Source organism: Sus scrofa, chromosome 1, assembly GCF_054392235.1.
Source record: "Sus scrofa isolate SSC_HxYL_T2T_F1_AM1 chromosome 1, Sscrofa_HxYL_maternal_Yorkshire_Landrace_v2.0, whole genome shotgun sequence".
Lineage (NCBI taxonomy): Eukaryota > Metazoa > Chordata > Mammalia > Artiodactyla > Suidae > Sus > Sus scrofa.
In genome coordinates, this window is record NC_139383.1 from 238,921,939 (window position 1) to 239,210,296 (window position 288,358).

Below are 288,358 nucleotides of genomic sequence, written 5' to 3' on the forward strand. Positions count from 1 at the left end.
ACAGTGGGAAAATAAAATAAAAAATAAATAAATAAATAAAATAAATGTTTTAAATGACTTATTTAAGTGATTTAGTTTACAATTGTGATTTCTTTTTCCTATAGATTCTTGCTTCTCTTCTATTTAGAGAAGACCTTTTAGTATTCCTTTTAGGATAGGTTTAGCATGGCTGTGTTCTTTTAGTTTTAGCCTTAGAAATTCTTTCTCTTGGAGTTTCCCATCATGGCTCAGCAGAAGTGAATCTGATTAGCATCCATGAGGATGCAGATTCTATCCCTGGCCTCACTCAGTGGGTTAAGGATCCAGCGTTGCCATGAGCTGTGGTGTGGGTCACAGACATGGCTTGGATCAGATGTTGCTGTGGCTGTGGCTAGGCCAGCAGCTATACCTCTAGCCTGGGAACCTCCATATGTTGAGGGTGCAGCCCCAAAACAACGGGGGAAAAAAAAGAAATTCTTTCTCCTTCTATTGTAAATGATAATCTTGCTGGGACAGTTATGCTATTTTAATGTCCTCTGCTAATTCTAACATCCGCATTGGGTTCTGGCTTGGTGTCGACTGGTTTTTCTCCTCTGTATGGGTGTTATTTTCTTCTTTCTCTGTACATGTGGTAATTTTTTATTGGATACTAGATATTATGAGTTTTACTTTGTGGGGTTCTTTTTTCTCTGGCCTAAAAGTTAGTTATTTCACATATGCACTCATCAGTACTGTGCAGATTACTCTAGGGGCACCATCCTCAGATCTCCAGTGTTCTCTGTGTACAGCTCTCTCCTCTCAGGTACTCTGTCCTGCACAAGGTAACAACAACACACTGTTGGTGGAATCTGAAGCCTGTGATGCTATGTAAATAACAATAAAAAAATGTAAACCCAACTCAAGTTCTCACAAGATGGACTCAACCTCCCATCCTGGCCTAAGAGGTATTTATACACAAGCATAAATACTGTTCACCTCAGGTTCTGTTGTTTTTTCTTTTCCCCCCACATAGTAAATAGAATTCAATACCATGAGACTCAGAAAAATAAGGTTCTTGTCAAGAGATAAACTAAGTAATTGAACTAGACTGAGAGTTAACCCAGATATTGGGATTAACAGATAGGGACTAAAATATCTATACTATATTAAAGGATATAGTGGAAAATGTGGACAACATACATTGACACACAGAAAACTGCTGCAGAGAGAGAAATGAAAACTGTAAAGAGATAAATGGAAATGATAGAAATACAAAAGCACAATACCAGAGATAATAATTCTTTCAATAGGGAGTTCCCATGATGGCTCAGCAGAAAAAAATCCAACTAGTATCCGTGAGGATGTGGGTTCAAACCCTGGCCTCACTCAGTGGATTAAAGGATCCAGCTGTGGTGTAGGTCACAGACATGGCTTGGATCTGGCATTACTGTGGCTGTGGAGGCTGGCAGCTGTAGCTCTGATTCGATCCCTGGCATGAGAACTTCCATATGCCAGGGGTGCAGCCCTAAAAGAAAAAAAAAATTCTTTCTATAGTTTCTTTAGTAGAATGGACACAGATGGGGAATGATTTGAGGAACCTGAAGACAGGTAAAAAGAAACTATTATCTGAAATGCAAATAATTTAAAAAGTAAAAAAAACCCAAAAAACCACCAAAAACAGAGCTTGTAGGCATTGTGGGATAATGACAATCATACATGTAAAAAAATCTCCAAAAGGAGAAATAAAGGATAGCAGAGGCAGAAGAAATATTTGAAGCAATAATGGCAAAGAACATTTCAGAAATAACAAAATATCAAACTGTAGATCCAACCAACAGGATAAATTCCAAAAACAAACCACACAAAACTAGACACATCATAAACTATTGAAAATTAAAAGAGGGAATAATGAAGGCGGCTAGATTCAGAGGGACACAAGATAAGAATTACAGCAGAGTACTCATCAAAACAGTGAAGTGCCCTATAAAGAAAAACAAAACAAAACCTTATTGCTAAAAAATGCTAACCATCATCTGAGTCTTGAGCCTGGCATAATCTCTACAACGGAAACATCAAAGATCACTGTTCACAGATCACAACAAATACAATTATACTGAAAAAGTTTGAAATACTGAAAGAATTAGCAAAATTTGACATAAAAGACACAAAGTGAGCAAATGCTATTGGAAAATGGGGCTCACAGACTTGCTTGATACAGGGTTGTCACAAACCTGCAATTTGTAAAAAAAAAAATCTCCGAACCACAATAAAATGAGGTATGCCTGATAATATTTCACATAAGCAACTAGGACCTATAAAAACACACTGAAATAGTATCAATCTTCTCTTACAGATGACGTAACAAACTCAGAGTATCTTGCCCAAAATCACAGATGATAATTTAGGAAAAACAAACCAGAGTATCTTAACTGCTAGTCTAGTGCTCACCCTACTAATGATTGGTGCTGGAACTTCCTTCCACTAGTTCCTTCAGTATAATTTTTTTTTTTTTTTTTTTTTTTTTCCTTTTTCAGGCCACATCCACAGCATATGGAGGTTCCCAGGGTAGGGGTCAAATTGGAGCTCTAGCCACTGGCCTATGCCATAGCCATAGCATTGTGGGATCCAAGCCGCACCTGCAATCTACACCACAGCTCACAGCAATGCCAGATCTTTAACCCACTGAGCAAAGCCAGGGGTCGAACCTGCATCCTAAAGGATCCTAGTCAGGTTCGTTAACCACTGAGCCACAATGGGAACTCCCCTTTATAATTATTTTTTGACTTTTTAACAAAAATAAAGACTGAGCATTACTCAGAGACCAAGTATTCATATTGACTTTCTAGAAGTATATAAAAATGGGCTAAGCCAAAGGTTCAAAAATATATGTGCTCAATTAATTAAAATTCCCATGTCTATGGTTATCACTAATTTAGATGGAAACAACCAAGCAAATACTGTTTCATAGCAACTGGCAGACTTTAATATTCAAGAAAAATTAAGTCCATCATACACATTAAAAATATAGGAAATTTCATGCAGACATGAAGCTTCCAATTCAGCCTTTGTGGCAACTTTTAGGATGAGAGTTACATATAAGTACAGTACATTTTACAGTTCCCAAACTTCATAATTTTATACTGTGATTTATACAGCTTCTCTTTATATTTTACATAACCCATTTTGCTTACTTGATTAATATACCCTAGCCTGCACTGCTTTAGATTATGGAAATTAAAAAAAAAAAAGCACAACAATCTACCTCCTTCCACTTTATGAAAATGAATGAAAACATCTGTGTGTACAGTTACTTAGGAAAAAAATTTTTAAACTTACACACTTTAGTAGCTAGGACTACACATAAGAAATACAAAATTAAATCCTCCAGTGATACCTCTATTATTGATTGATACCACAATTTTCAAGTTTAGAATGTATTAACTACAAAAGCTATAAGAGAAAAAAAGTGATGCAAATTTGTGTAGTACATTTAGAAAATAGTATTCATGGTATGAGGGAGAAATCAGAAACATGAAATAACTGATTCTGGAATTAACTAAAATATAAGCTATAATTTAGAAATATAAGTAACATTATTAAAGAATAAAACCTGATAGCAAAAATTTTAAGTAATAAAGCCAACTCATTGGTGTCAACCTGGTTTTTTTCTTTATAAGAAAATCAAGATCATTTGTTTTGATATAAGTTGTAAAAAAGTGAATACTAACCAGTGAATAAAAAGCATTTCTAAATTACAAACATCATGCATTTCTTTCTTTTCAATGGATTTTTTAAAAAATACTTATGCTACTTTTAAATTTCCTTCTTTAAAAGAAAATAATAATTTTCCCCCTTGTATTTAATTTCAAGCTCATCTATGTGGTGGGTAGGGAGAATTCCCAAATAAATATCTGCCATGTACTAAGGAACAAAAAAGAGAAACATTTTTTCAAAAACACCCAATAGGTTACATCAGGTATCTATAACCTGACAAATCAACTTAACTTCATGGAATCTTTTATTGCATCATGGGCATAAAGGCCACAGGAACTCCTGTAGTGTGTGCAGAAAAGGTCCTATGAGTAAGAAGCCAGATTGTGTAGTGATTCCCCCAATCTAACTAACAGTGAAGGTCTAAGGATTTGTAAGTAAGTTTTCCTATGAGAACATGACATTTATACCACCAGCACATTATCTGAGATTAAGTCTATCTAATCCAAATTGCCACAGAGGTCACTTAATGCCATCACAATCATCTGTGAAAATATTCAATATCATGTCCTTTTCTTCAAGAAAAGCTTAAAACATTAAGTCATCTCTACTTTTCAAGCTATTGGAAAACAAGATAGTAAACATAAAAAAATACAAAGGAAAACTCCCTCCAATAAAGATCTGCTAGAGGTAGAAATTTAAAGCAGCAATATACTGTTTTAGCTACAGCTATTAGGGAACAAAATTGGTGTTAATCTGAAATTGTATTAGTGACTGCTGCTTAAAATACTGAAGATACAGACCACGGGTGGTAATTTATCCCTAAATTTCATAATCAATGTTTCCCCATATTAATACCATCATGACAATTCATACCAGTATATAATTGTTTTAACAGGAAAAAAAAAAGTGCTTACTTTTGTAATTCAGGTAATCTAAAGAAAAGACATTATTGTAAACATCTCATTGACAAAATGTATTCATTTATAGTTTGAAATCACACATTTCAATTGTATTCTTATTTTCCCAGTTTCCTAGCAGTACCTTTAATAAAGGCTTTTGTGCCTCAATTAGAAGATTGAGATTGCATACATTTCAGAGTGATCCATGATGAGTATGCTTTCAAAAATGTTCCCTTTAGTGTGGCCAAAAGACTAATTTCTCAGTTATTTAAAATGCATTTTACTGGCCCATGATCCTATAAATTTAGCATTTCATAAAAATGAAATGTTTCATGCTAACTATAAGTTCAGCTGAGCTAGAAAATAAAATCGAATAATTTGAATGATAATAGATACATGATTTTATGTATAAATTGCTTAGGTCCAAAGTAAACAAAAGTCCCAATTCCAGATGTTGAAAGTGAGAGAGGATCCTTTAGACTCTTCTAAAAATAACATGTGCAATGCACACAAAACAACTAAAAGGAGATAATTATGGACTTCAATACTATTAGTCATTCATATGGCAGACTTGAAATGGACAGTTTGATAAGACCCTGGAGATAGCATTTCTACTGAAAGATAATTCTGGGCTCAAGGAAAAAGTATACTTGAAGACATTTCCTCCGTTTTCACTTGTGTAGTACAAATATGCACAGCATAGTATATTTCTGAAAAAGCGATAGACATATTAAGAAAATAGACACTATTTCTAAATTTTGTTAGGAATAAGAAGGCACCACTGATATGAGGTTGTGTCCTGTCATTGTGATAGGTGATTTTGAGTTGTTTATTTCAGCATTTGCTCTTAATAAACTTTTCTCCTGGTGATATCACTTGAGACTGTTAATGTGGTTTACGGACCACAAACAAGACACACTCATAGTAATATTTCATCATGGAAAGATCATTCACAGTATATGTTGACAAGACAGATTCTTTTTCCACCTGAAATGCAAACAATAATCATATGATTATGATGATAACCATGGTACTATTTTAAATATATTCTGCATATTAATTCATTTATTATTTACAAGTACTCACTAAGGTTCACACTATTACTAATTCCACTTTACAAACAACTGGTTTGCTCAAGGTCACACCACCAGGAAGTTGGCAGAACTTAAGATCCATACTTAAGAAATCTAACTAGAGAGTTTGAATACTATACTACCATAATATATTGCTTCTCTTTAAGAACAAACCTAATGTTTAGATGTTTATTTTTTTTTAAATGAAGAGAATGCTTCTCAATAAACATGACAAAAACACAGGAGTCAAAGCATCATGAAACCTTATAATTACATGTTAAGGAAAGACTGGACAGTACAAAAGTACATACAGTAAACAGTATTTCTCTTACGCCTGCCCTCCCACCCTCTATACTGGTATTTATCTGTTTACGAAGGCCAATAAAACGGTCAACTACAACTTTCTGAAAGTTGATTACATCAGAGATTAGCTTTCCATTTACGTACACATTACCTCAAATCTTCGTAATTTTAAAAGCCATGTATTATTATTTTCACTTTATGGATGAGAAAACCAGAGGTTAAGAGGTAAAGCTAGTGACTGCCGTATCACCATTCCTGTTTTAGTGTTCTGAAAGTTAAACTTTGACAGTACTTCATTTCATCCTTACCTCTACCTGGAATCCATACTGCAGAACAACGTTTCTTATATCCTCATAACTCAATTCTATGGAAAGTTCATTTGCCAAATTTTCAAAATGGTATAGCAGAGGACCTATGGTTTAAAGATACAATGAATGAATTACTTAAACATAAACATGCACAAGTAGCTGTTTAAACTGAACTCCGAGTAATAAGCTGGGTAGCAAATGAAACATAAAAAGGAGACTAAAGAACTTCTATATTTGGAGTTCCCATTGTGGCTCAGTGGTAACGAACCCAACTAGCATCCATGAGGATGCAGGTTTGATCCCTGGCCTTGCTCAGTGGGTTAAGGACACGGCATTGCTCTGAGCTGTGGTGTAGGTCGCAGACGGAGCTTGGATCCTGTGTGGCTATGGCTGTGGCTGGCAGCTGCAGCTCCAATTCAACCCCTAACCCAGGAACTTCACTGTGCCGTAGGTATGGCTCTAAAAAGACAAAAAACAAGTAAATAAGCAAATAAAAATTCCAGTTAAAAGAAAAAGATTATTAGGCTGGATAATGAAAGAAAATTTAACTCTACGTTGTATATAGGGGATACAACTAAAACATAAAGAAATAAAATTTAAAAGAAAAAGGCCCACCATGCAATGACTGATACAAAGCCCAGGTAGCTATATACTGACCTGCCCACTTTGCTTGCACATGTGCAAAACAGACAGCTGGCACTGAAGTCCCAGCAAAAAGTTTTAAAGGCAGGGTAAGGTGGCATTGGGGGTAGGGATAGGGTAAGCTGGTGGTCACTGCCTGATCATTTTTCCATGCAGACTTTTAATTAATGCTCTTCTTTTCTGTACCACACTTCACCCTCACTCTCTACTGGCCATGCTTTAAATAGATTCTGCTCTTTTCCTACTCACTTTTTCTAGAGCATTAAATTTCTGGTCTCCTTCCTGAGCATGAACTGGAAATGGGCATTAGGTAGACATCCTGGTTACATAAGAGGCTGTTTTCTAAATACATATTTTCAACTCATGTTTTTTTCGGGGGGGGGGGGCTGTCTTTTTTTTTTTTTTTTTTTTTTGTCTTTTGAAGGCCATACCCACAGCATATGGAGGTTCCCAGGCTAGGGGTCTAATCGCAGCTACAGCTGCAGGCCTACACCATAGCCACAGAAACGGCAGATCCAAGTCGTGTCTACGATCTACACCCAGCTCAGGGCAACACCAGATCCTTAACCCACTGAGTGAGGCCAGGGATCGAACCTGCAACCTCATGGTTCCTAGTCAGATTCGTTTCCGCTGCACCATGACAGGAACTCCTGCTTATGTTTTTTTTTGTTTGTTTGTTTTTAATTTGGCATCTCACTTTCCAGGGTTATTCCAGGTCAACTGGCTCTATTCACACTGTTTTCTTCGCAAAACTTATCCACCTACCCATCTTCTGAAATACTGTTAGCTTCTTTTGTCCCCAATGGCATCCCTGCCATTCTTTGCCCATGTGTTTTATACCTTTTTTAGTACTACTATAATAAGATTTCAATGAAGAAACAGTGTATGTGTTCAATTATCCATCTTTTATGAGAAAATTCCTGTTTTACAATTTTGTAGCTTTAGAGTGCTTTAAAATCTGATAGACTCCATTTCTCTTTACATTCTACAGAGATCTCCTTTGGTACTTTAACCTGTTTATTCCTCCAGATGAAGTCAGATTCGCTTTGCTAACTGACTGCCTTCCACTACCCAATTATAAATATATTAGTGCATGCATACAATGCATTTCCCACATCCCCACTTTTAAAAATATATCATATAAATGCCTTTAAGGGTTACTGGTTACCATGAAAAAATGAAAAACAGGATGTATAGGAATTCTTCTGCAGTTTTGCTAGAGCCTTTCCCAAAGGACATGTGTTCCCAAACCTGGGAAACGTTAAAGTGAGTACTTAAATACCCCTTAAAATAATTTTATACATTAATGATATTCCCAATTCAAATTTCATACAGCGTGGGCAATATTTTCATTATAATTTAACTTCTAATGAAACTTTTCAGTACTCCAGAATGACTAGCAGTTACACTTCTCATTATGTATGAATATACTGACTGACATTCTAGTCAATGGTTAGGGTGAAATGGTCCCTAAGGAGCTGGGGAAACACTATCAGTTTACAGATAAAATTAATTTTCCAAGACCACATGACTGGAGCCAATACCATAGGAATGTTATGAATTTACCAATACATATGCCAATTTATCATGTCTATTAGCAGCGGATCTTTTGTGGCATCTTAATGTTACTTTGATCCTAATATCAAATTCTGAAACAATACATTCATTCATACACATAACAGTTGCTAAATATTCACTCCAAGTGAGGAAAAAGCATTAAGATTCATGAACTCACCAAGTTTAGAGACCAGGAGGGGAAACAAAAAGACGAGTGACTACAAGGCAAAGTGTTAAATGCTAGCGACAGATTCCTTGAGAATATAAAAAAGAAATACAGAATATTTAACCCAATCTGAAAGGATTACCTGAGATGAGTGTTAAAGAGGACACAGGGAAGAACCAAATGAAAATAGAGAGGAAGGAGAAAGCGCCTTCTAGGTCAGAGGACTAGCACTTGAGTGCAGGGCAGGGGCAGTTAAAAAGAAAAATGAAGCTGAGAAACAAGAGAGAAGAAAGATCATCAAGGGCAGGGTACACATACGGAAGAGTTTAGGTTAACAACAAAGCTGCACGGTGGGAAGATCAGGCTGGTGGTAAATGGAGAACTGAAAAGGGTGTGGAGGTTGAAGGTAACTTGAAAAAGCAGGGACCCTCTTAAGGAAACCACTGCAGTAATCCAAGCAAGCAGTGACGAGGGCCTGGGCTAAGGCACTAGCACAAGGCCAGAGCAATGGTTCTTGACCGGGAGTGGTTTTGCATTTTTGGTTCTCACAACTGGGGAAGCACCAATGGAAAATAGTAGGTACAGGCCGGGGATACTGCCAACCGTTACAACCTCCCCACCCTCAAATGAAGAATGATCCAGCCCCAAAGGTAAATAGGATGGCAGTCGAGAAACACTGGGTTAAAGAGAGATTCAAGAGTTATTAAGGAGCTTTGGGAGAAACAGCTAACAGACTGAATGGGTGCAGATGGTGAGGAAGAAGAGGGGGTAAAGGACTCCCAGTTTCCTGGTTAGGGCAGTCTGAGTAGAGGATAAAACATAAAAGGCATAGGAGAAACATGGGCATCATCTTCTCAAGACACATACATTAGGAAGTATCTGTGGTGCATCCAAGTTGGACAAACTGGCTTGGAGCATAAGAGATATTTAGGCCAGAGACATAGACTGGGTATTGAAAGAATAGGAGAGAACATGGGATTGGGTAGGAGTAACATGGAGTAAAGGATGAGTGATGACATAAAATGTGAAAAACACTGAACAGATCCCTGGAGCACACTGATATTCAAGGGAAAGGTGAATATGAGATAATTATTATTTTTTAACCTCTTTAACTTATACATCCAAAGGATTTTATTTGCAAAGTATTAACCTTCCAAATAAATATTTTGGAGAATTGTGTTTCTCCATTATTCCAATTCTCAAAATCACTTGGAAACTCCATGGTAAGAAGAGTAGAAGATCTCTTAATCGACCTCCCATCAGCAAATGTGCTCCATTAATTGTGATGCCAATGACAGGTCACAGGCCATGCCTCAGAACATCTACTCAAACAATATACTTAACCAAGGGCCAAATGTATTTGTGCCAGGCAGTTTACTTAATAAAATATTGGTAAGCCAACAAATGTTCAAAAAGAAAAGTTGCTTCTGTGAAAGTTAAGTCAAAAGCTTCAGAAATATAAAAAACCTTAACTCAGTAACTGGGATCAAAAAATTTAATCACATAAATCCACAGTCAAAATAATGCTAAGTAATAAATGACCCAGTGCAAGCCTGCAGAGGTAGCTAACTAGGCACTTAAGGGGTTGGATCTGAGCTGTGAGGCTGTCTCTGCCATATATAAGCTCCAGGGCCATTACGCTACTTGCTTAACCCAAGACTCAGTTTCTTCAACTATAAAATAATTCTATTTCAACATAGGGTTGCTTTTAAGACTAAACAAGCTATTTTTAAGTGGCTAACATAATGCCTAACCCATACACAGAATATACCCAGTAGGTAATGTTATTTTTCAATCATTCCTTGGGAAAAGGAATACTTTTATTTATTTACTTATTTGTCTTTTTGCCTTTTTTAGGGCCGCTTCCCCCAGCATATGGAGGTTCCCAGGCTAGGGGTCTAATCAGAGCTGTGGCTGTCGGCCTACACCAGAGCCACAGCAACGTGGGATCCGAGGCGGGTCTGCAACCTACACCACAGCTCACGGCAACGCCAGATCCTCAACCCACTGAGCAAGGCCAGGGATCGAACCCGCAACCTCACAGTTCCTGGTTGGGTTCGTTAACCACTGCGCCACTACGGGAACTCCGGGAAAAAGAATACTTTTAAAGAAGACCCAAGGTTTGATCCATTTGCTTCACATTATGGTTATATTTTACACCTGCTCTCATCTGTGCTATGGACTTCTGAAAGTTTAGAGAAGACCTACTACTACCTGTAAGCTTAAAAAAATCTCTGGAAAAGTCAAATCACTAAAGACAGCAAATAACAGAATCCACCAACAAAACTATACCAATACTTGAAGACCAAGGACTCAACCAGTGTCTGACTTTTATGTAATATAGCCCTTCTTAACATGGACTATATATTTTACCAAAAAAAAAGTATATTTACCTTATCACTACTCTCCATTTATTTTAAAGGAAGAGGATAAAACTGGTAATTTCTCTTAGACTCTGGACTACATCATACTCATCTTTTGATTTCTAGCACCCAGAAGTAGAATACAGTAAAAGGGCTTCTGAAAACATGAAATTATATCTCTATTCTTTCTTTAACTGAAGGTAGCCACATAAATGATCATATCCACTCTTTTCCTAGTATGTGTATATATTGGGGAGGAGGTTTCCATTGGAGAGGTTAAGCGCTTTCCCTCAAATGTTTCATTATAAAAGAAGAGAATATTCTCTTCTTAACAGAAAGGCTATCTCCTTGGAGTGGGGAATGGAAAAGATGGAGGAATGATCATCATCAAATTAATAATCAGTACCTCTTTGAAACTGTGACTGCTGTGAGACTGACCCAGTATGAATATACAACTTTGAGGAGTTCTACTGCTTTTGGAGGAATTAGCTATGACTGCAGGAACTGTACCACAAGCTAGGACACAATCTAAAGGAAACTACAGAGGTTTCAAAATGTGTACAACATAATTATGACTTTTGTTAACATTTTGTACTGTGAAATTACCAAATGTAAAACAGCTATAAGTATTTAGATTAATGTGTAAGTTCTAATAAATACTGAGAAACTTACCTAGATTTATCCAAATTCCACCTGGCTTGAGTATTTTCCATATTGTGTCAATATAATCAATTACATTATGAGCTGTGTCTATGAAGAAACAGGTAGCAATACAGTCCCAGGTATCTATTCAAGGAAAATCAAATTACTACATTTGTTATGTTATTTTACCTGTCTTTTAATTAATTCTGTAAGTGTACCAGTTACTTCTTGACAGACTATGGACTATTTCATTTAACTGCAGGGGTTTAGAAGCTCAACTCTTTCAATCAACTACTATAATCAAGGCAGCCACATAATTATTTATTTATTTATTTATTTATTTAGCTTTTTGGGCTGACCAGCAGCATATGTAAGTTCCCAGGCTACAGTTGCCAGCCTACACCACAGCCACAGCAATGCAGGATCCAAGATGCGTCTTCAACTTACACCACAGCTAAGAGCAACACCAGATCCTTAACCCAGTGGGTGAGGCCAGAGATTGAACCCACATCCTCATGGATACTAGTCTGATTTATTTTCCGCTGAGCCAGAATGGGAACTCCTAAAATAATCATTTATGATAAACTTTGTAATCCATAAAAGCTCTTACTACTAATTTGATAATCAATTTGTAAATCAATTTTGATAACCTGTATCACTATTATCTTCACTGAATAATATTTATAAGAGTTTTGTTTATAAAGTTTTCAACTTCTAGCCTTCATTTAAAATCAGTTAAGATGAAATAATAGTCATCTGAATTTTAAGATGTGATTTAAATCAGTGTTAGCAACCAATTCTGGAAGGTTTCAAAAAGACTGCAGGCACTTGCTGCCAACTGAGAAATGAATGGCATCAAAATACTTTGGCATCCACCAGTACTTGGAAGAACTGCCAGTTAAAAAGAGGAATAGGGGCAAGGAGCAGCAATGAGTGGGAACTCAGCAGAGAACACTGTTTGTCTTTTGGAGGCTGTGCCTGACACAGAGACAGAAGAGACAGGATTGAAGGTGAGTGTCTATACAAAAGCTGGTGCAACAAGGCACCCTTATCTTCCCATCTCCTCTTCAAACCATGCTCCAGTCATTTTTACTTGCCAAAGCAATGTTTTCCATTATTTCACTCCTATTTTGAAACCCTGCTCCCTAACTTATCACCAGCACCTAACACCTTCCATCTCTCTCCTTCTACCTTCAGAGTGTAGGTTTTCCCTGTGCCAGCGTTCATGGGAAAATAAACAAAAACTTGAGTATCTTATTCTATTGCTCCAATCCCTTCAATGGCCTCCCATTTCCCTCAGGGTACAACTCAAAGTCTTTGCTATGGCCTCCAAGTCAGCCTCACCAAACCTCCTCCAGTCTGATCTCCCATCACTGACGCCTGCTCACCACATCCCAGGCAACTGACCCCCTTGCTCTCCTTAAGCAGAACCAAGCACCCTTCCCACCCCAATCCTCCTTCGTCATTCCCTCTGTCTGCAACATTTCCCCCTGCCCCCCATGTATCCAAATGCCTTGCCTCTTCATTCTTTTGAAGTTCTCTGCTCAATTTTTCTTGTTAAGTTTCCCCTTTAGAAAGGCCTTCCCTGGTAACTCCGTATCAAACAGCAGCCCCTCCCCAGTTACTCATTATCTCTTCTACCTTCCCTTATTTTTTTTCCTTGCAACATTAATTTGTCTTTGCTCCTCTCTCCCAAATAGTATGGGTATATAAGTTCCCTGTGTGCAGGGGCTTTGTTTGGCTCACTGCCCTCTCTGCAATGCCTAAAACATAACTGCTAACTTAGCAGGTGCTCAACAGTCTGTTAAACTAACGACCTTGCTGACCTCTGGACCTTTTATTTTCTTCTTTGTTTTATTGTCAATCTCTCTCTCTCCTCTTTCCCCATTACCATGTCCCTTTCTCTAATACCTAACTCAAATTTCTCTAACATTTTGCCGGGCCGAAGTTCAAACTTTATAGCCTTATTATAAAGGTCCTCCACAATCCAGAACCAATCTACTCCTCTAGTCATTTCTCCCATTAAATCCCCATATGTTCTTTTTCCTTCCAGTCAGGCTATTCTACCATCTCTGATTAGTTTACACATTCATACCTTTGTACTTCTGCCTGCCATTCTTCCCTAATCTTCAAGTCACACAGCGTTTACACAAAGAAGTTACTTCTCCTACCTCCATCTTTATTGTATTCATTTCTCACTCAAATTTGCTTTACATGTTGTCTTAAATTAAGAACAGATTCTACATTTCTTAATTGTGGGATCTCATATTTCTTTATATGTGCCACCATTGCCTTATACAAAACTTTGAAAATACTTTAAATTGTCACTGAAGTATTCCTTTTTTTCTACCATCAAAATGAATGACCATAACTTTGGCTTAGTATAAAATCAGCTTGTTAAATTTAGAATAAAGGGCATGACCTTTAAAACACTTGCTTTCAACTTACTGCATTCTGAGTATATCTCCTGAAAGTCTCCTGCTGTCATAGAAAAATTAGAACCAGGAGGAAGACTGTGGGGGTCAACATCAGGAAAAAAGATGGGTCGAATTTGATCAGCTGACCTCCTGTTATTGCTAAACTGATGAATCCAGGGATAAAGCTTATATTTGTTAATTTCAGAACATCTGCAAAACATGAGTAAAAATCCAACGTTAACTAAATATTTTACCAAGAAAATCTACTTTAAACACTAAAATATAATCTGATTGACTGAAGATTTACTTATATAATTTAGACTTTAAAGTGTTACTACCAAACTCCACCCAATTATCTAAAACTCCACATATGAATGTAGACGAGTAACTAATCATTGATTAAAAAACAGAAACAAAATTAAGGTAAATTCAGAGATATAAATGTGCTGCTCATTTAAATTAAAAAAAAAAAAAAAACATATTGCCAAAATTCAAGCACAAGTAAAAAACATTCCAACCACTTTTTTTTTTTTCCAAAAATGGCATGGGTTTTGTTTGCTACATACTTTAATTATTTTGTATAACACTCTCCTTTTAAACTTCTCACTATTCCTTAACTCATATTGCAACCAAGACAACATATTATTTAAATAAGGCAGCTATTTATTTTTTCTCTAATACACCTCTTCTGGCTTTAAAAACTCTGTTCCACTACTTTCTAAAACAGGCCACAGAAGTTCAGAGATCTTTCTAACTATCTTTCTATGAGCATGCTTGCCCATTTTATAAGAATCTGATTAAGGAAAAATTATGATTGCTACTCTAAAATCTTATCCCATAAAGAAACAAAGGGCTGAAGAAGTTCAAGGCACAATGAGAAAATACTCCTTCCTGGATAATACTTAGCCCTGAATTCTGCACAGAAATCAATCTGTTTCATGGAATACCCAATCACTTTTTAAAAGCCACTTACCCATCCTGTTCAACCCTCTGTTATCTTGGCAACTAATTAAAGTAATAACTGTATAAGCAATTTAATTTTAATATAAAACATTTATGATATATATATATATACATAAATATATACCATAATTAAACATCATGTACTTATCTCCAAATTCAGAATTGTTAAAAAATATGTAAGTCAATCTGATTCTGAGAAATTACTATTTCTAGCAAAAAGTAAATTAAATACCTGTTGAGTACAAAGTTGGAAGAAAAGAGCATAAAAAAACTCCATTCATTTCCTTGACAAGCATAACCTAGCATAGCTATTTCCCAGGCCAGTCTTCCTAGTCCAGCACCAGGTACCAGAATATTTACTTTAGAAGGATCCCTGAAATGAAATAAGGCAATTATGTCCAACCCCTCAAAGAAAAGGGGGAAAAAAAAAGGTCAAAATCCATATTAACAACTAAAAACATAAGATATTTAACAAGAATAAGCTCACTCAAGATTCTGAATTCTTAAATTTGAGAAATACATCTAAATATCAATGAGAAATAAGGATATAAGGAATTACCAAATGTTCAGTTATCAGATTAGGGCTTAATTCCCAAAGTATGACTTTTCGAAAGAAAAAGGAGTCACCTTATATCCAAGACTTATATTTCTAGTAGCTATCACCTGTCTCAGGAGACAAATCATCCAAAAGGGATCTCAAAACATACAAAGAGATGGAACAAAATTATTTTATCACATGAGACAATACAACAAAACAACTTTATTTCCAAACTCAGAATCTAATACATGGTTTATGTAACCAAATTAAGTACATGCAGATTTTAATGTGTCAGGCCTATCTTTAAAATCCTGTGCATTTCAGCTGGCAAAAGAATTTGCAGCTGGGATATTCTCATAGGGAAAACGGGGAACTGCTTCTAATTGAGCATATGTGATGGCAAACATATTACCCCAACCTGGAAGTTCACAAGCAAACTGTTTTCCATTTACTAGCATCACCCTACTACCACCAACTTTCTTGGCTATAACATCTGTCAATACACTTTCAAACCACTAAAAAGTCATAGCAAAGCAAGGATCTGTCTCAAGATTTCAGGCAAATCAATATAACCTAAGGAAATTAAAGTGGTATTCTTATGGAAAACCAAAGAAATCTGTGTATAATCAGCTATTATTTAAAAAGCAAATTATTGTCCAAATTTAGCTCATAAATCAAACTAATATCCAAATTTACTCCCATGGACAGTTGTTTTTTTTTTTTTTAATTTTTAAAATATACAGTCCTGAAGTTTGTTGTACTCCAAACAACAACAGGACTTTTTACTTGTAGCCATATGCCAACCTTTAGCATTTCCAACTTTGAAATGAAAATAAACAAAAAGACCTATGGGGATTTGAAAATTCAGTCCACAAATATAATACCAAGGGAATCTACCCAGGGTCCTTCAACCTTAAATATCTATATATAGAACATGTATTGGTATAAAAACCTCAATGAAATCTCTTTAGTTTGTTTCATCGCTGAATTTTGTACATACATTAAGGCATACACTAAAATTTGTTAAAATTGATTTCTGATAAATAGGCTTATTATGATTAGTAAGATATTCTTGAATACTTGATATAGGCAAGGTACCTTCTAACAGTTTTCACTAAAACAAAATAGAATATTTTCTTCTCATTCCAGACTACATACAATGTTTGTGTGTGGAACACTTTAACTGTTCATAAAGAGAATGATGGGTACATCCTCTCACTCTGTTCAAGCCTACCTCTATTTGTCATCTGGCATGAATACACATATTTTTAATGCTAGAATTTGAAAAATTCCTAGCTGTAGGACTCTATGCTAGCTCTTGTACAAAGGACTCAACACCATAGCACCCCACCCAGGCTTCTCTCTCTCTCTCATTTTTCACTCCCTACCAGACATACCAAAACACTTACTCTCCAGAATTACCTCTTTTCTTTCCTCAGTTCCCATTTGCCCAATCAAAAACATGCATATTTTCCCAAGTGGCTGTTCTCAGCTCAGTTTTTTGTTTGCTTTGTTTTTAATCAAGGTAATGCAACAGAAAGTAAAAGGATCTGGAAGTAAAGTCATAGGGTAGTTAAAATTTTAAAACCAATTTCTGAATAACTAATAATCTGAGTAAAAGATTACCGTGCAAAAATAAGAAATTGTGCCAACCATAAGAGAAAGCTGTATTAATTACAGTACTGACATTTACTTTGCTCACTTAAAGAAAGTTAATTTTCGGGAGTTCCCGTCGTCGTGGCTCAGCAGAAACGAATCTGACTAGGAACCATGAGGTTGCAGGTTCAATCCCTGGCCTCGCTCAGTGGGTTAAGGATCTGGTGTTACCGTGAGCAGTGGTGTAGGTCACAGACGCAGCTTGGATCTGGTGTTGCTGTGGCTCTTGCGTAGGCCAGCAGCAACAGCTCCAAATAGACCCCTAGCCTGGGAACCTCCATATGCCGTGGATGTGGCCTTCAAAAGACAAAAAGACAAAGAAAGAAAGAAAGAAAGAAAGTTAATTTTTGAAGCTATTACCAAACATTTCCTAACTAATCAGGCCTACAGAACTCTTTACTCTACTTGTGGCAAGAAGTTTCCATATAAGGCCACTATTAAAAGCCAGTCATAAAGGCATGGAATACAGAATACATGAAGCCTTACCTTAAGAGTTGGTAAAAATGTTTTCAGTGGATATATAAAAGGAGACGCATAAATTTGGAGAATTTCTCCCCTAACCTTTGTCTTCAGCTGATTTTTTCCCCCCACTGAGTCTTTATATAAGGGACATCAATAGCATATAAGAACGTCCCTCTAATTACTATGTGTATGAAACAAAGACACTCTAAAAGGTATTTTCTATTATGAGTTCTTATAAAGTCTAAAGCATTTCTATTCTGTGGAAAATAAGAGAAATATAAATCTAAGTTCAGACCTTTATGGTGAGCTAACTTTAAATTTAGAAAACCAGGAATAGAGCCATATAATTAATACATACTTCAGTAATCAAAGTTGCCTTCTGACTCTACTACAAAGCTATAGTCATCAAAACAGTATGGTACTGGTACAAATATGGAAATAAAGATCAGTGGAACAGCACAGAAGGCCCAGAAATAAACCCACACATCTATGGTCAATTAATCTATGGCAAAGGAGGCAAGCATATACAATGAAAAAAAGACAGCCTCTTCAATAAGTAGTACTGGGAAAACTGGACACTACATGTAAAAAAATGAAATTAGACTGAAAAAAAAAAAAAGTTTCCATTGCGGCTCAGCAGTTGCAGGTTCAATCTCTGGCCCTGTTCAGTGGGTTAAGGATCTGATGTTACCATGAGCTGCGGTATAGGTCACAGACATGGCTTGGATCTGGTGTTGCTGTGGCTGTGGTATAGGCTGGCAGGTGCAGCTCTGATTCAACCCCTAGCCTGGGAACTTCCAGATGCCGTGGGAGCAGCCCTAAAAAAAAAAGAAAAAAAGAAAAGAAATTAGAACATTTTCTAACACTGCACACAAAAATAAACTGAAATGGATTACAGACCTAAACAAAAGAACAGATACTATAAAACTCCTAGGTAGAAAATACAGACAGAACATTCTTTGACATAAATTGCAGTAATATCTTTTTGACCAACCTCCTAGAGTAATGACAATAAATACAAAAATAAATGAATGGGATCTAAGCTTTAAACCTTCTGCACAGCAAAGGATACCATAAATAAAACAAAAAGGCAAACCACAAATGGGAGAAAATCTTTGCAAACAAAGTAACTGACAAGGGCTTAATCTCCAAAATATGCAAACAGCTCCTACAACTCAAAAATAAAAAAAAAAAAACCCAATTGAAAAATGGGCAGAAGACCTAAATAGACATTTCTCCAAAGAAGACATACAGATGGCCAATAGGTACATGAAAAAATGTTCAACATTACTAATTATTAGAGAAATGCAAATCAAAACTACAATCAGGTACCACTTCACACCAGTCAGGATGGCCATCATTAATAACTCTACAAACAAATGCTGGAGGGTATGAAGAAAAGGTAACCCTCCTACACTGTTGATAATTGGCATAATCACAATGAAAACTAGTATGGAGGTTCCTCAGAAAACTAAAGATAGAACTACCACATGATCCAGCAATCCCAATCCTGGGCATTTATCCAGACAAAACTATTAATTCAAAAAGATACATGCATCCCTACAATCTTAGCAGCACTATTCACAATAGCCAAGACATAAAAGTAACCTAAATGTCCATCAACAGAGGACTGGATAAAGATGTGGTACATATATTCGATGGAATATTACTCAGCCATAAAAAAGAATGAAATAATGCCATTTGCAGTCATATGGATGGACCTGGAAATTATCATAGTAAACGAAGTATGTCAGATAGAAAAAGACAAATATTATGACATCACTAATATGTGGAATCTACTAAAATCTGATACAAAGATTTTTAAACCAAATTTATGGTCACCAAAAGGGAAATGTGGGATATGGAGGGTTAAATTAGGGGTTGGGACTGACATGTACATAGTACTACATATAAAATAGATAGGTAACAAGGATCTACTGTATAGAACAGGTTAATCTACTCAATACTATGTAATAACCCATATGGGAGAAGAATCTGAAAGGGAATGGATATGTGTATATGTATAACTGATTTACTTTGTTGTACACCTGAAATGAATACAACTTTGTAAATCAACTATACTCCAACAACAAAAAAAAATGTTTTAAGTTGCCTGTCTGAGATTCTTAGCAAAAGTAACCAAGCAAACAAGTTTATATAGTTATTATGGCCCATCTATGGAGAAGCAGTGTATTTACTACAAATTTCCAGACCAGCAAGAACAAAGAGTACATCCATGAGAACAGAACAGAGAGGCCCTGTGTGTCAGAAAAAGCTATGGATCATGTTTGCACCAACCTTTGCACTTCAAATATTTTACCAGCAGTAAATGTTGTTCTTGAGACGTTTTCTTTATTGTACATAGGATGATTTTTGCATAGCAGCTGCAAATTAGCAAATTCCAGCACACAAAATACTTTCTCTTGGTGCCAACATGATGACCCCTAGCGGTAGTACTGTGCACAACTTTCAAACACCAAAAGTGCTCAGTTCTACTTTGATCACAGTAACCGTTGTCCAAAGTGGTAAAAGCCACTACCCACTTGAGGCTACTAAACACTTAAAATGCGGTTAGTTTTTGGTTTTGTTTTTTGTCTTTTTAGGACAGCACTCGGGGATATGGAGGTTCTCAGGTTAGGGGTCCAATAAGAGCTGTAGCCAACGGCCTATGCCAGAGTCACAGCAATGCAGGATCCAAGCTGCTTCTGTGACCTACACCACAGCTCACGGCAACGCCAGATCCTTAACCCACTGGGCGAGGATAGGGATCGAACCCGCATCCTCATGGATGCTAGTCGGGTTCATTAACCACTGAACAATGATGAGAACTCCCAAAATGTGGTTAGTTCTAATTGAGATGTGTTGCAAGTATAAAATAAATCCCAGATTTCAAAGATTTAGTATTTAAAAAGTAATCAACTGCATTAATAACCTTATATGCTGATTACATATTAAAATAATTTAGACACACTGGGTTATTAAAGTATATTATTAATTTCACCTGTTTCCATTTACACTTTTTACGTTACTACTAGGAAAGTTAAAATAACATAGGTGGCTTGCATTGTATTCCTATTGAACTATGCTGGTTCACATAGAGAGATCATAAAAACACAATATTGAGCAAAAAACAACTGTGAAATGACATCATAAACCATTACATGATCTTTCAAAACAGATACCACCACAATCTATTGTTTATATACATGTATTTAAAATATGTAAGTAATATAGGAAGGTAAGATTAGAATAAAAATTTATGTTAGTTGCCATAACCAAAAAGAGAGATGAATGGCTCTGTATGGTTTGCAGGGCAATCTCAGCTATATCTGTAATGTTTCTTTTAAAGACAAAACAAAACAAAGATCTGAAGTAAATACAGCAAAATGCCAAGGTTTAATAAAGTTAGCTGTCAAAATACTTCTTATTCAAACTAGAAAATGGGTTAGAAAACAGGATTAGTATCTAGGCCCTTCAAAAATATAGTCCTAACTTACCTATCTATTCCCAACAAAGAACTCCATGCATGAATCAGCCAGACAGCTTCTTACCAATTCCAGAAAATATTTTCTCACCTATTATCTATGTCTAATTCCCATGACAAGAGAGCTGAAGAGTCAGCCCACATTGCCTACAAAGTCTTAAATATTTACTAGCTGGTCCTTTAAGAAAAAACTTACCAATTCCTGACAATGCATCTTGAACCTCTTTTCCAAAAGGTATACAGAGCTTTCTTAATCTGTTTCATGACTGAATAAGTAGTCCATTGTAATATTGTATACTAATGTATCAAGATCTGCTAATTAAGAACATTTAGATTGTTTCCAATCTTTAGTTATAACATTCAAACTAGTATCCTTGAGAGTTCCCCTGTGGTGCTCCAGGAAGGATCTGGACAGGTTAAGGATCTGTCCTTGTCACTGCAGCAGCTCAGGTTGCTGCTGTGACACCAGGTTCAACCCCTGTCCTGGGAACTTCCGCCTGCCATGGATGTGGCAAAAAAGAAAAAAAAAAAAAAAAAAACAGCTAATATCCTTGACATAGATAATTCTCCAAATTCAGGAGTATACCTGTAGACAGCTTCCCCCAAACTGAACTATAAGTAAAGATGTACATTTGATTTTGTTAAATGTTACCAAGTTTTACTAATTTATACTTCCAACAGCAACATATATGAACCCTCACACCTCCAGTAATAGTTAAGTAACTTTTAAATCTTTGCAATGCAGTAAGTAAAAATGGCATCTTAGTGTGTTTTTTACATTTGCATTTTCGTATGTGACTAACTACCTTATAATTCTTTTTCTATGAACTATTTACACTATTTTTCTACTAGGTTATAGTCTTGAGTTGTTTTTCCACTGATTACTCTAGATGTGAAAGTACTGGAAATCCTGTAATGTAGGAGCTTTAGATCTTGATTTGAAATGTGCAATATATATTTGTCCTTATTTGTCGGTCTACAGTTCCACCACTTGCTCTTTCAAAATAGTTTTTTTTCACCCAAAAGAATCCTTTTATAAGTTATAATCTACATTCTTTATTTTAACCAAAGAAAAATAAAACTATATAAAAAATATAATCAATATATACCATTGTGCTCTTGGAGGGTTAAGACATATACTGAAAGGCAAAGACCTAAGAGATTGCCCACCCACAAAGTATCACTTCAAATTTTTCTAAAATAGAATGGGTTATTGAAATTAAGATCTAAGTTATACATTTGAGCAGTTTCCAGGATTCCTAAGAGAGTATGATTCTACATGGTTGTGATTTCTCATTTCAAATAAGATTCAAACCTAAGAATCTCCCTTTTGTTTGCAACTACAAACTTTATAGCACTAATTCTTAAGCTGGTAACCATTAAAGTGTCTGGCACTCAGCACAATTAAAACAGCATTTCCTTAATTTAAAAATTAGACCACAACAGAGATGTCAATCTGTGGCTTCAGAGTTGTTTGTAGTTATAAACTTGGGCATTTAAAAATTCTATGGGAACTATGTATAGTAACTCATGATGGAGCATGATAATGTGAGAAAAAATACGTATACATGTATCTGTAACTGGGTCACCATGCTGTACAGTAGAAAATTGACAGAACACTGTAAACCAGCTATAATGGAAAAAAATAAAAATCATTATATAAAAAATTCTAAATAGGAGCAAATTGGATGAATTGATAAGACAAATATGCTTTCACAGGAAAAACTATTTTAATGATCATAAGTATAGTTAATTCTATGAATATTTAAGTACACTATCTTTCTCAGACGACTCAGTTAGAAAAGGACTTTGCTGAAATTTCAAAAAGAAAAGAACACAATCAAAAGGCTAGCTGACATAAATACGAGTCATAATTGGCCTGAGTCTAAAAATATCAAATTCTCATGTGCTTGCAGTGGCGCAAAGAGAATCCTAAAAATTTATCTGACATCCAAACTTGACCAGGATTTACCTAGAATCAACTTGGATTCTAAAGGGACATAATTTTCCAGGACTTGGGTTTACTTTTTGTGGCAAAGTTATGACTTAATACAGATAAAGACTTCGCTGTGTTTTATTAGGTTTATTTTTTAAGGTTTTGGGTTTTTTGGGGTTTTTTTTGATAGCTCGTCCTATCTACTTTAAGGAAACTAATCTAAATTAAACAAGCAAAGCAAATGACATAGGAAGAAATAAGTAAATTTTCCACTGGGTACCAGAATGATAAAAAAAAAAAAAATTTGATATTTGGTGCACTATGTTGAAAGTTCACATATCCCTCCCTATCCTACTTTTATAACATTGACTACCTTTAGGAAGGAGAAATGGGTGGCTGAGTAGGAGACTTTATATCCTCTGACACCTTTAAAATTTTGAACCCTGTAAATGTTTTACCTATTCAAATTTTTAAAATTGTTCTTTTATTTTAAAATAACCTGTTAGAACCATCCTTTTCTCACCAATCTACATTCTATCTGCCAACATTTATAACAACAGATAAATAATGTAAAATAATACTTTGTGCTAGTTCATGAAGTACTTTTAACAGTAACATGCCCTTTTAGTATGGCTAACACTGTTATGCTAACTGTATACCATAGTAATATGCAATACATGATTCGGTGACCACTGTATATGAATGAAATCTCATGTTTAAAGTTCTAGAAATTACGCTGACATAAGCATTTGACATTCAGTCTTCCAAAAATACCCAAGTTTGGTACACCGATTTTTGAGAAATACCTGGACTTTGTGTTTATAAGAGCTACTAAACTATTATTTATTATTTTATAGATAGTATGTATATATATTGAGAGAGGGCAGCAACTAGAAACTTTAAGAATGTATTTTTGGAAACATCAATGTTTATACAAGTTTGTAAAACTCAAAACATTTATTTATAAAAGGTATAAAAAATAGGGAAATGTGAGATTAGACTATAATTCTAATAGTTGTAGAATAATGACGGACCCCTGATAAAAATTAACTTGTAGCATTTATTCAAGTAAATAGGAGTTTCTGCTGTGGCACAAGGCGATTGGCAGCATCTCTGGAGTGCTGAGACACCCGTCCGATCCCTGGCCCAGCACAGTGGGTTAAGGATTCGGCACTGCCACAGCTGTGGCATAGGCTGCAACTGCGTTCAGATCTGATCCCTGGCCAGGGAGCTCCATATGCCACAGAGCAGCCAAAAAAAAAAAAAAAAAAGTAAACAAAGGTAGCCTTTAAGAACAAAGGAAGATTAATAGGACAAAGGGAAAAAGAAATGACTATCTGACACAGAAAAGGCATTTGATAAAATGCAACATCCTTTCATGATAAAAAAAAAACTCTCGGGACAGTAGGATGGAGAGAAAATTCCTCAATATCACAAAGGTTATTTATGAAAAACCCAGAGCTAACATCATACTCAATGGTGAAAGACTGAAATGCTTCCCCTATAGGGCTAGCAACTAGATAAGGATGCCCACCATCTCTGTGAATTGTTATGTACTTCCAGAGTTATTTAAATGGGAAAGGAATATTACCTTTCCCGTTTAAAAGTAAAAGTAAACTATCTTTACTCATGGATGAGATGATACTATATGTAAAAAATCCCAAAGAATCCACAAGAAAGCTACCAGAGCCAATAAAACAAATTAAGCAAAGTTGTAGGTACAAGATCAACACATAAAAAATTTGTTATGTTTCTTTTCTTTTTTTCTTTTTTTTCTTTTTTTTTGGTCTTTTTTTAATCTTTTCTAGGGCCACACCCATGGCACTTGGAGGTTCCCAGGCTAGGGGTCTAATTGGAGCTGTAGCCACCAGCCTATGCCACAGCCACAGCAATGTGGGATCCAAGCTGCATCTGCAACCTACACCATAGCTCATGGCAACATCAATGTTTATACAAGTTTGTAAAACTCAAAACATTTATTTATAAAAGGTATAAAAAATAGGGAAATGTGAGATTAGACTATAATTCTAATAGTTGTAGAATAATGACGGACTGAGCGAGGCCAGGGATTGAACCTGCAACTCCATGGTTCCCAGTCGGATTTGTTAACCACCGAGCCAGGATGGGAAATCCTGTTATGTTTCTACACATCAGCAATAAACAATCAGAAAATTAAGAAAATAATTGCATTTATAATAGAATCTAAAGGAATTAAAAATTTAGGAATAAATCTAACCAAGGAAGTGTTATACTGAAAACTTGTACATTGAAAACTATAGAACAAGTCTGAAATATATTAAAGAGTACTTAAATAACTGAAAAGACATCCTATATTCAAGGACAGAAAATTTAACATCACTAAGATTGTCAATACAACTAAAAATAATCTACATATTCAACACAATCCCTAACAAAATTTCAGCAGCCTTTTTCACAGAAATGGAAAAAGCGACTCAGAAATTCATATAGAATTTCAAGGAGCCCCAAACAGCCAAAACAATCTTTAAAAAAAGAATAGAATTTATGACACACATTTCCCGACTTCAAAACTTGCAAAGCTACAGAAACTTAAATAGTACTGGCATAAGGACAGACATACAGACCAAGGGAGTAGAGTTTAGAAATAAATCCTCACATAGATGATCAACTGATTTTCAAGGACAGTGTCAAGACAATTTAATGGGAAAAAGACAGTCCTTTTAACAAATGTTGCTGAGAAAACTGGATATTCACATGTAAAAAAAGTCAGACTCTTACCTTATATCACATACAAAATAAAATGGATCAAAGACCTAAACTTAAGAATTAAAATTATAGGAGCTCCCGTTGTGGCGCAGTGGTTAACGAATCCGACTAGGAACCATGAGGTTGTGGGTTTGATCCCTGACCTCCATCAGTGAGTTAAGGATCCGGTGTTGCCATGAGCTGTGGTGTAGGTCGAAGATGAAGCTGGGATCTGGTGTAGCTGTGGCTTTGGTGTAGGCTGGCAGCAACAGCTCCGATTAGACCCCTAGCCTGGGAACCTCCATATGCCACGGGCAGCAGCCCTAAAAAAGGTAAAAAACAAAAAACAAAAAACAAACAAAAAAAAAGAATTAAAACTATAAACTTGGAGTCCCCACTGTGGCTCAGTAGGTTAAGAACTCACAACTAGTGTTCATGAACATGTGGACCCAATCCCTGGCCTCACTCAGTGGGCTAAGGATCTGGCATTGCCGTGAGCTATGGTGTAGGCTGCAGACGTGGCTCGGATACCGCATTGCTGTGGCTGTGGCATAGGCCGGTGGCCACAGCTCTGATTAGACTCCTAGCCTGGGAACCTCCATATGCTGCAGGTACGACCCTAGAAAAGACAGAAAGACAAAAAAAAAAAAAAAAAAAAATGTATATATATATATATATGTATATATATATATATACACACACACACACACACACACATGCATAAGGTTATTAACTGTAGCATTATTTATAACCGCAAGGTACTGCCAACTACTTTACTTATGTAACCAAATATGAGACTGAAGTATTATAAAAACATTTAAAAAAATTGAGTAAGATCTCCATGAACTGATATATAGCTAATCTAGTACATATCATTAAGTGAAAAAAAGCAAAGTGCTAAATATACAGTATGCTACCTTTTGTATGAAAAAAGGAGGTACTTAAAAAGAAAAAAAAAATCTGCTTACATTCATAAAAAATAGAAAACAAAAATAAGAAGGATAAATGAGAAATCAATAATACTGATTACCTACATGGGAGTGGGGGGTAGTTAGGGTACAGAAAGAACAGGGGAAGGAATAACATTTTTTCTGACTATCATGTTTTTTGTATACTTTTGTCAAATTGATAGTCCACAAATCAAAAAAAATAAATAAATCAAGAATGGGACAGGGGTCAGGGACACATAATCCTAAAACTAAAAGCAAAAAGACACAAATAAATATAAATAGAGTGAATTTCACATAAAAAAAAATAACCACACTGAGGGTGAGGGGGCTAAAGGGAAGCCAATTTGAGTAAACTATAAACAATATTTTTATTAAAAACCCTTAGTTTAGGGAGGAAACTCTAATTGCTAGCAAATCCTGAACTCTTTTTGGTAGTTTTATTTTTCCTAGTGGTATAGATATAGTAAACCTGAAACAATTTTGTGTATATTGTAGGACTGGGTTAAAGAGTAAAATATAATGATGTCAGAAGCCAGGGTTCTCTCTGGGAAAAAAACAGATACAGAGAAGGGTGGAAGCCAAAGGAGGAACTCAACAGGATTGAAATAGAACTGAACATGATTTCTTGTATTTGGGTGTGAATGCATGGGTTCTGTCCACTGAAAGGCCCATAAGCAATGATATCTTAGGAAAAAGGAACATGCCTGCAAGATCTTGGTTTCTACAAACCATTCCACAGTAAAAGGAAAATATCCAGTTCTAGGAACAAAGAAGGGACTGAAATATCTTATTATGTCAGAAAGTAAGGAAGTGCTTAAAAAATGATTGGGGCATGCCATGCCAAATAGACACAAGCACCAAGTGAAGGCATCCCTGCTGGCCAAATCTGAGTATATCTGAGCAAGAAATTTTTAAAAACCAACAATAATGGGTTATAACCTATTGAATCAGAAAGGAACCATGAGTCCTTCCTGTAGCAGGTAACAGCAGAATGCTGACTGATAACTGTACAGTTAGAAAATAACCATTCTGTAACCATCGGAGCACAGATTATCTCATGCAAGATGCAGTGGATGACAATTCGAGGAGGAAGCTTTAAGAAGGAGCAGGATATTAATTGCATGGTCTCAAACTATCTCCTCAGAAATTGCTTACTAGTTTCAAGAAAACAGTAAATAAACAGCAGGAAAACCAAATAAAATCTTGATTAAAATCAAGATGGGCTGACAAACATTGCACTTCTCTGAATGTGATATCATAAAAAGGATACAATAACAATTACGTATTATTTTGAGAGAGTACATATATGTAATCTATACCTAATCATGAAGAAACATTAGATGATGTCAAACTGAGGAATATTCTACAAAATAACTTTGTCATATCCTTCAAAAAAGTAAATACCATGAAAGAAAAAAAAAAAAAAGGCCAAGGAACTGTTCCAGGTTAGAGACCAAGGAGTTCCCATTGTGGCTTAGGGGTAACCAATCAGACCAGTATCCAAATTAAAGACTAAGACATTAGAATTAAACATTATAGGAGTTCCCGTCGTGGCGCAATGGTTAACGAATCCGACTAGGAACCATGAGGTTGCGGGTTCGGTCCCTGGCCTTGCTCAGTGGGTTAACGATCCGGCGTTGCCGTGAGCTGTGGTGTAGGTTGCAGACGCGGCTCGGATCCCGCGTTGCTGTGGCTCTGGTGTAGGCCGGTGGCTACAGCTCCGATTGGACCCCTAGCCTGGGAACCTCCATATGCCGCGGGAGCGGCCCAAGAAATAGTAACAACAACAACAACAAAAAAGAGAGACAAAAGACAAAAAAAAAAAAAAAAAAAAAAAAAAGAGTCTGCTTCTCAGAGACATCCCTGATCCAGGCCCCTCCACCATCACATCTATCCCTTCCCTGTATTAAAAAAAAAAAAAAAAAAAAAAAAAAAAAAAAGAATTAAACATTATACAATATTTTGGGTTGGATTCTAGATTGTACAGAAAAACAAATGTTATAAAGGACATTATCAAGATAATTTATGAAACTTATATATAGACCATAGGTTAGGAAACTGTATTCGAGGTTAAATTTTCTCAATCGGTATTAAGGAATAAAAAACATGATATACACAAACTCATTTCTAAAGTGGTTTAAATAATAACCATGTATATGTATGGCTATAAACGAACACATAAAGGCGGGGAAGGAGGAAGAGAGGGAAGTAAGAAAAGGAAATTTAAAAAAATCTAAAATGCTATGGTGAATTTAGGTTAAAAAATATATGGGCACTTTATGTACAACTCATACAATTTATCTGTAATTTTGAAGTTATTTCAAAACAAAAAGTTTTCAAAAAAAGAGGGAGAGAAAGGACACACACACTTGTACTGATATTTCTAGACTGATGCATTCATACTTAAAGATATCAATCAATGAGGAAGGGAAGAAAATAAGGAAAAGAAGCCACTACACAGATCCATTAAATCATAAACTGAATTCCATCCAGTAGTTCTCTTTGAATATATACCCTCTAAGTCAGGTTCCAAATATGGGTCCCAAGGACCAAAGAGGTCTATGGACAGAATTCATTGTACCTAGAAAGGGGGTGGGGAAAAAATTACATTTTTAATTTCATTAGCCATTAATTGATATTTTTGTCAATTATGAATATAGGCAACAAATAGGAGTTTTAGGAGTACCTATGACTTTATCACCAATAAAAATCATATGTATTTTCACTTTATATTAGCTACTGGGATTCTCAAACAACATATACTGTTCAGTTATTTTCAAAATAACTGAACAGTAGTCTTTAATGTGATACATGATAAAAAGCACATTATATAACAAATTTGCTTTTTAAGTATTTTGATACCTATCTTTCAAAATAACTGGTTTCTCTAAAATCCTATGTATGTTATGTTATTCACTTACAAATGTTATTCTAAAAAGACAAACTATGGGCTTCAGACTGTTCAAGGTTCTCGTGGCATAAAAAAGTTAAGAATCGGAGTTCCCACTGTGGCTCAGTGGAAATGAATCTGACTGGTATCCATGAGACGGAGGTTCAATCCCTAGCCTTGCTCAGCAGGTTAAGGATCCAGTGTTGCCGTGAGCTGTGGTGTAGGTTGCATACACAGCTTGGATCTGGCGTTGCTGTGGCTCTGGCGTAGGCCAGCAGCTATAGCTCTAATTCGACTCCTAGCCTGGGAACCTCCATGTGCCACAGGTGCAGCCCTATTAAAAAAAAAAAAGTTAAGAATCTCTGCTCTGAGCTATAAATCCCTCAGTTGCTTACAAGTGTGTCATAATGAGGAAATATAGAACAGTCTGCAGCTTTCTGCCCTGCCATAAAGCACAGTATAAAAAGAGACATCTAAAATAATGAACATTCAATCTAATCTTCTCATTATTTAATTTCTAGAGTAATTTCCCATAGTGCTAGAGCAATAATTATTCAAAACATCTATCGCAATCTCACACAAAGCATCAAAGAACAAATTTAACACAACATACCAACATATGAAAAAAGACAGGCACACAGAAACTATAAAAATGAATCAAGACTGAAACGTCTCTCAGAGAAATTCAGTGCTTACATATCTTAAGGAAATTGGTTAAAAACAAAATACTATTTACCATCTCTCTTTTGGAAAATTTTTTAAAATTTCTTTAATGATTGGCTGGTAGCAGGCATCCCTTTCTGCTTTTCCAGTTTCACTCCAGTCTCTCACAAACTGTTTCAATGTGGACTTTAATTTATCCATGTCAAATGTAGATGCTGGCATAATCTTTCCATTCCCCTGTTTAAGAAACAGAAATCAATTAGCTTCTGAGAAAGTAATTAATCTCGAATATGGTTAAGTAAACACACCACAAAGGGGCTTTATAGATGGTTTAATGGGTAAATTACTAGTCTCTCACTTCAACCAGGGTTCAAGTGCAGCTTAAGATCCTAGATGAAAAAAGTTTGGTGGTCTCACTTCTATCCTCAATTAAGTTACGGTCATTAATTATGAAACCACCATGTAATTAAGCAGTCTTTACTCATGAGAGGACCAGGAATGAGCTGCTATGGAGAACGAACATTCTGTCTCTAAAAGAAGGAAAAAAAGTCCCTCTAGGTCACTGATGGCTCACAATGAAGTGGTCCAACTATACCTTTCCTGTGGATACAAAAAAGGGACTTCACTTTCTATTACTGCCAGTCTTTGAGATTTATAAGGGAAAATAATTTTTTAAAGTAAAGAATATCAATAGATACGAGATTCTGAAAATAATGTTTAGCCAGGGAAATTAACATACCTAGTTAGGTTGTTTATAAAAATGTAAGCCTTTAACTCCATATGCCATAATAGTCAGAACACTATGTGGAAAGTACTTAAAACACTAACAATTATCTTGGTATTTTAAGAGGAAAAAAAAAAAAATCAGTGAATATATCCAGCTTCTGGAATACTGTTCTATCAAGCCTAATAAAATGATTGAACATATAAGTGAAAACATTCTGAAAGCAGAGCAAATGATCCGTGCAAAATTATAAAAATCAAATCCAGAAGGATAAAGACCACAAATATACAATTTAAATCCTAAAATAAAAACAAATAGAATGAACTTTCACATACATCTTCTCCATATTCTTTATTTTCAAACATATGTATGCAATCATTCACAATGGTCAGTAGTATTTCTTGATTATGATCAATGCATTTCCGGATCTTGTCCAAGTGAAGAAGAAACTGAGGAAGTAGTTTCTGTTGATTAGCTGGAAGTGATCGAAATTGTCTTTCTGTTCGGTGCACTCGCTCATGCATGCTGGTACTAAAATATAAAAGGTGTTTTTTAAATTGGCAAAAGAATTCTCACCAGAGGCCAACCTTATTTTAAGGTTGTCTTGCTGTACAATTTTTCCCTTACAATGCTGGTATTGGCCCTGCCACTTACAAACTTTTGGTTTTTTAAAGGATATCAACTTAGGAAGTTTTATGTGGTTTTCATCTTATTATAAACTCTCTAAGCAACCAAACAAAAGACAAATAGTTTAAAAACCTGCACCAATTACAAGGGAGAAAAAAAGTAAACATAAAGAGGATTAATGCACAATAAGTTTACTTTTATGAATTCAATTTCCAAAATTAAAATTTTCAGCAAAACCAGATGACTAACTTATATTTCTCCAACAAGTACCTGAATGCAGCTCTGAAATTATTTTAGAATATTCACAAGATATTCTAAAGAATATACACAAGATATTCCATAAGATGTATTTTAAAATTATTAAGAGCCAACCAAGTTGAATTTTTGAAATATCATAAAGGATCTTGTGTACTATAAAGGCAATAAACAAATGAAAAACTGAAATTCCATAGATTTTTAAACAATAGTCATACTTTGTACTCCAAGTTTTCAGATAACTCTAAAGCTCACTTTGAAGATTACCTATTTATAAAATCTAAAAAGAACATTTTTTTTTTTTTTTTTTAAGAGCTGCACCCATGGCTTATGGAGGTTCCCAGGCTAGGGGTCTAATCACAGCTCTTGCTGTCGGCCTACAACAGAGCCACAGCAACACCAGATTCGAGCCGAGCTGCGTCTGTGACCTACACCACAACCTATACCACAGCTCACAGCAATGCTAGATCCTAAACCCACTGAGCAAGGCCAGGGATCAAACCCACAACCTCATGGTTCCCAGTCAGATTTGTTTCTGCTGCACCATGACAGGAACTCAGAAAATGAACATCATTTTTAAAAAGTTAAATTATTATACTCACAATGAAATGTCACTTTATATCAATCAATAGATTGGCAAAATTTAAAAGCCTGACTATTGGAAATATTGGTAAATATGTGAAAGGATGAGAATATTTATATGCTGATTGATGGTGGGTCCATGAATTAGTACAACTACTTCAGAAAATTTAGAATTACCTAGTAAAGTTTAATATGCACCCTTTCTGTGGCCTAGCAATTATACTACTAGACACATACTCAATAAATTCTTATAAATGGGTACGACACATGAATAATCCTTATCATAGCATTATAAAAAAAATAACAAACAGGAGTTCCCGTCATGGCTCAGTGGTTAACAAATCCGACTAGGAACCATGAGGTTGCGGGTTCGATCCCTGGCCTTGCTCAGTGGGTTAAGGATCTGGCGTTGCCGTGAGCTGTGGTGTAGGTTGCAGATGTGGCTCGGATCCCGTGTTGCTGCGTCTCTGGCATAGGCCGGCAGCTACAGCTCTGATTGGACCCCTAGCCTGGGAATCTCCATATGCCACGGGAGTGGCCCACGAAACGGCAAAAAGACAAAAAAAAAAAAAAAAAAAGAAACCTGGAAACAAGCCAAAAGTCCATCACCAGTAGACTGAATGAAGAAAATACAGTATAGTTATACAATAAAATACAGTTAAATATTAATAAAAACAGCTACACACAATGACATGGATAAAGGAACAAAATATTTGTTTAAAAACAAGTTGCATAAAAACACATAATGTACAATTCTATCTTCTATAAAAATGATATATTGCACAGACTGAACATATGTAGAAAAACTACAAGGAAAGCATGGAAATGAAAACTCTGCAAAGTGATGTCCTTTGAGGAGAAAAGGGTAAAATAATGTTCTCTTTAAAAACTGAGTGATAAGTGTTCACTACATCATTCTTTATATTTTAAATATACAAACAAATGCATAAATGCATATGTTTCTTTTAAATGATCTTCAGCATTCACTCAATTTTTTTTCTTTTTTTGCATTTACTCAGTATTAAATGGGAATAACTATTCTTTCTCTTTTGGTTGCCTTAATCTCTCTATTCATCCAAATAATTCTCTCATTTTTATCTGTCAAATTACTGTCTAGTTTACGAACAGTCATACTTAAAGAAGCCGCACTTTTAGAAGCTTGTGTGTGGTGGTATTCTGGGTGTGGCTGGTGATAATATGAAAGCCAGTTGGCAGTGGCTGCATTAATGTTTTCTTTTTCATCCCCTGGAGACAGTTTAACAGCAAGCTCTGGAGTCTAAAAGATCTGAAATTTAAATCCAGGTGATGCTACCTGTTTGCTATGTGACTCTTGGGCAAGTTATTTCCTCTTTCTGTGCCTCAACTGTCGCATACACAAAAACAAGGTAATACATAACAACAGTGATGATATATGATTATAGAAGCTATGATTTATTGAGATTTAATAAATGCCAGGCTTACTAAACCAAGTCACTTAACATGAATTATTCTGAAAAATCCCCATAAAACCCCATGAGGGGAGTTCCCTTGTGGCTTAGTGGGTTAAGGATCTGGCTTTGTCACTGCAGCACCTTGGGTCACAGCTGTGGCATGGGTTCACAGGTGGGGCAACAAACAAACAAACAAACAAAAAAACACAAACAAAACAAAACAAAGTATCACCATGAGAGAGGTACCATTATACTCCTCTGCCTACGTAATGGATTTCATTGAAAATGTAACTAATTTACAAGCACTTTTAAAGCCCATTGCCTAAAACACAGTCAGTACTCAAACATAGGAGGTATATCTAATTTACATAACTAATGTGTACACAGCGAAAATAAGAAAAATTTTAAAAAGTACTCCGGGGCAAAAAGAGCTCCTAATTATTCCTCTTTTAGAGGCAACCATTTCTAATTTTTTGGCATAGTTCTGTTTTATTGTTGTTATCTAACACAAAGTCATCTAACACCTTTCTAGTCAAAATGTGGTACAGACCACAGCAGAACACTTGGAAGTGGTTAGGAAGGGAGAATCTAAGGTCCCATGCAACATCTGCCGAACTGTAATCTGCCTCTTAACGAGACTCCAAAAGATTCACAGGCATGTTAAAGTTTTAGAAGCACTTGCAATTCTTCATCCTTATCAAAAGAATTTTCCCAGGTCAGGAGAAAGTTCTCAAAAAAAAAAAAAAAAAAAAAAGAAAAAAATCACCATTTGACAAATGACTATAATGACTGTTTATCATCCCATCTACGCAACAAAAATTTACTTAGCTATTTCCCAAACACTCATCTATATAATGAACTTTCTGTGTTAAAAAATCTCTCTCTATTTTAGGGGAAAAAAATCACCATGCTAATTCCAAAGAATTACCAAGTCAGAAAAGACAAGTATTTTGAAGGATCTTGATACAAAGTGATTTTCAGAAAGACTTTATCTATTCACATTCCTGGAGTATTAGGCTAAAGAAGTCCACAAGAGCAGAGGTGCGCAGCTTACATTTTACTATCAACAGGTTCAACAGTCTCAAGGTAATTCTTTCCTAGTGTTCCTGGGCACTGGAGCCCCCACAACTTCCCTCTAACCACACCTCAAAACTCAGTATTTCCACGTTGAACTTAGCATCTATCCCACAAAAACAAAAACAAACAAAAAAACCCACCCTGCACTTCTTCCCACGTGGCCGATGTTAATGAATGGTACAACATACATCCACTCAAGTTAGAAATTAATGAGTCATCCTAAAATGCCTCTTCTTATAGCCTGCACAATCAAGCCTAAAATTCTTTTTTTTTTTTTTTTTTTTTTTTTTTTTTTTCTTTTGTCTTTTTGTTGTTGTTGTTGCTATTTCTTGGGCCGCTACCGCGGCATATGGAGGTTCCCAGGCTAGGGGTTGAATCAGAGCTGTAGACTCCAGCCTACGCCAGAGCCACAGCAACGCGGGATCCGAGCCGCGTCTGCGACCTACACCACAGCTCACGGCAACGCCGGATCGTTAACCCACTGAGCAAGGGCAGGGACCAAACCCGCAACCTCATGGTTCCTAGTTGGATTCGTTAACCACTGCGCCACGACGGGAACTCCAAGCCTAAAATTCTTTAGAGTCTACCTCACAAAACTATCTGCAAATTATCCTTCCTCCAATGCTCTACCTCAGGCCTTCCCTGTGTCTCCCAAAGATAAACTGTGGGAGGGAGTGGGATGGACTGGGAGTTTGGGGTTAGTAGATGCGAACTATTGCATTTGGAGTGGATAAGCAATGAGATGTGATGTATAGCACAGGGACTGTATCTAGTCACTTGTAATGGAAAATGATGGAAGATAAAGTGAGGGGGAAAAAAACGTGTGTGTGTGTGTGAGAGAGAGAGAGACTGGGTCACTCTGCTGTACAGCAGTAATTGACAGAACATTGTAATTCAACTATAATAGAAAAAAAAAATCTTACCAAAAAAGGGGGTAAAAAAAGATAAACTGAGAGGCATGCTACCTAAATATGCTATCTCTAGCCTAACTCTCTTTCACCTCCAATCAGATAAATTTTTCTAAAATACAAATCTTTTTTTTTTTTTTTCATCTTTTTGCCTTTTCTGGGGCCGCACCTGCAGCATATGGAGGTTGCCAGGCTAGGGGTCAAATCTGAGCTGTAGCCACTGGCCTACGCCAGGGCCATAGCAACTCGGGATCCAAGCCGCATCTGAGACCTACACCACAGCTCATGGTAACACCAGATCTTCAACCCGATGAGCAAGGCCAGGGATCGAATCTCATGGTTCCTAGTCGGATTCATTAACCACTTAGCCACGACGGGAACTCCTAAAATACAAATCTTATCTTTGTCACTATTTAAACTCCGTATTTCAGCATATGCAAAAGCAATCAATAAAGGTTCAGTTATGCTCCCTAGGCACCACTTTTGGTTCTCCTTGGAGGCTACTTATTTCCATTAATGCAGGGAAGCTGAGTAAGTTATGGATTGGTCAGCAGAGCCTACACATACCTGCTGTCAATTCCATATAAGTGATAGAACTACACAGAGCAAGATGAGCTACAACATATCTCTTAACCGTTGGTTACTTAATGCAGGCAAAGTTGTAAGTAACATAATCTACATACCCCTTGAAATAAGTGATGTCTTATCAACGTTGAGAGGAGCCTAATTCTTACTATAATTGGGGCTAATTTCACTATTCAGTAAATGCTTACATCATCCATGTACTTTAAGAAGGCAGTGGGAAAATTATGACCTCCTGAATACTTGGGCTGTTTTCATAGAGAGTTCTACTGGAACACAGCTATACTCATTCCTTTACAGACTACCTGTGGTTGTTTTCAAACAAGGGCAGAGCCTGAACAGTTTTAACTGAGACCACTTAGCTCTCAGAGCTTAAAATATTCATTGCTAGCTCTTTAAAGAAAGTTTGCCAACCCTGCTTTAAAGGAATGTTTTACAACCTTCAGACTCTCCTTGGTTGTGAACCCAGTCAACATTAAGAGCCACATCCTCTGGCGGCCAACAGGAAAAACTAGAGTCAGCAGCCATGTTTTCTCAAGGGTATCTCTACCTTCAGCTCTCTCTAGAAGGGATGGTCTCAGCAGTGACCCAAACTACGACTCAGTTACCTTTCCTAAGAGCGGGTCCAGTGCTAGATCTGAGCTAAGAGCTAAGGTCAGAGACCCACTCCTTTGAACCAGCTGAAGTATTCCAGAATTCCAAGGAGAGAAGAGTATCTTTTCAAAAGGAAAGTTGGTCTCAATCCATTTTAAATATTTATTAAATACCCAGGATTGAAAGTGTCTTACTACGATCACTGCTTAATAATGCAGGGTAAAATCTGAGTAAATAATTTTGGATCTAAAAATAATAATGATAATAATAATAATTTTGGATTTTAGGCCAGACTCTAACACATTTCGGTTGTATAGCCCCAAGCAAGTTGCTCACCTGTTTATATGCTATCCCCTCACCTGTAAAGATGAGCACAACAGCTCAATTTTTAAAATCTCACCTACATGCTATTTTTAAAAGTAGAACATTTCTGACAAGACCTTTGATTTTTCAAATATAGTATTTTCTGAGTCAGTTCATTCATAACAGAAGTGACATTTTTAGACTTTTTTTTACTATTCAGTACAATGCTATGATCCATTTTTACCTTAGTCCAAATATGTCATCTAAGCAAAACCTACGGGCAGCACAAAATTGGAAGCCATTGGAAAGAGAAAATATTAATCAAAATACATTTCTTGCCTTATGACTTTCATCTGAATCTCCAATGTGTTGACTAAAAGACAGTGAGCAGTAAAACCAAACTCTCCAAAGTTTGGAAGTTTCTGTTAAACGTATAGAATACAACTATCCACAAGAATTTACTAGAATGATGGGAAATCTTACATCTGCAAAGCCACATGTGGCTACTGAGCACTTGAAATGTGGTTAGTGAGACTGAGGATGGGAATTTTAAAATTTATTAAATTTTAATTAATTTAAATTCAACCATATGTCATTAGTGGCTATGGTACTGGATAACGCAGGTCTAGATCATAAAATGTTGGAATGTAATAATACAGTGTTTTCTGTATCCAAGAATTTTGTGCACAATCCTTTCCGTACTCCTATTCCTTTAAGGATGTTTCTAAAAAGCTTTTTTTTTTTTTTGCCTTTTTGCTTTTTATGGCCACACCAGCAGCCGGCACATGGAGGTTCCCAAGCTAGGGGTCAAATCGGCGCTACAGCTGCCGGCCTAGGCCACAGCCACAGCACGCCAGATCCAGCTGTGTCTGTGACCTACACTACAGCTCATAGATCCTTAACCCACTGAGCAAGGCCAGCAATAGAACCCGCAACCACACTGTTCCTACTTGGATTCGTTTCCTCTGCACCATGATAAACTTCAAGAACTGGGTACAGACTACATTTCAACTAATTGACTCCATTATAGTTCTAAGATATCTCCCAATATTCTTTCTAGATTTTTCAACAGTAAATGTACCAGACTTTTCTGAACCTACCACTCTTAGCTATCTAATGTCAATTTCTGCCATTCCCTCTATCTGATTCTTCCAGGCACAGTACCTGTAACAAATTCTCTGGTTATCTGTCTTCCTCCATCTGTTAATACTAAATAAAATCCCCATACTACAAATAGGCTTTTGAGCTGCATAAGTAATGCAGTCCATGGTTATTATGCCTGGGTTTAATTAGTAAATTACTTCATCAGCTTTCCATTTCAAAAATTCATGTCACATATGTAATCCGAATTTAAATAATTTTAATTTTTTTTTCTTCTTGGCTTTCATAGGGCCGCTCCTGCGGCACATGGAGTTCCCAGACTAGGGGTCTAATCGGAACTGTAGCCACCAGCCTACGCCAGAGCCACAGCAATGCCAGATCCGAGCTGTGTCTACAACCTACACCACAGCTCACAGCAAGCCATATTGTTAACCCGCTGAGCAAGGCCAGGGATCGAACCCACAACCTCATGGTTCCTAGTCGGATTCGTTAACTGCTGAGCCACAACGGGAACTCCTAAATCTAAATAATTTTAAGCTTTTATTAAGCAATTTTTTAAATTCAAAATAGTAACAAAATAGCTTAGCCATTAGTCACAAATTGACAAACAGAATGACAAGTGTACTTCTTTGCTACTGTCTTATTTGTTAAAAATAGAGCTCCAACAACATGCCAAGCTGTAGTGACATAAAAACAAATAAGGCTCAATCCTGCCCTTGGGGAGGTCAGTCAAGCAATATAAAAAATTTGCATAAAGCACAGCAGGAGCCCATCTAAGGGAACAGTTTTACTTGAGTAGGAGATCACATCTATCTGATTCCAACTGCAGATTCAGAACAGTCATCAGTGGGCTCATCTCCTACACGAATTAAAAAAAAAAAGTGTTTTATTTACCTGAAAATCTAGTTGTTTAAAGCTCCTTTTAGATCTTGGAATTATAGTTTTGTGACTAAGCTATTTTAAGATGTATCTAGAAGAAAAGTGGAAATAAGTAAGTTTAAAAGTCCTACCACTGTTGCCCAACCCACAATGAGAATTCGATACATATTTGCAGAATAAAAGTGGCTCCTACAGTGCTTTCTCTCATTTCCCTCCTTAAAAATGAGCAAATTTTAGAACATCTGGCCTATCTCCGACCTTAATTTCACCCACAAGTTAAAGACATTGAGTGGCCTCCTTCACTCGCTCACCACAAAAATGCCTTGCGTTCATGCCGCCAAAGGGGGATGGGGTCGAAGTATTAATGCTGCTCTCATAAGAACTGGCAACAGTTTGGAAAAAAACGTCCTACGGCATCCCACGTGTAGGTGAACTTGGGCTCTCCGTTTGGTCAGTTTGGAGGACATGGACAACACATACAAATCATGCCCAGCACTGGAAGACTTTACCTCCTTCTATCTGAAATTCCTTACAACACTTTTCTGGTCACCCCCACCGGCCTCAATGCCAAACCTTTAACAAGAGATGGATGGCATGAGGGCTAATCTGATCCTGAGGTCAGAAGACAAGGGGCTGAGCGGCAGACGACGCGACAGACACGCGGGTGTGCAGGTCCCGGAGGGGCTAAGGTGATGAGAGGAGACTCCGGGGCCCAGAGGTCAGCTCAGGCAGCGCGGTTCCGACGCCCCGGAGGCGTGGTGGCAACCGGGTGAGCGCAGCGGGCGCCACGCTGCCGGCTGGTCCGCAGCAAGCAGCTGGCGCCCCGACGGGCTGAGCCGGGGTCCGCCACAGGCTCCTTACCCGTAGTAGCGGAAGGCATTAATGATCTTCCAGAAGTGCTCACGCTCTAGCCTCTCCTCCTCTTCCTCGGTACTGTGCACGACCGCCGCCGCCGCCGAAACCGCCACGGCGGAGCCCAAACGCCCGGCGGAGAACTGCACCTCCACCTCCTCGCTCCCGTTGCCTCCCCCGCGGCCGCAGCCGCCTCCCCCACAGCCCTCCGGCAGCTGAGAGGCAGGCGGCGGAGGGCGCCGCCGTCGCTGCATCGCCGCCTCGGCCCTCGGCCTGGCTCGCTTGCGTCTCGCCGCGACTGAAAGCGTGGTGGCGGCTGCTCGGCCTTCCTCTAGACGGCGCCCGCCGCGGACATGCCCCCAGCTCGCGATGCGCTCCACCCCCGCCGCCCTCAGGCCTCCGTCCGCGCCGGGCTCCGCCAGGTCTTCAGAACGCCCGGAACAAGCGCGCATGCGCATCCGTGAGTACGCCGAAGGGCCGCAGCCACCTGCGCTCATTTGCTGTCCGGCTTCGGCGAAGGCGCGCTGACGACACGACGATGCGTGAGGTGGGCGGGGCTCTGGGCCGAGGCGGGGGGGGGGAACTCAGGGCCAGGTGGGTGGAGCGAAGGAGGAGGTTATTGGTGGGTTGGGATTGGCACCTGCGAGCCCCCGCCTGGTTCGGGTTTAAGAGCCTCCAAGAGCTGAATGAAGAAATGGGCCGCTGAACTAAGGCTAGCATATTAGCAGAAGAGCGAAAGCAGAAAAAAAAAATTAGCTTTGATGAATTTATTCGGAACTTTTATTTCAGAAAGTCTGAAGGAAGTTCTTGCATTCACCCTAATTTGTTTTAATTAATTTCCTAAGTGAATTTCTATTCCTAATTGTGTAAAGAGAGAAGGACCCCATCATCTTTTTGGTGTTTAGGGACCTTCGAAAGTCCTAATCCAACCCTGGACTGGTGGTGGCAGCAGATCGGGGAAATGCAGGAACCTAACTCTATCTGCTAGTTGCGCACAGGAGCAGTAATGCGGTGCAGCACTAATATCTAATGGTGGCCCATAGCAATGCTGGACTTAACCACTTCCTTTTCGTCACCTACATTCACTTTTTACCCCATTTCTCTCTGGGCTCACGGATAAAACAGCTGTCCTACCTTCATTCAATGTTATTCTTAGGAAATAACTCATTCCACTCAATTTAATAAACCCCCAGCAAATTAGTCTTTCAAATAAGAGCAAAAGAAGAAAGGTTTTATTCAGGAGAGTTAAACTTGTCCAGGAGCCACAAATGCTGTTAAAAACATATAATGATATTGAAAAAGAAGTAGCTTCATTTTCATAAGTTAAATAAATTGAAATAAAGGCAAGGCTAAAGAAAAATAACTGTGGTTATTCTATGTTAATGTTACATTTTTATACTTTACGAAGCTTAAGGTCTGTTTTTTTGAAGAGTAATGCAGTAATATATGGTTCAAAATTCAAAAGGAAATTACAAAGGATTACAAATATAAAGTTTCTTTAACCTGCTCTTAGGACCCATATCCCCCTTCTAGACACAATATATCAATTCCTTGCCTGTAATTCCAAATTTTCTGTCCAGTACCTCCTTTCTTAGAGTCTGGTGTTTGAAAGTTATGTATAAATTCTTATAATATTAACTGTTACCAATACTGTTTTCATATGCACACACAAATTATACATGTCCTAACTGGTGACATATATCATGCTATGTAACATTTTATTTAATATTTTATATTTTTAATTGTTTTTCTCTATTACCCTTTTTTTGTTTCTTACCTCAACTCTGTGAAGGAAACATTGTTATCTTTCTTTAATGAATAAAGAAACAGATTCAGAGAAATTAATTGTCTTGCCCAGACACATATAAATAGCAGAGCTGAAGTACATTTATTCATTCACTCTTTCCAAGAAATACGTTGATTGCCTCCAATTTCTCTTGCACTGAGCTAAGGGCAGCTAGAAGCTAGTGGAAACATGGACTTCTCATTTTCACTTTGCCAGTTACTAAGTGTGACCTGTTTAAAAAGTCGCTTGAGGTCTCCATTGTATCATTTCTAAAATGGATATAATACCTCCCTTCCCACAGGGAGGCTGGGAAAAATAAATGAAATAAAGAGTGAGAAATGCCTAGTATATCAACTTGATGTTTGCTCTCCTCCTTTTGGATCTCTTTAGGATACATTTGACCTTCTCTTCAAAAACTTCTGTTTAGGACTTCCTCTTCTAACTTCTTGCAATGAGTTTCTCCTATAGAAATCTTCCCAAACAACAGAGGCCCTTGGGCTGAAAGCTTTGGAATATTTTCATCAAGAGGTCAGTTAATCTCCAAGAATCATAACCAAAACACACCATCAAGCTTTCTTAAGTTATTCTGAATAACTGTTAGTTAAGAAGCTAAAGCTGGAGTTCCCGTCGTGGCGCAGTGGTTAGCGAATCCGACTAGGAACCATGAGGTGGCGGGTTCGATCCCTGCCCTTGCTCAGTGGGTTAACGATCCGGCGTTGCGGTGAGCTGTGATGTAGGTTGCAGACGCGGCTCAGATCCCGCGTTGCTGTGGCTCTGGCGTAGGCTGGCAGCTACAGCTCCGATTCAACCCCTAGCCTGGGAACCTCCATATGCCGCAGGAGCAGCCCAAGAAATAGCAACAACAACAAAAAGACAAAAGACAAAAAAAAAAAAAAAAAAAAAAAAAAAAAAAAAAGAAGCTAAAGCTCACACATTCATACCTTCATACATTGCTCATAGGAATGTAAAATGCTACAGTCACGGTAGAAATAGTCACTGTTCTTACAAAACTGAATATATGTATACCATACAACCTGTCCAACACACTTGGACGTTTATCCCAGAGAAATGAAAACATGTATTCACACAAAATCCTATACATGAAACTTTATAGCAAGTTTATTTGTAAAAGCCAAAAATTGGAACCAGCCCAAATGTCCTTCAGTAGATGAATGATTAGACAAACATGGGATACTACCAAGCAGTAGAAAAAAAGAATGAACTATGTATATACCTGATAATGGAGAGGAATCTCAATTATGCTAAATGTGGAGGAGGGAATCTCAAAGGATTACATGCTATATAATTCCATTTATATACATTTTTTTTAAATAATTCAATGAGGAGTTCCCCTTGCAGCTCAGCGGTCAACAAAACCGATTAGTATCCATGAGGATACGGGTTCAATCCCTGGCCTCGTTCAATGGGTTAAGGATCCAGTGTTGCCATGAGCTGTGATGTAGGTCACAGATGCAGCTCAGATCTGGCCTTCCTGTGGCTGTGGCATAGGCCGGTGGCTGCAGCTCTGATTGGATCCCTGGCCTGGGAGCCTCCATATGCTGAGGGTGTGGCCCTAAGAAGACAAACAACAACAAAAAAAGAAAAGAAAAAGAAAAGTAATTCAATGAATTTTATTATATTTATAGTTGTACAACCATCATCCCAACCTAATTTTAGAATACTTCCATCCCAAACCTCCTGTCCACCCCGCTCTCCCCACAACCTGCCCCTTTGGTAACTATAAGGTTTTCAGTCTGTGAATCTGTTTCTGTTCTGCAAATAAGTACATTTGTATCCATTTTTTAGATTTCACATGTAAGTAATATAATATGGTGTTTGTCTCGCACTGTCTGATTAACTTCACTTAGTGTGATAATTTCTAGGTCCATCCATGTTGCTACAAAATGCCATTATATCATTCTTTTTTATGGCTAAGTAATATTCTGTGGTATATATATATACCACATCTTCTTTATCCATTCCTCTTTGGATTATATATTGTCTTGAAATAACAAAATTATAGAGGTAGAGAACAGATTTAGTGGCTGCCAGAGGTTGGGGGTAATGGTTGAAAGAGGGGTATCTGTGACTATAAAAGGGTAGCACAAGGGAAACTTGTGTAAGAAGATTGTTTTGTATGTTGATTTTGGTGCATAAAATTGCATAGAAATTAACATACATGCCACACACACATGAATGAATACATATCAAATCTGAATAAGATTGACTGATTGTATCAATGTCACCTTCCTGATTGTGACATTATACTACAGTTATGCAAGACATTGTCACTAGGGTGAAGAGTATATGTGATTTGTCTGAATTATTTCTTAAAACTGCATATGAATCTACAGTTATGCCAAAAGAAAAAGCCCTCAAAATAATATGTAAGCTTGTAATTGCTGTTTATTCTTACAGACACATTTTTTACATTAAAGCCCAGAAAAAGTTCCTAAATACTTAAATACTTTTCTCATTAAAAACATTTGAATTAGGAAATTTTCAAACTTAAATAAAAGTAGAAACAATATCATGAGGAGTCCTTTGTATTATAACCATTCATCCAGTTTCAGAAATTATCAACAGTTTACTAATCTTGTTTTATTTAACCTCGCCTTGTTGATTATTTGTTCCCAAGTTTTTGCAGGGGTCTTTCAAAGCAATTCCCAGAGATTTTTATTTTTCTCATACATACTTTAGTGTGCATATCTAAGAGGAATTTTTTAAGGACAAGTATCATGCCATTATTATATCTATCAATAATAATGATAATAAATTTGTTATCATGGACATCTTTTTAATAAGGTTTTAATTTAATTTAATTTTTTTCTTTTGGGGGGGTGCTGCACCCTTGGCATATGAAAGTTCCCAGGCTAGGGGTCCAATGAGAGCTACAGCTGCCAGCCTACACCACAGCCACAGCAGTGCCAGATCCGAGCCGTGTCTGCGACCTACACCAGAGCTCACAGCAACACCAGATCGTTAACCCACTGAGCGGGGCCAGGGATTGAACCCCCATCCTCATGGGTACTGGTTGGATCTGTTTCCACTGAGCCACAAAGGGAACTCCCTAGTTAAGAACATTATGCCTACTATATCTCTTGTATTCCTCAAAGGTCCCTACTTCCCCTCTTTCCTTTCTTTTTATCAAGCCATTGTTTTGGGGTTTTTTGTTTTGTTTTGTTTATTTTTTTGAGAAAGCTAGATCATTTGACCTATAGACTATCCCATACTTTGGATTTGATCCATTGTTTTATCATAACATTATGACTTGCTTCTTTTATTCAATATTATGTTTTAAGGTTTTATCCATGTTGTGTAAAGCTATAGTCTCTTTATTTCCATACTATGAGGTATTCCTTGAATGGACATATCACAATTTATTTTTTATTAGAAGGCATCTTTTTTTTTTTCCATGTACTCTCCAACTCCTTAACGATTTTTCGTTTTCTTCAGAGTACTTAGCATTGCCTGACATTGCATTCCTGTGATGGTTGTTTTTATGTGTCAACTTGATGGGGCAAGGAAATGCCTAGATAGCATGTAAAAATATTATTTGTGAATGTGTCTGTGAGATTGTCTCTGGATGACATTAGCATTTGAATAAGCAGACTGAATAAAGGAGACTGACCTCACCAGTGCAGGTGAGCATCATCCAACTTCCTGGGGGCCTAAATAGAACACAAAAGCAGACCAAGGGAGAATTGGCTAGAGCAGAGACAGTCAGCTAGATCTTTAAAGGATACATTTCCAACTTGAAGAGGCAAAGAGTGGGAATACTCTTTGCAACCTAACTCAAACTGGCTTAAGTCAAAATGGAAAAAAAAGGGGGGGAGGGTTTAATTGTTTCTTATTGCCAAAGAGATCAGGCATAGATAGATCTAGAAGCTCAAATATACCATCGGGAACCTATCATTTGCTGTTTCTTGGCCTTGTCAAACACTGCGTTTTGCTAAAAGTTCTGACTGGAGGTCCAGGCAAGACCTGCACTGGACCAGTTGGTTCATGTGCTCCTTATTGAAGTGACTGCTGTGACCAAAGTGTCATGGTATAAAACAAATTTTAATAATTCATGTGGTATAAAGTTATTAGAACTTTTCCAAATCAAACAGAAGAGATTCAATGAGTCACTAGGCAGTGGAGGTTCCTTTTGGATTCTGAAGCAGTAGAGCGATATCATAAAAGTGCAGAACAATTAATCAGACAAGAGCCAATGGCTAAACTGTTGTTAGGAAGACCAGATAAAGAGATTGTTCAAATAATCCTGAAATGGCATGATAAAGATATATGCTAGACAGTTATAATGAAGGGAAGAAATTAAGGTAAATCTAGATATTATTTTCCAAGGAAGAAAAGACTAAATTAAATGCAGGGGATGAATAAAGAAAAGAATCAAAAGAGATGACAAATGTTGCAGCTAGAATTACAAAGATATTACTAATAGAAATTTATAAAGGAGTTCCTGTCGTGGCGCAGTGGTTAACAAATCCGACTAGGAACCATGAGGTTGCGGGTTCGGTCCCTGGCCTTGCTCAGTGGGTTAACGATCCGGCGTTGCCATGAGCTGTGGTGTAGGTTGCAGACGCGGCTCGGATCCCGCGTTGCTGTGGCTCTGGTGTAGGCCGGTGGCTACAGCTCCGATTCAACTCCTAGCCTGGGAACCTCCATATGCCGCGGGAGCGGCCCAAGAAATAGCAACAACAACAAAAGACAAAAGACAAAAAGACAAAAAAAAAAAAAAAAGAAATTTATAAGGACAGTGGGTTTCTCCTTCTCCAAATGCCCTTGGCCCGATCCTTCTCTCTTATCCTATGGTTTCGTTCAGTAGCCTGGATAAAGACTGCTAGAAAGCCTAAGTACAGAAAGATTAAAGTACCCATCTCCACCATCATATGTGATTCCATGTGAAAGTATTAAATGGTAAAATAAGCATAAGAAGTCCAATGGTCATAATTTGTCACATGATGTTTTTGTATAATCACAAAATTTTCTCATCAGATATTTTCTTGCTGATACCCTAGTTCACATTTAGTTTATATAATTCAGCACTGCTTGTTAGCAATTGAGTGCTTATTTTTCGCCCTCAGATTGAAAACACACATTTTTAGAATGTAGATATTCTTTTTTTTTTTTTAAGGCAACTTTTAACAGTATCCTAATACAGCTGAAATATTGCACTCCCCGCCCCCTGCCACTGCCCCAAAGGAAATGAAAACAATATCTGAGAGAGATCTGCACTCCCATGTTCACTGCAGCATTAGTCACAATAGCCAAGACATGGAAACAACCTAATTGACCTTCAAAGGATGAATGGATAAAGAAGATGTATATGTGTACATATAAATAAGAATTCTGAAATTCTCATAAATTTCATCTGCTTAAACATTAAAGCATATTTATATATCTTAGTAATTAGGACTATTTGATCGAGGGTAAAAATTATTTATAGGCAGATGGAAGAGAAAGGGAAAGGAAAGAAGAAAAGTACATGAGGTGAATCTATCTCTTGATGGAGGATGGGACTCACATTAGCAAAGAGAGGCAAAGAGGGTCATCTTCCCTTCTAGCTTACCTTCTCTGATCACTAGATCAGTGGATGGATTCTTCATTTTAGGAAGCTGAAGAGATTCAATGATTTGATGGAGAGAATTAGAGATTGTGAGAATTCCCACAGAAGTAATGTCTAGAATGGAAAAAGAAAGCTAAGCACCAGCTTATAACTTAAAAACTATTGACTGAGTTCCCTCATGGGAAGCAGGTTACAGCTCTGGTGTTGTCACTGCAATGGATTAGGTTACTGCTGTGGCACAGGTTTGATCCCTGGCCTGGGAACTTCCACATGCTGCAGGCACAGCCAAAAAAATAAATAAAATAAAAACTATTGACTTCTGGATTAATGGAGCATGCAACTGGAGTTCTACCTGAATGTCTTGCCACTAACCTTCCACTGCTACAAATTTTAGACATTTTCTCCAAATAACAAATAAAAACAAATTTAAATAATAACTAATATTTAATGAACACATATCATGTGTCAGATTACTATGCTAAATGTAAAGCATTTGTATGGATTAAAAATTTAATCTTTACAGCAAATTTATTTATTTTTATGGCTGCACTTGCATGTGGAAGTTCCCATGCCAAGGGTCAAATTGGAGCTGCAGCTGCTGACCTACACCACAGACACAGCAACACTAGATCTGAGCTACATCTTTGACCTAAGCTGCAGCTTGCAGCAATGCTGTATCCTTAACCCACTGATCAAGGCCAGGGATTGAAGCCACATCTTCATGGACACTCCGTCGGGTTCTTAATCTGCTGAGCCACAACAGGAACTCCAGTCTTCACAACAAATATATAAAATAAGTTTATCATTATCTCCATTTTATAGACAACATGACTAAGCTCCAACATGGATAACGACTCGCTTGAGGTCACACAGCTATATCTGATTTTGTTCTATGTGAATGACACCAAGCCCACATTATACTCTTTCCCAAATAAGTAATCTCTTAAATTTCTTTTAGCTGGGTGACAATGCTCCAGTATGGAAAGTAGGATTTTTATTGCTAAATAAATAGGGCCAGATGGAAATTGGGAGACATTCTCTGCCACATTCAATAAATCAGCACATTCAGTTTTTCCTCTGTACTGGAACAAATCACTGTTTCTTCAGCTGAGCACCAGATGCAGTTACTGGCTTACATTTAGGGCTTGTATTTTCTAAAGGGTGAACCACATTTAATACTGTGGGATGTTCATTCTATATGAATATGTGAAGCACTAGTGAGAGATCCTGTAAGTTCACATTTCATCCCATGGTACCTGCCAACACATTCATTTTCTGTCTATGTCTTTCTTTTCTTCTTCCATCTATCCCTCTCACTCTCTCTGCTACACTTATGTAATTGATTGGAATTTGTTGTGATAGCTCATGATTTTTTTTTTCTGGTCTCTTTTCCATCTACCATTTGAAATACTTTTTTACTTTGTACAGAGAGTTACAAGAGTGGTAAAGAGATTTTTCACATTCTCTTCGCCCAGCTGCTTCTGACATTAACATCTTGCTTAACTCAAGTACAATGATCAAAACTATGAAGTTGGTACAGTAGCCTTAACTACAAAATTTATTTGTATTTCATCGGTTTTTCCACTAATGTCCTTCCACTGATCCAGAATCCATTCCAGGATGTGGCAGTGCATTTACTCATCATGTCTCCTTGGTCTTCTCCAGTCTGTCACAGCTCCTCTGTCTTTCTTTTACTGTCATGATCTTGACACTCGAGAAAAATACTGCTAATTTTACAAAACGGCCCTCAATTGGGCTTATCTCATGTTTAGGTCAAGGCTCTGCAATTTTAGCAATTGTACCACAGAAGTGATAGGCCCTGACTGGTGTAGCATACTGAAAGGTAGATGATGTCAATAGCATGTTTTACATCAAGGGAGTGGCATGATACAATTTATAATTTGGAAAAATAATTCTGGCAGCTTAGTGCAAAGTGAACAAGCATGAAGGAAGGTTGCTGTCAAGGCACTAGTCAAGGGGCTGTTGTAATAGCCTGGGCAGGATGTGAAGGTAGTTTGAACAAAGGCTGTGACTGTAGGGATGGGGATGAATATCAGAAGGTGACATTTCTGAAGTAAAATAATAAGATGTAGTGTGTTGTTTCCATGAATGTACTGAGGAGAGAGAGGAGCTGAGCATGATTAGCAGGATATTAAGATATCAGGTAGGTGGTTTACTCCATTATCAGTTGATGGCCAAGGTCTTTGTCATTCAGATTCCCTAATAAGATTTAAAAAAAAAATAATTTGCAGGTATGTGGCTGTTATAAGAGGTTGTCTTCATGTTTGTGACAAAAAGATACAGAAAGAAAGGGAAAAAGAGATCTCAGCCATTTATTTATTCTTGTTTTCAAGTCCCAGTTTGGGAAATTCAGCATCTTTAGTCTGTATCTATGAGTGAGAGAGAAGTGTCAGTGTCTCATCATGGCCCTCATTTTCTCTGGGTATGAGGGAACTTTCATATGTACTTAACAAATATTTGTGGAATATTGCATTTTAAGAGTTGGTATGCCTGAGTCAGGCGCACGGTAGGCAACAGAATGTGATGGGAGCCATTGAAAATTGTTCCATGGCCAGGAGTATTTCATATAAATTGGCTCTGGAACCATGAAGCCAAGATGGAAAAGAGGAAAGTGGTGAAGATTATCTTTCTCATTTCTACATTAGTGATAGAAAAGAGAGAAAATAAAAAAACCCTCAGATTCTCCTAATGTTGGAGAAATCTACCTGAGTTTCCATGGATCCAAAAGTAGGTCCTAACCCTCACAATACCTCATAGAAGGAGGAAGGCAGTTTAGCTGACATGAAGCCAGTGGGTTATAATTGCATGTTAAATATTTATTCTTCCCAATAAAACAGAGGTTTTTAACTGGGTTGCCCATAATGTTTATCTGTAGAACTTCAAAAAACTTCATATGCCCAAAACCTATTCCAAGTGATTCTGGTACAGAAGGTGTTTTGTTCAGAATTTCTTTGATTGAAAGTGATAGAAATGCAACTCAAATCAGCCTCAGCCAACAATGTAGAATGAGTTGTGAATTATTATCTAATGCTCCATAACAAATTAACCAACTCAAAACTGAGCATCTTAAAACACAGTTACCTTGTACAGTTTCTGTGGATCACGAGTGGAAAGGTTGCTTAGCTGGTGGTTCTGCCTCAGGGTCTCTGATGAAGTTGAAATCAAGGTGTCAACTCAGCTTTAGTCATCTAAAGCCTTGACAGATTAGAGGACCCAGTTCCAAGGTAGCCCTCCTATCTGTCACACAGGTTTATTCACAGGGCTACTTGAGTCTGTTCACAGTATGCTGGCTTGTTTTTCCCAGATCAAGCAATTCTAGGCTGAAGAAGCCCAATATCACTTTATGGCTGGGATTAAGGTGTCTTTGAGTAGGAGGAGGGGTGTGGTATTCAGAGGTGGGATGATCTGTTGTTGCAAAGGCTGAGGACCATCCTGATACAGAATTTTAGGTCCTAGAGCAAATATACCATATGTTTCAACATATCATTCAATTTATAGAGGGAAAATGATTAAAATGAGTGTCAAGAGAAGGCTTGAAGGGAGAAGAACAATAAGAATAATAATTTTTAAAACCTCAAGGCTTATGTGTGATTCACCTCTGTGGTGATAGACTTATATCTGTCTTAATAAGCCTTTAACATTTGCAGATCCCTTTAGAGTTTCTCAGATGATTTCATAACATCTTATTTGATCTTAAGAACAATCTTAAAGCTGTAGGATGGAGTCAGGAGGGTTTGGATTAAAAGATAGAGCTAATAATAATGAACACCCACCAGGTGCCAAGCATTTGACTAGATGTTTTATATTCATAACCTTTTTAACCAGATGCCATAAAGTTTATATTAGTAATTTCAATTTCGAGGGAGGCTTAGCCTTCTTAGACTCAGAGAAGTTAAATGATATGCTCATGGCCAAGCATCTAAGCCAGAAGGAGAACCTAGGTTTTCCTACTCACAGCTTTCCATTTGGCTTCTTCCCTTTTCAGCATGACCAACCACTGCTGCCATTTTCTCTACATGCTATGTCCTTGACTTAACCTTCATCTTATGGTAGTATGAGACTCTCCAGAAGAGAAAAGGACCCAATAATTGCAGGCCCACACTTATAAGTACCTTAAGAATGTTGGAACAAAAAAAAAAAAAGAAGGCAGAGGACAATATACTGGGTTAGAAAAGATATTTTGTTCACAATTTATGCATAAATAAATACAGTTCTCTAGGAATATCTAACTTTGTTTGATTATTTTATTTAAAAAAAAATCTATCTCGAAGCAGACAATTTGAGTGGCCTCAGATAACATCTTGGCATTTCATTTTCCTTTGTCATCAAGTGGGGGAATATTTCTTAAGGTTGACCTCACTTTCATGGATGTAGAAGGATTGGTGGCATGAGAGATAAGATGTACTTTGTGTTCCTACAGGTATTTGAGTGAAATAAATGATTTCAAGAGGTAAACATCATCTCTATTACTAATGGCCTCAAACTTCTAAGTGCTTTTATAACTTACAAATATGCTTAAATGTGAATTGAATCAAGGTTTCCAATGGCAAGAAGTAAATACTACATCTCCATGTTGTTTGTGGTTTATTAAAAGAAATACATAATAAAATACCTGAGATTATCCATTGTAGATATCGGGTCTTCCACCAAATAAATCTGCTATTTTTAGCAGCTATAGGCTAGCTAGGCAGTAAGTCCTCAATCTAGTGTCAGGGTAGTCATAAGAGGGAGCTCCTTTTCTGAGCTCTGTACAACTTGTGCTTCAGTGAAGACCACATCAAAATAGAGGGCTGGAGTTTCTCTCATCTTACATATCCTGCATATCCTGGATTATAGGACTCAGCCAGTCATATAGTCAGTGAAGTCTTAGCCCTTAACTGCTCCTCCTATTCCAGTCCCACCAATTGGATAGTCAAGCATTCATGTTATTGTGGTAGAGTATAGTGGTTAAGAGCATGAAATTGGAATTAAAATCTGGTTTTGACTTTGCCACTACTTGTATGGGTTTGGGCAAGTTATTTTGCCTCTTTGTGCCTCAGTTTCTTCATCTGAAAAATACAGTATCTTCTAGTAGGATGTAATGAGTATTAAAATAATATATGCAGGGTGTTTAGAATGATGCTTGGTATCTGGTAAGCACTCTGCAAGTGACAGCTATTTTTATTATTGCATGTATTTTTCAGAAAGCTGTTACCTCCTGAAACCTTAAGACTCAGGTAACTGATGGTTTAATCAGGGAGTCCAATAAGCATTTATATGTTGCCCACTGTAATTAGTATCATAGGACAAGACAGAGAAGACGTGAAGATCAGCATAGACCTAAAAAAATAGCTTGGGAGTTCCTGCTGTGGCACAGTGGAAATGAATCTGACTAGACTCCATGAGGATGCGGGTTCAGTCCCTGGCCTCTCTCTGTGGGTTAAGGACCTGGCATTGCCAGGAGTTGTGGTGTAAGATGAAGACACAGCTCGGATCTAGCATTGCTGTGGCTGTGGTGTAGGCCAGCAGCTGCAGCTCCAATTCGACCTCTAGCCTGGAAACTTCCATATGCCACAGGTGCAGCCCTGAAAAGCAAGCAAGCAAGCAAGCAAACAAACAAACAAAAAAACCCTTGAGGTGTGATGTCATCAATCCCTGAGCCTTTCTATCTATTCTACCACATTCCTCATTTTTTAAAATAGGAAGAGACAAAAAATGAACACTAGGCTAACCAAGTTCCAAGAGTTCCTGCTGGGTCTACCTTTTACAAACAGGGAGAGGGAGAGGAGGCAGAGAGAGAGAGATAGGGTGGGAGAGGAGGAAAGGGAGAGAGAGGGAAAGAAAGGAATAGAACAGGAACTCTCTCTATCCTGTTGAATATGGAGTCTTGAGTTGAGCATCCTACAGATTCCAGGTACTCCTCTGTCAGCCTCCTAGTATGTTGATTTCTGTGATATTATGATAATGAATCACAGAGTGGTCCAAAGTTAGAAGGCTACTCTGACTGGTTTTGGATTTTGAGCTATGAAGCCCTTACATAGTATATAAATTGGGTGGCCAAAAGCTGTAGAGTTGTATTTGCAAGCTAAGTACAGCGACAACAGCAGGTCAGGTCACAGAGTTTCAGGACTAGCTTCATAACACAGAGTAGCATGGTGGCTAAGAGCTCACTGTTTGGAGTCATGATGACTTGGGTTCCAACAAATGTTAGCAATGTGACTCTGGGTAGTTACCTTAGCTTTCAAAGCCTCAGATTTATATAGTTGTTAGAAGGATTAAATAAAGTAATGAATGTAAAGTACTGTCAAAACATACTTTCCAAAAAGTTAAAAACCACGACTCCCACACAAATATAAAGTGAACATGTGTCAAAGAATCATTTCACATGTTAATAAGAATTGGCAAGATGGTAAGGCTGGTTTTAAAGAAAACTGGGGAGAGCCAAGTATTTATGGTGGTTGATGGAGAAAGGCTTGAATAAGATGGCTGATTTAGATGCAAATTAGATTAATGTATAGGGCAATTAAACTGTAACTTTTCAGGTTGTCCTCTTTAGAAATAATTTGCATTCCCAGTGAACAGATTTAATTTTCATCGCTATCATCAGTTGTTCTCAAGTGGGGGTGACTTCTCCATCCAGAGGACATTTGGTAATGTCTGAAGCTATTTTTGGTTGTTATAATGGGGTGGGGGAGGGCAGTGCTACTAGCAGCTAGTGGGTAGAGAACAGGGAGGGTCCTAAACACCCTTCAATGCACAGGACAGCCCCTCATAGCAAAGAATTACCCAGCCATAAATGCCAATAGGGCTGAGGTTGAGAAACCTTGACTATCAATTTTCACACATTAACACCCACTCTTATGAATTTTAAAACATCCTAATCAGGAGAAAATAGCAAGTCAAGCAAAGATACACACTCCTAGAGAATTGGCTAACCCTTAGATGGTTCGGTGGGTTGGCTAGAAAGTGCTTAGATAAGTCTGAAAGGACATACAGTAACCTTTTTGCCTAGTTCTGTTTTGGAAAGTTTTCTTAACAATATTTGACACCATACCTCAAATATGGTAGTAGTGCTCAATAAAGGACAGTTATTACTGTAAATTTACAGGCCATTAGATATAAGTCCAAATACCCACACAGTAAAATAAATACCATACTTTTACAGAAGCATCGTTGCTGTTGGAAATTATTTTCCTGTTAGATTGTTTCATTTGTTCACTTGGAAGTTTTAAGAAAGTCCCTCAATGTAACCTTCAGACTTACAGAAGATCTGTTAAAAAAAAAAAAAAAGAGAGAGAAGTCATGTTTAAAAATTTTCATTCAAAGGCCTGAGCCTCTCCTCCTGCATGAAAAACTTTATTGTGAAATTGAGCCTTTGGAAATCCATTTAAAATATGCTGTAGATGGTCAACAAGCACATGAAAAAATGCTCAACATCACTGATTATTAGAGAAATGTAAATCAAAACTACTATGAGGTAACACCTCACACCAGTCAGCATTGCCATCATTAATAAGTCCACAAATAACAAATGCTGGAGGGGGGTGGAGAAAAGGGAACCCTCCCACATTGTTTGTGGGAATGTAAATTGGTACAGCCACTATGGAAAACAGTATGGAGGTACCTTAGAAAACTATATATAGAACTACCATATGACCCAGCAATCCCATTCTGGGGCGTGTATCTGGACAAAAAACTTTCATTGAAAAAGACACATGCACCCCTATGTTCATTGCAGCACTATTCACAATAGCCAAGACATGGAAACAACCTAAATGTCCATCGACAGATAAATGGATTAAGGAGATATGGTATATATACACAATGGAATACCGCTCAGCCATGAAAAAGAGCAAAATGATGCCATTTGCAGCAACATGGATGGAACTAGAGACTCTCATATTAGGTGAAGTAAGTCAGAAAGAGAAAGACAAATACCATATGATATTACATATGTGGAATCTAATATACAGCACAAATGAACCTTTCCATAGAAAAGAAAATTATAGAGTTGGAGAATAGACTTGTGGTTGCCAAGGCAGAGGGGGAGGGAGTGGAGTGGACTGGGAATTTGGGGTTAATAGATGCAAACTATTGCCTTTGGAGTGGATAAGCAATGAGATCCTGCTGTATAGCACTGGGAACTATATCTAGTCACTTATGATGGAGCATGATAATATGAGAAAAAAGAATGTATATGTGTGACTGGGTCATCTTGCTGTACAGTAGAAATTGACAGAACACTGTAAACCAGCTATAATGGAAAAAAATAATAATCATAAAAAGACAAAAAAATCTGCTATAGAAGAGGATGGTAAGGTAAAGATCATAGAATTGCAGGCTGTGGCCCTTTTATTGGCCAAAATTTTTTTTGGACATTTTAAAATTAAAGTATATTTACATACAATATTATATTAGATTCAGGTGTAAAATATAGTGATTTGATACTTAGATACAATACAAAATAAACCTAATTACCTTCTGTCACCATACAAAGTAATTAAAATATTTGACTATATTTTGTATGCTGTACATTATATCCCCACAGTATGTTTTTATTCTATGGGCATGATATCTCAGACATGAGATGGCAAAGGTTTAAAAAAAAAAAAAAAAAAGAATAGCCACACAACTGCCCAAATTCATCTTCTATAAATCAGGCGAATAGTATATTCTATGGTTGTATCCATATGGTTCCAATAGGGAGAGAAAAACCAGACTGTTATGAACAAGACAAGTTTGCTATAAAGAATTTTACAAATTCTTTACATAAAATAAATATAATTATTTTTTACAATTTCATAATCATACTTAAAGAAACTTGACAAATAAAAATATACTAAATAACTATAAATATAAATATAGACTTATTTGTATAAATATATGTAAAATAAAAATATATAATATAAATATATAACAAATAAGCAAATAATAAATAACTATAATTATTTTTTAAAATAAAAACAATCAAGGGATTGGTTGCTAAGAAAAGAACTCTAAAGAATACAGATGTGAGGAACATCCCCTACGGTGGAGAAGGAAGGCTAAAGGATGAAGTTTTATTTCCCCCCATTCCTTCCTTAGTAATGAGAGCCAGACCTTGCTGGAGAAGGCATTGCCATGGTTCACTGAGTGTCAGGAAGTAGCTATGGAACAATATTGGCAAAACTTGCTAGAAATCTAACCCCCAGAATTTTGGGGAAATCCACACCCTAGGGTGCCATGCAAAAGCTGTTCCCAGGTGATAGGTCATTAAAGGTGCTCTGATGCAGTTGCCAACACAAAGGAAACTGAAAGCTGGAGTTCACATCATGGCTCAGTGGAAACGAATCTGACTGGGATCCATGAGGATACAAGTTCAATCCCTGGCTTTGCTCAGTGGGTTAAGGATCTGGCATTGCCATGAGTTGTGGTGTAGGTCATAGACGTGGCCCAGATCTGGTGTTGCTGTGGTTGTGGCATAGGCCAGATGCTACAGCTCCAATTGGACCCTTAGCCTGGGAACCTCCATAAAAAAAAAATAATAATAATAAAAATAAATAAATAAATAAATAAAATAAGATAAAAAGGAGCCTGAAAGCAAAATTCTTTCTGCTGCAATGAGTCTCCAGCATTCTCTATCAACAAAGCTTAACATTGTTTCACCTGGCAAGGGAAGATATTTGGAGGGCCCAGATTCATTTTCACAGAAAAAGCAGAAAAGGGAGAATTTGGAGCTAAGAGTGAATAAAATCAATATCCTGGCACAAGAGTTATTCTGTAACATTTTTACGTGCTGGTAATACTAATAATTTTAGGCTGGTAGTGTCTGAAAAAGAGCTGTTGTGGGCCCTGGGCCTGTGAGCTGCTATTTGTCCTCTCTAGAACAGCAATTCTGAATGGTCCCTGGATCAGCAATATCAAGATCCCCTGGGAACTGGTTAGAAATGCAGATTCTAGCACCCTAGTCCAAGCCTGTTGAATGAGAATCTTGGGTTGAGGACCAGCAATCTCTGTTTTAATAAACCCTCCAAGGATTCTAGTGCATGCTAAGGTTTGAAAATAATAAGTTCCAGGAACTTGCTGTGTAGGCTTGAAGGGAAGAGTCCATAAGGATTTATTTGTATGACCTTTAGTTTCAATTTTTAATCTCTAAGAGGGCAACCTAACTTTTCTGAGATCTGGAAGCTAGCAGGAACATGCTCTTTTATCTCTACTTTTACATGGATCATGTGTTTCTTGACTTGTGGGCATGATGCATCAAAGATGCTCACTTTGGTAAGAAATTCTATTTTCAATTGTTCTCTTATCTGCAGGTCATGCTACCTTGATGAGGGCCCCAGAGCTGCTATTGCAATTTCTATCTCTGTGTGTGCACAGAAGGGGATGGTAATGTCCATTCTACCCTGTTCTTGCTTTTCCCCACGTTTCCACCACAGATGCAGTTATTGAAAGAACAGCTAGAGCCACAAACCTAAGGTCAGCCCAGCAGACAGTGGTACATAGCTCACATTAGTTCACCACTGCTCCTTGCCCCCCAGATAACCTTATGAGTTGGCTTGCCTCCTGGATAAGGCTCCACTAGCTCCAAACAGAAAGCTTCATTTCCCCCTGACACAGCCCTTGCCTTTCCAGGCTCCTTGGTTTGATCCCTTCAAAGGAAAGGTGGCGAGATGATGTACTCCAGCAAGTGATTTTTCTGCCACTTTTTGCTTTCAAATGAAAAATGTATGTGTGCATGTTTGTGTGGTATAGGGATCGTGGCCTGGCTCTGGTCCTGCCAGTAACTAGCTGCATGGGTTGGGCAGTCATCAGCTCTGGTTTTAATATCTACCCTGCAATGCAGAGCATTAGACCAGCTGATACTGCTCCAACATACCTAAAGCATATCCTTAAAAGGTAACTTGTACTTGAATCTCACAACAGTCTGTGTGTGAAGCCCTCTTCTAAAGTCCCTCCTCTGAGTTGAACATTAAGCACAATGAAACCTGCCTAGGGCAAATTCATCCTAAAGGGATTGAGGTTATTTATGAATAAAAAGTGAAGACTTCAGCAGATTTGCTCCTTTCCCAGAAAGAGCACATGCCTTTCTAAATAGATAAAGTATCTCATTAACTGCTTTGATAAGAAATGGAGCACTGGTATCCTTTATTTTAAACTGCTGATTTATTTCTCACTGATGGTTGTAGGCAAAAATCTTTACTTTTTCCCAAAATGTTTTCAATATTTCCATTTCTAAAGTCTATTAAAGTTTTTGTTTTTTTCCCAAGATAGTCATTCCCTGACCTATTTTCACAGGCTGAAAAAGGGGAGAAAAGTCAAGTGTGATGCTTCTCAATCAACATCGATTATTCTCTTAAGGGGGAAAAGAGGGTATTTCAGAAATTCTTGGAAATGAAGTCTGAAAAGTCATATCTTGACCTTTATTCTTAAAAATGCTACTCTTTTGGGATTCCCGTCCTGGCTCAGTGGTTAACGAATCCGACTAGGAACCATGAGGTTGCAGGTTCAATCCCTGGCCTTGCTCAGTGGGTTAAGGATCCAGTGATGCTGTAAGCTGTGGTGTAGGTGGCAGATGAGGCTCAGATCCCACGTTGCTGTGGCTCTGGTGTAAGCCGACGGCCACAGCTCAGATTAGACCCCTAGCCTGGGAACCTCCATATGCCGCAGGAGCGGCTGGCCCTAGAAAAGGCAAAAACAAACAAACAAACAAAAAAACCAAAACCAAAACAACAACAACAACAACAAAAAACTACTGTTTCGATAACACAAATTACATCCACCTAGGCTTGATAAAATCATAGCCAGGGAGAATAAGCAGAAAAAAGTTTGTGGTAGATACTTACAGTTCCTTACCTCTTTCCTTCTCCTTCCTTAATAGAAGAAGCTCCCCCTGCATGGATACATCCCCAGGCAATGAATCACAATCAACTCAAATCTATCTTAACATCCTCTTCCTGGCCACTCTTGCAGTGAAAAGTGGCTATGGGAGCTGGTTCTGGCTGCTGGGGTCACTGTTGGGTGATGGTGGAGGCCTGTGGCTGTCTGTGCCTCCTATACCCATCTTCCTGCCTTGATAGTTGATACTCTGCTCCCAGCTTCTGCTGCCTTCCCATGATCTCAAAATGATAGCTCCATAAGCCAAGGATGAAAGATTGGCTTTTTTGTGACACTTTTGAGTTGCTGAATTTCAGAAAAACAGCAGTCTTCAATATATAATATCTGGAACTTGGACTAAAACAAAGTTTACAGTTTATCTGAAATTCAAGATTTTTTTTTTTTTTTTCCTTTTTAGGGCTGCACCTGTGGCAAATGGAAGTTCTCAGGCTAGGCGTCAAATTGGAACTACAGCTGCTGGCCTATACCATAGCCACAGCAACTAGGGATCCAAGCTGCATCTGCGACCTACACCACAGCTCATGCAGCTCTGGATACTTGAACCCTCATTCTCAAGGATCCTAGTTGGGTTTGTTAACTGCTGAGCCGTGAAGGGAGGTCCTGAAATTAAAGTTTAACCATGTGCTTTTTATTTTTGTTTTCCCCTAAATCTGACAACTCTAGGCAAAAACCATGGACCATGTGCCTTTGGACATTGTTATGTAGAAAGAGTAAACCCTGATAAGCTGCTGTTAGTCCAAGTAATACATTGCTTGCTTGTGAACTCATTCCTGATACAGTAATTTATAGAAAGTATCCAACATTTATTGTGTTCATTATGTATCAGACACTATGCTAGATACTTAGCAGGGGTGTGTTTGTAATTAAGTCACAGGGGTTAGATCTTGCCTTCAAGGAGTCTGCAGTCTAGCTGGAGAGACAGCCATTAAATGAGTGATTCTATAAGTGGCAGTACAATTACAATTGTGATTAGTGCTTTGAAGGAAAGGTTGGGGCACTTGGAGAGCACCTATGGGGGTGGGGCAAGGAGGAGAGAAATCCTTTGAGAAGTAGCATTTTAGGGGTGATCTGAAGGAAGAGGAGTTAGCAGACTTCTTGGAGGGAAGGGTTGCAGAATTTTGTTCTAAACATCTGGAGCGGCATGTGTGCCCACTGTGAAGCAGGAAGGGTCCCGGTAAACTTGAGGAGAGGAGGCCCCAGTGGCTGAACAGCCATGAGTTGAGTGAAGGGAAATGAGGGTGGAGAGGTGCTCACAGCTAAATCAGGGAATGTGTCAGGGGACATAGTAAGGATTTTGAACTTTATCCTTACTCTCTACTACACCCACACTAAGTATATTAACAGTCCCATCTTACAAAGATGACATAAAGCCTTTAAATGGTTTGTTTGATCAAAGACATATGGCTGGAGTTCCTGTCGTGGTGCAGTGGAAATGAATCTGACTAGGAACCATGAGGTTGTGGGTTTGATCCTGACCTTGCTCAGGTGTTAAGGATCTGGCCTTGCCGTGAGCTGTGGTGTAGGTCGCAGATGTAGCTCAGATCTGGCATTGCTGTGGCTCTCGCGTAGGCCGACAGCTGTAGCTCTGATTAGAACCCAGCCTAGGAACCTCCATATGCCACAGGGGCAGGCCTAAAAGGACAAAAGACCGAAAAAAAAAAAAAAGAAAAAGAAAAAGAAAAAAAAAGAAAAGACATAGCTATTAAATGGATGAACTGTAATTTGAACTCAGACAATGTTTTTTGGTAGCATGTGACCAAAAAAACAAACAAAAGCAAACCAAAAAATCCCCCTAATCATCACTCAGTACAAGCTAGTTAGAAATTTTTATGTAATGAGAGTTGATCGGTTGAGTCTATAAAGAATGTTTAAAGTTAGTAATATTTTATATTTGTAAGGACTGAGAATATGATCAATCTGTTTATTACTTTTAAATAACAAGTTGGGGGAGTTCCGGTCGTGGCGCAGTGGTTGACGAATCCGACTAGGAACCATGAGGTTGCGGGTTTGGTCCCTGCCCTTGCTCAGTGGGTTAACGATCCGGCGCTGCCGTGAGCTGTGGTGTAGGTTGCAGACGCGGCTCGGATCCTGCGTTGCTGTGGCTCTGGCGTAGGCCGGTGGCTACAGCTCTGATTCAACCCCTAGCCTGGAAATCTCCATATGCCACGGGAGCGGCCCAAGAAATAGCAACAACAACAACAACAGACAAAAGACAAAAAGTCAAAAAAAAATAAAAATAAATAAATAAATAACAAGTTGATCAATAATTTAAACTCCAGCATTGAATGAGGCCTCAAAAAATTATACAATAATACAGATGTTCTCTTTGTGCTTTTCAGTGCAAGTCCCCTGTACTGCATATCACTGAAGTAACTGTAACTTATTTCTGTGATTTAAGATTGTTGGTTTGACAAAAAACAAAAGGCAAACACAAAAAACCTTATATGTAACAAAGTATCAATATTAGTGATACAAATGATTCAGCAGTTTAGTACACATACCAAAAACAGTAACAGAAGCAGTAAGGACAAAACACACACAAAAGAGATACTGTTGCAAATTATAGATTTATTCAGTATGACTGCTACTCTGTGTAATCCCATTATTTGTGGGAGGTGAGCATTGTTATGGGATGGTAAACAATATTTAAAAAAAATTAAAAGTAGAAAAATATCAAGAGCGCATTGAATGTAAGGTAAGTTTTATGATACTTGATATATCTGACACATATAGACACATACACACAAATGCACACATCAATAGATTACATATATACTGGATTATGTTCTATATCTTATTTCCTACTCTGGGTGCCATTCTGAAAAGTTTGACAATCACTGGTCTAAAGACATTGACTCACTAATTGTGACTATTATGCACTATCTATGCACTTCTCTGAGTGAGAACAACTCATTAAGGTAAATTCCTGTCTGCTGTCATGGAGAACTACTTACTATTTCATGTGTTAAGGAAATCACGTGTGATAGACCAAACAGAAAAACAAAACAACAGCTGTCACTGTACCAAAGTACACATTGTATCTTGGTTCAGGTTCCTTGAATATATTCCTTTGAAATTCCTAATTCACTCCAGGAAGGGTTTAGTGCATTCCAACTGTTGTCACTTGCAGACCTTGAGAATAATTACAAATAAAAAGAAATTAGTGGAGAATTTCAATTCTCATTTTATTAAATCTTGACACATTTTAAGGATGTTTATGATTACAGTGATTATGGGGCCAGAAATGCTGGTTTTCTGTAAAGAATTAAGTAGAACCCAAGTCTCATTCTTTTAATCCTGGTGTTAAATTTAAGTCTAATTTCAGATATCAGATATCCAATATCATTTGCAATTGATATAATAATCATGAATTCTAGGAATGAAATAATTTGAGAACTAGAAGAGTATCACAAAAGATGGCTGGTATAATAAAATTCCTATTTTGGTGTGTTATTCTTGATTGAGGAAAGAAGTATTCTTACCTTTAATCTTTTTTATTAAAGTAAGGAAGCCTAGCTAATTACTCGGTGACTTTAGAATAGAAATTCAATGATAAGCCTACCACATACCTTTTTTTTTTTTGTCTTTTTGCCTTTTCTAGGGCCGCTGCCCTGGAATATGGAGGTTCCCAGGCTAGGGGTCTAATCGGAGCTGTAGCCACCGGCCTTCGCCAGAGCCACGGCAACGCAGGATCCGAGCCGAGTCTTAGACCTACACCACAGCTCATGGCAAGGCTGGATCCTTAACCCACTGAGCAAGGCCAGGGATCAAACCCACAACCTTATGGTTCCTAGTCGGATTCGTTAACCACTGCGCCGAGACAGGAACTCCCTATCATATACTTATTACACAGTTCATGCTGGAAAAGCACAACTTTTTTAGCATTTAATTTTTTTTTTTTTTAGATGGCCGAACCCATGGCATACAGAAGTTCCTAGGCCAGGGATTGAATCTGAGCTGCAGCTGCAACCCACACAACATCTGGGGCAGTGCCAGATCCATTAACCCACTGAGCCAGTCCTGGGATCAAACCTGTACCTCTGCAGCGGCAACCTGAGCCCCTGCAGTCCAGTTCTTAACCCACTGTGCCACAGCAGGAACTCCAGTATTTAATCTTTGAAGCACATAAAATATAAATATATTCTTTGACCAAGTAATTACTACTTTTGGAAATTTTTAATATAATTCAAGAAGAAGAAAACCAGCAATAAGTGCAATTTTTTGTTTTTTGTTTTTGTCTTTTGTCCTTTTAGGGCTGCACACATGGCACATGGAGGTTCCCAGGCCAGGGGCAGAGCTGTTGCTAATGGCCTAGAAGCCAGAGCCACAGCAATGCTAGATCTAAGCTGCATCTGCTACCTACACCACAGCTCATGGCAATGCTGGATCCGCAACCCACTGAGCGATGCCAGCAATAGAACCTGCAACCTCATGGTTCCTAGTTGGATTTGTTTCTGCTGTGCCACAACGGAACTCCAAGCACAGACATTTTTATAGCATGTTATTTGCCAATGTGAAAAACTTTCTAACAACACTATCCAGGGAGTTCTGTTGTGGCTCAGAGGTTGTGGGTTTGATCCATGGTCTCACTCAGTGGGTTAAGTATCTAACGTTGCCATGAGCTGTGATGTAGATGGCAGACATGGCTCAGATCCTGTGTAGCTGTGGCTGTGACATAGACCGGCAGCTGTAGCTCTGATTTGACCCCTAGCCTGGGAACCTCCATATGCCGCAGGTGAGGCCCTAAAAAAAGAAAAAAACAAAACAAAACCAAACCACTATCCAACAACTGGGAAATGGCTCAATAATTTTATGTAAATTTTATTATACTACATAATTCTACTACTATTACTTTATAATTGAAAACTATATTTTAAATTCAACATAGGAAAATATCCCCCCAAATTCATTTGATTATTAAATTTTTTTGCAATTTTTGTTCCTTTGATTTGACATTTTCTTCTGCAGTAAGATGTCAATGTCAAGTCTTTTAATTTACTTTTAATAAGAAAAACAGAACTCAGCTTTGAATTAACTGGGAGAGGTTTTTTTTTTTAAATTCAGTTTCATTATATAATGGGCACATAAAACTTATTAAATATTAAAAACAGAAATAAACATGGCAATTAACCATGTAAACCATGTAACCATATAAATGAGGGAATAGCAAAAACACTGGATATGTACTTATTAAAATGTTAACAGTGATGATTGGTGAGAACATAGGTGATTATTTTCTCCCTTTTGCTTTCATATTAAAATTTAAAAATAATTATCATGTTTTTATAATGAGATAAAAATAAACATTTTTTAAGGGAGTTCGAATGTTCCTGGTGGCCTGACTATCTTGTCATAGGGAGAATAGGTAATGGTAAAATTTTGCCTCAAAATCTGTATTTAAATAAAGATTAAGCATATAAGTTTATAAACTTACTCTCCTGGGTCATTTGTCTTATTAATACTTAAATTCAATCTTTGTTGTTTCCCTTTCATTATTAATACTTGGAAAATGATTATGAGTTTACATGCTTAGAATGGAAAATTATATAAGAGTTTATGAGATGCTATAAGAAACCTGAGGTGTAGTCAATTGAAATGTTTGACAGGCCTCACAGCTAACTCATTCCCATACTGAGGGTTAAAATCAGGCTATGCTGAGGATCCCTCCAGGCTGGCTTTGCTAGGGCACTGTGGCTGGACGAATTGGGAAAGGTGATGGGTTACTATAAATAATGCAGTAACTTATTTATACAACTGGGAAAAAATGAACATAGATCCTGGGGCAGGAAAAGCTGATCTTCTTTGGATTTTATGTCTCTTCAACCATTTCTGTTATGATTTTTTTCTTTTTTATCTTTATCCAATATCGAGATTACAAGTAAAATAGCCACACAAAGGAATATTTCCTCATAAATCTCTAGGATGTAGGCAAGGAAAGAGGAGGGTGTCACATACATGGAAATGTAATTTCCTGTGGGTTTTCAGCACCCGTCTAAACATGCCAGCTATTCTTGGGCCTTGGACCTGATGGCAAAAGCTGGCATTTGGTATGGAATTAGCTGCAGTTTGAACTGCATGATCAAGGCTCCTTCATTTTTATCAGCAGGTAGATCACGAGGCCAGACATTGGCATATGACTTCAGTCATTAAAGGAGCATTGGACTTCAGCAATAGCCATTATTGAGAGGATAGAAAAGTATAGGTGGCCAATTGCTGAAACACTGCTCTAAGTATCTTACCAGGGAAATCAAGGGAGCCAGTATAACTGAACAGGGCCCTGTGGGGCTCCTGGGCACAAAGGCCTTTCTGTGTCCCCCATTTCTTACTCTTAGAAAATGGGCCTTATTCAGCTTCCATAGCTTTCCCTGAGCTCCATGGGACAGGCTCAGACAGTTGTTGATCAGTGAAGGAAGGGGATGCAAAGACAAGGGAGGAACAGTCAAGAAACAATAATACAGGCATTCCTGTCATGGCTCAGTGGTTAGCGAAACTGACTAGGAACCATGAGGTTGCGGGTTCGACCCCTGGCCTTGCTCAGTGGGTTAAAAGATCCAGTGTTGCCATGAGCTGTGGTGTAGGTTGCAGACGCGGCTCGGATCCTGCGTTGCTGTGGCTCCGGTGTAGGCCAGTGGCTACGGCTCCAATTTGACCCCTAGCCTGGGAACCTCCATATGCCTTGGGAGCGGCCCAAGAAATGGCAAAAAGACAAAACAAAACAAAACAAAAGTAACAACAATACAGCCTTGGGGCAGGATCCTGGTTCTCTCTGACGGGATATACCAACTGATGTATGCAGCTTATACACTTAAGAGAAGAGTTATATTCCTTATGCTTCTTTTAGGCATGAATACTTTAAAACTGAACAGATTTGAGTACTCCCTGGTCCTTTCTCTGGCTTAATTGCATCCTAAACACAATCACCCATAAGATAAAAGATTAGGCACCCTAAACACAAGTGCCTGTGGGTTAAAGATTATTAGCACACAATATTTTTTTCAGGAACTCTCCTAGTTTGTTCTAATCTCTGATCAATATGCCTTTTCCCAAGTACTATTATTCTAGGTAATAACCCAGAAGACCACCATCACGATCATGCTGAGAGTGACTTCTGAGATTGACATTTAGATGACTAAAATTCCCCCAAAGAAAGAAGATGCGTGTCTGCCCCAATCCTGATTCCTATCTGAAAACTTGTTTTTCTCCTTTTTACTATAAAACTCCCTGCAATTCCTCCCAATGGGCAGCACAACTTCAAGGCATTAGCCTGCTGTGGCCTCCTTTGCTTGGCAAAGCAATAAAAGTTTATCTATTTCTCCTTCACCCCAAACTCTGTCTCTGCATTTCTATTCAGCACTGGTAAACAAAGACCAAGTTTCAGCAACACCAAGAACTCTCAGAAAATCGGCTCTGGCTCAGATGCTATTATTTACAAAGGCTGAACCCCTCTCTTCACTGCACACCTCTGTATCCACTTATGCTGGTACCTGAGCTTCATGAGAGCTCTGCCTTTCATCAGAGTAACACATGGCAAGGGTGAGCAGGCATACCTAGCAAGGATTTTAAGTTCCACTTACAGGAAGAAATTTTAATATGGTGTTGAAATATCTTTAAATAGGTCCATGCCTACGTGAAGGGCTGATCCTGAAATTGGGAGCAGGATCAATGAGCTGCCTGGTGGGGCTCAGATCTCTAGAGCCCTCAGACAGGAATTTACTGAGGGCATAGGAAATTTAATTGTTATCGAGAGATGATGACATTTGGATGAGGGTAGCTGCTTCTCACCCAGAAAGCATATAATAGTCTTCACTGCCAAAGTGACACACAGTGTCTTCTTTTGAGCCAGCTGATGATTGCATTTTGCATGTTAGCCATGAAAATCCTTTTAGTTCACATAGTTCTAATGAAATAGCTGGATTGATAGTTTTGTTTTCCCAGAATGCATTGTTATCCTTTTTGTTTTTTTAACTGAGGCTAGCAGACCTAGGAGGATAGTACTCTCAAAAGACATCATGTAGAGTTCCTATCATGGCTCAGTGGTTAACAAATCCGACTAGGAACCATGAGGTTTTGGGTTCGATCCCTGGCCTCACTCAGTGGGTTAAGGATCCAGCGTTGCTGTGAGCTGTGGTGTAGGTCACAGACATGGCTTGGATCCCAAGTTGCTGTGGCTCTGGCGAAGGCCAGTGGCTACAGCTCTGATTAGACCCCTAGCCTGGGAACCTCCATATGCTGTGGATGTGGCCCTAGAAAAGACAAAGAAAGAAAGTGAGAGAGAGGGAGGGAGAGAGAGACAGACAGAGACAGACAGAGAGAGAGAGAGAGAGAGAGAGAGAGAGAGAGAAAGAAAGAAAGAAAGAAAGAAAGAAAGAAAGAAAGAAAGAAAGAAAGAAAGAAAGAAAGAAAGGAAGGAAGAAAGGAAGAAAGAAAAGACATCATGTCTGTCACTGGAGAGAGACTAACTTCAAAAAAACCCAAACAGAAAATAAAACTGAGGCAGAAACATGAGAACCCTATTTAACCTCCTTAATCCAGTTGAGCCTGAAGCCACTGCCACCCCTATACTTTCTTTCTGCTTAATCCAGACTTAGAAGGATTTCCGTCTCTTGTAAAATATATTATCTGATATGAAAACCTTAAACACTCAATAAGTAGTTTTTAAAATCTTGTACTTATTTTTGAGATATTTGGGAAATAGAAGTCAATTTAAAAAAATCTTTAAGAGGAATAAAGGAGAAAGGGAACTTTACACATACTGAAACAAGATCATTAGCATTTTACCTTCACTTGACTCAAAGGATAATTTCAGTCCCATTGAAAGCATAGCCATTTACTAAAAAATTTAAAGTAAATAACAAATATCATTAAGAGATGTAACAAAGGGTGAATGTTTTCAAATATTCAAGTAATCATGTCTCCAATAGTCAAGTCCCTAGACCCATTCAGTTTCTGATTCTGAACTATCTTCAAAGCAATGGATGAATGGATATAATCACTCCTACATTAGCATTCTGGTGTGCCATTCTAGAGTATGTAATGAACGATTCTTCTGACTGTTCCTTCACAGTCCACTTTGACCGGACAATACTTACACTTTTGCTTTGTTAGTTCTTGTACTAGATCTTCATACACTTGGGCAAAGAGGTCCTCTTCAGATTTTGTTCCATCTAGGTAAACTGGGAAGGGGAAAAGAGAGCAGTTCAAATGCTAACAGGCTTATTAAAATGGGATGATTATTCTGGCATGTGGCATCTCTTGAGAAAACCAATAGATTTAATAAAAGACTCAGGAATATACCTTAAAAAGAAATGAAGCACCATTAAAGAGAGAAGTATATCATAGCCAGGTATAATAGGTAAGAAATTTTTGGTTTATTACAGAGAAATTAAAACTAGTTGATAGGAATTTTTTTTTTAAAAAAATAAAGAAACAGAGTAAAGTGGCATTGTGTATATGGCACCTTGGGAGCAATGAAGAGATGTCTTCTCAAAATAATTATTTAAAATAGTTCTCAAACTAATTTATGCATCAGGATCACCTGTGAAGCTTCTTAAACCATGTTGGGGGTGGAGGGTGAGGGTATGTGAGTTCTGTCACATGCGTACTGAATCTGAACTCTCCAAGCCCAAGAGATAATATATTTCTAACAAAACTGGCATAGTCAGTCTGGGATAAAAAACAGAGATTATGTAGGTCAAGGGAAGGAGAGGGCCTTCTAGTCAAAAAACTGTACAAGTAAGAAGGTAGGAAAGAACTTTGCCTTTTAAGAAAAAGATGCTCAGGAGTTTCTGTTGTGGCTCAGGGGGTTAAGAACCTGACTAGTAGACATGAGGACATGGGTTTGATGCCTGGCCTTGCTCAGTGAGTAAGGATCCAGTGTTGCTGTGCGCTGTGGTACAGGTCACAGATGCAGCTTGGATCCTGAGTTGCTATGGCTATGGTGCAGCCTTAAAAAGACCAAAAAAAAAAAAAAAAAGGAACCATATAGAGATGGGATTTTAGAGCAAGGCTATGCCTTCGTCTTTAGAGGCCTTGAGGTCTGGCTGTTTGGATATCATCTGAAGGGCTGGAGACTCTGAAGGTGTTTAAGCAACCTAGGAGAATGTTAGACTTGCGTTTTATTTTATTTTATTTCTGTTTTGGGGGTGAGGTTATGGCTGTACCCACAGCATATGGAAGTTCCCAGGCTAGGTGTCGAATCAGAGCTGCAGCTGCCAGCCTGGCAGCTCAGTGTCACAGTATTCAGCACAGCTAGAAAGGACAAGCTTTTGCAGCTAGTGTGTTTAACATCTGCTTCTCTGACAGACTGTTGGTTCATAAGAGTAGAGACAGAGTCTGCCTTATTGTCTTGAGATCACCAGGGCAGTGCCTCTTACAAGGAAGGTGCTCAATCAATACCTATTGAATGAATGAATGACCATCTAAAAGTTGACAAACTTTGACAAAAGTCATGGAGAGAGAAATAGAAGCCAGGAGAACCAGTGTGGAAAAGAGGGAGCCATGAATGTTCTGGCTTAAAATGTCCCTTTATAGGAGTTCCTGTCATGGCTCAGTGGTTAACGAACCCAACTAGCATCCATGAGGATGAGGGTTCGATCCCTGGCCTCACTCAGTGTGTTAAGGATCTGGCATTGCCATGAGCTGTGGTGTAGGTCACAGACATGGCTCAGATCCTGCATTGCTGTGGCTGTAGCATAGGCTGGTGGCTACAGCTCCGATGAGACTCCTAGACTGGGGACCTCTATATGCTGCTGCTGTGGCCCTAAAAGACAAAAACAAAAAACAAAACTGTCCTTTTATAATATAATACATGAGAAAAATGCCTTGTAATGTCCTTTCTTTTGCGTACTTTGGGGCAATGACAAGTAAAAAGCCTTCCCTGGAGGGAAAAAGGGCACTTACCAATTTCCCATGAGATGTTCTCCATTTCTTGTCTGTGCTTTAGATACATGGGCCACACATGGCCATCAAAGTACCCAGGGGCGTCAGGAGGGTCATAGACCCTTGTACTATCAAAACACGTAGGAAACTTATGTTGACAGAAACACACAATCAATAAAATAAAATAATGGTCAGGATAATGGGGAAATCACTCAGAGATTAAGTCTCAACAGGATTAAGACTACATGCATTTTATTCATTTATTTATTTATTTATTTATTTATTTTTCTTCTTTTTGGCTGTGCCTGCAGCATATGGAGTTCCCGGGCTGGGAATCAGATTCAAGCCATAGTTTTGAACTATGCCGCAGCTGTAGCAACACTGGATCCTCAACCCACCACACAGGGCTGGTGATGGAACCTGGAACCTGGGTCTTGGCATTGCAATTCCCATTGTGCCACAGAGGGAACTCTTATTTATTTATTTATTTTTGTCTGTATACACAGCATGTGAAAGTTTCCAGGCCAGGATTAAACCTGCACAACAGCAGTGACCCAAGCTGCAGCAATGTTAGTGCCAGATCCTTAACCTGCTGAGCCACCAGGGAACTCCAAGACTACGTATTTTAGATTCGATGCCAGTTACAAAGATAACACAATGGACTTAGTCCTTTGAGCTAAAAATGAACTCTCGGGAGTTCCCGTCGTGGCGCAGTGGTTAATGAATCCAACAAGGAACCATGAGATTGCAGGTTCAATCCCTGGCCTTGCTCAGTGGGTTAAGGATCTGGTGTTGCCTGAGCTGTGGTGTACATCACAGATGCAGCTCGGATCCCGCATTGCTGTGGCTCTGGCATAGGCCAGTGGCTACAACTCCGATTCGACCCCTAGCCCGGGAACCTCCACATGCTGTGGGAAGCGGCCCTAGAAAAGGCAAAAAGACAAAAAAAAAAAAAAAAAAAAAAGAACTCTGTAAGTCATTGACCACCATTCAGAATTATTGTTTTTCCTCTCTAGTGAGGAAAATTTAATACTTATAAAAGAATTGAAAGGAGTTCCCACTGTGGCTCAGCAGGTTAAAGACCAGATGTTATTTCTGTGAGGATGTGGGTTTGATCCCTAGCTTCACTCAGTTGGTTATGGATCTGGCATTGCTATAAGCTACAGTGTAGGTCACAGATGAGGCTCAGATTCAGTGCTGCCCTGGCTGGCTGTGGCGGAGGCTAGCAGCTGAAGCTCCGATATGATGCCTGGCCCAGGAACTTCCATATTCCAGAGGTGCAGCCATAGAAAGAAAATAATTGAGAGACAAATATGAATGTAGTGACAGAGATATTGATACACTGCATTAAGCTTTAAACTAATCGGTCTTCTCTGTGGCTAGAGCACAATACAGGCCCCCTAATTTAAAATCATAATCAACATGGTGTGCCTTCACATGAAGATTTAGGAGAGATGAGCCAAAGAGCCTGTACAAGGGCGTTTTCCTAGCAAGGAAATTTACATAACTCCATATGGATAACCATTTATGGAAAAAGGTCTTGCTCTTTGTGTAAAAGAGCTGAGGTTTCCCTTGCTTGAAAAATGACATATTCACATTGCTCAGTAATGTTTCCTTGTTTTTCCTGAAGTTTGTCTTTTGAATTACAATCCACAGAGGCAATTTCAAAACTCACCTCCTCCTCCTCTTACATTCTTCATACGGAATGGTCAAAAAATACATTCTATTCCATATATGGTCAAGGGGCCTAAAAGAACAGCATATTTAGTGCACAAAGTTTTTTCCCCATTCATTGAGTCAATATGAGCGTGAGGAATGCTTACTTATAATTAAAGAGAAGGAAACCTTCGATAATTAAAATGGGAATTTCCTCAATGCTTCTCCAGTCTGTTGATACCAGAGAGTGTGAAGGGCTTTCCATCCAGCAGGAAATAGCAGACATCATTTCTTCCATGTTCAGCGCTTCAAGCACTTTAAACAAACATACAAAAATATGAATTCAATAGACGTTCGCATTGTGGCACAGCAGAAACGAATCTAAGTGGTAACCATGAGGTAGTGGGTTTGATCCCTAGCCTTGCTCAGTGGGTTAAGGATCTGGCATTGCTGTGAGCTGTGGTGTAGATGGCGGATGCGGCTCATCTGTGTTGCTGTAGCTGTGGTGTAGGCCAGCAGTTGTCGCTCCGATTCGACCCCTAGCCTGGGAACCTGCATATACCATGGGTGCGGCCCTAAAAAGCAACAAAATAAAACAAAACAAAAATATGAAATGGACAGAACAAAAGTTTTGTGCTGTGGCTTTTTACAATGAGTACATCCAATGGTACATAATACTTACCCTTCAAAACACCTAATTAATACATATTTTATTTTTTCTTTTTTAGCTGCTCCAAGGCATATGGAGTTCCTGGGTCAAGGATAAGACTGAGCCACAGTTGTGATCTACACCACAGCCGTGGCAACGCTGGATCCCTAACCCACTGTGCTGGGAAGGGATCAAATACACATCCTGGTGCTGCAGAGATGCTGCCGATCCCGTCATGCCACAGCAGGAACTCCAACAAATACTTTAGACAGCAAATATAAACTCTAATATTGATAAGTTGGTATGTTTGATATACTATGGAAAATTTTAAACATATACAAGAGTGGAGTGTAGAGGACAGTGAACTCCCAAATCCCCATAACCAGCTTTAGTTTTGACAATCATAAACTCCTTGCTTTATTTATAAGTTTTACTCCCCCTTGACTATATAAAAGTTTAACATTTTTGGATGACTATTATTATTATCTATAAATTAGTTTGAAAGATAATGACACATTGGGGAAAATACCTACAATGTATTTGGCAAAGAACAGATATGTTTAATATTTAAAGATTAAACAGGTATGTTTAATATATAAAGAGCTCTTACAGACAAATAAGAGGAGGAAAATCACTAAAAGAATTTACAAAGGATACAAACATGCAATTTTCAAACTCAAAAATGTGCAAACTTTTAGATCCTACTTGTTAATTCTAGAAAAGTACCTTATGACAGGGATTCCTAAAGTGTGGTACCTAGACCAGCAGCCACAGCATCACCTGAGAACTTATTCTCTGCTCCACTCCAGAACTAGTGAATTGAGTCATCTGGGCTTAGAGGGTTTTATGGAAGGTTTTAAAATTATGAATTAACTCATTTAATAGATATAGTGCTATGTAAGATTTTATTCTTGTGTTTGTTTTGGTAAGTTGCATTTTTCTAGGAGATTGTCAATTTTGTTTTCAAATTTATTTGCATGAAATTGTTCACAATATCATCATCTTTTAAATATTTGTAGGATTTGTAGTTATATTAATTCTTGTTTTTGATATTTATAATTCATGCCTTCCGTATTTTTTTTTTTTTTTCCTTTTTAGGGCCGCACCTGTGGCATATGAAGGTTCCCAGGCTAGGGGTCGAATTGGAGCAACACCTACCAGCCTACACTATAGCCACAGCAATGCCAGATTGGAGCTGCATCGGCGACCTACACCACAGCTCATGGCAACACTGGATCCTTAACCCATTGAGTGAGGCCAGATATCAAACGCACAACCTCATGGTTCCTAGTCTGCTGTGCCATGATGGGAACTCCCGCCCTCTCTATTTTTCTTTTTTCTTTTTTTTGCCATTTCTTGGGCCGCTCCCACGGCATATGGAGGTTCCCAGGCTAGGGGTCAAATCGGAGCTGCAGCCGCTGGCCTACACCACAGACACAGCAACACAGGATCCGAGCCATGTCTGCGACCTATACCACAACTCACAGCAACACCGGATCCTTAACCCACTGAGCAAGGGCAGGGATCGAACCCACAACCTCATGGTTCCTAGTCGGATTTGTTAACTACTGAGCCATGATGGGAACTTCTCTATTTTTCTTGATCAGTCTTACTAAACCTGTTTGAGGAACACTCAGATTCTTCAATGTAGGTTTAGGTCTTATGCCAAATTTGAAGTATTTTTTTTTTTTTTTAAAGAGAGAAAATGTCAATCCACATTTATTGGAGGAAACTCTGCACTGCAACTGCTTTAAATAACGTGAGCCCTGCCCCACCCCAGACAATCATCTCCAGCTGCCAGGCGTACTTGATGACCTGTTTGGCCAGCTCTGAAGAGGAGATGGTGGTATCTTCTGGGTTCTCCTGCTGGCTGACAAAGCTGTAGTAGTTGTTGAGGCCCAGGATCCACCCTCGCTTCCTGGCATAGTCCGTCATCTTTTTGGGTGTGTTGAAGAAGAGGGTCTGAGTGGCCTCAGTGAGGAGGATTTTTTCATAGGCCTTCTCGATGCAGCCAGCAATCTCGTCCCTGATAGTGTCAAACAGGATGTCAATGAAGAATGTACAGCTCTCTACAGGGATGTTTCCTTTGGCCAGGAACACCTTATTGTAGCTGCCCTCCATCAGGTATTGCTCCAGGGACACCGGCTGCTTGATGTTATACATTGGTCTGGATGTCCTTGGCAGGTGGCCACTCCAGCTCTGTGTGGAACTCAGCTACCTGGTGCTGAGACAGCAGGAAGACGAGGTTGAGCCCCAAGAGCTGGTGCATATAGGCTGACTCTGGGAGCTATTCGTAATCAAAGTAGCAACACTTGAGCTGGACCATGTACCGCTAAAAGGAGGGGATGTCCTTGTGTAAGCTACTCCACTGGGCCCCAATCTCTAGTATGTCATGGGGCAGAATGAGCTGCTGTTTGGTCAGTTTGGTCCCTGTGGTTGGCAGGAAGTTGAGCTCCAACAGAACCAGCTTGAGACGGCCCAGTTCTTCACTGCATTTGCTAAGATTGGGGCTTTCATGGTTCCACTTGCCCTTGAGTTGTTCGTACATGCTGGCTGCGGCCTGCAGGACTGGGCCCAAGGCCACTGCAGGCCCCCAGCTCGAGCCACCCGCCACCTCGTTCACTGTTGTGACTGCCATCTTCCGTGATGTGGCAAACGGCCCCCAAATTTGAAATATTTTAAACCATTAGTTATTTGAATAGTTTTCAGCACCACGCTCTTTCTCCTCTCCTTCTAAGCCTCCAATTATATGAATGTCAGACATTTTGTTGTTATGGCACATTTCTATTCATATCTTTTCAGTCTATTTTCTCTCTTTTGTTCAGATTAATTTCTCTTGTTTTCAAGTTCTGTCATATTTGTACTGCTGTTAAGTCCATCCAGTGAGATTTAAAATTTCAGTTATTGTATCAGTTTTCAGTTCTAAAATTTCTAGTAGGTTCTTTTTCACATCTTCTCTTTCTTTATTGAGGCTTACTAACTTTTCACTGATTCAGGAATGGTCATGGGAGTTCTCACTGTGGCACTATGGGTTAAGAATTTGACTGCACTGACTTGGGTTGCTGCTGAGGCAAGGGCTTGATCCCTGGCACAGTGAGTTAAAGGGTCTGGTGTTGCTGCAGGTGCTGTGTAGGTCATAGCTGTGACTTAAATTCAGTCCCTGGCCTGGTAGCTTCCATAAGCCACAGGTACAGCCATAAAAAAAGTCAAAATTGCTCACTGAAGCTTTTTAATGGATGCTGCTTTAAAATTTTTGTCAGAATTCCAATATCTGTGTCATCTTGGTGTTGGTATCTAATTATCTTTTCTCATCTAAATTGAAAATTGCTTGGTTCTTAATATGACAGGTGATTTTCAGTCTTATCCTGGAAATTTTGAGTATTGTGCTATGAGGCTCTGGATCCTATTTAATCTTTTTTTTTTTTTTTTTTTTTTTTCAGGCAGTCACCTTGCTTAGATGTAGTATGAAGGCCTGGGTGGTGTGGATATTAAGCTGTCTGCCAGCCCTCACCTATACTGAGATAGAGTGGCTGTTGGAGGAGAAAAAGGAAACCAGGGTGCAAGTATGGTCTCATTGCAGCTCAGTGAGGACAGAAGTTCAGCTCTCCACTGGGTCCTGCTGACAGTAGTTGACACTACCTGGTTAAAGAAAGGGGAGTGCCAACTAGCACCACCTCACACTGCCTTATTCTGTCTCTTTGCTGCCAAGTAAGTGTGGAAGTTCACTTGCCTGTTTGGCACCACTGATATGATCCTTACAATAATGTACAAAGCCAACCCACTGTGCCTTGGTGGTGCTGATGGGTCCACAAGTCTAGCCCTCCACTTGTCCCTGCTAACACCATGAGGGGAAGTTCATTTTTTCTTATGTTTGGCTAGAGTAAAGTAGATATTATCAAAATAACTTTCTGTTCTGCAGGGCACCCTTTTTCTAGTCCTATGACTTTAGGGAACAGGTTTCTTGGGGGTTTTGTGTATAGCTAATGATGATTCTATGTTTTATACTTCTCTATCTCACCTTTCCAGGTATGTCAGTGATTAAAAAAAAAAAATGGAAAAAAAGGTCCAGGTAATTCACAGCTCTGTCATTCCTCAAGTTCCAAAGTCCCTAGTCAGTCTGCTCTCCTCATCTTTCAGAGCCTTTCCTTATTTGTTGTATCCCATCCAGGGTTTTCAGTTATAAGAGGCAGGAATAGCAAGGAATGGGGCCAAGCCATCTTGGCTGACACCAGAAGTACGACTAGTTTTAGTATATTTTCATTATCATTCAAGTACAAATATTTTCTGATTTTCATTGTGATTTATTCTTTCACCCATGGGATATACAGAAGTGTTTTGCTTCAGATAAAATGTGACAATGTCTGGGGTTTGCCTCAAAATTACATAGAAGGATAAGGTGGGTGAGAGTATAGAAAAAATATAGTTGGCCAAGAGTTCATCAATTTTAAAGCATGGATGGTGAATTCATAAGAGTTCACTATACTTTCTTGCCTCCTTTTGTATATGTTTAAATTTTTCCATAAGAAAAAGTTTATAAAAATTATAAGAAAGATACTGATTAATTTTCAAACACTTGGGAATTTTCTACTTACTCTTTTGCTATTGACTTCTAATTCAGTTCTCTGTGATTTGAAGATATTTATTACTTCAGTCAAATTAAATGTATTAAGACTTGCTCCGTGTCCTTGTGTATGTCTTCCATTTTGGTTGATGTTCCATGTGTTCTTTTTCTTTTTCTTTCTTTTTTTGTTTTTTAAGGGCTGCACCTGAGGCATGTGGAAATTCCCAGGCTAGGGGTCGAATTGGAGCTACAGCTGCCAGCCTACACTACAGCCACAGCAATGCCAGATCCAAGCCGCATCTGTGACCTACAACACAGCTCATGGCAATACCAGATCCTTAACCCACTGAGCAAGGACAGGGATAGACCCATGTCCTCATGGTTCCTAGTTGGATTTGTTACCTCTGAGCCACAACAGGAACTCCTCTTTTTCCTTTTTTTTGAAATTTTTATTGAAGTACAGTTGATTTACAATGGTTATATTAGTTTCAGACTACAGCAGAGTGATTCATACATATATATTCTTTTTCAGATTCTTTTCCATTGTAGGTTATTACAAGATATTGAATATAGTTCCCTGTCCTTGTTGATTATTTTATATATAGTAGTGTGTGTATTTTAATCCCAAACTCCTAATTTATCCCTCTCCCTCACGTTTCCCCTTTGATAACCCTAAGTTTGTTTTCCATGCCTGTGAGCCTATTTCTGTTTTATAAATATGTTCATTTGTATCATTTTCTTAAATTCTGCATATAAAAGATATATGATATTTGTCTTTCTTTGACTTACTTCACTTAGTATGATAATCTCTAGGTCCATCCATGTTGCTGCAAATGGCATTATTTCATTCTTTTTCATAGCCAAGTAGTATTCCATTGTATACACACACATATACGTACACACATGCACATACACATACATTATATCTTCTTTTTTTTTCTTTTTTGGCTGCACCCACAGCATGCCAAAGTTCCCAGGCTGGGGACTGAACCTGTGCCACAGCAGTGACCCAAGCCACAGCAGTCACAAGGTAGGAACTTTAACCCACTGAACTACCAGGGAACTCTTCTTTGACCACTTTTGAGGTTGACTTTTTATTGTACATTAATCAAATAACATTTTTTTTTTCCTTTTCTAGGGCCGCTCCCATGGCATATGGAGGTTTCCAGGCTAGGGGTCTCATCGGAGCTATAGCCACCAGCCTATGCCAGAGTCACAGCAACACAGGATCCAAGCCGCATCTGCAACCTACACCACAGCTCACAGCAACGCTGGATCCTTAACCCACTGAGCAGGGCCAGGGATTGAACCTGCAACCTCATGGTTCCTAGTCAGATTCGCCAACCACTGTACCATGACGGGAACTCCTCAAATAACCTTTTGCTTTTGTGAATAACTTAATTCACATCATTGAACATTTTGCAATTGGGATATTAGTGTTTTATCAGTATGTAAAAACTCATTTAAATTAGGAATAGTTCTTAGTCAATTGTTGAAAACAGTTTCTCCTTGTTTAACTCTTACTAACATTTAGAAGAGGGGAAGAGAAGAAAAAAATATCCTGGTTGCAGCTCAAGACACAAGAATAGACAGCCAGTTAAGGATTTTGCCTCTCTTAAAACTGTGTGTCTGTAAGAACTGATTAACAACATTTTTCCTCCACGGTTATCAAAGTTAAAAATAAAGAACATATTTTATGGCCCTTTGAGAGCTCTTTCTATTGCTATATTGCATAAGCACTCAGTGATGATCTTGTTAATTATAAAAGTTGATAAGACCATTACATAGTTTACTGGTATGATATTCTTTTACAGGTATAAATAAAAGTTTTTCTGATGGACTTTACTCCTTTGGCTTCAAAGTGGTGTTTGATTGGGTAAAGGAGTGAAGTGAATCCATCTAAATAATATTCACTAATCTTTCTGAGTAGCAAAAAGAAAAAGCAGCTGCCCGGTATCTTGATTAGCTCCGAGGACAGATAGGCTTAGAGTTTGTTCCTAGCAAGATGGGAAGGGGGAGGAATGTGTAATTACTTATGTATGCCCCAGGCAAGGATGAGTAAAATAACAGAGACCCACCTTGCTCTACCTTCAAAAGAAAAATCTAGTGTTCCAATATTTTCAGTTTTAACTATAAAACCAGAGAAAAGCTTTCATTTATTTAAATAGCTGAATATAAATTAGAAACCCTTACAAAAGAAGGTTTAAAGTATAGGAATGTACTTAAACATGTTTTGAAACTGCCTTCATAGATAGCAAAGTTATTTAGCTTTGAAACAGGAAATGAACATTAGTGTATAATATTTTGTAAGTTCATCTACTTACCATCATACTGAAGAAATCCATTTTCATCCGTCTCTATCTCAGACTCTGGCTGGAAATATAATAAAGTACCCATCAAAATATGCAGTGAAGAAATAATACAATTATAAAATAAAGACATGATAAATCTTTATTTTAACAAATGCTTTGGATGAGGCTAAATAAAATCTGACTAGCTCCTGTAAGTCTGCCATCTAGTGGATAAGTACCATTACTGCATTGAGACTACTTTCACAACCATAGCTCAATCACATAGCAAAGGCTTTTGGATATGATTGAATTAATTTTGATAGTATAACTTTTTTGTGTTAAATAAATTATCTGAGAAGTTTCATAAATACCTTAAAGAAATCATCCTGAGATATGACACTGCAATTTGGGAGGCGTTTCTGCAAATTCCTAGCCAGTGTTGTCTTCCCACCATTTGTCACACTAAACCAAAAGAATAAAGAAAAAAAAAAAAAGAAATACCAAGAAAGTACATACATTAAAAGAACATAAAACATTTTTAGCTGATCTTAGAAAAATGGATATTTAAAACAATATATAATATCTAAGAAAAAGTTATTTCTTTATAGGTATACTTTTTCTGTTGGCAAAACCACAGGCCCACCTAGAGCTGATGCAACAAATGATAAGAAATAAGCTGGAAAGGATGGAGCAGAAAGGTAACTAACTACTGGGCAAGTGAACTGGGTAATGCTAAGATTTAAATTACAGCTACTGTGTTGGAAACAAAAGAATTTTCTGTCTGTGCTGAAACATTCACAGGCTTCACACACATTCACAGGCTTCACACACATTCGCAGGCTTCACACACCACACAGAACATGAATAGCACATTTTAGTGCAAGCGTATAAAACTGCACATGGTCATTGTAATTTTGTTTCAATGCACAGTGAGGAAAAATGGAGGAGTGGCTTATTATAACCTTATCACAATGGTCAGTCAGTTACTTGTGCCTTCTGGCTGGACTGTGACATTTTGGAGAATGGGGACCCTGAGCAACTATTCCATGAACATATTTAGTTTCCCAGCACCCAGCACTGTGCATACTGTGTGGGAAGCACTTCTCCACTCAAGTCACCCAGAGAGTTTTTGTTTTTGTTTTAACATCGGACTGGCATACTTCCAAAGAATCTATGGACAGATTCAGGGTCTTATTTTGTGTGTGTCTTTTTAGGGCTGAACCCGTGGCATATGTAAGTTCCCAGGCCAGGGGGTGAATTGGAGCTACAGCTGCTGGCCTACATCACAGCTACAGCAACAGGAGGTCCAAGCCTTGTCTGTGACCTACACCAGAGTTCATGACTGCTACACCAGATCATTTAACTCATTGAGCAAGGGTGGGGATCAAATCCACATCCTCATGGATACTACACAAGTTTGTTACCACTGAGCCACAACAGGAACTCCCAGCTTCAGGGTCTTTGTGAATTTGAAAGAAATTACATCTTTATTTTCATTAAATTCTACCAGAATTTTGGCACTTCCTTTAACTGGAAATTCAAGTCATCAACAACAGTATTATTAACAGTACCTGTGACTTTGTCACCATAGATATCACAGATATTTTCATATCATGTTGCATTTGAGGCAGCCATCTTGAAGCATCATTGACACTATTACTCAAATTTATAGCAGTATTTATTTATTTATTTATTTCTTTTAAGGCTACACCTGCAGCACATGGAAGTTCCCAGGCTAGGGGTCAAATTGGAGCTGCAGCTGCCACCCTATGCCACAGCCACAGCACCACCAGAACTGAGTGGTAACTGAGACCTACACCACAGCTCACAGCAATACCAAATCCTTAACCCACTGAGCAAGGCCAGGGGTCAAATATGCATCCTCATGAATACTAGTTGGGTTTGATACCACTGAGACACAATAGCAACTCCTACAGCAGTTTTTAGAGTCACTACTGGACACTGATATTTAGTGACTTAAAAAGAAGCACGTATTTCACAATACTAAAATTTTTCTTTACAAATTTCTTTGTATTCTGTATTTTATTTTGTGCGTTTTAGACTACTACTCTGAGAAATCAAGACTTCACTATATCACCAAATGGCTACAGCACAAAAAACTCCTGACTACACACGTACTTACAAGAACCTGTGCTTATTCCTAGGTAAGATGAACTGCAATATGTTTATAATCTAGAAAGGGGAAAGGAACTAATATTTATTTATTACAATTGTTCATTGAATATAACTCAATTATTAATCACATAAAAGCTACAAAGTAGAAGGAATTTGATTCATGAGCTTTTTTTTTAAACTAAGATTTAAAAATTGGGTAGGATATAGATGATCTCCTTGAAAATATAAAAGTGGGTGAACGTTACCCTATGTTGTATTAAGAAAATACCATTATGAGAATTTTTTCCTCTTTAACAAAAATGTCTGTAATCCACACTGAATGCTCATAGTTCAGAATTTTGGTTTAAAATACATAGTAAAGGGAGTCCCCTTTGTGGCTCAGCAGTTAACAAACCTGACTAGGATCCATGAGGATGTGGGTTCAATCCCTGGCCTTGCTCAGTGGGTTAAGGATCCGGCATTGCTGTGGCTGTGGTGTAGGCCGGTAACTGTAGCTCCGATTCGGCCCCTAGCCGGGGAACTTCCATACGCTGAGGGTGTGGCCCTAATGGGTACCTTTATTACAGTGAGCCATCTGGCTAGAAAATGTGTAATTTTCTAGACTTACCTCTTGAGTTAAGATCATTCCTTTGAATCAATAGACTCTGATCCCTTCTTACTTACTTAGCTGGGGCCAATGAGAAATAAGCAACCCATTTTTGTAGACTTGGAGAAGATGGACCAGTTAGAAGACAGTCTAGGTTACAGAGATGAGGGAGGGGAAAATATTTAAAAAGACTGAGCCAAAGACCTATAATTAGACTGCAACCATCCCAAGTCATGTGACACCTTTTAAGACTCAACTCTTCTCCTTCAGCACACTCATAATCTCCATGCACCAGCAGGCTCACTGCCTCCTCCGTGTGCTCTCCAACCCCAGGGCCAGAGTATCTAGAGAGGAACATGTTCCATCCCGGGTTCTGGGGAAGGAAACGGATGCCTATCTGGGCCCACCTCCTCCTTGGTTCACAACACCCAAATAAATGCACAACCTATAGCCCATTTGTTTTTTATGCGATGGGTGACAAGAGAAGTCACTGTATTTGGAACATGATATTTGGCAAGGGAAAAGTTATAAAGGCTGTCTGTAACTCCTCCAACAAGTGGAGAATCCATGCTGCAACAGGTAGTTAATATTCCCATTGTCCAGTTAAGGAAACAAAGAGTTAAAAGCTGTATGCACAAAAAACTTGTGCAAGTTAACAATCAGCAAGTACCAGAGATGAGATACAAAGTCTAACTCTAACTCCCTTGGAGTTTATGTTTTTTAACATCATGGAACGTTGCGAGAATCTCATGAACGTTATAAACCCTTTCCTCAGAAAAATGAGCATCTTCACACATGCATTAAGTTTTCAGGAGGTTCATGGATGTCCCTTGAATCCTTGAGAACCTCTGCTATTCTCTGCAGTCCCAAGTGCTAGTTAGTTCACCTGGCAGCCAGTGCTAAGTACGCAAGAGCTACAACACAGTGAATTTGGAGGAAGGAGAGCAGGAACTGCAGCTGAGTCTGGCAGGGGCTTCACAGAAGCAGCAGCAGCACTAAATTGAAATTGTGGCACTTGCTGAGGAAGTCGCAGTGAAGAGGAGGCTTTCTTAGGGAGTGATGGATAGAACCAAAGGCACATGGCAAGAAAGCATAATGCAGGTTTCTAGAAAGAGGGCATTTTACTGGAATATTGAGATGAGGGGAATTTGTTCAAACATAGTCAAAGTGTGACTGGTTCCTGTAGTGGACGTGGTAATGGTCTCCCCAGGTTCCACCCATTTTCAAGATCTGGTTGGGACTGACCTCACTCTCAACTCCTCAACCAATCAAGGCAATCCCTTTGCTTGTGCCACAGTGACTGTGGGCATGTCACACAGTGGGTCCAGCCAAAGAGACTCACAACCAAGGGGAAGCAAAGTATGTTTCCCCTAGTGGCAGGCTAAGAAGAAGCATGAGGTTCCAGGAGCTGCTGGTAGTTCCTTGTGATGGAAAAATGGAGCCAACTTTAGGATGAATCCAAATGGAGAAAGACACAGAGAAGAAGCAGAGAGAAATGGAGCCTTTGGTGACACCACTAAGCTCCTGTAGAAAATCCTTCCTGTATCCTACCTGCCTTCCCGCCCTGAAGCTATTACATTTCTTTTGTGATTTTTAGGTGGTCCTCACACATCAGGAAATTCAGATTTCATTTCTAATAACTGGGAACCACTGAATACTGTTCATCAGGTGAAAGAAAAATGAACATTTTGTATGAAAATTAAACTGGTAAAGGTAAGTAGGAAAGATTAAGGGGGGGGAGGCTGGAATTAGAGACTGATGGCTTGACTAGGATGGTGACAGTGAGAATGGAAAGGAAGGGATGGACAAGAGAAGCAATATAGAGAAAAACTGACCTTTGTTATGGTTAGATAGGAGCAAGTCAAGGCAGAAGTCTGACATTTAATTTATCCAATTCTTTTTTTTTTTTTTTTTTTGCTTTTTAGGGCCACACTGTAGCCTATGGAAATTCCTAGGCTAGGAGTCAAATCAGAGCTGCAGCTGCTGGCCTATACCACAGCCATGCCAGATCTGAGCCGCATCTGCTACCTACACCACAGCTTGTGGCAACACGGGATCCTTCACCCACTGAGCAAGGCCAGGGATCGAACCCAAAATCTCACGGTTCCTAGTCGGATTTGTTTCCACTGCACCATGATGGGAACTCCGAGTTGTCTTATTTGAATGCCCACTTCTGGCACCACAGGTAGGGCGACCATATCATTTAGGACACTCTTGAGAGGGAGAAGGGCAAATGATTAATAATTATGCCAGGGAAATAAGGACCACCTTAAGATAAAAAGTTGGGAGAGAAAAGAATAGAGGCCAGGTGGTTCCTTATTCCCCATGCCCAAAGTTGGGCGTAACAGCAAAGAAAGGAGATTTTCTCTTATGTCACACTGGAGAAGCAACCATATGGAGAAGGATAAACTGCCCCGAACCAAAGGAGCATCTGATCAGGCCTTGCCTCTGGTGTCAGCTTCAGAAAACAAATGGTAAAGCTGGTAAACTCTCTTTACTGACTCTCCTGTTTTGGTTTACAGGAAACTCTCCTATCTTCTGCTCACATGTAGCCGAGGCTCCAGGTTTTAAATTCAACAGTGGCCTCCTCTCTTTTCTGGGACTCAGGAATCCTTCTCACCACTTCTCCTTCCCCCACCACATCCACATGGAAACACCCTTTGGACAGCCCGAGCATCTCAACCAGCTGCTTGTAGCAAAATTACTCACCCACCGATTCCAATGACAAATGTTTTCATAATTAGTTTTGAAAATCACGTCTTCCTAAAATTAAAACAAAATCAAATGTGTATCATTAATACATCTAAAGAGATAAAAGAGAGTCCTAAATGAGGAGGGATGGTCAGATGAGGGGGAACGATGCCAGTGATCTCTGGGTTTATCCCTCCCCCACCCCAGATTATCTACTTCTAGGAGAGCTTCACCCTGTACTGGCTTCTCTCTGCTACACTCTCTGGTTTAGTGCAAACAGGTGGCTGTGCTCAGGGCCTGCAGCCCAAGTCAAGTGAACTGAAAGCCCATGGCCAAGCAACCACTCTTTGAGGGTTCATTTTCAAGGGCATGGAAGAGCTTCTGAATCACAGGGCACATGACAGAGTTTTGTGCTCCCCTCCGCCAGGTGGCTTGTTACCTGCATGATTCAGTCAGCCAGAAATGACTGATTACCTCCAAGGCAGGGAACCAGGAGAGCTGGCCTCTCCTGAAATGGGGAGAAAGTCACTGCTGGCCAGAGGCAAGAGGAAGTTATTTCCCTGCAAGGGCCCTATTTCATCACCCCAGGGCCAGGGTAGACCAACTTTCAGAAATGGGCCAGCTAATTTGAGGCTTTGTGGGCCAAGAGGCAAAATCAAGGTTATTATGCAGGTATTTCTATAACAAGAGAGAAAACATTTCCACAGACTTTTTGATGAAAGTCAAAATACAGTTTTGAGTATAACTATAAAAGTTATAAGTATAAAATCGAGTATAACTTTCCCCCTGTTGTGTATGCATGTCTACGAATGAGAAGAAATGCCTTTGAACTAGATTTCAGAGTGAGTGTTTCCTGTTACAAAATGGACTGCAAGTGTTCAGGCAGAGGGCCACGTTTTAGCTGCAGGCCTTGCTTGTTGACCCCTATCTCGGGGGTGGAGGGAGTTTCACATCTGGCCTCCTAAGGTTCACAGAAGCAGTCTTGTGGATATTCCAAGGACCACTGTCATCTCTCTAATTGAAAAGGTGAAGCTCAGCTGCAGAGAACTTGAGTATTGGTGCTAGAAGATTGCCTCTGGCTGACACTGCTCTTTATTCCTAACAGCTCTGGTGGGGTGACCAGGGGCCTCAGCTGTGCCACCTGGGATAAGTGTGGCTGAGCTAGAGACTCTCAGCCTCCCTTCCCAATTCCTAAACCTGACCTGACCTGTGTTCAGGCTCCCCCTGTGGGGAGGTAGTAGGGAGAAGAGCCTGGGTCGCTCCTTGGCTTCTTTTCAGTTTTTCCAGAACACGGTTGGCCTTTCATGTCTGAGGGTTCCACATCTGTGGATTTGGCCTACAGTGGTTTGAAAATATGTGGGGAAAAAAGTTCCAGAAAGTTGCAAAAAGCAAAGCTTGAATTTGCTGCACTGGCAACCATTTCCATAGTATTTGAATTGTATTTACAACTATTCCCATAACATTTACATTGTGTTGGGGGTTACAAGTAATCTAGGGTTGATTCAATATATGTGGCAGGATGAGTTATATGCAAATACTTTGCCATTTTATAAAAGGGATTTGGGGTTCCAAATATTTTGGTATTCCTGGGTAGGGAGGTGTTGTCCTGGAACCAATCACCCCCCCATAAAAGGAACCACTGTATTCCAACTTGAGTGCAATTTCATAAGGTTTGGTCCTACTTTCATTTACTAGCCTCTGTGAGACAAAAATTCAACAATGTGAAATAAGTTGGACACCAAGTTTCACTGGGAGTTGCACTGTTGAATATATATCTCCATCCACACTACCAAAGTGTATCAAGGGAGCAATCACGCACAATGCTAGAATATTGTAGCATTATTGTAGAATAAATTTGTAGAATATTGTAGAATAAATTTGTAGAATATTGTAGAATAAATTTTTACATTGTGATTTTTACTGCTTTTGTATTATATTTTACCCTGTTTTTATTTTTAATATGTCAGCCCAAGGCTGCAAATGATCTTTTATTGGGGAAGGGAAAAAATCCTTTTTTTTTTACCCTGAGATGGGAGCTTTCTTCTTCTTCCTTTTTTGTCTTTTTGTCTTTTTATTTGCTTTTCAGGGCTGCACCTGTGGCATGTGGCGGTTCCCAGGCTAGGGGTCGAATTGGAGCTGTAGCTGCTGTCCTACACCACAGCTCACAGCAATGCCAGATCCTTAACCCACTGAGCAAGGCCAGGGATTGAACCCGTATCCTCATGGATACTAGTTGGGTTTGTTAACCACTGAGCCACAACTGGAACTCCGATGGTAGCTTTCTTACATTTTTGGTGATAAATGTCTTTTCTCCTATGAAATTATGTTGGGAGTAGGCAGTAGTAGATTGATGTCCTCAATTGACAAAATAAGAAAAAAAAATCCATAAACCTTTGTTATTCCTTGCTCCCATCTTTCCTATTTTTGGATAACATGTCAGAGCATAAATTCTCACTCCTGGAGAAACATAGGCTTAGAGATCACTGAGTCCACCCCTTCATTTTGCAGAAGTTGAAGCTGGCCCAGACAATAGAGTGACTTGCTCAAGATCACAAAGAGTAATGGAAAACTAGAAACAAAACTAAACCAAGCAAGATAGCTTCCTAACTGCTTTCTAATCTGCTAAAATGCACTTTATTACCAAAAGCAAAGAAAGGACATTGTACATGTGCTGTCTTGTGAGGGTTTTGTATATAATTGATGTCATTTTTATTGATGTATTATTGACGGGGTGTGTATTTGCTGTGCCTGCTGAATGGCAAAGACTGCTACTGATCCTGTGCTTCCTGCCACATCTGTGCATAGACATGAGGATGCTGGATCGATTATACAGCATGTAAAAACAAGGCAGTGTGGCTATAGCACTGGAAATAGGCTTGAGGGGGTTATTTGGGTGGAAAATCTAACAACTGAGAAACCAATAGTGAGGGAGAGTCAATAATCTACTTCTAAAATCCCCTGGGCTTGGGAGGGAACTTCCATGGTCAAACACGCGTTTTAACCAAAATAGGAACCCTCATTTCTATATTAGTTAGCAGTCTTAGCCTGTCCAAGACAGTGTTTGGGTAAATGTTGAGCACAGTCCATTAGCAATGAACAGGTGACACTATGGTGGGAGGGGCAGGGAATGGAGAGAAGCAGAAGCAAAATCTATGGCTGGGGAGTTTCCGTCATGGCTCAGCAGTTAACAAACCCGACTAGCATCCATGAGGACTCGGGTTCGATCCCTGGCCTTGCTCAGTGGGTTAAGGATCCTGCACTGTCATGAGCTGTGGTATAGGCCGGCAGCTTCAGCTCCACCTGGACCCCTAGCCTGGGAACCTCCATATGCTGCAGGTGAGGCCCTAAAAACACAAAACAACAACAAAAAAACCCCTATGGCTGGGGGCTGAATGGGTATGGGGTAGGCACAACAATTCCAGAAGCCATTTATTTCCAAAGCAGTGTTGGGTCCACAGGGCATCTTCAGGTGAACTCCAAGTTCAGGCCTAGCATTGTCCATCTCCACACCATGTTCTATTATTTCACTGCCTGTTGTCCTCTTTAAGAACTACTCAAAAATCAGACTTCAATCAGTCCAACACAAGTTCAATCACCTACAAACTGTAAATCACTGGATGTCCAACCATTTGCACTTTTCCAGCCTCATCAAACCAGGGCATCCAATTACCAGGAATACCTAACACTTCTAGTCTTGTGTGATATTTATGTACAGTTGACCCTTGAACAATGTGGAGGTTGGGGATGTCAACCCCCTTGCATTCAAAAAGTCCACTTCTAACTTTATAGCCAGCCCTCTGTATCTAAGGTTCTGCATCCTTGGATTCAATCAAGCTGGGATTATGTGGTACTGCTGGACCAGTTCAAACCTGTGTTAAGAGTCAACTGTACTTTATTTGCCCATTAAGTGCAAGGCTTTCTTTAACAGCTGAGAGAATTTGCTAAGGCTGAGGAGAACAGATTAAGATAGCCAAGAGCTAAGCCAAACTGAGTAATTTTTTTAATGCTTTTTTTAAACTCTAAGTAAAATATGTTGTTCAGTCCTTTTTTCCATAGCTGGTATGTGTTTATGATATTTAAATTATTTCACTACTAAATGTGGTACATTTTGGATTCTAACTGCCAAATTGTCAGAGGTGGCACGGGTGGAATCAACAGATTATAAGAAAGACAGCAACTCCCTAGTATAAATGGATGACAGCTAGCTAAGGAAACAGGGGGCTTTTCAGGATGTATAAAGAGCAGCCTGGTTTTTCTAAAAGTGTAATGTTTCAAGACTTCCCATCCATTTATTTTATTACATATTTTGATAACCTTCTATGTGACAAGGAAGTCTTCTACTGTTTTTAATTTTAAAAAAATTTAAATTTAATTAAAAAAATTTTTTTGGTCGCCCCAGGCCAGGGATGAATCCAAGCTGGAGTTGCTACCTATGCCACAGCTACAGCAAGGCTGGATCCTTACCCAATGTGCTGGGCAGAAGATCAAACATTCCTGCTGCTGCAGAGACACTGTCCACCCCACTGGGCCACAGTGGGAACTCCTATTTTTTAAACTTTGCTCCCTTTCAGTAAACAGCAATCTCCCAAGGCTGGTGTTTCTGAATACACGACCCATGCCCTTTTCTCTTGGAATCATTCTTTCATTAACCCCCAGGGGAAACTTTGAAGGTTCATTTTACATAGAGTCTCATGTAAAATATTTCCCATTTTTCTTCCTCCAAACAAACAACTAGTTTATGATATAGCCTGTGCTGTTTTGAGTTTAACACACAAAGTGTTTCTCCTATGCCCCAGCCTCCCAGTGGAGATTCAATCTGGTAATCTGAGGTGGGCAAACTTGCTCTGCCAAGTACTGTTATGGTGAATGTTCTCGGCTTTGCAGGCAGCTGCTCAGTTCTGCTGTTAGGCAGCAAAAGTGGCGGGAGACAATACATAAGCAAATGAGCGTGGCTGTGTTCTAATAAAATTTATGGACACTGAAATCTGAATTTCATATAATTCTCACGTGCCAAAAAATCTGCTGCTTCTGATTTCTTTTAAGCCATTAAAAAAATGTGAAAACCATTCTCAGGTGGTACAATAACAGGCGGCAAGGGGGCCGCAATTAGCCGAATCCAATGCTACAGAAATAAAAATTTTCTCCTGCCCTAGGGATCATGACCTGACTCTGCCCCAGTGACTTCTCCCAACAACCTGAACGGTCTCTAGAAGGCAGACTCCCATTTTAAGGATTATTAGGGGGCGTGAGAGCACCACACCATCACGAGTACACGTCCTCCTGGGCAGGCCACGGATCAGTCCCTTTATGGTGGTAGGAGCCTCAACAAGGCTTTCAAGACACAACCAGGCTCGGGCTCCAGCGCTGGAACACTGTGGAAATACCTCCTGGCCCCAGAGAGTCGGCGCTGCGCGGCGGGGTCTATCAGGTACTCACCCAGCGCCAGTTCGAGTGCTCCCAAGCAGAGCGGCACAAGCAATTGCCAACCGCACGCCTCTCACTAACCCTCCGCAACCCCCGAAGCTCGTTAACCGAGACGCCCACAAGTCCTTCCCCCGCGCCCCTCCCGGGTCAGAGGTGGCCCAGGGTAGAGGTGACAAACCCCAGGTTTCCGTCCCACCCGGAGCGGACGCGGCGCCCGGCTCCAGCCGGCGTTGGGCGGGGCGGGACTCCGGAGAGCGTGGCCGCGTGCGCGCGCTCGCGCTCCTACACAGTCCAGCCCTTTCCCCTCCTTGCCGCGCGCCCCTGGCTGGCCCTGGCGCGAGCCTACGACGCCCCCGTTCGGCTCCGGCTGATTCTGCCGCCGCGCGCGCTGTCGTGCGCGCCTCCCGCGCTCCTGCCTCGGGGAAGCTGGCAGCAGGGGAGCCAATTAGCGCTCGGCGAAGCGGCGGCCACTTCCTCATCTGTCCGGCCGCGCGCTCCGGACGGGTCTGTCGGCCGCGGGGCGGGGCGGGGTACTGCGCGGAGCGGCTCTGCCAGCTTCTGCTTGTCTGGCTGCCAAGGGTGGACGCAGGTCCTTGAAGGCGCACCGCTGCAAGCCAGACAAAAAGAAACTTTGGGGCGCCCGGAGTGCCGAGTGGAGGGGCGTTCGTTTGGCTTTTCGTGCGTGGTCTACAGGATCAGCCGCTCCAGGAAGAGATGTCGAAGCCGCCACCCAAACCGGTCAAACCAGGTAAGGGAGGTGCTCGCGGGTCCCCTGGCCGCCGCGGTGCTCTGCGCTCCCTTTGCCACTTGGCAGGGCAAACCAGACACGTACCCGGCCCCAGCCTCGCTTTCGAAAAGGGACCCACCGGGATAGGAGTTGTTAGCGTTGCTGCTGCGTTCGCTGTAGCGGGGCGATCAGTTTGGATAGCAAGAAGATTTTCGAGGAATTTAAAAAATTTTATTTTTGAAGAGGAGTCACGCTTGGCTTTGCAACATTGTCATTAGCGGCAACTTTCCAGGCGATGCGAAGGCTACGTCCCATTGAAGCTTTCCTGGAAGACAGGGCCATTGATCTCCCTTAGGAAAAAAAATAAATGTCTTGAAATGGGTTTTTAGCCACTTCCTCTTTTTTTTTTTTTTTTTTCAGTGTGTGTCACTGTCAAGTTTGAGTTCTTGACCGGCCAAAGGGAACGGGAAGTGCGCTGCTTGTAGGGTGGGGTGCGTGAGCGGGTCTTCTTTGGGACTTTTGAGAGGAGCTGCGTTCGAAAATTGACCTCGAGATCTTGAGGAAAGCTTTTACAAAAGTGTACTTGAACTCCGGACTAGAAGAATCTAGGCTGTGGCAGGATAATCTCAGCAATTGCTATTCGGAAGTGTCATTTTATCAGGCAATACAAGTCCTTTGCCTCCACTCCCCTAATGAATTTGGCTAAATTGGAGAGGATGAGATTACTAAGTTCCTCAAAGCAGCGCTAAAGAGCGCTTGTAGTCCTTGTTCATTTTTATTTTATCCTTAGAATATTTCCTGGGATATGGAGAAAGGAGAATTTAAGAGGGAATTAATTATTTCAGTTCAGTACTGTAACAGACTCATTCATGCATTCATCCGGTAGGTAGGTACAGAAAACATAGGAAATGGAAGATAAATTCTCAGTTTTTTTCTTCCATTCTCATGTAACATCAGTATAACGCAGGCTGAAATTTAGCCATCTAGGTCAATTTCAAAGTAACCTTGTTTAGGAAGATAATATTTTCTTGATCTTCCTAAATTTTAGTCAAGCACTCCATCTTCCCTTGTTTGCCCTCACATGTGGTAGTTTCCAGTCATTTTATTTGAAAATTAGGTACATGTATGGCATGGTCGTTCATTGAGGACTTAAATGTTGGTGGGCTGGGTGTGAAGGAAATTTTGGGGACTTTGGTTCTGCTGTGAGCAAAGGTAGGGACATGGCTGGAATTGGGCTCTGTGCTTCTTTAGCTGTGGAATTTCATGGAGTTTGCGTATGAGAGGAGGTGCCTATATAGGAGCTGGCAGTGCCCTAAACTCATATGTAAATCAGGACATGCAGTATTCAACAAAGTAGAGTTATTCTTTAATAGCTAAACAAAATACTTTATTTTAAAGAAGGTCCTGAGGAGCCGTTCAGGAGGTTTTTCATCTCTAGACCTTAAGCTATGTCCCTGCTGCTCCTGAAGGGACATTGACGTGGTGTGTTTGTGTGTTTGCACTGGTGTGCTTTAGGGATCACATTGTGACCAGTTGTAAATACACTTTCAGGAACCATTTTTGTTATCTGACCCTACTGCTTTCTTCTCTTCAGCAAATCAGAAAGCAAATGATTGAAAATGACTGCTATTCAGGGTCCTCACTGGTTTATAAATGAGATCCAAACTCAAATAAGGTCACCCTAGAAACTGATCTGTTAGTTTACTAATTTACAGTGAGAAATCCTACTTTCAGTCTGACTTGACACTTTGTGTGGCCTGGCTCAATTGAAAACAGAACTGTCCTATTTTGGTACTGGCCCACATTTACTGTATGCCAGGCACTGACCTAATCACTTTGCATGTGTTCACTCATTTACCTTTCACAATAATCCTGTGAGGTGAGTACCTTTATTGTTCCCATTGCATGGATGGGGAAATGAAAGCAAGGCATAGAAAGCTTAGGTTACTTGCCCAAGGTCAGCCACTGAGTCCTGCCCTGGGAAGTGGACAGGATTAGAACCCAGGTAGTTTGACTCCAGAGTCAGGGCCCTTAACCATATTATTATCACATCACAACATACCATTCATAGCAGTCATCATGTGTGTATTTTAGAACTGGTGCATAGGAGTAGAAAGGACAGCCCTTCTGATCCTCTGTCAGACTTTCTTGTCAGAAATGGACATAAAGGTCACCCCCTGGTTGGTAGCAGCAGGGAGAGTGCTGCTGAGCTTTACTTTCTTGTCATGCAGGCAAACTACATGGATGAAAATGTCTAAAGCAAGCTTGGAATTAAGGGACAGATGTATATAATTTTTGGTTTCTTGGTTTGTTTATACCCTGCTTCATCCCAAATGAGAGTTAAAGAAGAGGTGAAGGAGGTAGGGTCATACAGAGGGAGTGAAGACTAATAAGAGGAAATCAGAAGGAAAGATAGCTTATAGATATGCATGTTGTTAGGTCCTGCAGAATTTCTAAAGGAGGCTTGTAGATTTATTTCTCTGCTTCAAGCAGAGAGAAGAGATCAGTTACAAGATTCCCAGTGTTCATAAAATTAAAATGTATTCCCTGCTCTGAGAAGAGTTGTTTTAATGGTACTGAGATCTGAGATGAGCTTTCCCCATGAGTTCTCTTAAAGTGTTTCAGTGGACCAGACAGCTCTACAAAGAAACACAAGTGGGACATCATAATGGTCATCCCTAGAGCTCCCTACAGAGCATGATCTGGGCAAAACATCATGACTCAGTTCCAAAGGCTGTGTGGAAAGGAGGGAGCTAGATGAGGAAGGACAGGGGACTTATGGAAGGATTTTAGTAGCAATGGACATAAAGCTACTCAATCAGGGGACTGTTTTTGGAAAGAAGGTTCTTTCAACTCCTGGTCAGATGCTGGGCAGGAGAACTGTGCTGCTTCATTTACTTTTTCACCTTCCTGAGGTTATACCAGGGATTGGGTTAGTGGCCACATCCAAAATTCATTTGCTAAACACTTCATAATATGTGCAACTTATGTTTTAGGCCCTGTGGTAGACACTCAGGTTCCGAGGAACAATAAAATCATCCGTGAAGGGAGTTCCCGTCGTGGTGCAGTGGTTAACGAATCTGACTAGGAACCATGAGGTTGCGGGTTCGATCCCTGCCCTTGCTCAGTGGGTTAACGATCCAGCGTTGCCGTGAGCTGTGGTGTAGGTTGCAGACGCAGCTCGGATCCTGCGTTGCTGTGGCTCTGGTGTAGGCCAGCGGCTACAGCTCTGATTCGACCCCTAGCCTGGGAACCTCCATATGCCGCAGGAGCGGCCCAAGAAATAGCAAAAAAAAAAAAAAAAAAAAAAGACCAAAAAAAAAAAAAAAATCATCCGTGAAGATCTTGAGTCTAATGGAGATGTATGTATATCTAGATAATATCTTAGATTATCCCATAGCTACAATTAGATGGCTGACCTTAGCCATTTTGCTTAAAAAGATGTTGTAAATAAAAATGCAATAAATTGGAGTTCCCACCGTGGCGCAGTGGCAACGACTCTGACTAGGAACCATGAGGTTGAGGGTTCGATCCCTGGCCTCGCTCAGTGGGTTAAGGATCCAGCATTTCCGTGAACTGTGGTGTAGGTCGCAGATGAGGCTCAGATCTGGCATTGCTGTGACTATGGTGTAGGCAAGCAGCTGTAGCTCCGATTAGACCTCTAGTCTGGGAACCTCCATATGCCGTGGGTGTGGCCCTAAAAAGCAGAAAACCAAAACTAAAACCAAAAAAAAAAAAAAGATGCAATACATTTGTATCATTGGACTCTTAGAAACTATAGTACAGAAAAACAATAAATATGTAAATAAAAATGTGAAAGTCATCCTCGCCTGTCATCTAGTGATAATCATTATTTTCACTCATTTTTTTCTCCCCTAAGTCCCTTTCATTCAAAAAAGAAAATACAATTATTCTCAGAACTGTGTCTGTTTCAGTTTTAAGTGTCTTACTGCTGGTTGACATGTGTTTGCTGCAATCTCTGTAGTGACGCCTTACACTCTGCTTGAAAAATCAATTCTGTCACTTTTTTTTCTTTTTGCTTTTTAGGGCTGTGCTCACGACATATGGAGGTTCCCAGGTTGGGGTCAAATCAGAGCTACAGTTGCCCGCCTACGCCACAGCCACAGCAACTCGGGATCTGAGCCACATTTGTGACCTACATCACAGCGCACAGCAACGACAGATCCTTAACCCACTGAGCAGGTCAGGTATCAAACTCACATCCTCGTGGATCCTAGTTGAGTTTGTTAACCACTGAGCTACGAAGGGAACTTCAATTCTGTCACATTTTGACCTTTCCTTGCTTACTGGTCTTTTTCTATAGGGTTACTTTTGGCTACTCAAGGTCTGTCATTGAAACTTCCCCCTCTCATTGTTAGATGTGCCATGGTGGTACTCTGTGTGCCAGAATGTGTCACAATTTTGTGGTCTTCAGCTCATTCTTTAGGGGACCCTCCTTACCTTTTAGTAAAGCAGCCCAACCTCTCTGTTTTACATATGCACTTTTGTTCTTTTCAGCCACCCTCCAAAGAGAGCCTCACAGCTCAGATAGGGTGAGCCCCTCTGGCTTGTCAGAGTATGGAAGACAACTTTTGTTCTCACAAGGACCTTTTAAAAGGAGACTTTATTCTGAGACTTGATGTAAAGATGGGTGAAAGGAGGATTTCCCATCGTAGCTCAGTGGAAACAAATCTGACTTATAACCAAGAGGTTGAGGGTTCGATCCCTGGCCTCCCTCAGTGGGTTAAGGATCCAGCATTGCCATGAGCTGTGGTGTAGGTCGCAGACATGGTTCAGATCCTGCATTGTGGTGGCTAGGCTGTAGGTCAGCAGCTGTAGCTCTGATTTGACCCCTAATCTGGGAACCTCCATATGCCTTGGGTGTGCCTCCCCCCCAAAAGAAAAGGATTGTTGAAGGGGATGTTGATTGAGATTTGGACTAGAATCCTCTCATTCTAAGCAGGTTCGATAACCTTCCCCTGTAGCTGAAAGCCTGATGTCTGACCTTGACGAATTCTTTTAAATGGCTTATTGATTTTGGTGGTGGAAGTAAAATGGCATAAATATTTCACTTGTCTTGGGAAAATTAATTAATGGGACTTTGAAGAAGCAAATATCAGTGTTTTGGGGTTTGGTTTATTTTGTATTTATAATAAAAACATCATAAAACTTCAAAGATGTCACACAGATGCTTATATGAAACTCTGGAGAGGGAAAAGGTTTTCATCAAACATGATCTGAAGTTGTGTGTAATTTTTTCCTGAAGTTGTGTGAATTAATTAAAGGCGAGATATCGGGTTGGTTTGAGATGTGCACATGAATGGTTTTTCTTCCTAACCTTGATGCTCTGTTTATCCCTGATGGCAAAATAAAGTCTGAGAAACATCTTGAGAATTTCAGAGTGATGATGATGTTTGTAATAGTTAACGTTTATTTGTCCCTAAGTGACAGGCCCTGTGCCCAACACTGTGTATGCTCTCACTTCCCTGTGAGGTGGATCCTAATATCCTCGTTTTATGGATGAAGGAGAACTTAGTGAGGTCTAAAAGCTAGTAAGTGATTGGTTTGATCTGGGAATGGAAGGCAAGCCTTAACTGGAGTCTCTGCACTTTGGGCAGAGAAATCCATGAGGATTCTGTTAGGTTGGACCGGTTTTACTTGGGCAGCCACCTTTACTAAAACTGGTGCAGTTGTTTTATTTACATTTGCTTTGTAGAGCTCCCCTCTTTAACTGGATCTGTATTAAGTGTAATAATATTCAACACTTTTTGAGAGTAGAATAATCTTTTATTTCTTTGTAACTGTACAACAGCTAAACTCTTTAGCTGTTGATGGATACATAGAAAGTCTTGATATGTAATGAAGTCTTTGTCTGGAAAAAGGTGGGGGAGACTTTGGTTGGGTCTATCTTGTAGCTTCACATTAAATAGCAAAGGCTGGAGGCAGTGTTGTCAGCACTACTTTGGAACGAGGAGGGTCCCCTCCGCCTTGTGTTTTCAGCATTCCCACAGCTTGACTTCAGTATGACTAAGTGGTGAGCTTTTCTGACACGCCTCTGTTAGGGAGGAAAAAGTGTTTCCTCTACCCTCTTAGGTGTTATATATAGGTACTGTGAATGCATTGAATTAAACGGACAATAAAATCAGATTAACAGGAAAAAAAGACTTACAAATTTAATTTTATATGTGTAAGGGCTATATAGAAAGGAAACAAAAACCCAAAGAAGTGATTAGACTTGAAAGTGTATATACCATTTTAACAAAGGGCAGCACGTTGTGGAGAAGTGACTAAAAAAAGGAGTTGGGGGATGGGCTTCTGAGGGAGTAAATTGTGGGAAGGTAGATATATGGGGAAACTAATGGAAAATAAGAGTTATTTTAGTGAGGTTTGCTTATGCAGATCCATCTAAGTGACACCTCTATCCTCAGTGATAAAGGTCCTTCTCTTTCTTGTATGGGGCACCTGGCGGGGAGGGCAGATACCTTCACAGGGGGAATTTACACCTTGCTTTGAGGCGGATGGGGAAGGCAAAGAATTCTTCCTGTGTCTACATCTTCTCAGTTGCCTTCAACTCAAAATAATGCTTATGAACGAAGTGGCGTATTTTGGGCTGACTTTTCTAGTCCTCTTCACCTCATACCTTATGTCCATTGAAAACCATTGCCAAATTTGTCCTCACTTGCTTAATGGCCACAGGAAACAAAATACATGGGGGCTGAGCGGGATGGAGGGGGGAGACACACCCTTTTAGTGATATGAGCTACTAAGTCAAAATAACTCTATAAAGCTGGCGGGAAAAGATTCTCTGTCAAATAAATTATAGGAGTTTGGGGGGAAATGTTTCAGATACCAGTATAGAGAGAGCTTCCTGATTCTTTTGAACAATTGCATGGTACTCGATTGTATTTGTTTAACCAGACCCATATTCAGTGCATTTAGATCATTCCTATTCTTCTGTTATAACAAACAGTGTTACAACAGCCTGGTTGTTTACCCATGTGAATAAATCCATAGGAGAAAGTCCTGGCAGTGGGTATGGGCATTGCCATTTTCACAGACATTTCCAAAATGCTCTCCAGTTTACCTTCCTGCCAAAAATGTGTGAGTAGGCCTTACGCAGAAAAATTACAACTCATACGATAGAGATGTTATCAAAATGTGATCAGAGGCCTAGGAAGTGCAAGGTAAGGAGCTTGAGGAAGCTGAGAAAGATATCACAGAAGAGGGGAAATTTAAGCAATTCTCAAATGCTGAATGAGAGTTTTGTAAGCAGAAAAGGGGAAAGTCATTAAACATGGGCAGAAAGGAAATGACTTGACATGACGTCCTGTCCACGTTTGCTTGATTGCATAGGGGCTGAGCTTCTCTCACAGAAGCCAGAGAGATTTCATGTGCACACATAGAACTGTGAACCAGAGAAATTTGTTCTGAATTAAAGAGAAAGTCATGTAGCATAGTTTGCCTAGTGTAGTAGTTGAAAAACAGTATTGCTTCCCATAGAAAATGAGCATTTGAATGTCCACACGTTAGCCCTTGACTCAGGTGCTTATCTCTTTGTCAGAGTGTTAACAAGAGCTCTGGGTGGTGAGTTTGCAGCCATGGGTTAAAGAGGGTCATGGCTTCAGCTTACTTAAAAAAGTCACTGGTGGGGCTGCTGAAGTCACCTCTTTTTTATTAACTCTGGTGAGTCATATCCCACTCAAGGTTTGGGCATGCGTAGAATTTTTATAAAGTTATAAGACAAATCCCTTAATTTAGTCTTGATGTAGGAGTTAGGGGAGAGTTTTGTATTTGTGCATTTGGATTAGCATGTTAAACTTGTTAGTATTCATTTGAATTTGATAAATCACTTTGGTTTTATATTCTGGGGAATGTGCTTGTTGTGGTTCTTTCCTAGTTTGGTGCTCCAGTTTCCCAGGGAGCCTGAAGGCAATTTAAACTCAAATTAAGGAAGACACTAGAGACCAAATCTAGTCTCAAGACCTTGTTTATTCTCCTACTAGAGGGTATGCCTTGACCCTCTTCAGTGATCTGAAGGTGGCCCTAGAGAGTCTCTGGCATCCCCACACTCCAGGAATTTTTGCTAAGTTCTGAGAAAATCATGGGTTCTATTTCAGGATTCTCTCATCTATAAGCAAAGACTTGAATCAACTCAGTTGTCTAATCTGTGCTTGAGAGGAGGACCCCTCCAAGGTCAGCTCTCTGAGCACAGTGGAGGGCAGCTAGGCTGAGAAGCCTCTCCAGGCTTTGGGCACTGTTGGTGGGTATCTCAGTCTCCAGATTTGGAAGATTCCACTGAGTCTCATCTTTCCTTTCTTAGAAACCAGTCTCTTAGCACTATCTCTAAAATGTTGCCTATCCAGGTTTACAGGCTTTTCTGGCTGCTTTTTGGGGCCCATTGTTTTGATGCAAATTTATTGACAGTAGCCCCCAGGAGGGCCTAAACTGAAGGTATTCTCACTGGTTTTCAGGCAAGAAAACTGGCTGTGAAACATGGCAGATGGACACCATTCCCTCCAAAGTTTGTTTCTGAATGGTGTGCCAAACCTGAGATTGTTTTCAACTTTGTTTTTCTGTTGGGGAGTAAATCTTTCTCTTTTATTCCTCTGCACTCAGGTTCTACATCTAAGTCACCCAAGCAGCTGCCAGCCACAGCCTGTACCTCCATTAAGGTGAACTGTGAAGTAGGAGTTGCTGCCTATGGTGACTATCTACTTCCTCTTTCATGGAGTGGGTCCCATCAATAGGGCTGCTTCTAGCTCTTGCTTAATGCCTTCCCTCTCTCAAGGAACAATTCTCTACCTAAATATTTGATCTCTAAATAGTTCCTGGGACCTGACACTGGCTTTGTAAGAGCTCTGTTGACCACAAGAGGCCCCTGCCCATGTCCTGATTCCTGGTTGGTACTGGGTCTCTCTGATATTTTGACATCCAGTGAGGCACTCTCTGGTTGACCAGCACTGGGCTATCTGCTGCTGCATCTGCCCTGAACCTTGGTCATTAGCTTGCTTTTTCTCTGCTTGGACACATGCTCCCTTTGGCTAACACATCTGTGCCTTTCCAATGTTCTGTGGCCCCAAAGTTGGCATAGATCTGTCTGCTCTGGGATGGATTTTTCCCTTGGTACCCTTTCTTCTTTGGACCTCTATTTCTTTTCTTTTGGAAGATATAAAATCATAAACCATTGATTTAAAAATATAATATATAGCCGTTGTTGATTGCCACATTAAATATCTCTTTATTTAAACATTTACCCAGGTGCCATAGGTAGTTGTTGAAGCTCTGATTTTGGTACCTCTGGTACGACGACCACATGCTCAGAGAGCAGTACCCCGCTCAGGACTTTCCAAGGTGTTCCTCTCTAACATCACCTGGAGCTTGATTTCTTCTTCTCTCAGTTCCACAGGCCTCAGAGAATAAACTCACTGCTTTACATCTGATGAGCAAATTCCCCTGCAGGGTTAAACCAATCATTGATTTAGCAAATTCCCTTCTGAAAGGTACTTACATTAAAAAATAAAATATGAGGAGTTCCCGCTGTGGCTCACTGGAAATGAATCTGACTAGCATCCATGAGGACACAGGTTCGATCCCTGCTCAGTAGGTTAAGGATCTGGTGTTGCTGTGACTGTGACAGCTATAGCTCTGATTCGACCCCCTAGACTGGGAACCTCCATATGCCGCAGGCGCAGCTCTAAAATGACAAAAATAAGTAAATAAATAAAATATGCTGAAAATAAGATTCTTGGGAGTGGAAGCCCTTTTCAAATGAAACTATTCTTTACTGATAGGAATTTAGGCAAAAAGATGGGCTAATTAGGGTAGAGATTCTAGGACCAAGCTATGATTTGGAGGGGAGGGACGCAGAATATAGTAGTGGGAAATGAGCATTAGTTTTGGGGTGAAGTTCTGTCCTCAATTTTTAAAATTAGCTTGCTAGGTCACTTTGTTTTTTGTTTTCATTTTTTTGAGAAGTTATCAAGAACTGTATTTTTATGAAATTAAAGATATAGCTCTTAATGATTTTGTCTGTTATTTTAAAACAAGATTGGTTGGTATGCTAGGTCACTTTGGTCAGTTGGTCTCTAGAATACTCTGGGGGTCAGTTTGTCATTTGATCCTAAACCTGCTTCTAAATCTATAGTGCCTTGGATTGATTTCTCAAATAATTTCCCAGATTTTGATGTGATTTCATCCTGTGCTTTTTATAGACATTTTCAATAATCTCTACCCATCTTCCTGCCACTCTTAATGTTCAGTGCCATATGAATGCAAACATGGAGGAATTAAATAATTTTAAGGGTAGTTCATAAATCCAGATTTCAGTGACAGAGAAGGAGAGGGAGAGAGAGAGGGAGAGAGGATAGGACAGGAAATGGGTTAGGGTGGGGACTAATGTGTTCTCAATGAGGTCTGATCTGATTTCACTTAGGGCTCTGGCTACACAGAGCACTGGAATTTGGGGTCTTATCTTTTGCAGCTGCTTAGAGGAAGACAGCATTGGGTTGTCCCTGCCAAAATGTGTCTAAAGTCTGCATGCACAAATTACAGCTACACCCTCACAAAATATGGCCATTTGTGAATGGCCACTGGGATGTTGAAGGTGTTTATGTTTGGAAAATGTATAAAGTTAATTATAAATCAACAATATCAGCTCCAGGAGTTCCTGCTCTGGTGCAGTAGGTTAAGGATCTGGCATTGCTGCAGCTGTAGTGTAGGTTGCCACAGTGTCTCAGATTCCACACCTGGTCCCGGAACTTCCATATGCTGTAGGTACAGCTGAAAAAGAAAAAAAAAAAAAAAAATCAGCTCCATAGATTTGCTTTTTGTTGGTGGGGTGAGGAGCCGTTCCCGTGGCATGTGTAATTTCCCAGGCCAGGGGTTGAACCTGGATCACAGCAGCAACAATGCCCAATCCTTAACTGCTAGGCTACCAGGGAGCTCCTCAGCTCCAAAGATTTGAGGTCTAAGAATGTATATTCGGCTGGATTTTAGAAATTAACTAACTCTCTGTGTAAAATGTTGTTCAGAATCCCCCTTTCTCCTTGTTTTTTCCTGTCTTTTTTGGAGGTGACACGTTTAAGCCATGAATTCAAGTTCAGATCTTGCTGTCTAGAAGATCTCATATTTCATTCCAGGAGGGAAGGATTCCATTGCTGCTCTGTTCAAGAGGATCGATGAATCTTCCTCTGAGAGAGTGGGTCTCAGCCCATCCACCACACTATCAGTTATGTAGATCTCACACAAGAAACCAATTTTTTTGGACACATTGTCTTATTTCATTCAAATACCAATCTGATCACACATGGTCCAAGACCATCCAAATAGTAATCCAAATATCATGTTAAAGATTCGCCTTCAAACGTTATAGCCATTGATGCCACACTTGCCTGTAATCTTGCCAACGCAAAGCTACATACATCTACACCTCAGTGGCCTCTAGACAATTCAGCAGAGCTTTCTTAACTGTGAGCTGTTTCAAGCTACCAGTCTGAGCACTATTGACAGGTTTTTCAAGCTCTGAATAGCTGCAGGGATCTCAGCAGGGACTGGAGGAACCAGCTCAACCTTGGCATAGTGCCAGACTGTGGCCAGGAGAGGTTTCCAGTAAGTCACAGCAGCATTGACCAGCACCTGGGCCTTCTCTACAAGGTTACAGACTAGGCCATGATTCTAGGATGAAAAGTCTGTCATCCCAAATCAAGAAACCAATTTTTAAAGGAAAGTAACATTTACATACAGGGATTGAAATATATGTGATATGTTCATATATATTTCATTATACTGATGGGAATAAGTTGTATTGCTATAACAATAGAACTCACACAGAAAAAAATAGGTTCATAGTTAAAAATTATTATAGTATTCTTGAGTGTTAATTTTCCACTAAACATCTCTAAGGCCATAGATAAAGAACTGCATTTTGTTAGGACATATGACAAGAGACGGTGGGGTACTTCTGCATCTGGGCGCTGGGTACTGAAGGAGGGTGAATTCCTAGTAACTATTATGAAAGCCTGCAATTTCGATGACCATTGCACATTGGTGGAAAGCCACTGCCCTAGAGAGCATGAAGTTTTCTCTCTTCTGTCCTTGTGGGCAGAGTGGTTATTTTCACTGTCAACCGATCCACAGTGTAAATTACAAATAGTTCTGCGGGCTCAAGAGAGGGGACCAAGGGTATTCCTAGAAGTTTAAGAACTAATTCCAATGTCTCAATACTTGGCCTCTACCTCCAAGCCTTCTACCACCACCGACCCTGTGACCCTATGTTCATAAAAAAAAGATAAATGATTTTCTGAGCACCTGTTAATGAAAAAGAGTTTAAAAATCCATGAGCGACTTGTAATCTCAAGAGGAGTGAGGGAGCTCCCATTGTGGCTGAGCAGAAACCTGACTAGGATCCATGAGGATGCAGATTCGATCTCTGGCCTTGCTTAGTGGGTTAAGGATCTGGCATTGCCATAAGCTGTGGTATAGGTCGCAGGCACAGCTCAGATCTGGCATTGCAATGGCTGTGGTGTAGGCTGGCAGCTGCAGCTCTGATTGGATATCTAGTCTGGGAATTTCCATATGCCACAGGTGCGGCCCTAAAAAGAAAAAGACAAAAAAAAAAAAAAAAAAAGAACATTAGGGGTGAAAGGTGCCTTGGGCCTTAGAGTGGCTGAGGTTAGTTACTGACCCTCAGTAATGTTATCACGGCTCCCACTTAAGGCCCTGAGTAGAAGAGAGATGTTCATCAGAATGGTTCTGTAAGTACCCTATGTTAATTATAACCCCAGAAAACCACAGCTTTTCTTGTCCTTCTCTTGGGGAAACCCTAAGGACTCTGTTCTCTCCCCCTCTTCCTCCTCCCAAGAGCTGAACTGGATTGGAAAAATACCTGAACATTTCTTGAGGTTAAGATTCTCCCCTGACCTTTTCCAGGAGTCACTTGGACTCTTTGGGTCTTCCCAGGCACCTCCAAACTTGTTTCCATAAACAGTCTTGACTTTCAGGGCCAGATGAGTTGGGTGGAGGAACTCATCACCTGGGCAGCCCCTTTCCTGGGCTGAGTCTTCAACAAGATGCCAGATCAGGCCCTGGAATGGCCAGTGGTGGTAGCTCCCACCAGAGGTGTCATGTCCAGCATTTCTGGGGTTACCAGGGAAGTCTCACACTTTCATGCCAGGAATGTGACCCTTGGGAACACTTCATAATCGTTTTAAAGGAAGGCTGTTGTGTGACTTGAGAAAAGATACAGTTAGGGAAACAATTTCTAGTTTAAAGGTTGTTGTCTTAGTAAGTAGATGATCGTGGAAGAAATGAATGTCTTAGACATCTTGCTGGTTTCTTATAGATGGACTCAACTCACTTTACTGTTTTGCATTCTGTTATAATTTTGGATATGGACTTTTTCAGAGTCTCTGATAGGCGTTGCAGAAGAAAATTTGAATTCTTTTTTTTCTGAACAGAGAGGGACTCAATTTCAAAGTTATTGCTTTTTTTTGCCCTCCAAATACTTTTTCCTGTTGTATTTGATAATACTGTTCACATAGCCAGAGTTTGTATTTTTATGAAAGAGTTCTAGTATTAACTAGAAACAGTAAAATGCTGTCACTGACAGATTTGGCCCCTGTGTGTCTACTGAGTAAGCATGAAGTGAGTACTTTGCTTGAGCTCTGTTCTGTGTCTCTAGGAATCCTCTTTTCCTTTTCTTAGATACAGTGTATGTCTTTGTCCCTCTATCAGGCTTTAAAGAGGTTTTTCTAAAATAGGCTTTTTTTTTTTTTTTTTTTTGCTTTTTAGGGCCATACCCACTGCACATTAAAGTTCCCAGGCCAGGGGTTGAATCAGAGCTACAGCTGCTGGCCTTCGCTGTAGCCATAGCAACACAGGATCAGGGCCATGTCTACGACCCAACACCACAGCTCACAGCAATGCTGGATCCTCAACCCACTAAGCAAGGCCAGGGATTGAACCTGCATCCTCATGAATATTAGTCAGATTCATTTCTGCGAAGCCTTGGTGAGAACTCCCCAAAAGAGACATTTTTATGATTATGTTGTCTTGCTGGCCTGTGTCTTATAGAGGACTAAGACCATTTCTTGCTGTTGTTGCAAATTTTTATTTCCTATGTATAATTTTAATTTCCCAAGGAATTAGGTGTGCATAAAGTCTAAGATTTAAATTTATCCATTTATTATCACTCTAATTAAAAAAAACTCTTGAAATAAAAAAATTTCCAAGGCCATTTTTAATATATTCTGAGAATACTTTATTACTGCAAGGAGTATCAGATATTTAAATCCAAAAAATTTCCATTTGGTCTCTAAACATTTATTATACATATTCATATATTACAAGTAAGGATAAGAATATCTAGTGAAAGTTCTTAAAGTTTTTTTTTTAGTGTGTGTGTGTTTTCTGGGTCCTGATGTGCAAGATATTTCTTAAGTGGCTCTCAGAAAAGTTTGGGAAACCTCTAGTCCCTCTGTGCTCATGTTCCCAACTGAATCTCTCAACATTTCTCATGCTGGGCTTCGGGCACATTAATCTACGTGACATTCCTAGACCACCTTCCACCCTTCCTGACGTCAGGCCCCTCTGTCGGTATACTGCTCTGTATTCTGGGTCTGCCCTAGCCTGCTGCCAGCACCTCTTTGTGTCCATAACTCCTGTCATCTTTCCAAAATCAAAGTAGGTGATGCCTCCCACACAGCCTGCACTGACCTTTGAGTTTGCCCACTGTGTTACATATGTGTTCCCTGTATTCTCAGTTTTGTCAGCATACTTGGCATTACAGTTGCTTATCTTTCCACTGATTTTTTTTTTTTTTTGGTAGTGACATAAGAGAGACAAAGGACAAAAGAGTACTCATATTAAAAACTATTCTGCTGATAAGGTACACATAACTTTTAGGCTATCCTTCAATATGGCATTGAAAAAAGACCGTATTTTCCTGGCTCTATCTGGAATTCATATTCTTTGTAGACAATTAAGAAAATAAAAAAATAAACATGACTCATAGTTCTACCACCCGGAGAGAACTGTTGACATTGTGGTATTTTTCCTCTCAGTTTTTCTTCTATGCATATCTTTGTTTTACATAGCAGCTTGTATATATAATATTGCCACCAGTGATATTATATTTATAAAATAGTAAAATAGGGAGTTCCTGCTGTGGCGCAGTGGTCAACGAATCCGACTAGGACCCATGAGGTTGTGGGTTTGATCCCCGGCCTTGCTCGGTGGGTTAAGGATCCAGCGTTGCCGTGAGCTGTGGTGTAGGTTGCAGACGCGGCTCAGATCCTGCGTTGCTGTGGGCTCTGGCATAGGCTGGTGGCTACAGCTCCGATTAGATCCCTAGCCTGGGAACCTCCATGTGCCGCAGAAGCGGCCCTAGAAAAGGCAAAAAGACCAAAAAAAAAAAAAAAGGTAAAATATAAGCATATCCCCCAATTTTTTTTTTTCTGCCACACCTGCTCCTGGGCTGGGATGGAACTTGTGCTGCAGGTGCGGCAACGCTGGATTCTTTACCTGCTGCACCACAGGGAACTCTGCAAAAGCTATTTTTAAAGGTCATGTTAGATCCTTTTTTATTATTATTGTGGTAACCTGTATTCCATCATATGTATATATATACATGTTCATGTGATCCTGTTTTTTACTATGATTTTATATTCATGTTTATGTCCCTCCAGAATTCATGTTTGAAGCCCTAACCCTCAATATGACAGAGATAGGGCCTTGGGGAAGTAATTAGCATTCGATTAGGTCGAGAGGGTGGGGCCCACATGATGTGATTAGTGGTTTTGGGAGATGAGGGAGAGAGATCTCTCTTTGCTCACACACCCTGGAAAGGTTGTGTGAGCACGCAGTGAGAAGGGAGCCCTCTGAAAGCCAGGAAGAGCCTTCTCACCAGAAACCAGACTGAGCAGCACCTTGATCCTGGACTTCCCAGCCTCCAAAACTGTGAGAAGAAATGTCTATTGTTTAAGCATCCAGTCTATGGTATTTTTTTGAAGCAGCTTGAGCTGACAGACGACAGTGGCTATAGGTTTTAAGAATGACACCTTAAGGGAGATCCCACTGTGGCACAGCAGAAACAAATCCAACTTGGAACCATGAGGTTTCGAGTTCGATCCCTGGCCTCACTCAGTGGGTTAAGGATCTGGTGTTGCCATGAGCTGTGGTGTAGGTCGCAGACATAGCTCAGATCCCACATTGCTGTGGCTGTGGTGTGGGCCTGCAGCTGTAGCTCTGATTCGACCCCTAGCCTGGGAACCTCCATATAACACGGGTGTGGCCCTAAAAATACCAAAGACAAAAAAAAAAAAAAAAAAGAAAAAAAGAATGACAACTTAAAAACTCTTACTGAGTTCTTTAATGGAATATTAGATATTATGCTTTGTTTGCTTAACAAAAGCATTTACATTTCTCTGTAGGAATATTGTAAATGATAAAATCTCTAATGTACAGGAATAGGGTTTTGATAAGGTTGTCTTACCAGTGAAGATAAAAATGCAAGGAATAAAACCCCTGATAGGGTAAAAATTTATAGTAATTAATGATCGCTAACACTTAGGGGCGCACAGAACGCTCAGGAACTGCAGTCAGTACATTACATATATAAATGTGTTTAGTGCCCTTTAATCCCAGCACTAAAAGCTCAGCTCTTTCTGAGTCTCATCCAGAATGTTCAGAGTATGAGCTTTGGAGCCAGATAGCCTGGGTTTAAAACTTATCTTTGCCTCTTCAGCTGTGTAGACCTGGACTGGTTCTCTCTTCTAGCCTCAGTTTCTTCAGCTCTAAAATCATGTTAATAAGGTCTTTGTGTCCCAGGATTGTTTTGAGGATTAAAAGAATTGCTGCAAGGAGTTCCCATGGTCGTTCAGCAGGTTAAGAACCCAACATAGTGTCTGTGAGGATGTGAGTTCAGTCCTTGGCCTTGCTCAGTGGGTTAAGGATCTGGCATTGCCACAAGCTGTGGCCTAGGTTGTAGATACAGCTCAGATCTGGTGTTGCTGTGGCTGTGATATAGGTCGGCAGCTGCAGCTCCCATTCAACCCCTAGCCCAGTAACTTCCATATGCCGAGATGTAGCCCTAATAAGAAAAAAAAAAAGAGAGAATTGCTATATGTCAATGCTTTGCATGATGTCTGGTATGTGGTAGGTGTCCCATAATCGTGAACTTGGATTGGTCGTTTGTTTTGGATTAAAGGTTTTGGTGTTAGGGAATTTTCTATCTCCATCTTGGATATGTGGACTTATTTGTTCAACTAGTCATTTCCCTTAGGACAGGGCTAAGCCTGGACTGCTTGTGGGGCCAGTGAGAGGCAGGCCCACAGTTCCTCAGGCTGTGACCTCTGCTTCTTTGGTCTGACTTTCCCTTTACAGGGAAAGGAGGACCATAGCAGAGAAGGCAGCAGACTTTTCCTGTAAAGGTACAGAGTGAATACTTTAGGCCTTGTGGGCCACAAATGGTCTCTGTTATAACCACTCAACTCTTCCATTGTAGTGGGAAAGCAGCCGTAGATAATACACAAATATTGGCTCCATTCCCATGAAACTTTATTTATGGACATTGCAGTTCGAATTTCAGATCATTTTCATATGTCATGAAATATTTTTTCAATCGTCTCTCCCTCCCAGCCGTTTGAAAATGTTAAGCCGTTTTTAATTCGTAGCTCATGGGTTGTACAAAAGCGGGCGTTGCTGTCCTGAGTCAGTCCTGGGACTCATCTAGCCTTTTGCAGAAGGTGTTGTAGCCAGTATAGCACTTTTTCTTTAAATTCCAAGGACTGAATAAAAGACCTTTCTTCCATTCTTCCTCATGATCTCCTGAAACTGACTTTGGACGCAGGATGTCTTGAGATGAAGGGTTTGAGGGATTTGTTCTTTTCCCTGATTTTTAAACAGTCAAGATTGTGATTGGCATTGAGCTTACCCTTTGAAATTTTGAACCCTGCTCTTAGAGACTTTTATGTTATCCCGCAGAGAAGAAATAAAAATAACCAGTAGTTATGGCCCCTCAAGATGTGAAAGTAACCACGTTTGCTGGAAGGCACTGAAAAGTATAAGCAAAGGAAAAAAAATGGATAAGAAAGGCACACTGTTTATAAACAGAACCCTCTTGTCAGAAAACACACTGGCTACTGTTTTTAATGAGTCTGCCATTCCTGCAGCTGAAATAATCAAGACACGTTTCAAATTCTTTAGGTTTTTTTTTTTTTTTTTTTCTTTTTTGATTGCATATGGAGGCAGAAGGGAAGAGGTAGTGTTGGGGTAGGAAAATATTGTATCTATCATCTTTTTTTTTTAATTACTTATAGCCTTTAAAGGTATATGTGCAAATAGAATTTATTGGATTTGATTTAATTCATCCAAGAACATAAGTATGAGGGAAGAAACTTATTCTTTAGGTTAGAAACTGATGTGCTCACATGATGATTGTTTTTGCAAGAAAAATATTTTATTTTCAAGAGCAGTGGGCTTTTGTGGACTGACATGCTTAGAGATCTTCATCCAGAAGCCTCTTCTGAGCCAACCTCCTCATTTATGGGCCTTGGAATCCGCAAAGCCCAGGGGACCCCTGTGTTAGCCCAGCAGAGCACAGCTGTTTCCTTTCACCCCAGCAATGGAAATGATGGCCTTGACTCTTGGATACTATCACACAGACTCCTTCTGTTTTGTTTTTGAGCAGAAAACATCCTGTTTCATCATGCTTCTTTAATAGAACAATTTAAAGATGCCTTGTAGAAATTACATTAATACTTTTACTTACTCTGAGACCCATTTTTTCTTACCCCTGGCATATAAATTAAGATTAGTACTCCCTGCCTTCTCTTAGATAATGAGAAATATATGAGAAATATATGTATATAGTAAGTTCTTCCTTTTCTACAATTTCTCCTTGTTCAAAGAATTTTTTTCCTCAGAGTTCCTGTTATGGCACAGAGGAAACGAATCTGACTAGGAACCATGAGGTTGTGGGTTTGATCCCTGCCTCACTCAGTGGGTTAAGGATCCGGTGTTGCCGTGAGCTGTGGTGTAGGTCACAGACACAGCTCAGATCCTGTGTTGCTGTGGCTGTGGCTGGCAGCTGTATCTGTGATTCAGCCCCTAGCCTGGAAACCTCCATGTGCCCTGCAGGTACAGCCATAAAAAGCCCCCCCCCCAAAAAAAAAAAGAATTCTCTTCCTCACCTTTCTTTTTGATGGGTTATAATTATCTAAAATTGGTTATAGTATCTTCTTTTGGGGGTGATGGAAGGGTCTTGTATTTCATATGCTAGCTGAATTTTGAGATTCATAAAGTAGAAGAAATATTATCTTACCGTCAGAGTCCTATAGCAAATCTCGAATTTGATCAGAAAGTCTAGAGCAATGGCTTTCAAACTTTTTTTGACTTTGACTTCCAATAAGAGATGTATATCATAGGGATACACAGAAATTTACCTTTACCTCAAATTTCTTCCAAACTTTGCCATTCAGCTTTGGATGGCTGACCAAATGGCGAAATGCCTACTTTAGTTATTTTTGGTATATTAAGACCTATACTTGATCAAGGATTGTACATTGCCTAAGAATCCCTCATTCCAAGCCAGGGATGCAAACAAGCCATGCCATTTGGATTTATTGTTCTCTTAATATTCACTTTGAAAGGTAGGTACATACTCTAAGTGTAGCTTATTCCAAAATATCCTCTTTGTACTTTATATATGAAAAATTATCAGTCAACTGAAAGTATAAGTGTGTATGTATATATATTTATAAATGTATAAATATATATATATTTATTTTTGCCTTTTAGGGCTGCACCTGCGGCATATGGAAGTTCCTGGGCTAGGGGTCGAATCAGAGCTGTAGCTGCTGACCTACCCCATAGTCGTAGCAACGCCAGTTCCTTAACCCACTGAGCGAGGTCAGGGATTGAACACTCATCCTCATGGATACTAGTCAGGTTTGTTAATGATGAGCCACAACGAGAACTCCCTAACTGTATATTTTTTATTGGAGAATAAAATATTGCAGTAGTTAATGATGATTGTGAGGCTGTGAATTTTATATGTCCAAAAGCTATTTTGTATATAGCAAAAATCGTAGGCACGGGTTGGCAGTTATTGAGAGAATATGATCTCTAATAATTTTGGGGAAACCATTTCTCCTTTGTGGAATTGCTCTCAGTGAACTTTCATCACTAGCCTTAAGCAAATCTTTAAGCCCAGGAAATAAAGAGGAGTTATGTCTTGACCTCAGTCAGTTTCTGTTAGAGAGGAAGGAAAGCTTACTAACTTGGTGGTAGAATCACCGCAGGCAATAGCGATGTTAGGAAAACTAGCACCATAATATCTTGCTTTTACACAGACCTCATTTTAGAGAGAATATTTATTTAGTTTTGCAAAAGTCTCATCAGGCTGCAGTTGACAGTGCTGAGGAATTATGATTCTTGCCCTTTTATATCAAACTTTATTTTATTTTTTTAATTTATTTTTTATTTTTTAAATAGTTATTTCCCAAATACATTTTTTTTCTACCGTACAGCATGGTGACCCAGTTACACATACATGTACACATTCTATTTTCTCACATTATCATGCTCCATCATAAGTGACTAGACATAGTTGCCAGTGCTACACAGCAGGATCTCATTGCTAATCCATTCCAAAGGCAATAGTTTGGAATGGATTATCTATTAACCCCAAGCTCCCCAACCACCCCACTCCATCTCCCTCCCCTTGGCAACCATAAGTCTATTCTGCAAGTGCATGATTTTCTTTTCTGTGGAAAGGTTCATATGTGCCTTATATTAGATTCCACATAGAAAAGAGTTCTCTTGTGGTGCAGTGCATTAAGGGTCTGGTGTTGTCACTGCAGCAGCTTGGTTCACTACTGTGGTACAGGTTTGATCCCTGGTCCAGGGAACTCCACATGCTGTGGGCATGGCCAAAAAAAAAAAAAAAAAAAAAAAAAAACAACCTTAAAAAATGGATCTATCAGGATTTTTAATATTAAAATCATAATCATAATTAATTTTTGAATATAATTTCAGATTTATCCTGTTTTCCCAATAGTTAACTCTGTAAAGGCAGTGTTTGGCTTTGGCAAATGCTGATTTTAATATTTTGCCATTTGGCATTATGACAAAATGTGTATTTGGTAAATTTCTAAAATAAGCATTTGTTTTTCCATCCATCTGTCCAGTTTCAATGAAACAAAATTTTCACAAAACTGTAATTATTTCTATTACATACAGTGTACCCTGACCTTTTCTGTTTTATTACATATATTTAAAACCACTAAATTAGTGACTTACCATTTAAAAATATCCAGACTCACTGTATTCCAGGGATAGTGAGATCGTTTGGGAGGGGTCATTTTTTACTCAATGTTTTAGTCCAGCAAAAGATGCAGGGAAGGTTTTCTAGTTACATAAATGCATTTAAAATCTTAAAGTTATGTTAAGATGTAAAAAACGAATTAATACTACTGCCAAGTAATTTTCTATAGCGGTTATACCAGTTTACACTAGACACTCACTTGTGTTGTCAGAGAATTCCAGTTGTTCCATATCCTATTTAACACTTAGCATGGTCAATATTTTTAGTTTTAACTGTCATAGTGAGTATGTAGTAATTATCATAACCATTTTAAATGAAGTCCATCTAAAATGTCTCATACCTTCCAACATTTTAAAGCAGGATGTAAGTGAAATAGTCAATCTTTTATGGGTGTCTAAGTTCTGACATTTTGCCTAGTGATTCCTCTTGCTATTTATGGTATGTCCATCCATTGTAGTGAGCAGACCCTTTTAATGCTGTTGTAGTTGCTCACTCTAGAAAATTCCCCACTCCTGAAGGTGAACCAACAGAGGATAAAGTAGATTAGAAATTGTGTGTTCGGGAGTTCCTGTTGTGGCTCAGCGGGTTGTGAACCTGACTAATAGCCGTGAGGATGTGGGTTTGATCCCTGGCCCCACTCAGGGATGTTGCTGTGACCTGTGGTGTAGGCCAGCAGCTGCAGCATATGCCTCAGGTGCAGCCCTAAAAAGCAAGAAAAAAAAATTGCGTTTGAGTTCGTAAGCTTCAAGTCCTTCTAAGTGCTGCTTCAAGGCCGTAGAGGTGCACCAATACATACTCTCACTGCAAACCTCAGAAACAGCAGATTCTCTTCCCCTTTGTCTGTTCAAGACCCAATCCTGGATCCCCTTCCCTCTATCAGCCTCAGCTGCTATGGACAAGGATTAGTTTATTGAAGTGTGGGGGTGGGGGGAGGAAGGGGAGTTGGGGGTTGGGGTGGAGGCTGTCAGCCTAACTCCAGAGGAAAATGCTGTTTGCCTATCATTAGTGGACTCAGCCCTTCTCTACAGGGGCTGGGTGGGGTTGCAGAGAAAAGGGAAGGGCGTGCCTGGCAAGGTAGGGAGCCAAATGCTACTGGTGTGATGGGAATTTTCTTATCTTGCTCCTGTCTGGAGGCAGCCCTACTGAAATCCTTAATACCATTCACATGCTAGTTCATGTTTATGAGAGTCATATAAAGCATCATGCGAAAGACTGGGCCTGTTTCCAGTCTTTTTAGGGCCGCACTTGTGGCACACAGAGGTTCCCAGGCTAGGGATCAAATCGGAGCTACAGCTGCCCGCCTACGCCACAGCCACGGCAGTGAGGGATCCAAGCTGAGTCTGAGACCTGCATCACAGCTCATGGCAATGCCGGATCCTTAACCCACTGAGCAGGGCCAGGGATCTAACCTGCATCCTCATGGATGCTCTGTTTCCAGTCTTAATTCAGGGTGAATTCCAGGGCGACTTCAGGTAATTCTTCGCAGCCCCACTTTTTTCCTTTGTTGTATGTAACCAGACTTCCATGAGAAAATAATCAAGGTGGAGGGTCCCTGAAGAAGTCTCTGATTAGGCTCTCTGCATATACAAGAACACAACCATTTTATATGTGTGAATCTGCCTTCATTAAACACATTTGAATTGATCAGCACCTGTTCTTGATTTATTAAGATGTTTATCATTTTTTTTAGATGTCTGCAAGGACAGACTTGGAAACACAGAGTACCCTTTAGCTCTGTGTGTAAACCTATATGCCTGTAGAATATCACACACACAGTTGAGTTAAATATGATGTAAAAATGATCAGTAAATTAAGTATTATTAATTACTATTCTCTCGAGAGACTGTATCCAGAGGTGGTAAACTGCAGTCATGAAAGTCATTTGTTTTTCCTTTTTATGCTGTCCTTACGTAACGTCTGCCTGTTTCTTGGCATTCTTTCCTTTCTATTTGACTAAGCTTTGAGAATGGAGTAAATTAAGGCCCAGAACGTTTATAATATATGCATTAAAATTGACCCACAAAAGTCTAACATCCCAACATTAATTGATTAAATAGGATCATGTATGTAAAGGTTTTTTCCTAGAGCATTCCATAGAGAGAACGTTCCCTCACATAATGGCCTAAAGAGTTGCCTGATGTTCCCTATTTAGTATAAATCGAAATGCAAATTCGGAATTCCTGATGTGGCTCAGGGATAAAGAACTCCATTAACATGAGGACACGGGACCTCCGTTAACCATGAGGACCTTGCTCAGTGGGTTGGGGATCCAGTGTTGCCGTGAGCTGTAGTGTAGGTCACAGATGCAGCTCCAATTTGACCCCTAGCCTGGGAATCTCCATATGCCACGAGGGCAGCCCTAAAAAGCAAAAAAAAAAAAAATCTCCAACTTCCTTTTAACATTTTAAGTAAGGCAATTGTAAAAGATGTAGTTTTAAAAATCAGCAGCTTAGTCACACCCCAAGTATTTTTTTTCAGTTTCTTTAATTTATATTGAATTTTACCTAAGCTAATAAAGTTGACATTGGATCATGTTTCCAAAATTAGCCATAGCACATCTCATCGTTGTCCTTCCCTCAAAGAAGCAAAAAGTTCCGTCACTATTGATTTTGGTCACAAGTGGACTGCTTCCTTGTGAACTTCTCTTTGGAAAATTTACAGTAATCAAGATAGCTAATCTCCCCTTTCAGAGAGAGTCAGGTCAGCAGAAAATATTTCTCTTGGCAGCTTCTCCTTCAGTTTAAAGTTTCCTTTCTTAGGCCTAAGAATGTGGAGTAAAAAAGCAAACTCCAAACAACAACAGAAGTTTTCAGTTTGCTTCTAGAAGTGACACTAGAATTCAGATCACAGAAGTAATGTTTTCTTGCAGACACAGTAAGTAACAGGGGATTTGAGCAGCTATTCTGTATTAGGGTGTTTAGAAGAAAGAAAATTCCCACCCCTCCTTGCCCCTAGTGAAAGTATCTTCATTGTTTTCATTGGCAATCAGAGTAATACACGCTCAGTGTAATGAATTTAAACAGCGCATGTGGAGTGGAATGTGAAGATTCCCATAATTGGTGCTGTCACTCTAAATGTATGTGTACTGTCAACATAAGTGGATGGTACTTGGCATGCTCTTCTATAATGTGTTTTTTTCACTGAAGATTTTGCAGGCTTTTTGCTGCATCAGTGTCTGTGGGTCTGTCTGCAGGATTCTTTTTAAATGACTCTTATGTGGATGAATCAGGATTGATTTACATAGTCCCTTCTTAATGGACGTTACATCATTTCCCATTCTCTAATGCTCTAAACTAGCAGGTTAAGAACCTGACTAGTCTCCATGAGGTTTCAGGTTTGATCCCTGACCTTGCTCAGTGGGTTAAGGATCTGGCGTTGTCGTAAGCTGTGACATAGGTTGCAGATGCGGCTTGGATCTGGCATTTCTGTGACTGTGGCATAGGCTAGCAGCAGCTTAGCTCTGATTTATCCTCTAGCCTGGGAACTTCTATATGCCACACGTGTGGCCCTAAAAAGAAAAAAACAAAAACAAAAACAAAACACTTGCCCTCATAATGCTTAACATTCAATCAGTTGGAGTTTTGAGTACTCCCAATAAATATATTTATAAGTTGAATATATGTTTTCTGTCATGCTGTTTTATATGTAATGGCTGTACCCACAGCACGTGGCCATTCCTGGGCCAGGGATCCAACCTCCATCACAGCAGTGACCTGAGCCACAGCAGTGACAGTGCCAGATCCTTTAACCACTAGGCCACCAAGGAACTCCTATGCTATGGTATTTTAGAACATGTTAAAATAGGAGTGATAAAGACGAAAGTAAAAATGTAAATAGTTTCTGTCTAACCTTTGGGACACGGTTCTGAGTGATGCTCTTGGACTAGGTGGTCATCTCTAAAGGTTCTTCCAGGAGTTCCCGTCGTGGCTCAGTGGTTAACGAATCCGACTAGGAACCATGAGGTTGCGGGTTCGGTCCCTGGCCTTGCTCAGTGGGTTAAGGATCTGGTGTTGCCGTGAGCTGTGGTCTAAGTGGCAGATGTGGCTCGGATCCCACGTTGCTGTGGCTCTCGTGTAGGCGGTTGGCTACAGCTCCAATTGGACCCTTAGCCTAGGAACCTCCATATGCCAAGGGAGCGGCCCCAGAAAAGGTAAAAAGACTAAATAAATAAATAAATAAAATTAAAAAAAAAAAAAGGTTCTTCCAGTCCTGAAAGTGAACTGTTATCACATTTTAAGTAGCTAGTTTTTCTATTTTGATATCTTTTTATTAGACTGTTTGAATTTGTTTTTTTTACTTATATATGTATTTAGTAGGCATTTAGTAAGTGCAAACTATAGGCCAGGCAGTGCCAGGAGATTAAACAAGTCAGGGTTCCTGTCCTTGAATGGAGCAGGCCAGTAAATCATAAAGGCAGACCCGAGGACGGCTCTCGTGAACATGCCCTCATCTTTGGATAGTTGCTACACTCTGTTTTGGACGTAATGATTACTGATTTCTCTCATAGGTACTGTTGTTCTCCATGGTATTTTCTTTTCTTTTGGAAGATATACGATCAAAACCATGGATTTAAAAATATATAGCCATTGTCAATTGTCACATTAAGCATCTCTTTATGTTAAACATTTACCGTTCTATTTTTAAAGGCTCTATATAGGACAGAAACTAAGTACAAATAATTCGGAAGCTCCCATTGTTTGAGAGGGGGAAGCAAAAATGTGTGTTTATTCATATTTTCATTTAAGAAATATTTTAGAAATACCTCTGATGGGGAAAAAGCACTTACTTAATTTCAAAATAAACTTCTCACAAAGGCTTTTAGTTAGGAAATTCTGAAGAACATTCAGGATAATACTATTCAGAGAAAATTTAGAAGTGAAGGACTTGATCGTGTGTTTTTTGTTTTCTCTCTTTCAGGGCAAGTTAAAGTATTCAGAGCTCTTTATACATTTGAACCCAGAACTGTAAGTATTCTAGTTTTTCAGTTTAAAAGTGGCATCAAATCTGAAGGTGATTTCATTCAGATACCTCCGCTAGCCTAAATGGTCTGCCTTGTCTTTGGTAGCCATAAATAATTCACAGGAATGGTTGTTTGGCCACTTCCCACTGCCGTCTACAGCTGTGAAAGCTGAGCCCCTTGGTTGATCTGCTGACCTTCCCATCTTGGTGTCATGTAGTCCTTCTCTGCTGCTTCTTCCCCACACAATGATACCACCTGCTTTGTTTATTTTTTAATTTATTTGTTTATTTATGTATTTATTAGACTTTTGTGTCTTTTTAGGGCCGCACCCACAGCATATGGAAGTTCCCAGGCTAGGGGTCTAATCAGAGCTGTAGCCACCGGCCGATGTCACAGCCACAGCAACACTAGATCTGGGCCGTGTCTGTGACCTACACCACAGCTCATGGCAACGCCGGATCCTTAACCCACTGAGCAAGGCCAGGGATCGAACCCACAACCTCATGGTTCCTAGTCTGATTCATTTCCGCTGCGCCATGATGGGAATTCCCTTAACCTGTTATTTTTAATCTCTATGGTCTCAAGGATCCTAGGCTGCAGAGCAGTGCTGCTAATTCAACCTGTGTGTACTGGATGGTCAGTATGGACTGCTTCATACCCTGCTGCCCTTATACTCTGCCCCTTTCCATCTCCCCTCAATTCAGATGTTAAAAGGGGAGGCATCTGGCTGAGCAGGTACCCTCTAGGTCCCGTGAGCCTTCCTGACTGGTTAAGTGCTCATGCTGTTCCATTTGTTCAATATTTTGAATATCATCCCAGAACTAGGTTAGTCTTACATTCTTTTTCTGAAAGAGAATTTCTGTTGGACAAGCTCAGTGTGGTCTTTTGCCCCTGAGACCAGTAGCCACCTTCTCTAGTGGGCTAGGTATCCCTCAGTACATCCTAAAATCACCTGGCCTCGTTAAAGTCATTGAGCAAGGCAATTTGGAAGGGCTGAGCTGGACTCTGAGACTATTGCTGATGTGCATAGTACTCTGGGTCCAGTTTTTAGCTGTACTGCCCTCAGAAGATAGGGACAGCAGTGCCCAACTCCAGTCTTGGTGATCCACTGAAAAGGTAGGACACTGGAAAGCTCATCACTCCTGATTCCTCCTGCCAACTCACATTTCCTCTTGACACTTCTCAGCCCTGTTTGGTTCTTATTTCCTACCCAACTGTGAATGTAATAAAGGGTCATATAGAGGCCTCGCAGGACTGGATAGACAGTGTAAAGTTGCACTGATGGAGAGAGAACAGTGCTGGAGATAGGATGATCTCTCAGGGAAACCCATGAGACCTTCCACTATCATGTAAGGTGTGCTGGGCTCCTCTAGGTTTACAGCACTGTTTGTAGAGGAAGGAGCCCAAAAGCTGATGTAGGAGCCCAGCCCTACCACTCACAGCTCTGTGGTTTGGAGCAAGTTCTTCAACCTCTCTGAGCCTGGTTGTGAAATGGAGATTATACCCAGGACCCAGCCCCGCTTCATAGGTTGTTGTGAGGATCAAATGAGGTTAAGTATAAGGTGCTGCAGTTGGTTTTGTCATGTTGCCTTATGTGGGGCTGGGATTGGGGTAAACAACCGGGATATTTTCCAAGGTCCTGGTCATGACACCATGGTGACTAGTAATGGCTGTACCTGATGCCCATGTGTGAGAGAAAACATAGGTGCTGAAGGGCAGGGACCTCAGAATCTGATTGTCCTCGTCCAAGTTCAGACTGGACCATGTATCTGCTCTATGGCCTTGATAAGGTTTCTCATCTATAATGTGGTGATAAGAATAGCACCCACCTCTCAGTGCTGGCCGTGAGGATTACATGAGTTAACATTTGTAGGTGTCTAGACCTGTGCCTGCACGTAATAATACTATTCAATGTTAAATAAATCATCTATGGAGAATTCAATATGTTTTGTTTTTTCTTTTTATTAATTCTTGGGGCTCTGGGTTGACAAATCTGAAAAATTTCAAAAAGATATCACAGTCTTAACAAAATTTTTCATAAAATATCTTTGCACAAACCAACAGCATTAATGCCTTGAGAATGAGATGTTACCAAGAATATATGGGACAGGAATGAGGATGTACATTACCGAGTTTGTACTCATCCCTGTAATATCCCAGTGGCCAAGAATGTACTTGTTCTGATAGCTTGAGATTCTTTAAGGAGAGAGGAAAAGAGGAATGTGGTTAAAAACCAAAGAACAAACTTAGAAATAGAAAAGTGCTTGCTTGATTGTGTCACTCTTTTCCCACTTCTGTTCCATGAATATGATGCCAGGGATTTAAAGTCAGATCCTCACTGAACAGTTTACATTAAATGCCCTGCAAGTGGTTTCTTGATGGAAAGTGCGAATACTGGAGGTAAAAATCTATCAAGTTTTAAAGTCATGAAATTGCCTTGCTGTCTACACTGCCTTAGCAGTTAGAGGGATTGGGTAGACTGCCTCCTCAGCTAAGTTAGGAAAAACTGCCCCTAGTTTCTTTGGAAGGAGATATTTTACAGGGAGTAGTATTGTGTGTCTGGGAGCTATTGATTAAAAAGAAAATAAACCATCCACTCTCTTTTCTCAGGATGAAAAAATAGGGACACTTTTTTTTTTTTTTTAACCTGACTGAAATCGACTGCCTGTTGTTGCTGCTTCAGTTGAAAAACAAATCTGATCTAATAGATGGCTGAGGCAGACACTACTATTGAACAGCAACCTTTAATTTAAAATCCAAAATGGCCCTGAGAAGTTTTGAAATGACTGTAAGTTTGTGCCATTTTCCAAATCGTGCACTTTACCAGACCATGAAGGACAAGAATTATTTAAAAGACCATAAGAATTTTAACTGTTCTTGGCCTTACTGTTTTTTTAAAAATTGACATAAAAGTCATATAACATAAAATTAACCTTTTAAAAAAATTTTTTTTGGTCTTTTGTTTTTTTAGGGCCAAACCCGAGGCATATAGAGGTTCCCAGGCTGTGGGTTGAATTGGAGCTATAGATGCTGGCCTACACCTCAGCCACAGCAATGCGGGATCTGAGCTGCATCTGCAACCTACACCACAGCTCATGGCAATGCCGCATCCTCAACCCACTGAGTGAGGCCAGGGATCGAACCCGCAACCTCATAGATGCCGGTCGGGTTCGTTAATCACTGAGCCATGAAGGGAATTCCCAAAATTAACCTTTTTAAAGTGAACAATTCAGTGGCATTGAGTACATTCACAATGTTGTGCGGCCATCTCCTCCCTCTAGTTCCAGAACATTTTCATTACCCACCGAGGAAGACCCTGGATCCATGAAACACGCTGCATTCTTCCAGGCTTTATTCCTTTTTTAATGAGGAAGACTAGGATCTGTGTGTATATTCTTTGTTTATTTGTTCAGTCCTTTCTCTAAATGTGCTTTTTTTTGGTTTGTTTCAAGGGTGAGTGATCTTATTAAATGTGGAAATTTAGATAAACTTGACTTTTGTAATTTTAGAAGGAGGCCACAACTGTAAGTGGAAATAACTCCTTCCCTTCAGTGTAAACACTGACTGAGGAGGAGTCATTGTTGGACATCAGTGGGCAAGGTTAGCTTTTTCTTCCAAGGAGCGGCACAGAACAACAGTGGTCCAAGATGGCTTTAAGACCAGAAAGACCTCTTCAAGACGTTGAATGCTTTCAAAACTCCAAGAAACTCAGTCATAGCCCCAAAATGCTAAATGTCTACATATATTCTATTTTCTGTACTTCCTTACGTCTTACTTCATTCTCCTCCCATTCCTTACTGCTATCTAAAGGAGGGATAATCAGATGGTGTTCCAGTTGCCAGTGAAGGCCAACCTTGTAGGGATGGCCACTGTATCCAGCTGTGGTGGTGAGTCCTGTCTGGACTCTCTGAGAAGTGAGCCAGTTTGCAGCAGGGAAATGCTGAAGTAAATAGTTTTGTTTCCCTAATTGATTTCTGCATCTATCACATATTGGTAATAATAGTGATTATAGATCATCAGAATATTTTAGAGAAAGATGAGAGAAAATCTTAGAAGACTTTACATTTTTTTTCCTTCTAAATGCCTATTTCCAATAATATTAAAATGTATGTCGTTTTTTGGTTTCATTCATGATCATCTGCTAATGTTTATATTTGAATGCATATTGCATCTAAATATTTATGAATGTGGTCGCTTAAAGCATAATATAGCTGATATAGTCTTTGTTTATATTGGGGAGAAATAGTTGTAATAATAATATAGATCATCTTTGAAACTAAATAAATTACTGGTACAGAGTCATGTTTACTTCCCTAGTGTGCAACTCAGGAGATAAACAAAAGGAAAATGAATGAATGAAATAATTTGTTTCACTAACATAATTTCGTTTGTATGGTACTGGCACAGTAACTAGAATCAGAAAATCAATGTTTTTTTTTTTTTTTTTTTTTGTCTTTTTGCCTTTTCTAGGGCCACTCCTGTGGCATATGGAGGTTCCCAGGCTAGGGGTCTAATTGGAGCCATAGCCGCCGGCCTATGCCAGAGCCACAGCAACGCAGGATCCGAGCCGTGTCTGTGATCTACACCACAGCTCACAGCAACACTGGATCCTTAACCCACTGAGCAAGGCCAGGGATCGAACCCCCAACCTCATGGTTCCTCGTCAGATTCGCTAACCACTGCGCCACGACGGCAACTCCTCAAAGCCTTTTTAAAAAATTTTTTTAATCAAAATTATGAAAGTAATATATGCTTATGTTAGAAAATTGGAAAATGTTCTATACATATGTCATGCATAATTATGATTTTATCCGATGTGAAATTTTGTGCCCTACATTTTTCACTCAACATGACAGTATAAACATTTCCCAATATCTGAAGCTCGCTCTCAATAGACATAATCTTATATTTATAGATAAAGTTATGCTGATAGGTATTATCTACTGATGGGAAAAAGAAGATGTTTAAAGAAAGTTATTGGCTTTATTCAGAGTTTGTAGGACATTGGCTGGTCCACAAGCACATATTGTCTGTATAGTCAATTAACCCCTTAGAGCTGCTTATGGCTAGACTAAGTTACTGCTTCATATCTTTCAACACTTTAGCTTTATCAGTGTTTGAATTATGTGTTAACTATTCTCATATATGAAATATTCATTCTCTGTGAACATTAAGTGAGAGGATAATGGCTTTCTCAAAATAAGTAGATAGCAGATGTTGATAGGAAAGTGTTTAAGTATTGAAGCCTGATCATTTAGGAGAGAGCCAAGCTTTTAGCTATTTTTTTCATGGTTTTAATTCTAGATATTTATCCTTTTGTGAAAAATGTATATCACCTTTTGACATTTTTATAAGGAAGTTTTATTAATATTCTCTTCTGATATAAAAATGCCTTGCTTTCGTCATGAAAGGATATAAGATGTGTGTAAGTGTCTGGGTAATTCTTACTGGTTATATTAATTTTTTGAAGTTTATCATGTGAAAAATCACCTTTCTATACATGTGTTAGCTTGTCAGTAGTGTTTTGTTATATGGTTTAGTACATACTTAAGCATATAAAATTACACTGTGTATAAGGAAATTTTAGGACTTGGAATTTGTATAATTATCATTGTATTCTAATTCATGAAAAATCAACTGTAGTAAAACTTAATTTTGTTTTTAGCCAGATGAATTGTACTTTGAAGAAGGTGATATCATCTACATTACTGACATGGTAAGCCCAGATAATATTTTGTAATACCATGTATGAACTAAAGATGCATAAGACTATTTTGTATAGCTGTAATATTGTACAGTATTTACATGTGTATCTGTATAGAAATACATACCCCTAAGTCTATTCATTTAGCACAGCTTGTCATAGCATAAGACTGGAAGTAGCCCTTATGTCCATCAATAGGAAAACAGTTGAATAAACTTTGCTATTATCTACAAACAGAATATTATACAGCTGTAATAAGGAATGAGGAATATCTATATATGTTATTATGGAGTAATTTAAGTGGAAAAAAAAAGTTGAAAAAACCTGGATAGTATGCCTTTACTTATCTAAGAAATGGTGAGAACATATACATATATTTATTTTTCTCAGTTTAAAATGAAAAGGAGCAATAAAATTTTAAAAAGTAGTTTCTCCTATATGGGGGAAGGGAAATAGGGTAGAGGAATGTAGATGGACTATACACTTTAAAAAAATATATACACCTTGTTTTGGAGATCTGACTGTGGAGTCTGCAGACTTTTGCATAATTGTAAAATTAAATTAAATGGTAAAAAGCAATCCCTGAAAATTAGAAGCAGCATGAATCAAATGAACTTAATTGTACCCCAGAGGTATTTGGCATAACACATATAGAGGAACTATTCCAAGTGACTTTAAAACTCAGCATTTCAACTGAGCATATCTGATAAAATATTATGAAAAGCAAAAAGAACTGCCACTCCCAAATTATAAACTGTTTTCAATTGGGAGGTTGTTGAAGTGTTGGTACTGTTATTCTGATATTGCTGCATATGTGTAGTGGTTTAGAGCAAATGAGTTGTTAGGTCAGAGTTGGAGGAAAAAAACAAGATTTCCAGCCTGCAAGAAAGCATATACAGATAGATGTAAGATCGATGAGGTTAGGTAGCTCTGCATTTGAATTGGAAGTATGTTGTATTTTATCTAAAATAAAATAAACAAAAATATTTTCTGCTCTGTTCTTTGAAGAGGCCAAAAAACAAGCAAATAAAAAACCCTCAAAAACAAACAAAAAAGACCAACCCAATAATAAATATATTATTTCCCATTAAAAGGAACAAAGTTCCTTTGAGAAATGTCTGGTACCAGGTCAGGGGCAGCAAAGGAACAAGGTAATCCCAGGACATCTTGTTACTAGAAAGCAAGACTACTAGGGTCAGGCCGGAAAGACACAAGAACTATGTTGAAGAGGCTGCTGCTACTCAAAGATAGGACAATTTCGGCAATTAGGGCAACAATCCGAAAGACTGAGACACACCTACTGTGTTTAAATTCATGAAAAAAATAATTCATGAGCTCCAATGATTCTTAAAAACAAAAACATCCCTGGTCAGCCTGAGAGAATGCTAGGGTACCAAAGTTTTATTCTGACAACTGTTAAGGAAAGAATCAGCATTTATTCTGCCTTTTTTCTATGAACTTATTTCTGGGTAACCTGAGCGCTGATGAAGGAAAGTTTTAAACGAATATCCTAGATATTCAAATCAAGAAGGGATGATGAAAAGTCACCATTTTGCACCCCTTAAGAAAAAATGGATCCCGGTAGTGCTCATCAGTGGTTACTAATGTTACAAAAAGAGAGAGCACCAGACATTCTGTTTCTCCTGATGGAAAAATCAGTGCTACAGATGGAACCGTCTTGCTAAAAAAATTGAATCTGAATCTAATTAAGCCTCTAGAAGTAATGTCAATTTAGGCAATACAGGGGCACAAAGGAACAGGTTTTTGTTTTTGTTTTTTTTTTTTTTTTTTTTTTTTTTTTTTGTCTTTTTGCCATTTCTTGGGCTGCTCCCAAGGCATATGGAGGTTCCCAGGCTAGGGGTCTAATTGGAGCTGTAGCCCCCAGCCTACGCCGGAGCCACAGCAACGTGGGATCCGATCCGTGTCTGCAACCTACACCATAGCTCACGGCAACGCCGGATCGTTAACCTATTAACCCACTGAGCAAGGGCAGGGACTGAACCCGCAACCTCATGATTCCTAGTCGGATTCATTAACCACTGTGCCACGACGGGAACTCCTGGAACAGTTTTGATAACAAGGATACAATGAGCAAAATCCAGACTGTTTGAAACTCTTTAAGACAAACTAGTTTATTTGACAAGTATATTGAAAGGAATGAAAAAAAAAAAATGAAAGGGGAACCTATAGGCTAAAAGAGATTGAAGAGGCAAACAAATCCATCATATTGTAAGGCCCTTATGAGACATACTGGAAAATTTGATATTATAGCTCTTTGGTAGTATTAAGGAATTAGTATTGAAAAAATTTAAGCTGTGATAATGGTATTATTATTATTATGTCTTTGAAAAAGACCTTACCTTTCAGAGATTCATATTGAAATATTTATAGATAAGATAATATGAAGTCTAGAATTTATTTCAAAGTAATCTGGACAGGGACGTTATAGGTAAGGATATATAAGAAATAATGTTGGCCGTGAGTAAATAATTCATGCAGTTGGGAAATGGGCATGAGTAGGTTCCTTATACTATCTTTCTACTTTGGTATGGGCTTGAATTTTTCTATAATAAAAAGTTAGCAAATAACAAAGTTTAAATAAACACACACACATATATATATATATATATTTTTTTTGAGACTAAGAGAAGTTAGACTCTGGACAAAATAAATCCTGTAGATGATCAAACTAAATATAATTTTTTTTCCTTCTCTTTCATATTATTTCCATTTGATTTGTTTGACTGTTGAGGCTCTCCAGCAAAGTTTATTCAATTTGTTACAGGCAGATGTGTGTATATTTAGACTTTAGTGATAAAGGGAATCAGTAACTAGGGAGTGAGGAAACTTGATCAATGTGACCAGGGGCAGTGGGCACTTAGTAGAGCAGTAACTCTGTATTTGAGTTGGAAGTGTGTTGTATTTTACCTAAAACAAAACAAAACAAAAATATTTTCTGTTCTGCCCTGTGAAAATGGAAAGAAAAAAAAAGCCACATGGTTTTCAAAGTGATGGCATGTGACCAGAACATCACTATTTAGGTGCCACCTAATAATCTAACTCTTCTTTCACCAGAGTGATACCAATTGGTGGAAAGGCACTTCCAAAGGCAGGACTGGACTGATCCCAAGCAACTACGGTAAGCCTGGCTGCAGTGGCTTTACTTGGGGTGTACTTTGTGTACTTTCATTTGTCTGATTCCTGAGGCCTTTCTGCTTCCTGCTGTGGCAGAGAAATCATTGGACTCATTGCCAGGCTCGGACATTTTCTACTCTGAACCTGCCCTTAATAAAGTGGTCGTGGACACTGGAGGTACTTGAGCTTGACTTAAGAAAATGCATTGTAACATTCTTGAAAGAACCTAACATTTCCAAGGATAAAATGCTCATGGTTTTATTTCCTTCAACTCTTAGAACATTTTTCTTCTTCTTTTTCTTTTCCTTCTTTTTTGTTTTTCAGACTAGTCCTTTTGTGATGAGGTAACCTTGCTGTGTATATTAATTAATGTTTGGGGCAGTGATGTTCTTTAAATGAGTAATAGAGCAGTTTAGGGAGCTTGAGCCATGAGATGGGGCCCTGGCCATGAGGCTGGTTCTAATCAGAAGGGGGATAAAACAGAGTTTCATAAAAATCAGCAGAGTAAAGTAAAAAGCGCATAGGATTGATAAACAAGGGTCTTGGGTTTAAAACCTTCTTCTTCCACTTTGTAACAAGGGACCTTAGTTAAGGCATTTAACTGCTGCTCCTGGGACCATTTCTCTATGTGTCTAATGAGAGGGTTTGATTTAAATCACTTCTAAGATTCTTTTGAACTTGAGCATTTAGATACATCCTTAGACCAATAGGGCTGACATCAGGCACCAGTTCCAAACACTGGAAGGGGACTTAGGAAATTTCAGGAAGGTACGTAAAGCTCCTGGGGGAGTGGAGAGGAGGAGAAGAAGGGAGAGGGGAGGAAAATGAGTGAGGTTGAGGCCTGAGTCTCAGCACAGGGGTCCCACTTACCAGTCTAAGGGCCATACCATTCTGGATTTTAAGACTTCAAATGTTTCTACACTCCTCTAACCTTTGAAATCCCAAATAAACTTCTACTATGCATCCCAGACCCAGCTGGTTACAGACCCTGAGGGTATAAAATATTCCTCTGTTGCTTTAGATACCTCGTAGCCAAGGGAGTGTCCATAGCCCTTTGTGTGGGAGGGGTGGGTCTGAAGTCACTTGGACAGCAAGCTTCACATGGTCACTTTGACTGACTCTAGGACAACAGTGAACACACCTTCTGTAGAGGCAAGTATAGGTGTGCTGATTGCCCTTTCTGAATGCAGAAAGCAAAATAAAATATTTCTCCTTTACCCCATTCCTCATATGCACACAAGGGAGACAATTCTTTTTAGCCATCTTCAAAGCAGGATGTTTTTATAGTATGTAAAAGTCAACATCAAATGCTTTCTTTTGCAGTTTCCTGACTAAATTTGTGAAACACTTGAGTAAACTGGTGTGCAGACCTTGGATCTGTTTTTGATCATACTTTTTCTGTTGTTGTTTTTATTCATACTTCCAGTTAATTGCTGTTTGTTTCTGTTTATCCTCACAGTTAATTGCTAGGTTATTGTTTTAGCCTGGTTTCATTTGACACATAATTCAGCTTCTTTCAAAGCACAAAACATCATTTTGATTATCTGTCGTTTTTTTTTTTTTAAATCCACATTAAGTAAGGGAAACTGTACGATGGAAAGTCGTGGTACTTCTGAAGCTGGGTGGTCTCTCAGCACTGGTTTTTCCTTTTTCTTTTCAATCTAGTGGCTGAACAGGCAGAATCCATTGACAATCCATTGCATGAAGCTGCAAAAAGAGGTAGGTGTGACTCTTTTTTATTGTGATACACAGTATGGTAAAACACACAGATGTTAATTATCTAGTTTGATGAATCTGACAAATATATACACCCATGTAAGATCAAGATCAAGATCTGGAACATTCCTATCTCCCAGAAATGTTCCCATCCCAGTTAAATCCTTGCCTTCCCCAGAGGCAGTCTTTGAACTGCCTGCTTTCACTTTAGAGAAATATGTGGTTTTAATTTCCAGAATGTCAGTCCACAAATATTTGGGAGTACTTTACCTGCCATGTGCTTAGTGGCAAGTGGAAAGGCATGGTCTATGACTCCCCGAGCTCAGAGTCTTGAGGAGGAGAGACATGTGTAGCAGATCATTACAAGACCTTGTGATAAGAATAGCAATTGAAGTGTGATAAGAATAGCAATTGAAGTGTGTTTCAATTAAGTAGGCTCTAGAGGCCAGAATGAGTAACAAGGGTAGAGGACGGGGTCTTCTTGGGGGTCCAGCATCTGGGAGAGTTGCTATAATGCAAGCATGTATGGTGAGGATGCAGCAGGGGAGGAAGGAGCACTAGGGATGGGCCTCATACTTGGAACTTTATCCTGTAGATCAGTGGTTGTCCATTAGGCGTAATTCCTCCCTCCAAACTCTAGGACATTTGGTAATGTCTGGAGACATTCTGACTGTTAGCAGTGGGGGTATGCTGGCACTTTTTGGATGTAGGTTAGAGATGTTGTTAAACATCCTACAGTATATAGTACAACTCCCATAACAAAGAATTATCCAACCCCAAATATCCATAGGGCTGCTGTTAAGAAACCCTGCTGTAGAGAATGGAGAGTTCTTGTAAGGCCACATTGAGCTTTCTTTCGTTTAATTTTAGGTCTTTTTTTTTTTAGGGCTGCACCCATTGTATATGGAGGTACCAGGCTAGCGGTCGAATCAGAATGGTAGCTGTCAGCCTACGCCACAGCCACAGCAACAACAGATCCGAGCCTTGTCTGCAACCTACACCACAGCTAATGGCAACCGCCGCATGCTTAACCCACTGAGCAAGGCCAGGGATTGAACCTGCATCCTCATGGATACTAGTCAGATTCGTTTCTGCTGAGACACGACGGGAACTCCAATTTTAGATCTTTTTAAAATCTGAATGTGCAAAAGGAAACCATTGGTTTAGGATTGTGTATAACTAGAATTAAACTAAATTGAAATTATAAAAATTCTTTGTAAACTAGATATTTACAGCATTAGCAAGAGAACTTTAAATTAATAGCTATACTTTAACATATAAGAGCAGCAACTTTAGGTAGGTTATTTGTTTTTTCTGTTCTTTTAAGAACTGAAAATGCTTTTTTTTGAGAGCTGCACATGTGACATATGAAAGTTCCCGGGCTAGGCTGACCTATACCACAGCCATTGCAACATCAAATCAGAGCCACATCTGTGACCTACACCACAGCTCACTGCAATGCCATATCCTTAACACAGTGAGCGAAGCCAGGGAACAAATCTGCATCCTCATGGATACTAGTCAGGTTCATTTCCACTGAGCCACAGCGGAAACCCTGGAAAATGCATTTTTAATATGAATGAGTAGTCTCTGCTTGACTGTCCCCCCCCCAAAAGTTCCAGGATTTTACACACAAAAAGCACTTTTTTTTTTTTTTCTTTTTTTCTTTTTTAATAGTCACGCTTGTGGCATATGGAAGTTTCCAGGCTAGGGATTAAATCCCAGCCACAGCTGCGACCTAAACCTAAGCTATGGCAATGCCAGATCCTTTAACCCATTGTTCAGGGTTATCGAACTCACACCACCACAGCAGCCCAAACCACTGCAGTCACATTCTTAACCTACTATGCCACAGTGGAGACTCCAACTTTTTTTTTTTAAACAGAGTAAAAATAAGTGGACTCATTTAGGCAGCTCTTCCCATTAAAAATTGATATTAATGCTTTCCATGAATAAACTGGAAGTCAAAATGTACCATAGTGAATGCATTACAGGGCAGGTTTTAATTTCAGACTTATTAATCCTTTGCAAATACAAACTTATGCAGGATGAAATTGATTTAGAAGCAAAACAGAACAACCCAGAAATCTGTTTCATGTGTTTTTATAAATGTAAATTTTTTTCAGGCAACTTGAGCTGGTTGAGAGAGTGTTTGGACAACCGAGTTGGTGTTAATGGCTTAGACAAAGCTGGAAGCACTGCCCTATATTGGGCTTGTCATGGGGGCCACAAAGGTATTACATTTTGTTTGTTATCACAAATGTCTGTGCTATTGAAAATGTGCTTCATCTAGGGGAACCAGAATTAGAGAAATGAAAAAAAAAATTGGTTATTCTTTTTAAATCTTTCAGAACATCAGCCAAAAGCCCTGTTTTGGAAGCTCTTTAAAACAGTAGGCAAAATGTGGTTGGTCAGCCTTAGTACATGGACCTCTTTCACTTGAAAGAGTAGAAGCTTTCTTCTCTCAGGCTTGGAAAGCTGACAGGAAAACAGCAGTAATATAAAAACAAACCCCACTGTCCAATCTCATAGAAGAAAGGGGCAGAATTCACTCCTCTAGCTTAGTTTTTCCCAGTTTGATTTTTTTTTTTTTGTTTTAATTTTTTAAAGGGCCGCACCTGTGGCATGTGGCGGTTCCCAGGCTAGGGGTTGAATCGGAGCTACAACTGCCAACCTACACCACAGCCACAGCAACTTGGGATCCAAGACTTATCTGACCTACACCGCAGCTCACAACAACGCTGGATCCTTAACCCACTGAGTGGGGCTAGGGATTGAACCCCCGTCCTCATGGATACTAGTTGGGTTTGTTACCACTAAGCCACAATGGGAACTCCCCCAGTACTCTTTTAAGTTTAAGATTTAGGGGAAAAATAGTGTTTGCTTGAGTAAGTGATTCAGTTGATAACTTTCTCCATTATAATCAATAATAATGACAAATGGAATTTCTAGATGTATTTTAGCCTGGCCAAGAATCTGCCACACCACTCACTTTTGTCTGCTCTCTGCAACACGCAGAAAATAATCCCAACAATGAGAAACAAAGAACCCAACAAATTAAATAGCATTGTTAAAGGAAAATTTAAACTCAACTTAGTAATAAGACTATTAAGTACCCCAGCAAACATAATATTCCTATCACAGATGTCATGTGAAAATGCAAAAGCCAAATTATTTGAAAAAATTTCCCCTAAATAATTTTACTTTTAGATTCTTAGGTCTTCTATTTACCTAAATGTTGAATGATTTGTTACAAGGATTTTCTTAAGATTTGTCTAAAAAGAGTCCTCTCTTTCTCTTTAAAAATTATTATGCCCAGACCTGGTAGACTTTTACTTCCATTCTTAAATAAGATCTTTTCTATTTGAATTTCAGATATAGTGGACATGCTGTTTACTCAGCCAAACATTGAACTGAACCAGCAGGTGAGATTGCTTACACAGAAGACATTTAGCCCACCTGCCTTGCTTTTCTGGTACAGCTTCTGGGTGTGTAAAATTCTATCTTGGTGTCTTGAACTCGCTTTTTTTTTTTTGTCTTTTGTCACTTTAGGGCCACACCTGCAGCATATGGAGGTTCCCAGGCTAGGGACTGAATCAGACCTGTAGCCACTGGCCTATACCACAGCTCATGGCAATACCGGATCCTTAACCCACTGAGCGAGGCCAGGATCGAACCCGCAACTTCATGGTTCTTAGTTGGATTCGTTACTGCTGCGCCACGACGGGAACTCCTCCTTCATAAAATTTTTAAGCAAAATACTATAAGCACATAGTTAAAAAGTTATTGTACGAAGTCCAAATTGTATAAAGCCCCAAATGCCTGCCTTACTTCTCATCTATATCACTTTCAGCTTTTAGCTCTTTCTTCTCACCTTCATGCTACTAAGGAATGTGCTTATGGAGCTGTCTCATAATTCATTATCTTCATAAGTATTTTGACATTCTCTCTGGTAGGTGATGGTTTAAGCTTGTCAACTGCCCAGCTGTCTCCCAGCACCCACCACCCAATCTTTCCTCCTTTGGTCTTCCTAATGAATCATCATAGTTTTGGTTATATTACTATATAATGCTTATAGTATTATGAATATTTAAATATCATCCATTGCTTGTTAAATGTTTTTGTTTCTGTATTTATTGATTTTTATTTAACTTTTTTTGGTATCTCACAATGACTTCTATACTGTTTTTATACTCTCTTTTGATATATCTTTCTAAAATGTAAATTATAATCAGTTGCTTTCTCTTTTTTTCTGCTTGGAATCAGACTTCCTGAAGCCCTCTCTCTTCATTCTCTAATTGAAGCAATTCGGTCTCTATTGCCCTTTGCTGTTTTCCTGGCAAACCCTTTACCTCCTTGTTGTGTTGTATCTTCACTTTTCTGGATCCCGTGTCTTCCTGTTGTTGAAAAGTACCATCAAGTAGATTCCTGAGAAAGGGGAGCCTGGGGTTGACTATTTGGCTGATGGAATTCTGGGTTGAAAATGACTTCCCTAGAATTTGGCAGGCCTGGCTCCAAGTTATTCTAGTTCCCAGGGTTGCTTTTGAGATGTTTGATGCCATTTTGAGTCCCATTGTTTTGTGCATAATCTGCTTTTCCTCTTGATTAGAGTTTTATTCTATCCTTGGTGTTCTAAACTTTCACAGTGATGTGCTTGGGCATGAGTCTTTTGCTGATAATTCTGGTGAACTCTTTCAGCCTGGAAAAATATCTTGTATTATTTCTTTTATAGTTTTATCTGTTTCCTTTGTTCTTTGGTTCTGGAATGCCCATTAGTAGCTATGTTGGCACTCTCAGATTGAGCCTCTAGTTTTTCTCAGAGATTTTCTCACCCTTTTGTTTTGGTCACCTTTTTCATTCCCCAGAGCTCTGTGTTAGATTTCTGTTGCTGTGTAACAAATTATCACAAATTTAGCAGCTTAGAACTAAACCTGTTTACCTTGTACTTTCTGTAAGCCAGAATTCTGGGTAGCCTAGCTAGGTTTTCTGCTCAGGGTCCCACAGATTGGGATCCAGGTTTTGGCTGGAGTGAAGTTCTCATGTGGAGCTTAGCTCCTATTCCAAGTTCATTCACATTGCTGGGAGTATTGTGTTTCTTATACTTGTGGTGCTGAGGCCCTCAGCTTTCAGAGATCACCTCTCCTGACAGTTCGCAGCATGGCTGTTTGCATTCTTCCACAATGCCAACAGGAGATTATGTTGCTAATGCTATGCCTTTTTTTTTTTTTTTTTTTTTTTTAAGGGCCAGACCAGAGGCATATGGAAGTTCCTGGGCTAGAGGTTGAATTGGAGCTGCAGCCACAGCAGTGCTGGATCAGAGCTATGCCTGCGACCTACACCACAGCTCATCACAGCGCTAGATCCTTAACCCCTGAGTGAGCCCTGGGATCGAACCCAAATTCTCATGGGTACTAGTTGAGTTCTTGACTGACTGTGCTGCAGTGGGAACTCTTGCAGTGCCTTTTTAAAATTAGGTCATGTCCATGCAGGATAATTGATTTTCGATGAACCTAACATCAACTGATTAGAAAACTAAATATGGGAGTGATATCCTGGTATATTCACTGGTCTAACCTGCACTCAAGGGGAGGAAATTGTTTACAGGATGAATCCTGGGGACAGGGAGCAGGGAGCTATCTTAGCATTGTCTTCTACAAGGTCTTTTTTACTGTGACATTTACATAGCACCTTTTTCTTGTTTCATTTCATAATACCACTTTATATTTCTTTTACATTAATTGCATATCTTAAAAATATTTTCTGCTATTCCTATCTTTTCCCTTTGAGATCTGTTAGTTTTTTTTTTTTCTGTTAGTTTTATTTAATCTTTCTTCAAATACTGGAGTCTGTCCTTGATTACCTAGTGCCTCTGTCTGCTCATGTATGAGTGTGATTGGGGGCTCTGTGCTGGTGAGGCTTGTCAACTGGTGGGCTTCTCTGTAGGGTGAAGTGGTGAGGTCCTGGCTGTTTTTTGGGGTTATAACCAGATGCCAGCATAAATACTCTCTTCCTGACCCACAGTGGGGCTGTTCACTTCTACCTGAGAAGTTTTCTCCACCCTTCTCTCTGAGGGTGGATGCTAGCTAGACTGGATCCACTGGGGTTGTGGGGTAGGTAAAGGCAGCTGGAAGAGGGGGTTTACCGCTCAGTTTAGGTTTTTCAGCTACCCCCCTGCTTTTAGTTCCTGGCCTAATTGCTACCTTCTCTTGTACCTCCAAGTTCCATGAGCTTGGAAACTCTCTGGTTAATTTCTTTTTTTTTTTTTTTTTTTTTTTTTGCTTTTAGGGCTGTACCCATGGCATATGGAGATTCCCAGGCTAGGGATTGAATTAGAGCTATAGCTGCAGGCCTACACCACAGCCACAACAACGCAGGATCCAAGCCATGTCTGCAACCTATACCACAGCTCACGGCAACGCTGGATCCTTAACCCACTGAGAGAGGCCAGGGATTGAACCTGCAACCTCATGGTTCCTAGTTGGATTCGTTTCCGCAGAGCACAACAGCAACTCCTCTCTGGTTAATTTCTCAGCAGGGTAATTCTACCATCTGTACTGGGTGGCTTGGCAGCAAGGAGAGAGGAAGGTGATCTGGGGTTCTAGGGTTCTAATTACTCCTTAGAAAGTTTCAGCCAGTACTCTTGGTTTCACTCCCATGCCTCATCCATTCCTTCATCATCTCCAGGCATCTCTAGTTCCTAATTCACACTGGTGTCTGCGGGGAAAATATGCCTGCTTCCTCCTGACATCTCCCTCCGCAGACAGCTGAGTTTCCGCTTGTGCTCTGCCAAGTCCATTTCTACTACTCTAGCCCATCGCCTCTCCCCAAATGACTCACCTCTCATCTCTCCAGTCTCCTTTCCCTCTTCGGAATTTTACATGATTTTATAACTTTGTTCTCATTTTCTGTTTACTTAGGTTAGAGTAAACCTAAGTTCATGCATGTTTGCAGTCCACACTCTTGTTTTTAAATGCTCCCCTTTCTTGTTATCACCACAGAACAAGTTGGGAGATACAGCTTTGCATGCTGCTGCCTGGAAGGGTTATGCGGATATCGTCCAGTTGCTTCTGGCAAAAGGTAAAGCGTGCCTAGTTTATCTCGTTATTGCTTACCCTGAAAACTAGGCTATATCCAGTTACACCATTTGAAAGAGTAGGGAAACTTATTTTATTTTTGTCTTTTTGTCTTTTTAGGGCCGTCCCCAGGGCATATGGAGGTTCCCAAGCTAGGAGTTGAATTGGAGTTGTAGCTGCTAGCCTACGCCACAGCCACAGCTACACGGGATCTGAGCCTCACCTGTGATCTACACCACATCTCAGGGCAACGCTGGATCCTTAACCCACTGAGGGAGGCCAGGGATCGAACCCACATCCTCATAGACACTAGTCAGGCTCCCTAACCACTGAGCCATGATGGGAATTCCAAGACTTGTTTTATTTTATTTTATTTTATTTTATTTATTTATTTAGGTCTTGTTTTTGTCTTTTTAGGGCTGCACCCAGGGTTCTGCATATGGAAATTCCCAGGCTAGGGGTCTTATCAGAGCTATAGCTGCTGGCCTACGCCACAGGCACAGCAATGCCAGATTTGAGCTACATCTTCAACCTACACCACAGCTCACGGCAATGCCAGATCCTTAACCCACTGAGCAAGGCCAGGGATCAAACCTCATGGTTCCTAGTTGGATTCATTTCTGCTGCATGATGACGGGAACTCCAAGGCTTCTTATTTTATTTTATTTTTAATTTAATTTTATTTATTTTTTTGTCTTTTTGCCTTTTCTAGAACTGATCCCGTGGCATATGGAGATTCCCAGGCTAGGGGTTGAATCGGAGCTGCAGCTGCTGGCCTACACCAGAGCCACAGCAACACAGGATCCGAGCCGCGTCTGCAACCTACACCACAGCTCACAGCAACGCTGGATCCTTAACCCACTGAGCAAGGGCAGGGATCAAACCTGTAACCCCGTGGTTCCCAGCTGGATTCATTAACCACTGTGCCATGACAGGAACTCCGGCTTCTTATTTTAAAACTGGGATCTTAATCTCCACTCTGGGTACCTCACAGAATTGTTATAAGATGGCATGATAGAGGTAATTTGTGTAGGTTTTTGATTTTAAATTCAAAGCTTGGTAGGCTTTAAAATTACATATACTACTTTTAGTAAGAATTTATTGCATATTTCTGCATGATTAAAGGGTTGAGGGAAGGGGTGTATGTGTGTGTGTGTCTATACATGTGACTGCACACATGCAGAGACAATCTGCCTAAGAGAACTGTATGGGTAAAGTTACCAAGGTCCCTGTTCTCGTGGCAGAGTCTTGACAGATAAGAATGTGATAGCTATACTGTACTGCTTTGAGCCGAGCAGGTGTGAACTATCCAGAGAATAAGATACCTGATTCCCACAATCATTTTCACAATCATTTTTATATTGTTTACATGATAAAGTGATAATATTTTTTTTTGGATATACCAGGTCAAATATAATATATAATTAAAATGAATTTCACTTTTGCAGTTCCCATTGTGGCTTAGTGGTTAACAAACCTGACTAGTATGCATGAGGACACGGGTTCGATCTCTGGCCTCGCTCAGTGGTTAAGGATCTAGCGTTGCTGTGAGTTGTGGTATAGGTCACAGATGAGGCTCAGATCCTGCATTGCTGTGACTGTGGTGTGAGCCAGCAGCTACAACTCCGATTCGACACCTAGTTTGGGAACCTCCAAATGCTGCAGGTGCAGCCCTAAAAAGACCAAAAAAAAAAAATAAATGAATTTCACTTTTTGAAAAATGTGGACACTAGAAAAGTTTAAATTACATCTGTAGCTCACATAATTTTCTGTTGGACAGCACTGATTGAGAGGGACACAGGAAATGCTTGCTTTCTTCTCTAGCATCCTGTCTCTGAATGTTTCCCATCCTGACAGAAATCATGTTTGTAAGTTCTCAACTGTAATTTAAAGTAAGATATGATTCATCACAGAACTATGAGCCATCAGGATTTTTGACCTGTAGCACAGTGAGAGAATGAGGTTTTCCATGTAACCCGAGCTTTGGAGAGATGTAAATCTGCTCACGAGAGATTTTCACTCACAATCGCCATATTCCTAATAAAAATACTGTTTTCTTCTTGACAATATCTTTGTGCCTTTGAGCTTTGGGACATTTGTTTATTAAAGAGGATGTGGTCGCAAAGGAAATGGCACTCTCAAACAGTGGCAGAAAGTGTGAATTGGTAAGCCTTCTTGGGAGGCAATCTGACAGTAGCTAGCAGAACGAAAACGTACATATCCTAACATTTCAGAACCACTTCTAGGAAGCCACCCTTCTGAAGTTCTTATAAAAACTAAGATGATGTTCAAGAAGTTTCATGGCAGTATTGTTTGTAATAATGAAAATTAGAAACAGCTTAAGTGCCCTCAATAATAGAGGGGTGGTTAAATAAATTTTGGAATGTCCACAAAATAGAATACTTACCAGTGTTTAAATGATTGAGTTACAAGTATATGTACTGCTAAGGAATGAATACCACTATATTGTTAATTTCAGAAAAAATCAAACCTAGTGGTTATGGGTTGGAGGGGGAAGGGAGGGGTCAAGATAGAGGTAGGAGATTGAGAGGTACAAACTACTTTGTATAAACTACAAGGATATATGGTACAATGCAGGGAATAGAGCCATTGTTTTATGATAACTGTGAAAAGAATATAACCTTTAAATATTGTGAACCACTATTTTGAACACCTAAAACTTACATAAAATTGTATATCATTGATAACTCAGTTTTTTAAAAAGGGAAAAGAAAAATATCACTGGCAAAAAAAAAAAAAAGAGTCAAATTGCAGACTAATACCTGAAGTATGATTTTGTGTATATGTCCACATATGCCTGTGAATACATTCTTGCATGTAAGGAAGTTGGGAACCGATGCCCATTTATTGGGAATGGTCACTTCTGGGGAAGGTAAAAGAGGGGAAAGAAGGGGTTAGTTGAGGGCTGAAATGAGACGTAAGTTTTTGTTCAGCATATTTCTGTATTTTTGAATCTTGGACAATGAGAATGTATTCATGAATTCTGATGTAATTTATAACACAGCAAAGATGAAGAAAAAAGTGAATAGAAGATGGGCTATAGGAACAATGGATTGCCTTTGGATTTTAGTGTTACTGTTCTGCTAACATGCTTGAGAATATATGGAAGATAAATATTAATCCCTTCAAGTTCAACTCACATGGTCTTTTCTAAAGACCTTTAACTGAGGAGGCAACGGATGTGTTGATTTTAATCTCCAAAAACTCCTGCCAAGGCCCACCGAGTCCACCTGATTTAGGATTTTACCCCAGGGACAGTAAAATCCTCACTGAAAAGTTTACATGCAATTTTGTAGGAACTTGAAAGGAAAGGCTGTATTTTAATTGTGTATAATTATTACAGGTGGAGCAACAAGCTCCCTGATCAAAGGTGCTAAATATGCTGTTACTGTTTTGAGAAAGTTTTGCTGTTTGGAAAGAGCTTACTTGGGGCAGAATGGTTCTCTCGTTAGTTTTGCCACAAGTGATTAGTTTGGATTGAAAGAGCATTGACTGTTATGTAATCAACATTGCTCTTTGTTATATGAGGAAATAGTTAAGAGAGTAAATCCTAAGAGCTCTCATCACAAGGAAAAAAGTTTTTTTCCAGTCCATTAATTTTGTATCCATACGAAATGATGCCGTTCACTCAACTTACTGTGATAGTCATTTCATGATGTATGTAAGTCACGTCATTATGCTGCCCACCTTAAACTTACACAGTGCTGTCAATTATATCTCAATAAAATCGGAGAAAAAAAGAAACTGAAAAAAAAGAGGATTGGCTGCTACTGTAGCGTCTTTAAACACCTAATTTACTCTTTTGTGTTGGGGAAGGTGCTAGAACAGACTTAAGGAACAATGAGAAGAAACTGGCCCTGGACATGGCTACTAATGCTGCCTGTGCATCTCTCCTGAAAAAGAAACAGGGAACAGGTACGTGTTTTTTAAGTGTGTTTATTTATTTATTTTTGTCTTTTTAAGGCTGCACCCATGGCATATGGAGGTTGCCAGGCTAGGGGTTGAATCAGAGCTGCCAGCCTATACCACAGCCATAGCGACATCAGATCCGAGCCACGTCTTCGACCTACACCACAGCTCATGTCAATGCCGCATCCTTAATCCATTGAGCAAGGCCAGTGATCAAACCTGCGTCTTGTGGATCCTAGTCAGATTCATTTCCACTGAGCCATGACAGGACTCCCAGGTTTTAATCCTTGATTTTAATCCTTTTTCCTCTTGGTGCCATCAGGACTAAGATTTATTGATTTAATGTAGGGGAAAATTTTTTTCATGGCAAACTCTTCAGGTGATTCTAAAGTTGGATTTTATATCCTTGGTCTGAATTGAAACCTCCAACATGGTAGAATACCTTTATGCAACAAGTTTGAAGAGCCTTTGATTTTTTGCTGTGATTAGTATGTTTCTTTTGTTACTTGCAATTAACTTTTCATTACAGCTCTCATAATAGCTTTTCATTATAGCTCTTATCAGAGAACTATTGTCTCCATATTCTCCATTCAGATATGCTTTTATGAGTGGTCTTCTCAATATTTTTATAATTAAGCACTTGCTAGCTTTATGATTATACCCTCTCTCTCTCTCTCTTTTTTTTTTTTTTTTGTCTTTTTAGGGCCGCACCTGTGGCATATGGAGGTTTCCAGGTTAGGAGTCGAATTGGAACTGTAGCTGCCAGCCTATGCCACAGCCACAGCAATGCCAGATTGAAGCTGCATCTATGACTTACACCACAGCTCAGGCAACACCAGATCCTTAACCTATTGAGTGGGGCCAGGGATTGAATCTGCGTCCTCATGGATGCTAGTCAGATTCATTTCCACTGAGCCATGATGGGAACTCCCAATATTTTCTATTTTAAATGAGGGTATCAATACACTGTAATCAAAATTATTCTAGACTGTGTAAACATATTGGTATGTATTCACAGGTCTGTAGGTGGTTTTTAAAGGCAGAATGTACATCCCATTTTTTTTTTTTTTTTTTTTTTTTTTGGCCACACCCATGGCATGTGGAAGTTCCTAGGCCAGGGATCGAATCCACACCATAGCAGTGACCTGAGCCACTGCAGTGACAATGCCAGATCCTTAACCCACTGTGCCATAAGGGAACTCCAGAGTGTACATTCTTAAGGATAATGTCTACTGATGTGGGGAAAGAGGTTTGAAACGTTCACATACAGTTCTGTCAAAGTGTGGCGGTTTTGAAAAGGAAAGAAAAGAAAAGGTGTTAAACACATTTGTGTCATTCGTGATGACTATTCAGAGACTGGCTGTTTATTTGACTTCTCAGTGTGTAGCCTATTGAATGTTCCCCCAGATTCATTCTACTGTGATGATTCCTGAAAAGAGTGCTAGGGAGGGTGGAAAGAGTTAGAAAAAAAAAAAAAAAAAGAGGTAGAAGATACCACTTTGATGTATGAAACTGTAATGGATAGGTTTTTGTTGTTGTTGTTGTTGTTTTATATTTTTAGGGTGGCACCCATGGCCTATGGAGGCTCCCAGGCTAGGGGTTGAATTGGAGTCGTAGCTGCCAGCCTATGCCACAGCCACAGCGACGTGGGATCCAAGCTGTGTCTGTGACCTATACCACAGCTAATGGCAAAGCTGGATTCTTAACCCACTGAGCAAGGTCAGGGACTGAACCCACATTGTCATGGATACCAGTCAGGTTTCTTAACCACTGAGCCACGATGGACACTACATGTAATGGATACCTTTTTTACATGCCATTTTCTAGAAAAGAACTACTGTAATGGGAGACACCTTTTGCAAGTCTCTGCATTGCTACTAATCATCCTGGACTTTTTCAGTATTGCTTTAGAATCTAAAGTTTCTACTGATCCATGTTGGTGGAGAATCACCAAAACAACTTTTTAGAAATTTCCATTATACAGGCTAAGTGCGTCTGTTTTCATTTTATTCTTATTGTATTATCTTTTTCAGAGTTCTTAAACTTGAATAATGAAGTACTGTTTTTATCATTTGAATCAAATTCCCATTAATTTTTGAACCCTTGGAAAACTTATTTCTTCTTTAGATATCCTTTGGTTTCTGAAAAGAAGCAGTATTATGCTGTCTCACAATCCATTTCTAGCAGAAGCAATAAAATAGAGTCAGTCTCCTGGTTCCCTGCTTTAGTCAATCAAAAACGGCAAGCAGAGTTCCCCATCATAGCTCATTGGTAATGAACTAGTATCCATGAGGATGCGGGTTCGATTCCTGGCCTCACTCAGTGGGTTAAGGATCCCACGTTACCATGAGCTGTGGTATAGGTCACAGATCTGGCTCAGATCTAGTGTTGCTGTGGCCGTGGCATGGGCCGGCACCTGCAGCTCCAATTCCGCCCCAGCCTGGGAACTTCCATATGCCACAGGTGCAGCCCTAAAAAGACCAGAAAAAAAAAAAAAAAAAAGAATGGCAAACAGACCCCCTCTTGGCTTGCCAGGGGATCTTCCTAGCATCATCCTCTTCACCTGACATTAAACTCCCATCATAGTCCTCATGAATCCATTGTTCCTCTTATCCTTTATTTCAGTTAAGTGTTCCAGATTCTTATTTCACTTCAGTTGAGGTAAAGTGTAAACTCTTAAGCAGTTTGAGATTCCTTATTTAAGCCATGAATGTTCACTGACAGAGCAAGTCTTTCTTTAAAGTAATTACCCGTGCATAGGTGAATATAGGTTCTACCAAATGAGTAAGTGTGTACCAGCTGAGTGGTGCTCCCCAGCTACATGCTGACTGAGAAGCCGTGTTTGCAGCCCTGTGGGAGAGACAGTTTTACTTGAGGTGGACCTCCCACCCCCTTCTGCCTTGGTGGGGTCAGGAAGTCGGACTGTGGCCTCACTTCCTCTCTTTGCCGCTGACTTCCTATTGCTCTATGGACACCTCCACAATGTCCTGACCAAGGAGCAAGTTTCTTATGAGCTAAAGATTATCAGTGTCTCATGCACACTGTGAGTTTGATTGTGATAAACAAGGAAAGCATCACACTTGCTCAGACCCCAGAGAGACCCAGAAGTCTCTGCATGAGCAAATAGAGCTGAAAGAGTCAGGTGACAAACTGTTCTGTTTTCCCTTGCCTTGCTGTGGTCTGTATGGACCTTTCCTTCTCTCTCTCCTTTTTTTTTTTTGATGTGGGGGAGGAGAGGTATGTGCCCACAGCATGCAAAAGTTCCTGGGCCAGGGATTGAACTCTCGCCGCAGCAGTGTCTGGAACCATAGCAGTGATGACGCTGGATCCTTAACTGCTAGGCCACTAGGGAACTCTCTTGTATAATCTAAATCAGTTTATACCCTCCCTTATATTGACTTTCCCTTTCTCCTTCCTTTTTTCTCAATAATCATCTTTCCTAAACCTATAAAGACTCTTAAAAAACTACATTTTCATCAAATAATATTGTGATGTTCTAAATTTGCTATTTTCTCATATGCTTGTTTTTTATCTTTTGCTTACTTATTTACTTGTCTATTTACAGTTTAAGTAGGGTCCAAATTGATAGTTATGTCTTTTTTTTTTTTGTCTTTGTTTTTTCAAATTTAAAATTTTTTTTTTTTTTGTCTTTTGTCTTTTTAGGACTACACCCTCGGCATGTGGAGGTTCCCAGGCTAGGGGTCTAGTCAGAACTGTAGCCGCCAGCCTATGCCACAGCCACAGCAGCATCTGCGACCTACACCACAGCTTACGGTAATGCTAGATTCCCAACCACTGAGTGAGGCCAGGGATTGAACCTACATCCCCATGGATACTAGTCAGATTTGTCTCCACTGTGCCACAATGGGAATTCCTTGACCTCTTTTAAAATGAAACTGTCATTGATAGGATCCTTGTTTTATGGCATTACAAGAGGCTTCAGTTTCATCATTTATAGTTTCTGCCCCAAACTTGTAATCAGTCATTTCTCCAATGAGCATGGGCTTGTAGTATTTGAGACCATATTCTGGGGGCTATAACATGTTTTAATACACTTATACTTACATTTCAATTTTTCCCTTAAAAATTGTACCTAGCGTAATCTGTTGCTATAGGAATTTGACTAGACAATTTAAATTTGACTGGACAGGTGAACGCTTAAAAACTCTGTCTTCTGGAGTTCCTGTTGTGGTGCAGCAGAAATGAATCTGACTAGTACCATGAGGATGCAGGTTCTATCCCTGGCCTCACTCAGCGTGTCAGGGATCTGGCATTATTATGAGCTGTGGTTTAGGTCACAGGTGAGGTAAGGATCCCGAGTTACTGTGGCTGGGCATAGACCAGTAGCTGCAGCTGCAATTACACCCCTGGCCTGGGAACTTCAACACGCCACAGGTGTGACCCTAAAGAACAAAAACAAAACAAAACAAACAAAAAACTAGATGTCTTCCTTTTGAACCCTGTTCAGAATTGACTTAGCATTTGATGGAGTTTGCTCTTTCTACTTTAAAATGTTTATTTTTCACTTCAGTCTCCTTTGCTTCTGAGTATACTTACCAGTGTTTTCTTTTTTGTCTTTTTAGGGCTGCACTCACAGCATATGGGGTTTCCCAGGCTAGGGGTCTAATCAGAGCTGTAGCCGCCGGCCTACGCCACAGCAACGAGGGATCTGAGCCGCTGTCTTTGACCTATACCACAGCTCACGGCAATACTGGATCCTTAACCTGCTGAGTGAGGCCAGAGATCTAAACGGAAGCCTCATGGTTTCTAGTCTGCTTCGCCACGATGGGAACTCCACTTACCAATGTTTTCTAAAATGGAACTGAGGCTTTGTGTTTTCTTTCTCTTTCTTTCCTCCCCACCCCCCTTATTAGTTATCTTTCTATCCAGTGACCTTGTCTTGAGCTAAGGCCGCAGGCTGTCGACTCACAGAAGTCACCCAGTGCCCTTGTCTTTGGGAGAGGAGTTTGGAAGCCGGATTGTTAGAGTGGTTGGGCTTCTGGTGTGTTCCACGCTGGTTGTGGTGCATGTGGCTGTTTATATTTTGTGTGATTTCGACTAACGGTACCTTAGCACCAGGTGCTTTAACTTTCTGCATGGCTGGGTGACACACAGACAAATGTATTTGTCAGCCTCTGTGGCAACGGAATCTGATCAGGTAGACTGGAAAACAAAAGTAGAAAAAGATCCTCAGGGAAAATACTGAGGACAGATTAGAGTTTGTTGAATTGTCAGGAGCTTTGAAAGTGAAAACAAAATCTGAGTCATTTGTAATTTCTCTGTTTTGCTCCCCCCCACCATTCCTTTTAGATGCAGTTCGAACATTAAGCAATGCTGAAGACTATCTTGATGATGAAGACTCAGATTAATTCCCTTCCGGAGCTTTGAGATCTAAAACTTCTGTTGCTTTTGCCATTTCAAAACCTTGTCTTTGCCAGAGGAGTGTTGGTAACTGTAAAAAAAAAAAAAAAAGAAAAAGAAAAAGTCTATATGAACATGGCAGTGTTGTACTGTGAGTAAAACATGTAAATGAATAGTTTTCACCTTCTGTTTGCCAATAAGTGACTGGATATTTTGCTGTATAAAGTACGTTGTTGTGCATCAGAGTAGAATAAGAAGAGATTATTTCTATTTATCAAGCTTAAAGGAATTTAAAAATGTTTTTCCTATAAAAAAATCAGGTTTTTTTTTGTTTTGTTTTGTTTTTTAGTTAAAGTTCTTTACCTCAAGGATTGAGTTATTTTGAATGGAGTTTTCAAGGGAGGGAATGCTTATTATAATAATAAACCAAAAGACTTAACAGAAAATCGTCAGCTATTCTGACAAAAATAAACATTTTAAGAGAATTTATTTCTTCTGTCTGTTTTGTGGTATCACTCTTTGCTGGTAAATAAATAAAGACTTTTATATTCATATTTAGGTAAAGGCTGATTTGATTTTTTAAATTATATTTTGTATTATTAGCATGGAAGAATCATAGTAGCCAAATTTCTGTTCAGCCTTCTCTGTGTCTGTTTTGATTAAAGTTAAGGCAACAATCATTGAGAAGCTATATTTCTAATAAAATACATTTACTTTAATAATTATGAGACTTTCCATTTTATCTCCAATGTTGTATTTAATGTGGAAAAAAACCAAGCAACTCATTACAGTTTGCTTAAGGTTTGAAAGATTAAAAAAAAAAAACTGATTTCCCTATCTTGGAAGATGCCATAGTTTTCCATAATGGAGTAGCCTAGAGCCATGAAATTTTTTCATATTCAGTTTTTCACATTGGTAACATTTATTTTCTCTAACATGGCTCTAGCTCATAATGACCTGGATTCTGCTGCTAAAACATCACCTTAAGAGAGCAGGGAGCCTTGTGTATTATGGAAGTGACACTCCATTTGAGATTCTAATTTTATATCACCACAGCAATAGTATTGAAAGTGACATGACCATTGTCATTTGCCTAGATTCCATGCCCCAGACCCAGAAGTACATTTTGCAAGAAGATTGGGATACTAATTAAAAAAAAACACATTGGTGAAGAGAAGGAAATGTTTGAAGAAGGAAGTGGGTTAGCTCAGGAAATGAATAACTGCCTCTAGAGGAGTCTCTTCTGTCTGTGACTTTGGTTTTTCTTTCTGTGGGTGCTTTGAGAAAAGATACCTTGAGAAGTCTGTTTGAGGTCTATCAAGCACCCCAAATACATTTTAGTAGAAAGACATTTGTAGGCATGAGGGAGTGGGTTGGACTGGGAGTTTGTGATTAGTAGGTGCAAACTATAAATTTAGAGTGGATAAACAAGGTCCTACTGCATAGCACAAGGAACTGAATCCAATCTCTTTGATAGAATATGTTAGGGGATGATGTGAGAAAACATTTATATATATATAAATATATTTATGATATATATATGACTCAGTTACTTTGCTGTACAGCAGAAATTGGCACAACATTGTAAGTCAACTATACTTTAATAAAAAAAGAAAAAGAAAAAAAGACATTTGTACAAGTAGTGACAGCAAAAGATGAACATAAAATCTGAAATTGGTAAAAGAGGATATTTTATTTTTAAAACAAATGTTATTAAATTTGAATTAAATCTTTTTATTTCTTCCTAAGCCTAAACTTGAAGATATGACATTCTTGTTGAAATTTTGTTCTCACAGAAAGAACATTTTAAGAATTGGTTTTTTAAAATGGGGCTTATGCCTTAACAAAAGGCTTTTGGAAATCTCTAGCTTTTTGCTGTTGTTTACTTTGGGCCAGGAGTAATCAGAATAGATGCCAACTAAGGGCTCTTAATTTTTAAAACTTCAGTCGAGATAAGAGAGTTTGTAGGAACAGAGATAATTTTTATGAACATACTAAGTGCTCGATTTAGGTATATAATGAGAAAAATAATAGTAGAGGAGTTACTGTCATTGCTTTTAACATTATCAAACCTAAGATAATTCTAGAAAGTTGGCTAACTATATATAGTTTTTTTGGCAGTGGAAGGCAGACTTAGGTATATGCACATATTTGTGGTTGAAAGAGCACAGTGCCTTTAGCTGTGGTTGAAACTCCATGGGAAAATGTATTTTGCTTGTTTATTCAGTCTGGCTTATCTGTGCTTTCTCAGAGATTTTTTAATGCTGAGCTCAGCAACAAAATTTGGTTCTAGGAACTTGCCACCACTCTGACTCTGCACAGAGAAAAGCTTTGATTATATTCTGGAAATGGCTTTGGAGGTTTTGCTGTAACCCGAGCTTTCTGACCGTCACTCTGGCCTGAACTCCTTCCTAGCCGCTGCATCCTTTATGTGGAAAGTGCTTTCAGCCTCTTGGGCAATGAGATACTTGTCCAGCTATAGGCCTCGTGACCTCATGCAAAGAACAGTTTTATCATAGTTTCCCATTTTAGTTTCTTTCTGACACTGGTCTGTTGCAAATTATTTGTTGTTGGGCTGCCATGCATTACAGTTGCAGTTTCTGCATTTTTTTCAGTGAGCCTTCTCATTGGCTGCTTTTAAAAATACGATTGGCCATGTTGTTCCACAAAGGGAAATGTTAAGCAAAGCAGTAGTGACCTTATGTTTTTAATCATAAAAAACAAACTGGAAATAATGCTGAAAATGAAATCTGAGATAATTTTAAGCAGAGAAAAACATAATATTTCCGTATAAGCTTTCTTCGTAAATGTTCTTTACTGCATAGACTTTCTGATGTACTGGTATTTCTTCTTTTGTGAATCATGTATTTCTCATCTTATCTTGTAAATGGTGATTTCTGATAGGCTACAAAAGCCTCACCTTTACCTCTGATCATCAGCATTTCCCTGTTGACGTTGATTTTGTGTTTGTTCTCCAGAAATTTGTGTTGTAAATAGGAATGTAGCAGTAATACAGACAGCCAAACATTGTGCAGTCAAACTTGAAAGTGTCTGATTACTAAAGGTTGAGGTTTTGGTGGGAGAAATATTGCAAAAGATTCTGCTCTCTCTATTTTAACTGAAAATATAGCTTCGGCGAACAGTTTTCTTAAGTGAAGGAAAAATTGCAGACCACAAATTTATGGTTTCTGTCTTCTTATTTCTTAATAACAAGCCTGTACATCTACTCCTCCCTTAAAATGACATAAAATTAAATAAAACAACCATTTATTAAATGCCTCCTCTGCCAGTTCTGTGCTAGGCACTTTCATAGACATGATGTCATTTGATCTTTACAGCAACCCCTGGCAGTGAACATTAACGCCCATAACTTTTTACAGAGAAGCTGAGGTTTGAAGAATATAAGTAATTGGCTTAAGGTTACACTGCTTGAAGGTGGAAATGCAGGTCTGGCCGCCTCCTGAACCCATGCACCTGCTGACTACTACAATTGGCAGGTGACACCATTCGCATTCTGTTAAAAAGATAGGCAGACACAGACCAGCTCCTTTTCCAACTCAAGCTTTGGATGTAGCATCTAATAAATTGAGCTAATTTAATTCAATGTGTTATTAATTTTGTTGTTGCTTTGGTTTTCTTTTTAGGGCCACACCTGCAGCATATGTAAGTTCCTAGGATAGCGGCTGAATTGGACCTGCAACTTCAGGCCTACACCATAGCCACAGCAATGTAGGATCTGAGCTGCCTCTTTGTCCTACACCACAGCTCATGGCAACGCCAGATTGTGAGCTCACTGAGTGGAGCCAGGGATTGAACCCGCATCCTCATGGACACTAGTTGGGTTTGTAACTGGCAGAGCCACAACAGGAACTCCTTCAATGTGTTATTTCAACCAGGCCTCAATTTTTTTTTTTTTTTTTCAAATAAAAGATCTCCCTTTTTTCCCCCCTTAGAAAAAATTTGGCAAAACTTTTTGGTTCCAAGTAATCCTGAAGAAATAGGTTTTATTTATTTATTTATTTATTTATTTTTGTCTTTTTGCCATTTCTTGGGCCGCTCCCTCGGCACTTGGAGGTTCCCAGGCTAGGGGTCGAATCGGAGCTGTAGCTCCCAGCCTACAACAGAGCCACAGCAACGGGGGATCCGAGCCGCGTCTGCGACCTACACCACAGCTCATGGCAATGCCGGATCCTTAACCCACTGAGCAGGAAATAGGTTTTAATGAAGCAGGTTATACCCTTGAATTTCCAAAATTTCCAACTCGATGCACAGTAGACTAAATAAGTGTTAAAGAAGTAAAGCCTCGATTAGCAGCTCTTCACCTTGCCCTGAGTTTGCGTTGCTAAGTTCAACATTTCCCACAGACAGTCTGAGAGCTCCTCACATATTTCCACCTCACCATGAAAATAAGTGCCTCCCTGGGAAGGGTTGGAGAATGTTTCTTACCCAAGTGTGGAAGCCCGTCATGGACATGGAGCTAACCTCACACTTCCCAGGCAGTTCTGCTCTTGTCTTCTGCCAGTGGTTGACTGTTTGTCGTTGACTCCCACCTAAACTTGCACTATTGCCAACTAGGACCTGGAGTGAGGCCAGGTTCTGGCTGTGCCTAGAAAAGAAAACTGAGGAATCCAGAGGTGTGAGAGAGACTGAGAGGAAGCAGGAAGGAAAATGGAAGAAGGGACAAAGAGGAAGGAAAGAGGCTAAACAACAAAGGAGAAATGGTGACCTTTTCTAAATTACCCATAGCACTGATATAAAATTTTAAGACTGCTTCAAGGAGTGGCTACGAGTATGGGTTTTGGAGCAGAACTCTCTGGAATCAAGTCCGGCTCTGCTGCCTATTGCCAAGTGACATGGACAGGTTACCTAAAACATTCCAGTTACTGAGCTGTAAAATGGGGGATGTAATAGTACTTCTCAAGTTAAGAGGATTGAGTAATATGATCTATGTAAATATCTTAGGACAGAGTAATTGCTAAATAATGTTCGCTGTGCTCGTAAGCTTGAATGAGGACATTTTCATTAAAAACAGATAGATATATGCAGGTGAAGGATGTGTTAACAAATGTTTTTCAGAGTTCCCATTATGGCTCAGTGGGTTACAAACCGTCTTAGTATCCTTGATGGTGTGGATTTGATCCCTGGTCTCACTCAGTAGGTTAAGAATCCAGTGTTGCCGTGAGCTGCAGTGTAGGTCGAAGACGAATCTCAGATCTAGCATTGCTGTGGCTGTGGTGTAGACTGGCAGCTGCAGCTCTGATTTGACCTTCAGCCTGGGAACTTCCATATGCCGCAGGTGCCACCCTAAAAAGCAAAACAAATCAAAGAAACCTGTTTTTTTCAAATGCACCATTATTGTTGGAAAGAGTGAGAGTTCCTAAAATGCTTTAAAAATTAAAAAAAATAAAATAAAAATGAGTGGGGGACAGTGATGTTTCCTTTCAGTCATTTAGATGTGATTACCTGTGCTAGTAGTGTTTTTTAAGATAAACTTTCTATGAGTTAGAGGGAAGAGGTATGTATCTTGAAAAGCCCTGGTTGTTACTGTTACTGTTTTTAAAATAAGACAAGGGTCAAGTGAGGAGACTGTCTCTGCCACTGCTTCAGTTTTACATTGTTGATTTGGAGTGGGGATTTTTTTTGTTTTTGTTGGTTGGTTGGTTGGTTTTTTGCTTTATAGGACTGCACCAGTGGCATATGGAGTTTCCCAGGCTAGGGGTCGAATCGGAGCTATAGCCGCTGGCCTATGCCACAGCCACAGCAAAACCAGATCTGAGCCTTGTATGTGACCTGTACCACAGCTCACAGCAACACCAGATCCTTAACCCAGTGAGCAAGGCCAGGGATCGAACCCAAACCTCATGGTTACTAGTCAGATTTGTTTCCACTGCACTACAACAGGAACTCTTGGAGTGGTTTTCGATAGGCTTGAAAGACCATGGGTCCCATATTTAGTATGTGATGATTTCAAATTGGAAGGGTATTTGGTGTTGCCCGTACTCTTATTTATGCCTTGAAAATGGAAACAATCCATCTATTCAAATAGATAAGCTTTGCAACTTTGTATGTTTCCCCTGTGAGGTCTAAACTTCATGAATTTGGTCTCCCAGTGTCAATGACATGCAGTGGAGGATCTGACACTTAGAAGTAAAGTATCATGGAATCCTCACTAATTTTGAACAAGAAGGGGATAGAGTAAGAACTAAAGTTGACCTTTCATCATTTCCTACTCCAGGAGGGGAACTGTTGGGGCCACAAAGAAAATGCCTCCTTATTCCAAAAAGGAGTCAAAGATACAGAATTGAGGCCTATTTGAGCACAGGGTGGTGTGGAGAATCAGCCAAAGCCAGTCTTTGATGAAACTAGAAATAGCTTCAGAGAAATCCACAGCACTGAAAAGTTCTCAGAGAGAGAGAACTTGTCACCAGGACTCAGGGAAACCTAGCCTGTAGTCCTCATCCTGTCATTTTGAAGCCCTGTGACACTGGCCAGGCCCCTTGGGGCCCCTTGATGCACAGGTAATGAGGATCAGGTGACACTGGCTCCTTCTGTGAATGCCAAATGTCATTGCTGCATCAATTTTTTAGAGGATCTTGATCAAGTATCTAATTTTTGAGAACCTCCGGTTACAGTATAACTCACTGTGGTTGCTGTGTCAGTTTTGCAGCATATGATAACCCCTTCTCTGCAGCAGGACACATCAAATGATGGATCGCAGATTGAAAGGGCACTTGGAGGTCTTCTGCTTCAACCCAGCTGAGTATGAGTGTGGTGTGGTGTAGTGGGAGGTTTTTTGCTGTATCTTTAGATTTGCATCCGTCAGGGCTGGGGATAATGCTTTTCTATGACTCATGATTTTCATATTTTTAACCTTTTGGTCCGCCACTTATAGGTACTGTATCAAATTTGTGAATGCCTTTCTTCTTCCTCTCAAAAAGGGGAATTGTGTCTTTCTCCATTTTTCATTATTAGTTAGCAATGGTTTCTTTTGTGCTGTTTTTTTCTTTTTTCCTTTTTAGCCATTCCACAGCATATGGAATTCCTGGTCCAGGGATCAGATCCAAGCTGAAGTTTCGACCTAAGCCACAGCTGCAACAATGCCAGATACTTAAACCACTGTGCTGGGCTGGGGATTGAACCTACATCCCAGTGCTCCCAAGGTGGTGCTGATCCCACTGCGCCACAGTGGGAACTCCTCTTTTGTACTGTTCTGTGAATTAATTTACTGCTACTACTACTACATCTAATTATTTAGCATTGATTCCACACTAGGAAATTTTAGCAAGAAAACTGCTTTTATATTAGTATTATTCTTAAATTGTGTTCTTGAACAGTCCTCAGATGTTATTTATTCAGTCCAATGTCTGGCTGCTCTCCACTTTTTGAGGCCCAGAAATGACCTCTTATAAACAGCAAATTAATGGCAGAGCTGATCAATGGTTGAGAAATCAGAAGCAGAGGATTTGAAATAGTTGCCATGGGTATTTCTTTCTAGATCATGCTGTGTGAGAGATCGTTTTCCTACTGTTGGCATTTTTTCCTTTAGTGGATTTTCCACGTTCTTTATTTTCAGCTCTGCCTCTCCATCCTCTTTTCTTTTTCTCTCAACTACATTTTAGCCACACACGGGGAGAATGGGAAGGCCCTGATCAAATCAACTAGTTTTTCTTTTTTTTTTTTTAACTTTTATTTTCTGGTAAAAGGTTAATAGAGGAAGAAATTGAAATACTAGCCAAAATGAAATTCGAAAGGATTGAATTTATTACCTGTGTTTTATGGCTGGCCTTTGTTACCAAAAAATGACTCAATTCCATAGAGTATGTCCAGCTGCAGAATATCAGTGTTCTCCTTGCTTTCCGTTTCACCTGTCAGCAATGAATATTGCTAAAAATTCAGCAAATATTGATCAAGATTTTTGTGTTTAAAGTGCTTCCTTATTAAATTGAAGAATAATAATTAAATAAGTTGAATGATTTTACTTGGTACATCTAACAGCACTGTCATTTAGACCTACTGAAAAATCCTAAGAATGAAACCATGGTAAGCAGGTCAATGTTTGTGCCTACTATACTTTCCTTTGAACCAAGAGCCCAGTAAACTTTCTAATGGCTTTAAATGAATAAGAATAAAAGGCCAGTTTCACTTCCTCAATTTTTATTGATGTGCCTCACTTATTTTAATGGCTTGCATGTATTTTTTAGTGCTGTGTTAGTAATGATTTAATGTAAATTCATACCAATAGGAAAAATCTCACTGTGTTAAAATTAGTTTTGGGGTCCCTTCTGTTGTATACAATTGTTGTTTAATATTAAAACCATAGCAATATACATCCAGCACTATCAAATTTTCTTCTTTACTGCAAGTTGTGGAACAAACTTTATTCTCTATATGTCATTTTTATTTCCCTTTCAACATAATTTCTTTATTGTAAGAAAAGCCACCAATATTCATTTTTAAGGAATACTGCAATCCTATATTATTCTCTCGTTCGTTATTTTGTAAAATCCGTAAAAATCCTCTCCGTATCTCCACACCAATAACTGAGGGACTGTCTATTATTCGATCTTTTAAAAAATTGGATTATATCATGCTTTTGTTTAAAATACTTTTCAGTTTTTATTTAAAGTTGAAGTGGCTTGTTCTTAAACGTTGTTTTATTGCCCTGCATGTATTTTTTAATAAAGAAATATTGGTTTCACTTATAAATATTGATTAAAGCTAATATTTAAATTCAACTGTTGGATAACAATAAAATTATCACTATCCACATTTCATCTTTTTAGAACTTTGCAGGTTCTAAAGAAACCTGTATTTTCTTTCCTGTTCCTTTATCCCATACATCCAATTTGCAACTGAGTCTTGTCTATCCTAACTCCAAAATAATGCCTCTCAAATCTGTGCTTTCGTTTCCATTTCCACTACACTGACTGGTTCTCAAGGAGGAGTTTATGTCCCTATTTTTGGTGTACCATCTGAATAGAGGGTGCTGACAAATAAAATAAGCTGGGATGGGATGCCATTGGAGATTCGAGAACAAACTGCCGATAAGACACAGCATAATTATAATTAGGAAGAGCCAAAGTTGCAGCAAGGGAGATGAAGATGTACCCCTCATTTGTAAATGAGCCCCAAAATTCAATTGGTGGGAATACAATGAAGATTGGACCTTCTAGGTGGTCTCCAGGGCACTTCGCACATTTGGATCCAGCTGCCTGGAAAGGCTTCTGTGCTAGATAGTCAACTGACCAGCTCAGGCTTTCTCCAAGTTCCTTGTGGTTCAACTAGACATACTTTCTACACTCAGGCACTTTTTGTTCCATTCCTTTTGGCCTACTATCGACCTGATTTTTTTTGGGGGGGGGGGGCAGTGCCTGCAGCATGTGAAAGTTCCTGGGCTAGGGATATAATTGGAGGGGCAGCTGCAGGCATACACCACAGCCACAGCAATGCAGGATTGGAGCCACATCTGTGACCTACACCATGGCTCACAGCTACTCCAGATCCTTAACCCAGTGAGCAAGGCCAAGGATCGAACCCTCATCCACATGGATACTAGTCAGGTTCATTTCTGCTGAGCCACAATAGGAACTCCAATTGACCTGATTATTTAAATGACCAGTTTCTACTTTCCAAAGAAGGGAGTGATCATCATCCTTCTCTTGTTTTTGAAACCGAAATCCAAGGTGACCTCTTCTCTGAATCTTTTTCTGTTTAGTTAAGCTGAAAACGTTAATTTCCTATAACGTTTGCTGTTTTTACTTTTTGGTTATCATAAATCAAATATTTTTTGTGCCATAGTTACTTTGTGTTCATATTCACTTCCTATCTCATTGAGCTCATTGCTTTTGCCTCAGATAACATAGTGCCTGGTATAAAACTTCTTTAAAAAGTTATACAGTTAGGACTTCCCGCCGTGCCACAGTGGTTAACAAATCCGACTAGGAACCATGAGGTTGCGGGTTCGATCCCTGGCCTTGCTCAGTGGGTTAACAGGTTAACGATCCGGTGTTGCCGTGAGCTGTGGTGTAGGTTGCAGACGCGGCTTGGATCCTGTGTTGCTGTGGCTGTGGCATAGGCTGGCAGCTAAGGCTCTGACTCGACCCCTAGCCTGGGAGCCTCCATATGCCACGGGAGCAGCCCTAGAAAAGGCAAAAAGACCAAAAAAAAAGAAAAAGTTATGCAGTTAAATTGACTTTTCTCCTTTTTCTATATAAAGTTCTATGAATTTTAACACATGTGCATATTTGTATAACCACTCTCATAATCATGATACAGAACAGTCCATTACCCTAAAAAACTTCATGTCCTATCCCTTTGTAGTCACACCCTTCCTCTATTCCATCCCCTGTCAATTACTCCATCTACTGTCCATTACTGATCTGTTCTCCATCTCTGTTTTTATCTTTCCCAGAATGTCATATAGATGGAATCACACAGTGTGTAATCTTTGGAGACAAATTTCTTTCACTCAACATAACGCCTTTGAGATTATGCAAATGTGTTGCATGTATCAACAGTTCCTTTTTTAAGCTGCTGGGTAATATTCCATTTTATGAATGTAACAGTTTGTTGCAGAACATTTGGGTTGTTTCCAGGTTTTGGCAATTATGAAAAGCTGTAAACATTTATGGACACATTTAGTAAGTTTTTTTTTTTTTTAATTTAAAGCAAATCAGATTTCCCTTTATTTCCATCTTTGCCAGGGAGGAAGCAGAAGTAGAACAGGTGCTTGAATTCTAACCTCCTAAGACTTTTTCCTGCATCCATGCCTGTCCTTCAAATATTTGCCATTTCCGTGGGAAACCCACATTCTTTTGGCAACCCATTCAAGGCCCAGGTGCACAATCTCTGATACCACTTGGCTGATAACCAAGCCACACCTGTAAATTCACGAGTATCTGCCAGCATTCAGCAGCGCTGCATGCAGGGGGTTTCCACTTCAGGCAGGGCGTGGAGTCTGTTAGGGCTACTGCAGTCTCCCTGCTGAGGAGAGGGAACCCATGGGCAGAAGCACAACTAGGCAAGCTGAAGCTCCAGAGCACCATGCGGGTCTCTGCAGAACGCCCTGTCCTTAGCTCGCGGCGTGGGTCCGTCCTCTACCACCGGATCCGAATTCCTTCCTGAGATCTGGTCGAAGAAGTCTCGCTCCACCACGTGCAGCACCACCTCGGCGTCTCTGAGCAGCTGTCTCTTAAGCATAGTTAACACAGGGCCCCCCCGCAGATTGTGCTGTGTGCTGAGTCGCTTCCCCTGTCCAGTCCGGGAAGCGAGCACCCCTTCCGCTGCCACGTTTCCTGGGGAGAGTGCCAGGGCTGCTGGCTTCCTTCTCTGCTTCAAGTTCCATCGAGGGGACTGGAGCCCAATCATCTGGGCGGAGCGTGGACAGTACGCGGCCACTAGTGAGTAAGTGTCTTTTCAGTGAATAGGTGGAAACACGGTCAGCATGGTTTCAACTACTTGGTGTTACGGACTGCCATATGTTAGCAAAACTTGTAATAGGCTCCAGTGGAGACTGAAAATTAAAACTCTTGTCTCCTTTAGTGTACACATTCTGACTCCATTATGTGGGGTTTCCACACCAAGCAGTTCTCCAACTCTCAGGAAGCCAACTGGGTGTCCTATTAATTTAATTAAATTCTGACACTGTCTCCCTGGGATTATTGCTAGATCTGGTTAAAGGCTGGGTCCTACAAAACTTCCTCTAGACACCCTTCGAATGCCAGTCACAGCTGAGGCTGTCACTGTGCTCTGACCTGCTGGTCATGAACCATGAACCCCCATCTCCCCTTGAATCTGATAATTTGCTGGAGTGGCTCCCAGAACTCAGGAACTTATTGGTTTAACAGCCAGGTGGAAGAACTGCTTAGGAGCAGGTGTAGGGGAAGAAACAGGGAGGTTCCCTGCCTCTCTGAGTTTACTGCCCTCCCAGATCCTCTGTATATTAACCAACCCAGAAGTTGTCCAAATCTCTTCTCTTTGAGTTTTTTGTGGAGGCTTCCTTATGGGGACATGGTTGATTAAATCATTTGTTATAGGTGATTAACTCAACCTCCAATCTCTCTTTTCTCCTGGAGGTCGGGGTGAAATAGAAATTCCAGCCTTCTAGGCACAGGCCTGTTTTCCTGGTTAAACTGCTCTCATCCTGAAGCTTTCCACGCTACCCCAGCCATTAGTCATTCATTAGCATACAAAAAAGACACTTATCTTTCAGAGATTAGGAGGATTTTAGGAACTGTCTGCCAGGAAAGAAGGAGGAAGTCCATGTGTATATTTCTTATTATGCATACTCTCTGTTTATACTTAATGTAGATGTACATATGTAAACATTATATATACTAGTTACATTATATATGTGTTTATAATGAGTAGTTATAAAAATGTACATACAATGATTTTTCAGATTTCAGGAAAAGAGGATTATTTTGGCTAGTTGTGGGTATCACTGAGGTATGGTCGATATTATTTGGATTCTGCAGTCAAATCATTGCTTCTCAAATAGAGGCTTGACACTACAAATCACAGAAATTTAAGAACTTATATAAAGGTTTTCTTTTAATTTATATAGAACTGACCTTTTCTTTTCATCTTTTTAGGGCCACACCCGAGGCATATGGAGGTTCCCACACTAGGGGTCCAATTGGAGCTGTAGCTGCTGGCCTACGCCAGAACTCACAGCAACGCTGGATCCTTAACCCACTGAGCAGAAATAGGGATTGAACCAGCAACCTCATGGTTACTGGCCAGATTCATTTGCACTGTGCCACGACGGGAACTCCCAGAATGACCATTTTGAAATGCTTGTTTATGTCATTTATACCCAGAGGTCCAAAATGTCATTGTATATCATTGATAGAATCATTCCCTATGATTCAGAAATACAAAACATTTAAGATAATAGATTTCTTAAGAACTTTTCATTTTAGACATTCTCAGAAATTTCACATAGAGCAAGACATTCTCAGAAAAAGTCAGTACAAGACATTCTGACTCCCCCTTTGCTAACAGAAGGCAATATGTTTTACAAAATACGACATAGAGAAGAAGACATTTATCATGGTTTGTGCACTCAGCAGAAGAAACATTTCTGGCATGGCGAGGTGAAGAGAATGAAGAGTTTCTTGAGATGAGATGCTGCTGCTACAAGTGTAGTGGGACAACTTCCTGATAATCAGGGAGCACTGACAAGGACACCTAGCCTATTGTCATGCCTGTTTTTATAACCCAAGGGGAGAAGAGAGGTCTTGCGATACACTTGCGGACCTGCTGATTGGTTCGGGTAAGAGGGATCTTATGATACACTTGCTGGCTGGTCGTGGGTGTATATTGCCCCTATAGGGGCAGAGCAAGGAGTTGGCCACATACCTTTCCTATTAAGGGGTAGGTAGGAGTAGGCCAGGTTGCTCAGGGTGGGTGAAGGGGCTTTGCAATCAGATAGGTGGGGAGATGATAAGGGTCTGGTAATTCTTTTCTTGGCCAGAGGCTTTGAGTTCAATCTTCTCTGAAAGGGCCTTGAAGTCCGACAACATTCATCTCAAGAGAAAGCTGAATTTTAGTCCTTGATTAGCTACACACGAACTGAATGACTTCAGGCAAGTCACTTAACCTCTCTGAGCCTGTTAATTCATCTCCAAAATGAAAGTACTATTGGCTACCAAGCAGAATGTTATGCAGATTTCAAGAGATAAAGTACAGAAAATGCTAGTTGTATTATTCACTTAATATTAAGTTCTTGCCCTCTTTCCTTCTCTGAAAATTAACTTCCTTATCTTTAAAACTTCATTTTTAATTATCTACCATGGGTCAAACTAGAATATAAAAAGACTGTAGGACATCATGTTACTTGTTGATCTAGACATTTTGTGTCTGGAAGATATTTCTGTTCACAATTCGTGCAATCGCAAAAAGTAAAAGTAAAAATAAAAAATCCAGAGCTGGAAAAATTTTATAAATCATTTGGTCTTAGTCCTATACTTTAAAGATAAATAAGTTTGTTCTATTTGAAATTTCTTTGGAGGTGGAGTTCCCCATTGTGGCTCAGTGGTAACAAACCTGATTAGTATCCATGAGGACTCCGGTTCCATCTTGGCCTTTCTCAATGGGTTAAGGATCTGGCATTGCCATGAGCTGTGGTATAGGTCACAGATGCCGCTTGGAACCCTTGTTGCTGTGGCTGTGGCGTAGGCCGGCAGCTACAGCCCCAATTTGACACCTAGCATATGGAAATTTCCATATGCTTCGGGTACAACCCTGAATAGACAGAAAAAAAAAATTTCTTTGGAGGGTATGATGTGGGAGGTTATACATTGTGATCCAGGCTTTCAAATTAAGGAATTTATTTCATGATAAATGAGGAATAATGACATTAAATGTCTAATCTTAAATTTGGAGTTTCTGGAGTTCCCATTGTAGAGGAGTAGAATTTCCAAACTGTCCTGTAGTTGGAATAATATAGTGGGTAGCCTTTTCATATGGCTTCTTTCACTTAGTAATATGCATTTAAGGTTCTCCCATGTCTTTTCACAGCTTGGTAGCACCTTTCTTTTTAGCACTGAAGAATATTCCATTATCTGGATATGCCACTATTTATTTATCCATTCACCTACTGAAGAATATCATCATTGCTTTCAAGTTTTGGCAATTATGACTAAAGTTGCTGAAGATACCTGTGGGAGGGTTTTGTGTGGACATACATTTCTTTATTTTGGCTTTTCAGGGCCACAATCGCGGCATATGGAGGTTCCCAAGCTAGGGACTGAATTGGAGCTGCAGCTGCTGGCCTACGCCAATAACCACTGCAGGATTCATGCCGAGTCTGTGATGTATACCTCAGCTCACCGCAACGCCAGATCCTTAACCCACTGAGTGAGGCCAGGGATCGAACCCGCAACCTCATGGTTCCTAGTTGGATTCGTTTCCACTGAGCCACGATGGGAACTCCTGGACATACATTTCTAATTCCTTTGGGTAAATATTAGGAAGCATGATTACTGGATTGCATGGTAAGAATATATTTAGTTTTGTTAGAAACCACCAAACTCTTCCAAAGTGGCTGCACCATTTTGCATTCCTGCTAGCAAAGAATGAGAGTTCCTATTGCTCCACATTCTCACGAACATTTGGTATTGTCATTATTTTGGATTTTGGCCCTCCTAATAGGTGAGTCATGATATCTCATTGTTGTTTTAATTTGCAGTTATCTGATGACATATGTGGAGCATCTTTTCATATGCCCATTTGCCATCTATACACATCTTCTTTGGTGAGGTGTCTGTTATAGCCTTTGGCCCAGTTTTTAAATTGAGTGGTTTGTTTCCTTACTGTTGAATTTTTTAAAGAGTTCTTCGTACATTTTGTGTAAGAGTCTTTTTTAAAAATTTTTAGATCATATATGTCTCTTGCAAATATTTCTCCGAGTCCATGGATTGTCATCTTATTATCTTTATGTTGTTTTTAATGGTGAATAATTTTTTGTTTTAATGAAATCCAGCTTTTTTTTTTTTTTTTCCCATGAATTGTGCCTTTGGTGTTATATCGAAAAAGGCACCACCAGGAGTTCCTGTCTTGGCTCAGTGGTAATGAACCCGACTAGTATCCATGAGTGTTCGGGTTTGATCCTGGCCTCGCCTTAAACTGTGATATAGGTCTTGGACGTGGCTTCGATCCCACATTGCCATGGCTGAGGTATAAGCCAGCAGCTGCAGCTCCAAATCTACCCTTAACCTGGGAACTTCCATATGCAGCAGGTGCAGCCCTAAAAAGACAAATAATTAGATAAATAAATAAAAGACATCACTATACCCAAGCTTCTCCATGTTTTCTCCTATGTTATAGGAATTTTATAGTTTTGCATTTTACATTTGGTCTGTGATCCATTTTTACTTAATTTTTCGTGAAAGGTGTAAGTTCTGTGTCTGGAGTCTACTTTTAAACTTAATTCTTGTATATGTTCTTAAAACACCGAAAAGATGAGAAACCATTAAACTCTAATCAATATATCAGACAGATGGTTAGGAGGAAATTTAGAACTGGATATTGAATAACTACTATTGCTAGGAGGAAGTTACACACAGGGGCTTATTATATCTCCAATAGGCATAAATTTGATGGTAGTGATGCTGGAAAGATGTTACCAAAATCCACGTTCTTGTTCACGCAACTGAAGAAAGAGCTACGTGAACACATAGGCAGGAAGCAAGAAAAGTATCTATTACAGGAAAGTAAATAGCTCCTAGGACAGCTGGGAGTGGGGATAAGAGACCCCCTCCTCTATTGTCTTATGGGGGTTTTTAATCCCTTAAAGATGGGGGTACCAATGTGGGGTCTAGAAAGATGTAGTTTTCTCCTGTCGGCCTTGCCCAATTGCCTGTATCAGTCCTTGTCCAATAAGGGTCTTGAGGTGGAAATGTCTTATAAATCTCATGGTTTCTTTGCCCTTTTCTTCCTATTAACTAAATCACAGGGAGTTAGGGATTAATGTCCATATGGGTGTAGGTACACTCCCTATAGTAATCAAGACCTGTGGGGATATTACTCCCTGGAGCCCTTAAGCTACAAATGTTGATCAATAGCTGTATCAAAGAATGCATCGAAGCCCATGTTCCTACACTGACTACCTAAGAAATTATTCTGCCTCAGTAGCAAATGTCCTTATTTTCCAAAGAAGAAAAATAGTTGAATTTAAGAAACTATAGGTAAATGGGCTTCACAGAAATCATTGCCAAAATTAAGGAATGATAGGCTGCCTTATATCAGTAACCAATGAGAATGCCTGTTTACCCAAAGCCTCATCAACACAGAATTTATCAAAAATTTGTGATTTTAGGGCATTATTGATAGGTCTTCTGTATCCCGAAGATAGTTCCTTTAAACTTGAGTTTTACCTCTCTTAAATCCATTCTTATAGAGCTGCCTATAATTATTTTACTGCCTCACTACCTCCTAATAATGACCTCTTCTTCCTCAGCTCTGCTTCAACCTTGCTCAACACTGACAGTTCCTCCCTGATGTCCTTTGTTTTTCTCACATCCCACCTGTGGAAAAACTGTTGAATACCTCTGCAGAAGCTTCCCAGAATACTTTGACCCTTTTTAGTTGTATTTCTTTACCTATCCTGGTCTGGATTAGGTACTTTATTTTATGTGCCACCCAGCTTCCCAAGTTTACATTTGTTCCTGAATTTATCACAGTTGGCATTAGGCATCTCTGCCTCATGTACTGGATTATAAATTCCTTGAGGTCAAGGATTTTGTCTTAGTGTTTGTTGAGCAGAACATTAGCACAAAGTCTGGACCAAGAAATTTTAGTTCAATAAATGTAGTCCCCTACTAAAAGGCGAATATTCCCTGGGTATATGTGTGCTCACATTCTTTTTGTTACTATACATGTGTTTATATATTTTTAAACCGTGCTAAAATGTATAAAACACAGAAGTTACTTTTAAACCATTTTTATGTGTACAATTCAATGGCATTAATTATACTCACACTGTTGTGCAACCATCATCACTATCCATATTCAAAACATTTTCATCACCCGAAGCAGAAAGTCTATGATCATTAAGAAGTAACTCCTCATTCCCGTCCTCTCCTAGCCCCCAGTAATCTCTAATTTACCTTATGTCTCTTTGAATTTGCTTATGCTAATATTTCTTATGTGAAATCATACAATATTTGTGCTTTGTTTTTGTCTATTTATCTTAGCATAGTGTTTTCAAGGCTCATCTATGTTGTAGCTTTAAAGGAACTTTAAAGCTTTTAAAGGAACTACCAGAATCTTTGTGGTTAATGATCTGCTGTTGTCTCTGTGGCAGCATGGGCTCAAACCCTGGCCTGTTGCAGTGGGTTAAGGATCTGGTGTTGCCACAACTGTGGCATAGGTTGCAGCTGTGGCTCAGATTTGACCCCTGGCCTGGAAATTTCCACGTGCGACGGGTACAGCCAAAAAAGAAAAAAAATTATTGAAACTTGTTTTGTGGCTTTTCCTATATTCTATCTGGAGAAATATCCTAGAAAATTCTATGTACAATTCAAAAGAATGTGTATTCTGCTGTTGTTGGGTAGAGTGTTGCATGTATGTCTGTTAAATCTAGTTGGTTTATAGTGTTGTTCAAACCCTCTATTTCCTTATTGATTTTCTTTCTAGGTATGCTATCCATTATTCAAAGTATATTAGTCTCCAACTATAATTGTAGAATTGTCTTCAATTTTTTCAATATTTGCTTCATATATTTAGGGTTCTGTTTTATATTGCATTTATGTTTATAACTGCTATGCCTTCTTGATGAATTAACCCTTTTAATCAATTTATATCTTTCTTTGTTTCCTTTTAGCAGTCTATTTTGTCTGGTCATAGTATAGCCACCCCAGCTCTCTTTTGGTTTGCATGGGGTATTTTTTTCCATCCTTTTACTTCCTTCCTCCCTCTCTCCCTCCCTTTCTTCTCTTCCTTCCTTCCCTCCTTCTCACTCTTGTGGCATATGGAAGTTCCCAGGCTAGGGGTTGAATCAGAGCTACAGCTACCTGCTACACCACAGCCATAGCAATGCAGGATTGGAGCTGAGTCTTCAACCTATACCTCAGCTCAAGGCAATGCTGGATAGTTTTGCTGGATATAATATTCATGGTTAACAGTTTTTTTTGTCAGCACTTAAAATCTGTCATCCCACTGTCCTCTGGCCTACTTGTTTTCTGAAATCAATTGTTGAGCTTATCCCATGTGTATGATGAATCACTTCTATATTGCTAATTTCAGATTCTCTCTTTGTCTTTTTTTTTTTTTTTTTTTTTTGGCTGCTCTTGGCAGCATTCATAAATTCCTAGGCCAGGGATCAAACCCATGCCACAGCAATGACCCAAGCTGCTGCAGTGACAGTTCCACATACTTAACCTTCTGCACCACAGGAGAACTCCTGTCTTTTGTCTTTTAACAATTTGATTATAAGTGTCTAAGTAGATTTCTTTGAATGTGCTACTTGGGGTTGATTGAGTTTCCCAAATTTGGGAAGTTTCAGCCATTATTCCTTTGAATATTCTTTCTGCCTTTCCCCTCTCTCTTCTTCTCAAACTCTTGTAATGCGTATGTTGGTCCTCTTGATAGCATTCCATAAGTTCCTTAGGGTTTGCTCAATTTTTACTCTTTCTTTTTCTGCTCCTTAGACTCAATAATTTTACTGGTCAAATTTTCAAGTTTCCTCCTTCTATTGCCTGGTCACATTTGCTTTTGAACCCCTCTAGTGAATTTTTTCATCTCAGTTATTTTAATTTTCAGCTCCAGATTTTCTATTTGGCTTCTATTTATAATTTCTTTTTCTTTATTGATATTCTCAATTTATTCATTCATCATTTTCCTGATTTCCTTTAGTTCTTTTTGTTTTCCTTTAGGTCTTTGAGAACACTTAAGAGAGTTTAAAGTTTTTGTCCAGTGAATTTGACGTTTGGGCTTCCTCAAGGATATTTCCTGTCAATTTGTTTTGTTCCTTTAAATGGGCTATATTTTCCTTTGGCTTTCTATAGGCTTGTTTGGTATGCCTTGTGTTTTTGGTTGTTGTTGTTGAAAATTAGACATTTAAATATTTTAACAGGGAAATTTTGACATCAGATTTACTTCCTTCTTTAGAGTTTGCTTTGTGTATGTGGATTTTTTGTTTGTTTTGTTATGTTTTGTTTTTGCTTGTTGAGGGCTATAGTAGCCTGTGGTGAATTTTTGAAAATATTATGCCAAGACTGTCTTTCTTTGTTGTGTGAAGTCACCTTTTCCTAATTCTCCAACTCCCTTGTTATTTTGTTGGAGATTTTGAAATCTAATTCTTGGCTCATGCTCATTGTTTAGCTTTGACCTTGAGGCTTCTGCAATTTATCTCTTATATTCCCATATCTCTAGCCCCACCCTCTCAATTGAGGACCTCCTAACCCCTTATTTAATGTTTCAAATATGCAAGGTTGTATCTTGAAAAATATCTTCTGCATGTATAAAAATTAATTGAATTTCCCTAGGATAACAGTGGAGAAATTAAATTACATTTAATTTTTTTCAGATTAGTCAGCTAGGGCACCATCTGCTTATCAAGCCTTTTTCCAGAAAAAGGTTTCAAGAATTCTTATCTGCTTGGAGAAGATTTTTGGTTTTGATTGACTTATATTTCATATTCAGACTATTATACAATAGCTGACTAATAAAAGACAAAAATATCATAAAACAATACTGTCATGTGATTAAAAAAAATCAGAGTCATGGTCTCCCCTCCTTCCCTAGTTGTGCTGTTTTATTTTTATTTTATTTTTTGTCTGTTGTCTTTTCAGGGCTGCACCTGCAGCATATGGAGTTTACCAGGCTAGGAGTCAAATTGGAGCAACAGCTGCCAGCCTACACCAAAGCCACAGCAGTGCCAGATCCAAGCTGCATCTTCAACCTACACCATAATTCATGGCAATGCCAGAAACTTTACCCACTGAGCAAGGCCAGGGACTGATCCCACAGTCCTAGTTGGATTAGTTTCTGCTGTGCCATGATGGGAACTCCTAGTTGTGCTATTTTAAATCTTTTTTTTTTTTTTGATCTTTTCTAGGGTCATACCCACAGCATATAGAGGTTCCCAGGCTAGGGGTCCAATCGGAGCTGCAGCTGCTGGCCTACACCACAGACACAGCAACACAGGATCCGAGCCATGTCTGCGACCTATACCACAGCTCACGGCAACACTGGATCCTTAACCCACTGAGCAAGGGCAGGGACCGAACCCACAACCTCGTGGTTCCTAGTTGGATTCGTTAACCACTGAGCCATGATGGGAACTCCTAAATCTTAACTTTAAAGTATTGGCTGCTATGAGTTAATGCTGTTATCTGAATGGAGTGTAAATGCCACATGCTTACACTGAGTAAAAAGAGTATTTATGAAGTTACTCAAAAGGATGGAAGAAACTCAGAATGATTTTTCTTTTGCTCAAAACACTATCACGTCAGTTAATGGCAGACAGTTGTATCATTACATAATAATTTGGGGTTTGGTACTATCCCTTCAGGGTATTTTGAATTTAAATAAACAATTGAAGAAAACTGTAGAAGAATGATACTCTTATGGTTTATTTTGACTAGATTGATTTGGCCTAAGTGCTGAATATTCTGGCTTTTAGTGGGCTTTGTCAGAAAAGCTTACTCATTCACTCAATCAGTCAATATTTATATAAGCACCTATTATATATCAGCTGTTTGTGGTGAATAAAGGTGATATGCTTCTTGTCTTTACTGAACTGAGGTCTGGTTTAGGAGACAAGCAGTAAACATGTAAATAAATAAATAGTGTGAATTATGATAAATAATATGCAGAAATGGATTAGGTGCTGTGTTAGGGAATAATAAGGTTACTTACTTCAGTTAAGATAGTCATTTGAGGAGTTCCCTTTGTGGCTCAGTGGTTAATGAACTCGACTAGGATCCACGAGGTTGTTATCCCTAGCCTTACTCAGTGGGTCAGGAATCTGGTGTTGTGGTGAGCTGTGGTGTAGGCCGGCAGCTGTAGCTCTAATTAGACCTCTAGCCTGAGAACTTACATATGCTGCTGGGTGCAGCATTAAAAAGCAAAAAAAAAAAAAAAAAAAAAAAAAATTTGTCATTTGAGAAGATGAAGTTAAAAATGAGCTTGGCTGAGAGGAAGTCTCTAGGTGAGGAATGAGAGATGGTGAAGCTTTCAGGTTCTGGGAAAGAAATGTCCCTTAAAGCTGTAAAAAGCATGTTCTGTTTACGATTTAGAAAGTAGGGCAGAAACAGAATGAAAAGGAAAGAGAATCCTTAAGACAAAGTTGGAGAGTTAGACAGAAGCCAGATAATCTAGATCAGTGCCAATTCTGAACTGGCATGCAATAGGAATATATACAGAAAAATTTAAAAAGCACTTAACATCTTTAAAATTATTTGACAGAGTGGTTTTATATCTTTTCAAATATTGGACTTTCATTTTTATTTATTTATTATTATTACTTTTTGCTTTTATAGGGCTGCACCCGCAGCATATGGAGGTTCCCAGGCTAGGGGTTGAATCACAGTTACAGTTGCTGGCCTATGACACAGCCACAGCAGTGCCATATCTGAGCTGCATCTGTGACATACACCATAGCTCATGGCAACGCTGGATCCTTAACCCACTGAGTGAGGCCAGGGATTGAACCTGCAACCTCATGGTTCCTAGCCGGATTCCTTTCCACTGTGCCATGCGGGAACTCCTGGACTTTTGTTTTGATGTTCTTTTTTCTGGATTCATTTTTTCTAGTAATTCATTTTGATTATATCCTATAAAAGTATCTATCAGAGGGGGATTGGAAATTAGGAAAATAAAAATAGAAACTGGCCTTTTACCACAGATAGTTTGAGAAGTGCCTTTGTGGGGGCTTTATAGGTCCCAATAAGCAGTTAGATTTTTTTTTTAAGTGCAAAGGGAAGTCATTGAAATGTTTTAAGCAGAAGAGTTACCCGAATTGATTTATCATTTAAAAGACCACCATGGAGCTCTTTTGAATAAATGGGTCAAAAAATGGACTCCCTGGGAAGGTAGAGTATATATTTCTTAGGCATCTTATGGACATGTAAAAAAGAAAAGAACAATAAGAAAAGAAGATTTAGTAGAACAGAAACATTGCCTCTTAGGAAGGACTAATACTTAAGCTGTTGTTACAGTAGTATAAGAATTCTGTTATTTTTTTCTTCTTGAGCCCTTTGAGGGACGAAACATGGAAATAAATGTGTAAGAAAACCCAATTATTTTTCAACAGGGCTGCGGTGATTGCTGTGTGAAGAATGTATTGAAAGTCATCAGGGTAGGGATGGGGAGAACTGGAAGACCATTGCAATGTCCAGGGTAGCCTGCACTAGGGTTCTGGCAGTGAAAAGGTAGATTGTAGATGAATTCTAGATATATTTTGAATGTGACTCAGCAGAAAACTTGTTGGTGAATATTGGGTACAGTGGAGAGAGGGCAGTATAGGAGTCAAGGGATGATTCTTGAATATCTGACTGGACACCTGGTTATGTGGTGATTCATCATTTACAGAGCTAGGGAAGACTCAGAGAGCAACAGATTTGTGGGGGCAATGGGAGCACAAGCGCAGTGGGGGTAGGGGCAGAATCACATAATGTATTTTTTACATGTCGAATATGAGATGTGTGAAATATAGAAGCAGAGATGCCAGGTAGGCAGTTGGATATAAGATGGTGGAGCTCTGAGGAGGTTCTGGTTTCAAGATATACATTTGGGGGTGATAAATGATTAGGTGGTGTAGATGGTGGATAGTGATATGGGAAGCAAATGGTTGCCATTTCTGGAGCTTGAGGACCTCCAAACTTTAGAGATGATGTTAAGGAGAATGGCCAGCAAGGGATACCAATTTGAAAGTAGAGAGAGGAAGAAACAACAGTAAAGAGTTGTTGATTTCTTTCTTTCTTTCTTTTTTTTTTTTTTTTTTTTTGCTTTTTAGAGCTGCACCGGCAGCATATGGAGGTTCCCAGGCTAGGGGTCTAATCAGAGCTACAGCTGCCAGCCTGCACCTCAGCCACAGCAACGCTAGACTGGAGCTACATCTGTGACCTACACCACACACAATACACGGCAATGCCGGATCCTTAACCCACTGAGCGAGGCCAGGGATCAAACCCACAACCTCATGGTTACTAGTTGGATTTGTTAACCACTGAGCAATGACAGGACCTCCATAAATTGTTAATTTAACTCTACTGTTTGGATCTCAATTAACACTGAAAAGTAAAATTGTGTTAATTGAGTGTGTTGAACATTTAGTTTTTCAGACCATAGTAACCTATTTTTAATCTTAGGATGACAACGGTTTGTAAATAGATAAGTAATTTTGGAATCACCTAGAAAGTAAGCATAATCACTTTTCACTGATACAGAGCTCACTCGTTCATATAAACTCTGGATTCTATCTGAGGTTTCTGAGGGAAGCACAAAGAAGTTCTGAGCACTGAGAAATGAAACAGAAACCACAACTTGCAAAACTGGACCATAACTTGCAAAACAGATAAACTTGTACCAAAACATGACTGCAAGATAGACTAAGCTCTGATCCCTCTAACACCAACTCATTCAGACCCTTATGTTCAAGCTGAGTCACAAACTTGATCTAATAGTAACTGTATAAGGACTTGTATCTTTGATTTTGATTTTTATTTTTTGTCTTTTTTTTCTTTGTCTTTTCTAGTGCTGCACTCGAGGCATATGGAGATTCCCAGGCTAGGGGTCTAATTGGAGCTGTAGCCTCAGGTCTACGCCTGAGCCACAGCAATGCGGGATCCAAGATGCGTCTGTGACCTACACCACAGATCAGGGCAACGCTGGGTCCTTAACCCACTGAGAGAGGCCAGGGATCGAATCCAGAACCTCATGGTTCCTAGTCGGATTCCTTAACCACTGAGCCACCACGGAACTCCAGGCACTTGTATCTTTTAGAGATAAAACCCACTGATTTCTCCAGTAACTCACCTAGTTTACGAATTCTAATCCCTGCCCAGACCTTGCTCTTATCTTCGGTCCAAAAATCACCTATCAAACTCCAGGCCTCAAAACTCTGTAACTACCCTTTTCTAACTGTCCTAGTTTGAGATGTGTCATGGTTCTTATGGCGTGTGCTCCCTTTTGCTGCAGGAAGCTAATAAACCTTTTGACCCAAACTGTGTTTTGGTGGTTTTGGGTGAGTGGATTTTAATAGAAGAAAAAAAGAGACTAGTGAGACAGAAAATCTAAAATCAGATATCATACCTTAAGGAATATACTAGTTTGCTAGGGTTGCTCTAACAAAATACCATAGACTTGGTGGCTTAAATAATCGAAATTTATTTTCTCACCATTCTGGAGGCTGGTTGATCAAGGTCAGGGAATTGACAGGCTTGGTTCCTCCTCCCCTCTCCTTGGCTTGAAGATGGCTATCTTCTTGCTGTGTCACATTCTGAGATGCTGGGTGTCAGGCCTTGAACATATGAATTTTTGTTCTGTCTGTAACAAGGAACATAGATGTTTGGAGCTCTTATTTTTCGTTGACGTATAATTGATTTACAATGTGTTAGTTTCACATGTACAGCAAAGTGATTTAGTTATATCTATATCTATCCATCTATCTATCTGTCTCTCTTCTTTTCCCTTATAGGTTACTACAAAATATTGAGCATAGTTCCCTGTGCTATATAGTAGGTCCTTGTTGCTTATCTACTTTTATATGTAGTAGTGTGTATATGTTAATCTCAAACTCCTAATTTATCCCTCCCCCATCCACTTACCCCTTTGGTAACCATAAGTTTGTTTTCTATGTCTGCAGGTCTATTTCTGTTTTGTATATAAGTTCATTTGTATCATTTTTTTAGATTCCACATATAAGTGATGTATGATTTATTTTTCTCTGTCTGGCTTACTTTACTTAGTATAATAATCTCTAGGTCCATCGGTGTTGCTACAAATAGCATTATTTCATTCTTTTTATGTCTGAGTAATATTCCTTGTAAATATGTACCATATCTTCTTTATCCATTTATCTGTTGATGGACATTTAGGTTGCTTCCATGTCTTGGCTATTGTAAATAGTGCTGCACTGAACTTTGGGATGCATCTATCTTTTCAAATTATGATTTTCTCTGGATATATGCCAAGAAGTGGGATTGCAGGGTCATATAGTAGCTTTATTTTTAATTTTTAAAAGAACCTCTATATTGTTTTTCATAATGACCATACCAAACTACATTTCCACTAATCACGGGGAAGGTTCTTTTTTCTTCACACCCTCTCCAGCATTTACTATTTGTAGACTTTTTGATGATGGACTGTGAATCAGCATCTGTTCTGCAAAGTTCAGTCTGTCCTTTTTTCAGATTCCACATGTCAGTGAAAGCATTTGATGTTGGTGTCTCAGTGTATGGCTGACTTCACTTAGCATGATAATTTCTAGGTCCATCCATGTTGCTAAAGATTCTGGTATTTTGTTCCTTTTAATGGCTGAGTAATATTCCACTGTGTATATGTACCACATCTTCTTGACCCACTCCTCTGTCGATGGACATTTAAGTTGTTTCCATGTCTTGGCTGTTGCAAATAGTGCTGCAATGAACATCGGAGTACATGTGTCGTTGCAAGTCGTTTTCTCTGGATAGATGCCCAGGAGTGGGATTGCTGGATCAAATGGTAGTTCTGCTTTGAGTTTTCTGAGGAATCTCCATACTGTTTTCCAGAGTGGTTGCACCAATTTACAATCCCATCAACAGTGTACTAGGGTTCCTGTTTCTCCACACCCTCTTCAGCACTTATTGTTTGTAGACTTTTGGATGATGGCCATTCTGGCTCGTGTCAGGTGGTACCTCATGGTGATTTTGATTTGCATTTCTCTAATAATGAGTGATGTTGAACATCTTTTCATGTGTTTTTTGGGCATCTGTATGTCTTCTTTGGAGAACTGTCTGTTTAGATCTTCCGCCCATTTTTGGATGGGGTTGTTTTTTTGGTATGGAGCTGCAGAAGGTGATTATAAATTTTGGAGATTAATCCCTCGTCAGTTGATTCACTTGCAAAGATTTTCTCCCATTCTGTGGGTTGTCTTTTTGTGTTGTTTAGGGTTTCCTTTGCTGTGCAGAAACTTTTCAGTTTGATTAGGTCTGATTTGTTTATTTTTGTTTTTATTGTCAATACTGTAAGTGGTGGATCTGAGAAGATGTTGCTGTCATTTATGTCAGAGAGTGTTTGGCATATGTTTTCCTCTAGGAGTTTTATAGTGTCTGGTCTTATGTTATAATTATTGAAAAAACTTTCTAGGTGCAAGATGAAGCTGCAACTGCCTGGGGTGCTACGTCAGCAAACTGAAATTCAGATGACTTTTGTGTCCCTGTAAATGCCACATGTGACCAGAAACACAGTATATCCAGTCAGCCAACTGCCACATGCCAAGCCAGCTCTGGGCTTTTTCCTTAGTTCTTCTCTCCCCAAACGTGGTTGACTATGTAACCCTTGACAATCAGATTTTTTGTTTGTTTTTCTCCTCACTGTTCTTTATTTTTGATCCTATAAAAGCCTCCTGCCTTTTGCCTTATTTTGCAGTTCTCTGGACCTTTGAGAACAGGGATTGGCCACTTCATGAAGTGTAAATTTTGTTTGTATCATCTAAATTGTCTTCATTAATTATTTAAAAAATACAGTTGTAAATTTCATTTGTTTTTTTCATATATAATGAAGTTTCTGGGATTTTCTTTTTGTACATGAAAAATGTTGCTCTCCAGAAAGCTTGCAGAGTTATCCTAAAGAACTTGAAGTAGTTTTTGTAGACTTTCTAGTGAAATAAGTATTTCAAGCAAATATTATTCTAGCATTTCTGAAATAATATGGGAAAAAACTTGAACAAATGAAGGATAGGATATGTAGTTTGTTTAGCTAACTCACATAGACACCTGCAGTGTCTGACATATGTTAGATGCTCAATATATGTTTATAATCGATCAATGAGCAAGAAATAGAAGTGTTTGAGCTTATTATCAGTTCTGACCTTGGCCACGAGAGGGCACTAGTTGCAATGAAAAAATTTAAATTGCTAAAAATTTATATACAGAATTTGTTATCTGTAGTATTAATTCTGAAATCAACTTTGATCACACTTTATATGCAATATGATTTCTGATATTTGAGAATGCAGCTTTATTTGCGGGCTACAGTGAATTTTCTGCTAAAATCTTCAAAGTTTCCAGTATGAATAAAACCAGAAGGAAAAAAAATCCAGGAATAATGGAAAGATCTTTCCTCTGGGAATATGAGGAAAGAGAACCCAATTTAATAGTAGAAAAGAAATAGAAAAACATAGCAATCAAATATATAGAAGAAGAGAAAGGAGTGAGCAAGACTATGAAGAGGAGAAAATGAAGAGAGTGGAGGGTTTGTGTGAAATTAAAGGGTGTATCTTTAGATGTGGAATTTCTTTAGTCATCCTCCCTTTACCAGGGCTTCTAAAACTTGAGTGTTGAAGTGGGCTGAATGGTGGTTCCCCTAAAAGAAATGTCCCTACAACCTGTGAATGTGAGGGGAATGGGTAACCTTGCAGGTGTGGTTAAATTAAAGATCTCCAGGCGAACCCTAAGTCCAGTGCTAGGTGTCCTCATAAGACACAGAGGAAGGAAGACATAGGCACACAGAGGAGTTGGCCAAGTGATGATGGAGGCAGGGATTGAGTGATACAGCCAGAAGGAATGTCAACGGCCACCAGAAACTGGAAGAGGCAAGGAATACAAGGGGCTTTTGGAAAGAGAGCAGTCCTACCGACACCTCCAGAACTGTGAGAAAATACATTTCAGTTTTTTTGTTGGTTTTTTTCTTTTTTTGCTTTTTAGGGCTGCATTGGTGGCATATGGATGTTTCCAAGGTAGGGGGTCTAATCAGAGCTACAGCTGCCGGCCTGTACCACAGCCACAGCCTCGCCAGATCCAAGCCACATCTGTGACCTACACCACAGCTCATGGCAATGCCAGATCCCTAACCTCCTGAGGGAGGCCAGGGATCGAACCCGCAACCTCATGGTTCCTAGTCGGATTAGTTTCTGCTGTGCCATGATAGGAACTCCCATGTCTGTTGTTTTAAGCCACTGGTTCCTGGCAGCCCTAGGAATCTAATACAAGTGTGCAGCAGACTCACCCAGAGGGGTTGTTGAATGACCCATGCCCAGAAACTGGATTCCCTGGTGTGAGTCAGGGGCGAGAATTCACTTCTCTGGGGGACATTGGTGCTGATGATTTGGGAAAAACATTTTGAGAAATACTGTTCAAGACCTGGGGTTTTGAGCACTGGCTTTATGTTACACATTCACCCTGGAAATTTTAAAAAGCTCCAGAGCTTCTGATTTTTAATCAGTCTCTAGTGGGATTTAAGGAACAGTAGTTTTAAAAACTCGCCAGGTGATTCTAATTAGAGTTGGCAAAGAACTACTGCTTTAGACTTGCCATTTACTTTAAATTCCTCCAAAGTAGTCTGTGGTTAAAAAAAAAAAAAGGCATTAAAAAAATTAGCCAAAATAAGATTTTCTGAAAAAAGAGCAATTAAATATACAGAAAAAGATTAGTAGGTAAAATACTCAGAATAAGCATGAAGAGAAATTATATAAATGAAACAACATAAACTAACAAAATGTATCAAAAAAATCTAGACACAGATTTCCAATTGCTTGCTTTTACATTTTGTTTTTCCAAAAATATCAAATATGAAGAGTTATCAAATCATAACCATTTTATGGAGACACAAAATAATTTAATGTTTTTAATTCTTTGATTTTTTGTATCAGATTGGTTTTTACATCAATTCCAATTCCATCCACCTTTGTGAAGATTCAAATTGGCAATGTTTTAATAGTCTCTTCAGCTCACTTATCATTTACTACGTGTTCAAAAAAACTCAGAATTTCATGCCTCAAGTGTAATTCCTACAAAACCCAATACTATATGTTTTTTAAAAAAGGCATTTTTGTGAGACTATAGAATCATTAATATAAAGTAAACAATGACTGTTACTTTATTTTTAAGAAGTCAGGCCTAAGAATCTATTTTAAAATGAGCTCCTAAAATTGTGAGATGATCTTGGTATTACAGTAAATTCTCAGAGAATGCAGGTCAAAGAATGTGCTACTTTTTGTTGTAGCGTATTTTACCGACAGGTGGTTTGGTACAATTCTTCTCTGCAATTAATTCTGAGTAATACACCAAATAGGATGCTCTGTGGGACTGTGTGGTGTTAGAAACTCACATCTTGTAGGGGAGGAACTAGAACTTAAACACTGGAGATATAAAAGATGATCTTGCCAAAGGGGAAGAATCCACACATTGAGGGGTTAAAAGCATAGATTTTACGCAGCAGTCTTAGATTGGAATTCTACAACCATCAGTACTGTGAAAATAACCTGTGGCAAGTTACAACCTGAAAACAGTCATTTTATTATTGGTAAAATGGGTCCTCATGCTTAAATGAGATTCCTTAATTTTTTCAGTTTTAAATATGTTTTACTGACTTAGCATTAGAGAAGTTGAGGTTTTCTCTCTTCTGTCCTCCCTCAACCACAATGCTCCCCCAACCCCATGGAAGCTTCTGCTCCCATCTTCCTCATGTAGTCATACCTTTCTGGTGAAATCAGTATTCACTGTTTGTGTTGTTTGATCATGTAGGTATTGTTCACAGATGATTATAAAGTGCAATACGATTGCAGTTCCTTCCTCTGATAACTTCATTTCCCCCTGAAGTTTATAACTGCTGTGTTTTTTCATATGTGCCCCTCATTACTTCTTCCTCAAACATTCTGCCAGATGGTAAGTGCCTTTCTGTCTAGTCTCACTCATCAGATACTCTACTAGCTGTGTTCCCCCCACCATGGAAACCACTCCTTTGCAGCCTTTTCCCTACTGCTCCAGTCTGGGTTGGTTGACTCTAGGCTGTTGAAGAGCCGCCATCCAGGGATCACTTTCTTTCATATACCCCTCACCTCTTTTCTTGTTTAACTTCTTTCCCCTCGTCTTGTGACTTCTTGGTTTGCTTCTTTTTGAGACTGGAATTTACACTGTTGTGGCTTTCTGGGAAAGAATTCTTGAGAGATATATTACCTGAGGAGTACCTTGTATTCAAGGGTATTTTTTCTTTTCTTCGATAATGTAGATGGGAAAGAATTCTAAATTGGAATGAATTTCTTCCTCAGAATTTGATGACATTTTCTATACCCCCCTTCACCCCTTATTTTCACTTGTGAAACATCTGATGACACTCTTATTCTTGAATCTTTGATGCGTCTGCCTTTTTTTTTTTCTATTTAAACTTTTATGATCTTTTTTGTTCCTAGTATGCTAGTATCTTATGATGAAGTGCCTTGGTAGTTTTAGGTATTTCATGGGCCTTTTCAAACTATACATTTATTTTTTTCAGTTCTGAGATATTTTATCTTATGATATCTTTTATAGTTTCCCTTCCACTATTTTTTATTGTTCTCTTTTTATGGAATTTCTATCATTCAACTCCTCAAACAATACTCTAATTTTCCTGACTTTTCTCTACTTTCCATCAGTATTAAAAAAAACAAAAACAAGAACAAACAACTTATGGCAAAATTTTGAGTTAATCTTCCCAGCCATCTTTTTAATTTTGCATATGACAATTTTAATTTTTAAGAACTTTCTTTTCTTTTTGGAAGTTCCCTTATTTTAAGAGTGTCATGTTCTGTTGTATGAATTTTATATCTTCTCTTATTTTTTTAAAATTGTTAATTATAGTTTAAAGTTGTTTTGGTTAATGTGCCCTGTATTGTGTTTCCTATAGATTCCCGTATTCTATTTTATTTTTCTTTTTCTGTTTTATATTTTAGAAATATGCCAGTTATTTATCTGAAGTTTATCTCTAAACTGAACACTTGCTCTACTTGATTCTGTATTGCTGCATCTGGGCGTCTACAAACATTTCTCAGGCTCCTTTGCCAAACTGACTTCTTAGGTTCTGTCCTTAAGAGACATTTGTGAGAGTTAAAGTTGAGAGGAAAGGATGCACTTCTTAAGAGTGAGAGGAAAGGATGTACTTTCTGCTTTTGGCTTCCACAGTAGTGGATAGTTGCTGGTATTAGCTGTGGGGTTTGTGGGATTGCAGAAACTACATACTTCAGTGGTCCCTTAGCGGTAGTAGCATCTCCTTGGCCTTATCATTTCCCCTATGTCTGGGGAGTTCTTCAATGCCTCAGGCTCCTTATAACAAGAATGAAGGCAAGTGAAATGGTCATTGATTTGCTATTTATGAAGTTTAAATCCAAACACATCTCTTTTTCAAGGAAATCAACACCAGGGATAGTAAATGGGAAATCAATTCATCTCACCAATTCTGTCCTCTCTTGACAAAATTAGTGTAAACTTTGCTCTATCTTTCTTGAAGAAGATGGATAAATTACATTAATATGCTCTATATTTTACATGAGCTACTGGAGAGAGAAGCTAAGGGAATGTGTTGGATTTGAAATAGATTGGTAACATCTCTAGAAAGCTTGTTTATGATATAGCATTCTGCTTGCCCAGGACCTGTGCTTCATCAGGAAAGTATTACCTCTGAATTGAAAGTCGAATTTGAGGCCATTTATTTCTCTGTGTATGAAAACACATCAGTGTTTTAGTTTTTGTGTGTGTGTGTCTTTTTGTCTTTTCTAGGGCTGCTCCCGTGGCATATGGAAGTTCCCAGGCTAGGGGTCTAATTGGAGCTGTAGCTGCTGGCCTACACCACAGCCACAGCAATGCGGGATCTGAGCCACATCTGTGACCTACACCACAGCTCATGGCAACGCCGGATCCTTAGCCCACTGAGCAAGGCCAGGGATCAAACCTGCAACCTCATGGTTCCTAGTTGGATTCATTAACCACTGCGACACAATGGGAACTCCAGGCTTTTTCCTCATTTTGTGAGAATAACATACCTTTATTATATTTTAGCCAACGTACAAGCCATATTCATATCCTTTCCAATGTTGTTGTCTATTGCTTTTATAATTTGTTTTCATTTTTCATTTAGCAGTATGAAAATTGTTTGGGTATTTATAGGTTGGGATGAAACATATTATAATTTTTCTCCATTAAAGTTTGGGAGTTCCCATTGTGGCTCAGCAGGTTATGAACCTGACTAGTATCCATGAGGATTTGGGTTTGATTTCTGGCCTTGCTCAGTGGGTTAATGACCTGGTGTTGCCATAGATATGGTGTAGCCTGGGAACTCCCATATGCTGCAGGTGTAGCCCTAAAAAAAAAAAACCCAAAACAATATTTAGTGGAAATTTAAAAATTATTGTTTTCTCATTTAGCAAAGATTTCCAGATCAGATAATGTTGTTATGCAAGGGAGAGAGGAATGATTAAATTAAATAAAGCAGGTTGCAAACTACAGTAGCAGAAGATAGGTGTGGTAGAAATACATACATATACAAAGATAGTGAATTGAAAAAATATACACCGAAATTGTCCCCAGTGATTATGCTGTTGGTTGAACACCACATGGATTGTGGTGTTGGTTGGTTTAATTTTTCTTTTCTTTTTTATTTTCTCCATTCTTTCCTACTTTCTTCTTTGATTTGGTTAAATGGCAAGATAATATTTTGAGATATAAACAAATACCCCCCCAATCCTTCTCATGCCTGTCTCCCTGTGGATTTTGTACCTTTGTGTCCATTTGTTGTGTTATGAAAGTCACTTTCATGCCATGCCGGGGGTGGGGTAGGCTGATACAGAATTTGTATTTTTGAACTCAAGACCTGCAAAGACAAATGGTATTCTGCATAAAGACTGGATGATGTCTGCCTGGACTTGGACAGGGCAGAAGAGAATCAAAGGGAAAGCACGAAGGTCATGAGTCTGAGATGGTCATGTTCTAGACTTTGGAGGAAGGAGAAAAGTGATGAGTTCCTCATTTCATTTGGAGATTTGAAAGCAGGGAAGGACTCCTTTCAGAGTAATTAAAAAACACAGGTAAACAGTTACCTCAAAATGACGGTAGCTGTGATCTTGCTAGTTGCTTATTTAGGGTCCTTCACATTTTTATGAGGACCAGGAGGGAGAAGATGAGGGAAGGGATGGAGTTGGTTTCTTCCCAGACTCAGAGATTTCTACTTTTTTCTTTTTAGGGTCACACCCATGGCATAGGGAAGTTCCAGGATAGGTGTTGAATTGGAACTGTAGCCATGGTGTTTTGTTAGGTTCTGGGTGGTTTAAATAACAGAAATTTATTTTCTCACAATTTTTTAATCTGGGAAGTCAAGATCAGGGTGCTGGCAGATTTTTTTCTGATGAGAGTGCTTTTCCTGGCCTGCAGATGGCTACCTTCTCACTGTGTTCTCCCATGGTGGGTGGGGGTGGGGGTGGGTGGGAGAGAGTGAGAGAAAGGGAGGGGGAGAGATAGAGACAGAGAGAAAGAAAGCTTTCTCTGGTGTCTCTAATCTGGTGACACTAATCTGGTGACACTAATCTCATCAGATCAGGTCATCCTTATGACCTCATTTAACCTCAATTACTTCCTTAGAGGCTCTCTGTCCAAATCTAGCCACTGAGAATTAAGGCTTCAACATATGAATTTAGTGGGGGGGGGGGGGGCACAGATATTTTGCCAGTAACAGGTGGATTAATCACCAGAGTTTTTCACTTTTTCCTAATAAATAGTGTTTAAAACACCTACTTCTTAACTCCTGCGGTAATTAATTCAGTTCTGGACACCCTGTTGACCACTGCAAGCAGCCTCACCTGTCTCCCTGCTTCTAGTCTGCCCGTGTCCCATCTAGTCCCCTGTGCTGTAGGGAGGGTGCCCCTTCTCAAATGCAAGCCTGACTGCATCACTCCTCTCTTAAATCTTTTCTGTGACCCTCCATTACTGTCATGATGAAGCCCAGATCCCTTAACTGGCTCTCAAAGCCCTTCGTGAACTGGGCCTTTCTTGCCACCCTAGTCTTACCTCTCACCAGTCTCCCCTTTGTGTTCAGTGCTCCAGCCTTAAAACCACGTTCTCCCAAAGGCTCACACTTCCCCCTGTGCCATCCCTCCCCCACCTCCCCCAGGCCTCTGTATTGCTGTTCTTTTTGCAGGAGCAGCAGTTGTGCTCTCCTCCATCTCCCTCCCTCCTTTCTTTTTTTCTTCCCTCTCTCCTTCCAGCACTTCCAGAGTTGGGCTAATGTTTACTCATCTCTCAGGTCTCAGTGTGGACAGCACTTTCTTTGGAAAGCTTTTCCTACCCTCTAAGGCTGGGTTGGCATCCTTCCTCCCTAGATTCCTTCCTTACCCATCACTCATTACTGTGTCCCCAGAGTCTAGCACAGTGTCTGGCACATAGCAAACCTTAAGTAATTCGACATTTTAAAATTAATGACTACATCTTACCTAACTTTTAGCTAAGTCAGTTAATACAACTGTTGGGTTCTGGTTACAGTCTATGCTACCTCTGAAGGAAAAGACAAACCAGATTCACATTATATCAGCAGGTACCTTAAAGGAGTTGGCTGGAGATATGGTAGCACAGAGCTCTGTGGGGGTAGGAGCTAAGGTCATGGATACACCAAGGTCTGGTCAGTCATTGTGTAGGATGGAGGTTTATCTTCACATATTCTCATTTGCTGCACAGGCCCTCCCTGACAGCTCCTTGTCTCCATGGAAATGAATGTCTATAAGCCTGAGTGATATTTGAAACAGTCAACAACTGCTATGCTTATATATATATATATATATATATATATATATATATATATAAATAAGTGAAAAACAAAATGAGAAATATATTTCTTATTTGCTAAACTTTATGTCATAAAACAAGTGCTCTAAATTCTAGTATAAATCATTCATCCAGTTCTAATAATTTCTAAATTGTTTGTTGATTTTAAGCAAGGATTATTTTTGTGGCTATCGCTAGCTAAATCATGTTCTGTTCAGAGCCATGATTCTACACCAAGAACTATGTTGAGGTCTTCTGGGGGCTTTCTCATTAGCTTTGTTGCAGAAGTGATGGACTGGGTGTGTACCAGATGTTAGTACTTCCCAAATGATGGGACCTGGAAAGCCCCATTCCCAGCTCCACCCTCGGTGCCACCACCCAGGTGACAGCCAACAACTTGCTCTGTTGTTGCAACCCGGGCATAGGTAGCAGTGGGGTAAGCAGATGCCTCCGCCATCGTTGGTCTGCTGAGTGACCACCAGGGGCCAACCTTACCTACCCTACCAATGCCTTTCACCCATCTTTGTGGTCCCTACAGGTAGCAAATCCTAAAAGGAGCAGTGGCTTGAATGCTTGAAGTATCTTTGTTGGCTCCAGGGACTTCTAGCAGCCTGAATTGCTGGCTTTCAGTGCGGGAGGAGGGTTTGAACTTTCAGTGGGGGGAGCAAAGTTCTGCTTAAAAATCTTTCTTTCTAGTAGGAAATACTTAAATACATATCCTTCAGCCTGGTGCAGGGAGCTCTCAGTTCCAGTCTGCCTCCTTGCCTTATGTCCTTTTGTGTTCTAAGTATGCCCTGTGTTGAGGCAAACTGGAGCACTCCTTCTCTTTGTCTCTCTGTCTCTCTCTGTCTCTCTCTCACACACACACACATTCTCCTGCCTCTCTCTTATTGTAGCTTGGACTGTTGCCTCTTTCTAAATTGCTTTACCTCTCTCCTCTCTCTTAATTCTGCCTGTTAATATTTTATACCTTCTTCAAGGCATATTTGACATGCTGTTCAAATATTCATCTCCTGTGAAGGGATTATCCATCCCTTCAACCAGATTGTAACCATTCTCTCATTTGAACTTCCATTTACTCCTTCTCTTATGACCTTGACCCTGAGTCTATATTTTTAAGTTATTGTTTGCATAGTTACAAAAACCCTCTTCATTTTCCTATACTGAAGATCTCAGAGAGAAATGTGTCCTATTTTTTCTTTTTATCCCTCTAAGATCTTACTATAGTACCTTTTACATACAGATATATAACACTTTTTTTTTTTTTTGGCTGGGAGTGGGAATTATTTTTATGTGATATATATAAAAGTGTTATTGAGGGAAAGTTCTAGAACAATGTGAGAGCTGCAGGAAGAAATGTTTCTGGTTTCTTTATTTCTCTAAATATTTGATCCCTCCTCTACTCTAATGTAGGTGATAAAGGTGCATGTGTCTTAAGTTGCATGTATATTATTTAACAGTGCCTGCTGTGCAGCAAACAATCAGTAAATGGCAATTGTTGCTATTCTTCTTCTTAATACCTTGCCCCATAGCAAGATCTTCCAAAGATGGAAAGTTCTTCCTTCTTTCCCTGGTGGTATTTGTTTATCCTGTCATTCAGCTTATATTTGTGGAGGTTTATGATGTGTCAGGTCTGTGTGAAGGGCTGGAAATCCCATGTTTATAACAAATATCAGCTATGAATCCTGCCTTTACAGAGGTCTGAGTCTGGAGTAGGAGAGGGATGTTTATCCAGCAATTATGCAAGGAGAGATCCATGTCCCCAGGGGAGCCTGGCTTAGGGAACCTTGATCTAGTGAGGGAAGGTATTCCTAAAGTATTCAGACATAGTTGGCCAACCACCTGGAGGAAGTGCTTTAGGGGGTTATCAGGATTGGGACTCAGGTGAGGCAAGGAAGGCACTCACCTCCTGTAAAAAATTTAAGAGGGCACAAAAAGACTCAATACTCAAAGTAAACAATATTTTAATGCAATATTTATTTTATTTTATTTTTTGTCTTTTGTCTTTTGAGGTCCACACCCACGGCACATGGAGGTTCCGATGCTAGGGGTCTAATCAGAGCTGTAGCTGCCGGCCTATGCCACAGCCACAGCAATGCCAGATCCGAGCTGTGTCTGCGACCTACACCACAGCTTATGGCAACGTGGATCCTTAACTAAGTGAGGCCAGGGATTGAACCTGCAACCTCATGTTTCCTAGTTGGATTCATTTCTGCTGTGCCATGACGGAAACTCCTTAATGCAATATTTAAAAAACAAATTAATACAGAATAATCCATGATGAACAAAATATTATAATTTTGAATAAAGACAGGATCAGTAATAATGCTGTGCTAAGTCATAGTGGAGCCTTAGGCAAAAGGAAAAATCAAATACTGATCCTTGATCTTAGCCCTTGGTTTGGCTAGACAAGGATAACTAAAATTTCCTTCCTAGTCAGAGTCTGGAAAATTATGTATATTTATGTGGAAGCTTCTTATTCTCTCCAGCAGAGGGCAGTGATACCTAAGAAAACAGAGGCTTTTCTTTTTTCATTTCATCATCATCATTGTCATAATGAATTACTTTATAGGTTAAAAGTTTTTGCAGTGGAAGGAGGATGTACTATGAAAACAATATAACTCCGGTGTTGGAAGATGAGCAAACTTATAAACTGCATTATTACATCAAACTTTCTTTTTGATAAATATATTTTTGCAGATTTGATTTGAAATCAAATCCAAGACATACAAGAAGCTAAGTGGTAAAGAGCATTCTGTTATTTTGAGGGCCAGATTTTTGGAAATAGTAGTTAACATTTGGCTCATTTTTCTCTATATTCCTGCTTTTTCTTCTTTCAGTATTAGGATTAGAGATTTGAAAGAGAAGTTGAATATCGTATAGAAAGGATCATTTGCCAGATGAGGAAATGAGGTCAGGCTGGTTTATTTATTTGTTAATTCATTTTGTTCATTTATTGCGCCATCTATTCACAAACATTTAGTGTCTATCATGTGACAGGTACTGTGGTATCACCACGGACGCAGTGACTAACATACATCACAGTTCTCATCTTTGATGGACAGCCACTCAAGAATAAGAAACACAGGCAGAAACAGATACTTATGATACTCAGGCTAAGTGTGAAGAGGTGTGTGGCAAGCACTTGGGGAACTCAGTTGAAGTGAAACTAAGTAGTCATTTGTCTAGTTTATTGTTATGAATACTTTAAAGGGCCTAAGATATGAGGTTTAGTATTTTTTTTATTTTATTTTATATTATTATTATTTTTTGTCTTTTTTGCCATTTCTTGGGCTGCTCCCACAGCATATGGAGGTTCCCAGGCTAGGGGTCCAATCAGAGCTGTAGCTGCCGGCCTATGCCAGAGACACAGCAACTCGGGATTCGAGCCAAGTCTGCGACCTATACCACAGCTCATGGCAACACCAGATCCTTAACCCACTGAGTAAGGCCAGGGATTGAACCCACAACCTCATGGTTCCTAGACGGATTCGTTAACCACTCAGCCACGACGGGAACTCCAGTATTTTATTTTATTTTATTTTTTTAAAATGTGAGTTGCAACGTTTATTTCAGGTTCTCCCTTGTGTGTGTGTGTGTGTGTGTGTGTGTGTGTGTGTGTGTGTGTGTATTGTTTTTCTTTTTTGCCAAACAGGCAGTATGTGGGAATTCCTAGGCCGGAAACTGAACCTACACCGCACAGCAGCAACCAGAGCCACAGCGGTGGGAACTCAGGAGCCTCAACCTGCTAGGCCATCAGAGAACTTCTAGTATTTTTTTTTTTTTTTTTTTTTAACAATGACTTTGTCACAAAACATTCCTCTACTTTTTTTCTTTTTTTTTTTTTTTTTTTTTTTTTTTTACTTTTTAGGGCCTCACCCATGGTATATGGAGGTTCCCAGGCTAGGGGTTGAATCAGAGCTGTAGCTGCTGGCCTACACCACAGCCACAGCCATGTGGGATCTGAGCCTTGTCTGTGACCTACACCACAGCTCATGGCAACTGCAGATCCTTAACCCAGTGAACAAGGCCAGGGATCGAACCTGCATCCTCATGGATGCTAGTCAGATTCGTTAACTACTGAGCCACGATGGGAACTCCACATTCCTCTAACTAAATGTCATAAATTTCCCAGGTTCTAATTCACTGGGTCATCTATCAAATATGTTTATTGATAAGCATATGAGACTCAGGATAGAAAGGCTGGCTCCTGGAGAAATCCTCTGGCATGTAGTGTGTAAACTGTGCCATAGGAAACTCTAGGGCAGTTTCTCACTGTGTGGTCTGTATCATCTCCATCACATACTTTGGAGTATTTGTTGGATATTTTGATTTCCTTTCTAGAGACATAGAGAATCAAATGCAAGAGGAATGGAAGGACTGGGGGAAACTGCAGCTATACACTAGCGCTCCAGATGGTTCTTTGAAAAGCACCCCCTGGCTGTTTCCCTTGCTCCTCCCAGCTCCTATATACCCTTCAACTAGAGTGCTTTTTCTCAATTGTAAATTCCATGAGGTCTGGGCTTTCTGCCTATCGTGTTCGTGCTGTATCCCCCATACTTTGACAATGCCTGGTACACACTAAATTTTTGTTGCTTGAATAATTGAACATATATAAATTGGGTTTCTCCCTGAGAGTTCAATTTTTTTTTTATAATTTTTTTTATTTTCCCACTGTACAGCAAGGGGGTCAGGTTATCCTTACATGTATACGTTACAATTATATTTTTTCCCCCACCCTTTCTTCTGTTGCAACATGAGTATCTAGACAAAGTTGAGAGTTCAATTTGAATAAAACTTTTTGCTGGTAAAGAACCAAAATTTCCCAGTCCAAGAGTTTGCATTATCCCCTTTCTTTAAGGAAAACAAATAGAGCTAAAGATCCTCAGATAATTACACTGGGTAAAAACCTAATTACCTACATTTTTCAAGGCCATGTCTTCATTTCATTCTAATGATAATCTGTAAGGCTCAAGTATCACTGCAGCATTTATTCCAGTAGAGATTGTTACTTGCCAAATGTCAAGTGTCAGCTACTGGGGAGCTTGATCTCTGGTCCAGCTGTTGTGATTTGTGGGCCAAAGCTGTTAATGCTGGCTTGTCTGACACTCTTGATTCGAAGTGAAGCACATATGTGATGTGATGTTGTGTGTGGTACATTGTCAGTGATGGAGCTGGAGCTAGGCTCTTGTACTTGCATCCTTATGTTCAATTTTATGTTCCCTTCCAATTTTTATCTTGCTTTCATGACCCATGTACTCACTTCTACAATTAGAAGGTAGCCATTCATTCATTCTTTTATGTGTTCATCCATGAATAAGTATTGATTGAGCATCTCTCTCTAGGGCTGCCTTTATCAATAATTCAGCTTTACAGATACAACTGGATAGTCTGGTGGATTATTTCTATTCTCAGTGTAATAGAGATAAGCTATTTTTAAATGAATTATTGAGATAAGCTCTTTTTATACAAATTTGGGGCTTAAGATAGGGAGGGGGTAGTAGGAAGGGAAGAGAGTTGTGAAAACAACTGCTTAGAGATGGTCTTTGGTTAGATTCTCCCCAAAGCACGTGCTGAGACCAGGGTTTGGGCACAAATAGTTTCTATGGGAGGTACTATGAGGGAGCGGAGAACTGAGACAGGGAGGGAGGAAAGATAAGTCCTACTCTTCAAAATGGGATGGAATGAGCTATTAAATGTCACCCTGAGTGATACGGGAGTTCCCATAGTGGCTCAGTGGTTAATGAATCTGACTAGTAACCATAAGGTTGTGGGTTTGATCCCTGGCCTCATGCAATAGGTTAAAGATCTGATGTTGCCGTGAGCCGTGGTGTAGGTCGCAGACACAGCTCGGATCCCACATTGCTGTGACTGTGGTGTAGGCTGGCAGCTGTAGCTTTGATTCGACCCCTAGCCTGGGAACCTCTATATGCTGCAGGTACAGCCCTAAAAAGACAAAAAAAAAAAAAAAAAAAAGTCACCCTGAGTGATACGGAATTGGAATTTCAGGTTAACCTCTGACTCCCACCCTTATTAGCTAAGGGTCGATCCTGGAGCATTTACTTCCTGGTACTTCCAGTCTGGGCCTCACCTCCCTTGTGTGGTCAGAGGATGCCACACAAGGGAGGTGCTGCAGGAGATGCTGAGGGAAGGAGATGCTGCAGGAAGCTGTGGTAGTAAATGGGAGCTGTCTGCAAGTGACCTCTGGATGGATGATGGATGAAGGATGTGGACAGGGCTTTGAGATCATGTGTAGGTGCATTTGCTTGATTTCTTCTAGCTAGGGATTAAAGCAGAAACTACTTTTTGAAAAAGAAGGCAAAGTTTTGTTGGTGTTACATAATTTGTTTTAATTATAAAATAGGTTGACACTCTCCTGTTTTTTGAAAATTGTAAAACATTTTGCTTAAACATTTTTCAAAGATAACAAAGAGTCCAAACCCAGACAACTTTAAACTGTTAAAACAAGTGCCACTGTTGATAGCAGGGTTCTCATTTCAGAAGAATCTTCTTACGTATGACAGGGGTATACAATAGTATAAATCTGTGTTTTTGTTGTTCTTTTTGTATGTAGAACAACATAATGCAACACACATGTTCTTTCCTGTATGTAGGCTATATTTTTTAAATAGTAGGTTAGCTCATAGTACATGTTATCCATAAAATATTGTTCAAATTACTACTGAAGGCATATTTGGCCTTACCTGTTTAGTGCTGCCCAGAGTGTATAAAATCAGAATAAATCTAGTATTTCCTAGAAAGTACTAGAGTACTTTATTCTTTTTTTAGGGTTGCATGTGTGGAATATGAACGTTCCCAGGCTAGGGGTTGACTCAGAGCTGCAGCTGCTGACCTACACCACAGCTGACAGCAACACTGGATCCTTAGCCCACTGAGCAAGGGCAGGGATTGAACCCGCATCCTCATGGATACTAGTCAGTTTCGTAACCTACTGAGCTGCAACAGGAACTCCCGGAGATACCTTATTCTTATCGCTGATATTTTGGTTCTTAAATCCCTGAAGACAACTCTTAAGAATATCTCTAGATACAGGGTAGCAACATAAATGTATTCTTATTTGTATAGTCTGAAATTTCTCTATTTCCTACATGTAAATATTCAGTTGGAATTCCTTGAATATCTTAAAAGCCTAAGGTAGATAAGAAGCATTAAATGTGATCTTATTTTCTACATTAAAGAACTAATTTTCAGAACAGCAATTTATATGAACCAAATAATCAGATTATTTCCTTTATCTCTAAGTGTTTCCCAGATGGAACAGGCTGTATACTAGTATACTGTGAAGCTTGAGTTGGAGGTACATCAAAACCATTAGCTTACTTTAAAAGCTCCATTGGGAAGATGAGAACCAGAAACAAGATGAAATTTACTCTTTGAAGAATTCCGAGAAGGTAAAGCCAAATATGTAGGAAAAGCATCTTTTGGAAAAAAATGACTCTATTTAATATTCTTAGATTTCTGTTAGACAATCTACCTCAGAGAATTAGTGATGGAATAAATTAAGAAGGAAGTAAAGTTGAGAAGAGACTTTATTTTCAGCTGTCTGTCTTTTACTCATGACATCTTGTTTATTATTAGAAGAACAATTGTTACTGCCTGTATTAATTAGGACTCTCTGGGCTACAAGTGGCAGAAGCCCAGGCTTCAGCACAGCCAAACTGTAGGCAGGGTGAAGCTGAAGAGGAGGATAATTGGAACCAGGGACTTGAACAATGTCAAGATTCTCTTAGTCCCACCCTTCAGCTTTTTTCTTAGTGTCATCTTTGTTCATCTTTCTTAGCACAGACTTTCTCCAAACGGCAGGGGAGATGACCATGATTTACATTTTTAATTTCATTCACTGGAGAGAGTGTGACTTAATGTGCATAGACTCAAGCAGTTATGAAACACACATACCCACAGATCTCCCACACTGGGTGAGGGCATTCATTGATTGAGTGTGGGACCCCTCAGCCTTGGCCAGATGGGGTTCCATTTCTGAGTACCTACCACCTTCCAGGCAGACTTTATCTGGGGCCTCACATACACAATCTCAAATCAAGGGACTCTTGCAAGGTGTCTTATTACTCCTCCTTCCCCTATCAAACTTAGGTTAAATCACCCAAAGTCACAGTGCTAGTAAATGGTGGATTTTGGATTTGAACCCCAAGTCCAGCTGTGTTCTTGCCTGTTTCATGCTGTGTCACTAGAAAACTTTTTTTTTTTGATTGCATGAGACTTTTAATACAGTTTATTCACCAGTGTGCCTTTTTGCCTGTTAGATACTCTTTAGATTTCATCACATTCATTCCATCATTCAGTAGTGGAAAGGAATTCATTGAAATTTTTTTTCAACTTCTACAAGTGGTAAAATGCTCAGGTGTTACTGAGATGAGTTTTACCTACGGAGATTAACTAGTCACACCAGCCTCAGTAACCAGCCATATAATGAAGTTGTGTTTTTCATGTGAGAGTCTCAGGTACTCAGCTTTTTTTTTTTCCCCTTCAGAAGTTCACTGAACCTGACAATTCGGTACTTTGCATGAGCCCTGTAAACACTGCAGTTAGGATATACCCTTACCCTGTTGTCTTCTGGGAGTAACTTGCCACAAAGAACCACACTTCTCCTGTGAACGAGATTCGACTTGCTGACCATTCTTCACTCTTTCTCTTAACTCCTGTTAAGACTCACAGATGACTCTTTTGTTCACCTGTGACAAGGCCAAACACTGACCTTTCTCCTTTGTCCTGAACCTGCTGACAGTGCCAGACATAAACTGTCCAACTTTCCATGCTTTGTCCCATGAATGATTAGCTCAACTGTTTGTCCCCTTAAAGCTAGCTAGACATAGAGATAAGCATTTCCTGGACCACATAGGCGAAAAAGTTTGTGTGTGTATGTGTGCGCCTGTGTCTGTGTCTCTGTGTATGTATTTGTATGAGAAGGAGAGTCATTGTCCTAAAAGGAACATTGGAAGTTATCCATCTGTGAGTTGCACATCTCAAATTTTATAACAGAAAAGTCCTGAACTGAGTATATGTTGGTGCTACCATCATGGATTTCAGAGGCACACTGCATCTCCTTAGAGACATTTGCATGCTGAGGACCAAGACAGTTTTATGCCCAGATCCATCTAGATTTTCTTTCATTTTTATTTCCATCACCCATATGGTTGGAACCTTTATATAACAGGACCATCATGTCTTTATTGAGTGCTGGCCTTTATTAAACATAAATTCAAAGAAATAGCAGTCTGACAAAAAGTGTAATTGATTACCACCAAATCTTAGAGTTTCTTGAAAAACGGAATTTTCTTTTTAAATAACACAGTCATGCTTCTTAAAACCCCTTTCCCCCATCTGTCTTTTAATCATAAAACCCCTTTCAATTGACTTCAACTTTTCTTTTCCTCCACCCCCAAATACCCGAGGACAAGATGAGGCCAGTAGTTAATTAATGTGCAAGTGTATGTAGTATTTCCTGCTCTCCCATCCTCTGTCTTTGCTCGGTTTCTTAGCTTTGTGATGCTGAATCAAGGTGAGGAAGAGCTGGGAAGACCAGGCTAGGGCTGAGGTTTACTCATGGGAGATAAAAGAATAGTGCTTAAAGGAAAGTGGGTGCATAGGGGGTGTCTGTGAGGAGGAGCAGGAGAACAACAGAAACACCACAGCCAGATTTCTCAACATGGAACTTTGTCTGCAGTAAATTCCAAGAAACTATCTGAAGCGCATTAGTGGCTTCCAAACAACTTTTTAGAAATTCCCCGGAACCATTAAAAAAACTTAAGTTGAAACTCCGTTAAGTAAAATACAAATGAAATTGGGATGAGGAGCCAGATTTTCTGCATACTCTGCTTCTTTCTTAGCAAAGACAATTTGAGAACCAATTGGAGATTCTAGCTCAGTGGTATATATACTACTGATTTTAAAATTAAGAAACAAATTATCATTGATTTTCAAAAAAAATTATGACGGTGGTGTATTTTATTTGGGGAAAAAATTAAAAATACAGATAAGTACAGAAAATACCATTATCTCAGCACCCCAAGATAACTTTGACTAGCAACACTGTTAACATTCCCCTGTTGACTCACTGATTTTCAAATAACACCAGGGTTTTAATATGGCAATGCCATAGATTTTTGTTTCCGGTTCATAGAAAGAATCACATCATGTCATCAAAGGCTCAAAATTAATCTAAGGTGCCATTATAAGCACAGTAAACTGATCTCTGGGTTATCAAAAATTTGACTTCCCTTTGAGCTCCCCCCCCCCGCCCCGCCCCTGCCCCAGAGTTTCCTGTCACATTAAAGATAATGATCTTTCTCCTTATTTCTTACACCTGGGTAAATTCTCTGGCTCCACTAAATTTGGTTCATAAATACTCAAACAAATGAAAACCCAAATGGTCTAATTAAATTGTGCTGCATTCAGCTTCCCTTGTCAGAAAGCTTAGCACAAGGCTGCAGGTCAGGGGGTCCATTTGCAGCAGGGACAATATGGCAGGCTCAAGACTGCATGATGGGACCTTTTATAGGGTGCCATCATTCTGAATAAATTAGAAGATTATTTATCTTAACTTATGAATTCTGTTTAGTCAATCTATTAAGTAAGTGCAGGACACTAACAAAATAGGACTGAAACTGGGGTTTGAGATTAACTGGGAAGTTAATTTACTCTTGTTATGCATGAGTCTCATTTACCCAGATAACTGAGAATTATGCTCTTTTCCTAAGGAAAGAACAGTTCTGGTTTGAGGGAGATAAGAGCATTTAATGAACAAAGAGGAGATGCGGAATTTCTTAGCAACTCTCTCTCCCATTCCTACCTCAGTTAGGGCAGAGAGGGTCCATGGTCTGGAATCTCAAAGCCAACCTTCAAATCGCTTATTTGACTTTAAAAAGTGCAAAGCATGTTCTGCTTTATGTTTTAAACTCTTGACCCCTGATCATTATCAGGTAAGAACCATATCAATTACCATAACTGTAATTGCATTGCTTTTAATATTATCTAGAAAATCATGCACATTAATAGTGGAGCTTTTTATCTCTGTTGAAGAACAATTACTCCTAAAAATTTATTATACTCTAAAAGTAGATGATTTTTGTTTCATTTTTGTGCAAAAGAATCCAAGGATTAAAGTACCTTTAAAATTGTTTTGGGGAAAAATACATTGTTTCTTCAACAACATGGTCTTTTAGTGCAGGAGTAATTTTGCATTATAGAAATGCAAATGTTCCTTCCTTCAGGATTAATGTGTTTATTTCTTGACTGATGATCAGCCTCTTTATCTGGCAGGGGTGTAATAAGCCCAGTTTGATTAGTTATATGTTTTGTTTCACAAAGCCTTATAGTTTCTATGCTATTTCATTTTGCCTGTGGGCTGTAACAGCTTAAAATAATTATTTTAATATCTGGAATTGATAAGAACAGTCTAAAAAGAAATACAGCATTGTTTGAATTATATCTCCACTTAGAAGGTAATGGCTGTAATAAGATTAAACTCGTATATGAATTAATCATATTGCTGCTTCATCTTTCCAGTGAGTATCTCTTGAACAATGTACAAAAGAACACAGCAAATTTGTAGGTTGTGCTTGCTTTAAATCTTGGGTTGTAATATATTTTTTGTTGAACAGATAGCAATTATCTTTATTGAGGACCACACTGCTAAGGTAATATTTTTAAGGTTTTGCTTATAAAATGGATTTCTGATGATTCTGCTGGAACATGTTTGTTTTCTTTGATATATTCAAAATTCTTGATTAAAAAGATCACTTTCTTAAGTAGAAACATATAATTTCCTTTTCTCAGGTTATTTTTTTTCTATAGATTTTTTTTTTCTTTTCAGCACTATTTCCCCTCCCCATTATTTCTTTTCTCTGAAATAGCTCAAATGGATGTGTTTTGGGATATATTTTTAGTGATATTTTGTTCTATGAGAAATAGTAATCATAAATATGACCACACATTATCATGTTGGCGACTTAGAGTATAACCACTTAATATCAACTGTTATGAATAAATATCTTTTAAGATTGATATTTAAAAAAAATCGAAGGGAAATTCATGTAAGATAAAATTAGCCATTTTAAAGCAAACCAGTTCAGTACATTTTCAGTGTTGTGCAACAAACACCACCTCTGTCTAATTCCAAAATATAGTCATCACCCTGTAAGGAAACCCCTATGTGTTAAGCAGCTCCATTCACTTTCCTTCTTCTTCTTGTTCCTGGCAACCACCAATCTGTGTTCTGTGTCTATGGCTTTATCTATTCTGGGTATTTCAGATATATGTAGTCATGATATTGTCCTTTTGTATTTTTCTTCATTTGCTTAGCGTGATGTCTTTGAGGTTCAGTGTCAATGTGAGGTTCATTCACATTGTAGCATGAACCAGTACTTCTTTCTCTTTTATGACTGAATAATATTTCACTGTATGTATATACCACAATTTGTTGATACATTCATCCACTGATGTACATTTGGATTGTTTCCACCTTTTGGCTTTTGTGAATATGAATAGTGCTGTTATTAGCAGGATGTACATGTACTTGTTTAAGTAGCTCTCTTCAGTTTTTAGGTATATAATGTAGAATGGAATTTCTGGGTAATTATAGAGTAAATTTCTGTTTAATCTTTAAGGATCATATTTTTTTATTTCATATTTGGGCAGATATTTCTATTAGTAATACTCATTAGATAACTAGCTGTGCTTGATTCATCTGTTGACTCACTAGGCACATTTTAAAAAGGTGCTCAACTGAAGACCATGAAATGAATGAGATATGTAATAGAATGTGAACAATGGTACTCATTTCAGATCAGGGCAAGTAGAGTGCCTGTCTGGATCCCAGACCTCAGGGGACCCCATGATTTGGAATGCCTTCATCAAAAATTTGTTAAGACTCTCCTGGGCCTGGCATTGGCCAGGATTGCAGTGCAGATGAGATTGACCAGATGTTCCAGTGAACTCATGCCTGTAGGGTTGTTCTGGGGCCCCATAGCTGGTTGGCTCCAGGAGGGCAGCAGATTTCTCCTGCTGCACTATGTTTTGTGTGTGGGTGTGTGAGACTGCATGAGATTGTGCCACCTAAATGATGCAGACTCGCTGACTTTGGGTGACTCATCACGCCAGACCCAGGATGAGTTTTGTTCTGGGCTTCTAATGGTCCTCCTTGAGCTTGAGCCATGCATGTGAGCTTGTGTGTCTTCTCTTGCTCACCCATGTGTCTTGACCATAGTGTCACCTCTATTCTATAGCACATAATCAATGGTGTCCTTTATCCTAGGCTCCCCCCTCCATTAGCACCCAGGGAAGTCACTCCACCTTTCTGTAGGCTCCACACCACTTGTCAGACAGTCTTCAGGCATGATGTGTCTATATTTTCCATGGGCTTTTAAGACTTTTGTTCTGTGATACCAGTGGACCCTTCCAATTCATGTTCTTTCTTGCCTCAGGTTGTTCATAATGGATGAACATTTCTTATGTGTATGGGACAGCTCCTCTTACAGCACCCATGGGCCCCGATTTATCCTTTGTAGGTGGCGGTGTGTGGAAGGCAGGATTATGGCTAATGTGGAAAGAGTTCATATTCTAAGAAGGCAATGGTTATGAGTTGGTTGGAAGGTGTGTTGTTCTGTGTTTATGACATCACATTTTGAATGGTAAATTCGGCATGAACAGAAAACACATTTTTGTCCACATGCCCCCTTTTCACTCTGTGTAAATCTTGTGTTTATGGTCTTCATCAATGAACCACAGTAACAACCTCTGAGAGAATTGTTAGGATCCAGCTTCATGGGCCATGCAATTGATGATGCAGCGCTATGAGTAATGAAACAATCAGCACTAAATAAATGGTAGTAGGAAAACTGCAAAGGCAAGATGATTCATATTGTTTCAATACCAAGAGTTTCAGAAGAGCTAGGGCATTGTGAATAAGAACGTGGCTACTTTTTCTCATGGTGGGAGATAGGACATTTTCTAGTCATGTCACATTTGACAGTTCAGAAAAAAAGACATGATGGATCTGAACAAGAAGAAATAGTGCCTGGACACTGAAGAGTCTTTACATGCCCCAACTGGATAATAATTAATTCTAAGTACCTTTTTCTACCCATTATTCCCTATACTTTATGTGGAGTCATAAATTTTGCAATACATTTTATAATCAGATATTGCCCAGGGCCTGCATGTCTCCCTAGAATGTGGCTCTAGTGAACAATGCTGTGGGCTTATATAAACTAATGAATGCTTTCTGTAATCGAAGACTACAGTTTCTCATATTATGGAGAGGGTAGTCCTTTCCAAACAGAGACCAATCTTCATTTCAGATTATAAAAAGAATACTGCATTCCAAATCAAATTATAAGTAGTGTCAGCAGAGTCCAAGTCATGAAGAATTCTATATCTTGTTTGTAACTTGGACATTATTTCACAGTGAAACTGGTTTAAAGAGGCTGTTATTTAGTAGAGAATCGTTTTGAAAGAGCCAAGGCCAGACAAAATGATACTATTTATAAAACCGTGGCAGCAGCTCTGGAAGAGGTAATGAGGGGTAATGGGACAAAGAGTGGATATAATGGATGTTCTCTATAACGCTATGTCTTATATTTTAAAATTGAAGGTGTTCGGTTATTCATTAACAGGGAACTAATCGGATTTCTCTGGTGGCATCGTGGCTAAGGATTTGGCATTGTCATTGCTATGTGTGGTGGCCCAGGAACTTCCTCATGCCATGGATGCAACCAAAAAAACAAAAACAAAGACAAAAACAAACACATGGAATTGATTAAAAAGCTATGATACATTCATTCAATGGAAAATAATTCAATTATTATAAGTGATATGGATCAATATTTGATATGGAAAGTTATCACATTATTTTTTCAAGTGAAAAAGTGTAGAACACTTTGTAGAATATTATCTCATTTGGAGGGAGCTAACTCTGCCCCTCTATTCATTTGTACATTTACACAGGAAGTATTTCTGAAAATAATATATTCCCCAATACTAGCAGTACTTGATTCTGCATGGCTGGATTAAAGGTGTTCTTCAGAAAATTACCCTCTTTTACCCAACCTAAAATAGCATCAATACAAAACAAACTGCTCTATATCTATTTCATCAGCTTAGGATAAAATAAGGTCACAGTGTATTTGATACTCAAATGAATATGTTTTTATACTCATCTCAATATATGGAAAGTTCATTTTCCTTTAGAAGTTTTCCAATATTTGCTGGGACTTCCAGGTTTACTTAGGAAGTCCAAAGGATTCAGGTAAGAACACCATCAATAAAATGTTCAGGCTGCTGAAGAGTCTTTGCTGCAATTTCTGCTGCTGCTGGGCCACAGTTTAACCTCCAAGATCGTGTAATCCAGGGTACTGAGCAGGACTCTGTCCTTGGCAGGAATCATCATTGTGGTTGAGGCCCCATTAACCATAGCGTTGGTCCTGCCTGCAGTCATTCCTCAGGTTGCTAGATCAACCACTGTTCCAGCATCAACTTTCTGTGTCCAGGCTCATCCCTTTTCTTCCAGTTTACTCCAAATGCAAACACAGCTATCTTCTTTGGCTGCCTTAAATCGTGGTCCAGTGCAGACTTTCTAACCTAGCTTGAGCATCACAGTAGTCCACAGCACAGTTTTCGAAGTGTGGGTCATCCAGTCATAAATTAACCGAATGTGATTGTATGTATATTTATGCAGGTTGGGAGAGTATAGAGAACCTTATATATAATAACAATAATCTCTCCTCTGGGACATACTTTTCTTTCCCCTCCTGAAGAGCATAGTCCAATTAAACAAACACTTAGTTTACATGATTAAATTCAGTTAACAGCTCAATCAGTACATTTTTCATTTGGGTATGAGGTGACACCCTGTTATTCTCTAAAGGCAGTAATTGGATAGTTGCCTTTCACTGATGTAACCAAAGGCTAGTAGTTTTTCCAAACATAGGATAGTTCCAAAGTTCTTCCAAAATGTTCAGAAGCTCCCTAAAAGATGGTTCTCTTTTTAAAGTAATAAAAAACAGCAACAAAGAACTTTGCTGAGCATTAGGCTGGCTGATATTTATTGTAGTATAAAGAGGCTGCACTTTCATGACTTCCCTCATTACAGAGGAATCATTGATTATCTTTCAAGTGAAAGAGAGTAGTCCTTATAATGAAAGGAAAATGTGTTTAAGTTTTCCATGTACTGTGAGTTTGGAGTTTATTCACATTATTATATTACTTATGAATGACCCAACCTTAAGTCCTGGAATTAGCTATCTTTAAAAATTTAATTTGTATTTTTATGGAAAGAATGAGAGCATATAGTTAAAATATCAAATAATGATAAAAAGCTTATAAATCTAAAAAGGACTTCTATTTTATCTTATTTTCTTTTTAGATCTTTATTTCACCCCCACCTGTCCTACTGACCATTGCTGATCTACTTCCCAGAGGGATCCACCTTTAACTTTTAAGCTGTATCTTCTATATTTATCTCCATATTCCAAATAATGTAGTTTACATCTATCTCTTTCATCTTCAGTATTAGACATTTATTGACTTCCTATTACAGAAGATAAGGATTTTAACTCTTTATCAACTTCCTCTTTTTATCCAACAATTATTTTGTATAGTTTGGGTAAGTCTATATTCAAGTGAGTCAAGTGATTACATTTTCTTTGTAATACAACCCTTTTGTTTTGCCTGGAGACAATGATTCATTCTCATTCTCTCTCTTTTTCATTTGTTTATTCATTTTAGAAACCATGGGTTAGTTTCCCTCACTCTCTAATACTACTGTAAAATGCCTCAATTCAGTTTCCACAGAAACTTGTCAGATAAAATTTTAGTTTCGCATTATCCTGTAGATATCTTTTCTCAAGTCCCCTCTCCTGTTCCATCCTGTCCTCTGGACTGGTTTCTTGCTTGGTTGAATTCATAACTTTTTTTTACTTATAAGATGTAATTAATTTCCTTAGTTACACATCTTTAAAATTACAAAATATGTAAACAATTAATTTTTTAAATTAATCAATGAATTTTATTACATTTGTAGTTGTACAATGATGATTACAACCCAATGTCATAGCATTTCCATTCCAAACCCCCAGCCTACTCCCCCAACTCCCAACCTGTCTCATTTGGAAACCATAAGTTTTGCAAAGTCTGTGAGTCAGTATCTGTTCTGCAAAGAAATTCATTGTGTCCTTTTTTAAGATTCATCATGTAAGTGATAGCATATGATGTTGGTGTCTCACTGTCTAACTTCACTTAGCATGTAATTTCTAGGTCCATCCATGTTGCTGCAAATGCCATCATTTCTTTCCTTTTGATGGCTGAGTAATATTCCATTATGTGTACGTACCACATCTTATATATCCACTCCTCTGTCAGTGGATATTTAGGTTGCTTCCATGTCTTGGCTATTGTATATAGTGCTGCAATGAACATTGGAGTACATGTATTTTTGAGTCATAGAATTACCATTTGATCCAGCAATCCCATTCTTGGGCACCTATAAAGAGAAAACCATGACTCAAAAAGATACATGTGCTCAAATTCATAACTATTATGTTTGCATTTTTATTTTACCATCTTCTTGGAAGTTCTCTTTGCTTTATTCTATATTGGATTCTCCATTTCTCTGAGTCATTTGCTTTCCTTTTTTCTTGGTACTTCCTTTGTTTTCCTGAAGCATATCCTTCACTAGTTTCCTTAGAAAAGGCTAAAGGGAAAGAACAGCTTTGACACTTTGTATACCTGATAATTTTTTTATTCCACCCTCACACTTAATTGATAGCTTGCCTTAGCATAGAAACTAATTTTCTCTTCAGAATTTCTCTGTAATTTTCTAGTTTCCAAAGATGTTTCTGGGACATATAATGCAATGCAGATTCCTGAAACTGTTTGAATTTTCCCTCCTCCTTCTGGAAATTTTTAGAATTTTTTTCCTTATTCCCAGTATTCTCAAATTTAAAAATATATGCATTAATCTTTTCCATTTTTGGTCTGAGCCCTTAGTGAACCCTTTTCATCAGATTTCACATGGAAATTTTCTTGCATTGTTCTTTTCTGCAGCTATCTACTATATGGATATGATGGATCTGCTGCACTGATATTCTGATTTTTAAATTTGTGTTCTTTCTTTCTATCTCTTTTTGCTTTTACTTTCTAGAAGAGTTCTTTAACCTTCTCACTCACCATTTCATTGAAATTTCTATTTTGGGTGGTCATATTTTTAATTACTGAAATTTATTTCCTTTCTTTGATAATTTATAAAAATAGCAGGTTGTTCTTTTTTTGTGAATGCAATACTTTCCATTTTCCCTCTGATAATACAGCTATTTTTATTTTAAAGATTCTCCCCCCATTTCTTGCATTGCTTTTCTCAAAATTTCCTTATTTATTTATTTTCTCTCTACCTTTCATGTGGGAGGCATTTTTTTATTTGCCTCTAATATGATCCACGGCTCATCATTTGCATTTACTTGTAGTGGCTTTAAGTTGATTGAAAGCCACCGTGCATTGGTATTGTTGACTGATGAGCCTCCTAGTACAGTCAGATGCTTATCCAGCTTTCAGGTTGGAAACCCTCATGTGGCAGTCTCTATAGGTGTTCATTCTGTGGTGGTTCAACATCATCAGGAAAATATTCTCCAAACTATTGTTCACTAGAGTGAAGATTGGACTGCTAGAATTCTGGAACTGGTTTAAAAAAGACGGTTGCAGGGAGGTCTCTATGTTTAGCATATACTTTCAAATTACATAGTTCCTGGTTTTGGTTCAGTCCCTTTTTTGTGTCTGGTGTCCTCACTTTTGCAGTCTGTCCTAGTCATTTTCACCCAGGCATACTCTCTTGCAGGGGGTTGGGAGGATATTCAGCTATTAGCCTAGGGTAGGGTCCTGCTTTACCTGGTATCTATAACTCATGGGGACTTGTTTTTGTGAGCTTCTTTTCTTTCTTTCTCTCTCTTCCTTCCTTCCTCCCTCCCTCCTTCCCTCCCTCCCTCCCTCTCTCTCTCTGTCTCTTTCTTTCTTTCTTTCTTTCTTTCTTTCTTTCTTTCTTTCTTTCTTTCTTTCTTTCTTTCTTTCTTTCTTTCTTTCTTTCTTTCTTTCTTTCTTTCTTTCTGCTTTTTAGGATCACACCTGCAGCACATGGAAGTTCCCAGGCTAGGGGTCGAATTAAAGCTACAGCTGCCAGCCTATATCACAGCCACAGCAATGCGGGATTTAAGCCATGTCTGTGACCTATACCACAGCTCATGGCAATGCTGGATCCCTGACCCACTGAGCGAGGCCAGGGATTGGACCTGCATCCTCATGGATACTAGTCAGATTTGTTACTGCTGCGCCACGACAGAACTCCAGCTTATTTCTTAACTGAATGGTTATACCCATTCTTCCATGATTTTTCTCTCTTAATCTGTTATGGCTCTGGTTTATATATGTCTTCTGGTTTTATAAAAAGGAGACTGTGCTTCTATTTCTCATTCATGTTGATGTTTTGGGGGTTAATTTTAGAACATAGAATGGAAATGTTTATAATTCTTAATGTATATAAAGTATCCACCTCTCAAGTCATTATTCTTTACAATAAAAACATCAGGAGAAGCTTTTATTCATGCATTTGCTAGTTATTCATCTTTACAGGGGATGTTAGTTGGAGCTTCTCTTTAATTATGAGATGTGTTTTTTCAGTTGACAGTGAGAAATACAGGATGCCAAAAAACAATCTGGCCAAAGTAGCTATGGTTATATGAACACAGAAAATTTATTCATGATATAGTTCTTAATATAGTAATGCAACTTAAATGAACAATTATATCAGTAACTAAAAATTGGAATGAATGAATCATTTAAAATGTGTCTATTAAGTGCTAGACTCTGAGACAACAGAAAAAAAAATGACCGAATTGTATACTCTGTTAGAAGAAAAAGCCAGGAGTCATTAACAGTCAAAGCGTTTCTTACCCTCCCCATAAAATCAGGGGGATTTTCCTTTTCTGCTATTCTCAGCCAGTTCTTAGGGTACTGGTTGCACTGTCTGTGACATTTCCTCCTCTGCAGGGCTTTCACTGCAACCAGATCCATTGAGCTTGATGCAAGTTATCATATGAGAGTAGGAGGAATTGTACTTAACTAGCTCAGAAGTGCAGGAAATACTGCATTAATTTTTTTTTCCTGAAAATCAATTCAGTGTCTGCTTGGGCCCTCCCACCCCCCCATTCTGTAATTTGAAGTAACTGCCAGGATGTTAAAAAACCTTTTTGGGTCATTTATCTTCTGTACAAGTGGTCACTTATGAGAATACCATTCTTTCAGACCACATGATTTCTTAAGATCTGACTAACCTGGTACTTTTTGGGTTGTGCTTGGTGTGTGGTGAGCTTTGGTGAGTCTGGGAGCCCCCCAGCCTAGAAGATTAGCCTTTGTCATGTACCATGAGATTCTTTCTTGGAAGTCCCATTACATCTTGGGCAATGCCAGGGAGCAGTCTATAAACCATCTCCTCTCTATGTTTGCAGACATTTTTTTCTTCAACTTTAATCTCTTAAATTCTTTTCTCCTATATGGTCTTGGTTCTTTTGGAAATAAAAACTAGGAAAGGAATTGCATGTAAGCAACTTTTGATTTATAGTTTGTCCCACATTTCCTTTAAAGGATGGGTGCATTGACTTCTACTTTCTTTAATGGGAAGGAGGAAAACATACAAAAATCATAGTTAGTATTTCAAAGAGTTATTCTGTCAAATGGTGAGCAGTCAATTTGTAAGTGTGTTTAGAAGACCATGCATTTGGAGAAGAGGAAATTGGAGAGGACACCAAGTCCAAGATTTTTATTTTTCACATGAGGAATCCAAGAGCATGAAAGGTCAATGACCTGATGAAGCCCACATGAACAATCCTTTCAATGCATTTGGTTACTGTTTCTGTTGACTTCAAATAAACACTGAATCTGTCTTATCCTGGCTTTTGGACCAAACTCCAAGGAAACTAAAAATAGCTTAAATTTGACTTTTTGTGTTGTTAGGTAATGTTTGGAACCAAAGGTTTGTTCTATACAGTGCCTAGAACACTGTGGACTTTCCATGACTATCAAACAACAACACAATATTCATGTTTTTCAATATGGGGCAAAGGGGCACAGAGCTGGTTTTGACAGCATTCTTTCCTGACCCTCTGAGCATTGCAGCTTACTTTTCAGCAGAAAATAGAGAACAGTGCTATTGTCAAGCCCTCTCATGGAGTGGATGAAAGGCAGCATTGAATGATTACGGAAATCACTCTAAACTTCTTTGGTTTTAAATAAACTTAATTGTAAAATGAGTTTAATATATACTTGACTCCCCATTCCTAGAGTTAGTATGAAAATCATGTGAATATCATTGATTAACTAATATATCCAACAAATACTTATTCCACATCTGTCATATTCTGAAGCATATTAGGCACAGCCAGTACAGGGTTGGAGCAGAATTGTCTCTACTCTTGCCTATATAAAGCCAACAATTACATAAATTAATCTGTAGTTATTAAGTGTCCTTATAGAAAAACACTGTGGAAAGACAGAATGGTGGTAAGCCTCTTGAGGAAGTAATATTTAAATGGAGATATGAAAGGGTGAGTTAGGAGATCATCAGGCATTGAGTTGTGGGGAGAGCATTCTAAACAAAGGGGATAGCAGGTGCAAAGTTCCTGAGGAGACCACTGAAGCAGGCTAGTGAGGCTGGAGGATAGCAAGAATGGCAGAAGATAAAGGTGGAGTTGTAGTCAAGGACCAAATTTTGCTGATCTTATACATGAGAATGCTTTGTAAGCTTGTTAAAAATTTTAAATGTTGGAGTTCCCATTGTGGCACAGTGGAAACGAATCTGAGTAGCATTCATGAGGATGTGGCTTTGATCCCTGGCCTTACTCAGTGGGTTGGGGATCTGGCGTTGCTGTGAGCTGTGGTATGGGTTGGCAGCTGTAGCTCCAATTAGACCCCTAGCCTGGGAACCTCCATATGCCGTGGGTGCAGCCCTTAAAAAAAAAGCCAAAAAAAAAAAAAAAAGAATTTTAAATGTTAAATAAGAGTGAGGCTTCAAGTGAGGCCTAAGAAAGCATGGCATAGTCCATATATAAAAATAAGTTGAAAATGGATTAAAGACCTAGATATAAGACCCAAAACCATAAAACTCCTAGAAGAGAGCATAGACAGAACGCTCTGTGACATGAATGGTAGCAGTATTTTTTGGATCTGTGTCCTATGGTAAAATAAATAAAAGCAGAAATGAACAAATGGGACCTAATTAAATATAAAGGTTTTATACAGCAAAGGAAATCATCAATAAAACAAAAAGAACCTACTGAATGGGAGAAGATATTTGCAAGTGATATGCCCACGAGGGGTTAATATCCAAAATATATAAACACCTCATACAACTCAATATTAAAAAAAACAAACAATCCAATCAAAAAATGGGAAGAAGACCTGAATAGATGTTTTTCTAAAGAAGACGTAAAGATGGCTAATAGGCACATGAAAATGTGCTCAACATTGCTAATTACTAGAGAAATGCAAATTAAAACAACAGTGAGAAATCACCTCACACATGTCAGAATGGGTGTTATCAAAAAATCTACAAATAGTAAATGCTGCCGAGGGTGTAGAGAAAAGGGAACCCTCCTACACTGTTGGTGGGAATGTAAACTGGTGCAGCCACTATGGAAAACAGTATGAAGGTTCCTCAAAAAACTAAAAATAGAAGTACCATATGATTCAGCAATTCCACTCCTGGAAAAAGCCAAAACACTAATTCAAAAAGATACATGCACCCCAATGTTTCTTGCAGCACTACTTACAATAGAAAATATAGGGAAGCAGCCTAATTGTCCATCAACAGATGAATGGATAAAGAAGATGTGTATTACATATACATACAGTAGAATGCTACTTAGTCATAAAAAACGAAATTCTGCCATTTGCAGCAGCATGAATGGACCTAGAAAATATTATACTTAGTGAAGTAAGTCAGAGGTAAAAACTGTATGATATCATTTATTGTTGAAATCTAAAAATATGCAGCAAAATATGCAGCAAAATAGAAACAGACTCACAGATATAAAAAACAAACTAGTGGTTACTAGCGGTGAGAAGGAAGCGGGGGGCAAAATAGGGGTACGGAATAAGAGAAACAAACTACTATGTATAAAATAGGTAAGCAACAAGGATATATTGTACAGAACAGAGAGTTATAGCCATTATTTTGTAATAACTTTTAATGGAATATAGTCTATAAAAATGTTGACTCACTATGCAGTGCATCTGAAACTGATATAATATTATGTTGACTATACTGCAGTAAAAAAAATGTCATAACAGATACTGATTAGCATTTTGGGGTAGTTATTATCAATGCTCAATCTTTGGTTCACTTATATTATGAAATAGCAGTAATCAAATAGTGATTGTACATGTGGGATCTGGAGTTAATGGCCTGGGCCTGAATCTTGGCTCTGACAGGTCTTAGCTGTGTGATCTTCATACCATCTCTGTGCCACTTTTTTCCTCATCTGTAAAATGGTGAGATAATGGCATCTATTCAGAGGGTTGTTGGGAGTTAAATGAATCAATATGTGACAGTTATGTTACAGAGAGCCTGGGATTAAGAATGGACTCAGCATGTGATTAACTAATACCGCTATTACTTCTGTGTCTGGACTATATGAATGTTGATAGTAGTCTGACTTTCAAATAAATGGTGCCAGTATTTTTATTTGTTTGAAAAGACATCTATAGCATCTTTGTGATAGTATGAGGAGAGCTGAGTCTAAGGTTGATGTCCTGCCTAGTGTAGGATTAAGCTCTAAATCTCAATTTCCTCTCCTATAATTTAGGAGAAATCCCGTCCCTCCCCCACCACTGTTTTCATCAGCCTTATACTTTGCATCATTTTCCAGTAATCTACATTTAACACATAGAAATAGTCTCTCGGGACTTCCCATTGTGGCTCAGTGAAAATGAACCCGACTAGTATCCACAAGGATGTGGGTTCTCTCCCTGGCCTTGCTCAGTGGGTTAAGGATCTGGTGTTGCCATGAGCTGTGGTGTAGGTCGGAGGCATAGGTAGGATCTGGCATGGCTGTGGCTGTGGAGTAGGCCAGCAGCTACAGCACCAATTCAACCCCTAGCCTGGGAACTTAAATATGCCATGGGTGTGCCCCTAAAAAGAAAAAAAAAAAGAAAAGAAAAGAAATAGGTTTCTTTTGTAATATGAAGATTCCTTCCCTGTAATCTGGTAGTTTATAGACTAGCAGCTGAATTCATTCAACAGCTGAATGCATTTGCTTTCCCTGGTCCTGGAATAACTGTAACAAAGAAGCAGCTAAGAACCAGGCCTCCTCTGTTACCATGATAAAGCCTTTTTCATTTCTCACTGGACAACACTTTTCTATCATCCTGTTGTTACCTTTGCTTCACGCAATAGTCTCACTTTTTTCAACATCCCAGGTCTTTTCTATTTTCTGTCTTGTGTTTTAGAGTCTGTTTGGTTGCATGATTTCACTTTCCCCTGTGGTAAAATCTAACACTCATACAGAATTGGAAATGAGAATGGTGATTGTTTCCTTATTAACTGCATTATTGCCTTTTCTGAAATCCTGTGTTAATTGGTAGCCTCTCCATGTAGTCTGCTTCCTTCATATGTGTGAGATTACAGCAACTTGGTGTCTGGGATATCAATCGGGACCCATCTGTGGGGGAATTATATCACAGCAGGAAATAATTTAAATTTTTAAAATGAATTTGTATGTGTTGTGAGAGAAAGGAGTCCAAGGGAAAAAAAGTATAGAAATATTTTATAAAATGCTCTCCCTTATGTTGCTTCATCCCGTCTCACCCGTTGGAGAAGAAGCATGCCTGATTAGAGATGAGGAGACCAAGGACCTCATCAGCAGCGATTCATTTATCCAGAGTCATGCAGCCAGCATATGGGAAGCTGGGCTTGAATCCTGGTCTTTCAAACCTCAGTAACACCTGCATTGTGACACTGTAATTGTGGGTTATCAAGAGGCAGCTAGATTCCTTGGTTGCTAATGATCCTCTCCCTGGCTTTCATTTTAGTAATGTTGTCTGTGGGTTTATATTAGAAATAAATAAGCAATGGGGGCAGAGGATTTCAAGTCCAGAGGACCCTGGTGCTGATGTGTGTTATTCCTAGTGACGAACAGTGGGTGATGTATGACTAGATTAACAGGGAGTGTGTGCCTGATGCACTGGGCTCCAGGGAAAGAACTAAATCTAGGAAATCAATCAAATACATCTCTTTCTACATATGTGACAGACAAACGCAGATCACAATCTGACCGTGACTCTTGGTCAAACTGATTATCCTATATGGGACCATGGTTGTATTACATCTTCAATCTTATTGGACAGGAAGAGACAATTTGGGAAGCCTCATACCCTCCTGCTTGGGAGACAGTGCTCAGAATGGTTAATCCTTGAGGCAGGTGACTACCTCTTTTGAACAGCAGAGAACTGTAGATATAGCTAGAGCTGTGGGAGGCAACACATGTGGTAGAATTTGCCTGTTAATGTGCATAGAGGTTTGCACATTAAGGCTGGAATAGGCACCATGGCATATGTTAAAATCACCTCGGTGGTTTTGAAAAAGTACATATGCTTGAAGCCCCACCTCAGCACAACCAAATCAGAATCTCAGAAAATTATAAGGGCTAGAGGAAGGAGTATTTTTTGGTGGGATCCATCCTCTTTTATTCTCTCTCTCTCTCTCTCTTTTTTTGGGCTGTATCTGAGGCAGAAGGAAGTTCCCTGGCCAGGGATCGAATCTGAGCTGCAGCTGTAACCTATGCCTCAGCTGTAGCAATGCCGAATCTTTTACCTGATGTGCCATTGTAGGAACGCCTCATTCTCTCTTTTGATTAGTAAGTCTTGATTTTAAATTTATGCCTGCCACGGTTAGATATTGTGGGCTCTTAAAACAGAGCAAGACTTCTGGATGTCAGTGGCACACGATCTCTTGCTGCCTTTCATTTCAGTGATGTTATGACTTGTGTGGGGCTGGTAGAAACTAATGAGCAAGGAGGGCAGAACACCTCAAGCATGAGAACCCTGTCAGATACTGATGTGTCTGTTCCCGTTGGATCACTGCTCTGTTAGAATGACATGGAAAGCTTTCAAACAGCAATGACACCTCAGCCCATCTCTCAAATATTCTTATTAGTCAGCTGTGGGGTTGGGCTTTTGGTAATTTTTAAAAAAAGTTCTCAGGTACAGCTGAGAGTTGGGAAAGCTTTGAGGGTACTAGGTGCCAGGCACCTCATATGCACACTTGGATTGATTATACCCTTGTTCATTGGCCCACGGTCCAGCTTGTGGTCAGAGAGAATTTATTCAGTGTTCTCTCAGTAGGTGGCCATGTTGTCATTCTGCTCCTTGCTCTTACTCCTTCAGTTCTATTTGGAAATAATGCGTCTCTGAGCCCACACCCCAGGAATTCAAAGTCAGGGACTACAGCTAGTCTCCTGCTGAGGAGCCTTTAGGTAAGTTTGTGCAGGGGTTGTGAGGAGGGCTGTGAGAGTTCAGTGTCTGTCCACACTGGCCTCCCAGGCCTTTGACCATCACACACTTCAGGCTTCAATAGCAATGGTCATATCATAGTCAAGCAAGAAACCAAAACCCTGCTAGTAGAGGTAGTAGATCAGGAAGGATCTTAGGAGATCAGAAGTACTTTGTTTTGGGAGTTCCCCGCGTGGCTCAGCGAGTTATGAATCTAACTAGTATCCATGAGGATATGGGTTTGATCCCTGGCCTCGCTCCCTGGGTTAAGGACACAGCGTTTCTCTGAGTTCTGGTGTAGGTCACAGACATGGCTCAGATCCCACATGGCTGTGAGTGTGGTATAGGCCAGCGCCTACAGCTCTGATTCGACCCCTGCCTAGGAGCTTCCATATGCGCAGATGCAGCCCCAGAAAAGCAAACAAACAAACAAAAAATGCTACATTTTGATTTTGACTTTCTGGTGGGAATCTGACATTATCCCTCCAGCCTCCAGAGCCTAGGCTTCTAAAAGTGGCTTTTCTACCTTTCAGAAAGGTGACTGAAAATGGGCCAGTGTTCAGGTCAGTCCCAATCTCTCTGGATCTGAAAAAATGGAAACATTGATCCTGTGGTGGTGAAGATTCCCACCAATTGGGAGGTATTGTGGAAAAACATGGAGCCAAACAGAAAGGGGAAAAAATCCCATGGGTGTCCCCTCTGGCTTTCTATTTGCTTAGTATACAAAATGCCAGCAGAGGAGTTCTCTGGTGGCCTAGTGGTTAAGGACCTGGGATTATCACGGCTGTGGCTCAGGTCACTGCTGTGGTACGGGTTCGATCCCTGGTTCGGGAACTTCCGTATGCCATGAATGTGGCCAAAAAAACACCCTCAAAGTGCCAATGGAGATTGGGGGCTGGCAAGCTATGGCTCAGTCATCCCTTCGGCACCTTACATCTCCTCACTGCTCACTGCCCCTTGTTTGTGAATCCCTGCTTTCCTTGTCAGATGAGTTAAGCATGGTTTTCTTCTTTTCTTTCCTAAGTATTTTGTTGCCTCTTTTAGGCAATATCTTATTTACAGCACTTTTGTCCCCCTACTTAGATGGTTATGTTCGCTCAGGCAAGAGCCCTGCTCACTCATGTCTTTCATTTTGTGCCCAACATAACACCTCAATATATTTATTGCTCACAGAATTTGTTTTTTTTTTTTTTTGAAATAAGTAAATAATTGAGAGGCCCTTCTGCTCTCTTTCCTACCTTCTTGATTTAAATGTTGAAAGTGTTTCCTTTCTGGGTTCTTAATGTTTAAATAAGAAGATTTTTATAGTTGGAGGTTGTGGTAGTAGAAGAGGCTCAAGCTGATCTTTCTTGGAAGTTGGAAGCCCAGGGGTTGGCACAACTCAGGAACTGAGGGGAGAACTGTTGAACCAAGCTCTAGCCCTTCCCCAACCCCAGTGATCCTTGAAAGTTCTAAATACGGGCTCTGAGAGAGAGGAACTGACTGAACCAAGGAACAGAAAGAAAACTCCTCACCATTTCATGAACAGAGCTCGAGAGGGGGCCTCCCCTCCTTTGGTGCCTGGCACTGGGCAGACATGCAGTAAATATTTGTTGGATGAACTTGTTTAATATAACCCAGGAAGGAACCAGATCACAAAGGCTTCAAGTAGCTTTTAATGTGTGGCTTGGCTTCCCTTCTGTTGTTTCCTAGCGTGACGGAGGCACTATTAAGTTGAGGTGATTCATTAGTCATTGCTGGAGAGTTTTATTGGGATGACTGTTACCATATATTTAACGTCTCAGATCCCCATAGCATTTTATTGCTGATTATTGTTCCACTAATCCATTCAACAGTGATAGAGCTGTATTCAGTTTTGGCAGAGGCCAATCTATTCAGCTAGCTGAGTGCCCAATGGCCCCTGGTTAAAATCCCCACTGCGACCCTCCCAGAATATATCAGGACCTTTAATTTTGTGGTGCTAATAGAGATCACACAGGGTTTCCTTTGACATTTTCACGAAATACATATTATAGACAGCTGTGACTACCATTGTGTAGAAAAATTACCCATGAGGATATAATTAAGATAGGTTTCAAGGGACCAGCATCTAGGAAATTACTAGTTTTAGAAGAGAAATTAAAGATGATTGACAGGTATCTAGGACTTTCATGTTTACATATATACCCCATAAAAACCGATTTAGATAGAGTGGTCTTTTTGTTTTAACCTCCTTGAAAGTGTTCTGTGAATTCTCCTGATCTAAGATATACTCATATATAAAGAAGAAAGACAGCTATCTGTGAAATATAGTTGTAAACCAAAGCTTTTGTTTGTTGCCAAGTGTTATATATGCCATTCTCTGAAATCAGAATTTTTTATGTATATGGTGATTTATAGTGTGATGTTTTCAGATTTCTTTTAGGAGCAGCAGAAACATTTTTTTGTGGAGGGAGGAATGAAAGCTTACACGGGACCCCAGTATATCTTCCATTTCAGTTTGTCTGGTTTCCTCTTCCCCCAGCTCTGTAGGCTCCTGTGCCCAAACACCATCCATTCAGAAGCATCTTTCTGGAACTCTTGGTCTCTATCCAGTTTGAAAAGTATTGCCCTGTTGAGTAGTGTTTTTAGAAGAACTCTCAGAAAAGACAACTGGGTAAACTTTCAGTCACCACCTCTGTCCCAGAACTCCCCTCATTCTATTCAGTAGTAATAGCACTAGCTGATAGATCAGTCCAGTTTTAAGGCGTTTCATTTGTTTAATTTTCAGCATCGTTGCTAAGGGAGATCCTCAAGAAATGTGTTTCTGGTTCTTGTGAAAATCTCAGTAGACAGCAGGTGCAAAGTATAAATGTAGTGGCTTTGGAACCTGTTATCATCCTAATAGGCAGTAACAGTTCAACACACACAAAACAAAACAGAAGACACACCATAATAACCATGCTCTCATGAAACATAGTTTTTTTACAGGAAAGGATTTTTTTTTTTTTTGCTAGTTTTTTTTATAGGAAAGGATTTTTTTTGGGTCTCATGGAGGGCATGTGGAAGTTCCTGGGCCTAAGCCACTGCAGTGACAATGCCAGATCCTTAACCTGCTGTGCCACTCCCAGGAAAGGATTGATTCTAACATCTAACAAGTACTTCACACATAGGAGTTATTCAATAAATAATTGAGGTTTTAATTAAGAATGATTTACATAATATCTTAATTTTAAGATTTTGAGGCAGACATTATATAAAATTTTATTGTCTGTTAGGACCTGGCAGAGCAGCCACATTTCTGGGAAACTGAACAGGGGAGAAAGGGCACAGAAAGAAGTCTCATGATCTGGGCTGCAGTCTTACCTTGGCACAAATGAGTTGGTACGACATCAAAGGCCGGAGATGCTAAGTTATTTGCTTAGGTTTCTTATCTATAAAACAGGGAGACTCAATATGATGATCTGAGCTCCCTTTCATACTGGAGCTTTCCACAAGCATCCATGATCTATGCCACTGTTGATGGTGCTGTTGCCAATAATACATGTGGGTGAACTCAGCTGGAGAGACCAACCTGTGATTCGTGCTCCTGCCCTTCCAGTGCTGATCACTGGCCTCTTTTTCTAGTCAGACCAGCCTGAATTGTGCTTTGCAGACTCCTCCCTCATGGGAAATCTTGCCTGTTTCAAAAGAAGCTTTCTGGCTCTGGTGCATGGCCCTTGGCCGAGTACAGCATTTATCCTTCTGCATTTTATACTTGATGATTAGGGAGCGTGTTCTTGTCAAATAGCCCATGGTTAGTTTCTGCACATTGGTCAGCTTCTTAACTCCTTTTGCTTGTCATGAATCTGTATTTTTATGGCATCATTTACATCATTAAAAATATACATTATGATAATAAATGAACTGCATTTGGCATTTTTAACACCATAATTGTCTTTTTAAAGTAGTTGGTTAGAATGTAGTGCTTTTATCCACAGTACCTTTTCTAAGACAGAAGTCACTGGTATAACTCTTCCTGACTCAGAACTCCCGTAGTATCTGCATTTCTTCTCCATAACACATTTATTTACTATTGTTTCATTTCTTTCTGCTAAAGCGTCAGTTCTCTGTACCAAACCTCTTCTAAAAAGGCATATAGGTATAACGGCTTGTACTCAGTTGAGAGATTTTTGTGAATAGAATGAATCTAATTGCCAAAGTCCCCTTCAGGAATTATATTCAAACTGTAGTGTCAATAAAGGTCACCAAAGATGTTTGTTGAAATACATATTTGAGGCCTGTTCCCCAGGGATTCTGATTCAGCAGTTTGGGGTCATCCTAGGAATCTGTATTTCTATCAGCCATCCCAGGTAATTCTGAGGAAGAACATACTCCTGCTATAGAGCGTCACTTAACTGCTCCATGAGTGGGATGTGGTGCCAGGTCCGGGCACTATATGATCCCTATTGGGCTCAGTTTACACCCTCTGTCCTGGGGCCTGGTTGTGCTCACAATTCTCTTAACCAGTTATTATTGTTGCTTTCTTAGAGGCTTCCAGAAGCACCACTTCTGGAAACATCCTTCTTTTTCTGAGGTGGCTTCTTTTCTTTTCTTTTCTTTGTCTTTTTGCCTTTTCTAGGGCTACTTCCCATGGCAAATGGAGGATCCCAGGCTAGGGGTCTAATCGGAGCTGTAGCTGCCAGCCTACACCAGAGCCACAGCAACACAGGATCCAAGCTGTGCCTACGACCTACACCACAGCTCACAGCAACACCAGATCCTTAACCCACTGAGCAAGGCCGGGGATCAAACCCGAAACCTCATGGTTCTTAGTCAGATTCATTAATCACTGCGCCACGATGGGAACACCTGAGGTGGCTTTTTTTGTATGCTAATATTTGAGAACAATTTCTTGAAAGAAACATCAGAATTAGATTTAAACCTTTATAACATCTTCCAACCAAATGCCTGTAAGGAAGGAATATACAGATTTTAGTATTTGGTTTTAGCATCCTAAGCAGAACAGTGTTACAAGAATAAATAGTAAGATACTGGGAGGAAAACAAATACATATAATATTCAATAAATACTATATCCAGATTTAATAAATGATTCTAAGTGCTTCATGCATTGAATGAAGCCCTTAGACTTCATTCTTTGAAAATTAATACCTAAACTTTCTGGGGTGTGTGTTCAGAGGCATCTCATTAGACTTCTCTGCTCTGATGACCCTACTTACCCCTAATGAAGCCCAAGTGAAATTCTAAAGATATTTAACTAATCATGGTTCCAGGCCATTTACACCTGAGTTCCCCGAACATGCATGTAAAAATTGTAGATTTCTGGGTTACACCTCAAATGCAGTGAACTATAGATAGTAAAATTTGGAATGCACATACATTTTTATAAAGCTCTTGGACTGATTCTTGTGCATATTGAAGGCTGAGGATCAGAGCTTAAAGATGCTGCTGTAACGATGTAGAACACTGAACTTCTCCAAAACAAAGCTGAACAACTTGAGGAGTGGTGACAGAGTACTCAAGAGCTTAGAAATTTTGGGACGCAGAAGTTTGGAAAGTCACAGGCTTTCAGCCCAGCTCAATACTTAACTGGCTGCATGTGCCTGGGCAAGTGTCTGAACCCACCAAGGTTGTAAAGTTGGTACAAAGAACCAATGATTTCTTCAGATTGGGAGCCAGTTCTGCCGTGAAAAATGCTGCTCAATTTTTTTTCTGTTTAGAAACAAGAGAGCTCAGCTTTGTGAAGTGATCTTAGCTAATTTGACTATTTGGCAATATTCAAGTCCATTTGTTAAAATTCCACATAATCTTTTTTTTTTTTTTTTGCTTTTTAGGGCCACTCTCCCAGCATTTGGAGGTTCCCAGGCTAATGGTCTAATTGGAGCTAGAGCTGCTGGCTTATGCCAAAGCCACAGCAATGCCAGATCCTTGACCTACACTGCAGCTTATAGCAATGCCAGATCCTTGAGCCACTGAGTGAGGCCAGGGATCCAACCCACAACCTCATGGTTCCTAGTTAGTTTCTGCTGCACTATGGTGGGAACTCCATAAAAATTCCACAAAATCTTATATGTCCATTTTCCTCACAATAGTTCCACCAGGTGGTACTTTATATTGAAACCAGTCTTAGACCAAATTCTGTCAAACCTTCCACTTTTATTAGTGAGGAAATACAAAAATAGTTATATTACATCATCTTGTAAACATAGAAGGGATTCATGTCTCTGACATTTGGCATTTCTCTAAGCATCTGAAATGAGAGGTTCTCTGTGATGCTGATTCAATATCACTATGAAGACTAGATGCTGCCTTTCTCTTCAGGTCGGTCAGATGACAGTTCTCTGGGAAGTAGGAAGAACATAGGACCAGACAAAGTTCTAAATTGTCCCAAGGATTAGGATACTTAGTACATTGCCGACTTTATTCTCCCACTTCAAGAAAGGATGGTGAAACCTTAATAGTCTTTCTAGCCCATGACGTATCCTGACCTCTACTTATTTCCATTTATTTTACCAGAGAAAAATGATTTCTAATAATTCTTATGCTGATAAACAAACCATCTGGTGTTGATTTTGATAACCATATTTGAAGTTCCTACTAAAATCCTCTAGAGATTGGTTTTCTTTCTTTCTCTTTCTCTCTTTCTTTCTTTCTCTCTCTCTCTTTCTTTCTTTCTTTCTTTCTTTCTTTCTTTCTTTCTTTCTTTCTTTCTTCCTTCCTTCCTTCCTTCCTTCCTTCCTTCCTTCCTTCCTTCCTTTTCCCTTCCTTCCTTCTTTTTTTTTTTTTTGATTTTTAGGGCTGCACCTGCATCATATGGTCTTGATGCTTTGAGGTTGAAGAAATAAAATTAACATCAGAGATGACTTTGGGAATGTGAATCTCCTGGACAGTTATACAAATATTTAGTACAGGCAATGGACCTTCCGCAGTATGGGGACTAGTGATTTGAGAAAATCTTGTTTACCTTTTTTTTTTTTTTTTTTTAGGGCCTCACCCACAGCATGTGGAAGTTCCCAGGCTAAGGGCCAAATTGGAGCTGCAGCAGCTGGCCACAGCCACAGCCACAGCCACACCAGATCTGAGATGTGTCTGCGACCTATGCTACAGCTCATGGCAATGCTGGATCCTTAACCCACTGAGCGGGGTGAGGGATCGAGTCTGTGTCCTCATGGATGCTGGTTGGGTTTGTTACCACTGAGCCACAACAGGAACTTCTTGTTCACATTTCAAGTCACAGAATGACCTCATCCTTAGGCTAAGAATAGTAATTTACTTCAACAGATATTCCTGGAGGACCTATTATTTGCTTAGCTGGGTGCTGGTAAGTTATCTAGAAGAAAGATAAAACAACTCCTGCACTCCAAGAACATATTTTCTTTGTAGAGAAACAATATTTCTGTTTAAATATTTGACATTTCCATGACCATTGTCTTTGAAGGAGCTTCTCATCTCAATTCCGAACACTTGAGAAGGGACGGACCTAGAGCCATGGTTGTCAGCTTTGGCTGCACACTGGAATCACTCAGGGATTCATTGAAAGCTTTGAAGACACACAAAGACACACATATCCCTGACCCAACATTACTGTGTCCTCCATATTTTCCTTTTTTAATGTTCTAGATGGAAACCAGAGAAACCTAAATTTCCCCTTATTTACTCCTGTTTTGCAGGGGTTGCACAGTTTCTAAAATATCATATTCCCTTTTTTAGCTTCCACATTTGTGCAACAAGGCAATGGAAATTTACTCTAGAAATCCCAATACCACTACAAGTTATCTATAGCATCTCCAGGGCTCAGGTGGTCCACATACTTCCTATAGGCAGTGTATCTGATGCAATAGCATTCTAGCCCAAAAGAATAATGTTGTCAGCCTCTTGGAACACATTGTGTGGGGTTTGACTTATATGGCTCTACTCTAACAATGAAGTCAATCATTGGAAAATGCTCAGGGAAAACAATGAAGGAATATATATGTATACACACACATGCACAACCATAGAACATTGCCTAAGTCAAGCCAAATCAATCCACTCTTGCTATCAGCTCTAGAACAAAGATACCAAGGAGGTTTGAGTTTATCTAATTTTATATAATCAGACAATCTTTCCTCCATCTTTTCTATGTCCATGCCTAGAGTCCATAGGTAACCCTGTTGAAAAATTATCCTTGTTATTTTCTTCTTTTGCTCTCCATGCCGTTTTTGGCTTTCTGATCAAATGAGTAATTCCTGGAATGTTCTGTTTGTTTTATGGTTGTGCCACTCTGGGAAGACAGGGCAGCTCACCTGCCCTACTCTATGGCTGATTCTAGCTGAGAAAGTCCCCAACATCTGTGTCTGTAATAAAAGACCCTACAAAAGCAAAATGAATCATCTTCCCACCTCCAAATTCTCTGGCACATTAAAGATTAACCACCTACAGTCATGGTCTGGCTCTGAATGGGGTTACAGCATCTGATCTGATGGCAAAGATCAAGGTCAATACCTGCCACTGTAAAAAGTCAATGGAACATAAATTAGGAAGAGGATATTTTCTAATGCTGGCCCCAAGTAGTGACTGGTTGGGTGCAAGCCATGCTGTAGGCCAATGAAGAGAGAAAGCACCTTCACTGAGCAGCAGGATAGGCCATACTAGGATCATATTATGTGCTATTCCTAGTTTTCTTTATGATAGCCAAATAATGAAGTGTGAAGATCCACTTTAAAAAGTTTCTTTAGATTTTACTACTAAAATGTTATCAGAAAATTTCTAACCGTGGCTAAGAAGCATGTGAAACTAATCCAGGCATAGGGATTCCAGGGTATAAGCACTTTCAGCACAAAAAGATGATTTTGGCCAGCCACAAGACAAAATTTACCTAATACAAGAATGTTTTCTAGTTAACTGGTTGCTAATTAGTAGATGTAACACCTCCCCACCTTTCCTTTGGCCATCACGCTTTTCCCTGATATGAGAAGCCCAAGCTTTTCAAATTTCCAAAATGGAAATATTTTTTTTCTCATTTTTAATTAATGCAGCTTTTTTTTTGAGGGGGGATAATTGAAGCCCATAAGAATAAAGAAGAAAATACATCTCCCCATTAGGCTATTTCTCAGCAATATTTACTGATTGTATGTTAGCACATCTTTTTCCAGTCTTTTGTGTTCTACACACATATTTTTCAAAATTGGTAACATAGTGTAGGTAGTATGTGATCTTTATAAATAGCACCCCACTTCTCCCCATTTTGAACTGATTAAGAATTAGCAGGAGTTCCTGTCATGGCACAGTGGTTAACGAATCTGACTAGGAACCATGAGGTTGTAGGGCCGATCCCTGCCCTTGCTCAGTGGGTTAAGGATCCGGCGTTGTTGTGAGCTGTGGTGTAGGTCACGGATGCGACTTGGATCCTGTGTTGCTGTGGCTCTGGTGTAGGTCGGTGGCTACAGCTCTGATTCGACCCCTGGCCTGGGAGCCTCCATATGCCGTGGGAGCAGGCCAAGAAATGGCAAAAAGACAAAAAAAAAAAAAAAAAAAAAAAAAGCATTAGCATCAAAAGTTTAATGCAAACAGAGGTCAAAGTATCACATTAATTACTGATACAATTTTAATATTGGAGAGTGTTTTATGCCTGTGATCAGAAGGACTTCCTAATACTGAAACTTATTATTAGATAGACTTAGTATAATTAATTAAATCCCTTAATATAACATGTCCTTCTTCATATAGTGTGTTACTCTGTGTCCCTTTGATTGCATGGAATACAGAATTTAAAAACCAGTGTTTTAAAAACTAGCTGAACAGTGACAGAGAGGGTGGTTATGTTAAAGTTGTAGAAGAGTCCACAGAAATCCAGGAGAACCCCAACTATTTTAGCTCATAAAAGTAAAGTATTGAGGCAACTCCAACGATCAGTCACTCTCTGGGGTTTCATGATGATATATGAGAGCAGAGTTTACCTACATCATTCCCACATACCCTTTTCCCTTAATTTTTGATTGTGAAGTCACTTTTATTAGTTTCTTTCTTAGTCACCTCTGTAATTTCCTGTATTAGAATTAAACCACTGTTTCTGGCTCTATCGGCTTGCAGCTATATTTCCAAATTCCCAGCATCCCTGTCTTATTTATTTATTTAAAAATTATTTTATTTACTTATTTATTTTTAATTATTATTGTTTTTTTAATAGTTAAAAAAAAAAAAAAAAAAAAAGGGAGTTCCCGTCGTGGCACAGTGGTTAACGAATCCGACTAGGAACCATGAGGTTGCGGGTTCGGTCCCTGCCCTTGCTCAGTGGGTTAACGATCCGGCGTTGCCGTGAGCTGTGGTGTAGGTTGCAGACGCGGCTCGGATCCCGCGTTGCTGTGGCTCTGGCGTAGGCCGGTGGCTACAGCTCTGATTAGACACCTAGCCTGGGAACCTCCATATGCCGCGGGAGCGGCCCAAGAAATAGCAACAACAACAACAAAAAAGACAAAAAAAAAAAAAAAAAATAATCCATTGATGCCCCTTCCTCTCTTTAGCCTCCTTCAATTCCGGTCAGCTATTACATGGTTTAACATCATAAGGGAGATAATGTTAACAAAATTTTTTTTTTTTTTTTTTTTTTGTCGCTATTTCTTGGGCCGCTCCCGCAGCACATGGAGATTCCCAGGCTAGGGGTTGAATCGGAGCTGCAGACACTGGCCTATGCCAGAGCCACAGCAACGCGGGATCCGAGCCGCGTCTGCAACCTACACCACAGCTCACGGCAACGCCGGATCGTTAACCCACTGAGCAAGGGCAGGGACCGAACCCGCAACCTCATGGTTCCTAGTCGGATTCGTTAACCACTGCGCCACGACGGGAACTCCAACAAATATTTTTTTAACTGTGATTAACGTCTTCCATGCTATGTCTACAGGTTGATTCTAAAAATTGAAAACTAATATACAAAAAATGTCTGCATGTTTATGATATGTCAAATTTGTTAACTGTTGAACAAAAGCTCCTCTTCTATATTTCAGCATTATAAATCCTGTTCCACTCAAGGTGAAAAGTTACCTTTTATGCACTCCACTAATGAATCAAAGTCATGCCTCATTTTAGTTATTTCACACATAGTCCATGACATCTTTCTATAAAATTTTGTTTTTCATGGAGTTTTAAAAAAACAGCCTTATTCGGTTATAACTTAAATAGTAAATTTGCAGAGTTATGAGACCATCACCATATCTATATTTTGAATATTTCCATGACACCCCATGTTTCGCTATAGTCAGTCCCTTCCCCCATCCCCAGCTCAACGCAAGGATTAATCTGCTTTGTCTCTCTAGATTTACCTTTTCTGTACACTTCATATAAAGGGAATCACATCACATAATATGCAGTCTTTTGTGTCTGGCTTCTTCCCCTTTGTTTTTTTTTTTTTTTTTTTTTTTGTCTTTTTTGCTATTTCTTTGGGCCGCTCCTGCGGCATATGGAGGTTCCCAGGCTAGGGGTCCAATCGGAGCTGTAGCTGCCAGCCTACGCTGGAGCCACAGCAACGCGGGATCCGAGCCGCGTCTGCAACCTACACCACAGCTCACGGCAACGCCGGATCGTTAACCCACTGAGCAAGGGCAGGGATCGAACCCGCAACCTCATGGTTCCTAGTCGGATTGGTTAACCACTGCGCCACGACGGGAACTCCCTTCCCCTTTGTTTTTGAAGTTCACACACTCTGTAGTTCTAACCTTATTTATTAATTTTTTTGTCTTTTGTCCTTTTAGGGCCACATGTGCAGCACATGGAGTTTCCCAAGCTAGGGGGTCTAATTAGAGCTGCTGCCTCCGGCCTCTGCCAGAGCCACAGATATGCCAGATCTGAGCCATGTCTGCGACCTACACCACAGCTCACAGCAACGCCAGATCCTTAACCCACTGAGTGAGGCAAGGGATTGAACCCACAACCTCATGATTCGTAATCGGATTCATTTCCACTGCACCATGATGGGAACTCCTAGTTCTAACCTTTGTATTGCTGAGTAGTGTTGTATTCCATTGCATAGATATACATATTTTGTTAATCTATTCATCATAAGTTGAGGGGCATTTGAACTGTTTCCTATTTTTGGCTATTCATGACTGACACTGATGTAGTATTTACATACAAATCTTTGTGTTGACATGTTTTCATTTCTTTTGGGTGGAAAATCGAATAAAGGGTAGAATCACTGGGTCACGTAATAAGTGTATATTTACCTTTTGAAATAAATAACCAATCTGTTTTCCAAAGGGGCAGTACGATTTTAAATTCCCACTAGTCATGCATGACGGTTGCAATTTCTTCATATCTTTAACAATATTGTAATTTTTTGGATTAAAGCAATTCTAGTGAGCATGCTGTGAGATACTATTATGGTTTTTAATTTGCACATTCCTAATGACTAGTGATGTTGAGCAGTTTTCATCTTATTGACCATTTGTTTACATTCTTTGCTAAAATATCTATTCAACTCTTTTGCCCATTTTTAAATTGGGCTGCTTGTTTTCTTATAATTAATTTGTAAGATTTTTTTATATATATCCTAGGATAAGTTTTTTATTAGATATATGATTTGAAGAAATTTTTTTTGGGGGAATCTTTTTGCCTTTTCTAGGGCCGCTCCCTGGGGGTGTGGAGGTTCCCAGGCTAGGGGTCTAATCGGAGCTGTAGCTGCTGACCTATGCCACAGCCACAGCAACACAGGATCTGAGCCACGTCTGTGACCTACACTACAGCTCATGGCAACGCTAGATCCTTAACCCACTGAGCAAGGCCAGGGATTGGACCTACAACCTCATGGTTCCTAGTTGGATTCGTTAACCACTGAACCATGACGGTAACTCCTTGAAAAAATTATTGTATTTTCTCTCATGTTTTCATATGAAACAATCTGTGACTTTTTTTTTTTTTTTTTTGGCTTTTTTAAGGCCACACCCATGGCATATGGAGGTTCCCAGGCTAGGGGTCTAATTGGAGCTACAGCTGCCAGCCTACGCCTCAGCCACAGCAGTGTGGGATCTGAGCCGAGTCTGTGACCTACACCACAACTCATGGCAATGCCAGATCCTTAACCCACTGAGCGAGGCCAGGGATTGAACCCACAACCTCATGGTTCCTAGTCGGATTCATTTCCCCTGAGCCATGATGGGAACTCCCACAATCTGTGGATTTTTAAAAAAATTTTTAAACTGGGGAGTTCCCGTCGTGGCTCAGCGGAAACGAATCCGACTAGGAACCATGAAGTTTCAGGTTCGATCCCTGGTCTTGCTCAGTGGGTTAAGGATCTGGCGTTGCCATGAGCTGTGGTGTAGGTCTCAGAGGCAGCTTGGATCCCACTTTGCTGTGGCTGTGGTGTAGGCCAGCAACAGCTCTGATTAGACCCCTAGCCTGGGAACCTCCATATGCTGCAGGTGTGGCCCTATAAAGACAAAATACAATTTTTTTTTTTTTAAATTGTGCTTTTGAAGAGCTAATGTGTTTAAATTTGATGAAGTTCAGTTTATCAGTTTTTTCTTCTATGGGTCATTATTTTATTGTTACCATTATTTTTGGCCATGCTCATGGCATACAGAAGTTCCTGGGCCAGGAATCAAAATTGAACCACAACAGCAACCCAAACCACAGTAGTGACAATTCTGAATCCCCAGCTGCTAGGCCACCCAGGAACTCCTTATTGTTACTATTTAAATAATCTTTGCCTAAACCAAGGTTACTAAGATTTTCTCCACCATTCATCTAGAAGTTTTATATGTTACCTTTTACATTTAAGACTATATGATTGAGTCTTTTTTGGTGAGTATATGGCAAAGTGTAAGTTCTTTTTCTTTTCTTTTTTGCTTGTCAAGGATTCTCAAGACCACTCTTAGGTTTGATGATTTGCTTTAATATCACAATGCCATTTTTACAACTAAGAAAACTAATTATTCCACAACATCATATACTATTTATCCCATATTCAATTTCCTCAGTTATCCCAAGAATATCTTTTATACATTTAAAAAAACATAATCTAGATTCATACACTGAATTTTTTTGATTGACTCATTTCATTTACTTATTTTATTTTTTAATTGTATATTTATTTTATTTTTCCATTATAGCTGGTTTACAGAGTTTTGTTGATTTTCTACTGTATGGCAAGGTGACCCAGTTACACATACATGTGTATAATCTTAATTTGGGGTTAATAGATGCAAACTATTGCTTTGGAATGGATTGGCAATGAAATACTGCTGTATAGCACTGGGAACTATATCTAGTCACTTATGATTGACTCCTTTTAAACTGAAAAAGTATACTGACTTCCCCATCCCTGCACTTCTTTCAACTTTTTTTTTTTTCTTGTATAATGTTCTGCATTCTGGATTTGTTTGGTTGTATCCTCACGGTATCATTTAACATGCTTTCCAGTCCTCTGTATTTCCTCTAAATTTTATCCAGAAAATTGATAACATTCAGGTTAAATATTTTGCCTTGAGAATTTTGTAGGTTGAATTGTGTATTTAATTTGGGTCATATAAGAAGGCACATGCTGTCAGGTTGTTCCAAAAACAGTGTTACTAAGTCTACTCCTTTTGTTAAGGTGATGCCCTTCAGATCTCTCCATTGAAATGGTACATTTTCCCCTTTGGAATCAGTATATTATCTCTGGGGTAATTAAGTTTTCCAAAGACCTTTCACTTGATGGTTTTAACAGAGATTATGTTGACCTAAGTCAATTGCATTAAATGTTGCAAAATTGTGATTATCTACTTTGGAATTCCTTATACATTTATTAATAGACATTCTTTTACAGAGAAGCGCTTTGTTTTTATCCCCTTTCTCTCTCATTTTGAGTTTCACTGTAGGCTCAGTTGGTATTTGGGTACTTTCTTACTTTTTGACATGTCCTACATTGCCTAGTACTTTCTGTACCTCAGATATGGGATCAGCCATTTCTCCAAGGATCCCTAGTTCCTTTTAGTGGGGCGTGGTATTTAGAAACCAAGATCTGGGAGCATGTTCATTGCTAGTAGGTGTCCTTGGTTTTAGGCCGTTTCTGTAAGTAGGACTAGGAAAAATCTTTTTAAAAATTCAAACTGTTTTTGTTCAAATTTAACATTGTAAAATTTTTTAAAAGCTTATTTTATATTGGTACGTCTTTTCTGTAACACTGAGAATCTTTGTTCTCAATACCATTCACATAACTCATCTGCTTTATCCTGTAATATGCATAAAATAATTTCTGAAGTAAAGTATTACTACCAACAATAAACATACTGAGTGAAGTTTTACATATCTTTGCAATTCTTTTTTGTCCTTGAAATATAGCACGGTAAGAACAATCAGTTTACTGTACTTGAAATAATTCTTTCTCTGTGTGGTTATTGATTTTTATCCAGTTAGGTTCATTTGTTCCTGTTGGTGTTCAATTTTACGGTTTGCTTTTCTCCTTTGTATTTAATTTAATTTTTAATTATCCAAGATTTGTTTATTTATTTATTTGAAGTATAACTAACCTACAACACTAGGTTAGCCCCAGGTGCACAGCATAGTGAGTCAATATTTCTATACGTTACAAAATGGTCACCATGGTACTAATTGTCATCATACAGTTATTACATCTAGAAATTCCACTTTTCAGTATTTTTCCAAAGAAAACAAAAGCACTAATTTGAAAAGATGCATGCACCCTTATGTTCACTGCAGCGTTGTTGACAATAGCCAAGATTTGGAAACAAAGTGTCTATCGATAGATGAGTGGATAAAGAAATTATGGTATGAGCCATACCATCCTGAATGTGCCTGAACTCATCTGATCTTGAAAGAAATTATGGTGTGTATTTGTAATTTAATTTTTAAATGTATAAAACATTTGCATGTTGAATCGGTTATTAAGCAGTCTCTCAGCCTTCTGTTCCCTGCTTTGTGATGCTGAGGCTGGGATTTTGCAAATCACATTTCTGTTTTTCCAGCTGGTTCTCTGCTATGCTCTTCCAAAGGTGGTGCTAGAGAAAGACTGCAGGGGTAGAAGAGTTAGAAGGAACTCTGCTCCTTAGTGCTTTTACCTTGTGGGGCTATTTATTAGCTTCCTGTTCCTATGCATACCACCCTAGCCATGCTTTTTTAGTCCTATAGCATAAATTCCTTCATTGTCATAGAAGCAGCTGAATCCAATTTTCAGTTTTTCAAATTCTTGCAGAACCAGCCTCCTCTCAATGTCCGGCCCATGGGCCCTTCCTGTGAACCCAGAGACTCCAGCACCACCTGTGCAGTGACCCCTCCTCAAAGGTCTGAGTTTCAGCCCAGCAGAGCAATTCTAAATTTAAATAACTTCTAAATATTAATAATCCCAGCATCTTCTCATTTTTCTTCTGCCCTAAAGGTAGTAGCTGCTTCCTGTACTTACTGCCATCCTGATACATTTGTGGCTCTCTTTTTACCCCTTCAATCATATAGTTAACAATTTTATACCTAGTTAACAATTTGTCATATTAAATTTCTTCTGTTCAAATAACTGTGTCCTTTTGTCTCTTGACCAAACCTTAACTGATAAGCATGGTTTACACATCAAAAAATCATTACTCAGGAGTTCCTGTCGTGGCTCAGCAGAAATAAATCTGACTAGCATCCATGAGCACGCAGATTCGATCCCTGGCCTCGCTCATTGGGTTAAGGATCTGGCGTTGCCGCGAGCTGTGGTGTAGGTCACAGATGTGGCTCAGATCCTTCATTGCTGTTACTGTGGCATTGGCCAGCAGCTACAGCTCTGATTCGACCCCTAGCCTGGGAACCTCCATATGCCACAGGGGCGGCTCCCCCTCCAGAAAAAAATCATTACTCAGAGGAACCTTTCTTCCATCCCTAGCCATCCTAGCCCATTGCCATCTATCCCCTTGAAGTAATCATTTCATCAGTCAGTGTGCTCTTGACTGTGGTTGTTCTGACAAAACTAATCCAAACACGTACTCACACATAGACACATGCACACATACACAGACGTTCTTATTCTCTCTCCCTTTTTTAGTATAAAAGGTAGTGTTACATGTATACTGCGATATACCATGCTTATTCACTAAATAAAATATCCTGGAAATCATTCCATACTGGTGCCTAGGGACTGTTTGCTGTTGGGTTAATGCTCCATAGTTGTTCCACCAGTTTTTGACTAATGGGCATTTGGGTTGATTCTAATAGTATTTTGTTTTTGTAAATAGTGCTACAATGAATCACAGTTTTGAACATACATTGTTTTGTATTTGGATTGGTATATTTTCAAGTGGAATCCTAAAAGTGAGATTACCAATGGGTAAATGAATATATAACTTTATTATATTTCTATCAAATATTTCTTCATAGGACTGTCTCATTTTCTATTTTTATAAGGAATGTATGAAAGTGTTTGTTTTTTTTCAACATTAACAACTGAGTGTGTTGTCAACTTTTTGGATTTTTATCATCCTTGTAGTAAGAAATGTCATTTCAGTGTTGTTTTAATTAGCATTTCTTTTACCATAGTAAAATTGAGTTTCTTTTTTTATGTGACATGGTCATTTGCCTTTCTTTTTCTATCTTTTTTTTTTGTCTTTTTATTCTTGATCATTAAAAGCAGTTTGTATACCAGCAAGATTAGCTCTTGTTTGTGATATGTGTGGCAAATATTTTCTTCCAGTTTGCAATTATTCTTTTGACTTTGCTTATAATGCCTTTTTTTTTTCCCTGAAAATACTTAAATTTCTTATATAGTCAAAAATTTAAACCTATATATTGACTGCTTTTGGGTCTTCAACAAAAGTCATAAAGTCTTCTAGGACTTGAAACTTTAGTTTAAGTATTGAAGAATTCTTTCACCTTTTATCATGTTTCCTTCCATAATGTTGTATTGTCGTTACCTAAAAGTATTAACCTTTTGTATCTCTTAGAGAGCATCAGTTGGGGACTTTAAATGTTCTCTTTTCTTCCCTGAAATATCTGCTCATCTGGAATCAATTTTTGTGTGTATTTGTCTTTATCATCCTCTTTGATGATGCGTATTTTTCTTGAAAATCTAGTTAGTCTTTTATTTAAGAAAGAGACCTAAAGGACAGTATGGGAGGTTGTCACTGTAAAAACTTCTCTTTGGGTTGAGTGGTCAGATATCTAGCTGTCACACTTTTAGAGGAAATGCCATTGCATAAATGCAGGGGACATTTACTGGGGTGCTAACATAGCCATCCTCGACAGCCATTCTTTACCAGGAGAAGAATGTTTTTGCTTCTAGGTATATGCTAGCATACCTGTGTTAAGAGTGTAGTTTGTGAGTACACTACATGGGCTACTAAAGTCCATGCAGGTCTTAAATCACTAGATTTTTTTTTTTAATCTCCGCTATTTACTTTCACACTTTATTGCATCATTAGTCTCTGAGTCCAGAAACTTTCCAGAGATTTTTCTTCCCCTTACTTATAGTTTTTAATGCATGTTATAGTCTAGTTTCAAGATCATGCTTATGTCTACCAGAAATTCTTTGAAATCCTTCATCCATTTAGTCATAATCTTATTTTCCTTTTCTATTACGGGATTATATACTTTTTATTATTTATTTATTTATTTATTTACTTTTATATAATGATTTTTATTTTTTTCCATTATAGCTGGTATTAGCGTTCTGTCAATTTTCTACTGTACAGCATGGTGACCCAGTTACAGATACATGTAAACATTCTTTTTTTCTCACATTATTATGCTCCATCATAGGTGACCAGACATAGTTCCCAGTGCTACACAGCAGGATCTCATTGCTAATCCATTCCAAAGGCAATAGTCTGCATCTATTAAGCCCAAGCACCCCATCTATCCCACTCCCCCCTCCTTATCATATAAATCTTTTGCCTTTTATTTTTTATTTTTTGACTATTATTTTAATAGGTCTTTGGGTAAGAAATAAAAAAAAACAAAATTTAACCAGAAGTCTCTGTGTCCAATTCATCTTCACTTAAGTCTTACATTACTGGATAGCCTCTCTAAGGGCTCCCTTTTGAGTTGGTTTTAATTTGGAGCAAATTAATCAATTCTACATTAGTAAAAATTTAAGTTATTTCTAAATAATCCTGTGAAGAACATCTTTCACATACATTCTGTGGCACATTTCCAACTATTTCTTTTTCTTTTCTTCTTCTTCTTCTTCTTTTTTTTTTTGCTTTTTTTAGAGCCACACCCACAGCATATGGAAGTTCCCAGACAAGGGGTCGAATAGGAGCTGTAGCTACCAGCCTAAGCCACAGCCACAGCAACATAGGATCCGAGCTGTGTCTGAGACCTACACTGCAGCCCATGACAACGCCATATCCTTAACCCACTGAGTGAGGTCAGGGATTGACTCATGTCCTCACGGATACTAGTCAGATTTGTTTCCACTGTGCCACAATGGAAACTCCCCAAATATTCCTTTAGGATACATTTTTAGATATAGAATTGCTAAATCAAAGGGTTCTGTTTCTTATGGCTTTTGACACACTATCCTTGATAAATTTATACCAATTATATTTCCAGACACACCAGGAAAAAGGCCCATTTCTCAAACCTCACTTACAATAAGTATTATCAATCCAGTTAATCCTTGCCAGTATTAAAAGTAAAGGTATTGTCCAATTCAAGAACTTTTGTGTTGGTTTTGGAGATGCTGGTGGTTATTTAGTGTCACTCATGACACATATAATCTGTGTCATGAGTTAGCTCCCTGATTTTCACATTGGTTCTATGTGATGTGAATTGAATTACATTTTAAAGAAGAAGAATATGAGATTCAGAAATGTTAAGTAATTGTTTCAAGGTTATGCAGCTAGTAAATGGCTTATTTAATATTCAAATTGGTATCCATGTTACTCCTAAAGACATTTGAAGGCAGGATTTTGTGCAAAACCATAGTAAAGATATGTAAATATTATGTTATTCTTTGAGCCTAGTGATATTAATATTATTAATAGGACTATCAATATTTGGAAATAAATCCCCTGTTTAGTGATGATGAAAGCTAAATACTTTCTGCCTCTGACAAAGCTTTGAGGAACAGGATGGAGCAACTGTGATATTTGAACTCCGATGTGACTTTTATGTTACTTCAAATACCAATTTTATTATGAACTGCTTTGTACCATTGATACACATCTCTCACTTCTGATAGAAAACATGCATTGATTTTGTTGGGTGAAGGAATGAGATTGTGCAAGGTTTATTAGTCATCTGTTGCTGAGTGACAAATTACTTCAGAAGTTGGCTTATGACAATAACCTTTTTTTTTCCTCACTTTTTTTCAATACATTCTTTTTACAATGTTCTTTCCATATGGTTTATCATAGGATATTGAATATAGTTCTCTGTGCTATACAGTAGGACCTTGTTGATTATATAGCTTATATATAATAGCTTATATCTAACCCCAACCTTCCACTCCACCTCTCCCCAAACTCTTCACCCTAGGCAACCAAAAGTCTGTTTTACATATCTGTGAATCTGTTTCTGTTTTGTAGATAGGTTCATTTGTGTCACATTTTTGTTTCCTTATATAAGTGATATCATATGGAATTTGTCTTTCTCTGTCTGACTTACTTCACTTAGTATGATAATCTATAGTTGCACCCATGTTGCTGAAAACAGCATTATTTTGTTCTTTTTTATGGCTGAGTAGTATTCCATTGTATATATGTATCACATCTTCTTTGTCCATTCATCTGTTGATGGACATTTAGGTTGTTTCCACGTCTTGACTTCTGTAAATAGTGCTGCTATGAACATAGGGATGCATGCATCCTTTTGTTATAGTTTTGGCTGGATAAATGCCAAAGAGTGGGATTGCTGGATTTTATGGTAATTCTAGTCTTAGTTTTCTAAGGAAACTCCATACTGTTTTTCACAGTGGCTGCACCAACTTACATTTCCAACAATAGTATAGGAGGGTTCCCCTTTCTACACACCATTTGTTGTTTGTAGACTTTTTGATGATGGCCATTCCAACCAGAGTGAGGTGGTACCTCACTGTAGTTTTGATTTGCATTTCTCTAATAGTGATATTGAACATCTTTTCATGTGCCTCTTGGCCAACTGAATGCCTTCTTTGGAGAAATATCTATTTAGGTCTTCTCATTTTTGGATTGGAACAACAAAAAACTTATTTTTTCACAGTTTCTTTGGGTTAGGAATTTAGGAGTAGCTTGGCTAATCCTGACCCAGAGAGAGATTTCAGTCAAGAAGATGACCATGGTTGAAGTTATCAGAAGGTTTGACTGGGACTAGGAAATCTGCTTTCAGGGTGACTCACTCACATTACTGGCAGGTTAATTCTGGCTAGGAGGCTTTAGTTCCCCAGCATGTGAGCCTCCCCAGAGGGCTGTTGAGTGTCGTCCTGACATGGTAGCTGGCGTGCTCCAGAACATGTGATTTCAGGAAGGAGCCAGGGTGGAAGTGTAATGTCTTTTATGAACCAGCTTTGGAAGTCACAATGTCATTTCCATAATGTCCTATTGGCCGTACAGCTCAGTTCTAGACAACATGGGAGGAAACTACACAAGGGCATGAATATCAGACAAAAGTCTTTGAAATCACCTTAGAAGCTGGTTACAATGCATGGATATTCAGTATCCAGGCAGATGGTGTATGTAGAAAGAAAGAAACAAGACTGAAGATCTGCTAACCATGGGGTGTTTGAGTAAAGACAGAATGGTGGATCTCTACTCACTTCAAAACTAAAAAACTGGGGAGTTCCTATTGTGGCGCAGTGGAAACAAATCCGACTAGGGACCATGAGGCTGTGGGTTGGATCCCTTGCCTTGCTCAGTGGGTTAAGGATCCAGCATTGTTTGAGCTGTGGTTTATGTAGGTCGCAGATGTGGCTCAGATATGGCATTGCTGTGACTGTGGCATATGCTGGCAGCTACAGCTCTGATTGGACCCCTAGCCTGAGAACCTCCATATGCTGCTGGTGCGGCCCTAAAAAGATAAAAGAGAAAACAAACAAAAAACCAAAAAACTTAATTTTTTTATAGCAATAATAAAAAGTATAGTTAGAATTCTTTTGTAAATGAATGTAAATATTTGTTCAGAATGGTTGTCCTTCAGTGTCAACATTTGTTTGATAAATGTTTGTAGTGTAACTTTTTGCACCAGACAATGGATTAGGAAAACTTAATTCTACCAACATTTGCATTATTATTTATGTTCTACAGATGAAGAAACTGAGCCTCATTGAGACTAAGTGACAAGCCCAAGGCTACTTACCTCAGATGTGGTAGAGTTGAGTTTCATCACTAGTTCTTTGCCTCTGTTCTGTGCTGTCTCTCATCACACACAAGCCTTCATGGATTGAAGTTCCTAGAGCACCAGATTTTCACGTTGGGATAAAAGGCAGAGCTGAACTTTATACCTGATCCCTTACTGAGAACAGATGATTTGAAGCTGATCTCCAGCCTTCTAACCATCCTACTGGGAAAATATAAGGGAACTTTTGAGGATATAGGTAGAAATTGGGTTTTAGCTACAGAGCAACAGAATCTGTTTTTGAGACAGTGATTTTGATACGTTCAGCTTACCTTGACCATTCTAGCAATAAAGTTTGGGTTTTTTTTTCAGCCAGAAGGAAAACCTAACAGAATTATTTTGCAGCAGTCTCCTACTTCCTTTTTCGTAATAAATGAAGAATTTGCTTATTTGGCAAGTCAGCTACAACTTTTTTTAAAGGCAATTTTTAAAGGGGAAAATTGCTCTCAGTAACCTGGTAATATTTCATCTGGCTTAAAAGTCACTGCTTGGTCACTGAATATATATCTTTCAGGCAGTAACAGTTACCTGCTTAAATTAATGTGTGGTTGTGTAGACCTTCAGGATGCTGATTCAATTTGATGAGCATGATGATAGATGTTAAACCACTATATATACTTCATTGTCTCAGGATGTCAGTTTCACTGGGACTAATTCACTTGGATCAGATTTTAGACTCTTTTAGAGTTGATCCAGGGTATTAAGAGATTCAGGAGTATGGCTATACCCTGCACTTAGGTTAGTGAGGATGGTTGTGATCTGCTTGAATGATTTTTGATAAGATATGATGTTGGTCTATAGGAATCTGGTTGTGCTTGATGGTAAATGATAGCTTTTTTACTGGAGCTTTATCTAGTAACCTTGCCCTTTAATATCCACATTATCTGCATCACTGTTACTCCCATTTTCTTTGATTGAGACTGCTTTTCCTCCCCAATGGAGGAAAGACCCCACTGGGTCTTAAGGGAATGAAAGCGCTCTAGACTGAATGTTTTTGTCCCTCCAAAATTCATGGGCTGAAACCTCTTCTGTAGTGTGATGGTATTTGGAGGGGGGGCCTTTGAGACATGATTAGGTCATGACACAAGCCCTCATGAATGGGATTAGTGTTCTTCTGAGAGTCTCTAGAGAGCTCCCTAGCCCCTTCTGCCATGCGAGGACACGTAAGGGCATGGCCGTCTATGACCCAGGAAGCAGGCTTTCATCAGGTACTCAAGCTAGCAGTACCTTATTCTTGGACTTCCCAGTCTCCAGATATGTTTTGTTAGACCAGCTCCAGACTAAGACAGGGAGTCACTTCTGACCCACTTCAGCATCCAGGGGATCTACAGTCTCTGTGAACTCCCACTTACCTATAGAGAAAGAATCTGTACTAGTTTTCTTTGAAACAAGGAAATTAGTTCTTAGTCTATTATATCCCCCTTATTTCGGAATCTTCCTGATCAAATTATCTAGATTTGTTTGTACCCTGATTTTTCTTTATTGTAGCACCCTGCTTCTTCCATTTAAATTATAGATTTCAATCTGTAATTATCTTATTTGGTGATTTATGTGTTTAATATCTGCTTTCTCCACTCAAATGTAGGCTAAATCATTGTGGCTACAGTGTCTGCTTTGGCTCACCACTCTTCTCGAGGACCCAGCCCTGTGGCTGAAGACACAAACAGAGGCCCCAATAGTTACTTGTTTGATGAATGAATGAGTGTCTATGAAGTACTCAAAGTTAGTCTCACAGATGATGTTGATGCTGCCTATCCCATGCCTCCTTGTCACTGCTGCTGTAGGGCACACCAGCTTTCTTCAACTGCCAGTATCTGTGCTTAATTACCTGAGGGTGGTTTTTTTTTTGAGCCACTGGATTCTGCTTTCCACCCACACAGCAAGCTGTGTCAGGAAGTACACACACCCTTGGAAGCAGCCCTCAACCACAGACTAATTGGAGTTGGTATGGAGATCCCCTAGGTCCCTTGTCCCTGGGGCGGGATAACACTGAAGTATTTTCACACAGGTTTGTGTTGTAAAATTGAGAGTTGCTGTAGTAAAATTAAGCTTCAATCACTGAATAGCCAGCTTCCTCAGCTCCGCACCCTTTATTAGCTGCTCTTCATTACTTTCTTGCTTCACTTCCTAGCTCCCTTGCCGTGTCTTGTTACTTCCTCAATAAACCACTTGAACTTAAAACCTGCCTGAGGGTCTCTTCTGGACGACCCAAACCTAGACAGATAGGAAATAAAAGTTCACAAAAACTTTTTAAGTGTTCTGAACTCTATTTCTAAATGAGGGAGTGTGTACTCTGTTTGAAATGAAGGTAAGTTGGAAAAAGTTTGTTTCCTTTCCTAAAGCATACATTTTATTGTCTTTTGATAACTTTGTATACTAAAAATATGGCTATTTAAAAATTTTATTTTATTAAATTGCTTTTCTAAGCCTCTAACTTTAGTTTTTACATGTATTGCACTTCCCCACCACCATCTGGCAATTGGTAGCATACGTTTTGTGAGGAAGTATGCAGAAATGCGGCTAACAATTGAAGGGTCATTTATAGCACATTTACTATGTGAGAAGCAATGAAGTCCTTTCAGAGGACACAAAATTGAAGGGGACATTTGTGTTTAAATCTAATCTTCAGTGCTTTAGCATGAAGAAAGTCACAGAGCTAAAAGAGGATATTCTGGGCGGGAAGATAGAATTTTGAGAGCCCATCCAATAGAACTGGCTAGATAGCTGCTTACATGAAAAGTGAGTTGGCAGGGTTAGTTTCTTCTGAAGCTTCCTACTTGGCTTTTAGGTGGCTGTATTTCCCTCCTGCGTCTGTACAAGGTCTTCTCTCTCTGCATGTCTGTGTCCTAATCTCTTCTTGTGAGAATACCAGTCATACTGGATTAGGGCCCACATTAATGACCTCATTTTAACTCAGTTACCCATTAATGATTCTATCTCTAAATATAGCCACATTCTGAGGTACTGGGGGCTAGGACTTAAACATATGAATTTGTAGCAGGGGATACAATTGAGCAGGAGTGATAGGGTGTGTATATATGTATGTATATGGGTTTACATACATATAAGGTGAGGTTAAGTCCATCTGATTTCAATGCTATGAAGGAATGTGGTTTCAGTGAGCAAAAGAATGGGAGACAGAAGGATAGATGTAGGCTGGGCAGCAGGAAAAAGAAAAACAGGAGGCTGGAGATAGTGGTGGAAGAAAGATAGTTATGGAGATTAGGAGAAAGAATAGAGGAAGATTAAAGAAAGAAAGCAATATGATAAATGGATAACAATGATTAGCAGAAGGTGTGGATGGCAAGTCAAAATCAAGATGGCCAAACAGTTGAAAAACAGTGGCCAAGAGGGTCTGAAGAAGAAAGATAAACTGTTCATATGTCTTTTCCCCCCCAAAAATGCCAAACATGCTCTAATAAAGCAACATCACATGTAAATTTAGGCAGAGGCAAGCTGGTATATTTTTTAAATTTAGGAGAGACAGGCTCATGTGGTATATATTACATGTCCACCTGTATTCCACGTTGACACAATGGAAGCTTCTTTACAGTGAATACTATAGGATTCATTATCATATAATAGTGAAATGAGATTTGTACTGTAAGTAAACAATGTTTAGTACCAGGTTCTGCAAGGCGACCAAAGAGATATGACTTTTTTCTAGAAGGAGTTCATGTTGCTGTTCAATGTATATTTTTACATATTTATATGATTTCATCATTAAGGAAACCTTTTATTTCTCCATGCTTCATTTGTGTGGATACTCATTCCTATCTGGAAACCTCAGTAGCTGGTGTGAAAAGAGGCATTTTGTTATAAGAGTTGGATTGAGAGACAAACACATCTTACTGGTATTAAAAATATATATATATATATATATATATTTCCTTTTTAGGATCGCACCCATGGAACATGGAGGTTCCCAGACTAGGGTTCCAATTGGAGCTGTAGCTGCCAGCCTACACCACAGCCCCAGCAACACAGGATCTGAGCTGCGTCTGTGACCTACAGCACAGCTCACGGCAACGCCAGATCCTTAACCCACTGAGCGAGGCCAGGGATCGAACCCGCAACCCCATGGTTCCTAGTCAGATTTGTTTCTGCTGAGCCACGATGGGAACTCCTCAAAACATTTGAGCCTAGAATTTTACTCACTAGCTTGAAAATTTAAATTGTGTCTTCTGAGCTTGCACTGGAACCATTAACAAGTTTGCAGATTTGCCACTTTACTTGATTCTGCCAGTTTGTGATGAAAACTCATGATTTAGAATGTACAATGGAGGATACAAAAAACTGTAAAATGTGAATGTTTAGAGAGCTTCCTGGTACAGTAACTATATTCCTGGACTGGAAAGCAGAGGAGCTTATTGCTAATGCTAACCCTTGCACTGGGCTTCAGGAAAAGTCACTTTTTACCTGAATTTTAATTCTCTCCTATCTTACCTTATAATTTTTTATTTTGAAAAATTTTCAGAACTTCTAGAAAATACGATAAACATTTATGTAATCCTCTAAATTTACCAATAGATAACATTTTGTCACATTTGTTTCATTTCTGTGTGTCATTTTCTATCTATATATGTATTTATGTGTGTTTACAGTTTTTTTCTGGATCATTTGAAAATAAGTTGCAGACATGATGTAACATGCTTAAACATCACCTAAAAGCAAAGACATTCTCCTATATAACTTCATCACTGCCTACCTTATTTTTCAAGATAGTTAACATAGATATAAAAATATTATCTGTTCTCAGACTTTCCCAGTTGCTCCAAATATATCTTTTAGAGTTTTTTCCTCCCAATTTAAAATCTAAATGAACAAGATACATTGCATTTAGTTGTCATGTCTGTTTTGTTTTTTTAATCTAGAGTAGTATTTTGTCTTTTATAATATTGATGATTTTGAAGAGTTTAAAACAGTAGTTTTGTAGATGCTTTCTCAATTTGAAATTATTCTGATTGTTTCCTGAATAGTAAATTCAAACTAATAATTTTGGAAGCAAAAATATCACATAGATAATACTGTATACTTTTTATTGCATCCCATTAGGAGACACATGGTATTACTTATCTCACTGTATTAAGTATGACCAGTTAGTTGAGGTTGGGTCTTCCAGATTTCTCCACTGTAAAAGGTACAGATTTTCTTTTTTAGTTAACAACTAATATAAGGGTCATTTTTTGAGACTGTGTATTTTATTTTCCAGCAAATTTCACCCAATGATTTTATTATCCATGAATGATCCTTGCCTGATTCAATATTAAATTGATGTTCTACCATGATTAAAAATGGAGTATTGACATTTCTAGCTCTTACTGTTGAATTGTCTATTTCTCCTTTCAAATCTGCCAATAAAACACAGTATTTGCCTTTTTTTTTTTTTTTTTTTTTGCTGCTCCTGCGACATGTAGATGTTCCTGGGCCAGGGATGGAACCCGAACCGTAGTAGACTTGAACCACTGCGGTGACAACACCAGATCCTTAACATGCTATGCAGTAGGGAGCTCCTAAACTCCTACTGTTTTTAACAGCATCTATTCTAATGGTGTGAAGTGATATTTCATCGTGGTTTTGGTTTGCATTTCTCCAATGATGAGAGATGTTAAGCATCTTTTCATATGCTTGTTAGCCAGTTGCATAGCCTCTTTGGAGAAATGTCTATTCAGACATTTCCTTTGTCTAGTTTTGAATTTTTTTTTTGAATTGTAGGAGTTGTCTATATATACTATTAACTCCTCATCTGATATATAATATATAATTTACAATTTTTTTCCCATTCCATGAGTTACTGTTTCACTCTGTTGACTGTGTCCTTTGGTGTACAAAACTTTAAAATTCTGTTGTAGTCCCATCTGCTTATTTTTTTCTTTTGTTACCTGTGCTTTTGGTGTCATAACTAAGAAATCATTGCTAAATCCAGTGTCATGAAGTTTTCACTCCTGTATTTTATTCTAAGGGCATTATTGTATTAGGTCTTACATTTAAATCTTTTCCATTTTTGAATTGTTTTATATATGGTGTAGGTTAAGGGTTCAATTTCACCCTTTTACTTGTGGATACCCATTGTTCCCAACACTGTTGAAAAAGTTGTCCTTTCCCCGTTGAATGGTCTTAGCACCCTTGTCAAAAATCACTTGATGACATACGTAGTGGTTTATTTCTGGACTTTCTATTTTATTCCATTGCTCTTTATGTCTGTCTCTATGGCATTACCACAGTGTTTTGATTATTGCAGCTTTGTGATAAGTATTGAAGTCAGGAAATATGAGACTTCCAACTTTGTTCTTCTTTATCAAGATTGTTTGGGCTATTTGAGGTCTCTTGAGATTTCTCGTGAATTTAAGGATGAATTTTAGGATGGATTTTTCTATTTCTGCCAAAAAAAAAAGCCATTGGAATTTTGATTGGTATTGCATTAAATATATAGATAGCTTTGGGTAGTATTGACATTTTAACAATGTTAAATCTTCCAGTCTATGGGCATGAGATTTCTTTCCATTTATTTGTGTTTTCTTATTTGCTTTCAGCAGTATTTTATAGTTTTTAGCATACAAGTCTTTTACCTCTTGGATACATTTAGTCCTAAATTTATTCTTTTTGATGCTATTATAAATATAATTGTTTTCTTAATTTTATTTTTAGATGGTTAATTTATTATTTATTTATTATTTTTTATTGAAGTATAGTTGACTAACAATAATGTATTTGTTTCAGGTGTGCAACATAGTGGTTTGATATTTTTATACACTGCAAAATGATCGCCAGTGGATAGATATATAGAAACAACTGATCTTGTGCTGATTTTATATCCTGCAACTTTACTGAATTCATTTATTATAATGTTTTGTTTATTTGTTTGTTTTTTCTTTTGGTATGTGGAACATTTAGTATTTTCTACATGTAAGATCATGTTATCTGTAAAGAGTAATTATTTTAGTTCTTCCTTTCCAGTTTGGATACCTTTTATTTCTTTTTCTTGCCTCATTGCTCCAGCTAGGATTTTCAGGACTACACTGAGTATAAATGGCAAAAGCAGACATTCTTTGTTATGTTCCTATCTTACAGGAAAACTTTCAGCCTTTCACCATTGAATATGATGTTAGCTATGGGCTTTACTTTTATAGCATTTATTTTGCTGTGGTAATTTATTTCTGGTCCTTGTTTACTGAGTGTTTTTCTTGTGAGGCTCTATTCATTTTTCTTTATTCTTTTTTCTTTTTGTTCTTTGAATTATATATTGTCTATCAATCTATTGTTGGTTTTTCTGATTCATTCTTCTGCCATTCATTATCTACTGTTAAGCCCCTTTAGGGGATTTTTCATTCAGTTATTGTATTTTTTTTTTTTTTTTGTCTTTTTGTCTTTTCTATGGCCATACCTGCAGCATATGGGGGTTCCCAGGCTAGGGGTCTAATTGGAGCTGTAGCCGCTGGTTCACGCCAGAGCCACAGCAACGTGGGATCTGAGCTGTGTTTGCGACCTACACCACAGCTCATGACAATGTCAGATCCTTAAACCACTGAGCAAGGGCAGGGATTGAACCCGCAGCCTCATGGTTCCTAGTCGGATTTGTTAACCACTGAGCCACAACGGAACTCTGACTTCTATCTCTTTATGTTCTCTATTTAATGAGATATTTTTATCACAGCTTCCTTTAAATCTTGAAGTATTGCCTTTTATTCTTAGAACATATTTACAATAGCACATTTGATGCCTTTGTTAAATTTGATGTTTGAACCTTCTCACAGACTTTTTCACCTGCTTGTTTCGCATATGTGTGGTTCATTCTTTTCTGTTTCATTGCATGAATAATAATTTTTTTGAGAAATAGATCCATCTAGATAACAATTCTATACTGCCTCTGTGTCTTATTTTTGCTTTTTGGTTATTTATTTAATTACTTGGCTAGACAATTTTTGTGGGTTATATATCTCCTATAGTGGGAAGCTTTTGGTTTTACTTCTCATAGAGTGCAGGCTTCTGTAGGTGCACAGTCACTCTGGGACTCTGTCTTTTCCTGAACTCTCTCTTAAGCAGTAGGCCTCATTTTTTATCACAGCAAGCTATTGAGCCCCACTAATTGCCAAATGATTGTTCTATTCTTCAGACAGTGCCCTGGGGCATAAATTTCTCTGCACTCTGATCCAATTAAATTTGAGCAGGGGAGTTTTCGAGGTCCAGCTTTGAGGTCTATTCTAACCTCAGGAGAGCTCTCAGTTTTCCCCTGTTTCTCTCTGATGAACTAGTTGGCCTATGGTTTGTTGCTCTTAATTAAGGGGAGCTATTGTTTTTGAAAGCATCCTGAAGCTTGAACTTCTTTGCTTTCTGTTTCAAATAAAGGCATATTCTTTGGGGAGAATTTTAGAGCTCTCTGTTCTTGTAAATTGCCTCTTCTTTCTCTGTCCTGGGTGCTGGGTAGAGGGAGGAATCTACTGACCTTTTGGCTGCATTTACCAGGAATTTAGCATATTTGACTAAATTCAGACTCAGAGAGAATGAGAAATGCTGATAGGCTGCCCCTGTGGGTGAGAAACTGCATTTCTTGATTGGTAGCTGAGGTAGCAGAAAGTCTGGTTTCTTGGCCACACCCACTGCACATGTCAAGATAAGTTGGGGGGGTCAGGGGGCGGGGAAGAGAGGGAGCAAATTGTGCTTTAAATGCCACAGACTCTCCCTGTTTTTACCAGTTTTTAGTAGATTTTCTTTAATAAATGTTTCTTCATTTGCCATATGCCCTTAGGACAAATTTCAGAGACTGTTGTTTCTAAAATACTTTTTCTTAAGTTATTTATGTTTCACTGGGTAGTGAATCTGTAGAGCCTTCCACAGCCATCTCAGAAGTTCCTCATCACTTTTTGAGAAGTCTTAAATCAAGATGTTACCTGGGTAATGCTCTCTCCAGACATGCTAAGAAAGGATGCTTCCTCAACATATCCTAGCTTTTGGTGGGTTGCTCACAGTTCCTATTGTTTCTTGGCTTGTAGATGAGTCACTCCAACCACTGCCTCCATGTTCACATGGTGTACTTTCCTCTGTGTGTATGTGTCTGCGTCAGCTTTCCTTCTTCTTATAGGGACAGTATGAGCTCATCTTTTTTTTTTTTTTTTTTTTTTTTTTTTTTTTTGAGCTCGTCTTCAGTATATTTGTAAAGATCCCATTGGCAAATAAGGTCACATTCACAAGTACTGAGACTTAGGACTTAAATATGCTTTTTGAGGGACACAGGTCAACCCATGGTACCATTGGCAACACACAAGAGCATTTGCTTCCTTATAGTCCTGCCAAAAGACTGTGTTGCCAAACTTTTGCATACTTGCCAACCTTATACGTCCTAAATTGTATCTCAGCATTTCTAATTCTTTTAATACAAACTAAGTCGAATATTTTTTTCATGTATTTACATGCCATTTAAAAACTGTTTTTTCATGAATTTTTAGGTTGTAATTAAAAACATTATTATGGAAAATTTCAAACATTCCCCCAAAGTAGAGAGACCATTTAAGGATCGCCCATATTTCTAGCATCTAGCTTAATTGGTTGTCCACATTTTATCAATGTTATTTCATCTATTACTCCCCGCCACCACCCTATATATTTAAGAACTTTAGTATATACTCTCATGTACATAAATTAAGAAAACACATAATAGCAATCCCATTCTTACACACAATGAAATTACCAGTGATTCCTTAATTTTATCTAATGCTCAGACTGTGCTGAAATTATCTCAAAAATCTCTTTTGCAGTATAATTTTCAACTTGTTAAATGAAGGGATTTGGTAAGATCATGTCTAGGGTCCTCTTCCATTTTAAAATTTGGAGCATTATCCTCTAATTCTCCATAATAAATGAAGAGAAATCTTGCTATTGTAAGCCTTGAAAAACTGCCGGGTAATGATCTCATTACTTACTGGTGAATTCTACAGAGCACCGTTTCCATGTTCTCTTTCTTCAGTTTGTAATAGTCTTATCTATCGTGCTATCATTAGATTGTTATCTATTACTTCTCTGAAAATAGAGTGACTTGGCTCTCTAATGGGACTTTGTTCTCAAAGCATTTTTCAGATGTGACAATAGACCATAATGTCTCCTTAATCTTGCTGTGAGCCTAATAGGGAATGAAAAATGTCATTGGTGATGATATGATTGTAGCCCCATTTTTCTCATTTGCTATATCCTATTAATTCTTTCAAAATCTTGACTTCACTGCTTCTCTGTCCCCTTGATATTTGGATTACTGCCACAGTCTATGTAGTTTCCTTCCCAGGCAAAGCCAGACTTCCAGACTTCAAATCTCACTTCTGCCATTCATCAACTGTGATGTTGGGGACGTTTTTCTTATTTATGAAAGAGGGAAACAATAAAGTTATTGACCACATTGGGTTGTTGTGAAGATTAAATGATATAATCCATGTTAAACACTTAGCAGCAGAAGCAATGACTGGCATACAGGAAGTACCAAGTGAATGGTAGATTTTACTAATCTATTTCCTGTTCTAAGTGCTTCTACCAGTGCTGCTTACCATTGTCAAAATAACCTGAAAGCTGTTCTTAGAGACATGCAGTGTTTAATATGGATGCCACTATTAGCTTATGTGGCTATTTAAATTAATTAAAATTAAAGAAAGTTAAACATTTAGTTTGAGTCAATCTAGCCACTTGACAAGTATACAATAGTCACCCATGCTTAGTGGCTACCATATTGGGCAGTATAGACATAAATATTTCTTTCTATTAGGGCAGAAAATCCTGTTGGGAGTGCTATTCCAGAACTTTTTCCCCCTGGGGTCATGGTACTAATATTGGAAAGAAACCCTTGTTCCTCACCTGCTCTTCTTTTCATGAAGACTTTTCCCTCTGCTTTCTAGGATATATTATTTTTCAGGGATAATAAACTACTTGGATAGAGAGCTGGAAAAAATCTACTGGACCAAATTTCTCTGTTGGGAGGGAATAATGTATTAAAAGTCTTCCCTTATGGGTGGCCCTGATTCTTGGCTCTTTCTTAGACATGTCAATCTATAAGTGTCATTCTTTCTTATCTCCATTTTTGCCTCTCATGTGGTAAGCATGGTAGGGTATAGATTTCTTACAGTGTTTCTCCGTCCTGCCCCTCCCCCCAGTGATTCTCTGTCAGCCTCTCTTATGACTAGGTAGGTAAATTCAATTCAGAGAAGAGCTAGTGTGAAGGGTGTTTTTTTTTTTTTTTTTTTCCATTCCAGTTTTATGAAGGTTCCTAGTGCTTAGAACATAAATGTAATACCTTGTTTTAATCACTATGTATGTATTTCTCAAATTGGTTAGATCCCATGGAGGAGTATGGGAGATTAATTAATATCCTATAAAACATTTACTCCCCCAATAGCTCCCCAAAGCATACCCCAGCAAGTCAAAATTCCTTTCCTTGACTTTCAAAAGTCTCTGTAATTTGACTCCACTGTAATTATTCAGTCTTCTTTAATTCAGCTCAATGACTATTGGGTGAGTATCTATTATACTCTAGTTCCTCTTCTTGACCTTGAGGTTACAAAAATGATGACATGGGATCTTCCATAAAAGCCTTATGAATAAGTTTGATAGAAAGGCATATAAATAAATACATATACAATATGCCAAGTACCATAGTCAAAAAATGACATAGGTACTAGGCAAACATGAAAGAAATAGCAATAAGACCTACTGGGAAAGAGAGAGAGCAAATGGGACACACACACAAACACAAACACACATACACAAACACTCACACACACATACACACACAGTTGAATGGCTGATATAAATGTTAGGGGAAGGATATTCAAGATAAAGAGAACAATATGGAAAAGGAAGCCATAAAGTTTATATTCTTTACTCCAAACAGGTTTCTGTCCATAGGCCATGATTACTTGCATATGTTTGATCTTCCGTGCAAGCTTGTGGAAGAAATTGAACCTAGGATTCTTTTTGGATAAAATCTATCTGAGGATTTTTATTTTTTACAGCTCTAGGGCAGAGCCAGGAAAATGCTTCTTGTTTAATAAGAGAACATTCACAACATACTACAATGGAGGATTAGTTATCACAAGCTCATAAACTCATTTGCCTAGAGGTGGGTTAATTACCACTGTGGTTGTAAAAAAAAAAGGGGGGGTGATTAAATTTTCTCTAGCAAATATATTTTATAAATTATAGCTTTCTATAACAAATATTTCTATAAATTATTGAAACAACTAAAATTTCCCATACTAAAATATTCTATGTGAAGTGAACAAAACTAATTTTCCATACAAAGAAGCTTTGTGATCATCATAGAAGTCAAGTTTATGAATTACATTCCTAGAAAATCAAATGTACAAAAAACAAATAAACAGGAAATTACTTATGGTTGAATCGAATATCTTAGAGTACTTTGATAAACATTAAAAAGAGGAATTATAATTAATCATATCAAGAATTAGAACACATACATATATCATACTAGTTTTCTAAAAGTGCCTTTTCAAAAAATTTCTGTGCTCAAAATGTTAATAAATTATAATTTTCTCCATCTTTTCTTATTGTAAAGAGTGATAACCAGCTCAGTACTGAATTACTATTCTTGAGAATTTTCATTAAATATAATGGTAACATTTACTTTTATGATTTTTATCAGTAAGATAAACTAAAGCCTTAAGTTTCTGTTTCTTCTATCCATATCCTCAGTTTTTTTCTAGATAAGACTTACTGATTGATTAGATGTGGTGGGAGAGTATCTGGTGAGGAAAAAAGGGAGGAGCTAAGATGACACTGAATTGGAGTTCCCGTCGTGGCTCAGTGATTAACGAATCCAACCAGGAACCATGAGGTTGCAGGTTCAATCCCTGGCCTTGCTCAGTGGGTTAAGGATCCAGTGTTGCCATGAGCTGTGGTGTAGGTTGCAGACATGGCTCGGATCCTGAGTTGCTGTGGCTCTGGTGTAGGATGGTGGCTACAGCTCTGATTAGACCACTAGCCTGGGAATCTCTATATGCCGCGGGAGTGGCCCTAGAAAAGGCAAAAAAAAAAAAAAAAAGAAAGAAAAAAAAAAAGACAACACTGAATCTTCTCAAGTGGAGTGCTCTGTAGGTAGAGTTTGGGATAGAAGAATGATATTGTTTGATGGAAAAGAGAAGAAAATATTGAGTTCAGTTTTGGACATGACAATTTTAAGGTACCTGTGACCCAAACAACAATAACAAAAAAGAGTCTCTTTTCAAATAAAAAATTATGGGATATAGCAAAATAGAAATCAGAATGAAGCACGAGCCAGGGTCCCTGAGTCTTACCTATTCTGACACACCCTTAACCCTGCTCTGGCCCTCTGGAGTGGTCCTTGAGTTCTTGGAGTTCCACAAAATGTACTTGAGAAATCCAGATCTAGTCTAATACTCATCTTTCACAGGTGAGGAGTCTGACGTGTGATCCACCTTGTTAAATGCAGCATCTCATGCAGATAATGACTGAGTCATGAGTATAACTCTGGTCTCCTGACTCACTTGTTCATTACCCTACAAGGGCTGTCTTGTCTACAACTGGATACATAGTAGATTGAAAGATGTGATGCCTCCAAATACTTGTTCATTGATTGAATGTCACATTTAGTGTCTATCACTTTTCTTTTTAACTTCATTGTTTAAAACTAGTATATTTAAGGTTTCTGAAATGTAATCTTGGTTACATTACTACAAGTTGTTTTAAAAATACATTGATATAAGTATTCTATACTTAGAACTAGCAATAATGTTCCCAAGCCTCAGGTTATTGTATATTTATTAGATAGATATTTCTTGCAGAGAGCTGCTATTATGGTCCTAAATCCTTGAGGTTTATTTTAATGAGATTTAAATTATATATTCTGTGATTGATGATAATAATAATATAATAATATTTTAACTAACATTACTATTTACAAAACTTTTTAACATGCATTACCATATTTTCACACTTTGACAATCCTTAGTGGGGTAAGTTGTATTTCCTGATTTTACAAACACAGAAACTGAGGCTTCGATGACTGTGTTTCAAAGACTGAAATTCTAGTGGAACTCAGTAGGTCTACCAGATACTAAGATTATATAAGTTCAAAGCACCATGTTCTATACTTTGCTGTGTAGCAGAAATTGATAGAACATTGTAAATCAACTCTAATAGAAAAAATAAAAATCTTCAAAAAAAGCACCATGACCTAGAGATCAGCACCTAGAGAGAAGTCGTGTATAAATATAGAGTAGACATTCATCAATACATTAATTTAGTCAGTTAACATTAATTGAGCATCTTCTAGGTAGCAGGCCTCCAATATGGGAGACCCTAGAAAGACTGCATAAAAAGAAAAACAAAAACAGTTGTCATTTTCAAGAATTAAGCTGAGATCAAACTCCCAGAGATAAGCAACACAAATGGTTCATTACCATCCATATGGACACTAGACATGTTGTTTGGCATAGTCAGACGAGGGAATCCAAAAAGATGCAGGAATCTCCATGACTCAGGATATAATGTTGGCAACCAAAAAACTAGTTACTCTGGTCTGACAGTTATAATGCATGGATTCCCAGTATATTCTAGTGTTATAAAATATTGCAAGCAAGCTGTGTTAACTAACTCTCCAACCTGGACACATTTAAGTTCTCACTATTTTAAAAAGGTGAATAATATAATTCTCCCTATTGGTCCCACATCAGATGTTGCTATGGCAATAAGTGGAAATGTAATCTTAGTGAAAGATACTGAGTAACTAACTTCCCTTGTATATTTGACTAATAAAAAACAGTGATATTAAGTTCAGTCTTTTTCGTCTCTTGTCTTTCTTTTCTCCTATCCCTATCCCTAATCCCCTAGCTCAATCCTTTAATGAAGTCAAGTAGTCCGAGAAGAAAGTAGGGGACCTGCAGAGGTACAGTTAGAGTCTACTTTTATGGCTTAAATTATGTAGAATATATATGTGTATATATATATATTTACCTTTTGCCTTTTTTTTAGGGCCCCACCTATGGCATATAGAGGTTCCCAGGCTAGGGGTTAAATCAGAGCTACAGTCGCCAGCCTACGTCACAGCCACAGCAATGCAGGATCTGAGCCTTGTCTGTGATCTACACCATAGCTCACGCAGCTCCAGATCCTTAACCCACTGAGTAAGGCCAGGGATCGAACCCTCAACCTCATGGTTCCTAGTAGGATTTGTTTCCGCTGTGCCACAATGTGAACTCCTAGAATATTTTTATTAACTTTTCTCCCTGAGGAAAATTTTTAATTAAGAAAATGTTATCTTTTTTATAATTACTTCCTGGGATTTGGGAGAAAAGCATAATCATATTTGGAAAGCACAATACTAGAACTTTGTTTTTAAATAGAGGTATGTTTTTAAATTGCCATATAACATTAAATTAGTGTCAGGTGTTAAAACAGTGATTTGATATTTGTATACATGACAAAATGAACACTACATAAATCTAATTAACATCTGTCACCACACAATTATAAATTTTTTTTCTTGTGATGAGGACTTTTAAAATCAATTCTCTTAGCAGCTTTCAAACATGCAACACAGTATTATTAACTATAGTCACTGTGCTATACATTTCCATTACTTATTGTATAACTGGAAGATTGTACCTTTTGATCCCCTTTGCCCATTTTGCTCCCCCCGCCCCCGACACTCTGGCAACCACTGATTTGTTTTCCGTATCCATGATCTTGATTTGTTTGTTTGGTAGTTTTTTTAGATTATTTATATGAGTGAAACTGAATGATATTTTTCTTTCTCTGACTTTTTTTTCACTATCATAAGGCCCTCGAGGTCTATCCATGCTGTTGCAAAAAGCAAGATTTCGTTCTTTTTTATGGCTGAATAGTATCCCATTATATCTATCTATATCTATATATCCCATCTTTATTTATTCAACCATCGATGATGGACTGGGTTGTTTCCATATGCAAATGTGCTACAGTGAACATGGGGTGCCGTTATCTTTTCAAATTAGTGATTTTGATTTTTTTACATAAGTAACCAGAAGTAAAGTTGCTGGATCATATGTTCTATTTTTAATTTTTTGAGGAAATTGCATACTGTTTTCCATAGTGGCTACACCAATTTACATTCCCATCACCAGTGCACAAACGTTCCCTTTCCTTCATATTCCTACCAACACTTGTTATTTCTTGTGTTTTTAATGTTAGTTATTCTAACAGATGTGAAGTGATATCTCATTGTGGTTTTAATTTTTATTTCCCGAATGGTGGTTTTTTAATTTTTATTTCCCGAATGATTAATGATGTTGAGCACTTTTCATGTGCCTGTGGGCCTACTATATGTCTTCTTTGGAAAAATGTCCTTTCAAATCCTTTGCCCATTTTTTAATTGAATTGTTGGGTTTTTTTATATTGAATTGTATGAGTTTTTGTATGTTTTGGATATTAACCCGTTATCAGATACATTATTTGCAAATATTTCCTCCCATTCAGTACATTGCCATTTCATTTTGTTGATTGTTTCCTTTGCTGTGAAGCAGCTTTTTAGTTTGGTGTAGTCTCACTTCTTTACTTTTGATTCTGTTGCCTTTGCTTTTGCTGTTGCAATTTTTGGGGGATCCAAAAAATGATCACCAAGACTGTCAAGGAGCTTAACACCTATGCTTTCTTCTACGAGTTTTATGGTTTCACGTCTTACATTCAAGTCTTTATTTTGATTTGACTTACACTATATAAAAAAAAGATTTTTTATATAGTGTAAGATAGAGTCTAGTTTCATTCTTTTCATGTGGCTGTCCAATTTTCCCAACACCACTTATTGGAGACTCTTTTCCCCATTGTATGCTATTGATTCTTTCCTCATAAATTTTTTTTACCTTTTTTTTTTTTTTTTTCAGGGCCACACCCCTGGCATATGAATGTTCCCAGGCTAGGTGTCAAATCAGAGCTGTAGCTGCTGGTCATAGCCACAGCAACACCAGATCCAAGCCGTGTCTATGACCTACATCACAGCTCATGGCAACTCTCAGATCCTTAACCCACTGAGCGAGGCCAGGGATCGAACTTATGTTCTCATGGATACTAGCCAGATTTGTTTCCACTGAGCCATGATGGGAACTCCCTTTTTTATCATAAATTAATTGACTATATATGCGTTAGTTTATTTTTGGGCTCTCTGTTCTGTTGCATTGATCTATATGTCTGTTTTTATGACATAAAATCAAACTGATTTTTCCCCCTTTTCAAAAATTGAAGATATCATACTGTTTGATTACTATAGCATTGTAATATAGTTTGAAACCAGAGACTGTGGTACCTCCAAGCTTTATTCTTCTTTCTCAATCGCTTTGGCTATTTGGTATTTTTTGTGGTTCCATACAATTTTTAGGATTGTTCTACTTCTGTGAAAAATGCCATTTGAATTTTTATAGTAATTGTATTGAGTTTGTAGATTGATTTGGGTAGTTGGGACATTTAAAAAATATTAATCCTTACAGGCAGTGAATGTGGACTATTTTTCCATTTATTTATGTCATCTTCAATTTCTTTTATCAGTGCCTATAGTTTTCAGAGTACAGATCTTTCGCCTCCTTAGTTAAATTTATTCTTAGGTGTTTTATTCTTTTTGAGGCGATTGTAAATGGAATGGTTTTCTTAATTTCCCATTCTGATAGTTCATTTTTAGTGTATAAAAAGGCAACAGGCTTTCATATGTTGATTTTATATTCTATAATTTTACTGAATTTGTTTATTAGTTATAATGGTTTTTTGATGGCATCTTTAGGATTTTCCATGTGTAATATATCATCTGCATATAGTGACAGTTTTTCTTCTTTCTTTCCAATTTAGATGCTTTTATTTATTTTACTGGCCTAGTTGCTGTGAACTAGGGGACATGCAGAAATATAGCTAGGGTTTACTTTTATGTTTTAAATTATGTATATTTTAAAAATCATTTACTTGTAAATTAATGCCAAAGGGTAAATCTACATGGGATTAAAATTTTAGTAAACAGACATATGATTAAAAATAAACCAATAAATTGTCAAATTTAAGCTAGCAGTCTTAGGTATACTCTTTAAAAAATCCTGCACAAACATTTAAAAAATTCCTAGGCTTGAAAAAAATTTGATTAAATGATATGTATATAAGTACACACACACATATATCACAAACTGTTTAAGGGCCATGCATAATTTATAAGTATGTTTACATTCAGGTACAATTGTGATAGCTGGCCTGTAATGTAGCTTCTCATAATTCCTACCTCCTAGTATTCATGCTTACCTTAAGCATGGGTTGAACCTAGGGGCTTGCTTCTAACTAGTAGAGTATGACATCACTTTGAAACTAGGCTATTAAACACTGGCTTCTGTATGGATAACTCTCTTCCTCATCTCTTGCTCTGGGGGAAGCAAGCTGCCACGTTGTTGGCAGTCCCATGGAAAAGCCTATGTGGCAAGAAACTGAAGCCTCCAGCCAAGAGCAAGGACCTGAAGCCTACTAACAAGTCTACAGGGGGCTTAAAAAAGGATTCTCTGAGTCACAAAATGACTGTTAATCCCAAACTTCAAATTCAGCCCTCCCCCGCCCCACTTGGCAACCGCAAGTCTGTTCTCTATGTCTGAGAATCTGTTTCTGTTCGTAGATAAGTTCATTTGTGTCATCGTTTAGAGCCTACTTGTAAGTGACATCATATGGTATTTGTCTGACTTACTTCACTTAGTATGATAAATTTTAGATCTATCCATGTTGTGGTAAATGGCATTATTTCATTCTTTTTTAAAGGCTGACATCTTTACTACAACTTTGTGAGAAACTTTGACCTAAAACCACCTAGCTGTGCTATTCCTGGATTCTTGACCCTCAAAATCTGTGTGAGATAACAACCCTTTGCTGTTTTAAGCTGCTAAATTTTGGGTGTAATTTGTATGCATCAATAGAAAGCTAATATATGTGATCATGTATATACACAGTACTTAAAATTATATATGTATACATATAATTATATCAGATATATCTCAGTAATTTTTGACTCTTTAGTCCAAAACTATTTGTACTTCATACCCCATGCAGTCTGCTTTTCTTGTTGAGAGCAGTCTTGTATTAAATTTTAGTCATTAGAATTTTTTTTTCTTTTTATGGCTACACCTGTAGCATATGGAATTTTCCATGCTAGGGGTAGAACTGGAGCTGCAGCTGGGGCCTATACCAGAGCATGGCAACACCAGATCTGATCCATGTCTGCGACATGTGCCAGATCTTTAACCCACTGAGCTAGGCCAGGGATTGAACCCACATCCTCAGGGAAGCTATGTCAGCTTCTTACTCACTGAGCCAAAATTTTTCTGAGACATTTTTTGGGGGGGGTGGGTAGAGGGAGCATTGTCTCTTTTTTAAAAAAAAATTTATTATAGTTGATTGCAATGTTCTGTCAATTTCTGCTGTACAGCAAAGTGACCCAGTTTTATATATATAATATATATATTCTTTTTCTCACATTATCCTCCATCATAAGTAATTAGATACAGTTCCCTAGGCTATACAGCAGGATCTCATTGTTTATCCACCCCAAATGCTATAGTTTGGATCTACCAACCCCAAACTCCCAATCCAGCCAGCTTCCTCCTGCTCCCCCTTGGCAACCACAAGCATGTTCTCATTGTCCATGAGTTTGTTCCTTTTCTGTAGATAGGTTCATTTGTGCTGTGTGTTAGATTCCAGATATGTGATATCACATGGTATTTGTCTTTCTCTTTCTGACTTCCTTCACTTAGTATGAGAGTGTCTAGTTCCATCCATGTTGCTGCAAATGGCATTATTTTGTTCTTTTTATGGCTGAGTAGTATTCCATTGTGTATATATACCATCTCTTCTTAATCCATTCATCTGTCGATGGACATTTAAGTTGTTTCCATGTCCTGGCTATTGTGAATAGTGCTGCAGTGAACTAGGGGTGCATGTATCTTTTTCAATGAAAGTTTTGTCTGGATATATGCCCAGGAGTAGGATTGCTGGATCATATGGTAGTTTTATATTTAGTTTTCTGAGATACTTGCATGCTGTTTTCCATATTGGTTGTACCAAAATACATTCCCACCAACAGTGAAGGAAGGTGCCCTTTTCTTCACACCCTTTCCAGCATTTGTTACTTGTAGACTTATTAATGATGGCATTCTGGCCAGTGGGAGGTGGTACATCATTATAGTTTTGATTTGCATTTCTATAATAATTAGTGATGTTGAGCATTTTTTTATGTGCCTGTTGGCCATCTGTATGTCTTCTTTGGAGAAATGTCTATTTGGGTCTTCAGCCCATTTTTCAATTGGGTTGTTGGGGTTTTTTTGCTGTTGAGTTATATAAGTTTGTATATTTTGGAGATTATGCAGCCTTATTGGTTGCATTATTTGCAACTATTTTCTCCCTTTCTGTAGGTCTTTTTTTAAATGGTTTCCTTTGCTGTGCAAAAGCTCGTAAGTTTGATTATGTCCCATTGGCTTATTTTTGTTTTTATTTCTAATGCTTTTGGAGACTGACTTAAGAAAACATTTGTAGGGTAGATGTCAGAGAATGTTTTGCCTATGTTCTCTTCTAGGAGTTTGATGGTGTCTTGTGTTTAAATTTTTAAGCCATTTTGAGTTTATTTTTGTGCATAGTGTGTGTGTTTTAGTTTCATTGATTTACATGCAGCTGTCCAGTTTTCCCAGCACCCTTTGCTGAAGAGACTGTCTTTTTCTCTTTTTATATTCTTATCTCCTTTGTCGAAGTTTCATTGACCATAGGTGTCTAGGTTCATTTCTAGGTTCTCTGCTATGTTCCATTGGTCTGTGTGTCCATTGGTACTATATGCCAGTACCATACTGTCTTGATTACTCTAGCTTTGTAATATTGTCTGACATCTAAGAGAGTTATGCTCCCTGCCCCTGCTTGGTTTTTGTTCCTCAGGATTGCTTTGGCAATTCTGGTTCTTATAAGTTTCCATATACATTTCTGGACTGTTTGTTGTAGTTCTGTGAAAAATGTCATGGGTAATTTGATAGGGATTTCATTGAATCTGTAGATTGCTTGGGGTAGTATGGCCATATTAATGATATTAGTTCTTCCAATCCAGGAGCATGGACTATCTTTCCATTTATTTGAATCCTCTTTCCTCTTTAATTTCTTTGATTAATGTTTTATAGTTCTCAGTATATAAGTCTTTCACATCCTTGATCAGGTTTATTCCCAAGTATTTAATTTTTTGGGTGCAATTTTTAAAGGTACTGTATTTTTATATTCCTTTTCTAATATTTCACTGTTAGTATACAGAATTGTAACTGATTTCTGAATGTTAGTCTTGTATTCTTCTACTTTGCTGAATTCATTGATCAGTTTGAGTAGTTTTTGTGTGGATTCCTTAGGGTTTTCAATATATAGTATCATGTCATCTGCATACAGTGACAGTTTTACCTCTTCTCTTCCTATTTGGATGCCTTTTAATTCTTTTGTTTGTCTAATTGCTGTGGCTAGGACTTCTAATACTGTTTTGAATAACAGTGGTGAGCATGGGCATCCTTATCTTGTTTCAGATTGTAGCAGGAAGTCTTTGAACTTCTCTGCATTGAGTAGTATATTTGCTGTGGGTTTATCATAAGTGGCTTTGATTATGTATGTGTAATAGTTTTTATCATGAATGGATGTTGGATTTTGTCAGATTTTTTTCTGCATATACTGAGATGATAACGTGGTTTTTGACTTTTCTTTTGTTAATGTGATGTATAATGTTGATTGATTTGTGTATGTTGGACCATCCTTGTGTACTTGGGATGAATCCCACTTGGTTGTAGTGTATGATCTTTTTTATATGTTGTTGAATTCAGTTGGCCAAAGTTTTGTTGAAAGTTTTTGCATCTATTATCAAAGGTATTGGCCTATAATTTTCTTTTTTTTTAGTATCTTTGTCTGGTTTTGGTATTAGGTTGATGGTGGCTTCATAGAATGTCTTTGGGAGTGTTCCTTCTTCTTAAACATTTTGGTTTAAGAAGGTATAAGAAGGATGGGTATAAGTTCTTTGTATGTTAGGTATAATTTGCCTGTGAAGCCATCTGCTCCTGGACCTTTGTTTGTAAGGAGTTTTTTTTTATTGCATATTAAATTTCATTTCTACTGATCAGTCTGTTCAATAGATCTATCTGTTCTTGATTCAGTTTTGGTGGGCTGTGTGTCTCGAGAAAATTGTCCATTTCTTTTAGGTTGTCAAATTTCTTAGTACATGATTGTTAATAGTATACTCTTACTATTTTTTTGTATTTCTGCAGTATCTCTTGAGAGTTGTCATTTTTCATTTCTTATTTTGTTTATTTGAGTTCTTTCTCTCCTCTTCCTGGTGAGTCTGGCCAGAGGTTTCTCAATTTTGTTTACTCTTTCAAAGAATCAGCTCTTGGTTTTATTGACTTTTTTCTATTTTTTACTTTTGGATCTCTATTTTATTGATTTCTTCTCTGATCTTTATGATTTCCTTCCTTCTGCTGACTTTAGGTTTTATTTATTCATATTTTTCTAATTATTTTTTTCCCTTTTCTAGGGCTGCACCCACAGCATATGGAGGTTCCCAAGCCAGGGGTCTAATCAAAGCTGTAGCCACCAGCCTACACCAGAGCCATGGCAATGCTGGATTCTTAACCCACTGAGTGAGGCCAGGGATCGAACCTGTGACCTCATGGTTCCTAGTCGGATTCGTTAAGCACTGAGCCATGATGGGAACTCCCCTGTATTTTTCTAATTCTTTGAGGTGGTGGGTTAGGTTGTTGATTTGAGATTTTTCTTCTTTTTTGAAGAAGGCCTGTATAGCTGTGAACTTCCCTCTAAGCAGTGCCTTTGTGGCAATCCATAGATTTTGAATGGTTGTATTTTCATTATCATTTGCTTTGAGGTATTTTTTAATTTCCTTTTTGATTTCCTCATTGATCCATTGGTTTTTTTAGTAGCATGTTATTCCACATAGTCAGTTTTTCTCATTTCTTTTCCTGTGGTTAATTTCTAGTTTCATGCCATAGTGGTCAGAGGAGATCCTTGAAATAATTTCTATACTCTTAAGTTTGCTGAAGTTATTTTTGTGCCCCAGTATGTGGTTAGTCCTTGAGAATGTTCCATGTGCATTTGTAAAGAATGTATATTCTGATTTTTTTGGATGTAATGTCCTGAAAATGTCAGTTAAGTCTAACTTTTCTATTGTGTCATTCAGGATCTCTGTTGCCTTACTGATTTTCTGTCTAGAGGATCTGTCCATTGATATGGTTGGGGTGTTAAAGTCTTCTACTGTTATTGTGTTCCCATCAATTTCTCCTTTTATGTCTGTTAGTATTTGTTGCATGTATCTGGGTGCTTCTATATTAGGGGCATATATATGTTGATGAGTGTAATATCCTTTCCTTGAATTGTTCCTTTTATCATTAAATAGTGTCCTTCTTTATCTTTCTTTACAGGCTTCCTTTTAAAGTCTGTTTTGTCTGATATGAGTTTTGCAACTCCTGCTTTCCTCTCTTTTCCAATGGCATGAAATATCTTTTTCCATTGCCTCACTTTCAGTTTATCTGCGTCCTTTGCCCTGAGTGAATCTCTTGTAGATAGCATATTGTAGGATCTTGCTTTTTTATCCAGTCTGACACTCTGTGTCTTTTGATTGTAACATTCAGTCCATTGACATTTAAGGTAATTATTGATAAATATGTTTTTATTGCCATTTTAAACCTTGTTTTCCAGTTGATTCTATGTTTCTCCTTTGTTCATTTTTTTTTTTTAGTTAAGTCATTTACTTTTATTTTATACTTATGTCCTCTTTTTAATATTTGTGAACTTATTGTTTGGATTTAATGTGTTGTTGCCCTGGTTTTCAGGTCTGTTAACCCCTTCCTATATCTGCTTTCTTTAGCCTCATAGTCACGTAGGCTCAGACACATTCTAAAAAAAAAGCCTAAATTTTCTTACTTCCCTTCCCCACATTTTATGATTTTGTATTCCTTATTTTTCATCTTCATATTTATCCTTTTGCTGTTCCTTGTGTTTATCATCACTTTTACAGTAGGTCTTTTTTTTTTCCTTTTAGATCTATATGCTGGCTTATTTAAGTAATTACTTTCCGATTTTGCTTTCCTCCATCCTATTTCTTCTTACTTTTTTATTTAGAGACACCCTTTCAGTATTTCTTTTAGGATGGGTTTATTATTACTGTACTCTTTGAGTTTTTGTTTGTTGGAGAAATTCTTTATTTTTCCTTCTATTTTAAATGATATTCTTGCTGGTAAAGTATTCCAGGCTGCAAAATTTTCCCTTTTAGAACTTTGAATATATCTTGCTACTCTCTTCTGGTCTGTGGTGTTTCTGTAAAAAAAAAATCAGCCAATAGCCTTAGGGGTGGTTCCCTTATATTTAAATCTTTGTTTTCCTCTTTCTGCCTATTTATTTATTTATTTATTTATTTATTGTATTTTGTCTTTTCAGGGCCACACCCATGGCATATGGAGGTTCCCAGGCTAAGGGTAGAATGGGAGCTACAGCTTCCAGCCTACACCAGAGCCACAGCAATGCCACATCTGAGCCACGTCTGTGACATACACCACAGCTCACGGCAACACCAGATCTGCAACCCACTGAGCAAGGACGGGTCGAACCTGCAATCTCATGGTTCCTAGTCAGATTCATTTCCACTGCGCCACGATGGGGACTCCCTCTTGTTGCCTTTAGAATCCTCTCTTTATCTTTTACTTTTGCCATTTTTATTATAATATGTCTTGGTTTGGGCCTGTTTAGGTTCAACTCATTTGGGGCCCTCTGTGCTTCCTGTATCTTGATATGTTTCCTTTAGATTTGGAAAGTTTTCGTGTAATTTCTTCAAATATATTTTATTTTTTAAAAAATATATTTTCAATTCCCTTTCTTTTTCTTCTCCTTCCAAATTCCCTATTATGCATAGATATGCTTTATATTAGCCCATAGATTTCATATTACTTTCATGTTTTTACTTTTGGTTTTCTGTCTGCTGTCCTGATTGGGTGATTTCCATTATTCTGTCTTCCAAGTCACTGATTTATTCCTCTGCGTTATTAATGCTGCTCTTCAGTGCCTTTAACTCAGCTTGCATCTCTGAAAATGAATTTTCTAGTTTTTCTTGGCTCCTTCCTATATTTTCTAGTTCCTTTCTAAAGTAATCTGCATTGCTGTTCATATCCACTCTAAATTCCTTCATATTTGCTCTTAATTCTTTCAGTATTTTCACAATCTCATTTTTGAGCTCCGTGTCCATTAGGATGCAGAGGTCTGTTTCTTTGTTTGTTCCTTCAGGTGAATTCTCCTATTCTTTTAACAGAATGTTTCCTGAGCATCTTCATTTTGCTTATATTTTCTTATTCTGTTAGTTTAGCAACTAACATTGCTAAATAGAATAACAACATTTTTATTATTATTTTTCTCCTGTTTTTTTCCTGTTTTTTATATTACTTTTTATTACTCACATGAATTTATCACATCTGTAGTTGTATAATGATCATAACAATCTGATTTCACAGGATTTCCATCCCACAACCTAAGCACTTCCCCCCACCCCCCCAAACTGTCTCCTCCAGAGACCATAAGTTTTTCAGTGTCTGTGAGTCAGCATCTGTTCTGCAAAGAAGTTCAGTCTGTCCTTTTTTCAGATTCCACATGTCAGTGAAAGCATTTGATGTTGATGTCTCAGTGTATGGCCGACTTCACTTAGCATGATAATTTCTAGGTCCATCCATGTTGCTAAAAATGCTGGTATTTCGTTCCTTTTAATGGCTGAATAATATTCCATTGTGTATATGTACCACATCTTCTTGATCCACTCCTCTGTCGATGGACATTCAGGTTGTTTCCATGTCTTGGCTGTTGCAAATAGTGCTGCAATGAACATCGGAGTACATGTGTCATTGCAAGTCGTGGTTTCTCTGGATAGATGTCCAGGAGTGGGATTGATGGATCAAATGGTAGTTCTATGTTTAGTTTTCTGAGGAATCTCCATACTGTTTTTCAGAGTGGTTGCATAAATTTAAAATCCCACCAACAGTGTACTAGGGTTCCTTTTTCTCCACACCCTCTCTAGCATTTATTGTTTATAGACTTTTGGATGATGGCCATTCTGGCTGGTGTAAGGTGGTACCTCATAGTGGTTTTGATTTGCATTTCTCTAATAATGAGTGATGTTGAACATTTTTCATGTTTTTTTTTTTTTTTTGCATCTGTATGTCTTCTTTGGAGAACTGTCTGTTTAGATCTTCTGCCCATTTTTTGATGGGGTTGTTTGTTTTTTTTTTGGTGTAGAGCTGCAGAAGGTGATTATAAATTTTGAAGATTAATCTCTTGTCAGTTGATTGACTTGCAAAGATGTTCTCCCATTTGGTGGGTTGTCTTTTTGTGTTGTTGAGGGTTTCCTTTGCTGTGCAGAAACTTTGAAGTTTGATTAGGTCCCATCCATGTATTTTTGTTATTATTGTCAATACTCTGAGAGGTGGATCTGAGAAGATGTTGCTGTTGTATATGTCAGAGAGTGTTTGGCCTATGTTTTCCTCTAGGAGTTTGATAGTGTCTGGTCTTATATCTAGGTCTTTAATCCATTTGGAGTTTATTTTTGTGTATGGTGTTAGAGAGTGTTCTCATTTCATTCTTTTCCATGTGGCTGTCCAGTTTTCCCAGCATCACTTATTGAACAAGCTGTCCTTTCTCCATTGTATAGTCTTGCCTCCTTTGTCATAGATGAGTTGGCTGTAGGTGTGTGGTTTGAATTCTGGGCTTTCTCTCCTGTTCCACTGATCTATATTTCTGTCTTTGTGCCAGTAACATGCAGTTTTGACGACTGTTGCTTTGTAGTATAGTCTGAAGTCTGGGAGCCTGATGCCTCCAGCTCCAGCTTCTTTTTAAGGATGTCTTTGGCTATTCTGGGTCTTTTGTGCTTCCAAACAAACTTTAAAATATTTTGTTCAAGTTCTGTGAAAAATGTCCTTGGTAATTTGATAGGGATTGCATTGAATCTGTAGATTGCCTTAGGTAGTATAGTCATTTTTGATAATATGAACTCTTCCAATCCACGAGCATGGTATATCTTTCCATCTATTTGTGTCATCTTTGATTTCTTTCATCAGTGGCTTATAGTTTTGAGAGTACAGGTCTTTTGTCTCTTTAGGTAGGTTTATTCCTAGGTATTTTATTCTTTTGGATGTGATGGTAAATGGGATTACGTCCCTAATTTCTCTTTGTGATATTTCATTGTTAGTATATAGAAATTCCATCGATTTCTGTGTATTAATTTTGTATCCTGTGACTTTGCCAAATTCGTGGATGAGCTCTAACAGTTTTCTGGTAGAGTCTTTAGGATTCTCTAGGTATAGCATCACTTTATCTGCCAACAGTGAAAGTTTTACTTCTTCCTTTCCAATCTGAATTCCTTTCATTTCTTTTACTTCTCTGATTGCCGTAGCTAAGACTTCCAGAACTATGTTGAAGAGTAGTGGTGAGAGTGGACATTCTTGTCTTGTTCCTGATCTCAGTGGGAATTCTTTCCACTTTTCACCATTGAGAATGATGTTTGCTATGGGTTTGTCGTATATGGCCTTTATCATGTTGAGGTAGGTTCCCGCTATGCCCACATTCTGAAGGGTTTTTATCAGAAATGGGTGTCGGATTTTGTTAAAGGCTTTTTCCACATCTATTGAGAGGATCATATGGTTTTTATTCTTCAGTTTATTAATGTGGTGTATCACACTGATGGATTTGCGGACATTGAAGAACCCTTGCATCCCTGGGATAAATCCCACTTGATCATGATGTACAATCCTTTTAATGTATTGTTGAATGCAATTTGCTAGTATTTTGTTAAGGATTTTTGCATCGATCTTCATCAGTGAAATTGGCCTGTAGTTTTCTTTTTTTGTGGCATCTTTGTCTGGTTTTGGTATCAGGGTGATGGTGGCCTTATAGAATGAGTTTGGGAGTATACTTTCCTCTGCAATTTTTTGAAATAGTTTCAGAAGGAGAGGTGTTAGCTCTTCTCTAAATGTTTGATAGAATTCAGCCTGTGAAGCCACCTGGTCCTGGACTTTCGTTTTTTGGACGTCTTTTCATCACAGTTTCAATTTTGGTTCTTGTGATGAGTCCATTCATCTTTTCTATTTTATCTTGGTTTAGTCTTGGAAGATTGTGCTTTTCTAGGAAGTTGTCCATTTCTCCTATGTTTTCCGTTTTATTGGTGTATAGTTGCATATAGTAGTCTCTTATGATCCTTTGTATTTCTGTGATGTCCCCTGTTGTTACTTCTCCTTTTTCATTTCTAATTTTATTGATTTGAGTCCTCTCTCTTTTTTGCTTGATAAGTCTGGCTAGGGGTTTATCAATTTTGTTGATCTTTCCAAAGAACCAGCTTTTTGTTTCATTGATCTTTTCTATGGTTTTCTTTGTTTCTAGTTCATTGATTTCTGCTCTGATCTTTATGATTTCTTTCCTTCTATTAACCTTAGGTCTTTTCTGTTCTTCTCTTTCGAGCTGCTTTAGATGTAAAGTTAATTTGTTTATTTGAGCTTTTTCTTGTTTTCTGAGATGGGTTTGTATTGCTATAAACTTTCCTCTTAGAATGGCTTTTGCTGCATCCCATAGGTTTTGGAGTGTCGTATCTTTGTTGTCATTTGCTTCTAGGTATTTTTTAATTTCCTCTTTGATTTCTTCAGTGATCCATTGGTTGTTTAATAGCATGTTGTTTAGTCTCCTGTGTTTTTTGCAGGTTTTTTCTTGTTGTTGATTTCCAATCACATAGCATAGTGGTTGGAAAAGATGCTTGCTATGATTTCAATTTTCTTAAAGTTACCGAGGTTGGATTTGTAGCCCAGGATGTGATCCATCTTAGAGAATGTTCCATTTGCACTTGAGAAGAATGTGTATTCTGTTGCTTTTGGATGAAATGTCCTATAAATATCTATTAAGTCCATCTGGTTTAAAGCATCATTCAGGGCCTGTGTTTCCTTATTGATTTTCTGTGTGGTTGATCTGTCCCATTGCTGTAAGTGGGGTGTTAAAGTCCCCGACTCTGATTGTGTTATTGTCGATTTCTCCTTTTAAGGGCGTTAGCAGTTGCCTTATATATTGTGGTGAATCTATGTTGGGTGCGTATATATTTAAAATTGTTATATCTTCTTCTTGGATTGATCCTTTGATCATTATGTAATGACCTTCTTTGTCCCTTAAAATAGTCTTCATTTTAAAGTCTATTTTGTCTGCTATGAGTATTGCTACTCCAGCTTTCTTTTGCTCCCCGTTTGCATGAAATATTTTCTTCCATCCTCTCACTTTCCATTTGTATGTGTCCCTAGAAGTGAAGTGGGTCTCTTGAAGACAGCATATATATGGGTCTTGTTTTTGTATCCATTCAGCCAGTCTATGTCTTTTGGTTGGGGCATTTAGTCCATTAACATTTAAGGTAATTATTGATATGTATGTTCTTATTGCCATTTTATTCATTACTTTGGATTTGTTTTTGTTGATTTTTTTTCTTCCCTTTTTCTCTTGTTCTCTCCTCTTCTGGTTTGATGACTATCTTTAGTGTTGTATTTGAGTTGGTTTTTCTTTGTTTGTGTATCAATTGTAGATTTTTGGTTTGCAGTTATTCTGAAGTTTTGATATAAGAGTCTATATGTATATGAGATTGTTTTAAGTTGTTGTTCTCTTAATAGCAAGTGCATTTCCAGTGTCCTGCATTTGTACCCTCCTCTTCTCGTGATTTCTGATTTTGGTAGCAATTGTGCATGGATGATTTCATATCTTTACTGTATATATACCTTTACTGGTGAGCCTTGTCATTTGTGGTATTTTTGTTTCCTATTGCTGTCTTTTCTTTTCTGCCTGGAGTAGTTCCTTTAGTATTTGTTGTAAGGCTGGTTTAGTGTTGCTGAATTCTCTCAGTTTTTGCTTATCTGTGAAGCTTTTGATTTCTCCTTCAAATCTGACTGAGAGCCTTGCTGGGTAAGTAATCTTGGTTGGAAGTTTTTTCCTTTCATCATGTTAAGTATATCATGTCACTCCCTTCTGGCCTGCAGAGTTCTGCTGAAAAATCTGCCAATAACCTTATTGGGGTTCCCTTGTATGTTACTTGTTTCTTTTCCCTAGCTGCTTTCAAGATTTTCTTGTTGTCTTTAATTTTGGTCAGTTTGATTAATATGTGTCTTGGTGTATTCCTCCTCGGGTTTATTTTATATGGTACTCATTGCATTTCCTGGATTTGAGTGAGATGTTGGGGAATTTTTTGGCTATTGTGTCTTCAAGTATTTCAATAACATGGATTTTGGTGAGTTTAATATTGTCCCAGAGTTCTCTTGGACTGTCTTCATTTCTTTTCAATCTTTTTTCTCTTTTCTGTTCTGCATCAATGACTTCCACTAGTCTGTCCTCCACCTCACTTAATCGTTCTTCTGCCTCCTGTATTCTGCTGTTGGCTGCTTCTAATGAATATTTTGTTTCTGTTTTTTCATTTTGCATCATTTCTTGCCTAAGTGTTATATCTTGTATTTCTTTGCTCAATGTTTCCTGTAAATCATCCATCTTTGCCTCCAGTTTATTTCCAATGTCTCACATCACCCTAAGCATCAACTGTCTAAAGTCTTTTTCCTGGAGGCTGAGAATCTCCTGATCATTTAGTTGTTTTTCTTTCTCCTTCGTCTGAGTTATATTTCTCTGTCTTTTCATTTTGATAGGTTTTTGGTGTGGTGACCTTTTTACAGATAATAGAGTTGTAACCTCTCTTACTTCTGGTGTCTGCCCTCCTGTGGCTGAAGCTGGTACAGAGGCTTGCTGTAGGCTTCCTGATGGGAGGGACTGATGCCTGCCTACTGGTAGGTGGAGTTGATTCCTATCCCTCTGGTGGATGGGGCTTTGTTTCTAGGTGAGATTAGAGGTGGCTGTGTGCCTGGGGAGTCTTTTTACTGACAGGTGGGTCTGTTGTCCCCCCTGGATCATTGTTTGGCCTGGGACTTCTTAGTGCTGATGGGTGGGGCCAGATTTCCCCAAAATGGCCACCTCCAGAGAAACACAGCTGATGAATGTTCTGAAGAGCTTTGCCTCCAATGCCGTTCCCCCACAACAAGCCACAGTCACCCCCTGTTTTCCTAGTAAATTCTACAAGAACTGTAATCAGGTCTGACAGATTCCTATGGTGGCTTTGCTTTGCCCTGGGACCCAGTGCATATGAATGTCTGTGTGCACCTTTCCAGAATGGGGTCTCTGCTTCCCCCAGTCCCGTGGAGGTCCTGTGTACAATCCCCAATGGCCTTCAATGACAGATGCTCCCAGGACTTTTTCTCCCAGTGCCAGATCCCCAGGCATAGGCATTTGATGTGGAGCTCAAAACTCTGACTCCTGTACGTGAGTCTCTGTGATACAGTTACTTTCCAGTCTGTGGGACTTCCCCCCCAGGAGGTATGGGGTTGCTTATATCATGTAATCGCCCCTCCTACCTCTTGATGTGGTGTCTTCTTTGTCTTCTGGAGTAGGCTATCTTTTTGAAAGTTTCCAGTCCACTTGGTTGATGGTTGCTCAGCATTTGGTTGTAATTTTGTTGTTTTTATGAGAGAAGTTGAGCTCAAGTCCTTCTATTCCACCATCTTAATCATGTCTCCATATTTCCATTTTCTTATTGCCTCCTCCTGGAGCCTTGATCCAATGAAGCCATCTTCCAATTTGTCCAGATAATTCTATCTCAGCACTTCTCCCCTCCAAAATCTACATTTTACTTGTGAATCAGTTGCTGCTGAACAATTACTTCTGGTTTTCTTGGCTGCAAATCCTGGATTTTTATAATTTTTAAAAGAATCTTCTTTGCCTCCAAGATTACAAAACTCCTCTTTTAGCTCTTTTGCTGTTTATTTTAATTATTAATAATTTTCTAATATTGAATTTCAAACTTTGTTTCTATATAGCTTCCCTTAAATTGTAAACACATTAATTTCTATTCTTTTATAAAATAAATGTATTTTATCTTTATGAAAAAATTTTTATTCATAACTTTATTAATTTTATTTAAAATTTTTTGTTGAAACAATTTTATTTTATCACTTGAATTGTTTATTTATCTCCTTTGATTTTACATTTTCATAGAATAGCAATGAGATAAAATATTCCTTTTAAACATTTTTATTGCAAAATATAATATAAAAATAATGTAAAAATTTCTGTACAAGTCAATAAATCTAGTGGTTATGCAGTTAGCAGCTATGTGCCTTCCAGCTGGGTCAAGAGAGCTTTGAGAGTGTCTGTGAAGCTTTTTTTTTTTTTTAAACAAAATGCTGTAAGGAAAATATGACAAAATATTTATAATTTAAAAATACACATGGTGATTTTACAGATATTTGTTATATTATTCTCTGAACTTTCCTTAATGTGTAAAATAGCTCATGATAATAACAGCATCAGTAATAATAAAGGAGAAATCATTAGCCCTGGAAAGCAGAGTCTTTAAAACAATGTTTATAATATTTTCCAGTATTTAAGATAATACTTGAATACAAGATTTTAATGGTGAAAGGAATAGTTAAAAAGATTTGTGAGAAAAAGCAATCCTCCAAACCACTTCCCCCTCCATACTCTCTAGAGAGAGATGAATGAGCCTAGCAAATAATCTGAAGTTGTTAACTTCTTGCAACAGAGACATTTGATTGTAGGATGTCTGATTTTTTCAACTTGCTTTATTAAAAAATACTCAGGGCAAAAATACTACAAAATGTCAACTTAGTATTCACAAGTTTTATTCCAAAAGAAGGATATAATGCAATAAAAAAAAATCTATGTTGGGTCATAAATCCCCGTTTGGGGCCAGGTGGAATTGTTGATCCATCAGTGTATGGGACAATTTAAGGCTTCTTAGACTCCAGGGAACAAGTTTCACGGAGCCCTCAAGTCATGGAAAAAGTCCAGAAAATTAGTGGAAAATAGAGTAAATAAGTAAAAGTAGATATTTGTGTGGCTAATAGATACTAGGAATCTATAGGATTGTCTTTTGTAGATATCTGAATCAAAATATTTTTCAAGGGGTTCCTGGTTTCAACATGACTTGCGCTAAAGTCTAGTAGTGAACAGTGTTGTGATTCGTATTTCTTGGTGGAAAGATAGTTATCCAATGCTTCTTAAACTCAGAGAATCACCTGGAGGGTTGTGCATCAGAATTATCTAGAGGGTATGTTAAAAAACAGACCACTGCTCCCATTCTAGGGTTTCTAACTTAGTGGGTCTGGATGGGATAAGGAATTTACATTTCTAACAAGTTCTCAGAAAACCACACTTTGGGATGCCATAGTAGATACTCTTGAAGTCTATCCAGATCCCTACTTTCACCTGGTACATCCATCTCTCTGCTCTTAGCAGCATATACCTGCTAACTTCACCAGAAAATTGCGTTGGTTGATGGAGCTGCCTTCATAGAGATGCTTGAAGTTTACCAGCCTGTTCCCCACCAGTCCCCTCCTCAGAAGTCAGTAATTGACTGATAGGGGCAGACCAAAGCCTGGCCCCCTTTCCTTAAGAGAGGACAACTCTGTAATATGATCTACAACCCAGAGGGGGTCCCCCTCTTTCAGTACCTACTTGGTACAGACCAAGGCTACTTCCCCTTCTCTCTCCTGTTGCCTTCACTCTTTTACAAGCTTTTTGTGAAGAATACACCCTCAATAAGTCTCTGGTGTCCTTAAATCTCTCTCTTTGGCTCTGCTTCTAGGTAACCTGACCTAAGACAATCGGCAAAACATAGACTTTGCTTTTTAAGAGTTGTTTTAAATTGTGTCTTCTTTCCACCTTCAAGTAAAAAGCTGTTCACTGAGATTTGTTCTTTGGTTAGTTGTTGCTTCTCTGTCATTAAACACTTAATACTTGAAAAAGTATCTGTGGTCTGACATGCAGGACTGTTTTGTTCAAAACACGTTTTGAAGAACAATAGCTGCTTTGTCCAACTTAAAACATTTTTAGTTCTAAAACCAATTGAAAACAGGAAGAAAATATGAAGCTGATCAGGCCAACTTTATCCACAGAAAGATGTTAATAAGGTCAAGTTAACAAATCTTGAAAATCAGGAAGGCAAGGGATTATGTGTTTATAATGGAAATGACAAGGTGGATAAATTTTTGGGAGAAGGCAGGGAACCCTGGTTTGAAATGTGTTGCTAGACAGCTCATATTATATGACTGAGACCTAACTGTTATTAGCCCTGAGGTGTCATTTCTGTGCTGCTATTGATATACCTTGCCTAAGGGCCAACTGTCTCCAGCCATAGGCAAGATGATGCTAAAAGGACTTTCCTAGCTTCAGGTTGAAAAGGGAACCAGGGCCCTTGTATTCCTCCTCAAACCCAGTGTTGTTTCTCCATAGATTTGCACTGGCAACAGCTCAGCTTTATATCAAAAAATTTGTGCTGAGTGGGTTTTAACTTGGTGCTTGATCCAACCGAGGTTCAGATCTTGATTCTTCCCTGTAGCTGATCAAGGGCAAGTTATACCAGCTCTAATGACCTTTGTTTCTTCTTCTGTTCAGTGTGGGTGAATGAGATAATGTTTATAAACATACAGCATTTCTAGGCCCATGCTGAGTGTTCATTTTCTTTACTCTCTGAGATATTTGATTCTGTCCCATTCCTTCCTCGATAGTAAAGTAAGTGCATTATCAGGTGTCCTTCCCAGTAGGCTATTTTGATTGCTGATTCCAGAGGTCTGCATTCCTTTAGCTGTTAAATTTTTAGAGAGCTGACTTGTACAGTGTGTGGCACCACTGGGGAAGAAACTGGCCATGCAGGCTATCAGTGGATCAGTAATTTTCTGATGAAAGGTGAGAGAGATAAATACAAAGTATGATTAGCTTTGAGACTGTGAACAAGTGATATAACCAGATTAAAGAACCCAAACAAAAAACAATCATCATCTCTCAAGAACTTGTAAATTGAGGGAGTTCCCTTTGTGGCTCAGTGGTAAACAAGCCCTACTAGGAACCATGAGCATGCGGGTTCAATCCCTGGCCTTGCTCAGTGGGTTAAGGATCTGGTGTTGCTGTGAGCTGTGGTGTAGGTTGCAGACGTGGCTCGGATCCCACATTTCTATGGCTGTGATGTAGGCTGGCAGCTCTAGCTCCGATTCGACCCCTAACCTGGAAACTTCCACATGCCATGAATGCGGCCCTAAAAAACAAAAAAGAAAAAAAAAAAACAACCTTGTAAATTGAAACAGCAGTAAAGTTTTCAAGTGCAAAAGGAATATAAACCAGTTATACCATTACACATTTAGTCCCTTAATTTCATTCCTTATACTGTCCTTTTTATCAACCAAAAAATATTTTTTAATGAACCTCACATGCTTTGGCTCTCCCTCATCAACAATGATTTGACATATGTTTTCTAGGCAAGTGAAAATACAAACACAGCTAACATTTTTGTTACACTGGAAAGCCAAAGTCTCACAGAAGTTAGGGAGCAGTTTTTTCATGCGCTATATAGCTCACACAGTAAAACATCCATAGGCTCACTTCTAACAAATGTCATTTTTGAGATAAAATAAGTGAGGGTACACTTTAGGACTTTAGGCATTTAGGACTTTAGGACTTTAGGCATTTAGGACTTTAGGCATTGCTAGCCATGTTTTCCCTTTAGGAACTTAGTCTGAAACACAAAATAAAGCATAAATGCAATCCTCTTCTCAGTATTCCAGCAGGAACACAAAGGGATCTCAGAAGCAGAACAATACAAAAACCTCCATACTCTCCGTTAGTCTGTGTATTGAATTCTAACAAGCCCTAACTCCAGAGGTGTAAAATAAATCAGAACAAATTAATTAGCACATTCTCCTGCAATTAGATTTAAGTTCAGTGTTCCAGGCAAGGGAATTCAATACAACAGTATGTATTGAATTAGGTATTTGGAGGCATACTGAAATGAGCAAGATCTTTTACTTGTGTTTTAATCTATTGAGGGAGACCAATGCATGTGTAAACTCTTCCCTATGTCCATAATGGCTAAGGTGCAGGAATATGAAGTTTCTGCTTTACTTTTCCCATTCAGTCAGCTATCATTTTATGAAGTCCATGTTGGATGGGCAACTAAGAGTCCTTCCTCTCTCTTTGGTTTTCCTCCCTCTGCTTTTCATATGGTCCTGTCATATTTTACCTTTCTTTTCTCCTGTTCATTTTCTGTAGTTCACACAATAAGTGCCAGATTAGTTCCAATTGAAACTTTTTTCCCTCTGAAGTGAGGTAAGGCTCTGGCTTTCAAAGTCTGTGTCAAGCTGCTCTTGGACACTGTGACAAATTCAAAGTGGCCCTACATCTACTCAGCCATAAAAAAGAACAAAATAATGCCATTTGAAGCAACATGGATGGAACTAGAGACTCTCAAACTAAGTGAAGTAAGTCAGAAAGAGAAAGACAAAAACCATATGATATCACCTATATCTGGAATCTAATATATGGCACAAATGAACCTTGCCACAGAAAAGAACCTCATGGACTTGAAGAACAGACTTGTGGTTGCCAAGGGAGAGGGGAAGGGAGTGAGATGCAACTGGGAATCTAGGGTTAATAGATGCAGACTATTGCCTTTGGAATGGATAAGCAATGAGATCCTGCTGTATAGCATTGGGAACTCTATCTAGTCATTTATGATGGAGCATGATGGAGGATAACCTGAGAAAAAGAATTCACATATGTATGTGTGACTGAGTCACTTTGCTGTGCAGTAGAAAATCGACAGAACACTGTAAAATAGGCATACTGGAAAAAATAAAAATAGTATGATAAACAACAACAACAATAGCAAACAGAGTGGCCCTACCACCATAGGTATTTTGTTTTTGAGGAAAACAGCTTGACCTTTATTGGACACCACAGAACTATTTTTTTTTTTTAGTTTCTTTTTAAAATTGAGGTATAGTTGATATACAGTATGATATAAATTTCAGTTATACAACATTGTAATTTACAAATTTTAAAGGTTATATTCCATTTATAGTTATAAAATATTGGCTTTTTTTCCCTGTGTTGTACAATATATCCTTGTAGCTTAATTTATTTAATTTGATTTATTTATTTTTGGTCTTTTGTCTTTTTAGGGCCACACCTGTGGATATGGAGGTTCCCAGGCCAGGGGTCAAATCGCAGCTACAGCCGTCGGTCCACACCACTGCCACAGCAACTTGGGATCTGAGCTGCATCTGTGACCTGCACCATAGTTCACAGCAATTTCAGATCCTTAACCCACTGAGAGAGGCCAGGGATTGAACCTGCATCCTCATGGATACTGATCAGATTCATTAACCACTAAGCCATGACAGGAACTCTATAGCTTGTTTATTTTACATACAGTAGTTTGTTTATACATTTAATACCCCACCCCTATCTTGTCCTTTCTCCCATCCCTCTCCTCCCTGGCAACCACTAGTGTGTTTTTTATATCTGTGGGTCTGTTTTCTTTGCTATTGTTATTTTCACTAGTTTGTTTTATTTTTTAGATTCCACACATAAAGGATATCATACACATTTGTCTTTGTCTAACTTCTTTCATTTAGCATAATATTCTTCAAGTCCATCCATGTTGTTGCAAATGGCAATAATTTCATTCTTTTTTGTGCCTGAGTAGTATTCCATGTGAGTGTGTGTTCTTTATCCATCATCTGTTGATGGATATTTAGTTTGCTGCCGTATCTTGACAGTTGTATATGGTGCTGCTATGAATATTGGGGTGCATATGTTTTCAAATTAGTGTATTCATTTAAAAATACATATATATATACCCAGCAGTGGCATTGCTGGTGAACTGTGGTTTTAACATCAAGTGCTACATTGCTTTTAATGAAGCTATAGTTGTTGTGATAGGAAGCCAGCACCCTTGAAAATCAGTGTGCAATAGGAAAATGAAGATAACAATGTATAGTTGAACTCCATGGTTTAAGAAGTTGTGTGGTGCTCAGCAGGCACACACATCTCATTAGTTAAGTGATTGTGGTTATTTAAGAATAAAATAAAAATATTTTGTCTTTTCTGTTTATGCATAGTGTTTTCCCAAACTTCTCTCAATTGTTAGGCCCAAGATGCTTATTGAAAGTTTGCATTTAATAACTTCATAAATGGAACTGTTAGTTATTTCATTTGGACTTAAGTTGATATTTACAGTGCCTTAGACTGAGAAAGTGTGAAGAACTCTGAGCTGGAGGGGTAGTAACATATTTCTTAGGTTCCATGTGAAGGTCCTCTACCTGTAAGAAAAAAAGGTGTTCTCTCTGTAATATTAAACACCTTTTGGGGCATAAATTTTTTTTTGTCTTTTTGTCTTTTTAGGGCTGCGCCAGAAGCACATGGAGGTTCCCAGGCTAGGGGTCCAATTGGAGTTGTAGCCACTGGCCTACACCACAGCCACAGAAATGTGGGATCTAAGATGCCTCCGTGACGTACACCACAGCCCATGGCAACGCCGGATCCTTAACCTACTGAGCGAGGCCAGAGATTGAACCTGCATCCTCTTGTATGCTAGTGGGGTTTGTTAACCACTGAGCCATGACGTGAATTCCTTGGGGCATAACTTTGATGAATCCAGAAGCATATGCTCTTTTGCTTTCCTCCATCTGCCCAAAGATCACTTTTGAGAGAAGAGGTATAAATGTCAATGGATGATAGCAGAAATGGGGAAAGAAAAGAAAGGGATTAAAGAGAAGAAAATCCTACCCTGTTACACATAAAGGTAATTATTATACAAATACTAAAAGTGAGGTTTGAATATATTGCAGTGGGAAATCAGAGGAGCAGATGTGTGAAAATACATGGCCACACCTGGTCTTTCCTCTCTCCTTTTAGTAGGTGGACTGGTTAGGTTTTAGGGCACAGAATGCTGACCTATAGTATTTTGCATTTCGAACTGACCTCAGGGATGTTCTAAAATTGAATATTAGAACTTTCTCATTTTGCAGAGGGGACAGACTAGAGAGGGGACATGATTTGTGGGAGGTCCCACAGACCACATTAGGTCTGAGATTTGACTGGTATTTGGGGAGACCCCACTCATCGTTTCTGCTTCTCAAGCACAATCATTATATGCCACAGGAACATGACTTCTGGTGAGGGTAGAAGGCAACCTTTCTACCTGCCTGGGATGGTGCCATTAGGTCGTTGAAGTCTCAAATCACACACCTAGAGGAAAATAGACACAGAGCCCAAATCGAATCACAGGGTTGTTAATCTTAGTCATGTATTTATTCCTGAGAAAGCTTATTAGCCCTTACATCTAGTCTTTGCATCCAGTTAGCTGTTCTTCATACATCATGCCACACTTACAAAGTCATACTGTTAATATATCCATATATTATTTTCTAAGGTCATGACCTGACAGTGATGGTGCTCTGTATTATTGCTCTGTATTATTGGTCTCTCTTTTTCACTTGGTGCTTTAAGAGGAAGAATCCTATTAAAATTTTATAAATCCAAAAAGTATGCAGGAATTGTAGGTGATTGTTTTTTCCTTGAAGTCTATGTGTATTCATGGCACTTTTCCCCATGTAACAGGGGATAATGACCATATGAGATTCAATATTTGAAATTGCCCTCATGGTATACCAAATTCTTTTTGAAATAATATGTTGTGAGCAACTCTGTCTCACCTGCTTGAACAGCATGAAGCAGAAAGGCTAGTAAGAAATGCACCAGCGTTAATTCTGCTGGGAATATGAATTCTCGGGGACATCTGGAAAGTACTTTAGCAGAATGTAAAGAAGCACACCTACCCCAGAGATTTGCTATGTATATAACTTCTAAAATAGATAATATGAGCTGGTGAAAAATTTTTTAGGATTAAAAAAAGAAATACTAAAGAGGAAATTTTAATAAAAGAGAAGAGACGGTGAATAAGACCAAAAGAAGGAAGATCTTGGAGAAAGATGTATGGTAGTTTCAGAAAATAAAAGGAATTTTAAAGCTATTTTTTGCTAAGGGTGGAAATGCAACATCATGTAGTAGAAAAGCAATGCAGTGTCCTGGGTGTTTGGCTAATAAGCACATTGTGCAAGAGGATAAGAGGAACGTCTGAGCCTCAGTAGAGTTAGGACAGGTCCTAGGTGACATGGTATACTGGTGTAAACTTCTGGTTTTAACTGATTATGAACACAAATTCAGAGAATTAATAATTATTACTAGCATGGATGGGCCCCAGATCCCATCTGAGATATTGAAGGGAGAGCTCATCATGTCAATACTGACATTTGTTTCTTTCCTTGGGTAAAAAAAATCTTGTTCATTTACATTCGCTTGTTTTAACTGAATGTGCTTAGCTCTTTCATGCCTCTAAATGAGTCACCTCAGGGTGACTTTTTTTTTTCCAGTACCTGTATCCATTTTTGGCTTCCATAGTTGCCTCTCTGGAGAAAATTGGACTTTAAGATAAGTGGTGAATGTTTCTCCAGGAACTTCTAGGTTTTGATAATTTTAGTCATTAATTATGTAAATTTCAGTCAACTTTCATATGCATACCTATACACTCACAAGGTTTTGAGTATTTTGTTCCTATAGTACTTCTTCTTCTTCTTTTTTTTTTTTTTTTTTTTTTGATTTTTAGGGCCTCACCCATGGCATATGGAGATTCCCCAGGCTAGGGGTCTAATCAGAGCCACAGCTGCTGGCCTACATACATCACAGCCACAGCCATGCCAGATCCAAGCTGTGTCTGCAACCTACACCACAGCTCACGTCAATACCAGATCCTTAACCCCCTGAGCGAGGCCAGGGATCAAACCTGCAACCTCATGGTTCCTTGCTGGATTCGTTTCTGCTGCACCACATTTCTGCTCCTTACGCTACTTCTGAGTGATCTTGACCTGCAACCATCTTGTAACCATCAAGGTTAGGTGTCGATAATCATAGAGAAGTAGATGCAGCATTGAGCATTGACCAAATCCCTGAATTACTTAATTCTAGCCTTCTTGTTATTTAAGAAGTTAAGTCACTATCAATCAGTTATCCTGTTACTTGTAGTCAAAACACCCCTGTTTCAATTTCATAATTGAAAATATCAATTAGAATAATTCAAAGCAGTAGATGGCATAGTCTCTCTGATCCTGGTTATCTTATTGTAAAAAATAGGAATAAAAAGGCCCATCCTGTAATATCATTAAAATAGTACATGTGAAAAAACAAATCTAATGTGTTATATGCAACATAGTCAGTGCTCAATAGTATTTCCCTTTTCTAGGCCTGGTTCTGTTGGAGTTAACATACTTCGTTGAATTGTTTAACCAGTTATACATCAATTTATTACTCTCTTGATTAGGGATAATAATTCTATTTTTAGTTTTTTCGTGTTAACTTTCCACATAGAATATATTATACTAATGCATTAAGTTTTAAAAATGGTTTTATTACTTCCTCCTATACTTATAGACTTTGAACATGGATTAGTTACTAAATGCTCCATTAATTCTTCTGGGGCTCTGGAGCACAACAAATTACTTGCTATAGTGCAATGTACAATTAAATATAAGTGCTATGAAAGAAATTTCTAGAGAATGATTTGGGATAGTAAGGTGATTTATTTAAGAAAATTTAGGTTAGAAGGTAACTTAGAACCATTTATAATACTTCTTCATAAACAAATGAGAAAACATCTGGTGGGTGGGGTGGGGTGGTGGTAAGTGACTTATCTAAGATCAAATAGTTTATAGGGGCAGATTAAGATCACTCTGCACAAGATTTTTTTGGATGAAGAACATGCAGACAATGAAAGTTTTATATAGGTCTGAAAAGGGCTATGAGTTATTTGCTCTGATGATTTTTATTTTAAAATCTATTCTGGGAGTTCCCGTCATGGCTCAGTGGTTAACGAATCCAACTAGGAACCATGAGGTTGTGGGTTCGATCCCTGGCCTTGATCAGTGGGTTAAGGATCCAGCGTTGCCATGAGCTGTGGTGTAGGTTGCAGACATGGCTCAGATCCCGCATTGCTGTGGCTCTGGTGTAGGCCGGTGGCTACGTCTCTGATTAGACTCCTGGCCTGGGAACCTCCATATGCCAAGGGTGCAGACCTAGAAAAGGCAAAAAGACAAAATAAATAAATAAATAAAATAAAATAAAATAAATCTATTCTGTTAAATATTGCTTAAAGAAAAGCACAATGGTGTTTTGTCATTTCAATTCAGTTAATGAATTTAGATACAGTTTAATCAGCAAATACACAAAAGGATCACAGGCACATTTTTCTAAGAAATTTAGCTTCAGTTTTCTGTTTAAAAGCTTTTTTATTATGAAAATGTTCTCTTATGGAAACATAGAACAAATGTATGACATAGCCCATGAGGAAACTTTTTTTTTTTTTTTTGCTTTTTAGGGCTGCACATGTGGCATATGGAGGTTCCCAGACTAGGGGTCCAATTGGAGCTACAGCTACTGGCCTCTGCCAAAACCACAGCAACGTAGGATCTGAGCCCCATCTGCAACCTACACCACAGCTCATGGCGACACCAGATCCTTAACCCACTGATCGAGGCCAGGGATTGAAACCACAACCTCATGGTTCCTAGTTGGATTCATTTCTGCTGCACCACAATGGGAATTTTGAAAAATTTTAATACTATGTCAGGAAACCAACATTGTTAATAAAATAAAGTTGCATAAAATAAGATTTGTTTTGGAGTTCCTGTCATGGCTCAGCGGTTAACGAACTCAACTAGCATCCATGAGGACTCGAGTTCAATCCCTGGCCTTGATCAGTGGGTTAAGGATCCTGCATTGCCATGAGCTGTGGTGTAGGTTGCAGACGAAGCTTGGATCCCACGTTGCTGTGGCTCTGGGTGTAGGCTGGTGGCTATAGCTCTGATTGGACCACTTCCCTGGTAACCTCCATATGCCACGATTGTGGCCCTAAAAAGACAAAATAATAATAATAATAATAAGGTTTGTTTTAAGGAAAATATTGTTGCCATGGGGAAACCAAGTCAAAGATCTGACTAGATTAGAATATGGGTCTCTCAGCTAATTCTGTGAACAACCTCATGTACCATGTCATGCTTAGAATATAAACTCAGAAGTTCCCAGTGATATTCTCTATCAGCAACTCTTAAATGTTGCATTTATCTTTGCCTGGGATTGTGTAAGTGCCCATGAAGTGAACATTTCAGGGAAGTTCAGGTACAAGTTTAAGTGCTGGGTGGGGCTCCTAAGTGTCACATACTTTCAGAACTTTTATAGTAATGGTGACTATGTGTAAAACACTCATGCCTGAATATAGGGACCCTCATCAGGTCAGCCATCTAAGTGCTTTCTCAAATGGACCTTCAGTGAAATCTGAATTCCAAGGCCCTCTCCTATGCAGCATATACCCTTCCCTTTCCAAAGATAAAGTTCACTTGAAAATCTTGTCATTTCCAGTAAGCTTATTACTGTCACCTAAGGATTATGGAACAGGCTTCAAACCCCACACATGGAATGCTCCCCAACAGCTTGTTAAAATTTCATGAACTCATCTGATGTCTTTTGTTAACAGCTCCCCCCTCTCCTCCCACCCCTGCAACCTTTACTTATACACAACTCATCCAGTATTTAAAGAATTTTTAAAGAAGGGAGGTGACTTCAGCAAGGAGCTGAGCCAAATTCCACAGCTGGCCCACACACATTGCTTCAAGTCTCCAGCCATTGACCTAGGGAAGTCACAGCTACATGTTTACAAATTAAATTTAGCCCCTTATCAAAGAAGTCGACTCACATCATGGGCCATAAATTCTTCACTGAGCATGTTCACAGAAAAGTGAAGCCTAAGGGTCAAGGCTCCATCCCCTTCCTCTCAGTGCATAAAAAACAATAGAAAAATTGAAGAAAACCACCCAGCATCACCACAGTGTTTTCTGTTGGTGGTAACTTTTTTGTAATGACTAGAGTATTGAGTAACTTTTGAATGTGGTGCATATATTTCTGGAAATAAAGAAGCAGGAATGGTCAGTGTCACCATAACCTCTTAAACTATTTATCTCTTCCAGCAAGGGATGAACAAAGCAGGATATTTTACCCCACTTATAACCAAAAAGATTAACTTTCCACTTCCGATTTATCTGAATAATTTAACAGTTTCAAAATCATGAGTCCCCCTCATGGTGCAACGGAAACAAATCCAACTAGGAACCATGAGGTTGTGAGTTCGATCCCTGACCTCGCTCAGTGGGTTAAGGCATTGCTGTGAGGTGTGGTGTAGGTCGCAGTCATGGCTTGGATCTGGCATTGCTGTGGCTGTGTCGGTAGCATGGGCTGGCAGCTGTAGCTCCAATTGGACTCCTAGGTTGGGAACCTCCACATGCTGCAAGTGCGGCCCTGAAAAGAAAAAAAAAAAAATCTCATATATAAATGCTCCCTACTTTTATCTGCATACCTCCAGGAGTGTTCTGGAGAGTCTTGGAGAGCAGTGCCTTTTCTTGCTTAGTCTCATATTAAAGAGCAAAAACTAGGACTATTTTATTTTGAATAAGAAATCATGATTTAGTCTGGAAAACACTTCAGTTCACAGGACTATGTCCATCTCTCAGAGGGAGTTTCAAAGGAGGAATTTCATAATAACTCGAGCAGTTGTTTTATCTGACAGTTGTGGAGTTCTCTGAGGCAGTATTCCAGAAATCTAAGACATTTGTCACAGCTGACTTTACCCTTTGCCAGGTCTATTTAGATTTCTCAGCTCTTTGTCCAATGCTCTTCTTTACCCAGTGCTTCAATGATGTCTTTGTTCATGTGGAAAGAATGGTAAGAGGTGACACTTTCTAGAAGATGCTTCTCAGAATGAGGTGAAAAAGAAGCCTCAAATCACGTCTTCTCAAAACAAAAATAAGCAAAACAATGAACACATAAAAAGAGAAGAATTGATCCCAAAGCTGTATAATCCAAACAAAATTCCTAACCCTTTTCTGCTTAAGTAAATGACTCAAACATGGGCTGGATCTTTCTCCCTCTGTGTGTGTCTCTCTCTGCTTCTCTTACCCCATTCATCCATCTGCCTGCCTATATATCTGAAAATAAAGCTTATAGTGGAAGATCAGAAGAACATATAATTCTATAGTTATCCTAGGACAGTGTCGAAGGAGATAGGACTTTCAGCTTATCAGTCACTGAATGAGAATAGGTTACCTGCATGATAAGAAGAGTGTGGGATTTGGATTCTAGTTTTTTGTTTGTTTGTTTGTTTGTCTTTCTGTCTTTTTAGGGCCACACCCGTGGCATATGGAAGTTCCCAGGCTAGGGGTATAATCAGAGCTGTAGCTGCCAGCCTACATCATGGCCATAGCAACCACAGTCCGAGCCCTGTCTGTGACCTACGCCACAGCTCATGACAACGCTGGATCCTTAACCCACTGAGCGAGGGTTCATTAACCCACTGAGCGAGGGTTCATTAACCGCTGAGCCACGACGGGAACTCCCTGGATCCTAGTTTTGTCTTTGGACTTCTAGACGGGGCCCTGCCACAGAGAGCTACATTGCATCAATTATTCTGACCTCTTCTAAATTTTTTTTTCTTCTATGAAATAGGAATACAGGATTCCCTTGTATAGGTTATTGGGAAATTTAAATAAAGGTCTACATGTAAAAAATATGGCTAAGGAGTTCCCACTGTGATGCAGTGAGTTAGTGATCTGGCTTGTCTCTGTGGAGCTACTGGTTCAATCCCTGGCCCAGTGCAGTGGGTTGAGGATCCAGTGTTGTTGCAACTGAGGCATAGGTTGCAACTCTGCCATGAATTTGATCCATGGCCCAGGAACTTCCATATTCCATGGGTGCGGCTGAAAAAAGAAAAAAAAAAAGAATTGAGCCAAGTGCCTGACGCATGATAATACTAAACTTAAGATTTTTTTTTTTCATTTTTAAAAAAATTATAGTTGATTTACAATATTGTGCCATTTTCTGCTGTACAGAAAAGTGACTTGGTCAAACATTTATATATATATATATATACACACATACATTCTTTTTAAAAATTATTATTTTCCTCAGGGTCTATCCCAGGAAATTGGATTATAGTTCCCTGTGCTATACAGTAGGACTTCATTGTTTATCCATTCTAAATGTAATAGTTTGCATCTAACTCCAAACTCCCAGTCCATCCCACTCCCACCCCCCACTTGGCAACCATAAGTCTGCTGTTCATGTTTTGAGTTTCTTTCTGTTCTGTAGATAGGTTCATTTGTGCCATATTTTATTTTATTTTAGTGTTTTTTTTTTTTTTTTAGGGCTGAACCTGTGGCATGTGGAGGTTCCCAGGCTAGGGGTAACTAGGTGTAATCTCTAGTTACATCCATGTTGCTGCAAATGTCATTATTTCATTCTTTTTTGTGGCTGAGTAGTATTCCACTGTGTATATGTACCACATCTTCTAAACCCATTCATCTGTTGATGCACATTTAGGTGGTTTCCATGTCTCGGATGCTGTGAGTAGTGCTGCAGTGAACATGGGGATACGTGGTAATACTAATACTCCTACTAGTAATGATAACACATAAAAATTTGAAATGCCTTGTGGTGTACTGGAGAGATAATCAAAGACTCAAAGCATAAGAACTTGAGTGATAAATCAGCTTTTAGCCAAGGCATTTTATTGTCATGGACTTTACAATAAACTATAGGGATAAAATGTTCTTTTGTTAGATCCCTTTCAATTCTAAGTATTCAGTTATTCTACTGCTTGTGTCTGTCTGTGGTGCCATGGGAAGGATAAGTGGAAATCCCAGATTCTCTCCTTCCCACTAAGTTAGCCCTGGTGACTGAGTTGGAGTTGCTCTGTGTCTGACTTAAACACCTTCAAGCCTCTGAATTTATTCTGTGTCTTCTTACAAGAATTTAAACATTTCTTTTACCTCTATTTTTTTTTTTTTTTTTTTTTTGTCTTTTTGCCTTTTCTAGGGCCACTTCCCACGGCATATGGAGGTTTTCAGGCTAGGAGTCTAATCGGAGCTGTAGCTGCTGGCCTACACCACAGCTCACAGCAATGCCAGGTCCTTAACCACTGAGCAAGGCCAGGGATCGAACCCGCAACCTCATGGTTCCTAGTCGGATTCGTTAACCACTGCGCCGCAATGGGAACTCCTACTTCTATTTTTTGTTTATGGTTTTAGCAGCAATGTAAGAAGGTGCACTTATATAAATGGTTTCTGGGGACTGGAAAGGATGACTAATTACAGTTAGTGGATGGCTAATTACAGTTAGTGATGGTAGCCAGGACATCTGCATTGTATGACATCAGGGGAACTGGAATCTACAGAAATCTCCCAGTTGCTAAATCCTGTCATCTTTTTGTAGTCCTTATCTTTCTTGATTTGAAACATGATATCTTATAACTAGTACCATTTCGGGAAGGGGTGGTGGTGGCACCCTTCAATGTATATGTATTAGATTAGGTTCACCAAAAGCAAACATGGAGAAAACTCAGATGCGTGTTTAGGGAGTGAGCACTCCCAAGAAAGACCTGCCAAGGACTAGGGGAAGCAGGATGGGAAATGACAGGGAAGGATCAAGAGAAGCAGGGGTGCACTCAGGTGAAGTCTTACTTGAGCCTGATCCTACAACAGAATTTTGCCACAGAGTTCTCCACATAGGCAAAGGGAGCTGGGCTCTCTTCCTCCCAGGCCTGGCAGCCATTGCCTATAGGCTACTTTAGGGGGCCATTAATTTCTAGTTTTTGGAGCCTATGAAAAAAGCAGCTGCAGTGACCATGGGTCTTTCTGAGACAAAGGTGCAGGCTTTGTAACTGGAATCTGGGAAAATTTGGGCAGAGCATCAGTAGTATCTATGGGTCTGTGATATTATGCTCTCCTCTTTCTGTACATCCTTTAAATGCTTTCCTTTGTCCGTTTTATACACTCTCGTGATTATATAATAAGGAAGCTGAGGATTTCTAAACCTTTTTTCTAAACCTGACTTATGAAAAATTGAAACTCCCTTTAAATCAAAAGGTGACCCGTTGTCAACATTTTTCTCCTGGCTAAGTATCACCTTCATAAGGGGAGGTAGCGAGAGTGTCCTGTTGACCCTGAGTCCTCTGCTTGACTGTTTCTCCTCCACGTGTCCTGCTTCACTGCTGTCCACTCAGCTGTGGGCCTTCCCTCATGCTGGGGAAGACTGTGTTAGCACAGTCTCTCTGGGATTGATGCTGCTGCTAGTTGAAGGCCTCTTCAGGCAGGTGGATACCAGTTGGGCCACAGAGTGCTGGCTGGATGCCTCTTATGATACCTTCTCTCATTTGCCTCTATATACTACGTATGTTTGAAGCTCTACAGAAGGATTGGGAAAAATAGTTTCGGATTTTAACATGGCACGTTATTATTATTATTATTATTTTTGCTTTTTAGGGCTGTACCCATGGCATATGGAGGTTCCCAGGCTAGGGGTCAAATCGGAGCTGTAGCTGCTGGCCTACGCCACATCCATGGCAATGTCAGATCTGAGCCTTGTCTGTGACCTACACCACAGCTCATGGCAACACCGGATACCCAACCCCTGAGCGAGGCCAGGGATTGAACCCACATCTTCATGAATACTAGTCAGATTTGTTTCTGCTGTGCCACAACCAGAACTCCCTCTTTAAGGAAACTTTCAAACTCCCAAAGTACAAATCTCCTGGCTCCTTTTGGGAAATCTTATCTTCCATCCACGGGGACATTCTCTCATCCTCATTATGTTCCGTCCTCTTACACCGTCGGGCTCTTTGTGGGATGCCGTGTTTCCCAGGACGTTTTCCAAGTCTGGTTTTTCAAATATGAAATAACACTAACTACAGTAGTGAGGGGAAATGGAAATAATGGGAAAAGGCATGAGCCAGTATTGACCTTGCCACTCCCAGTCCTGTGCAAGAGCCTAAGGTGGTGGGAACTTTACCTCATGTTCCACTGAGCCTCCTTTGATGGTGTGAGTAGGAAGTATGCCTTTTTATTCCTCTGGGTCTAGCATGTAATTGTTGGAACACACATACCCATATACTCCCTCACCCCACACACACCACAAAGGTTTTAAGAAGTAAGATTAACCCTCAGATGCTATATAGTCCAAACTCACAAGGAAGAGGAGATTCATTTTTGCCAACTGCCTGATAATTTGTTGGACTATTTCTTCCCACCGAGCAATAGTAATTTGTGTTTTCATAGAGAGAACTGTGGTTCCTCTTTTATCCTTAGCCCCTATACCTCACCGTTGAACTTTGTGGTTTAGAAGTAGAGGCTATCTGTTTAAGACATTTATTTCCTTATCCTTCAGGGCTCAGAGTCGTTTTCATATTTCCAGGCCTCCCTTATAGTTAAGTTTTGGCCATGTAGTTGCATTCTGGCCGAAGAAAGATGGAGAAAAGTGATCTGTACTATTTTAAGACTTGGGCCTTTCCATGAAGTTCTCCTCTCTCTCTTGTTCCAGAGCTGCCAGCTGAATGTCAATGCTAAGATGACTTTGGATGTCATGTTTAAAGGTGAAAGGATTTCCATAATTCTGAATTCTTTTTTTTTTTCTTTTGGCCATTTCTTGTGCTGCTTCCGTGGCATATGGAGGTTCCCAGGCTAGGGGTTGAATTGGAGCTGTAGCCACCGGCCTACACCAGAGCCACAGCAATGCGGGATCCGAGCCGCATCTGCAACCTACACCACAGCTCATGGCAATGCTGGATCCTTAACCCACTGAGCAAGGCCAGGGATCGAACCTGCAATCTCTTGGTTTCTAGTTGAATTCGTTAACCACTGAGCCATGACAGGAACTCCCATAATTCTGAATTCTTGAGTAACTCCTCCCCCTGCCAGTATAGACTCAAATGAGTAAAAAGTAAGTTCTATGATGTTAGGCCACTGAGATTTGAGGGCTTCTCTGTTAACAGCAGCTAGTATTGCCCTAGCACTGCCTTTACTTGAAATAAGTAAGAGTCCCACTTTTGATCACATATTTCTTAATGGCTGCTACAGTAGTTGCACAAACATCTGACCCTTAAAAGGCCTGACTGAATTCTTAATCAAACTACCTTGGTTTCTGGATGTTTATAGGGGTGTGGGTGTGGCAGGGAGAGTAAGTCACCTTTTTCTCACAGCTCTATATTATCATGGCAAAAGTCTCTGATAAACACTAGACAATCAAATTTTAACTCATTTCTTTACAAACATGCTTTTATTGTTTATTTGTTATTTCCATAATTGTCATTTCCTTTGCAGTCACTCAGACCAGTTTCCTTCTTTCATTTGCATTTTCTCATCTAATTAGTCATGGAGTCCTTTTTGAGTCTATATTTTTAGTATCCTTATAGTTATTCCTTATTTCCTTCCCATTGCTGCACATACTCTTGTAGATCAGACCCTTATTATTTCTTACTTGGATCATTGCCCTGGCTTTATAACTCCTCATCCTCGTCCAAACTATTCCACATCTTATTGCCAGATTAATCTTTTAAAAACTCTGTTCTGATTATATCATTCCTCTATTCAAAAACCTTCAGTAATTCTCCATTGCCCGCCAGAATTGTTCATGTTCGTTTGCAAGGCATCCAAGGCACTTCATGACCTGATTCCAACTCAGATTTCCAGCCTTATCTCCCACTGCTCTCCTTTACATAACTTGACTCCAGCCAAACTGAACCACTTATCCTTTTCTTAAATGTGCACTTGTTCTTACTTCCTTACTTTTTGTTCTCTTTAAATGATTTCCTTCAGCTTATAATTTCCTCTGTGTCCATTGTGCCTGTTAAAACTCTGCCATCCTTCAAGGCTCACATCAAATACCTCTTATGAAATTGTTTCTGATCTCCTCAGCAAGAAAGTATGCCAATAACACTGCACATGACTCTCTTTTGGCACTTGTGACATTTTACTTTGAATTGTAGAGGCAATGACTTGTATCAGATTTGGTGTCAGATAACTTAGGGTTCTGCCTTTTATTACTTTTGTGTGATCTTGGTGCATATCATTAGCTTCAATTTTCTTTCACATTCAGTGAGAATGAGTACTTCTTCTACATAACTCACAGGGTTATTTTGAATATCAAATGGAAAGATATATGTAAAAATTTTACAATATAAATTTCTATTTAATCTCTTAAACTACACATAAGATTTCTTATATCCAGCAACTATGTTTCATTGATTTTTTAAAATGGGAATTGAATATACTATCCAGGATTCAATAAATGCTTATTGATTTAATAATTTTTTCAGTCTTTATTTTGGGGCTGCACCTGTAGCATATGGAAGTTCCCAGGCTATGGGTCAAATTGGAACTATAACCTCTGGCCTATACCACAGCCACAGCAATGCCAGATCCGGGCTGCATCTGCAACCTACACCATAGCTCATGGCAATGCTGGATTCTTAACCCACTAGGCAAGGCCAGGAATTGAACCTGTGTCTTCATGGATGCTAGTCAGATTTGTTTCCACTGAGCCACAATGGGAACTCCTAATAATTTTTTAAATATAATTTTCATTGAAAAGAGAATATCAGGAGTTATCAATAGATATTTATTTTCCTAGTGAAATCTTTCCCTTTTTCTCTCTTTTTTTTCCTTTTCTTTTTGTCTTTTTAGGGCTGCACCAGTGGCATATGGAGGTTCCCACCCTAGGGGTCTAATTGGAGCTGTTGCCTCCGACGTACGCCAGAGTCATAGCAAGTGGGATCCGAGCCGTGTCTGTGACCTACACCACAGCTCATGGCAATGCCAGATCCCTAACCCACTGAGTGAGGCCAGGGATCGAACCCGCAACCTTATGGTTCCTAGTCAGATTCATTTCCACTGCACCATGACAGGAACTCTTTCCCTTTTTATTTTATTTAAAATTTTTTTCTTAGTATACTTTCACTCTTCAATCTTAATGGGGCAAAATCATACTATATATTTACTTTTTTGTAGTAATCCTCTCAATGTTGATAATCCAATCCAGTTAAAACATCTATCTTAAGACTTTGAAGCACAAAGTAGTTGATTGGTTTCAGTGTGGAAATTTTCTGAAAGTCCTCACATGTAATTCTATAGTACTACAACTTTGGAAACTTAGCGCTCATCATTCTTGTACCTCCGATAAAGCCAACACACACACATACACATGTAAAGAGAAGAAGGAAAAAGTTTTAGGCAGATTACATTTCTTATAAAAGAAGTGATTTTTCTTCCTTAAAGCCCTGAAGTCTTATTGAAGTGCAAGAACCAGATGGTGGAGGTCTAGGACTTATATAAGGTATGCATATAACTTGCACTTTGCCGGTACAGCCTCTCCGTTTCTTTGGTCAATTACAATGATTGCCTAACTGGATGATTACTCTGTATTTCTGTCTTCCATATCTTCTAATGTCATTGGTCCGGGTGCCCTTTCTCAGAACTATTCAGCAGTCAGGAATGAATGAGACCCACAAAGGAAAGGAATGTTGAAAGAAACAGAAATACTGAATAGACAACAGTTTAGAGTATATGGAGCACAATGAGAGGGTGTCACTCAGTACAAAATGTTCATCTAGAAAAGAGGAGTCACTCTTTTGTTTCTGTGATTATACCAATGAAGAACAAGCCTGGAAATCCACAGTCCTCTCCTTGGACCATAGAAAGAACTGGGGGTACATTCCTTCTCCAGTGGGAAAGGAGCTTGTTTTGGGTTACTTAAGCAGCAGAATAGGATTAAGAAGTGACATAATGCCTTCTTGGAAGAGTCTGGCTGGATTTTGTGCCATTTTCGGAAAGTGAGGGCGATGCACAAAGAATGGCAGACTGCTCGGAAAGAGAACTGTGTGGAAACCTCCTAACCCTCATGAGTTTTATGCAGGGAGAAACTAGAGGGCAAAAAAATGCCTAGGCACTCATGTCTGAGTTCCTGGTAAAAATCCTCATGTGGAAAGAGGTTTGTGCCTGGAATACTTAAAAGCAAAACTCTCTGATCCACAGGGGCTGTATAGATGTATGTTTAGATGGAGCCTTAGATTTTCTCAAAGATTTTTATGTAGAAAGTTCTGTCTTATTCAAAGTTGAGCAAGGGTATATCGTGAGAAGAAAAAGTGCAAAGCAAAGGATCATCAGAACTGTTTTGAATCAAGGAAACACAAGGGGGGGTTGTTTAGATAAAAATGGGGCATAATTTCTTTATGAAGTTTTCTTTAACAATGATTGCTATAGTTTCTGAGGACCCTAAGCTTGTGCAGTTTATGGCTGGAGGGTAGACTGGTTTCAGTCTCCAATTTCCCTCAATTGTCTGTGCTGACAGAGAGGGCAATGGCAGATAGATGATCCAGTACAGAGGTTCTCCCTCCCTCTATCCCATGCATCTCCACTTCTGGCCTTCTGGGAGAGGGGATTCTGCTTCTCTTTTGTCTCTTCCTGATTCCTCTGGGCTTCCTTTCTTTTTTTTTTGTTTTTTTATTTTCTTGCTTTTTGTCTTTCTGTCTTTTCTTGGGCTGCACCCATGGCATATATAGGCTCCCAGGCTAGGGGTCTAATTGGAGCGATAGCCACTAGCGTACACCAGAGCCACAGCAATGCCAGATCTGAGCCACGTCTATGGCCTACACCACAGCTCATGGCAACGCCGGATGCTTAATCTGGGCTGCCTTTCTTGCTCTCCACATACTGTATTTTCTTTTGCTGCTGTTACTCACAACCAAGTACATCTAAGTAAATGTCCTGTTTTTGTCAAATTGATAAGTGATGAAAAGATCAGCCTCCTGTCTTCAAAGGGTCACTTGATGGTCAATTAGCTTATTTCTTGGTCGAGATGATAGAATTTGAATCCCAGAAAGGACCAGTTTTCAAAGAGACCCACTTTGTCCCACTGACCAAGGCCATGTATGGGGCCAGGTTATATTACATAATTGCACTTTCTCTCAACTTCTTGCCAGTGATTTATTTATTTATTTTTAATAAATAGACTAGAAATGTTGGTCATAAGAGAAGCTGATAGAGAATGTTGATGAGACCATCCCTATGGAAAAACCAGTATGGCATGGTCTGGATTTGCAGGCAGGAATGTATTTTGAGTTCTAAGCAATTCAAGACAATGACCTGGGCAAAGAGCTGGAATAGAGGAAGAATTCTAATTTTAGCTATTTAATTTTTTTTTTCTCTCTGCTCAGTTTACTTCTTTAATCCTTTGACATGTAGCGCACCCCAGTCCCTGGTCTGGGGAGGCAAAACTGCACACACATTCGTCTTGGCCCTGGCACACACACATGATTAACTAGAAGCACACGTGGGGCCAGTTATTTGAATTGAAAACAGACCTGAATGAAGAGCTATCCTCACGGTGTCCCAGCACCTCGGTGTCCAACTAGTTATCAGCAGCCGTGAGAAATGAAAAGGTCTTCCAGCGATCGGGGCTCATCACTGCCTAGTGATTTAATTCAAGGGCCCAGATCGTAAATTGGACTTGACATGAAACAGCAGCCAAGGCTGAGCATCCACCTGGGTGTGCTAGGCTTGCTTCGGGCTGACCTAACGACAGGCATGCTGTCACGTCTGGGTCATCGGCTGTCAGCGGATGGCTCCCTGGGGGTGATCCAGGTTGTGAGCATTGCAATAGTCTAGACAGGAGGTGACAAACACATTGACCTTTGAGATGAGATTGATCTCTGTGTTTTTTGACAGGAGGCCTTTCCAGAGAAGGCAGGGGGTGGGTCTCAGGAGGCACAGTCTAGAAGCTTCATCATCTGTGAGTGGAGTCAAACCTGTATATCTGCTCCACTCAGACTGGAATGCCAAAGAGGGTTCCTAAGATTGTTTTTTTGAGCTAAACAGTGATGCTATATTCACTTTGGGCTTAGGAAAGAAAAAGGGGAAAAGAACTTGCTTTAGAGACATATCAACTCTGAGGTCAACCCTAGGAAAGGTGCCTTTCCACACGGTGTTTCATTTAAACTCCATACAGTCTTATGAGGTTTGCACTGTCATCTTCACATTAGAGAGGCTCAGAGATGATCAGACCTTACCACCCAGAGCTCATAGCAAGTCATTGCTAAGGTCCAGGTTTGAGCCTTGGTTTGCTTTGATATTATATCACGATACCTTTTCTACTACAGTAAGGATGATTTCATCTCTCGCTGGGACTCTGGGGGATATCAAAATGTTCAAGTAATTTGAAAAACAGACTTTTGCTTCTCCTCAAATCATCTAATTTTAGTGAAATGGAACTTGTCTCCTTATTTTGCAGCCACCTGTTTACCTCTGAAAGAGAAGGGAAATTGTTCAGTGAAGGAAGTGACAGAGGGAACAGGTCTAATGTGTCCTAAAGTATATTCCATGGCCACTAGCCCCTGGACATTCTCTGCCCAAAAGCATTTGGGGAACATGACATAATTATCTTCATGAAGAGTTACATGGTTAGATTTGCATTTTTGTTGAAACCTAAGTTTTTCAAACTTAAGGGATCATGTAACCTTTTCTTGCCAGAAAACTGATTAACATCAGATGGATCTGTTGTTGTGTAGACTACAATTTAAGTTTTAATGGTAATAATGTTTCCCTGGATCTAAAAGACTCAGCTTTATTAACATCACCAGGTAACAAGGATAGGATCGATTATCTAGCTTTTTAGCCACTTGCTGTGGTCAAGCCTCTGAGTGTTTAGCAAGTAAAAGGACAACCCCAAACAGCTTTAGGGCTGGTTGAATAATATTTTGAATACAGTGAAGATATTTAAAGTCTGAAACAAATATGCAAGGCTGTACATGCAGTCTTCTAAAGTGTATGGTATGTGTTTCCTTATACCCTCAAGCCTAAAAAGTTTGCATAGACCATCTTTCAGAAATACATGATCATCAAGCACAAATATTCCAAATCCAAAAGCCACTTACCATCTGCTTTTAAAAAGGTCCCCAATAGAAATGCTCTTGAGCCATCTGATGAAGGCAAATGTAATTTTTCTCTTTTCACTTTTCTTCCTTCTCTTTATTGCTTTTCTCTTCCCTTTTCTCTTCCTTCCTATTTCTCCCTTCTACCCCTTCCCACCACATCTGCTGAATCTACAGGTCATCTTTGCTTGAATACTCGGTCATTGTGGGAATGGATGCAATAATAATTCTTACATAGATAACTCTATATCAAAAAGTCTTTAACTATCTTCAGGCTGAACTTCATGTGCATTAACTCATCAACTTAAAGAGAGATTCTTACTGAGATTAACTGGGTTTGTGGGTTAATAAAAACCATTCTGGTTGAAAATGAATTTGAGCCATTATCTCATTCTATGAACTATCAAATAAAATTAGGCCATTCCTCCAGTTATTTATTTTGGATTTGTTGGTGTGTTTAATAATACACCAGAGATGCTTTTTATTTGATTTTTAAAAATAATCATAAAGAAAAAGAAGTTTCAAAGCTAGAGGGAATTATGTAAGTATATATACTGTTTCGGTTGTTTCAAGGTGTTTATTGATTTATTTTACAACATAACATTTCACACAGACTGCCTGCTTAAGGAGAACAATATTGGCCCAAGGATTTCCTTTAGATTTATTAGGAGACTGAAATTTTATTTTTATTTGCTCTGATAAACACAAAATCCAATCTCCCAGACCTTAAATCTAGCACTTAGAAGAGCAACTCCCTCCAAAGGGACTTTGAGACAGCTTAATTTCTCCAGTGGGAAGCTTTATGTATGTGCCATCCTGGCATAACCCGGCATTTTGATAAGCTTGGTTGAAGATCCCAATTGAAAAATGTTTTCACCACCATGATCAGTAACATACTCTTTAAAATATGAAGAGGAAACACATTACCTATGTCTTGACTCCTTTTCTTACTCTGAAAATGACTTACAGATGAGACAGGGGACAAACCAAGTCATGAAGTAAGATTTTGGAAGTTTGAACAGTATAGACCCTTTACCTGTAAGGATTTTTCAGAATGCTTTTAAACTGATTGCTTGGCTTGCATTATCATAGCAGAACCCTGATGTTCAGATATAAAAGCTATCTTCCATTTTTCTCCCTCCTTTGTCCGTTTTCACCATGTTCTCCTCCTTATGTCCTAAGGAGTTTGTTTACACAAGGATGCAGATTACTGTAAAATGAGGTAATCACAGCAGAGAGTAGCAAATAAAAGTTTAAAAATATTTGCCTTCCTTGATAGAACTTGGATGATTCCAGACTTTAAGCAGCTGAGCTAAAATATTTGTTTTTATGGCATTGAGGAGAAAAAAATGATGACCTCCAGAATGGTTTAGAGTATCTTCTTTCTTTCTTTCTTTCTTTTTCTTTCTTTTCTTTTCTTTTTTTTTTTTTCTTTTCTTTTCAGGGCTGCACCTACAGCATATGGAGGTTCCCAGGCTGGGGGTCTAATCAGAGCTACAGCCGCTGGCTTATACCAGAGCCACAGCAGCACAGAATCCGTCCTGCATCTGCAACCTACACCACAGCTCATGGCAATGCCAGATCCTTAACCCACTGAGTGGGGCCAGGGATCAAACCTGAAACCTCATGGTTCCTAGTCAGATTCTCTTCTGCTGCACCACGACAGGAACTCATATTTTAGAGTATTTTCTAAAACGTCTAGCACAGTATAGCAAATGATGCTCTGGTGGTTCTAGAATTAGGGAAAGTTGCCAGAGTACTGAAGCTGAAGCACAAGTGAGGAAATACAGTAAAGATAGTTGTTAGGAGTATAGTCGGATCACCTGGGTTGTAACTGGGACTTCACCATCTGCTAAACACACAGAGCAAATTTTTAAGATCTCCTACCTCAGTTTGCTTTTTTGGTAAAATGTAATGTATAATAAAAATACCCATCCCAAAGGGCTTTAAGGGGCTTGGAGAATATGTGTATAGCCTGGCAGAGAAGGATTTCAGTAAATGATTTCTCTTATGTTTTTATTATTTTGTGCTCTTGATATCTACTGATACCTAGGCCTGTGATCTTTCTGGTCTGTACCATGTATTTTGTGTCCCTTGATGGGTGAATAAGGAGTGCATTATTGCTGTATTAATTGACCTATTGAATCAGTTATCTAATACATATTTTTAAATGAGTGGCCTTAGGCTCTGCTATTGTGCTGGGGCTGGGGATATCGCTCTGAATATAGAAATAAGGTCTCTGTCCTCATGAATCTTCCGGGTGTGTAATCAGTAAACACATAAAGAAATAAACACATAAGGAAATAAATAATTTTCCATGGCGCTGAAAGCTTTGATGAAAAAGCAATGGAGAAATGATCAGAACACTTCTTTTTAGATAACCTGATGAAAAAAGACCTCTTTGAAGAATGTTATTTAAGCCAATACCTAACTTAGGAAACAGTAACAGTCACGATCTGGGGAAGAGGGAGAGTGGACGTTAAACGGAAAGGCCTTGGTACAGATAGGAGTTTGAAGTTTGAGTGATAGCAAGTGGACATGGCTAGGGCAGAATGAGTAAGGAGAAGAGTGACAAGGAAAAAGTCAGTCAGATCATAGCCTGAAGGCCATGGTCATAACTGCATATTTTATTCTATGATGGTTCTAATAAAGTACTGTAGTTATTCACATGCAGAAATGATACCATGGAGCTTCCTTAGAAAAGCTAAATGCTTTTGGCTGTTTGCTGAGCAGTGGCAAGAGTTTTACATTATTCCCTTTCTATTTATCCACATTTCGGCTGCAGTCAGCTACACATAAAGAGATAAGCATTTGCTCAATAAATAAAGTGAAACTTTGAGAACATTCTACCCCTGACCTTAGCTGTAGCAGAATTAGGCTTCAGCCTGGTGTTCTGAGTCTATACCCACTTATGATAAACACCCCAAAAATACCCCAGTGACAATTCTGATATGTCCTTGGGTGAGGAGAGAGAAAATTATTTCAACTATTTTTTTCTTATCCCTGTTGAGAAAAAAAAAAAAAAAGAATTCAGATTCTCTCTGCTCCCACTAGCTGAGATTTTGTACAGATGTCTTTTCTGTGGTTTACAATATGTAACTTACAGAGGTTTGTAGAATTTCCAGCTATAACATTGTGTGATGATTTTTTTCACACCACATCCAACTTCTACCAGGTTGAACACCCTGATCTAACTTACTGAGAATCATTTAAATTCCATACTGAGTTTTATGTTCTATCATCTTATGTCCTTCATGTATCTACACAAATCAGATCTATGGAGAAATTCTCAGAAGGATCAAAGGGCGGTGATAGTCCTTATGCTGGTGGCAGGAGACTCTAGTTCTAGACCCAGCTCTGTCTCTATCTCCTGAGCAGGTCATGTGGCCTCTCTGGCTCTTCCCCTTACGCCATTCTTCACTCACAGAATGTAAATATTAGATCAGCTCATCAGTAAGTTTGCTTTTTGGAGTCAGCATCTATCCATAAAATTGGCTTACAACCAAAAAGAACAAGGATTCATCCTAGACAAAAAGGGAGGGAGACAAAAATTGATCATTGTCACCCTGACTCTTCATTCTTTAACCACCACTCCAAAGACACAAAGCTCAAAATGTGGTACTTGTGACATTATTCAGTGAATGAAGACACAAAGCTCAAAATGTGGTACTTGTGACATTATTCAGTGAATGGAAAAGTATTTGAGTGAGTAGACTTCTTTCCCATGCTGTTGAACACACATGATGTAGGCGATCACTTACTCTATCTCTATGAAGAAGCTTGTCTGGAAGAATTTCCATATTTATGTGGGTGTCAGTGCTAGGAATGCTCCTTGCTTCCAAGTTATGTGTCATCAAATTCAGTAAGACTCCCCAACCAAATTTCTTTCTTCCCTCCTACTTCATATTTTCTTTCTTTCCTGCTAATAATCATTGTGGACAGGGTTCAGTTCAGTGGGTACCCAGCCATATTGATGGAAAATGTGATGGAGTTAATAATCACCATTGGAAGTAGAAGCTGGCAGAAGGCTTTTAGGATGCTGTGTTGAGACCCAGGTCAGCTAACCTGCATGATCAGCCATGGAATAAAAATGGATTTGGCAGAAATACATTCCTTACACCGCAGGTAAGCCATTTCCTCTCCCACCGCTAGTCACTACAGTTCATGATATAGGTTGCATCTTTCCTAGTCATTTTAAAGTGATGAATTATAGTCAGTGACCACTCTGTTTTTTGGTGTTTTAAACCAGGCCAAGCCATCCATGTACCATGTTCCATTCCCTCCTTCCTCTGGAGGGAATTACAAGGACTACCCTCCTTCTGTTTGTGTTCTGCTCACATGGTTCTCATCTTTCTGGCC

The 288,358-nt window shown here is 38.9% G+C and overlaps 3 protein-coding genes, 1 long non-coding RNA gene and 1 pseudogene across 18 annotated transcripts; 1 reads left to right on the forward strand and 4 right to left on the reverse strand.

Moving 5' to 3' along the window:
* The first annotated feature begins 209 nt into the window (after nt 1–209).
* On the forward strand, nt 210–144,976 carry OSTF1 (osteoclast stimulating factor 1). 4 transcript variants are annotated; one of them, XM_085009566.1, is made up of 10 exons: nt 210–236; nt 115,676–117,339; nt 123,001–123,051; nt 126,115–126,178; nt 127,840–127,893; nt 130,017–130,124; nt 131,266–131,315; nt 134,889–134,967; nt 138,801–138,899; nt 144,204–144,976. In XM_085009566.1, exons 3-10 carry the CDS (start codon nt 123,049–123,051, stop codon nt 144,260–144,262), a joined length of 516 nt encoding a protein of 171 aa, XP_084865692.1. In that variant the 5' UTR covers nt 210–236; nt 115,676–117,339; nt 123,001–123,048; the 3' UTR covers nt 144,263–144,976.
* Nucleotides 2,919–40,751, reverse strand: CARNMT1 (carnosine N-methyltransferase 1). 7 transcript variants are annotated; one of them, XR_014822876.1, is made up of 9 exons: nt 40,232–40,734; nt 39,386–39,461; nt 31,368–31,563; nt 30,382–30,545; nt 15,238–15,378; nt 14,074–14,252; nt 11,656–11,769; nt 6,256–6,359; nt 2,919–5,558 (listed from the first exon to the last, which is right to left on the reverse strand). XR_014822876.1 is itself a non-coding variant. In XM_084987975.1 (9 exons), exons 3-9 carry the CDS (start codon nt 31,554–31,556, stop codon nt 5,457–5,459), a joined length of 993 nt encoding a protein of 330 aa, XP_084844101.1. In that variant the 5' UTR covers nt 31,557–31,563; nt 39,386–39,461; nt 40,232–40,267; the 3' UTR covers nt 2,919–5,456. The 7 variants fall into 7 exon arrangements, 2 of the variants coding, with proteins under 2 accessions (XP_084844101.1, XP_003122012.6); XM_084987975.1 differs by having other exon boundaries at nt 40,232–40,267; XR_014822873.1 differs by lacking the exon at nt 39,386–39,461 and having other exon boundaries at nt 15,238–17,093; nt 40,232–40,751.
* NMRK1 (nicotinamide riboside kinase 1) lies at nt 62,003–90,805 on the reverse strand. 6 transcript variants are annotated; one of them, XM_003121961.5, is made up of 9 exons: nt 90,339–90,575; nt 84,921–84,974; nt 79,861–79,951; nt 79,523–79,571; nt 72,156–72,303; nt 72,008–72,079; nt 70,354–70,460; nt 68,544–68,627; nt 62,003–62,586 (listed from the first exon to the last, which is right to left on the reverse strand). In XM_003121961.5, the coding sequence occupies exons 2-9, from the start codon at nt 84,947–84,949 to the stop codon at nt 62,555–62,557; spliced, it is 612 nt and encodes a 203-aa protein (XP_003122009.3). In that variant the 5' UTR covers nt 84,950–84,974; nt 90,339–90,575; the 3' UTR covers nt 62,003–62,554. The 6 variants fall into 6 exon arrangements, 4 of the variants coding, with proteins under 4 accessions (XP_003122009.3, XP_084844124.1, XP_084844144.1 ...); XR_014822894.1 differs by lacking the exon at nt 84,921–84,974 and having other exon boundaries at nt 70,354–70,480; nt 90,339–90,805; XM_084987998.1 differs by lacking the exon at nt 84,921–84,974 and having other exon boundaries at nt 90,339–90,805.
* On the reverse strand, nt 74,250–75,406 carry LOC146407061 (26S proteasome non-ATPase regulatory subunit 8 pseudogene; annotated as a pseudogene).
* LOC146407062 (uncharacterized) lies at nt 139,611–145,880 on the reverse strand. The gene is made up of 2 exons (XR_014822931.1): nt 143,145–145,880; nt 139,611–142,688 (listed from the first exon to the last, which is right to left on the reverse strand). It is a non-coding gene; the product is annotated as an uncharacterized LOC146407062 (long non-coding RNA).
* Nucleotides 145,881–288,358: the final 142,478 nt, after the last annotated feature.

What these genes read in the sequence shown, in the direction of transcription:
- OSTF1 (XM_085009566.1), top strand. An exon ending in ACTGATCCCAAGCAACTACG is followed by an intron (nt 126,179 to 127,839) that starts GTAAGCCTGGCT and finishes TTTTCAATCTAG; the next exon opens with TGGCTGAACAGGCAGAATCC. An exon ending in GAAAAAGAAACAGGGAACAG is followed by an intron (nt 138,900 to 144,203) that starts GTACGTGTTTTT and finishes CATTCCTTTTAG; the next exon opens with ATGCAGTTCGAACATTAAGC.
- CARNMT1 (XM_003121964.6), bottom strand. Translation starts at nt 40,674, where the DNA reads ATGCGCGCTTGTTCCGGGCGTTCTGAAGACCTGGCGGAGCCCGGCGCG. An exon ending in GGAGATATACTCAGAATGCA is followed by an intron (nt 11,770 to 14,073) that starts GTAAGTTGAAAG and finishes TTCCTTGAATAG; the next exon opens with ATACCTGGGACTGTATTGCT. An exon ending in TGGAATTTGGATAAATCTAG is followed by an intron (nt 6,360 to 11,655) that starts GTAAGTTTCTCA and finishes TTTAAACCATAG; the next exon opens with GTCCTCTGCTATACCATTTT.
- NMRK1 (XM_084987998.1), bottom strand. Translation starts at nt 90,805, where the DNA reads ATGAGGAAGTGGCCGCCGCTTCGCCGAGCGCTAATTGGCTCCCCTGCT. An exon ending in GAACATCTCATGGGAAATTG is followed by an intron (nt 68,628 to 70,353) that starts GTAAGTGCCCTT and finishes TCCCCTTCCCAG; the next exon opens with TTTACCTAGATGGAACAAAA. An exon ending in AGAACTAACAAAGCAAAAGT is followed by an intron (nt 62,587 to 68,543) that starts GTAAGTATTGTC and finishes ATTATTCTCAAG; the next exon opens with GTCTGCAAGTGACAACAGTT.